Source organism: Clytia hemisphaerica, unplaced genomic scaffold (genome assembly GCF_902728285.1).
Source record: "Clytia hemisphaerica strain Z4C2 unplaced genomic scaffold, Clytia hemisphaerica genome assembly, whole genome shotgun sequence".
Classification (NCBI taxonomy): Eukaryota; Metazoa; Cnidaria; class Hydrozoa; order Leptothecata; family Clytiidae; genus Clytia; species Clytia hemisphaerica.
The window spans coordinates 149,454-393,246 of record NW_027103417.1 but is presented as its reverse complement, the minus strand read 5'-3'; the positions used below and the strand labels follow the sequence as shown (position 1 = coordinate 393,246).

General features: G+C 35.5%; 15 protein-coding genes and 1 long non-coding RNA gene across 20 annotated transcripts; 6 read left to right on the top strand and 10 right to left on the bottom strand.

Moving 5' to 3' along the window:
* Positions 1-459: 459 nt before the first annotated feature.
* On the bottom strand, positions 460-6,633 carry LOC136797673 (N-acetylgalactosaminyltransferase 7-like). Its single transcript, XM_067054261.1, has 6 exons — positions 6,299-6,633; positions 4,414-4,600; positions 3,732-3,916; positions 3,057-3,230; positions 2,180-2,341; positions 460-1,332 (listed from the first exon to the last, which is right to left on the bottom strand). The coding sequence occupies exons 1-6, from the start codon at positions 6,576-6,578 to the stop codon at positions 536-538; spliced, it is 1,785 nt and encodes a 594-aa protein (XP_066910362.1). The 5' UTR covers positions 6,579-6,633; the 3' UTR covers positions 460-535.
* Positions 6,634-7,228: 595 nt separating this feature from the next.
* Positions 7,229-24,533, bottom strand: LOC136797669 (eukaryotic translation initiation factor 3 subunit E-like). Its single transcript, XM_067054256.1, has 9 exons — positions 24,391-24,533; positions 20,986-21,103; positions 19,939-20,056; positions 18,903-19,176; positions 18,348-18,472; positions 17,271-17,490; positions 14,988-15,200; positions 7,647-7,799; positions 7,229-7,339 (listed from the first exon to the last, which is right to left on the bottom strand). Exons 1-9 carry the CDS (start codon positions 24,508-24,510, stop codon positions 7,313-7,315), a joined length of 1,368 nt encoding a protein of 455 aa, XP_066910357.1. The 5' UTR covers positions 24,511-24,533; the 3' UTR covers positions 7,229-7,312.
* LOC136797665 (major facilitator superfamily domain-containing protein 6-like) lies at positions 12,136-14,428 on the top strand. The gene is made up of 2 exons (XM_067054247.1): positions 12,136-12,502; positions 12,850-14,428. The coding sequence occupies exons 1-2, from the start codon at positions 12,216-12,218 to the stop codon at positions 14,306-14,308; spliced, it is 1,746 nt and encodes a 581-aa protein (XP_066910348.1). The 5' UTR covers positions 12,136-12,215; the 3' UTR covers positions 14,309-14,428.
* A 260-nt stretch (positions 24,534-24,793) lies between the features above and the next one.
* LOC136797668 (BSD domain-containing protein 1-like) lies at positions 24,794-44,159 on the top strand. Its single transcript, XM_067054255.1, has 11 exons — positions 24,794-24,934; positions 39,267-39,339; positions 39,593-39,712; positions 39,848-39,929; positions 40,418-40,542; positions 40,663-40,717; positions 40,914-41,020; positions 41,285-41,456; positions 41,946-42,575; positions 43,124-43,296; positions 43,716-44,159. The coding sequence occupies exons 1-11, from the start codon at positions 24,888-24,890 to the stop codon at positions 43,746-43,748; spliced, it is 1,617 nt and encodes a 538-aa protein (XP_066910356.1). The 5' UTR covers positions 24,794-24,887; the 3' UTR covers positions 43,749-44,159.
* A 1,246-nt stretch (positions 44,160-45,405) lies between these two features.
* LOC136797667 (solute carrier family 2, facilitated glucose transporter member 10-like) lies at positions 45,406-59,560 on the top strand. Of its 2 annotated transcripts, none has more exons than XM_067054254.1 (16): positions 45,406-45,542; positions 47,519-47,639; positions 48,500-48,579; positions 49,020-49,136; positions 50,171-50,277; positions 50,644-50,727; positions 51,245-51,348; positions 51,830-51,938; positions 52,270-52,356; positions 53,280-53,366; positions 55,641-55,751; positions 56,162-56,204; positions 56,567-56,998; positions 57,370-57,492; positions 58,763-58,895; positions 59,371-59,559. In XM_067054254.1, the coding sequence occupies exons 2-16, from the start codon at positions 47,521-47,523 to the stop codon at positions 59,480-59,482; spliced, it is 1,848 nt and encodes a 615-aa protein (XP_066910355.1). In that variant the 5' UTR covers positions 45,406-45,542; positions 47,519-47,520; the 3' UTR covers positions 59,483-59,559. The 2 variants fall into 2 exon arrangements, with proteins under 2 accessions (XP_066910355.1, XP_066910354.1); XM_067054253.1 differs by lacking the exon at positions 45,406-45,542 and adding an exon at positions 46,671-46,744 and having other exon boundaries at positions 59,371-59,560.
* Positions 59,561-63,785: 4,225 nt separating this feature from the next.
* Positions 63,786-106,086, bottom strand: LOC136797666 (uncharacterized). 4 transcript variants are annotated; one of them, XM_067054248.1, is made up of 17 exons: positions 105,988-106,086; positions 78,759-82,773; positions 76,305-76,963; positions 74,435-74,512; positions 73,857-74,036; positions 73,184-73,390; positions 72,370-72,784; positions 71,479-71,591; positions 70,970-71,097; positions 70,656-70,747; positions 70,343-70,416; positions 69,611-70,019; positions 68,974-69,190; positions 68,507-68,593; positions 66,819-67,035; positions 65,260-65,434; positions 63,786-64,288 (listed from the first exon to the last, which is right to left on the bottom strand). In XM_067054248.1, exons 2-17 carry the CDS (start codon positions 82,738-82,740, stop codon positions 63,810-63,812), a joined length of 7,512 nt encoding a protein of 2,503 aa, XP_066910349.1. In that variant the 5' UTR covers positions 82,741-82,773; positions 105,988-106,086; the 3' UTR covers positions 63,786-63,809. The 4 variants fall into 4 exon arrangements, with proteins under 4 accessions (XP_066910349.1, XP_066910352.1, XP_066910353.1 ...); XM_067054251.1 differs by lacking the exon at positions 105,988-106,086 and adding an exon at positions 98,848-98,917; XM_067054252.1 differs by lacking the exon at positions 105,988-106,086 and adding an exon at positions 93,668-93,724.
* Positions 106,087-108,750: 2,664 nt separating this feature from the next.
* On the bottom strand, positions 108,751-112,317 carry LOC136797664 (F-box only protein 8-like). The gene is made up of 7 exons (XM_067054246.1): positions 111,887-112,317; positions 111,590-111,665; positions 111,054-111,125; positions 110,665-110,783; positions 110,297-110,365; positions 110,023-110,138; positions 108,751-109,263 (listed from the first exon to the last, which is right to left on the bottom strand). Exons 1-7 carry the CDS (start codon positions 112,126-112,128, stop codon positions 108,947-108,949), a joined length of 1,011 nt encoding a protein of 336 aa, XP_066910347.1. The 5' UTR covers positions 112,129-112,317; the 3' UTR covers positions 108,751-108,946.
* Positions 112,318-118,034: 5,717 nt separating this feature from the next.
* On the top strand, positions 118,035-121,800 carry LOC136797663 (uncharacterized). Its single transcript, XR_010845279.1, has 3 exons — positions 118,035-118,256; positions 120,290-120,386; positions 121,193-121,800. It is a non-coding gene; the product is annotated as an uncharacterized lncRNA (long non-coding RNA).
* Positions 121,801-130,803: 9,003 nt separating this feature from the next.
* On the top strand, positions 130,804-161,170 carry LOC136797670 (pericentriolar material 1 protein-like). The gene is made up of 35 exons (XM_067054257.1): positions 130,804-131,010; positions 140,892-141,101; positions 141,264-141,374; positions 142,821-142,862; positions 143,314-143,376; positions 143,529-143,624; positions 143,751-143,900; positions 144,237-144,317; positions 144,442-144,498; positions 145,302-145,382; positions 146,266-146,422; positions 147,160-147,356; positions 147,692-147,899; positions 148,222-148,360; positions 148,666-148,848; positions 149,110-149,273; positions 149,623-149,744; positions 150,355-150,754; positions 150,980-151,272; positions 151,631-151,799; positions 152,388-152,461; positions 152,801-153,116; positions 153,456-154,067; positions 154,248-154,476; positions 154,597-154,904; positions 155,377-155,627; positions 155,818-156,371; positions 156,683-156,766; positions 157,091-157,491; positions 157,757-157,927; positions 158,408-158,499; positions 158,715-158,759; positions 159,135-159,216; positions 159,547-159,585; positions 160,101-161,170. The coding sequence occupies exons 1-35, from the start codon at positions 130,840-130,842 to the stop codon at positions 160,106-160,108; spliced, it is 6,360 nt and encodes a 2,119-aa protein (XP_066910358.1). The 5' UTR covers positions 130,804-130,839; the 3' UTR covers positions 160,109-161,170.
* A 15,819-nt stretch (positions 161,171-176,989) lies between these two features.
* LOC136797661 (ribose-phosphate pyrophosphokinase 2-like) lies at positions 176,990-182,040 on the bottom strand. The gene is made up of 7 exons (XM_067054245.1): positions 181,741-182,040; positions 181,440-181,623; positions 179,744-179,842; positions 179,359-179,538; positions 178,626-178,744; positions 178,106-178,265; positions 176,990-177,627 (listed from the first exon to the last, which is right to left on the bottom strand). The coding sequence occupies exons 1-7, from the start codon at positions 181,860-181,862 to the stop codon at positions 177,535-177,537; spliced, it is 957 nt and encodes a 318-aa protein (XP_066910346.1). The 5' UTR covers positions 181,863-182,040; the 3' UTR covers positions 176,990-177,534.
* A 4,256-nt stretch (positions 182,041-186,296) lies between these two features.
* On the bottom strand, positions 186,297-200,292 carry LOC136797632 (NEDD4-binding protein 2-like). The gene is made up of 21 exons (XM_067054218.1): positions 200,204-200,292; positions 199,064-199,684; positions 198,241-198,328; positions 197,772-197,834; positions 197,339-197,394; positions 197,034-197,122; positions 196,545-196,621; positions 195,625-196,258; positions 195,412-195,483; positions 195,010-195,122; positions 193,938-194,845; positions 193,192-193,277; positions 192,678-192,711; positions 192,001-192,180; positions 191,757-191,782; positions 191,099-191,211; positions 190,200-190,551; positions 188,959-189,083; positions 187,861-187,964; positions 187,398-187,509; positions 186,297-187,002 (listed from the first exon to the last, which is right to left on the bottom strand). The coding sequence occupies exons 1-21, from the start codon at positions 200,268-200,270 to the stop codon at positions 186,957-186,959; spliced, it is 3,966 nt and encodes a 1,321-aa protein (XP_066910319.1). The 5' UTR covers positions 200,271-200,292; the 3' UTR covers positions 186,297-186,956.
* A 399-nt stretch (positions 200,293-200,691) lies between these two features.
* LOC136797660 (NEDD4-binding protein 2-like 1) lies at positions 200,692-205,905 on the bottom strand. Its single transcript, XM_067054244.1, has 7 exons — positions 205,542-205,905; positions 205,225-205,359; positions 204,692-204,757; positions 203,273-203,331; positions 202,521-202,609; positions 202,047-202,123; positions 200,692-201,518 (listed from the first exon to the last, which is right to left on the bottom strand). Exons 1-7 carry the CDS (start codon positions 205,679-205,681, stop codon positions 201,371-201,373), a joined length of 714 nt encoding a protein of 237 aa, XP_066910345.1. The 5' UTR covers positions 205,682-205,905; the 3' UTR covers positions 200,692-201,370.
* A 135-nt stretch (positions 205,906-206,040) lies between these two features.
* Positions 206,041-212,906, bottom strand: LOC136797659 (uncharacterized). The gene is made up of 11 exons (XM_067054243.1): positions 212,778-212,906; positions 211,452-212,392; positions 210,792-210,908; positions 210,056-210,626; positions 209,789-209,817; positions 209,431-209,590; positions 209,140-209,208; positions 208,798-208,856; positions 207,778-207,866; positions 207,385-207,461; positions 206,041-206,703 (listed from the first exon to the last, which is right to left on the bottom strand). Exons 2-11 carry the CDS (start codon positions 212,389-212,391, stop codon positions 206,583-206,585), a joined length of 2,232 nt encoding a protein of 743 aa, XP_066910344.1. The 5' UTR covers position 212,392; positions 212,778-212,906; the 3' UTR covers positions 206,041-206,582.
* Positions 212,907-215,473: 2,567 nt separating this feature from the next.
* LOC136797657 (SH2 domain-containing protein 4B-like) lies at positions 215,474-219,516 on the bottom strand. The gene is made up of 7 exons (XM_067054241.1): positions 219,049-219,516; positions 218,372-218,610; positions 217,839-217,934; positions 217,273-217,496; positions 216,584-217,164; positions 216,178-216,485; positions 215,474-215,890 (listed from the first exon to the last, which is right to left on the bottom strand). The coding sequence occupies exons 2-7, from the start codon at positions 218,544-218,546 to the stop codon at positions 215,565-215,567; spliced, it is 1,710 nt and encodes a 569-aa protein (XP_066910342.1). The 5' UTR covers positions 218,547-218,610; positions 219,049-219,516; the 3' UTR covers positions 215,474-215,564.
* A 101-nt stretch (positions 219,517-219,617) lies between these two features.
* LOC136797658 (WD repeat-containing protein 55-like) lies at positions 219,618-220,994 on the bottom strand. The gene has a single exon (XM_067054242.1). It carries the CDS (start codon positions 220,992-220,994, stop codon positions 219,849-219,851), a length of 1,146 nt encoding a protein of 381 aa, XP_066910343.1. The 3' UTR covers positions 219,618-219,848.
* Positions 220,995-232,816: 11,822 nt separating this feature from the next.
* LOC136797656 (uncharacterized) lies at positions 232,817-240,165 on the top strand. Its single transcript, XM_067054240.1, has 7 exons — positions 232,817-232,898; positions 237,445-237,487; positions 237,940-238,043; positions 238,345-238,473; positions 238,803-238,865; positions 239,188-239,262; positions 239,786-240,165. Exons 1-7 carry the CDS (start codon positions 232,896-232,898, stop codon positions 239,873-239,875), a joined length of 507 nt encoding a protein of 168 aa, XP_066910341.1. The 5' UTR covers positions 232,817-232,895; the 3' UTR covers positions 239,876-240,165.
* Positions 240,166-243,793: the final 3,628 nt, after the last annotated feature.

Below are 243,793 nucleotides of genomic sequence, written 5' to 3'. Positions count from 1 at the left end.
CTCAAATTTTGCAAAACTGTCTCTGCACTCCCTCCGATTTCAAAAGCCTAATTTTGGGCCGCACGTATGGTCGTATTTGAATCGAGTGCCTCCCCCTCCCGGGAATGGGGGTAAAACTTTGGTTAAATATATATGTGTGGAGAAATAAAAATTTCTGCCCAACTATATTCAATCAGAAGAGGTGGCAGAGCAGGTGAGCGTGTATTTCGTCCTTATAAGGACACATCAGCACTTATAACGTACTCATTCAAAAATTTTCTTTTCTTTTGTTAATTACCTCAAATATGAAACGAAGAGGACTGGAGAGAACCGATTCGATTTAAGAATTTTTAAAATGATACACTCAATTTAAAAGCAACAAAGGTTTATCCAAAAACCCAACACCTTACATATAAAACGTCTAAAACACTACTAAAATATTGAATACTTTTGAAATTCTTTCAAAAAAAATAAATAATATTCAAACATTGGAAAGATATTTATGTCTTTCAACAACAACCATGTGAGCTCATTTTTCTACCTAAAAAACTACATTTTAAAAGTTCTTGTGCCATTTTGGTTTAAGCGGACGATAATCCCAGCGATGTAGTTTGTTGTTTTTATCACACTCAGTTAGAACGAGCTTTAAATTATTACGATCAATAGCGACACATTTGTTTTCGTGTGTATTTTTGAGGAGCCCTGTGTTTTCTTCAAAGTGCCAGGGTCCGTCAACAGAGCCTTGTTCACACCACGCCATTCCGAAGTGGTTTTCGTTTGGATTATTGGTCGGCATGTGCTTGATACACCATTCACCTGAAGCTAACTGACCCTGACTATTCAAACGAATGAGTTGATTTCCACCCCAACCATGACACCCGGAGATACCAATCCGCCCAGGCGGTGATCGACTGTACGTGTCTATGCATTGACCGTTTTCCATGTTCTTGATTTCACCCCAGTGTTTGTTCGGAGGAAGTTCAGGATACTTGAATAAAACATCATAAGCAACTTCTTCCATGAACCAAGTAAAAGATTTACAATTCATTCGTTTCTTCAAAGCTAACTGTTCAGAAATATCTCCGTGATCGATAAATCGTGCCAAGGGTTCACGCGTGTAGAAAAATTCCTTATATTTATCATCAAACCAAACTTCGATCAAACGCTTATAATTACGTAATGCTAGAGGGTAATTTCCCCATTTTTTGCCCAAATCACCTGAATGACACGATGAGCATGAATGACCACGATAAACGTGACCAATGCGTGAACAGGGCACCCACACTGAACGTCCTCCACATTGCCATAGCTTGAAAGCCAACTCGTAGTTCTCTCCTCCCCAAATGAGTAAACCTAGCATCGTAAAAAGTAAAGGAGATTAGACGGGAATGAAAATATTGGGAATCTCCAAAAAAGAGAGATCTTCATATTATGACTTTCTTTGAAAGAATGACAATAGAAAGGGAAAACTTCTAATCAGATCTTAAAAAATGCACGGTAGATTACTCTTATTGGATTGAAGGTTCCCATATGGTCACTGAGCTTTATAAGAACACCCTTGATTCCGGCCACACAAAACCTTTGATAAAAACCTTAAAAAACACCACGTCGAGTACTCCGATCAGAGATCAGGCGGATATATCTTAACATAGGTCATTGCACGTGGTAACCTTAGAAAGAAATCAGTTCAGTTGGCATTAATGGCGTCAGTGCATGTGGCGCCCTTTGAAGGTACTACCAGCCTACTCAGGAATATCGAAGATAATAATATCAAATTACCAAGATCGCTTTCAAGATCTATGGCGTTGAAAAATCACTGCACCGAAAGATACCGTGCAAAACATGATCGAAAAAATTCATAGTGTGAACCCCCTTTTTTTAAAGGGGGATCCAACTTTTCCAAAGATGCTTTATAGGGGGGATAGGAGATTTTTCGAAAAAATTGGGGTTTAAGATTTTAGGGGGGGGGGAGTTGTTAAAAGTTGTCAACCTTTGGTCAAAATATCTATCATATTTGTATTGATTTACATATTTGGTGTCGGACAACTAAAGTGTAGATAGCTAAATATAAATAAAGGTTTTAAATGACTGGTGGAATGCTGCTGTCAATAGCACTGGTTTTTTAAAATAGGGGGATACACATATAGGGGGGATGAAATTATGAAATTATCGTAAAAGATCAAAAAGTGAGTAGAATTACCTGGATCATACCATCCCAACTCTTTGAACCAATCTCTACGAATAGCAAACAAACCACCTGCGTGTGTTGGCGCATTGTAAGGTTCGGAATGACGACTTCGTTTTTTAGCTTCTTTCTCAGGTAAAGGTCCTTCTTTGTACAACATACCCCATTCGAAGATACCTAGGAAAACATTAGAGGTGAAAAATACAAATCGAGAAAACGTCATAAGGAAATATATAGTTATCTCTGGCTTTAACTAACCACAACAAATATTTTACCTAAAATGATACTTTTGTCACTAATCATATAAGGAGAGCTAGACTGGAGTCGTTTATAATGCATGTAATACTAATAATAAACATAAATAATGATACGGGATTTAGTTTGTATAAACAACTGGAAGAATCCGGTGTTCTAGCCTTATAGATACCGGGGCTAGCTACGCAGAAACTTGCGTAGCGAGAAAACAATCTATCAAGTAACAACAAACTCTCAAAATAAAATCAATTTAAATGAAAAACTTTTAACACATAAATCCACACACATTTTATTTTCAAGAATTTTTTTTGAGCGGGAAAACATTTTAATTGCGATATTGACACTTTCTTTTGTTTGGAGTTAGTGCACAAAGGTTTCTAGACGACTTAAATTTACTTTTTTGCTTTATTTCTACTATGTACGAATTAGTCGTCTAGCTTGCTAGACTAAAGGAGAGCACAAGTTGTGTACTTAATACACAGGTTGCAAAGTTAAAGTCTGAAGACAAACCACGCTTTTACTCGAAATTTTCATGTGCTTGTTACATGATGTTCATTCCTGATTGGTTCGAATTTATTGACACACTCAATCTCAAGTCAATAAATTAATACTTTATAAATAATAAGAAAAAATATACCTCTTGAATGAGCTCCTTCGGCGTAAACAGGGTTGATAGAAAAATCACTCCACTGTATACCATCAATAACAGGTACGGAAAGAGTTCGTGGATTCTCATAAATGGGCGCCAATATGGGTGGTAACCAGTTTGGCCCCACTTCGCAGTGAGCGTCCATAAAGACAAGTACTTCACCTGAAACATTCAAGTGAGAAAGTATGAAATAATTTTAATAAAAAAGCGCTGTCTCCAGGGTACCCCAAAGACAGATCTCAATAACACCCCCTTCTCAAAGACCCGGTAAGATTTCTTCAGCCAGTGGGGCTAAAATTAACGGACTGAAACTCGATAGGGATTGATATTCCCCTATTTTTTATGACTGGGGATTTAAATTCTTTTGTTTAAAGTCAGGAAATTCAGTGGGGATCGGAAAAATAGTAAATAATATAGTCTATTTGACCATTTTTAGTAGGGACAAAAATTTGAGGATAATTTTCTACCGGGGACGATATTTTGGGCATTTTTTCCAGTGGGAAGGGGTCCCAGTGGGTCTGTGAGAAGGGTGTGTTCAATTTCTAGCTCAACTGAAGTTTAGAAAAGTGAGCTTCAATAAAAAAGGTTCTATGTGCTGTGAGTGAGGAAACAATGTTTTTAAGTGAACCTAAGGCTGTTAAATTCTTAGAAAACATGTAATACCTGAGGCAGCTATAGCTCCATTATTTCGGGCTCTGATCAACCCTTCACGTTCTTTGTTGCGAACCACTTTCACTTTCGATTGATAAAAAGGTTTTTTTAATTCTTCATCTAACGGTTCGTGTAAATGTTGCATTTCGGATTTGTCATCCACCAAAACAATTTCGTGTAAAAACTGTGCAGGTGTTCTGAAGTTGAAAAAAAGATAAATTGAGAATCTGTGAAAGTAATATAGCGTAGACATAGGCTTCAGGAGCAGTATGTGCGATAAAAATACAAAAACCTAATACAGTATTTAGCTTTTTTCTTCAGATTTGGGACTGGCCAGGGGTAGCAGTTAATATTGATACTTAGAAAGATAGTAAAGATCTTGAAAAACTGTCGTTGAGGTGAAATCAACAGTTTAACTTGAAAAATTGATCTGACCACTACTCTTTTTATAAGAGCAATTTTTTAAGTAGAATGAAAATAAGGACAATGCTGAGCCTGGAATAGCCGAGTTTTAAGATAATGAAAGGTCAAATTAGAAAAAAAGAAGGAAACCTTAACCACCTGCAGTTTTGCCCTAAGAATAAGAACAAGGTTAGAGAGATTTTAGGTTCATTGTGCTAAAAAGATAAGAAAAACTTGGGGCTGTCGAGGCTCTAACAAGTAGTAACCGGTTCTCATAACAAAAAGAGTGTACCTGTTAATAACGGAATGTACAGATCTCAACAAGGTACTCCATCCCTCGTTATGGAAAATGAAAATGACAGAAGCCGTTGGAAGATCTTTGGGATAATTCCAATGTTTACATTCTTTTTCGCGCATGTCAGGTACACTCCGATCCAATGAAATTTCATCAGAAACCAACTGGTTGAAACCGTAAACACCTGAAAAAGAATTTCATGAGAGTTTGAACATCCATAATAATAATAGCGGAATATTCATTATCAGGTTCCGTAAATCTGGATCCAGCTGGAGAGACTTTCAATATTCATGGCCCCCCATGAGGTACTGTGTAAATAGAATACAAATACAATATATAAGCCTAAAGGACATCATTTAACCCATCTCCTACCATTTGTTTACAAAGCATTCCGGAAAAGGCGAGCTCAACTTTTTGGAAATTCTATGGTTTATTCTGCTTTGTCAGCATAAGAGGAATGCCTTCTTTCTATCTTTAGGGAAGAGTTTTGGCGGAGATTTAATTTGGCTGAAAAAGTTTTCTCATAGGATTTAATTTGGCGGATCAGAGAAAAAGCTAATTTTGGTGGGACAGGGTGTCTACGGATTTTTTTTCGGGATTTTCAAGGTTTTCAAGGTTTTTTTGGTAATTTTTAAGTGGTTTTTCAAGGTTTTTTGGCAAAACCTTTGGCACTTTTCAAGGTTTTTTGATACTCAGATATGGCTCTTTACAGGAATTTTTTTTTTTTTCAGAGTGGTAGGTGAAAGAAAAATGGAGGACAGCAAAAAAAATTTATTCGCTTTTGGTGCCCGGAGAATTACTTCCACAGTTAAATTCCTATCTCCCTCTCGAGAACAATACCACAAAAAGAAATACTCAAGCTCCCTAGTCTTCCAACTGTAGAAATAAAGAATTAGAAGCAAAACCAATTGTTTACAGTGACCGAGGAGGCGCAACCATGGTTTGTGCCGACGAGAGAAAATTTTGATTTTGACTCTTTCAAATGGCTAAAAAACGCCTTGTTTTTGATTTTGTTTTTTACCAGTTTTTACAAAAATCAATTGCCAAAAGAGTTGTTTTAAGGAATCCTCGAAATTTTATTGATGAACGGCCATTATTCCAAGACGCCTTGAAGCGATTTGAAAATTGGGGAACAGTCGATTTCTTAGGGCTCATGCAAACGGAAAATTAGTGACAAAAACTCAGCTAATGATAAAAGAATATGTTGCATTCGTTGCGGCAGAATCGCAACAGAAACATGGAAATATGGAATTCTCTAAATGTTATAAAGGTTTTAGCGCCGCAGGCGGTTTTTTACTTATTCTTACTTTTCGAATGGCTGGATAGTGCTTTTCAAGGTTTTTAACGGTTTTTCAAGGTTTTCAAGGCTTTTCCCAGAAAATTGATAGTTTTCAAGGTTTTCAAGGTTGGGTGGTTCATTTTCAAGGTTTTCAAGGTTTTCAAGATCCCGTAGACACCCTGTGGGAATTTAATTGGCGGATGACGGAATTTTAGATCCAAAATCAGGGTGAACATTAAAATCGCCTTCTTTTAAGGATAAATTGTGAAAAATCCTTCATAAATTGAAAAAATTAAAATTAAAATTAAATTTGATTTGCCGGATGGCCGAAAAAATTAAATTTGGCCGGAACTTAATTTGGCAGATTTCAGACAAATCCGCCAGATTTTCTTTCCGCGAAAATTTCTTCCCTTAAGGCATGGGGACACGAAGCTTTTTTCGCATTATGTCCCTTGAGACATTAAATCATTTGTTTATGAATAAAAAGTAGTTTTAATAAAATCCGCTGGGAGTTAATCACTATGGCAATAATTTCAAAACGAGGCAAGTGATGTTCGTGACGTAATTTATGAAAAGATCTATAATATTGAAAATAACACTAACCTTTCAGTCTGTCTTCCTCACTCTTTTGTTCTGGTTTTAAACGATGGGGTTTTCCCATTTCACCGGGCCCACTTCGAGATGCTTCTTTCTTTTCAAAATTTCCCAATGAGCCATCCTCATTAAAAGTTGGTTTTTCACGTTGTTCCAATTTTGATTGTTTCAACTCATATGCCAGTGTGTTTTTAGTGGGTAGAAACGACGGCCCAACAAAGTAGATGACCATCAAAACAAGCAATCCAAGTGGGACCACTTTCTTCCAAGATACACGCACTGTCCTCATTTTTTTACTCCTTTTAATTTATATTCTCATTTTTTTTTCTTATATTTTCATTCCTGGAAAAATAAAAAATAAATATAAGTTCCTGGGCAAGAAAAAACAAGAGAACACTGAGCATTAAGAATTAAAATAACAAACAGACTGTGCGGAGAAGCGGGAAAATATATTTTAAGTTTGGTTCATTTCGCTTATGAAACCATCACGGGTCACCATATAAAATACGTACATAGAAAAGTGAGGAAGGAGAGGTAAAAGCGTACATTTATTGTTTGAATAGCATCATTTCTGTTGCTCTCTGCATACAAAGAGGGGAGGGGTGCCAAATATTTGGAAAATCATTTCGTATGCATTTTATTGATGACCCCTAACATAGCAGAGACTAAAGTCTATTAGCAAGTGATCATACGAAATTATATAGAGAATGGCAGTGATGACCGTTTCTCATGAACAAAAACGCAAAAAAAAATCATTGAAATTCTGGATCAATAAGAAACTCAATGTATCATCGCGACCGTAATATGTTCGGTTTATACTTTTCTCGATTCCAACATTTGTTGTCACGGATACCGAACAATACCCGAAAATGTGGGTCAAAATCCGAAAAAACACTATTCAACAATATAGGGGATTGAAGCAATTAAGACACGAGACAATGGGCAAAACAATCGATCTTGAGTTTTTCATTTTACGAAATAACTTCATATTCTATTATAGTAGTTGTCTCTCGTTGTTTTTGGTTATCCTTCGTATCCACCCCAAGCCATCTGAAACGAGAAAATACAAGCAATTCAAAAACAGTTTAGTTTCATTATGAGATTCTTTTAGTTAAATTGCTTTTTTTTTAACCAAAACAATAGACTAAAGCTGACTAAAGTGCTTATGCTTATCGAACTCTAACTAACTTTTGTTACAATGGATAAAACGATATTTCACGTGAATAATCCAGTAACTAAGACATTTTAAACGAACCGTGAACCCCTGGATTCTGGTGATGTCGACTCGGTCATTACTAGATTGTTTCCTATTTCTTAACTACTAATAGTCGAGTGTTAGAAGATAAGTAAAACTCACAGCAAAAGGTTCAGAGAAAGGTTGTTTTTTAAGTGCAGCCAACTTTTTATCGATGTTTCCAGAGATATTTTGTGTTTTGAACATCAATCCTTTGGTTCGTTCGATGACCTGTTGATGGACCGCTGCAGCTTGTGTCCCCATAACAACATGACCCTTGAAAAAGGAAATAAAAAACACTGAAATTCAATGTAAAATGTGACCTATTTATCCCTGTGATCTTTACCCTGTGATCCTGATCTTTATTTTCACTGTTAAGGTTTCACAAATTTAACAAGCAACATGCTGAATGGATCTACCTGATGATGAGAATCAGATAAAAATAAGACAAATAGCAAGAGAGTAAAAAAGTATAGTGAGCAGCTTGAATAGATTACCGTGATTATCACAGCTCAAATTAATATCGACCTGTGAAGTATAGTTAAAAGTCCTATAAGTTATAGCCGTAGATACTGGGGTGAATAAATATTTTAGCGTGATTTCTCTATTGACGATAAAAGGTGATTCCCCCAAAGTCCAAAAAATCCCATTTTTAGGGAATACACCTTTCCCGTAGTTCGTAAAACTAGTGCGCGCGCATTATTTTGTTGATCTCCACCGTTTTGCCTGCGTTTCCTTAGGAAAAGTTGGTTTTTTGAGCTTTTCTTAAGTTCTGTCGAACTAAACCCCCTCAAATTTCAGTATGTTCAATCTATTCATGATATTATACCATTCTGAATATCTCTTGCCAAAAGAAGATCGCTATCAAAAGTTAGAAGCTGAAAACCAACTTTCCCTAACCCCTCGCAGGCAAAAACGCGTTCGTTTACCTCCCAAACAATTTTATACACAACGGTGGAGCGCACATTTTCCCGGGCGATTTCTGAGAAGTTTGAATTACAGGAAAGGTGTTTTTTGGCCCAAATTTGCCCCAAAAAATTATTTTTTGAAAATCGGGCTTCATCTGATTATAAAAATTACCATTTAACATTACTGTGCAAAAAATCAGAAAAAAATATAAAGCCAATCGCGAGAAATGTTATTTTTCCCTAAAAATGACATAAGGGAATTTCCCCAAATAAGAAAATGCAATTTTTACAACAAAAAAAAAATTTACCGAAAAAAACTATGGCGTACCATCAGTGCCAAAAAGATTATTCCGTATTCATTAGAAATTAACAATTTCTTTATTCTAGAACTTAATTCTGTATTCGAACAACCATTCAAAAAGCGTTTCTAGATTATCCAAAATACACTTCTGGAATAGAGAATTAGATGAATTAGTATGGAATACTTTTTTCTAGCATGAAAAAGCATTCCTAGAATGAAAATCTTTTTTCTAGCATAAAAAAGCATTTCTAGCATGAAAATCTTTTTTCTAGCATAAAAAAGCATTTCTAGCATAAAAAAATATTGTGGAATAAAAAAAAATTTCTAGAATAAAAAAAACGTGTTTCCAGAAAAGAGAATGAGTTACACAGTGCCAAAAAGGGTTTCCTCTGACTTGAAATTTCTAAGGCTATATTTACACAACGAGTACATAGTTTTCTTCAAAAAAGCGGAAAACCCATCTTCGATCCGACGCGCGGATTGGGGGGGGGGGGGGTCACACTGGAAAATTAAAGCATGCTTTATTTCATTGTCATAGAAACAAGTGATTAAAGCAGAAACTTTATATGTGACCGCTTCATGCTTTGTTTATTTCTTTTAAATTTCTTCACTTCTTGCTTTAAAATCATAGCGCAGTTTTGACCCCACTTTAATTTTACTTTAACTGCTTGTAGAGGATTTTTTCCACATATGCAGTATGGAAGAAAATCAACAAATTTGTTTTCTTTCCCGCCATTACGAATAGACGTTCTATTTATTTCTCAACCCTTTTATGTTGCCGCCTTCTGCTTTAATTTTTTCGACTCCGAGGAAACCCCAATATTTAAAGCATGCTTTAATTTTTCAGTGTGACCCCTCCCATTAAGTGTCTTCTCGAACGCTTGTGCGTGCGTACACAGGAGGGGGAGGGTAGGGGTCGAAAGAAAATGTACGTACGCAGAAAAAAAAATTTCACAGCCCTTAAAAAGAGAATTATTATTCGCTTGTTATTCTTTACGAAATAAAATATCAGCTTTTTCTCTCTCTTAGAAAAAAGGGAAAACCGAAGCCTTTTGAAATAGATTTTCAGCCGGGGGAAGGGTGAATGAAAAAGTACGTAATTACCAGGGGGCATAGCCATTTGTGTACGCTCATTCCATGAAATATATATTACGAAAACGTTACGTAGTGACAAAGCAAATGAAAACATTGAATTTTCCTATTCACCCAAAATGTAATTAAAGGCCATTAAATTATTTAGTGTAGAAGGTGCTTTACAGTGGAAACCCCTTTTAGCCCTGCAATGCATCATTTTTGGCACTGTTGAAAAACTTCATTTTTGTCAATAATGCATTGCGATAAATATTGCAAAAAACTTTCCTGGAATAACAAAAATACTCCTCCCGTTATAGCGATTTCTCTTTTCTAGAATAACGAAAAGCAATCTTCCAAAATAGAATTAAGTTTCAGAATATGAAATTTGATTTCTCAGGATAAAAGGTGTGTCTGGAATAAAACTTTCTTTCCACAGTAAGAAACATTTTGCTAGAATACAAAACGTCGTTCTAGAATAAGAAAATTACCATTTAGCAAATAATCTTTTTGGCACTGATGGTACGCCATAAAAAACTGCATCAGCCACTTTTTAAAGAACCTTGCCCTCCATCTTTATGCATAAAATCAGAAAAAACTAATGAAGCAATTTCACAGAAAGTCCAAAAACCCCCATTTATATGCACTTTTTAGCCCAAATTTGCCCTTTTTTATCGAAAATCGGACTCAGTTACTTTTTGAGAATCACCATTTTTCATCACTGTGCAAAAAATCTGAAAAAACTAATGAGCCAATCCCGAGAAAAGCTGGCAACAGACGAACGGACAGAGGAACGAACGAACATCGGTTAATTTAAAGGACCTCCGTGGTAGGTCCAAAAAGTATATCCTATCTCATTTAACTCATCCAATAAGTTAAGGTTTTTTGATCCGTCAGTTAGCAAATTATTACAAACTAGACTCCATAACTCGGACTTTTTGAGTCGAACGAGTTTGTCTCTGCATGTGCAATCTAAAAAGGCATCGCTGTTATTCTATTCATCCACTTGATTAGCTGTGTGATGTAGGAGCTGTTATGATAAGATAAGGCAGCTTGATGATCGTGACGGCCCAAATGGTTAACGGTTGCTAAACTTGTTAAAAAGGAATCATGGACTATAAAATATACTTGCGCTGCTCTCGTTCTAAAAAAGATGTTGGTCGCGTAACATTTAAACCTTGATTGTTTTTGTTAGCGTCTTTGAAAACTAGAACCTAGTCTAGTTCCGTGCTTAAATCTAGGAATCTGCTCATCCGCTGACGGGTAAGTTTATCATAGATAAAGAAAGTATATCTAGAGAGGTTTGCGGATTAGACTAGCTTAAATCTAAAAGACGAGACCTGAATAGCGTTAAAAGCTTACTTTAGTTTTTAAGGGGTGAATATCAATGAACATAAAAAGTCATTTTCGACCATTAAGATTTCTTAGAAGAGAAAAGCACAGCATGATCGAAAAAGCGGGGTTTTCCGTGTAAAATAGATTTTGTCCCGCTGGGAATTGAGAAAGAGAGAACTATCACTTTGAAAGGGTATTTTCTTTTTATCACTGGAAAAAAAGTCTGAAAGCTTGTTTGCTTATTGACAATATTATGAGTGGATTATGAAATTTAAGTCAAGAGCACGTCATTCTAACTAACGTTATATCCCCTTCCAGAAATTTAAAAAGTAGGGAAAAATGTGATATATGCTTTTTTTTATAAGAATGGTGTTTTTTACTTTCATGATGGAGTATTCTTAACTTTTTTGGGGAAAATCATCCTAAAACATTCTTACATATTCTTATGGGTTAGGATTCAACCCAACCTAAATCTAGCCCGTGGTAAATACCTCGAGCAAAGATATTGCATTTTTGTGAAACTTCTTTGCATTACTGGGAAATAATTGGCAATTTACAGGTAAAATGCTCTAAAAATCGGCATTTTGAAGTTCAGTTGCCAAATTCCATGATGGTGTTATTCTTGGCGTATTCTTTATTTTTTTGGCCAATTTCATCATGAATATTCTTATTAAGTATATTCAACAATTATAAGAAGACAGGATAAAGTGCTCCTCAATATATATTTCAATTTGTTTAAAAACACACACTATTGCCAGTTTCACGCTTAATGCGATCATCAGGTATCTTTCAGACAAATTGAAATATATACTAACTTAATCATGTTTACATTTTTTCTCAAAAGTGTACATTATAGGATCAGGTATCATAAAAAAACAACTTATCACACTTGCATCAAATAAATAATAATGACCAAGTTTTTGCATGCATGCACAAAAGCTTCAAAATCAATTAACAGGGAATTTTCTGTGAACGGAGAGAAAGGGGACAGTTCCAAGTAACATAAAAAAACACCTCATTTCTCTATAAATTCATGAACTTTACACTGTTGAATGATCATATTAAAACTGGAAAGAAATGAGTAAGGAGCAATCACAAGACAGCCTTGATATTCAATCGAAAATCATGATGGATGATGAAAAGATGAAACTGGTATCAAGAAACGGAAATGTGGAAACCATCAACAACAACAAAAGAAGTGGTGCACAATATAAATGGTATGATGTAAACCGCAGAGCACTTCCCTCAAAATGCGCATACTTTGTTATGAATGCGCGCAGAGTCGGATTTAAACCAAACGTGGCTTTGTTTTTGATCGGCATTGGACTCGATAAAGCGGAAACTGGTTTCATCTCTGGTCTAGGGTAAGTGTACACATCAAATAATATGCTAGATTTTAACACTTTTATTGTAAAGCCCACCTCCCCTCCCCTCCCAGTAGCTTGCGTGATTGCGGCTTTTTCCCTTGCATGTTGTTTTTCCAATTTTATTTTTGGCGTGATGCGTGATATGGCATAAATTCAAGATGTCATGCTTGATTTGGACCATTTTCGCGTGATGACAAAATACAGCGATTTTCGTAAGATAGCAAAAATTGACATGATGACGAAAGTCGCCTTTTTCTTAATAAAAGTACAACCATGGCTTAACTTGAGCTAACTCATTATCAAATAAACCATACTTAAATAGTTTCTTTATTTAATCCTCATAGAATGATTGGTATGCTCGGTGGCTTATGTTGGGGTTACATTGCAGATAGATGGCAGTGTCATAGAGCTGTCATACTGGCTACTTGTCTCTTATCTCTATTTGCAATCACCAGCCAACCTTTCATAGGACTCTCCTATGGCGATCCAGAAACGAACAAATGTCCAGTCGCTGGTGAAGCTTCGAGAATGAATGGCCAACTGTCAATTAATTTAAGCTTCCCAAACAATGTGACAACGGGCGATACGGAATTATCCCTCAACTTCATAAACGACACATCGATATTACCAGGAAATCCAATTGCCCATAACAAAAAGAAATCAAGATATGGTACTCTCTTTGTCGTTATGCTGATTATCTACACTACGGTGACGTTCGCCGAAGCTGGCGGCTTTCCCTTCGTAGATTCAGGCACATTACGGCGCAGCCAGCTCGCTGCTATCGATCGGCCGATCGATTACGGCCGACAGCGTATGTTCGGGTCACTGGGAGCCGCTTTCGGGATCACCACTACAAATCTAGCGGTGGATTATTTCCCTCCAAACAATTATATCACGTGTTACGCCGGAATCTTTCTTGTTTACGCCTCATACACTTGTTTGTGCTGCTTGTTTTTGTTGTTGTTATACCGTGGACTAACCTTCAACCGTGAAAACAAATCTCCCGAGTGTGTAGAATGTTTAAACAAGGACAGTGACCAGTTGTCCACCAACAGTCAAGACGAACATAACAACAACAACGATAACGAACCAGACCTGCCAGTAAAAGAAAAACCAACTCTCAACAAGCTTCTATTGAACACTCTCCTCCGATACGACATGTTGTTTTTCTACTTGACGACATTGGTGAGTGGCATGGAGTACTCGCAGATAACTGGTTTCACGTATCCATATTTGAAAGAGATGGGCGCCACGTCTATACAACTGACAATGTCAACTTGTGCCTCTTGCTTAGCCTCGTTCATCAGTTATTTCTATTGTAAGAAGGTGATAAAATTCCTGGGCGGCAACTGGAACGCAATTACATTCTCTTTTGCAGGCTATTTCATACGATATATATCTTTCGGATTCGTTGAAAATCCTTGGCTAGCCGTTCTCATAAACCTTACGCATGGTGTATCAGCTACTTTATTCAATGCTGCCGCTATGAATCATTTAAAAGAGTCTAGCCGAAAGACTATACCCATCATGACAACACTCATTTCCATTTTCAATATCGTGCATTTCAGTTTGGGCACTATCATAGGATCAAGTATCTGTGGTGTAGTCTATGAAACATATGGCGGGCCAGCAATGTACAAGGGGACAGGTCTGTTGGCACTGGCCTGGTCTATCATTTCAGCCTTTTATGTGGTGATAAAAAGGAGACGAAATAGAAAGTCAGAAACGATAGCAAGTGACATTGGTGAGAGGCTGAGTGTAAAAAAGGAGCAAAATAAAACAAATCGGTATTCGATCGTATGAGAAAATTCCATTCGTTGCTACATTATAATCCATTAGTATTATTGTATTGTTAGTTTTTAATTTTTTATATTTAAAGAGAGACAATTTGAAATTCAACTTGCATCTGATTTCTTTCGATAATTTTTCGATAATCTGACTCAATTTTCTCATGAGAGGTGGAATTAGGAGCATTTCTCAGTTTTGTGGCAACAAGGTTAATTTCTGCAGTGAAATAAAGCAAGACAAGTGATTTTTCTGGGATATTTCCAGATCTAGCGACCGGAAAATTCTTTCTCGAAAACCGGGCCTCGTCACATTTTGGGTATTACAATTTTGCATGTTTGTACCAAAAAGCTAAAAAATTCTATTAGGCAATCCCGAGGAAAGCTGGCAACGGACGAACAGTCGAACACAGGTTAATTTATAGGACTTGCAGGTATTTCAACGAATTTTAGAAAATCTTTGTGAAAGGTCCAACCCAGACTCGATGAAGATGTTTGGAAATGAGAGCCCAAACTCGCACCCGTATTTTCTTTTTTTTCTTTTTCAAGATAACAGTATTTTTCATTTTCATATAATGTTATATAGAGACCTTAATTCTAAGAATAAAACTAGCTGACTCAATATTTTGAAAATGTAAAAGTGACTTTTTCAAAAGGAAAACAGCCTAATAAATATCAACAATAAAAATATCAAATACCTGTTTAGAATCAATTTTGGCATCAAGCCTGGCGTTCCTGATCAGATTGACAATCCACCGTTCAGCTTCTTCGGGTGTCATGTTCAACTTTTCAGCAAGCATGTTGATGGAGATGCACTGGTGAATGCGACAGAACGTCTCGAAGATGAACAATCGCGCATTCTCAATGAAGTCGTCCAAACAGGCGATCAAAAAGAAATCGTTCGATAAGACCTAGAAAAAATGAGATCCAAGTTACAGTAAAGAGTCTCTTTAACTCGAATGTCTCCTTAACTGGAAAAGTTTTATGGCCCCTTCAGCTAACAATGCCTTATAAAACCTTACTCAATAACACGAAATATTGTCAACTTGCGTTCCCCATGTGCGTATTCGAGTTAAACGTAGACTCCACTGCATAGCGTACTTTTTTCTTTGAAAACGTGATCCAATAAGAATCTACCGTTGAAAAGGGTTACGTAAGAGAAACTCTCGTGCTAAATATTTGAAACACACCATACCAAAAAATTTTAATTCAAAAAACTGTAAAAAGCTTATTTGAAAGGTGTAACAAAACTTTAAAAGAACACCACCGGCTGTGAAACGTCAGACGTTATATAGTTTGATGGCAAAAACAACAAGCATTTTCAAACAAACCACGATGAAAAAGTATAATTATGATGGTCATTAAAGACAATCAAAAGAGCAAGAGATTGCTTCCTTTTGAGGTTAGCTTTGCATGAATAATGATTGAAATAAATGATGTAAGAAGAAAGCAAGATTTTCACTTTAATTACACAGTCAAGCGCAACGTACACATATATCTTTGGTATGGAAACACAGTAACAGAAGGTTTTAAGGCTTTTTTGGAGAAACTTATTAAGACAGGAAACTTATTAAGACAGGAAAACATCCATTAGTGTGGTAAATGTGAGACCAAATGCAAATATCCTATTGGTGCAAACCAGTAATAAGTAAGACGATTGCGAGTGAAGCGAGTACGAAAGATTCTGTGGATAAAACTACTCAGTTCCCAATCCTGTTAAAGCCCAAGTCAAACAAACCAAACACGCGCTATAAAGAGCATACTTTTTTAAATACTTTTTTAAAATCGTTTAAGCCTTTTTATATTCGTAGCGTCACGAGTCAGCATTTCTAGGAAAGCTTCGCTAGCTTCATGATTAGGTTCCCAGCAATATTTAAAAGTGAATGAGCAGCTACCTCATCTCTGTTGGTTTAAGAAAATAACATTTCAAAATTTTAAAGGCGAATTTCATGTCTCAATAAATGTAACAGTTTGGTGATAATAGTTTCAAATATTTAGTGATAATGTAACATATCCTCGTTTACTTGAAATGATGGCAAGATCGATTCGTTTCGAAATTAAGTTCTCTATTTGTTCCAGTAGCAATACACTTTTCAAGTTTTTTCCCCAAGGCTAAATACATTTTAAAATTATCAATGAAAAACTGGTGTCTGTACGGAAGAGGCAAATTGGCGTCAGAATTTTAGTTGATTGGTGAATTTGAAGTAAAGGTCTATAACGCAAGTTTTCTAGACCAGAAAAGTGAGAGGTAGCCTTTATAAAAATAACCTATCAATCTCTTTTTTAAGTTAACCAGGACTGCAAATTCTGGTTGAATAATGTCTGCAACTGCGAAGCTGGGTGTCCATTGAAACTGTCACAAATACCCGTTGAAAAAAATTAAATCCAAACTTATGTCTGGAATTAAAAATCTATTGTTCTTTTTTGAGAGTTTGACAATATTTTTAATTTTTGATTAATTTATCTAAAATTTATTTTCGCGCTATCGGCAATTAAAAAATAGATCTTCAATTCCAGACATGTCTTTAAATCATTTTTCTTTAACAAGCAAATTGGACAGTGGCAACCCAGCTTGAGTGTGTCAATGTAATGACATTTGACGTCATTCCAACTCCCCAGTCCTATTCATGTAGCTTTTGGCAAGAGGGTTAAAACTGTGAATTTAATCCTCCTCAGGTAAGAGAAATTGAAGCCACTTATTTCCAATCTAAAATACGCATAGAACGCGCCGTAATCATGACGACGGATTTTATCTAGCGGTACCTTTGTTTTGGAGGACTACATTTAAAAAAATCTAGCGATAGATTTTAGTTTCAATCCGGTGTTTAAGTAAAAAATACGCACGGGCGTTCTGACGCACGGGCGTTCTGAGGCACGGGCGTTCTGAATGGGAAATAAGTGGTTTCATTTCCCATCCAGGAGTCTTGCCTCTAGCCCTTCAGGCTTGAAACTCAATGGTTAAAACTGTGAAGGTAACTTACAGTTTCACATTCAACCAGCTTCCTCTGAGCTCCATCGAAATCGAAATTGACGTATAAACATTCTAAGAACTCTGTGATTGGGTCACGATATGTGTACGATTCTTGTTGAATCACTCTGACCAAATCTTTCAAAATGCTTTTTCTTCTCTTATTTGTGATGACTGCTGTAGTCAAGTATCTCAAAATGTGTGGACAAGTCGTTTGTATAGCGTTGAGGTATCTGAAATGCAAAAGAATGAATATAAATCTCAATTTATTTGAAATCAGCTATATAGAAAAAGAAAACTATTGGATTATTTTCGACTTTGTGCTTGTCTTTTGGAGAAATAATCAGTTCTTCATGAAAAGCCAAGCAATCTATGAAATTTCTAGGAAATACCTCTTAGATAGACTACTTAGCCTTCTTCAAAAAGACAACAATTTAATAAGAAAATAAGTGATACTTTTATGGACCTACCTGGTTATGCATTTAACACATATAATTGATATCTACGTGAGCGTGACCATTAAACAATCATTCAGAACACAAATAGTGACGATTTATTAAAATTAGCCGTTTGTTTCTTATAAAAAAAACGTTTAGAAAACAAAAGTTCATGCTCTTGAAATATTCTTTCATATTCAAGACTTTGTGAGCAAAAAAAAACATCCAACTCATCAAAAAATTGAGTAATTTGGCTAAGAACATTGATGTATGCTCATTAATAGTGATTCTTATAGATAAACATGCGTTTTTTGAGCCAACAAAATTTTTTTGAAAAAATCTGCTTGAGCCATCTTTTACCTATGATGACATCCTACTTTCATGCAAAAAATCTGAAAAAGTTAATGATCCAATTTTTCACAAAGTCCAAAAAAACCGCTTTTTAGCCGTTTTTGGCCTAAATTTGCCCAAAAATTTTGTTTTCGAAAGTCGGGCTCTGTCACATTCAAGGGTTTATAGTTATGCATCTTTGTGCAAAAAATCATAAAGAATCAAAGAGCCAATCTCGAGGAAAGCTAATAACGAACGAACGAACGGACAAAGGTTAATTTATAGGACCTCCACCCCACCGGGGTAGTCCAAAAAATACTTACGAAGGTTGGTATAAAAACATTTCGATCAATAGATCTCTTCCTTTAGCATGGTTAAAGAAGACAAACAAACTCCAGTGAATGAGCCAAGTTCTCTGTTGTAATAAGTGCAGTGGATGTGAAAAGTGCTGAAAAAAGAAAATTAGAATGATCATAAACATTGAAATGCTCCATAGTGTACATCCAATTGATTTCATTAATTTGAGTTTGGAAATAATTATGCCCTAAAAATTACTTGTAGTCAAGATTTAGGGAAATCTCCAGTTAAAAAGTGCAGTTTTCATCCTTTGTTTACTACTCCATATTCCTTATATTTACTCTATGGCAGAGCATGGCAGTAGATTTTATGTTATGATTTTTTATTTTGGATTTTGTAAAAAATGACTTCATTATTTGTGAAATAAATAAATAAATTTATTTTCCTATCCCCGATTCATGATTGAATTGAAATTTTGCAAATTATCAAGCTTATTTGCTTGAACCATTCCAACTCAAAGATGGCTGGAAACAAAATAGAAAAAAAACTGTAATTAAAAAACACCACGAATACACACTTACGTCATTATCTATACTTTCTTTTAGCCTGTTGATATCCTCCAAAGCTGCATCCCAATTCTGCGTTAGAATTTCACATGCCAATTTACCCCATACAGCAGAGGCAGCATTTTTATCATCGTCATGTACCAGAACACGGTAAAAATATAAATATTGTGATGCACCCTGGTAGTTACCGCATTCATATTGAAATTTAGCATATTGGTAAAGTGTATCGAGGTGTTCTGTTGTCAAGTCGAAATGTTCTGTCAAATATTTGAATAATACAACACCATCCCTAGAGTTTAGAAAAAATAGAAAAAAATAGTGAAAATAAAATCATTCAAGTTCAAACTCCATTGTAATGTGACTCCTTATTACTATGGTAAAAGTGCAGTAGAAAGTTCATTTTCATTTTCTTCAATTCTTGTAAAACAGAAAATGGACACAGCAATCAAGCCCAAACTAAGCCTAGCAACTGCTTATGGGTGTTGCCACACTGTAAAATATTAATATTTTATTGAACTTTGCTGAATTTTAAGACTGAAATGACTTTTTTAAAACTTGTGAGAGAAATATCATAGTGTCACCAATTTTCCAATTTTGAATGGGCGAGGGGGGAAAATGAAAATTTGAATAGTAAAGGGGGGAAAAAAAGAGGGGGTAAAATATCGATAGTTGGCAAATTTGGTGGGGGGGGGGAAGTTGTTTGGATTTTATTTAGGATTTAAATTTTTCATTTTATTGTTGTTTTAAGTCTACTTTTCTAAGCATGTTTTTTTACATTAACCCATTTTCGTTCTATTTTGTCTGGTTTTCCTTTTGCAGCAAAATTTTACTTTGTGCCAGGTTGAAATTGAATATATGGGGGGAACTGATATTTTCAGAATTTTCTGGGGGGAAAGCAAAAAAGAGGGGGGAGATTTAAAAAAATCAAGAATTTGGTGGGGGGAACATACCCTGGAGGACACTATGAATATGTGTGAGAGAAAATAGCATTTTAAGCTCATGAAAAGATGTCAAGCAGACCCTTTGAACTTCTGAAGGTACAATATCATACCTGGCATTTGCTGCTTCTCGTTGAAAATCAGGATCATCAAAAGCAGTTGTGATTGCTTCTGTTGATGCTTCCAAGTCTTTCATCTGTTGAATGACCTCTGAACGTTTATCAAGAAGTTCTGTACACAAAGAAAAGAAAGAAAAATTCATAACAATTTGCTCTTGTTGGCTTAATTTTTACAATTCTACTAAATTATGTATCTGGTAATAATACAATATAAAATAACTGATATAAAAATAAAGGTTTCTAATCAAGACAAAAATCATATAGAAATGTTTATTTCTTTTTGAACTTTCTAACTTATTATAGAAGGGGGTTTCATGGTTGGCGGAGGAGCGGAATCGGCCCTTTTTTCGGACAGAGTGGCGGAATTTGGCGAAAATTTAGACGGAATTACGGAAATTGGGTTCTCTGACGGAGATGGAAAATTAGACAATTTTAGTGCGGAGAAACGGAATTTAGCAAAAAAATTTGCGGAATTTCGGAATTGGTAAAAGATATTCAAAATTTGCGGAATTTTCGACAAAAATATTGAATTTCAAAGGAATATCGGTGACGGAATTTTGGTACAATTTAAGACGGTTTGACGGAAATTGGAGAAAAAATTGGCGGAATTGCGGAATCGGGTATCCCTTGAAACCCCCCATTATAAGATTAGGCGGCCATCGAAAAATTGTCCTGTTCACGTCAACCGTCTGCATCATATTTTTTCGCAAATTTTCTGATGCAGTAAAGTGGGAAATCTGGGGAAAAATACATGGTTTGATATATTATTTGGCATGTGTAATCTTAATATTTTTACCTAAATATTTTTGAGATATTTAAATTACAGGTTTTTGACTTTTAGTAAGAAGACAATAGAATTTCAACGTAAGAATTTCAAATTGTGATATCTTGACTTTGGAAAATAGTTACCCGAACATACTTAGAGGTTTTACTCAAGCCCAAATAAGCTTTCTGCAGGCCAAATATCTCAAACCATCTGATTTTATAATGTCCTTGTCCTTTTCCTTGTGAAAACTAACTGCACATGAGCATATTGGTTACCTTGTGGAACATCGTCTGTTTGGTGAAGTTTCTGATATTCATCTTTCACAAAATCCAACATGTTTGTTCCTTGCAGAAGTTCCAATCTGCCCTTAAGAAGTTCCGTTTCATCATAAATCTGTAATAGAAATTGTAAAACGACTGTAATGTAAGGTTTTGGCTTCCTTATCAGCATTTTACAATGTATTATTAATGCCCCTTTTAAACCAACCCTTTATTCTCCACTTCCAATTTTGAGTTTACATCAATAAGGGTTGTAGATAACATCAAAAACTGCAAAAATAACATATATATATGTTGAAGCCTGCATGGTGAATATTGATTTGAAATTGCATTGAATTTTAGACTTCTATTGCAGCCCTAACTCACCACTGAAAATAATGCTGTACATTATATGTAGGTTTTTAATATCATAATGTCTTGCATTATAAATGATGTCCATTAAAAATTGTTCAAGGACCTTTCAACACTCGAAGAAATAGAAGAAGGCCTCTTCTACACTTTACAGACTTAACCATTTCCCTTTTAAGTTGGTGCTCAACCATTCTAGATCATTTAAATAATGACGCATGTTTTGAGCTCCAACCCTGAGCCTAACTGATAAGATAAAAAAAATCGAAAAGATTAAAAGGAAGAATTGAAAAAGTCAACATTTACGTAGGGACCCCTCCCTACGTAAGAAAAAGAAAAAGAAAATTAGAAAGAATTTAGTGGCATATGTATAAAAGCTGCCAAATTAAATAAAAAGAACAAAAAAATAAAAAATTTTGTCCGGGCCCCATTTCTGCGGGGTACTCAGCGCAACCCCGGACCAAAAATAGCCTAACACCAACTTTCTCAAAACATAGTCATGTGGCATATCAAATTATCAGAAATTTAATGTTGATTCCAAAAAACATTAGTAGTAGGGGTCAGAAATAAAGCTAAAAAAAGTTATGACCATATCTTGGACCAGATTTTTAGTAAATTGCATATATTCGCAATTTTTAACGGCTTCAGGCCGTAAGGTTAGTTAGTCACACTAGTAAATCAAGCTTTCAGAAAAAACAACATCAGTCATCTACAGGATGTATAAATTTGCAACAGCAAGGATGAGAGTTACCTGAATCAAGTTCAAGATCCCAAGACAATCAATTTTAAAAACTTGAAAACTTTTAAAATGAGACAAAATGACAGATTACGAACGTGCAGCAGCCAAATATCCAACCAAATTTTGTTATCAATTCCCGAGACAGCGCTTCGATTTTTAAGGCCTTGTTTATACGCTAAAGTAAAAATAATTCCGCACATGTAAATGGGTCATTGTTTGAAGTTCGGCAAAATTTCTGGGAAATAGCCTATTCGGCGGTGCGCGGATCTAGGTGGGTTCCGCCTCCCCTGTAGATCTTTTTCTTGGGAAGTTGATCTTCAAATTAGTTTTCAAGGTTGGCTTGGCTCAAATTTTAGGCAATTTCTTAAAGTTTTTGAAAATGTTAATTTCATTAAAAAGCGCTGGGTTATTTTTTCATGAATCACTTTAGAAGTTTTGCAGCGCATTTTTTTGCTTGAGAGTCAAGTAAGGCCGATGAAATTTACATATGAGTTTACCGTCGTGAACTTACCCAAAAATAGATGCGGCATGATTTCATTATTCATTATTCATTATTTTCCCAACAGCACCTTATCCACCATTTCTGCTAACCATTCTCTCTCAAAATAAAAAATTTTGCTTCGCTTCAACCCTACGCATGTTTTGCGAACGAAAAATAAAGATCGATTGCTACAGTGGCGCTAGATTTGGCAAAAAACTAAAATGGCCGCCAAATTTTAGGAATTTTGAAGATAATGAAATTTTCATGCGGGTGCTTTTTAGAGATGCGGGCGGCCGACGGTAAACTCATATGTAAATTTCATCGGCCTAAACGATACAGTAGTGCTTTCGCATAATAAATCTTTGATACGCATTTTGGCGGGACACTAGAGTGTGACTAACTGTCAGTGAAGGAAAACTTGCATGTATGCATAGCCATCAAATGACTGACCAACCAAAGCAGCTCTATTCTACCATTTCGTTTAAGGGCTACAACAGTAGGCAAGTTACCCGACTTCACAGTAGTTTTCTGCTGGATTATTTGAACATCTCTTTGGGCCTCAAAAATCGATATCTCTAGTAGATTTTCTAAACGACACTCTATCTAATACACCCACCCACCCTTTAGCGTCAGAATACGCTAAGCGTAGGAAAAATTGATATGCGAGTGGCCCCTCTCCTCTTGCATGTTGGTAGCGACTCCAGAAGTCACGCAACTATCGTTGACGTCAAACCAAATGTTTCATTTTTCCGTGAACTTTGAACCCTTCTAACTTTTCTTCTATGTATGCTAAAGCGTTCCGGTTTTTACTAAAAGAAAGCCCGTGATCTTAGCTTTCCAGCGGTATATAACACTGTGGACACGGGCTAGACGGCAAATTGGTAAAATGCCGAACGTTTTGCAACATTTTGAAAATTGTTTGCAGACGGGAGAAAAGAAATTTGCAACTTTCGAAGAATAAATGTGTCTGGAAACGGAGGAAAAAGTAATTGGAGGCTGAAACTTTGTATGTTTATCAGAAAAAGGGTGAGGAATTCAAAAATCACATTCGCTAATTCTAGTTCTTTCATTTTCATTTAGTTTTTTTAAACTTTTTTGCTTTTTAGCATGGGAATGTCCCAAAAAAAAGTTTACATTTCTGCCGAAATGGATTTTCTTTTCATTTGGGGTTTCTCCTTTCAGAAAAACTTATTCTTTACTTATAACTTTTTGTTCCTCCATTTCCAGAGGCCCCTTGAAAATGGGTCCTACCACCTTTTTTGACTCATTTCAACCTTTTTCCAAGCTATTTTCTTCAAAAACAAAAAATAAAACAATGCAATGTCTTCTTTTTTCAAAAAAAGATATATCTTTGATAAATATACTAAATATTTTACAAATATTTTTATATAATAATATTTTAACACCATCAAAGAATTCTCCCTACAAATTTGAGGTCTCTAGCTACACTAGAAAATGAGATATGCAAAATTTAAGAAGCATGACTGGAAAATTTCTTTTTTTTCTTTTTTGACACATTTTTCGAATTTTTCCAAGCTATTTTCCTAACCTTTTTTTGACATTTTTAGTCAAAATTTTGACACTAAAATTTGAATATCTTTACAACCACTTATCCTCTGGAGGCCTATGACCCCTCATTTTCTTTCTTTTTCAAAGCTCTACAAGATAGGATAGATTTTGAAAAAAAAATTAAAACTTGAAAAATCTTCTGGAGTTGCTAATGTTGGGAAAATTTTGGAAATTATAGACGACTGTTCTAAAAGAACATTATTCATGATTATTAATTAGTAGCATAACATTTTCAAAGCATAAAAAATAAAGTAACATGTTTTACCTCTTTACTTGATAGAAACTCTAGAAGTGGAAAGACAAGATGCCTGTCAAGATAAGTTCCAACTTTGGATGTCAAGTCGTATTGCTCCGCCATTTTGTGTGATCCGTGTTGATCGAACATGTGAAAATTCCTGAATAAAGATCTTATAGACTTAGTAGTACCACGCGTTAAAAATAAAAAGGGAGCTTTTCGATTTCTTTTGGCTGCGCGACGGATCGTTCGAAAAGTAGACTCTTTTGTAGGTGAAAAATCCTCCTTTTCCCCTTTTTTCCGTGGACAGTCTTGCTTAAAACTACTTGACAGTTAAAATTCTATTCCCATTGCTTCCATGTGAACCCAATGAATAACAAAAAAAATTGCAGCCACGACTGGATTGACAATTTTTATGTTTATGCTGACATTTTCTTGACAAAAACCAATTTAAACCAACTCAACTAATTTTTTTGTGAGATGTCTTTGTAATAATCTATAATAAAGGGTTTATGTAGTGCTTCAAGATGGAAGAAGAGGATAAGTCTTCCTCCAAAAAGAAGAATGAAGATAGGTAATCTTCTTTACATTTTTTCAACCCCCATTCTATCTCCATAGTTTAGGTCTAAACTTTGTTTCTTTTTTATGATTTTTGTTGGCAAAAACGTTTAGAACATTCCAGACTTAGTCAAAAATTGTAAGAAAATGAATTGGCAAATAAAAAACTTCTCTATTGTTTATTAACCGTATTAATTAATTCGTAAAACGTCCCTTTAAAAATGAGGATGACCACGGATGACCATCCCGGCGCTCCGGAAATGTCCGGAGCAAAAAGTGCCGTTTTTGTGCCCCGAAACACTAAAAGATTTCCCAGCATAGCTCCCATTGCTTCAAAAATTGTGAGTGTTTGATATAGGCTCTATTAATATCTTTAACAATCTATCTCTAATTTACAATATTTCGTTCACCATCAGGGGCCACTCACATACATATCGATTTTCCCACGCTTAGCGTCATTTTGACGCTAGATACAGCCATGCATGCCGCATAATAGACCTTTTTGCCTTTCCATCCCGCCATATTGAATTGTATGCAAAAATTATGGTGGCCGAATTGCCGTGGTGAAATTCCCTTAGAAAGTATGCAAAACATATGCAAAAAGAAAGTACTTACATGCATAATTAGCATTATATTAAAGTGTAATCTTGTAGAAGAAAGATTAAATTTGCTTCTTTTGAAAACTAGAAATAATCAAATTCGCCCACTTCTTAGAACAAGCACTTCAAAAAACCATAACATTAGACATAAACTCAAGGTGAAAAATCACCCACGAAGGTACAAAAATAATCCTTATTCTGCTGACGGTAAATTATTCTCCTGGGAATAGAACCGCCAAACGATCAAATCAAAACATCGATCTGAACCCGCTGTGTAGTACCCACTTAGTCGAAGTGCTTGGGGGGTCAACAAACAGGGAGTGACACAAATAATTGACAAGGTAGAGTTCAGTTCTTACAACTATTTCTTCTTCTTCATGAAAGACGTCTGCACTCTCTGCCAAGCTTGCAACTAAGAGGCTTTTGCCTCGCTCAACATAAACCTATCAAGGTAGGTCACTACACCTCTCCTTTCCTTCGGGTATTTACATATGTACAGTGCCTTCGCTATTGGCGGTTCTCAGTCCAAGGCATAGATTTTATATACATTAATGACTACTTTATAACTCGTAGTCATCAAGATAACGTGGCGCTTTTCGTCGTCTTTTCAGTCCTGAATTTTTACGGTCAACGTCCTCAACGTCTTCCATCTCACTCTCTCCTTCTCGATACGGAATCGTGTCACTTTCGCTCCCCGAAGATGTGTCGTCCACGGGGCGGTCGTCGGGCAATGGTGGATTAATATCGTTATCATAGCGACGATGACGAAACGGAAAATCATCATCCGAGTCGGCGTCGACGTAATTTCGTGTTGGTGCGCGTCTGAAAAACGGATCGCGCTCATGGACTTTCTTGAACTTGTTTGCTGCACGGGTAACAAATTTGCCTTTCGATGTTTCGGCGGTGAGCATATAACCTTTCTTTTTCACCACAGTCAATGGTGATGGGTCGAAAGGAGTCTTGACGGTAGACTTCTTTTGAGGGCGAAGGACTTTGTCCCCTAGGTCGATGTCAATGGGCTTCGCGTGTCGTCGTTGGTCATGGTATTTGGCCATGGCGGCCTTGTAACTTGTATCTTTCTCGAGAACGGATCGATCTTGTTCCTTCTTTTTCATCATTGGAACAGAGGTTGCAATTTGTCGATTGAACAACATCTCCGCTGGTGACTTTCCAGTGGCTGAATGAGGAGTCGCCCGGTACGAAAGAAGATATCTGTGAACCGCTTCTTTTGGGTCCTTGTGTTCGACATAGGCGGTGTGGGCTACCTTCTGAAGCATCTTCATGAAGTTTTCTGCCAGCCCATTCGACGAAGGTTGTTCTGGTGTAATCGGCTGGTGTTTAAAACCTCGCTTCTTTGCGTAATTTGTAAAGTCGTGCGAGTTAAAAGGCGGACCATTGTCCGTCTTGACCTTCTCTGGAATGCCATGAGTTGCCAAAATTCGGTCGAAATGAGGTACCACCGTGTCGGCGGCGGTAGAATCTAGCACAGCCACTTCTGGAAATCGAGAGTATTCGTCAATGAGAAGCAGGAAATAGTAATCTTTGGCGATTGGGCCCTTGAAGTCCGAGGCAATGTGTCTCCAAGGTCCTTCTGGCAATTTCGTCGTGATGAGCGGCTGATGCTTTTGTTGAGGTGTAGCGGCTAAGCATGCATGACAAGATTTTACAAAGTTCTCCACAAGCTTGTCCATGTTGGGAAACCAAACTTTCGATCGGAGATAACGCTTCATTTTCGATGCGCCTTGATGCCCCTCATGAGCGAGAGCTATCACGTCAGGCTGCAAACTTTCCGGAATAATGAGTCGTTCTCCTCGTAAAACGACTTGTCGTGCAACTGAAAGTTCGTCGAATACGTGTCGGAACGGCTGTAAGTCGTTTGCATTCTTCGGAATGTATCCTTTCTCAAGGATGCAAAATTTCAAGCGGGCGAGCTGGTCATCGGCGTTCGTTGCTTTTCGAACCATGTCGAAGGTCATAGCGTCGGGAATATCGTCGTCGATGATAGCATTGATGTGGAAGGTTTCCTCACTGGCTTGCATCTTCTGTTGTTCAGTGATGGGCAATGGATGTCGACTGTTGTAATCTGTCGGATTGGTGCTTCCCTTTTCATACTTTACGGTCATACGGTACTGTTGTAACTTCAATCGGTGATTCTCGATGCGAGCTGGGGCTTGTCTTCGTTGATTATTGTACAATGAGACCAGCGGCTCATGATCAGTTATTGTGTCGAATTTCATTCCGTGGAGATACATTCGGTTGGTCGTGACGCCGAAAAGGATAGCTAAGCTTTCACCCTCGATCGGAGCATAGCGTTGTTCTGTCTCTGTTAGCGATCTACTCGAGTAGTTGATTGTTTTGTAATGTCCAGTATCGGGTTCCTTTTGAAACAATGTGGCGCCAATACCCTTCGGTCCTCGGTCAACTACAAGCTTCGTCTTTCGATCGGGTGCCCAGGGTGCTATTACTCGGTTGCTACATAAACCCTCTTTCAGTTTGTCGAATGCGTCCTGACAAGCTTGATCCCAGTGGAATGGAACTTTCTTACGCGTTAGATTTCTTAACGGTGCTGTAATGTCACTGTAAGTCTCTGGCTCTCCAAACATAAAGAGGGCGTTATATTGACACATCTGCAAGAAACTTTTTACTTCCGCTGCGTTGGTTGGTGGTGCGAGTCTGACGATAGTCTCTACTTTCGATGGATCTGCAGACATACCTTCGCTGGAAAACTTATACCCAAACCAAATAACTTCTGGAGCACTCCACACACATTTCTCTCGTCTAAGTGTTAAGCCGAGGGATTGTAATCGATCAAGTAGAGCACTCAAATGGAGGTCATGCTCATGCTGGGTCTCTCCGTAAACTAGCAAATCGTCTTCAATCTGTTCCACACCAACGAGGTCTACAATACTTTGCCGCAAACGCTCGTGGAACTCTTGACTGGCAGGTCCAGCACCCATGACAAGACGCTTAAATCGGTAGATGCCTTCGTGCGTGTAAAAGTTTGTAAGTTCTTTCGATTTCTCACCGAGTGGCATTTGATGAAATGAATGTTTCATGTCCAGCTTTGTGAATACTTTGGCGCCGTTAAGCTTGTGACGCAAGGAATGGACAGTCGGTACGGGAATATGGCTTTCTTTGATGGCAATATTTGCGTGACGCATGTCTAAATTCATGCGTATCTGCCCGGATGGTTTCTTTGTAATGACAACGTTCGAGATCCAGTCGAGGTTAACACTTGGGTCTAACGGGCCTTCGATGATGTCATTGTCTCTAAGTTCTTTGAGATGGCTCGTGACTTGTTTTCTGAAAGCGAACGGTATCGGCCGCTCCTTCTGTATCATTGGTTTGATCGATCCGTCTATATCAAAGTTTATTTCTGATTTATTGAACTTGCCGATTCCCTCAAAGATAGGTTGATGCTTGTCGATGATTTCAGTCACTGAAGTTGGGACTTTCTCTGGTTCGTTGATGTGGTATACTGGCGTTTCCGGATCATTGGCGTCTCTGCGGCCTTCTGGGTGAATCTCCAAGACACCGAGCTCTAACGATGCTTCTAAACCTAAGAGCGGTTCCGTGTGGTTTCCTTCTATCACGTAAACGAGTTGCTCGGCTGTTGCTCCACTGCTAGTGGTCAGTTCGATCTTTGCCCTACCCTTCACTCGCAGCAGGTCTTTAGTACCATACGGGCGGAGCTTCACTTTCGATTTATACAGTCTGGTCGTGTTGGCAAACTTGCGAAAGTCTTTTTCTGGGATCAGAGTCTTTCTGCATCCGGAGTCGACTCTCATTTTCAAACACGTACCATTGGCTTCCACATCGATCATTTCAATTTCATTTTGGTCATTCACCAGAGGATGAAGTTCACGGTCAAAATGCGACCCATCAGTTGTTCATCGTCCGAATCACTCGATTCGTCAAGGGCATTAACATCTGTTTCTGGTGCACCAGGACATACTGGCGATTTTGCAAAATGGTGCTTCTTCTTGCAATCATTGCAACGTTTCCCTTTTGCGGGACACTTTCCTTTTGAGTGGGCTTTCCGACGTTCATATCCGCAAAAGTCACAAATTTTTGGGGAACTTTCGGTTTGCTTTCCCCTACCGATCGAATCTCTCGTGATGTTCGGTTTCGGTGGGTCTGGTCTTCTTGGTCCTCTTCTACTGCCGATCCAGTTAACATTCTCCTGTTTCTCAATGTTTTGCGCTTGTGTCGATGATGATTCTAGCGCTATTCCGTATTTAACGAAATCATCGAAATTTGCACCCTCCGCGAGGGCATGTTTCCTGAGCTTATTGTTATTCGTCTGCATCGTCATGGCGTCGCGAGCGGCTTTCTTTGCAGTGTAGGTGGCGAAATTGCATAGCTTTGCTTGATCCAAAACTTTTGTGTACCATTCGGTGAACGGCATCTGCCCTTGTGGCATCTCGTTAAAAAGTTTAAATACCGGGTAAACTTCGTTTATCTGTCCCTTTAAGGAATTTCTGATTTTGTCAATTGCGGCTGCGTATGTATCTTCTGTCGTCACCTTTCCTTCGTGCTCGAAAAACGTAATCATTTCGTCTCCACCCCAGAGTTGCAAAAGAGCTTTCTTTTTCTTATCTTCGTCAATGTCCTCCGTATCAAAAATCATGTTTGCTCTCTTGATATATTTATCGAACGAATCGAGGGCGGCACCCGCGTCTTGTGGGCGTTTGAAGGTTGGGAGGGCGGAATAGAGAGCGCCTCTGGCGGCCATATTGGATTTGACTTATCGAGACAAAATGTGGCTGGTTCGATCGGAAGCAAGCGTAACTTGGAATTTTTCTCTGGAAACTCTGGAAACTACAAGAGTCTATTTTAGGTTGTTGATCATCTGGAACTGGGTAACATAAGTCTATTCGTCGCCAATGTAGTACCCACTTAGTCGAAGTGCTTGGGGGGTCAACAAACAGGGAGTGACACAAATAATTGACAAGGTAGAGTTCAGTTCTTACAACTATTTCTTCTTCTTCATGAAAGACGTCTGCACTCTCTGCCAAGCTTGCAACTAAGAGGCTTTTGCCTCGCTCAACATAAACCTATCAAGGTAGGTCACTACACGCTGAATGCGTGACGTCATAATTACTGCTTTCAGTACCGTAAATTGGTCTAATGTCGACATCCGTCTTGTAATTTCGACACCCTTCTTTAGAGATAGGAACAATAGAAACTGGGGAAGGTCGGAATCGCTGATTGACTTTGATTAGCGCGATTAGAGAAAAAATCTTTAGTCTACCAGTGATTTCGACCTTCTTATTATTCCTATCTATAAAGAAGGATGTCGAAATTACAAGACGGATGTCGACATTAGACCAACTTACGGTAGTAGTTTTGAAAGTTGATGTGTGTACTCTGTCTTTGTGGAATTTTTTAATGGCATGAAAACAGAATATGTAATGTCTTTAAGAACAAATTCCTAAAAGGCTTTTGTTGTTCGGTAAATATTTCTTTTTGGGTTAAGAAATTCCATCTTTTATTGTTCTAATGATTATAACATTTATTTATAAGACGCTTTGTTGTCTTTTTGGACCTACCTCCGGGTGCCCCGGTGGAGGTCCTATAAATTAACCCATGTCCGTTCGTTCGTCCGTCCGTCCGTCCGTCTGTTACCAGCTTTTCTCAGGATTGGCTCATTAGTTTTTTCTGATTTTTTGCACAATGATGCAAAATGGCAATGCCCAGAACGTGACGGAGCCCGATTTTCGAGAAAAAATTTATTTGGGCAAATTTGGGCCAAAAACTACCTAAAAATAGGGTTTTTTGGACTGTGTGCAAAATCCTGTCATTACTTTTTCCTGATTTTTTGTACAAAGATGGAGGGCAAGATTCTCTAAAGAATGGCTGAAATGGTTTTTCCCGGAAAATTCTTATTCGCTTTAAAAAACGGATTTTCGTATTTTGAGGGAAATTCCCTTTAACCAAATAAGAAAATATAGCTTTTAACAATGTTGACTCATTATTTTTTTCTGATTTTTTGCACAATTATGCAAAATGGCAATGCCTAAAATGTTGCGGAGCCTGATTTTCGAAAAAAAATATATTTGGGCAAATTTGGGCCAAAAACTGCCTAAAAATAGGGTTTTTTTTACTTTGTGCAAAATCCTGTCATTACTTTTTTCTGATTTTTTGTTCAAAGATGGAGGGCAAGATTCTCTAAAGAATGGCTGAAGTGGTTTTTCCAGGGAAATTCTTATTCGCCTTAAAAGACGGATTTTCGTATTTTGGGGAAATTCCCTTTAACCAAATAAGAAAATATAGCTTTTCTCAATGTTGACTCATAATTTTTTTCTGATTTTTTGCACAATGATGCAAAATGGCAATGCCCAAAATGTGACGAAGCCAGATTTTTAAGGAAAATTATTTTGGGCAAAAAACAGCTTAAAAGGTTTTTTGGGCCTTAATGGTTCAAGTGATTTTCGTATTTGGGGAAATTCCTTTTTACCATTTTACATTATTCAACACACAAGCTTTATTTTTCCATTCTGAATTTTTGTACAATTATTGTCACTTTTTTCTTATTTTCATCTGATGTTAATCATTTGGTAGGTCCATTCAGCATGTTGCTTGTTAATCTTTGTGTAAACTTGCATATGTTTTGCATATTTTCCAACTAAATCCAACCACGGCTTTTTCGTTCCTATATTTTTGCATACAATTCAAGATGGCAGATGGAAAGGCGAAAAGGTCTATTACTGTATCATGCATTGTGTAACAGGAAGAACCTTATAAATAAAACTACTCAAAGAAATTTTCATAAAATAAAAGTAAAAATATTTCTTATATTCATTAATTATTTTGTGTCACTATTAATATTATGATAATCGTTTATTCATTTTTTCTTTAGTTCTGTAATAATTTTTCAGTTTCTTCTAGGTTCCCCATTGTAATTAGAGAAATCTTTTTTTTTTTGTAAGGGGTTATCCTGCTGTGTTGCAGCGAAAATATATTCAATTCAATTCAATTCATATTTTAAAAATTATGCATGGCTGTATCATTGTTTTTATGCTGGAGTACATAATTAGTCAACATGGCTGCCTCTTTAAAAAAAGGTCCAATAAAGTGGAAGCAATTCAAAAGTTTTTCTTTCGCAAAACTTTTTATGAATTGCTTCCACTTTATGGGATGCATCTTTGTAAGTTTCATTATATTTTGATCATTACTTTTTGAAATATTTGTCATCAACGATTTATAAGACAGCATAATAAACAGTTGGGTTTTTAAGATAAAAACGACAATTTTTTCAACGATGAAATGCTGAATCTGCAAAATGTGTTGTCCTTTTAAGTGCAAAAATGTTAGAGGTGTTTGAAAATAGTAAAATTGCATTGAGAAAAAGGTTTTTCAGATTTTTAAAAGTGATTTTTTCAAATTTTCATTGCTCAATAACATGAAAAGTTCTAAAATAATATGTTAAAAGATCCTGCATTGATGCCGAAATACAGCCAGAAAGAGATACCAAAACCCCGTTGTAAATTTGTTTACATATGACTCGATTTTGCTATCTGCATTTACTTACTTTTGGTTACTTTTGGTTGTCTTCGAGCTTCATGCTCTGGCAAGAAACTTTCTGCTTCACACCACAATGCTGCATCCATCAAACCTGAATAAAGGAAGGATGTCGGCAGCTAAACAGTTTTCATGTCAAGAATGGAGTTAGAGTCGGCTCTCCTGCACCCTGTTTAACCATGAATCTGTGGCTCATCTGGGATCGAACTGAGGTGCCTGTCTAGAGAGTTTTTGAACTTTTCGACTGTAACATTCTTCATATCTCTAATACTCTTGGGCATTGAATTGAATAACTTAGCACCTTGCACAACAAGCGTGCTATCATGTAGTTTTGAACTATGGGTGCGAACACACATCCTTCCCAATCTTGGGAGTTCCTTGAATTGAAATTTATTGTTGATGTTTGGAACCAGATTTTCAGCTATTTTCCATGTATACAGGATCCGATATCTCTCCCTTCTTCTTTGAAGTGAGTAAAGTTTTAGCTTTTTCAGACAATCCCAATAGTTTTTTGGAGTGCCAGTTATTCTTTCGAGAAATGATTTTTGGATTTCTTCTAATCTTTGGGTAGAACTGACAGCACTTGGACTCCATAGGACTGAGCAATATTCAATGACTGGAATAACCAATGATTTGTAAAGAGTAATCATTAGTTGGGGTAAACGCGAAGAGAAAGTCCGCAGAATCCAGGAAATCAAGTTTTTTGCTTTCTCAATGACTGAATTTATTTGATGTGTAAAGACAGCATCATCTGACATTAGTACTCCCAGGTCCTTCAAAAATTTCTTCCTTTCGATATTTTCTCCTGAAGGGGATTTGTAGTGAGTTTGGTTTTTTATTTCTTCATCTGGACCATAGCGTAGAAGTTCAAACTTTGTGTCATTTAGTTTCATGTTGTTTTCTTCAGTCCAGTCATAGACTTTTTCTAGTTCTTTTTGAAGAATTTCAACATCCTTTGTGTTTTTGATTGATTTGGTGGCACGTGTATCATCAGCAAATGATTTCAATATACAGTACAGTACTTTTTCATCAATGTCACCAATCAATATTAGAAATATAAGAGGTCCCAATACACTGCCTTGAGGGACTCCTGAAATTACTTTCTGGGCTTTGGACTTGACACCATTTACTATTACTGTTTGATATCTTTCAGTAAGGAATGATTCAATCCATCTGTGGATTGGTCCGGATATACCCAATTGCTTTAATTTCCCAAGTACAACTGCATGATCGACTTTGTCGAAAGCCTTTGAGAAATCAAGGTAAACAACATCTTCATTCAAACCCTCATCTAATGTAATATGTCAAGAATGAGGTCGTGTTGCTCGAGAAGCTGACTAAGGCAGGATCTCCCACTTCTGAAACCATGTTGGTTTGGATTGAAAAGGTCATTGTTGTTCATGTGATTTACAATATGATTTCTCAATATTTTCTCGAAAATTTTTATCACATGCGAGGTGAGTGCAACAGGTCTGTAGTTGGCAGCCAGAGATCTGCTTCCTCCTTTGTGAATTGGTGTTATGGTGCATTTTTTCAGTTCAGTTGGAACAAGACCTATTTCTAGGCTTTTCTTCCAGAGTAAACACAGTGGAACGGATAACTCATCTTTGCATTTTTTGAGAAACATAGCTGGAAATCCATCAGGTCCTGCAGAAGATGATGGAGACAGCTCATTTATTGCTTTAACGATGGAGTCTTCTGTTATGTTAATCTCATCAATCTTGACGTTTGTTTTGTCTTGGTTAGGTTGTGGTTGTGGTTGCTTTGGTTTACTGAACACTTTAGCATATTGGTCGGCTAAGAGATCAGCCATTTCTTTGCTTCTTTGTGTAAGTTCTTCATTGCAATTTAATAGGGGTCCGATATTAGAGCGAATTTTCGATTTCTTTTTTGCATAGGTAAAGAAATATTTTGAATTCTTTTTAATTGAGTCAATCACTTTGCTTTCCACGTGACGCTTTGACTCATTAAAAGATTTTTGAAGTTTTTTGTCAATTTGTAAAAGTTCATCTTTTATCTTGTCTTTCTTGGATTTGGAGTTGGTGTGTAAAAGTTTTTTTGTAATTTTTCTTCTTCTTTTTGTAAGAGAGTGACGGTATCTCTCAGCTTTTGATTTTGTTTTTGATGTGGTCTTGGCCTTCACAGGAACTCTGCTTTCGCATATTCTGTAGCATATGTTGTTGAAGGTTTCCAAAATAACATCTGGGTCTTCAGTATCGAACTCACTTGGCCAGTTGACATATTTGAGATCATCTTTAATAGTTTCCCAATCAATGTCATCAGCAAAATAATTCAGTGTGTTGAATTTTGTGCGTGGCTCTTGTTGATCGTCGTCCAGAAAGGAGTTTTGAACTTTCAGAGTTGTTGATACTAGTACAATTTCGTGATGTGATGTGCTTTGCAATACAGACAGGTACTGTTGTGTAGCTGTGTATTATTTGTTCGTTGTTAGTGAAAACAAGGTCTAATGTATTTCCGTCCTTGTGTGTTGGCAAATCGATATATTGTGACATGAAGAATTCGTTGCAAAACTGATTCAAAGAGTTTAGAATAAGACGGTCGTTGATAGTACATCCTGATTTTGGAAGGCCCTCAGGCCAAGTTGCTTTTGGAAGGTTGAAATCACCTCCAAAAATGATATTTGGTACGGTTTCTAACTTTGAAAGTGCATTTTTTACACCATTGATAGGAATGATAAAATAATTTGCGGTTGAAGGATTACCATTTGCTTTGTCGTCAGGTTGTCGGTAGACTACCAGGATAGCCAGATTTTCGATGCTTGAGTATAGGCAAAGAAGTTGTACACTGGGCGCGAAGTGAGAATAGATTTTTTCGCATGAAGCTGCAATATCATCCCTGACATAACAACAAACTCCACCAGTAAATCTGCCTCTAGATTTCTTCTTTCTTGTTGAATCACATCGGAAGGGAGTGAAACCTTCTACTTTAAGTTCTGCGTCTTTATGGTTATATAACCAAGTTTCTGACAATCCAACAAAAAGTTGGTTTTCATTACAAACATTATCTTTAATAAAGGGAACTTTGCTGGGTACTGTTTGTGGACAAAGCCCTTGTATGTTAAAAAATGCAAAGCTATTCACTACTGGAATGTTTGCATTGGGTTGAATGGTAGTTGAGGGATTTGAAATGGTGGTCTGAGCGGTAGTCCTTGTGGGGGTATCAGATGAGTCTGTTGTGGAGGTATTTGGTGAGTCTGTTGTGGAGGTATTTGGTGAGTCTGTTGTTGAGGTAATTGATGAGTCTGTTGTAGGTTTTGTACTTGAAATTGAATGTCTTGGATTTTCTGTCCCAGTGTTTCCAGAATTTCTTCCTTCAACAGACGAATCATATCTAAAAAATGACCAGGCTCTTGTTTGTTATTGTTTGATTGTTTGTTATTGTGCGCTACACTACTTTTCACAGTTGGAGGTTGTCTTTTTGTTCCTTTTACATGAGCAAAACGACAGGATTCTGAAAAGCATTCTCCTTTCCGAAGGGAATCTAAACACATTTTTGGATGAAAGTCCTTGCATTTAGTTCCAAGGTTACATCCTCTTGGTTGCCTTGTTCCATGTTGTGTGAACTTGCGACACATTTTAGGGTGAGTGTAGTTGCATTCCTTTCCTTTTAGGCCATGCTTGCATGTTCCACTTTTGTAAAATTTGCAGATTTGGGATTTCTTTTCATTATCTTTGATTTCGCCTCTTCTTGTTTTGTTGGTTTCGTCATCTTCACTTTGTTTACCAGCAGAGAAATTATAATCAGATGACTGGTCAATGTCGACAACATCAACATCAGTTGTTGAATCGGTTGTGACTGTAAGGGTTGTATCCTGAGCTTCAGTATTTATTGGATGATGGTTGTTCTGAGTTTGGGATGTACTTTTTGTACGTTTTTTACGCTTACTATTCCCTTCTTCATCACTTGGAATGGTAGTAACTTTACAGGGATCGCAAATGTAAAACATTCCTGGTAGATTTAGAGGGTTGACCAAGGTTTTGAAGACATCCGCATCTAAAGGTTGGTTGAAATCATTTGTAGCAATTGATGCAAGATTTAACCAACAAGGTTTGTGGACCCCTTGGCCACAAATGGCACATTCGAGAATCGGCTGATACGATACCTTCTTTTGCAAACTGAACAATTGTCTGGAAGAAGGTTTTGGATTTTACAGGTTATCAGGTGTGATAACGCCTTCTTTGTTTTATCCTCGAAATGCTGTATTTTTAAAAATTCTGCAGTCTCTTTCAGCAATTCAACCTTCTCTTTGTATATGTCCTTTTCAATCTGTGCTACACTTTTGCCAAATTGATACTTTCGCAAACAAGATTTCACTGCTTTAGATGAAGTATTCAGACATAATTCAGCAATTAAGTCTTCTATTTCTGACTGATTTTCTTCAACTTGAGATAGCTTTTCTGTTTCACTAACACTTTCAGGGGTTAGGGACCGCGAAAGACGGGGGTAAAATGGTTGGAATCGACCAAAATGTTGTTTTTAGGTTTTAGACCACCTATAACCATGGGATAAGTTTTAGAAGCATTCTTATCATTAAATAAATGTCCTGTAAAAGTTTGGTGGCCATAACTTTATTTTTTATGAAAATATGAGCAATTTTGTAAAATTTTGAATGGCAGACGACCTACCAACAGAAAATTGGATTTAGACAGGTGAGCGCGTCCTCAAACCCCCATGATGTTATACATTTTTGGAACTGGAAGAGATCAGCGCTGTTTGTTTTTTTTGTCTCATTGACCCAATCAAATCCTACAAAAAATTATTCAGTTTTTTCTGGGAAAAAGCCACTTTTGAGGGCTTTAGCTGTCCTCCCCGGCATTAAGACAAAGATAATATGAAATTTCAACCTTTTTTACATATTCTTTGTTAATAAAAATTAACATTTTCAACCGCGCTCTGCTGTCTTTTTTGGCTCAAAGTTTATTGGTATTGGAGAAATTCTACAGAATTGTCGAGCGCGTGTTTGTTTACAATTCGAAAGTTCAAAGTCCACGGAGAGTGACAATCTGCCAGCTCTCCGGCATACAGGATATTTTCGATTCATTCGTACGGCAAACGAGAATTTTGAAAAAGAAAATTGATGAAAAATTAAAACTTTGTCTTGAGAACCTTCGTGCCAAGTTTCAATGTTATAGCATTAATAGAAGTAAAGTTATTGCAAAAAATGTATTTTTCGACATAACCCCCGGATTTTCACTTTTAAACCTATTTAACTATGATTTTTACAAAAATCCTCGAAAATCGTTCCAAAAAAAGGGTCATTTTCAGGAGATAGAAAATTTCATATCTCGAGAACGGCTAGGCCGATTTTGATGAATGACCCCTCATTTTTTTTCTTTTTTGATGCTCTTTCCAATGAGCATGGTTTCAATGCGCTAAAAACAATTTGAAAAAATCATTGCGGTCCCTACAGGGGTGTTCTCAGTCAATCCTATTTCCAACAAAAACTAGTTGAAAACAAAACTAAATGAGGCACAGTGGGCCTACTTATCGCAAGGGTGTCAAATACCACGTGTTCAATAATAAAATCTACTTTTATTTCCAAAAACGGCAATAATTGCCGAAAACGGCAATTTTCATTTATTTACTTTTTTATTTTTGATTCAGCATTTCATTCAGCATTTCACCGTTGAAAAAATTGCCGTTTTCGGCAATAACTGTCGAAAAGAGCAATAATTGCAGTTTATATCTTAAACACCCGACTGATAAAGCAATTTTTTCCTAAATTCTAAAAAGAAACGAAAAATTTATTTTTTAACACGGACTTATGAAATCTTCATCCTATTCACTTGTTTAGATGCTAAATATCACGCATAAGGCCCCCAGTCTCTTTCGCTTTTGCCTTTACTTAATATGGTAGTTTGGATATGCCTTAAGTTACACAGGTATTTACAGGTATTTTTAAACCTTTCCTTCTTCCATTTCCAAAGTCATGGGATAATTTTTTGGGCACTTTTCTGAAAGTTTCTCAAAAAACTATGACTTAAAAAATATTTTTAGTTTTAAAGATTCTTTTGTATGATATAGAAAGGAGGCCAGTCTCTTATGCTGACAAAGAATTTCTCTAAGATTGTGTTTGCTTGCGCCTGAAGTGAGGAAAAGAAAATTCTTTTCTTTTACTGTGCAAGTAAATGGTGGGAGATACGTTAAAACAATGTCTTTAAAAAAATTTACTGTAGAATTGAATCATAAATTTTCTAATTTTAGTTCAAGTGATGACCAATCAAATTCCTGGTGGGGTGGCTGGGGTCAAGGATGGATTGACTCAGTCAAAGAAAAGGTTAGAGCTTCCTATAATATCTTAAGTTGTCATGTCAGTTGGTTTATCAATTTGTTAGCAATAAAAATAGTTTTATGTTAAAAAGGACTAGACAATATAATAAATAAAGATAATTCCAACAAATTCAGAATAAAGAAAAATCGCTATGTATTAATAAATTGAGCTATATCAAATTTTTTACTATAATATGATTTCTTCATCTGTAATTGTTTGATAAGGATATAAAATAGTATCTGTATATGTATCTGTTTAGTCTGCTTCTACTTTGGAAATGGTCAAGAAAGATTTGAATGAATTTGTTGAAGTAATCCAAGGGGATACATCAGTTGCCATCAATGAAACTGCTGACAAACTCGATGAACATGTTCAACAGGTACACTTTTGATACAATTAAAAGAGAAGATTTAACACATTGATATTGATATTTTTTAATGAATTCTGACAGTAATTTTCCTAAAGATTTGAACATAAACAATTTCTTGATTGGAGCTTTCTCTCCTAAATTCAGAAAGAAGAGAACACAACAAAAGAAAAGGATGATTCGGGGGATACAATGAATACAACAGAACTTGTGACACAAGGAGTGAAAGGTCTTTAATTTGTGTTTGTGTCTTTTTATGTCATTATTTTTCTGCTCACAATCAATACAATACATATATACATTCTATTTAAATTTTTCGTAAACAAGGAAGCCTTCTTTCTAAATTGTCATGATCTAATAGGCCATAAATTATATATGCTTAGTATGTTTTTAACCAGACAATCTCAATCGAAGGGGATCGACGATCCTGAAGATTGGGGTAATATTTGATTCAGATTCAATTGCGTTCATAAATCGAGTTTCAATAGTTCAATTGCATTTGATCTGGTTCGATTTTGTTCGATTAGTTTGATCATCAATCCCATTCGATTGAGATTGTCTGGTTTCAAGTCCACCAATAAATATAAATTTGATGTTTATTATTCTCAAGATAACACATCACAATTACATGTGTGGAAATAGTATATTTTTATCTTTTCTAAGAGTGATATGTGACTTTGTATGTATTGTTTATTTAGACGCTTTCTTTTTTATTAGGGTTATCAAAGGTCTTACATTCAATGTCTGAATTGATGTCCATACAAGAACCTGATGATTCTAACGAAGAATTCATCACATTAGCTGAAGGCTCCTTCTCCCTTCAAGGTTACAATAGAAAACAGGTCAATTTAATTTTCAAGTTAGTTTTACAGAAAATATAAATAATAATCGTTTCTGTGCATTGACACAGATTTTTCACGTCAATTCACTTAAAAGTTCAACAAAATTTAAATCTTTTTTAGGAAAAATTGCATATGCTTCAAACAGATCCAGGAACATACTGCAATGAGCCTGAAGGTGAATTTCAATTCGTTCTTTTCACATTATTTGAAAAGTAAAATTACTGTTAGTAACAGAAAAGTGTTGTCTGACAATTTTTTATGCTTTCAAAACCAGTTGAGAATTCTTGTGTTATCATGCTCCTGTAGAATCTCTATAAGCTACAATGGGAAGGGCCTTATTAATTTTTTTTTCTCGTTTTATTGCCTTATAGGAAGTTTCAATGATTGGTTAGAGGTGTTTTCCCTTGATGAACACAAGGAAGACATGTCAAATCTTTTAACACAAAATTCCGCTGTTCGAGCGGTGTATTCAAAATTGGTAATACTAATTTAAGAATAGATTTAAAGACTGAATTGTTTTGACTGAGAAAACTTTGTTTTTCTTGTTCAATCTATTTTTATATCAAGAAATAAAGAACTAACTTACAATTGCTACGTGGTGTTTCTTGCTGGCACAATCTTCAAGCAATATTTTATTTTATATAAATGATGAAAACCTGTGTACTCACACAAGTCATTGATAAGATTTTTATTTTATGAAAGGTAGCTGTTATTGAACCTCTTTGAAACTAAATTTTTATAGGTTCCAGATGTGTTATCACACACTGCATTTTGGCAACGTTATTACTTCAAAGTTTTTGAGTTGGAGACTGAAGAGAGAAAACGTGAAGAATTATTGGAACGTGCAAAGAAATCAACAACTCATGATAATGGTGATGAAAGTGATGATGGGGGCTGGGGTGATGATGACGATGGTATGGATATGTTTTTCTTTCAGGTTTTTTTTTGTCATGACTTCTCACTTTCAGAAGTCTTAAATCATAGTCTTTGATTGAGTTTATATCTTTTTATTTGTCTTAAGACTTTTTTGTTCCTTATTGATATGAGGTAGGAAATAATCCAGGTGATGTGATTGTGGCAAAAGTTGACAAAAGTTGGTATGGGCTACAATCCTTCAAGAAATATTTGAGACAAATGGGAAATTCCCCAGGAAGTTTTGAAACCACAATCGATTTGTAAGTGCTCTAAAGTAGGTTCGAAGGGTAGAGTTTTAACTCTGAGTTTTAACGCTAGACTTAAGACTTAAGAAATATTCGATTAAATTAAAGAGATAGCCCAAAATTGGCTTTTTCGCCCAAACTTTAAATCTCGAAAAACGTCAAAATAACCGGAATTCTCAATATATTTCTTGAAAGATTGTAGATTATCAGAATCTAACTTATTCTATGATAATTTCTTTGTAGATATTGAAGTGGTTTCAACTAGCATTGCTGCAACTTCCACAAAACAAGAAACAAACAAAGAAGAAATACAAAAAACTCCTATAAAAGATGATAAAAATATAACAAAAAATAAAACAACACCAGAAAACATTACCGAGCCATCAGCTTTGCAGATGATGTCTCCACCTGTACAAAACATGCGTGATGAACCGATTAGTTCTGTTGAGATACCTAAATTGGATTTGGATGAACCTAAAGAAACACATTCTTTTGTAGTTAAAGACACCAAACCTGTCGAGATGTCAAAGCCTGTTTCAGAAGCTCCTAAAGAGACTGTTATTCCTGTAGACTTGGATACTAAGAGTGAACCTAAAGCCATGGAAAAATCTTGCGAAACGATAAAAGATGACAAAGAACTTGAAGTTGAAGAAAATTTTGATCAAATTAATTCGGTTATTCCAAAGAAAATTAAAAACAACAGTGATATAACACGTTTAACCCCTGAGCTTGAAAATACAAATAAACCTTCGGAAATTTCTGAAACAGCAAGTGTTAGCTCTTGGATGAGTATTGATGATCAAGATAATATGAAAGTTAAGAAAATCAAAGGTGAACAGACAATTAAAAGTGAGAATTCAAGGCCTGTTTCAGGTATGCAATTTCAACGTTTTTAACCTACATTCTTAAATGTTGAAAACTTGACACTTCTCATATCGGGAATATTTTTACCACCTTCTTTTCATTGAAAGCATTGTACCATCCTTTGTTCAGGCAGACAATACTAATCACAAAATTTTGCTGTTATCAGTCTTATCTTCAAAGATATATTCCTTACAAGCAACAACGTTTTTTTGGATTTTCTTCAAATACTTACAGGCAGAGGATCTGGAAACCCTCCTTAATTTTTTTAATGGTTAAACAAAATTTTATCCCTTCCTTGTTTGGGATGAGAAGATAACATTTATGATGGTCAAAGTTTCTTGATCCTAGCCAAGCAAAATCTCTAATCAGAGTTTTTCGAAACTGGTGCCTTAATGGCGGCACTACCAAATAATAACAGAAAATTTCATTGAATTATAAATTGACCCGGGTAGTTCTACCATTTTAAGGTACCACTTTTCAAGCAAAAAAAGAAGATATAGCTCCGTCAAGGGTAAATAAAGGTCAGTGCTAGATACACATTCTTATTTTTGTAACAGATGGAGGATCAAGCAATTCTAGTGGTGTGTTGATCAATAAAAGTGAAGCTGATGATCTTGACGACGATGATGATTTTGATATTGACCTTGATGAAATTGATGACGTCAATGATGAAGAACTACAAAAAATGGTGCAAAATATCAAAGAGAAATCTGCTAATGGTGGCTTAGAGGTAAAAAGATAGATATTCTTGAGTTGCCATTGAGTATCTTTTTCGTTTTTGGCACATTTAATTGTTGGTTCACTGGAATTTCTATTCTAACAGTGTGTTTTTTCTTTTTGTTTAAAACCAACACTCTTAGTTCCTGCTGGTCACAATGTCGTCACTCCGAAAAATGAGATGTACCGCTATTCAGGGTCTCTTCTTCAGGCTCTGAGAATATCTAACAGGGCCAGACAAGGCTTCAATTTGAGAAGGGTACCTGGGATCTTGTTTTTGCAAGAATTATTTAGCAACTTTGGTGATTTTTTTTCATAATGTTTGTATAAAACACTCATTTTTAGGCAAGAAAATAATCAATTTAACCCTCATTTGCTAAAAGTTAGTTCCTTTAAAGTGTGTTTAACTGATCCAATTTATATTTTGTACAGGATGAAGATGATGACTGGGAGAATTGGGAATGAATGACGTCATTACGATGACAAAAGAAAAATATATCTTTATTCATTATACTTTAATATCAATCTGTCCTATAATTTAAGACTGACCTCTGGTAACTTTTTCGGTTTATCGTTTTTTTCTTAGTTGACATGAATTGAACTCAGAAATACGTCTAAATGTTTTAGATTACGTAGAGCATTTTATTTATCAATTAACATGTTTAGAATGCAGATGTGAATGGTGTGCACCTGAAGCTGACTTAAAGTCGGGCAATAACCTAAAAAAGAACGTTTCAGATTTTAAAACAGCCAGGGACCTACTTTAGATTTTCCAACTCATATATACTTTATTTTTTTATGTTGTTTTTTCGTTGTTTTTAGTGTTATTTTTTTGTAAATAGAAAAAAAAATCTGAATTTAACACTCTTTATAGTATTGCTGCTGATTGTTTCGTTTATCCCTTGTGTTAATGATAAGTGAAATTTTTCAATTTTTGCGGATTTGACCTAATTTGATTGCTCAGAATATTGACGTGAGGCTGTTTTTTTCTAAATGAAATATTTCTTTGCAATCTTTATCAGAAAGCCTTTGTCAGTAAACTACTTCATCGTTTTATTCATCTCAACAAAATAATGATACTAAAGTCTGTCCAGATATAATTGGCAGTGGAAACAAGAATGCCTGTAACTTTTGATAGTCAAATATAATTATGGAAATTTTTTTTGCTTGTTTTAGAGAATCAAAAGCGCTATATTTGAATGTATTTTTGGTTGAAAAATTCGCGATTTTTAGCGGTTTAATTTGCGATTGTAAAAATTGAGCTATTTTTCTACTTATGCTATAACGTTCATTTTTACACCAGTGGTAGTTCAACCTTAGGTTAAGAAGTTTGTTAAATTTCAAGGCAAACAGAAAAGTCCTTCGGAAGATATGGGACCCGAAATACCCCTTGGTAGCACTTTTCTGTGAAATATCAAATCTCCAACTTATTACTAAAAACGGGGGTTATGTTGTCTTTTTTGAACAGTGCATGCAATTAGAAGTTGGAAAATGTTAAGTGTTGGTGCATTATTAGTATTATTGGTATCATTGATATTTCGAAAAGAAGTGAAATCATACAGTATAATTGTTTTTATTGAAAGGATAAGCATGAACTTATATTGCCTTTGTTATTTTTAAGTCATTAAAGAACTTTGCTAATTCCCAAAACACTAAACACAGTTTGGCTATTAGGTCATTAAAGAGATTGTAAAATGTGTTATGATCGAAAAACTGTTTCATCAATCATATCACTACCCCCGTTTTTAGTAATAAGTTGGAGATTTGATATTTCACAGAAAAGTGCTACCAAGGGGTATTTCGGGTCCCATATCTTCCGAAGGACTTTTCTGTTTGCCTTGAAATTTAACAAACTTCTTAACCTAAGGTTGAACTACCACTGGTGTAAAAATGAACGTTATAGCATAAGTAGAAAAATAGCTCAATTTTTACAATCGCAAATTAAACCGCTAAAAATCGCGAATTTTTCAACCAAAAATACATTCAAATATAGCGCTTTTGATTTCTAAAACAAGCAAAAAAAATTTCCATAATTATATTTGACTATCAAAAGTTACAGGCATTCTTGTTTCCACTGCCAATTATATCTGGACAGACTTTAATAAACTATTTTATATCGTTTAGATGAAAAGTTAGTAAAAAAATATATATAATCTTAAAAAAATCAATAAAAAATTTCGACAACAAATTTAGGATCCAATTTAAAAGTGTAGTGAGCTGTATGGCAAGCTTTGATTAATGGTTATTTAACGAAACAAGGTAAGCATTATCTTATCTTATTTTGTTATTTCTGGTGGAGTGATCGCTTTGTACTCAGGGTGTTAGCGCCACAAAAAAAGAGTACCAATTGAATAACTTGGCTAGTTTGCATTGGACCTTTTTGAAAACAATTGAAAGACTGTCAAAAAGTCCGTCATGCTTATTTGCATAAAATATCGAGTTAATTTTTATTCCTTTTATACTTTTATTAGACGAGACCAATTTTGATTAGTTGTTTTACGGGCCCGACCGACCCTGATATTCCAAAAATCGAAATACAAATAATTTTGGTAGTACATATTTATTTTCATTGCTTTACAGACTGCCAAATTCTCAAAATTTTGGTAGCTTTCCCAAAGTTTTGAGGATTTTATGTTTTTTATTTTTCAATTTATCCATGAATTCCAGCTTTTTGTGTCTTTTTATTTCCTATTTTGCATTTTTTTTAAAGCAACAAGTTAAATTGGCCTTGCCTTACTACTTTATAAATTCAGTGTATACAGTATAAGTTTTATTACATCTGAAAGTAACCTATTTAACTAAGCCCGTATTCACACGGCTAATGACAATGTAACGTTTTCGGCGGCTTTAAGGATTTTTTATATCTACGGAATTTAAGTTTTCCTTTGAATACTGAAATACTGAAATTTTGGAATAGTTATTCAGTCACAACTTACCATTTATCCTAGTGACTGAATCAAACTAGCTTAGATCTCTAGGCTAGTTTGAAAGTAACAGATTCTAAAAAATATCAATCAACAAAAAGTGTTGAATTTCTTTTTGATTGACATAATCATCTGTTTGAAACTAGAATGAGTGTCCATCATAAGTTTTTGGATTATCAAGCTTAGTTTATTGTTATTATTTGATAGGATATTTCAATCTCAATGTCAAACACGATGTAAATTTTGATAGGTTCAAAGATATTTTTAGAATTGTTTGTAAACTTTTTGGGATGTGTTATGAATAATTGACAAAATGTTACAGTATTTGATATGTATGTGATTATATTGTATGTGGCTATTCAACATTACAATTTGACTATGTTGGTTTTATTATGAATAATTCAAGTTTGTGTGTTTCTTTATTCATAACTACCTTCCATATCCGTGTGATAAAATGAACACCAGTTCTTTTAGAAAGTTTCTTTTGGTTCTGATCAACCTTTACAAAAATGGTTGTCAATTTTAATGAAGATTGGTGTAAGTTTTTTTAAAGTACTTTTTGATTTTGAGATTGGTGAGTGACCGGATATCTATCTATTTCAAAATTCATCACCGTACTACGAAAATAGAAAAACGTGAGATACACTCTGGTACGGAGTAGTGAGGAACTTGTGCTTGAATGAATCAAAACTTTATTTACAAATATAACAAGCAGGTAAAAATAATCTTCGCATTAATAAATGCGAATGCCAGCAGCCTATAAGAGTATATGAAAATGCTTTACCTTTTTTCTTACGAAATTTTGCAGATACCCAGAGTCAGTGAAAGTTATGAAAATAATCGGAAAGAAACCTATTCATTATATACCCCTTGTACATCAGTGCAATGTATTCGACATTGCGATGACCCAACCGATAATTGGTTGTAAGTGACTTAAGATCAGTCAATACGTCACTTTCAACCAATTAGATGTTGGATCCTTGATGTAATGTTAAAAGACATTGCAGCAGTGCATATCATGAGTTGGAAAATCTTGGGTCATACTCATGCCGGATTTGAGAAGGAGACATCATAATAGAAATAAGGGGACACATAAGAATATTATTTTGAATAGCAGATCTCTGCAAAATAACAAGTAGGGAGCACGAATCCGTTAATAAATACCTATAAGAATATAATTGGAAAGTAAGCAATTGACTTGTCACTTTATTTTTTACCTATGATCCATTTCGACTGTGAAATGGCCTATACATTGGTAGAAAATGTTCTTTTGTACCACAACTCTTTAAAAACTGTTCATTTTGTTTGCAGACATGCAACTGCCAGAAGATGACGAGGACAATGAAGAACAGGCATTATGGATCAAACATTCACAAGGACAATATGATGATGCCAGTAATGGTGCTTCTATAGACGCTGGTAATGAAAACAAGTAAGACATAGTTTCTACAATCCCCACCGTAATATTTGGCACAAAACCGCAAGTGATTTTTTTAAGTGCTTTAAAGTACGATTGGAAAGTAGTTTTAACTCTGAGTTTTAACATGAGACTTAAGACTTATGACCTTACTCTCGGGTACCTAATAACCGGGGGTTTAGAATAAGCAGGGGGGTTGGAAAAAATCTCAAAATTTAATAAGCAAGGGAGTTGGAATAAAAATGTCCTGGGTGTAAAATTTCCGAAAAGAAGGCTAATACAGCAGAACTAGGGCAAAAGAGGGAACTTTCAAAAACAATTTCTCAAAGATCAATAAGCGGGGTCGGAATAAGAATATCCTGGGTTGGAAATTTTCGAAAAATTAATTAGCGCCGCCCCCTCCCGGCTATCGAGTATCCGAGAGTAGGATCTCAGGATCTAAAAGCTCAAAAATGTTCCAATAAGGCTGAGAATATAGCCTGGAAGCTACTTAGCCCTTTCCAAATCGAAAAATTCGATGACACAAAGTGGAAGTACTGAAACTGAAATTCTCGCCCGATCTTTAAATTCTGAAAAACGTTAAAATACCCAATAGTGCCAATATATTTCGGCACCGATTGTAGAGAGGTTGAGGCTCCGCCTTTAATGACCCCCTTCTCTATGATAGAAAAATTGGTAAAAGTCGAAGAAATATTTTGCAATTTACTTAATAATTTTTGTTTTACAGAATACATATTGATGATTGTGAGACACCCTGACTAAGAGAGACTCTGTTCTTAAGTTCAGAGTTTCAATATCTGAAACTTCACTAAATTTGGAAGGTAGAACAAGTACTGACTCTTTTTTTACATTTCTTTGTTATTTGTTTACTTTAGACGTACACAACCATGGTTTCTACTTCCCGCTTCAGTGACTGTTGCTGCATTGGGTGGCGTTCTTTTTGGCTACGATGTCGGTAAGAATGAGCGTCTTTTTGATGTCAAGTTCATATTACTATTTAGAAAATTGAAAGATTTGTACCTTTAATCCATTTCCAATTTAGCTTTGATTAGGGTTTTTTCAAACAGACAAAGTCGTGAAAATCCGACCCCTAGTCGATTCGTTACCTTTGGAAGAAAGGTATTTTAGTAACTATCTGTGAATTCTTTACTATCTATTACTAATATTTTTTTCTCGATATTACTCGGTTGTTTTTCTGAATGAAATCCTTATTATGCTGTTGTTTAAATCATCTGTGTATAACTTCAAAGTGACTTCTCATTAAGGGTTTCTCTCAAGCTCTCTCACTACAGGAAGGGTGGTTTGGCTTTAGAATTTCTGCAATGTATACACGAAATTGTAAAAGATCTGTTAACTGTGATCTTTAGATTGTTTTCCTGTCTTTTCGTTTTCAAGGTATCATATCAGGTGCTATCTTACTGCTACGTGAAGAATTTAATTTGACCTGCATCCAACAAGAATTGGTAGTAACTGTACTCCTTATCGGTGGATTAATCTCCTCTTTCGTTGGAGGTAAGAATTTTAAAATTTTTTTTTAGGTCTTTGAAGGTAGTACCATGGTTTGGCAGCAGGTTTTAGGTGCCCCCTAAGAATTCAGGTGACCCCTAAGGTTTAGGTAACCCCTGGTTGCCAAATATTTTAGGTGACTCCTAAGCCAATGAACATGGGATAGAGATTCGGATGAATTGTTATTTGACTTCAAGAGTTTGATGTTTACATCTATAGTGAAGACGTGCTATTGCACAAACTTTTAGGAATAGCTCAGCGCACACGCAGTTTCCTCAGAAACACACTTTTTTAGACAGAAGACCTTCCATAGTGAAGTTTATGATGAAAGAAAAACAAGTTCAGAAAAAAATCACCAAACATAGAATCTAACCCCAAGGTCCATCTGAAAAAATTTAGGTGACCCCTAACATGGTTAGTCCCCCCCTAGCCACAGGCTAAAATCAGGTACCAATTGCTGCTTGACCTTTTAGCCCCCCCCCTCAGGCCAGGGGGGGGTTCCAACCATGAGTACTGCGATTTTCTTTTCGATTTTCTTTAAGTTATGATTGATAAAGCTCTTCCTCAATTATAAATACCCCGTTTTAGTTTTGTTACCCATGTAAATTCAAAGTCGGCCATCGAAATTCTTTTCTTTACTTTCCAAAGTATTTTTCAGTACACTATGATTTTAGTCATTTTCATCGTCTCACTATTTCAATGACACAGCAACCTTGCAAACCCTCCTCCCAATAATTTTTTCGAAGATGGTTTCTTAAAGACGACTATTCAAAACATATAATTTTTTGCTTGAAATCATTGATTTTTGGTGTATTTTCCAGTAATGAAGAGGTTTTCAGAGATTTCCCTCCTCGGGCCATACCACGGTTGACCCTCGTGGTGTCACTAAATTTCAGCCGCCAAAATACTTCGTACGGCACTGCTATTTGAATTTGCTTTAAATATCCTGAAGTAGACAATGAATCATTTGAAAATTATCTTTTTTGATGCAAAAACGGACTTGCATTTTATTCAACTTACAAATATATTCATTGTTTTAGGATTCTTTTTGGACCAGTTTGGACGAAAGACGACCATCATTTTGAACGCTTTTCTTTTTCTTATTGGTGCTTTGGTTTTATCCTTTGCTAATGGATTTGGGATTTTTGTAAGTTGATTTTACCCTGATAGAACTTATTATTGGATTTCAGATTCTTGATTCGATTCTCAACAAATCTATGGATGATGACATCTGGTAACCATGACCAAATATTTCTATTTTACTTTTGAAGAAATTAAGTTATCAAAAGATTCAGAAAAGTTGGAGCTACTCTAGCGTGTTGATAAAAAGTTTTATATGACTATCAGTTCACTGCTATTGTTTTTTGAGCAATTTTGATTTAAACTGAATTGTTGAAATTGTATAAGTTTAGTAATATTCTCCCAGAAAATTAACTATTATTTCTTATACAGTCATTCATCATTAAATTAACTCCGTCGTTCAAACTTCATTCCTTCTTCGTCTTATGTTTAGATTATTGGAAGACTGATTCTTGGATTTGCAGTGGCTTTGTCAGCTGTTGGTGATTGTGTTTACATCTCCGAAATCGCTCCTCCGGTAAGTTAAGAAAGTTTCTGTATCAATATATCAAGTGGAAACTATTACTCAAGATTTTCATTTGCATTACCGTTAAAGGGATAATCAGATGGTTTGAGATATATGGCATGTGTAATCTTTCTATTGTCCTGAGCAAAACCTCAAAACGTTTTTGCCTAAATATTTTCCAAAGTCGAGATATTTAGATTACAATTTTTTTACTTTTAGGATGAAAAATAGAAAATAGAATTTCAACGTAAGAACTGTGTGAGAACCCATTTTGAGAAATTTAAAATTGAGATATCTCGACTTAGGGAAATAGTTATACCCAAGTATACTTGGAGGTTTTACTCAAGCCCACATAAGCTTTCTGCAGGCCTAATATTTAAAGCCATTTGATCATCCCTTTAATCTTCCAAAGTTCTTTTGACCTGGGACTAGAAGTGGAACACTTCCACATGCAGGCATCTATCTGTCTCTTCACACCATGTCCAACCCTTATTACACACCTTCTATTTGTTATCTTTCGTCATTTTAGAAAAAGCGTGGATTGTTGGTGTCTTTAAATGAACTTGGAATCACACTCGGTTTACTGTTAGCATATTTTGTCAATTATATTTTGATCGATTCCAAAAATGGATGGTAAGTCCATACCCTTCATAAATACAATTTAGTCTCTTTAACTCGAACCTGCAATTACTCGAATGTCTCCTTAGCTCGAACAAGTTTGCGTTCCTCTTGGGTGTTAGAGTTACAGAGACTCTGATGTATAATCTTTGCAGATATAGTTAGTGGGTTCGTTTAGCATAATTTACAGGAAAAAAATAATATAAAGCTGAAACTCCAGACCTTATGGATGCTTATGCCTCAGGAAAAAATCCCCTAAAATCCCACTGGTGCAACATCCCTTTTTTGGACAATTTCTTTTTTCCCCTGTAACACGACCACGCTAAGTGCCGAGTGGCAAAGTTCGCCTTTTTGATTATTTTTTATATTTCTTCAGTTGAAATGGTTGTGGATTGTTGGTCAAATTTTTGCTTTCTAATAAAATCTTTTTATTACCATATCGAGCAAAGAGTTCAATATTCTTCAGTCCTGGTGTAAGTCTTCAGTTTTCTTTCAGGAGGTACATGTTTGGCATTTCAGCCATCCCAGCACTCGGTCAAGCCATTGGTATGGCTTTTCTTCCAAAAAGTCCGAGATGGTTGTTGCTGAAAGGGCAAGAAGAAAAGGTACGATTTGAAAAGTTGATGAAAGTTTGAACCAATCTTCCTTTGAAATTCCATACTTGTAACTTACTTCAACGCTTACAGGCTCAGATTTAGGCAACCGTTTTGGTTCCATTTGATAACTTTTTCTATACAGAGCTAAATACCTACTTTAAGTCAAGTATTCAGAATCTAAAGCTTGAAGTCTTCCTGTCTCAATATAGGCCTATTCGCAATGATAAATATAAAAGGGAGTAGTCCCTTAGAATCTTAACCCCCCCCCCCCGTCTTCACTCTTATACATTTTAGTCTAGTTTGCTAGATATAACCTGAATCACTTTTCTTTCGTATATAGGCAATGCAGATAGCAGCAACGTTATGGCCCAATTTAAATGTTCGTTTGGAAATTGACCGAATGAAAACTTCTCTATCCCGAGAACAGGTAATAAAAAGGGCAATCTATATTAACCCGACCTCGACCTCGACCCTGACCCTTGAAAAAGACCGACCCTCGACCAAAATACAATAAAAAGCCGACCCTGGGCAAAAAAATGCTTTAGCCTGCTTTAGCGACTTTTATGAGAATTTTTTGGATGAATATTCCAAAAACTAATCATTAGAACACTTAAAGAATACTTGAAGAATAGTCGTCGGGGGGAAGGAGGATCATTCTTCACAAGCCCTTTCCCGGGGGCATCATAATATTGACCAATATGTATAATCAGCCTCGTATCCATTTATATCCCAGGCTTAACTTACGTTTTATGTTGACGCACGAGAGATTATATTATCTTCCACTCACAGAAAAACATCAAAAAGCAAATATTTCGACCGGCCGGGGGGACGACGAGGTTGACATATTCATTATTCTTATAAAAAGCGTGTGTATCCCACCCCCTGCTTGTCTGCTCATTTCTTAATATTAGGATATGTCCATCTCATTTTAAAACACTGCCAAAAAACTGTTTTTTTACCCAGGGTCGGCTTTTTATTGTTTGGGTCGAGGGTCGGCTTTTTTCAAGGGTCGAGGGTCGGCCTTTTTCCAGGGTCGAGGGTCGGCCTTTTTCCAGGGTCAGGGTCAGGGTCGAGGTCGGGTTAATAGAGATTGCCAATAAAAAGAACTTGGTCTCACTTGCATTGTAATGTTGTTTGTAAGGATGTTTAAAATGAGGTATTCTGGTACATTTCTAGTCCATTTGAAATTTTACAACGACTAATGATGGATAAAACATTTGTTTTTGACGGCCAATCAAAATCTGTTTTATACGAAGGGTATTTTAAACATGTTCCACTTGAGGGTGGAGGGACAATGTTTTTATATCTCTCTTAATATGAATAAAAACATAATCTTTTCTTGTCTTTTAGAGTTATAGTTTTCTTGATTTGTTTTCGAGCAAAGATAACATGCGTATGAGAATGATGATTGGGTGCGGTGTCATACTTTTCCAACAGGTATTTATCATATAATCCTCCACAATTATTTGTTTCCTTTGTCTGGCATTACTGACCTTTATATACCCTGGACCAAGCTTCTCAATCCCAGCCAAGCAAAATCTTTGATCGGAGTTTTTTGAAAATTGGTACCCTAATGGCGGCACTACTCGATAGCGGTGTAAATGCATCGGGAGCGCTAGGTCTACTTTTCCTCAAATTCTTTTGATGATGTAGCGGCGTTAGACGTTAATTTTTAACATTTTAATGGCTTCTCCTCGGGTACCAATTCCAAAAAAACTCCAATCAAAGATATGAGTTTCTTTTTCAAAATATGATTGGTAAGATTACATCATTATACGTAAGTGTTGGCGAATGTTTTGTGTATTTCAATAGCGTGGGAAATAACTCTTTTTAGAATGTATTACATTTTTTTTTTTTTTTTTTTTTTTAAATATATATATATGTAACACGAACAAATAGTACAAAACTAAAGGTTCCTAGCCTCCCGCAAAAGGACCACCAGATCATACCGCCAGGAGGTAGGAACCCAAACTAAGCTAACAATAAACTATTAAATGAACTAATAAATGGAAGAAAAAAACAAACTACAGAGGATAAATACTAACAGAAATGAAAAACAAAAACTAAAAGAGCTAGGAGAGCAGTTGGAGTAAAACTAAAATAACGGTCCCCCAAAACGGCTTGTATCACAGATAAATTTTATCGTTATACTCAATATATCATGATTTTGGATATTGCTAAAATCGGGGTCGCCATAAAGAAGTATTCTACACAATGTTTTGGGCTTAAATGGAAACAAGGTTATGTCAAGTTGAAGAAGGCTGTCGAACATAACAAGTCTGTTATTGGAGTAATCAGAGCAATGCATCAGGAAATGTTGTGTCGTTTCAACAGAATTACTTCGACAGTTGCAGAATGGGTCGATTGTGTCTGCAAAGTTATGTGGTCCCGAAGATGACTGAAACCAACCCTTAATCGGTTAAGTAGAACCACGCCATCGTTGTCACTAGCCCTGAAAACTGAGTTAGCGAAAGGTCTTAAAAATTTAAGAATCGCTTGTTTGAATAATGAAATAGAAGGAAGATTTCGTATATTTTCGCCCAGGTTATTCCATTCATTGATGCAAAAGGGAAAAAAGGAGGCACGGTAACGTTCAGTCCTACAAAATGGTGCCTCAAATGGTGGTTGTATCCTCCGCCCTGCCCTACGTTCCTCCTCCACTCTTTGGGGAGGAAGAACATTTGAGAGATAAGCAGGTGCAAAGCCATTGATTATTTTATAAAAGTAAATTAGTCTTCGACTTAGTCGCCTGTCCGACAGGCTTTCAAGACCTAACTCAAGATAAATTTTTTCTCTGGATGTTCCTCTGAAACATCCAGTTATTGCAAGACAAGCATCATATTGAACTGATTCTAGTTTTTCAGAAAAAGTGGAATTACCTGGACGATCATACACGACATCTCCATAATCTAGATGTGGTCTAATATGGGTTTTAAATATCGTGACTAGTGAATCCCTGGGTAGAAACTTACGAAGTTTGCGAATAAGACCAATACCTTGATTGGCTTTTTTAATTTTTTCATCAAGATGACGGTCAAAAGCCAGCTCATGATCAAGAATGAGACCAAGATGTTTTTGATGATCTTGTCGAGCAATGACTGCGTTGTTAAAATAAATTTCTGGAAGATCAGGTAGATTTATCCTCCGAGTGAAGTACACTTCAACAGCCTGTTTAGAAGGATCAGGGTTGAAGGTCATTTTCCATTGATGAGCCCACTCACTAACCTTCTGCATGTCACTGTTCAATTCGTTTGAACAGCGAATATGATCAAGGATAAGGGAGAATATTGACGAGTCATCAGCAAAAATTTTGATCATGGAAATAATTCCTTCAGTATTACATTTAATTCAAGCTTAATGTTGAAAACGCTTTGTCCAACAGTACTCGTTTCGAGGAGAGTGTAAAGGTTGGAAAATTCCTTTTTTAGTCTTCTTCTTTGTACATAGGCCATTTCACGTTTGAAATACCAGGATTAACAGAAAGTCGTAGTTAGAGAGTCGTAGTCCTGATCACCCATCTGCTCTGACTGAATAAAAAGTATCGGCGTCATTAGCCTCTGTGTTCAATTGAGACGAGTACAATAATAATGGTTGCAAAATGAATATATAATGATGAATAAACTTAGGGGGTGGTCAAGCTCTTGTTGTTCTTGAGTTTTCAGTAGATTGAAGAAATCTTTTGTTTCAATGCTATTATTTTCTAATTCACAGCTTACAGGCCAACCAACTGTGCTCTACTATGCACCAGTATTATTCAAACGATTAGGATTTAACATGAACACGTCTGCTACGCTAGCTACAATCGGTCTTGGCATTGTTAAGGTAAAAAAATATGTAATTTCATCATTTTTCCTTTAACCTGCGTTACTGCACTGAAGCAAATGTGTTAGTGGCCACTGGAAATTTTCTACATATTTTTTATAAGAATCAGTAACATTTGGCTGAGCCCTGACCTGTTATTTTTTTTGTGTTTTTTCCTATTAACTTAACCCATTTTATGAACGGGAAAAAGGTTTTCATATCAATAATATTCAGTCATTACTGGAATCTGATGCTCCGGCTTTGGTCGAATTATGTCCTGTGTTCTTACGAAACTATTCTTATAAAAGATCAAGCACTTAGGAATCGTTAGAAACGAGCAAAATTATTTGGATAAGAATTTCTCAAAACACATCCAGGATGTAGTACTGTAAACTGTTTAAACATTTTAAGATTTTAATTCAATTTTTTAGGTTGTATTCACGATGGGGACATTACTCTCTGTTGATAAATTAGGTGAAAACTTTAATCTTAACATGATTATTAATTGCCAAATCCTCTCTTGTATTTTAGATTTATTGGACTTTACTAATAGAAAGCCTACCTGGATGGCGGAAACTTTTAGTATTGAATAGCTTATTATTTTTTTAAATGCTTTCTCCTCTCCTTTTCATACGAAGGTGCAGTCTTATTAATGCTCAGTCGGGATGCGAGTGAGTAGATTGGGTAATCTGATCTCAGTGATAAATAGCTGTTACACTCCATCTAAGAATTCCACCACCCTGGTCAAGCAAAAACAAAAAAAGGGATTTGGATAAACTCTCTCACTTCAAGTTTCGCCGGTAGTCACTAAAAGACCAAATTTGTTTACATTTTAGGTCGACGAAAGTTTCTACTCGTTGGTGCTACGATAATGACAATCAGTTTGATCACCTTAAGTGCTGTCACTGAACCTTTCCAAAATGGTAACGAACAGCCTGCGTGTCATGATTATATTGGAACGCAAAAAGTTCATTCCCATCTCTTAAACGTTGATAATAAAAACAATCGAAATTGTACAATAGAACATTTTAATAACACTATATTAGATGGTATAAAAAATAAAACACTTACACACAAACAGCTTGGGAATAGCAGTGATATTATAAAAAAGACGTTATGTAGGAATTCAAAAAACAAAACTAATTTACGGACTGACCATGACAATGATGACAACGATGCAATGGGGTCGATTCCTGGGTCTGTAAAATACACATGTTTATTTGCCTTGATGTTATTCGTGATTGGATATGCAGTTGGTTATGGCCCAAGTGAGTGATTTTAACTTTGGAGATATTCATTCCTTTAGTATTAAGCTTTTAAGACTTCTAAGAGTTTTTGATCTTCTGAAAAGCTAACGAAAAAGACCTCCCATACACACATTTTGAACATTTGAACGATGTTTAAAATTTTGAAAACTAGCCAATAATTTAAACATCGACCAACACGTTTTCTGGTCCTTTGAATCAACAGACTCTTCTTTCTTAGACTTCTTATAGACAATTCTATTAAAAAAAAGCTCGAGAAAATTAGCAATACTCGTACATGTTTAACTCCACTATAAATTTTTTACTGCGTCTCACATATTTATTCCATTTTAAAGATAATGAAGCTCTAAATGGTTTTACTTTCTTATTCTCAGTGTCATGGTTGATATTGACGGAGATTTTTCCAACAGCCATCAAAGGTCGTGCAGCGTCGGTAGCAACAAGCGTCAATTGGGGAACGAATATCGTTATCTCGCTTACCTTTCTCGATGTTTTGGGTAAGTTGAAGAAGCATAATTACTTGTTAGAACCAGTACACGCTTTTTGGACCTACCCCGGTGGGGTGGAGGTCCTATAAATTAACCTGTGTTAGTCCGTCCGTCGGTTCGTTCGTCTGTTACCAACTTTTCTCAGGATTGAATCATAGGAATCTTTTGATTTTTGGTACAAAGGTGCAAAATGGTAGTGGCCAAAATGTGACGGAGCCCGATTTTCGAAAAAAAAAATTTTCGGCAATTTTGGGCCAAAAAACGGCTAAAAAACGTTTTTTTTGGACTTTGTGAAAATTGGATCATTACTTTTTTCTGATTTTTTGCATGGAAGTAGGGTACCTTCATTGGTAAAAGATGGCTCAAGTAGATTTTTGCACAAAAAATTTTGTTGGCTCAAAAAACGCATGTTTCTCTATAACAATCACTATTAATAAGCATACATCAATGTTCTTAGTCAAATTACTCAATTCTTTGATGAGATAGATGTTTTTTTGCTCACGAAGTCTTGAATATGAAAGAATATTTCACGATCATGAAATTTTGGTTTCTAAACGTTTTTTTTATAAGAAACAAACGACTAATTTTAATAGATCGTCACTATTTGTGTTCTGAATGATTTTTTAACGGTCATGCTCACGTATATATCAATTATATGTGTTAAATTCATAACCATGTACCATAAAAGTATCACTTGTTTTAAATAAGAATATCTTCTATAAGAATATCAAGGTGAAAATTGGCCAAATTGTAAGAATACCCTAAGAATACCCTCTAGGGTGAATTTCACAGAATTTGATAAGAAAACTACTTCCTTTGTAAGAGATAAATTGAAGCTTTGAGGAAGAAATGTAATTTTAACCCAAAATGTTCACTCAAAAGTCCAAAACTCTCAAATTGATCATTTCTCATGTTTGTAAAAAAGTCAAGTCTAAAAGAGTACGAATAAGTACGAAAATATTTCACCCTCAATTTTGGCAATTTCTTAAGAATACTTGACCCTCATATAATACACTATTCTTATAAAAAAGCGTGTTACTCAGGGGTCAGGAACACTGAAATATTTTATTTTTATATCCCCACTTTTTAAGAAATCGAAGAATTTGAGAAGGCGAAACCTAGGGTTTCATTGGAGACATAATCATCCTGGATCATCAACTAAAGTATCAATCAGTGTTGAAAATCAAATGCGTTAGATGATTTTGATGATCGGAAAATTCACTTTGCTATTTGCTTAATAAAATCTTGTACATACCATAATTTTTCATTCCTTTTTCAGGTTCATTGGGTCCATTTTTAACATTTTTATGTTACTCCGTTATCGGAGTGGTTTCTATTATCTTCTTGTATCATATCGTCCCCGAAACGAAAGGAAAATCGTTAGAAGAAATTTCAGAACATCTCAATGAGAGGTCAGTGTACCACTGTTACTAAATTCTTAATTATCGAGAAAACTTTCATTTCCGAGCAGATTCTGATTACTCCGCCCTGGAACGTATACATTCTAAAGGCCATGGTTCCGCAAGAGTCACATCATATGTACTATGGTCACATATACCAAATCCATGTAGCGCAGATCGTTTTATGTGCAGAATCGATGTTCAAAAAAGGCTTAGTTAGGGTAAATCAAGATTCAGGAACAATATCTTTATGTACGGTATAAAAAAACCCAAGGTTTTCCATATTCGAAGTGGTTGGGGTTTTGATATCCAACACTTGTTAGAGGAACAGTAGACATAACAGCAACATTTTACATCATTTGAAACTTGCTCACCTGCCTGCCACATTTAGCCAAAAACCAATAATTTTGACTAAAATTTGATTTGATAGGATAAGGAAGATAACTCTAGTTTTGTTCTTTAAAGTTTCTGGTTTCTTTGTTTTTAGGCGTGTCAAATGTACTACAGTTCGATGTTGCACTGAAGGACAAATGATTTACGTTCAAGATGATGAAGGTGATATTCTCTTGAATGGCAACGAGGCTGAGGATATCATGTGATTGTGGACACGAGGCTGAGGATATCATGTGAGTTTGGACACGAGGCTGATGATATCATGTGATTTTGGACACGAGGCTGAGGATATCATGTGATTTTGGACACGAGGCTGAGGATATCATGTGATATCGGACACGAGGATGTTAAAAGCATTTATTTTATATGGTACACGCTTTTTTTTAGAAGAATAGTGTACTTTGGCTGAGGGTACGAGCATTATTCTTATTTTTCTATTGTTCTAAACAATAGGCTTAGTCTAACTCTGAAATCTCACCTTAATATATTTATAGAAGTTTTTCATATAAAAAAAATGCGTGTATTTCATTTTAAGGAATTTTTTTTTAGATATTTGAATTTTATTCATAGCTTTTCTCGATTCGTCAAAGATCACAAACTGTACTGTACTTATTGAATTCAACTCAACATGTAAATAAATGTTTTGAGCCCCCCCCCTCCTACAGATATCAATTTCCTAAAATTCTCTTAATTCAAGATTCAATGTTTTCAAAAAAATATCTTGGAATTTTTTTTTTTTTGTTTTCTTTGTCGAGTTGAGTGAGCTGGATGGTATGACGTTAGTAACAAAATTGACTTATTTCTATGCATGAGCACCTATTTAAAATATTATCTTTCCCTTTAATATTTGTGGTATTAAGATTTTTAGGATTTTAATTTTATATTATTCTACAGGATTCCTGTTAATGTGTTTAGTTTTTAGATAATTTTCTAACCTTTTTTTATATTTTTTTATATTTTTCGTACATAGTGCCGTATTAAATTTGTTTAATCGACGAAATATTAATCTAATTCATTCCAATTCCATTTTTAAGTGATTTGTGAATTCGAAAATTACTATAAATTCTAATCTCGTACCCAGAGCCACCTGCACTCCCACTGGTAGGGACAAGATGGAGTTTATGCAAGCCCTTATTTGATTTGGTTGGTCATTAACCAGTAATAAAACAATTTTTCTACTTTTTCTAAAGAACGCGTCATCTCTATTTCAAATGATCAATTATTAAAGTATCTTATAAAAATTCTATCTCATCTGTACTGGTGGATGTGATATATTCACTCTGGAAAATACTGCCGCAACTTTTCTTTGATTTTTCAGAAAGAAGCGGACTAAGGGACTGGGTTCGAGTTTGTATAAATTAGGATCGACTTTATTGGAACGAAAAGGCTCACGAAGGGCGTGGTGGCTGTAGTGTAGTGTAGTCGTGGCAGGATAAGAATGGCCAAAATGGAATCACTGGAGGGCTGTAATTTCGTTTTGATCCAAGAAAGATAGAAAATCTGAACAAATATTCGAAATCAGCCAAGCTCAAAATTTCAGAAGAATTAAGTAAATCTTCATTTTTTCATCTTAATTTTCGAAATTTTTGAAAGATTTCGAAGTCTAAAAATCATCTGCTCAACATTATCTTTTCAACGAAGTAATATATTTGATCATATCTTTTCTCCTTCAAGAGCAATTTATTAAAATTAAAGTGTGAGGACTATAAATCTTTTTACAACATACTTTAGTATGGGATGGTGGTCACAACAGAACAGCAACTTTTTTTCATATTTTTTGTTGCTCTAAAGGCAACATTTTTGGGTGTAGGGCCAATATTTTTCCGCAATCTGTTGGTATCTTGCATTTTACAGACCCACCCAAACCCTTTTTTCTTTAAATCACCCCTTGTTTTCTGTATATCGCGATTTGAAATAGCCTGGATATCCAGACCGTAAACTATTTCACCGTCTAGTTTTTTATAATCTTGTCTCTGGTTTACGGTCTGGTCCAACTAACTCCTCTGGCAGGGATATCTGTCCCTGCATATGCGAGTGTCTCTAATTGGTAAGTACGCGCCCAGTCACTGAGTAGAATTTTCGCGGGGTTTTCGATATTTTTCGATGCGCACGCATAATTTATGGAAAAAGCTGACATTGCAAAAAAAGATAAACAAATGAAAATGAAAACACAGGTTCATTTCTAAACAAAATGGCTGATGGAAAGGAGCCTTTATGAATGTGGCTGACGTTTGGATGTGGTTTGAATTAGTTTTGAAAGGCTTTTGAGTTTGTAAAATAGGTTTTATGGTAAGTAATTATGTGTGTCTGCCTGGGTTTCCAAAGTTTTGAGATTCTGTCAACAAGGGTTCACTCACAGACTGTGTCATTCAAAACTGTATCAGACTTTTTTAGTTGCACCAGACTCTAAAATTTTAGAATATTTGTATGTTGAGGTAAGAGTTTTTTTCTCTAAAATTTTGAGTCTGGATACCCAGGCTAGATTTGAAATAGCTATTGACTTGAAACTTGGATCAGTTTCAGTTTTGTCAACACAGACTTGTCTGTAAAATCATGAACATATAAACGACTGGACATTTGTCTTTGTCTTTTTGTAGAAAGGGCTGCTAGCTTCGTTGCCGCCTCGTTAAAAGCATAAAATGAAACAATAGATTTTGATGATATACCACTTGGAAGTACCTTGCTAACAACGTCAAAACTTCGACAAAAGTCTCTGTTGTTCTACTCTTCTCAAGTCTTTTATATATATCATAACAAAGATAACAGAGGCAAAATCATCGTCAGCTTGTCAAAACTCCGACTAGTATTTCTAAATTTTGACTTAAAAGTGTCTAATAATTTTAGAGAGTGTCGCATTCTAATTTCGATATTCTTATGACACAAGCTCTAAACTTTGGCAAACTATTTTTTTCAAGTCATATAAAAAATTATTGGAGTGACAAAAGGGATTCAAAAGTATACACGCAGTTGAAATTCTGCATTTTAGAGTTGAAAATGTTGATAAAATATATTACAAACTTGTGAAAAAATTCGAAAATAATTTTTTTGTACATTAGGAGTAATGTTCAAGCTCTATCAATCCTTTTACCTAACTAATTCAAAGAAATAAAATTATGACGGAATATTGTCGGATTTTTCATACCAATTTTGAAATACAGGCGGCAACGAAGCTCGCTTCAAAGAGACAATAAAAGATAGATGTCCAGTCGTTTATATGTTCATGGTAAAATAGAAACCACGAACATGACCGACTTGAAATTTTTGAATGGTTAATACGCCGCAGTATTGCATACTTCAAGTCAAAAGCATCAGTAGCGCATGTATTCGCTCCTATTAATGCCAATCAGACTATACATGATTTACACTAATTAGAATCTGGTCTGTAAAATGCAAACTGACCGAATAATCATTCCTATTCATCAAAATTTTTCAAAATTTCGAAAACAATATGGACTCGTTTTTTATATTTTACTTTAAGGATAGGGTACCAACCAAACGGGTACAATATTTCTTTTTGAATGAAAATAAAATTTACAAAATGAGGTTCATCAACATAAAAAGTTAAAGAAGGAAAAAAAAGTAAGGCAAAAATTCATAAGTACAAAAAAATCAAAAAAATTTTCATTTTCATACAAAAAAACGAAACAAAAAGTGTGTAAAATTAATCAAGAAAATCTTCAAAAAAAATCTTTTAATATCTACATTCTATACAATGGTAACAACAGTGTTTACAATGCTATTTTATAGTATAGTCTACACTGAGATATTAATAAAATTTTAACTGTAAAAATAAAGCTTTATTTTTCCAAAAAAGACGAAAGAAAAGCTATCTTCAATTTTTTTCTATAAATAAGCATAACATTTATAAGCATATATGCTAAACAAAGGCTCTATATTGTTTTTAAGAAAAATATAATGCATGCTTAAGTATAACACGAGCCTGATCAGACACTTGCTTATAACATGTATTCTAGATGACGTAACCTTTAACAAGAAAAAGGCCTGAAAAAACTGGGCGTACGCCACTACCTCAGTTTTGGTTAAAAAGAGAAAGAATATTTCAAAACAGATAATAAAGCAATAAAATCTCTAATATTAATTTGTATATAAAAGTAATTTATAATATATACATAGAAACAAAAAAAAACGTCTTCAGTTTTTCTCTTTTAAATTCATCAACAACAACCGTACCAAATTTATCGGTGCCATGAAAATAAAATCCAAATGATAACCGAAAAAAAGTATGGAAGGCAAAAGTATATGTATACTAATGTATAGACATTAAACCTTTTTCATTGTTTTCAGTGGCGGATACGAAGGGCGGTTCAGTAAAGGCATTTATCCGACCAAACTCTTCTTCGTGGAAAGATAACATCCGCGCCGTATAAATTCGCCCGTGGCGCTTCGGGCGGTACGAGCTACATTACATTCGTTATGCGGGTGAAACTCTTTTTGTCGAGCATCTTACGTATCCACCACCGATTTTAGCATTTTTTTTACCATTTATGATAATAAAATTGTTAAAATTTTTTCCTATACTCGCCAAAGAAGTAAATGGTTCGTACTATCATCTCGACCGACCGTTTCATTCTGTTGGCTATATTTAAAGTCCTCGTATCCATCACCACCGCTCACCACAAGAGTCATTGTACCATTTGTATCATTAGAGTCCAGCTCTTTATATTTATTACTATCCACTCGTTTGAGACGATCTCTACTCGGTGACGGGGAAACGCGAGATAAGTCTCTTTGATCATGATCCGTAGTTTTAAAAGAACCTTTCGGAACTTCAACCGACGTCAAAAACCGAACGTGACCTGTATGTCCGTGTGGCGATCCGGTCGGTCCGTTATTCCGTAGTACGGGCACGGACATGTTCGCGGTAATAGAAGGAAGCGGATTAGTTAATACAACTCCAGCACTCGTTCCAATCCATAATAAGTCTTTACAAATTAATAATGACGTCACACGTAAACAAGCTAATTTATGTTGCTTGATGATTGCATCCGCACCTAGTATAAAAGAAAAAGGTAACTGGATGAAAACTTCACTCATCGCAGAGCTTTACGTTTGTAGTTTTTGAGGACAATTTACAGAAGCAGCCGGCGGAGAGACCGGAGTGTTCTTATCTTCTAGGAGACCAAATGTTACGACCTTTCAATTTTTTATACAATTGATGTGTTCTGATTTCTTGGAAACCTAAATCGCACTACTTGTCTCCCTAAACTTATTACTACTTTATGGTTGGACGTTTTCTAAATTCTAGGAAAAACAATTTGCCAAGATATACTTTGTTTTTTTTTCACGAAAGATGTGTTCTGAAGCTTTCTAGGGTTACTAGGCAACAAGATCACGTTTGATGACCTTGATTATACCCCTGTCTCGTCAGAACACATCATTATTTCTAGCTGATTAATTCTCTAAGATCTGATCAGAAAATATCAAAATTTATAGCTGAAATATACTCTAAGGACAGATCGAAAAAAAAGGTCGCCTCGTCGGCTGCTATTTGCCTTACTCATTTTATTCATTTTCTAACAATAAAGTTTTTAGGATGTTGAATTGTGAATTGTGAAAGCTATGTAAACAAGTTGGGGAGCATAGACCAGGTTGGCCAACTGTATAAAGGGTTAACCCAACTTATCAAAGAGATAACTACCTGGTCTGCGAGTCAGACTCATTCACCCTTAATAGATTTATTCAGATAATTTAATAAACTCTTACTTTTCATAGAAGAAAAATCCAAAAACTACAGTGTCTTGGTTTTATCCATTGGGCATTTCCAGAAAAAAAAATCAAATATGGGGGGGGGATATAACATTTTTTGGAAATTCAACCCCGGAAATTCAAAATCACCAATAATCAGGACAAGTTTCCCCCCAAACAGAAAAATATTCAATATATCCTCCACACCCGTTTACAAAAATTCGCTGGAAGAGCCCATACACCAATAAAGTTTAATTCTGATCAATTTTATACAAACCATTTAGCATTTTTTCGACAGCTTTTGACACGTCAAGATCCAGTAGGTTTTCGTACGTGGTTGCATGGTATAAGCGAACAACAGCACTGCTTTGAATGGACACCCAAACACCCAGTCCTGAACTGACAATCTTGTGAACGGTCCTCGTGTGTTCAGGGTGTACTTTAATAGGAGACTAAAACATAGATTTATAGAGGATGTTATTGAAAGTTACTGAAAAACTGATTCTTCCGTGACCTTGCCTAAATAACCAGGCTAATTTATTTTATTTTCAATGATTCTGGTTTACCACCCGGTCTTTCTAAAGCAATCTGCATTCAAATATCAGAAGGCAACAAATGCGTAATTTATCGATTCAATTATTGCGCGAAGCTTAAGATTTGCTAACCCCGGGTTTACAAGCATCCAAGTAGATCAAGCTGCAGATTACAGAAACATCAAATCAAAAAAGAATTTACAGCCTGGACATCCAGGCTAGCGTGAGCTATATTCTACTGATCTACCCACTAACATCAAGGAAAAGATAAACGGATAACGTTATTTTTCTTAACTATAATTATATTGAGTTGCTAAATTGAATCTCACAGTGGAAAATCATCGGACAAGAAAAATATATCTCTAGTAGAAAGAAAGGCTAAACTAAACATTTTCTATAAAGAGTGGGTGGCAGGTTTTTTTACAGATTTCGCAATAAAGTATAAGTGGAACGTCGAAATAACACAATAACGCATTGGTATGCGACTTTACATGGATTAGTATTCTTAAATTATCCACAGCCTCTCACTAACCAACGACTACTAATACGTCAAAAACAAACACAACACACAATGGGACATGATAACATTAATTCAACCACATAAAAATCGCTTGACATATTTTTGATGTCATCTCACTTAAAAAATGTGTCTTATGAATAGGAAAAGCCATGTGTTGCTCTTGGAAAATTTCCAAAAATTCATTCGCAAATAAAAAATTCACGAATCAAAATATTTCTGTGTTTGCGTCAATAACGTGAGCACCTTAGTATCTGATAAAAACGAGTTAGAAACTAGACCAGACGCAAAGAGAGCGTTTCTCCCATGGTGATAGAAGATTGTGTTAGCGTTAACGTTGCAAATAAAGAAACGAAGGTCTAGACTGCCCGCTGTTAGCGAATTCGAGTAACACCCTTTTTAGCTAATCGCATGACGTTTAGATTGATACAGTCGTTTGGCATAAGATTCCCATTCCCGCACGCAAATTTTTTTCCGTAAGCGGCCCAAGACCTGAATTAGCGGCCCAAGACCTGAATTAGCAGCCCAAGACCTGAATTAGCGGCCCAAGACCTGAATTACCAACCCAAGACCTGGGAAACTTTGCGACTTTTGAGACTTGCTTTTTTGCCATGATTTTAGAATCTTGTGTTTACTTACGAAACTGCCAAACTTTCCGAAGCTCATTTTCAACTATACAAAGTACTGGTCTTTTTCCACTAGAAAAGTGCCAAAGGAATCTTAGTGCGGAAATAAGAATCTTATGCAAAACGACAGTAAAAATTGAGACAACCATATAGTCCTTACCTCTAAACTGAATGAGGTGACGTTCACGAGAAGAATCGTATTCTGACTTCCACACCAAATACGTCCGGCTACCGCCGTCATACATGTGATATTTGATCCGGTCATGCTGACTTGGACGGTTTCCGGTGCGGTCAGGTCCCATACACCGTTCAAGTCACGTTTGTAGATGCATAGTTCCCCACCGCTTAGCGCGACGAACACTTTGTTTTCGTGGTAGCTGGAAAGAAAAAAAAAGGAAAATAAATTGTCAGCTTAGAAATTAGAATAGCATCAATCAGACAAAAAATTGAACGGATTGTTTAGTTTGAAATGCTGATCTAATGTATGTTTTATTACTATTTTATGGTATACCTTATCGGCCGTTTTTACACCGGCCCTTATTGGAGTTAAAAGGGCCGATAAGGTAATTGGACAATTTTTTTTGCTAGAAACGCCTGAAGAAGAAAGTATCTTAAGACCTATGCTAGGATGGATTATTGAGTTTTTTACAAATGCTTATATGGTTATATATCAGTGCATCGTTGTTTAAACTTATGAAACAGACTGGTGAGATGGAAAAATGGACAGAATGTTATACTTTCTATTCTGTCTGAATTTGATATCTCGTTTCGCTTTCGAACAAGATATTGTTATTGATTAGGAGTTAAATAGAAAGAGAGTCACAGTATAAAAGACAACACTGTTTTTAATTTTAAAACCAAGTATTGATTTTCAAAACATAATGTTAAAGAGGCTGGTTCCAGAGTATTCATAAAGTCTAGATTATTTTTTTTGCTTGCTTAGGTCGAACAGCTTAAATTTTTATAAGCGATCAATCATATAAAAAGCAGTATAATAAATAAATGAATATTTTACTGTTGATTTTAATACGTAGTTAGTTTATACCCCTTGGATCCTCTCCTTTGTAATAAATCGACCCTTATAGTGACGCTAAAAACGGGAAAGTTGTGAAATAACTGTTAGGATAAAACTCAGTTAGGGCAAAATTTTTCATCAGAGAAAAGTTTCGTCACTATGAAAATCTTTGTCACCACCCCCATGAAATTGACCAGGAAATTTTTTTGTCATGGTTCTTCCGTCACCTGCCTAAAAATTTCGTCACTCCCCCCCCCCCCCCGACAACGTTTCCCCTTTAAGATATACTTGACGCCACTCAGTCATACCGCAAAATATATAACTACGAATTTCCCTTGGTTACCAATGTGATCGTGTATTACGTAGGATTATGCAAAAAGACGAGAGAGATTTGGAGAGGCCCGTTAGAAATACTGATAGATTAGTCTTTTTGTTTGATGAAGGGTTCTTAGCAAAAGATAAACAGACAAGCACTTTATCTCTACGTAAACCGAACAAGTAACGACGAAAAATCAGATTGATACTTTTAGTTAAAGTGAGATTAAGGGAGCCACAGAGTGAAATCTATTCCTGGTTCTTTCCAAAACCAGAAACAAGAGAACCTTTTATTTGAGGCATTGATAATGTCAGGAAACGTGGTTTTTATGGCCACTAGTTTCAGATTTATGCAATGAAACAAGTGTCGTTCTTTGGATGTTTCAAAATATGGAATTGAATTGTGTACTAAAATATCATGAATTCAAATGAACGATTTCGCTAGTTGACCCATTTCCCCATTTCAGAAATAATAGTTGTACAAGCGAGTAGAAGATGTAATAAGAAAGTAGACTTACAGAATAGAGGTGACGGGTGATTTCATGGTCAGCCGTACGCGACTTTTGCGTTGAGGTATCGTGTCTTGAGCGTTGTAAATGTAAATGCTGAAAAAGTAATAAATTTTGTTTAAAAATCGACCAAAACAAGTACAGGGACTAAGGCGTAAATATAAATTATTCTTGATAAAAAAGTACCCTTTCTTAAAAAATACCGTTCATCCATTTCTTTAAAAAGAACCAACGAATGCTTACTACTGGCTACCTTCTATGGAATCTAATCTATAGATCAGAGACATAAAAACCTCCAAACATGATTAAAACACACTGAAAACCAAGGAAAGCTTACTGTCAGTCTTCAGTACCAACTCACATACAAGCTAATAGAGTCGCATAGAACCCTGAATTTGCCGTTACCGAGCCATATATAAATTTCAGAATACTGTAACCTTAGAGACCAAAGACGAAAGAAAGGAAGGGTAACTCACTGTCGATCTTCAGTGCCGAGCCACATGCATGCTTTGGCATCTAGCCCTTCGTCATCCTCGTCCTGCTCGTTTTGCATGTTGGTCTGTTCGTCTTCATCGCTGGTATAATCATCATCAGAAGATCCTCGGTCACCATCCATACTCTCAGTCGCTCCCAAACTGCTGTCACCAGGGCTGATACGACCTCCGCCGAAATTCATACCGACACCTGTAACACCTGTGTTGAGAAATAAGACATCATTTTCCTCTTCATTTCTTTATACAGTAGAGTCTCTTTAACTCGAACCTTTATAACTCGCATGTCTCCTTAACCAGTACAAGTTTCCCAGTCCCTTTAACTTAACAATGCCTTATTCTTGATAAGATGACGTCATATTTTTTAACGGAAGCACACAAAATAAGCCGGTTTTTGACCTCCGTGTTTCTATTTTTAGTAACAGAGAGGGGTCAAATGCCGGCTTTTTTAGGGTCTTTCCGCTAGAAAAATGACTTACGCATATCAAGAATAAACCTTATTCCACAACCCGGAATTTCCTTAGCTCGTTTCCTTAACGTAAGTCATTGAAATTAACCAAACCCCCATTTTCAAAGGCACTTATCCAAAAGAAAATGACAAAAACTGAAAGGCTCAACATACCCATATAATGATTGGACATGGGCGGGTCATCTTCATCGCCACTGCTATCAAAAGCCATGATGGCGGACGCCCCTGAATTATCATCATCATCGGAGACGTCCGTGGAAAAAGCTTGTTTCCTGCGTTTCGATTTCTTTCTGGGCGTGTCTGAGATTTTCGGTAAATTAGAAACGTTGTTACTGTTCTTGTCGCTTTTAAGGCGGCCGCCCGGTATGACGGCGATACAGACGATACGTGCTGAACAAACTGATAACGATGCTTTGGATTGTACGCCAGGGATCATAGATAGGAGACAGACTTGGCCAACATAACCGTCGCTATTACACACCCAAACGTCGCCAGGCATACGATTTTCTTCGGTTGATGCACCAGTGAAAGAGCTTATGTAGCTCGGTGCCGCGCATGTGAACTACAAAAAGAAAAGATGAGCAATATCGTATCCAAATTCTTAAGATTCCTTGAAAGTTGAAATTCAGAAAGCTTAAAAGGGATAACATAAGGAAAGGAATTTAAGTAGGTTGAGAATGGTCGAACGTGTGCAACGCACTGGGCTCAGCTTTAGTAGCTTTATAAAGATAAGTGCCCATGCCCTGAAAATTTTTTGGAAAAATGAAAAAAACATTTACGGATATTCATCCCAAGAACAAGTGTACCAAATTTCAGTCAAATTGAAGTCTCCAGCCTGTCCCAAAGTACTAGCATTATCTATTTAAAAAGAAAGTTTATGCTTACCTGCATTCCACTCCTAGTTTTTGTGATTGGCGTCGGATATTGAAATTCTGGTGGAAAAGCATCTCTTGAATAAGCTGCAAAAATAAAAAATTACAAATAACGTTCCAGTACTTTTCTAAGATTAAGAAAAAAGAAAAAGATTAAAAAGATTAGAGCATCAACCGCGAAAAAATAATGCTTAAATTTCGCCAATAGTTCCACACGTGTATTATTTCGCTCGGGTATTTCAGGGTTTTCTACAAGAAATGTTAAAGATTCTTCCACAAGAACTAAGAGATTGAATAACCTTCGTATGATCATCTAAAGTACTTACCCAGTTTTTGTTTGGCATCATTGAAGTAAGCTTCCCAAGATGATTTGCATTCAGCCGATAAGAATTGAAAGGTGTAGTTCTCCACGTCGTCCCTACGATAGAGAAAATGCAAAGATTAGAAGTTCGGTCGACGATATAGCAGAGTTTTCGTTTTTTGATTCCAAGGAGTCATTGTCGAATCAATAAATAGTAACCAGCTATTGCTACATAATTTTGCTATAAATTTGTCGTTCTTTTTTTATGTTGCGAAGTAGGCACTCTCTCCCCTCCTTATAAAGATAAGTCGAATTGTAAAAAAAAAGTAAAATACATACTCAGTTTGAGCTTGCAGTTCGATTCTTGAGAGACTTGGTGATAGAGTTGTTTGAGGTGATTGTGTTTGTTTCTCTTGAATCAAAGCTCTGACTTCGTTCAACTGCTCACGTATTGAATTCTCCATATTCTGTAATAAAAAAAGTCTTGTTTCGAGATGGTAGGGGACAATCTTTAGGACCTGTAGCATCTTTCGTAGGGCGCATCTGTGATTGGTTTGAAAGTAGATAGGGTTTTGAAACTTTGGGAGGGGGCCCGCGAATCAGACCTGGCAAAAGTTATATGGTAAAAAAAACTAACGTTGTAGGCAAAACTCCTATACTGCAGCAAGTTTTCTACTAAAACATATAAAGAATTACAGGCTTTCGAAGTTAAAAAATTCTGTCAGTTAGAGTACGATTGACGTCATAACGTAACAAATTCCACAGGATTTCATAACTTTAAATGGTGATAACGGAAAAGTATCTTATCATACATCGCAAAGATGAAGACAACGGAGTAGAAAATCTACCTGATGAGGAACGCTGATATTATCCGACATATTTAAGATATCGTTCAGAATCCGGATGTCATCTTCCAGCTTTTCCAACTCACGACTTCCTCCATTTTGTTGAGGATTCGAAACTGAAAAAAAGAGATACAGTGCTGCAAATAACGGCCGGTGACCGGTAAATACCGGTCATTTTGTCTAATTAAAAGAGGAGCAGTTTTTAAATCAAAATAGGTGTTTAGCCAATCTTAAGGTCATTACAGACTAATATGGTTCCGCCAGACCCCCTGCTCGTTACACTCGAAAATTTACCGGCCAACTGAAATTTCCCTATTTGCAGCACTGAGATAGAACAATCATTCTTTCATTTGACTTCTATTTTAATGCGGTCTGATCTGAGATTCAGCCAAAAAAAAAAAATCAAAAACGCGTTATCGTTTGCTTGTTTTGCATTTTTATGAATGCGATCGACCTTTATTTTGGCGCGACTGTTTTAATTTAGTCACGCTAAAAAGCTCATTTAAGACATTTAAGACAGTTAAAAAAGCGTAAATAAGTCACTTGAGAATATGCAAGACATGAAGGGGTTTATCTAAAGAATCCTGCATTACTAAAAATAGACAAAAAGAACGACAAATTTCATAAAAAACGACATATTTCGCCGTCCACAACCTCGACCGAAAGTAACTTTACCACCCTAGCGATTCATTCCCTTTCGTTTATCACGGGAATTAACTACATGTGGTCTAAAAGAACGACAAATTACGCATGCGTGTTACAATGCAGGATCCTTTAGAGGAACAGACTGCAAGAGGATTAACAGGAAAATAAATTGATATCCTAGAATCCTCTTTCCGGTTTCTTTCTAATCTAGGGATCAACAAATGTCATAAGAAAGATTGCAAGTTTTACCTTTGCAGATTTCGATATTCTCCAAAGCAAGTTTCCATACGAATTTGTATCGATTGAATTCAGGGGTGGATTGTCCGTTAAATAGTGAGTTACGTCTCAACACGTTATTCTTTCTTCGGACAGTAGTGCATACTAACAAGTTCGAGAATAGAAACAAACATCGATCTTTCTTCGTAATCGAACCTTTGTTTTCTGCAACTAAATCTTGCCGGATAAATTTACGAGTGTTTGTTACGAGGTCAGAAATACCTTCAATCGTATGTTCAATATCACGTAATTTTTCAATGTCTTTTTCAGCCTGGTCAGCTTCGACTTCTCCTTTATTCATTCGGTCTGCCAACGTTTTAATTTCTTGCATAGCGCGCTCTAGACTATCGTAATCTGGATGTTCAGGTGTCGTGTATTTTAACAAGTCCTGAATAAGAAAAATATGAAAATATAAATTGAATGTTCTCTATGTAGGCCTTGACAGGTCTGGATGAAATGTGGACATAAGCGAGAAAATTGGCCGAACAGAAAAGCTTTCAAAGTAGGATCATAGAATTTACTATAGGTTGAAAAGCTTTCGAGCAGAAACTTTCGTGAGGTCACAAAATCACGAGATCAATTTTCGGGAAATGTTATTTCTGGAGCACAAACTTTCGAGAAAGGTTGCATAAAATCTCGAAAATGGCGAAAGTTTCAGTTCACAAAATAAAAAAAGTAGTAAAGTAGTAGAGATTAAACCTTGGAGAGTATTTTTCAAGTACTTTTACAAAGTCTTAGAGATGAAAGAGCTCAAGGACATTGAGATTTTGTCATTGCCAGCACATACCTTTAGAATCAACATATAACGAGGTATCCTCTGTACAGGCATAATCAACAGGTCGTTCAGCGTTAGTTTTTCGTGATGTTTCTGAGAACACGTTTCAATGTATTTGGTGAATTGTGGACGGGAACTGGCTTGACGTATAGCATCTTTGGCTTGTACAAAGTTATTGATGAAATTGCTGTAAGCGTCCATTAAATTGTGCTTCGTAAACTGAAATAAAATTAGACAAACTTTAAAGCAACAACTAGTATAGTATAGCATGGGAGATGTAAGAAATTGAATGTCTTCACATTATTTCACAAAGAAAGCTTCTGCGATAATCACCGCTCTGACTCCAACCTAAAATAGCAGTGGGTTGATGACTTGAATTTATTAAAATAATTAAACTCATAACTAAGACAACACATCGTGCCTCCCAATGCGATTTTAAGTACCTGAATACTAGACCGGTCTTTAGACGGTCAGGACTGTTCGAAACAATTTTTAGAACGTCCGAAGGCCAATATAAAACAAAGATTTGACCGCTACTAGAACGCACGTTAACCGTGACAAGACCGGTCCTCTTTTTCAGGTATTTTAAATTGCTTGAGAAGTCATACATATTCTTGGCCTGAAAATCCATGAAAATATGACTGACTGAAAGTGAAGATCTTAAAAAAACCCAATAACATTATACCTGGTTAATGAAGATATCACCGATGATTTGGCTATCACTCCAATCGTCAATACGAGCTGTGATGTCCTCATAAAAGTGTTTGTGGTTGTCCAGGAGTTCAGGAATCTGGTAGAAGATCTCATCCACCAGTGTTGGTTCAATGATGTTGTTGTCTGGTCGTTTCAAAGGATGATAGAACATCTGGAAATGGAAAGAATGAGGTACTGGTTTAAACATTTTGATTACCCAAAGGTTAATGGATCTTGTCCTCTGGCAACAAGATCATCACGGTTTCAAAACACGTGGTAGACCAGCAAAGACATTTCCTGGCAAACTTTGTGAAGATCTGGGCTGCTTGAAAGAAGACCTCCCGGTGCTCACGAGAGATCGAACACGATGGAAAGATCAAGTTAATAGATGCCGAGCTCGCTCGACCCAGTAACGTATAAATCACTATCCAACATTACATTGTAAATTTACGAAGTTGTGGTTCAAGAGATCTATAGAATCCTTTAAAAACATAACAAATAATCCTGTTTCAGAATGACTTTAAAGATCTTACTACATGAGATGAAGGAGTTAGTTAGAAGGCTACTTACCGTTAACATGGATTCCATATTATTGACATAAGATTTTTCGGTATCTAGTAAGTTTTGCAGAACATGCCTTCTCATTTCCTATTGAAAAACAAAATTATCAAGAAACTAAATTTTACTTATATTATGATTAATGAATTCTCTGTGCCACTTGCAGTCAGGCACACATTTTCACTTTTTTTTTAACTGAAATGTATCATAATGCTTCATGGCTGTGCTGGTTAATTTAGGTATTTTAAATACCAATGTCCGTAAAAGTGTATGTCGTGGATAGGTTTCCTACAAGTCCATGGGTAATTTTAAAAACCTTTCTATTACTCTGAGGAATTCTGATAAATTATGAAATTATTGAGGTATTTGATAATAGAATATGTATTCAAACCATTTTTAAGAATAAAAATATAATGCATTTCCCAGCATTTTTTTTGCCTTTTGTGATAAACTCTAATCAGAAACTCTAAAATCATGGAGAAAAACTTTAGAAGCTCTTTTTGGCAGTGATTGGAGGTCATTTCCATTAGCTTTTACACTTAAATTTGATAAGGTTATCTAAACCAATTAAGTAGCCAAAGAAACAAAACCAAAAAATAGGGGAGAACATAAATTGAGAACGCCTTTTTTTGGCAATAAAATTCTTTTTGAAAAGCTCTTCTTGTACTTGGCAACATTTTTTAAACGAAATGGAATTTTGATCATTGTACAACATTTGATTTAGTATCTTGATGATGTAATAACAGTAGAAAAAATACAAAGGATAATTAATTTGATGTCTTATACTATTGACGTATTAAAACATCAATTGATATGGAGTTTTTTATCTATAGCAAAAAAAAATGCCCTTGACATAAATAGGTTAATGAGTGGAATATGTGTCTTTTGCTATATGAGCACATATTATTCAAAATGTTTGGAAATTTCTCTTTTTCTCTCTCTTACTTAGTAGCAGAGGCAAATGATCATCATCTTATTATAATGAGATTATACAACAGAGGTCTCTTAAAAGGAAAACAAACATTGCGTCGAAAAGTCAAGAATGATAAGAAAGACCAAAACCTTGAAACACTTAAGGGTTTTGGATTGACATAACACGCATATTTTGATCAGACAACTATGTAGGGACTATGACAACCTGACACATCAAGTTTTTTTTACAAAGTAAACACAAAAATATGAGTCAGTTAACTTTCTCTCTCTCCACACTACTTATTTTCACATAATTTTATCCCCTTTTGCTGCCTAGTCATCCACTGATTGTGGTACCACTATAATACCTATAAGAAGTATCTTTTGGAATATCTTTTGGAAATTAAACACTCTCTAAAAGTTTCTTAATTTTTTAATTTTTATACCATGAAATCAAATGACGATAAGTTTGTGAAATGAAAAAGACTATTTTGATAAAATCTCCTCTCCACAGGAAAATATTTGCAGACACAATTTTTTAATGCAACTAATTTTCATGCAAAACAGAAAAAGAAAGTTTTTAATTTCAAATTTAAATGATTTTAAAAACCATAAGGCAATATTTGTAAAGTCTATTTGCACAAACAGTAAAATGGCATTCATCTTTACATTCATAATCAGATCTTTCAAAAATCAATCAAGTTAAAAATGATATGTCAATTCACTAATACTGATTCAAGATCCGTTATGATTTTTACAATTAGATCTTTAAACAAAACACGAAACCCCTTTCATTTTGAGTTGGTCAATCCCATTACATATTCCCTGGAAATATCTCAAAATTGTTACTCTAGTTGTCAAATTCTCTATGAGAGATCTTGATAATATGAAATTGCCCTAGCTTGTTAGCCAATAATAATTCATACTATCACATATCAAAAAGATATGATGATATAATAAATAAACATACCTGTTTTGGAGTTTTAGTCTTTGGCGCTGGTGAAACTGGCTTGACATCAACCTCTGGTGTATTGATAACTGGTATTGAAATATTATCATTCTGCACTACTGTGACAGTTTGAGTTTCATCATATAATGTTGCTGAACTAGGTGTATTTGCTGAACTAGGTGTAGTTGGTGATCTAATAGATGCATCTAAGTCATTGGTAGTGTCCTCATTGAATGAGAAAGATGTCGGGGTTGTCGGTTTTGAAGTTTGAGTCCACTCCTTTGGAGTTTCCTCATCTTTATTCTCAGTTTCTAGTTCAGAAGATAAATCTTCCATGCTCAAGTCTCTTGGCGTTGAACGACTTCCCTGACTCTGGCTATCAACATCCTGTTCCTGAGGTTTTGGGCTATCACATTTTGCCGGTTCCTCTTCAATAGTTGGCTCTTGAAAACCATACTTCTGTTGCTTTTTCTTACGTGAATCTTCTCGACTTTTCAGACTGAATGGTATTTCTGGTATATTGTCTAAAAAAGGTGGCACCACGATCGGCTGTCGTGGGCGTGAACGTTTATTTTCGGTTTTATTTTCTACAACTTGTTTCAATATATTCAAGTCTTCATCCTCACTTTCAACTTCATGTCCAAGCTTTTCTTCATTTGTATTTGGTGGTGTTATAACTCCTATAAAAACAATTCATGGAGATTCTTAAAACAAAAAAAGTTTCCTTATGTTTTCGTCTAAAAAACTAGACCAGATCCTATACAACATCATTTTTTGTCAGATAAAATGAAAATATTGAGACATTTCATATTTATTTTCAATTATCTTTTATTTTTAAAGAATAGTTTTTGTCTATTCTGAAAAAAACGGAGACCAGGCTGATCACAGATTCTATTCAATATTTACCATAAATAATAGAGTTTTAGGAGAAAACTTTATTTGTAAAAAGCCAAAATAAAGAGAAAAAGCAGCTGTGCTTTAAAGAAAAATAAAGGTTTTTAGGAGTCTGAATTTTCTTGGAGTTTAGTTTGAGTAGTTTATGCAATGTAGTGTGGGGGGGGAGATTTTCCTCATTTAGTGTTTCCCATCTTTAGATGTGCATTAAACTCTACATGATTTGCTTTAATCTTTTGAGAGGTTCTTTAATTCACTTTTTAATCTCCTTTAAATGTTGACTAAGTTTGATCTTATGTTGCCAAACAATCAACATAGAATTTGCTTTGATGTCACAATGTCAGACCAAATAGGAGATCGAATAAAAAACACTTTTTATGATATCAAAATTATGATACGATTGATAAAAAAAAGGAAATTGTTAAATGATAAAGAGAAAAAATTGTCAAAAAAAATCTATTTTTAATTTTTTGTTTCGTTTTTAAAATTGTCAAAAAAACTGCTTCTAAAACAGACTCAAGGTTTTTAAGGAAAATATGTTTGATAAAACAATCGTATGATCAACATACCTAACGAAAAAAGATTAGTTATTAAAACAGCCTCACAGTTTATAAGTTTTACTCAACAAATTTCATTTGCTTGTAATTGAAACATGAACCCATGGATACAAACACATCTAGTTAGAGCACTTTACAGGTCATTTACGACGAAACAAGAGAGAAAAAAGTGTCTTATCATAGCAAATGGAAGCTCTCATATGCATGAAAATTAGAAATAAATGAATCAAACTCATGAGTTTTGAAAACAAAACATTTTTGTCATAAGAGCAAAGAGGTCACAACTTCAAAACTTGTTGTTTCCTTTCGATAAGATTTTCAAATTCTATGAGATTAATGCCCCAATTATTATCAGTTCCATTAAAAAACACTGCTTCCCTTCAAATACTGTCCCTCTTTGTTTCACAAAAATATTTAAATGTCTGTATGAAATTAACAGACAATTAATCCTATCAATTCTCTTTTGAATGATGAACAGAGAAAGGATTGTCAATAAAAGCTTGTTTGCAGAACCAGAAATTTTCTATAGTATATCAAAGATAGAGGTTTTGGTTTTTAGCAAATGAAATCCATTTTTTTTATTTTAGGAGTTTTCCTGTGAGCAACATGTAGAGAGAAAACCCATAATTACATTTCATTTATTGACAAAAAAAGCTTTTTCTGATTATTTGTCATGATTAAAAAGATGCATGTTTCTTTATAAGATCTGATTAAAATTGCATGAAAACGTAGGACTGTTTTATGTTCAGCAGTGTAAATTTATGAATCGACCCCAGCATAAAAAAGCAAACCCTTTTCTCCAATCACTCATTCAATAAATTTTACCATGTTCCAGCCATTCATGCCACAAGCTTTACATAAATTAGTTGGATGGTAAAGTTCTCATATTGATTTGACAAAAATTGATTTCATCACCAACTCAAATATTTTCACTTTTTCTGACCCTGGACCATATATTTTGGTTCAACCATTGAAAAATGTATAGAAGATCCTGAGAAAAATGCGATGAAAAAATGTAACTTACGGTTTTCTTCTTGTGTTGGTGAAACTATCTTGTTGGTATCTTTGACCATTTGTGTTGTAGAAATATTAGGAAGACCAGGTCTCTTACGCACTTTAACTTCTTGTGAATCTCCATCTTGTGGGGGAGGTGGAACTTTTGGTATTTTTATTTCATTAATCTCAGTGTCTTTTAAACATGGACTCTCCGGTACAAAAGCATCATCCTCATCCAATGATACTTTATTCTCTTCATCAATATTGGTAAAAGTTTTCGAAGAAAATGCATTCAATGAAGGACGATTACGTATTTTTCGTGGACTTCGAGCAGGACTTGCTGTTAATTCATCTTGAAAGTTCTCAGGTGGAGCAATATAATCAGTATTATGGCTTTGTTGGATATCTAAAGAGTCACTAAAGGATTGTGATTTTGGAAATGTATTACTACTAAAATCTCCATCCACATCAATTTCTTTCTCAATACTTATAGTATTCATCATCGTGGATAAGTTTCCCGCTGATTTACTTTTCATATTATTTTCACAATCTTGAACATATCGTTCTGACATATAATTGCGTGCATTTGGTAAACTATTTAAAACTTCTGCGTTCTTCTTTGACTCCTCATCTGGTATTTGAGGTTTATTATTAAACGTAAATGGTTTATCACGATTAAACAATGGTCCTTGTTTTAATAGTTCCAAACGCTCTTTTTTCTCTACTTCCTCGTCTGACCGTCTATCAGACATGTGACCATCAAGCGATGGCTTGTTAAACGATGACGATAAACTGAAAGGGCTTGATTTGATACTGTTGTTATTTGAATGTGAAATGTCCGAATAAGATGTTGAATGCATGTGATTAGTATCAGCGCTGACACTTCTTGTCGATTTGAAAGATGGAGCATTAAAATTTAAGACCCTCACCTTAGAAATACTTGTAACACTACCAATTCTTTCGTCTTTATTTTTATGGAGGTTAAATAGCTTCGATCCTTCATCCTCGCTTCTTGATCCTCCCATATTGGAAGAGGAGAGGGACATTAAGTTTTGTTGTTGCAGTGGTTTTGTTATTGTTGTCATTGATGAACTTTTCATGGAACCATCATAAATCAAAACTTTCCTGTTGGCTTCCTTTAGTTCAGCTATCTTGCTATTTCTAATGGTTGGTTCACTCACACGAATTCTGTTATGATTGTTTTCACTGTACTGAGTTTCAATGTTATTCTTAACAGTGGGCAGATTTATGCTTTTATTTGTTAATGATAAATCCAAACTTTCATAGTTATCATTTAAATCAGACTCACAGATTGTACTCTCAGCTGCTGAGGATAGTTCCCTGCTTCTGGACGTAGAAAAATCATCAGATGTATAATTGCTCTCTAATACGTCAGCATCACTGGTATCCAAAGAGCGATTTTGTATATTTCTCATATAAATCTTGGGCCGTGTTTTGCTACGTTTTGATCTCTTTTTAGTCAGTCTTCTTCTACGACCAAAAGCGTCTTTTTCCTCGTATTTTACACTCGATGATGAGCTAGAAGCACTCTGATCCTTTTCTTCAGGACTGAAAACTTCAGAGCTCAAAAAGTTGTCCTCAGAGTCAGACGTGGTTGTCCAAGTATTACTTCGATCTCTTGTTGGTAGTCTGATGTCTGTGTTGATAGTTTTTTGTTTTGCATAATTATTCTCCAGCAATCTTTTCTCTACCACGATAGCATCACTGTTTATTCCATTAGTGTATTTATTATCAGAGTTCAATCCTGTATCGAAGACAAAATTACTCTTTTCGTTTACATAAGTGACTCTACCACGAAGGAGAGAGTTGTTGTTCTCCTTTAAAAATATATCACCTTGTCTCTTCTTTTGTTCTGACACTTGGTTTTGATCGACCAGCTCTTTAACTGCATGACGAAAACTATTAGCTATACTCTCAGCCTCTCCCGTGTCATTAGTTTTTTTACCGTCACGGCAATTTTCTTGTTCGACGACGTTGACGGGATCGGAATTATTATCCAATCGATCAATCAAATCATTCACTTCAGCTTTGAGTTTAGTATCATTTGAAGGATCGTCCATAACGTTTTGAAAGTCTGATGTTTTATCCTCGTTTCGCTCACCGTTAATCGTTCCTTTCAAGGAATTTGAATGAACTTTTATCTGAGTTGATGACGAGACGGGTGAAATTTTACTTTGAGTTTTTTTATCATGATTGCTACTATTGTGATGTTTCGTATTACTGTCTGTTTCTATTAAATTGGAAATAGTAGGAGACTTTGTATTATTGTAACCATTGATCGCTGTTGTAACATTTTCCTTTTCTTTCTCGGCACTGGTTTTATCATCCGTATTTTGAAAAAAGTTTTTGCGGTCGTTTTTCGTAGTTATTCCGTTGTTTGAAGTAACGACGTCGCGTGTCGAAAAATGATCAAATGATTTGTTGACATTCGTGTTACGCCAAGAATTGCCGTATTTCTTTTGCAGGTTCTCGGTACTCCCAGGTGTTTTGAGAGGGATGTTTGATTTTTTTCGGACAGGCGCTGGGGTAGTCGAGCCAGTTTTTGACGGTGTTGATGAGTCAGTTTTATCGGTACCCGATTTGTCGTCGCTGGACTCACTGCCGTTTGAATGACGTTTTGGAGAATCCGTGCCGTTGTTTGTCGTGGTTGTTGAATCATTATTGTTGACGTCACGAAATCGATGTTTGATTTTGTTGACATTTGAAATATTTTCTTTGGAGGTCGTCGGTGAGGTTAAATTTGACGTCGACTGAGGTGGCGAATCTTTTTTGATTTGTTGTGACGAACGTGGCGAACCGAGTCCGTATCTTTTCTTTTCCACCGGTTTTTCTTCGACGACAGACGTCGAAATTTTCGACGAGATTGGTTTATCGACAAAGTCTTTTTCAAGTTGTGATTGAAGTTGCGCAATGCTACTCGAAGTATTTTTAAACGAAGCCGATCGTTTTGGAGCAACAGGAGGAGGGACTTTCTTTTCCTTAGGTAATGTCGTACTACTATTTGTTTGGTCAGAAGATTGCAATCGACTTGTGACAGAATTAGTCCTTGTCAACCTATCAGTTTTCGATGTGATCTCATTCGATTTTGTAGCATTCTTAATCGCTAGTTCTACTTTAGATTCAGCAGAGCTTGAGACTTCAATTCCTTTGGTTTGCGTTCGGATACGCATGCTACCTCGTGTACCGAGGTTACGTGTCAGAGCAGGCTTCTCAGGCTCTTCTTTCTTTTCATCAGAGGTGTAAGGCAAGTTGACCTTGACTTCTTCATTCGTGCTGAATTTACGTCGGTACAAAGACGGTGTCCGTGCCTTCTCTTCTTTTTTCTCATTGGCCAGATTCTCCCATTTCATTTGCTTGCTACGCAGTAGGCTTCCTTGGTTTAACGAGCTTTCTGAATCGGTGCGTTTCCTTAAGGTTGGATTTTGCGAATGTTCTTTGCCTGTAGACGTGGCAACGCTAACGCGACGCGATCTTCCCGGAGTGTTAATAGCACCATAACGCACTGTTGTGCTAGACGTCATAGTATCGGTTTCAGACGCGTTAGGGACAGTTTCGACGGACGAGTTGCTGGTAGATTTGACGTTGGAATTTGTGTTGGTTGTTGATGGTTTAGCTGTTACTGTTATTGAGGAGGTTGATTCTGTTGAGCTAGATGCCGAAGAATTCGACCGTGATAAATTCGTTTGCCTTCGCGATGCACGGATTTCCGAGATCGATCCCGAGTTTGTTCCTGTCGATGAATTTGAGCTACTTCTTCTGAGGCGAGGCGAGTTAACACCAATGGTGAATTTGGACGATTCGTTCTCCTCTTTTGGATTTTCAGTAATAGCGTTTTCACCACCGGCAAATTGTTGTATGCGTCCTTGAATGGCGTTCGCTCCAGACACTTTTCTCCGGCCGATGCCACCGATAACGCGTTGTCGTGTGTCGGCACCTTCTGTGCGACTTGTTTTACGACGGCGATAAACTGCAACATTTTCCTCCGACATGATGTCTTGTCGTCGGCTTTTTGTTAGTTACAGCTGAAAAAAAAAACAAAGAAAACGATCTTTAAGTTTTCGAACAAGCTTTAAGTATCAAAACCGCCTAAAATAAAAACTTTCCGACCAAAATTATTGATACGCTTAAGGAGTAAATTCCAATTTTGTGACTGCTTAAGGGGTAGGGAGTTTAACCAACATACTAAATGAATTGGCTTACAAATGTAAACTACTGCATATGTAAATATTAGTAGTTAAATTTGGTGGGCAGCATACCAAAACAGAAATATAGTACACTTCAATTTTATAAACCACTTTCTTTTGAAACCAAAATTGCACTGTTTCCGGCTATAAGACAAACGGGTCTTCCAAGGAACGTAACAAAAAACTACTTAGGGAAAAAATTTATATAACGGTTAGTACCAAAAAATAGGAGATTATAGAACTCGTATGAGTATGCTTCAAGAAGTATACGATAACCCTATCGAGAAGTTACTTTCGGTGGACCAAAATTTGAATCCAGCCACACACCTTTCCCCTGTCTCTGTCGACCACAGTGCAAGTGATTTGGACCTTTGAGAAAAATTATCAAGTAACTCCCCCAACGAAATTTTAGTCCGACTAATTTTAAAAGCAGCTCTATTTTTCCCGATCAGGTATTTCGGCAGAAATCTCCACCGAAGTAAACACAATATTAGGATAGAAATAAGAGGATCTATAAGTACGAAGAAAGAAATTTCATATATGAGCTTGGCGGGAAGAATTTGATCATTTTTAGTAATACCATTTGATTCTAATGTAGTGGAAGAAGAGATGAAAAGGAAATCTGAAAGTGATTTTGGCTGTTCCTTTTACGAAATCCCATTAAAGGACTTTTTAATGATGAAGGGATTTGACGATCGGATGTACTTTTTTCGCATGGGCGGAGTTCCTTCAACGCAAATTAACAAAAAGATGTTCGTTTTGTTTTAACCTACAGACTACATAAAGTACGTTCCACATCCTTTGTTCTAGACTCGCCAGAGTATAAATAGATTGTCGTAAGGTGGCCTTTATAGCCTGAAAATCTACTGTCATCAAGAATGATGATAAAATACTTTGGCCCAAAAACTTTCCTTCATTAAATAGACATTACTTCGAACAACTGGTATTTCGAACTGAAGCGTTTTTCTCATTAAAGCTCCCCTGGGAAACTTTATATAAAGCATCACTTGAACAAGGTTATAGCCTATAAATCCTGACTTACACTCAAACAATTACCGACTCTTCTTGATGCTCAAATCATGGAGACAGGAAGCGTACTTAGTGACATTTTAAAACGGTCAGCTAAGCGAACCCTGAGAAACATCAAACAAAATATGCCAGTTTTACGGTTTTGTTTCAACCTTAAGGTGCAACAGTACCACAAAAAGACCCAAGTTCCGTTCAATCCAAGGATAGAGGTCCCAGCTCACCTTAGACCCAATAAAATTTTGTCTCAAAGTCCTGAAGAATTGTAGAGTTATCGTAAGATATCTACTCTACATCTATAGTCAAGTCTCACAATTCTGTTTCCCTACTAGAAACAAAGCCCTACTAACTCCACATACGAAACAATCAGAGTTTTCCTGCATATCCGTTTTGCTGAAATAAAAAATGGGAAAGACACTAGGGTTAAAAAAGTCCTGAAATCTGAATTAGTGGTCGTGGCTTCGAAGAATAAGACTGATAATTTAAACCTCTTAATGTACGGAAAATTCTATAACCGAAGAAAAAAATTCTCAAAATCAAAATGTCATTAGAATGATTTATGGAGGGATAAATTCTGAAAAGTTCTAGTTTCAAACAAGAAAGCTGTAAAATCAAATGGAGCAATGAAAAATGAGGTACCTAACTTTATAATAGAATCACGATAAAGATAAAGTAGTTCCGATTTAGTCCTTGTAATACAAACACGGATCCTAACTTTCTCGATCTCTTATGGAAATAACCTTACAAAAAAGAATTTATTGATATACCTTTTACACCAAAGTTCCATTATAGAGAATTGAGCATAAAATCTACGTTTGCAATAGAAGACATTTGCCAGTAGAGAAAGTGTTCTTGAAGATCTCAACGAGCAATTTAAATGAAATTTATTGAGCATACATGGATCTTATCAAAGATTGACTGGGTTTTTATACTATAAATATAAAAATTGTATACGATTTGCATGAAAGAAGGGGAAGAAAAAGTTTTGAAGAATGAAACCCTTCTTTAAATTCAAAGGGACAGCTTAGATGCTGTGCACACTAGGAGATATTTGGAAACAAAGTATGCTGTCTGAATACAAACTGAAACACATCTCAGAATGTGTTCTATGCTACTATACTACAGTTTAATCATCTGACCTACGTAAAGGAGAGATATTTTGTTTTGATTTTTTCCAGATAATGTCATGTGTCAAACCAAAATGAACATTAAAAACAAAGAAGACTTCAGAATTGACTGAATATTTTTAAACTTTAATGAATGTTTAATTGGATTCGTGTAGAGGTGTATAGATTAATTCTAACGAAGAAATTTTATTTTCAACTTCAGTTTACACACGGAAGGAAAATCAAAGCGGGTGAATATTACCCTTTCTTGTAACCTACACCCCTTTAAAAGACATTGGAATTTTATAAAAGGAGGGTTAAGGATAAAATAAAGTTGGCAGAAAACACTCTTGGTGACTAACTAAAATTTTCCTTCACCAATTCAACAACACACGAACATTTCTTAACGTACCATTACCAACGAAAAATTTTATTCAAATCATTTTTGAGCAAAATAGAGGATCTTATGAAGACTGAGGAAAGATGTTTATCAGGAAATATCTCTAGACAGAATTATAACTTGAAAGGTCTATTAATATTATTCTATATATTAGACTAAAATCCATAAAAACGGATTAAAATCTAACTCTGATTGGTTTTCAAAACAGTCCTCAGAGAGGTAGTACAAAAAATAGATAATTTTTACTTGAAAGGCTAAATTGGGCAAGTCGAGAGAGAATATTTTTCAAAATTTTCCAACTTCGGTTTGAATTGTTAGAATTCACGAACTTTATTATCCCTAGAGAGGGCATTCAAAATGATTTGAGAGGATCTTCCAAGGACCCTCCGGTTTTACCTCGATTCCTGCACCCGTCCCCCTAAAAAGGGTCAAAGCTAGCCAAATCAACACAACACCATCGAAACATACACTTTGGTAGAAACACACACAACTTAAACCATAATTAATCTGACTAACCATATTAGAACAACAAGTTGTTAATGAATATTTTGAATAAAGATTTAATGAACGCATAATCAACAAAATATCTAGAAAAAAAGACTAATTAAAAAACAACTTTTCAGATGAATAATTAGTCTGTGTTTAGTATGCCAGTTGGTATAAAAGAAGACTTATGAATTAAAATCTTAATGCAGGCTTTCTTATATAAGAAATCAATTTCGACTGAAGCTGTTTTTCGTGTTTTTGATGTCAGGTCTCAATGTTCTTACGCTCCTTAACTTAAGCACGTAAAATTAGCAATCTCTTAGCCGTTTCTACAATCTCGGATTGGGTCGTTCTTAATTTTGTTCTTCAGAGCTTTTGATCTAAACTGAGCCTTGTGTTCTTATAACATCAGCGTAAATAAGTGCAATTTTGAAGCATTTTATCGGATATACACATTTGACATAATAGAGTCCCAGCATACTCATTGGAATTGTATAAAAGGCATTGCTAACAAATATAAAAGACAATTATAAATCGTAAGAAGCAGGTAATGGAAAGAATAACGATGACGAGGTTTTGTAAAGACTATGCGTATGGTCATTACAAGGAGATATAACAACATTCTTAAATGGTGCGTTTTCGAACATCCAAAAATGTGGTATGGTTTCAAAAATACTTCTTACCCAAGCACTTTCAATATGATATTAGATTATTGTTAGGGATTGGTCAAAGCATTCAAGAAAATACCCAAAATATGTTCATCTTAAAACAATACCAATTGGAACATCAACAACGAGTCTAAAATAGCGATTTTTGGGTAATCCTGCCTTTTTACAAATAACTCAAACAAAAACTATTACACCGTTTTTGTTCAAATTTTCATCCTTTGTTCATAACATGATTCACGACAAAAAAATGAAAATAAATTACAAAAATATTTCTGTTGGTCACGTGATTCAAAATTGCGGATTTTTTACAAAAAAAAACAAAAGATTTTACTTTGAAATTAGTCAAAGATTGTTTTCAATAAACAACACCAAATTTTTTTTTCATTTTATTGAACAAAGCTTTTCGAGCCTTACTAACTCATCATCAGGTTAAAATGAATTTTCCAGGTTGAAAGATGTATCTACATATCAGACAAAAATTGATTTTAGAATAAAAAGGCTAATTAAAAGTATCTATTAAAAAAATAAAAGAATTCTCAAAGGAGGCAACAAATCGTAACAAAAATTGAATTGCTTAAAATTCTCATGCTTCAAAATTCACAGTGCTCCAATCAAAGGTTACAACCTTTTTCGTCCGAACCGTTATTTTGCATGAAACCACTCCGCTTTGATATATCAGTGCTAAAGAACAATATATAAACAATGATTCAAAGCGGCTAAAGCGCTAGAAATGCCACAAATCGCGACTTTCCAAACCACCAGCCTTACTGGTGGCTCGCGTTTTAGACCGACTTAACACCCACAGTACAGCTTACAACGAGACAGGAACTCAACCACGCAACTCAACTATATTTAACCTTATTTTTACGATGTATTGCAGATTTTGCCCCAAACCAAAACCCCGCCAAAAACAATGTAAAATTCACATATTATAGAACAGTTAACATTTTCTTCATGGCTAAAAATCCACAAAATGTCAAATCACACCACAAAACTTACTTCCCTAAAAGTAGCAATAAAAGGCTATCAAGACCCTTTCTAGGTTGGACAGGCTCGTGGAGAGATGGGATACACCAGAAAAAAGCATACCATACTATTAACACGCTATCTGAAAGTTTGCATGATAAAATCAATTAGGTATTTCTTAAGAATCATGTATACGGGATATCAAGGAATGTAAACCATGCAGATGTCTTTATCAAAAAAGCCACTGTTTTCTGTCAGCAAGATAGCTAGCTATTGCTGCGTGATTTCAACAAAAAAACGATCCGTGCTTTATTTCAATATCCATTGCAACTATATTGATATGTATGTAGTTGGATAAGAAAAAAAAGGTTGTCCCATATGAGGTAAGAGAAAGAAAAGTGCAGAAAAAAAAAGGACGAAAGGTAACAGTATAGACCGATTCTGTGTGACGTCATTTTCACCAACGATCAGCCATTTCTCTAAGAAATGGCAGAAAGAATATGTGTACAGTATGATTTAGTAACACATTGCTTAGCTTTTACACTTTTAATGTTCCCGTTTTGACCTGCGCATAGTTTTTTGTTTGTTTTTATTTTGTGGGTGAAAATATTTCAGTTTGGAACGTGGGCAGTTTGCTCGAGATTTGGTTGAAGATAGTGCCTAACTGGATTTTGCCAGTCGTAGACTGGGTTAAAGACTACCCAGTCTACGACTTAAAGTATCTTAAAATCAGACCGGTCTTGGTACGGTATTAAGAGCGGTCTAATAGCGATTAAATTTTGAATTACGAACATCCCAGTTTTGTCTCATTACGCCCTACAAACCATAAAAACTGATTTCGACCGGTCTTGACTGTTTGCATACGTCATGGCGTTAGTTATAGTTTTACTGGTCCTGGCCATTCGTTTTACTATGTATTTGTCAGTAATCACGACATTGAAACAAAGTTTAGGTTGGACGGTCGATCAAGGCCGGTCTAGGACAGCTCCAATTGTTCATATACTTTGATGGGATGAATTTTCGCGGTGATTAAATTTCGCGGTTGAGCACAATTTTAAGATTTCGCGGGGACTTAATTTCGCGGATGCCATTATCGGGAGATAATATATTTTAACGATTTTATGTCTTTTTACTGCTAAATTATACATACTTCTTTGATGCAAGTAATATTTCAAAAGCAGTTATTTGACATTATTGAGTTTTGCTCAAAAAAATTTCGCGGATAACACCTTTCCGAATCCGCGAAAATCCCAGCGAAAATTTATCCCATTTAAGTAGACGTTAAGAAATGTGTGTTACCGGTCCACAAATCAAAAGATTTTTTTTGCTTGGAGAGTCACATATAAAACTTTGCGACAAAAATAAACAATTGCATTAGACATCTAGTTTTCAGAAAATAGTTTATCGTTGACACAATCAAACATAGAAAAAAATCGAGTTTATTATTAATTTGGAAAAATGGAAAAAAAGTAAGATTGAAAGAAAGCCAGTAGCCCTTACCATGATATATTAGCATCATCTGATATTCGCTGTTACGTCAATACGCGAATCTTTTTTTTCATCAGTATTTTTTCCTAGATATACAAAAACCAACCATAAACCCATGTCGAAAAAAAATACAGCCTACATCGAATAATTCCACCAGTTGAAAACTTAAATAACATGACACAAATGATCGATGATGTATCAGTGAAAATTTTTATGTAAAAACATTGATTTTTTTCGCAAAGTAAGATATATCACGAACCGTATCTCTGAATAAAGGAAAAAGTATTAAAATTCTGGCCGCAAAATATGGAGATAACTCAATAACCATTGCTACTTAGCCAAGTCACGCACGTTTATGTTGAAGTTATGGTGACCAAAATTTGTGTGCGACTTCAATTAGATTTCGAAAAAGTGGATTTGAGATAAAATATATCATCAAAATATCAATATATAATATCAAAAATATAATACATTTTATACAGTGATATAGTTGTCTTAATTTGAACACAATGTTTCACAGGGTTTAAAGTTAATAGTTTTTTTTAAGATTCGATTTGGGGACAAACAAAAGGCTATGCCCATGTACAAAGAAAGCTCAAATTTTCATCAGTAGTGTGATAAAAACTCCTCAGCTTTTTCATTTGGAACCGTTCGAATCATCAACTATGAAAGAGCCCCCCCCAGTTGATCCTAAATTCACGCCATCACGCCACGAAAAACCCTCCATCACGCCAACCGCTGGGGGCCTCATGAAACACTTATTGCAAACAATGTACTGGTAAGGTTCCTGGTAAATCTCCCTGCTGTTTAGCCGTCTGACCGTCGACTCCATGAACTCTCCACGTAAAATATTTATTTCATCATGTTTCTATAAAGACCACTAAATACAGTGAAGTCTCTTCTAATGTCTCCTTAACTCGAACAAGTTTTCTAGTCCGTTCAGCTAACAATGCTCTATAAGCCTTATTCCATACTTCGAATTCTCTATAACTTGAACAAATCTGTGTTCCCCGTGCGTGTTCGAGTCATAGACTCAACTGTATTTCAAAATTCTCAAAAAGCAGTATCCCTGAGAGAAATGACACTTAGCAATTCATTTATACCAGTGGTAGCTCTACAAGTCTAAAAGAAAATATTCTAAGACGCTGAAAAAACTCATGAAAATATCTTTACAAATTATCAAATACCTCGTTAGAACTCGATTTCAGACAATGATACTCAAAAGAAATGATTTATCAATGAAAATAATCGTACGGTCGACTCTCACTAATTTGATATTCAAAAATTGTCTTCGAATTATAGACAGATTCGAATTACAGAGTGTAATATAAACCACTTTTCAGCTGAGGGGACCATTATTTTAGTTCGAATTTAAGAGATAAGAGTTGACCGTAGTTTTTAAAAGTAGGATATACCTTATCAGGTAAAACTTCGTCGGGGAAAAATATTCGTCACTTCCTGGTAGTTGGTAAACGCATTAAGGCTGGGGAAAATTTCCGTCGGGGAAAAATATTCGTCACTTGGCCAAAATTTCGTCACTTTTCCCCGACGAAGTTTTCCCCGATAAGGTATATTTTCAAATCATCAAATATTTCAATTGTACTAGTAGACGTGCATTTGAATATTTGGAAAGGCTAAGTGCATTATGATAATAACACTCCAGTATTGTGCACAAAACATAGACCTAAAATTACAAATCAAACGTAAGTCTGTCTGAGCAAACCTGTATCATATTCGAAGATCTAAAACTTCTCCGCCCCTCTGTCATTATCTTCTTTTTAATAGAACACTTCTTCTCAAAGCCCGTTTTTATAGCATTTTGGCGATAAGAAAACATGCGGTCTAAAATTAGGCCTTGGAAATCGGACCCTTATACAGTGCATAGAAAATTTAGCATAAATTTGAGTAAATTTGTAGTAGAGGGAAATTTGTAAAATCGTGCGACTTTTCAAAATTTAAGGGTCAATATCTTGAGGTACAGAAATCACCTACAGTCGAAATATATCTCTAATTTTAATTTTTTGAGAGCTTTCCAAAAATATACAGCAGGTCTCTCTTTTCTCAAGCTAAAATTTTGACCCTTTGATTTTTGCCTGGAACCGTAATATTTGACCGAAAAACACACCAAAATGTCCGAGAAAAATTTGGCACCCATGAGCAGAGCAGTTTGGGAAGCTTGCAAAAGGTACCCTTAAGGGCCGCACGTCATTTACCTTGAGTGCCCCCCCCCGGTATTATCTTAGATTCCTTTTTGTACTAAACAGACAATTCCAGTTTTTCAATTCCCAGTTCAATTGAAGTTCAGAAAAGTGTGGAGCTCAAAACGATAACTGTTTTAAAGGATAAAATTCTGGCCTTTTGAAGAACAAAAATGTAACAGCAAAAACTTAACGAACTTCAAGGCAACCCACAATAGGTTATACTAATTACCTTATATGTACGTTTATGTTACAAAACTCAATCACAGTGATACCAAAACACAATCATCAATCAAAGAACCTAATCGCATGCCATTTCGAATACCAAAATTTGAAATCAGCCGTTATCAAAGAACCGTCACTGTTGATGATATATCAGCCAATTTTTCGATAATCACTTAACCTATTATTATGAATGATATGATCAATAAAATTATCGACAAAACGCTTCCAACCACGCTCTATCTCGTTTGCTGTAAAGACGCTTAGACAATCTGGAAGAAATGCTACTTAATGGGAAATCATTCACAACCAACTCAAGTCTAAAATATAATCTTAACACTTTTGATTGTGATGGAGAGTTCCTTATAAGAAACTTACGATATGTATAATACAGTTAGATCAGTTACAATAATGCAAATTGTTAAGGTCCGTCTTGTCTGTTCAAATAAAAGAGTGAAATTTTAATAGATTACTTTGAGTCTGGAGCTGTCTATTGTGTAACCTATGTTTGACTGGAGAACTGCAGTCAAAGATTAAAAAGCTTAAAGGTTTTGTTTTTATATAAGTGTTCCCGTTTCATATTAGACACATATTTCATATCAGGACAGTGTCTGCCAATTGTTATATTATGCTGATATAAGCAAAAAAAGTTTTTCTTTTCCTCTTTCTGACCAATTTTGCTCCCCATCTGTATCAATCCAATGCGAAAAAGCTTGTAAATGAAAATTGATGAGTAAGCAAACGATATCACTCTTATTTAAAAACAAAACCTTTAACAAAAAATTGACAAGTAACCCCAGGACAATAAAGCCAGCACAAGATTATTGGATAATAGAGAGAACGGACTAAAAAAAGCCTGTGTAAAGTTGACTGTACATCTTATCCAAGAAAATCAGCAATCCAAATAATTTCATAATGGAACAAGTTAAAGAAAATCAAGGAAGTTTGTACAGTACAATTTCCCATTGCAAACTCAATCAAAATAGCAACCCTTAAATATTATTCATGAGCTAGATAATGTTCAGTATAAAATGTACGATATACAAAAATGGCGAAATTTCTTTCATTAATAAAATAAGACATAATAATGCAAATCTATGTTCCAAGTGTTTCCCAATAGACAACCCGCGCACTAGGCTATGCGGGAGATCGATGAAAACAAGATTATTCACATCACAATACATTTCTGATACTTTGAAAAAAGTTTTGTCAAAAATAATAACCGTCATTTCCATGTGTATGTTCCTGTTTATAAAATACACTATTTTTACAATATCAAGCCAAAAGTTTTTAACTCGACATATAAATTCGGGTTGGTTTCGATTTTCCCCTTTGAAAGTTTTGAAGATATTTTAAGCTTAAAAATGCAGAAATTTTCCCTGACAAGTATAACCGGTGGATACCCTCAAGCCCCTGTACATTCAAAATTTTGAGTTGATTCCAAGCAGATTTTGAATCAATTCTTGCCGAAACAAGTTAGAGATTTTCAGAAGCAGCCGGCGGAGAAATTTTTTAGAAAGAAATATTTGTTCTCATCTTCTAGGAGACCAAATGTTACGACCTTTCAATTTTTTATACAAATGATGTGTTCTGATTTCTAGGAAACCTTTATCGCACTATTTGTCTCCCTAAACTTATCACTACTTTATGGTTTGATGTGTTCTGAAATCTAGGAAAAACAGTTTGTCAAGATAAATTCGTAAGATTTTTGTTTTTCTCCGCGAAAGATGTGTTCTGGAAATTTCTAGGTTTACTAAGCAACAAGATTACATCAATTTTCTCTTGATTATACCCCTGTCTCCCTAGAAGATGTGTTCTGAAGCTTTCTAGGGTTACCTAGACAACAAGAACAAGTTAGATAACCTTGATTATACCCCTGTCTCGTCAAAAGAAATTATTCCTAGCTGATTAATTTTCGAAGATCTGATAAGAACAGATCAAAATTTCTAACTGAAATATGCTCTCAGAACACATCGGAAAAAAAGGTCACCTCGCCGCTGCTTTCGGTTTTTTTATACTGATTGACTTTTGAAAAATAAACAACTTTATGATATAGAAATTAACATTATTAGAATAATAGCCAACTCCTAAACTTAGTCTATCGTAAACGTTTGACAACTAAATTATAGCACATTAAAAGATTCTGATATACTGAAATCAGACTGCACTAACCTGCTAAAAACCATATCAATTCATCGCCCCAGAACATTCAAGCAAAATGGCTCGTAAGACGGATCAGCAAAAGAACATTACAAAAAAAACTAAGAGCGAAAAGAGATGAGATATCTTGTAAAAAATAGTGAATTACATAAAAATGCATTTATAAAAATGTTGAGTAAATCTAAAGCGAGGATTGACAATGTCTTAAAAACCACAATTAGTAACATCGATATTTTAAATACTATTACCGCATTTCATATTCTTTTTGATATCATTCAACTGCAAATTCATATCATGCAATTTTGAAACTGAATAGTCTTAATATCATGAATTCTAGCATCAGTAGTTTTACTTTAAACTCTCAGCTATTTTTGAGTTTATTCCAAGATCTTTTAATAATAACGATTAATAGATCTTGTTTTTATGACTGTGGTCAGTGGTATTTCCTTTAAAAGAAACACTAAAAATTAAACGTTTCCAAATATATAAAAATGTTATCTTTGATATTAAATCTATTTCCAATGTTAGCTTTCCAAAAACAGACATCGTCAGACGTAATTTATGGCAATGATAGAGTCCTTCAAGAATTTAAAAGATTGAAGTCAACAATAAACAACTTTAAGAAATGTACAAAGTAAAAGAAAACAAGAAGTACACCAAAATAACCTATGGAAGTTGACCCTCAACTTCCATTTGCTACTTCTTGACTTCTTTTGTTTCCTTCCATGAAGCCAACATCTTTAGAAATTCATAAATTAACACATGCCTCTAACCGACTAAAACTACCATGAATATGTAAACATCCAGAGAATATATGAAAATAGCCAACGAGTACAAGAGTTGCACAACCTCCCTCTTTTAAGGATAGCAGGAGGCTGGATTAGTGAACACAAGAATTTTATTTTGCATAAGAAGAGCTTGATGCTAGTTCTTTAATTGATTCTTGTTTGAATACCTCTTAATTAAAAATCTACAATACATTTTGATGACGATTGATTGTTTTAAGTAATTAAAAACACAATAAAATAACTTATGATCCTTCATCTTGGTATTTCTAAATGATAGATATGTAGTAAATGGTATACGATACAAAGTAAGGCACAATTGCCTCTACCTTATTCGATCTTCAACGGACTAGATGCTAAGAATTTTCTTCAAATTGTAGAGATCATCTTTATCCAGCAGGGGATCAATGTTTCGGTTCAAATCACAGTAATATTCGAATTATAGAGGTTCGAATTAGAGAGAGTAGACTGTACTAAAATGCAAAGCTGTAATTCATTCTTTATTAGTCAGTTTATATGTATTTGCACTTTTATTTTGAGGACGGCGGATACACAGATGAATAAACTAGGTACTTTAGATAGACGTTTTCAATTTTTCACGATAGAATTTCAACGTAAGAACCGTGTGAGAACCCATTTTAAAGAAATTTTGAATTGTGATATCTCGACTTAATAGTTAGACAAACATTCTTGGCGATTTTACTCAAAACCACAGAGGGTTTCTTCAGGCAAAAAATCTCAAACCACGTGATTATCCCTTTAAAAAGTAGCTTTAGAAAACCCCTAAAATAGTTAAGTACCTAAACCTTATAAAGTAGATGAATAAATCACCACCACCAATGCAGCTATTGAAAAAGCAAACAAATTAAAAAACCTCTCTGCTTAAAAACAAGGAATTGTTAAAAAGGACCGAAATCGAACATTCGATCATGAAGTTAAAAGTCAGTAGGCATTTCTAATTTTAGTATTTCCTTCTAGTCCGTTGGAAACATGACAAGAAAGTAAAAATGAAGAAAAAAATGTCCATCGAAGATTAATTTAATCTCATACAAAAAACAACAACCGATTCTCAGCATACCAAGCATCTTGTTGAGGAAAATACATGAATGATAACTAACGTAAATTCAGTGACAGTAACGAGATTTGCCAAAGACGTAAACCATGCTATCCTTCAAATTGGTTTAGATTAAAAAGCATCTATAAATATTTTGTGAAAAATGCTTTACGTTAATCTAATGTTGTTAACAAATACTTTAATCATCAACTTCAAATGAGGAAATCTAACCCGGGATTATGGTGGAATATCAATTTTCTTTTCTTTCATTGACAAATGGTTAAGGATACAAATGATCAGTTATCGGTTTCCCGAAGAAAGAATATCGATTAATATAATTATCGTACAACCACCAATAGAAAGATATTGAATCATCTCGAATGATTAAAGAGACAGACATAGTTTGCAGAGGGGTATGAACCCCCCTAGGTTTATTTCATCCCCCCCTATATACCCATCCCCCCCTTTTGTAATGAAATCTTATCCCCCCACTTTTTTTTACAGAGAATCCGTTTCGAAGGAAACTCGCTTTCCCACCTACCAGCAAAATTATCAAAAAGAAAGAGTATGAAGTATTATAGTCACAAGCCAACAATGACCAAAATTTCCAAACCCCCCCTTTTTTATTTGATCCCCCCCTACATTCCCATCCCCCCTAGTTTTTTCGGCAGATCTCGGTACCCCCCCTACAAAGGCCCTCCAGAAAGTTGGCATCCCCCCCTATTAAAAAGGGGGGTGCAAACTATGACAGAGCCCATTCGATCATCTTCATATTGAGACTGCAGTCAAGAAGGTAGACTACTGACACCCCCTAAAAGAATCCTTACCCTAGTCAAAGAATTGTAGTGATTATACTTGTGCCCTGGAAACTTGTCTCTCCTACCTTAACTGTTTATGTTAAAGAAACTTTCAAATCAGGAATGATTTGGTGTTCAATGGACCCTCATACTCTGTGGGTGGCTTGTTATGCTCTCCAAAGCACATGTTTTTAATAGATTGATTACAATTTCCTTCTCCAGTTCATTTGGAAGAAAGGTGCATCTTTACTTTAGTTGCTTAGTTGCAAACGCATCGTGGAAAACTGGCATTTAATTTAACGATTTTCTGGAAGCGATCGCCTTCGCGGGTATAACTGTAATATTAAGGTATGCAATCCGGTATTTTTAAGACATAGAATGGTTTAATATCACGTTGGCGCCTCAAATTGTTTTTGGTTTGACCTTTCAGATCAAAACATTTTGCATTATAGTTCGTTTAAATATTAAAACATTTTGGCAATAATATATTCAACCGTATGAAACGCTCCAGCTTTGGAACGAAACATCTAGAAATACCAAAAATATAGTTCACTCAAATTTGGATAAAGGACTTATCGCTCTCTTATTGATTTCTGGCTATTAGGCTTTTAGGATAGAGTATGAAATCTGAAATTTCGAATTTCTTGTGATCGAATGAGACTTTTGTTGAGCTGATTTTCGTTTAAAAAAATCTGGACTCACTCATACTTTTCTTCACCAGCTCTATAATTCGATATTCACATCGTGATTATCGAGTTGAGAAGACTTTCTACCATTCAATGCACTCCCGTATTCGATGAAAATCTAATCCCCCTTTAAAAGTCGAAATGGAAAACGTTAACTATCATTTATTTGTTTAAACTCCGTCAAGGTACAGATGTATTAGCATCAATCAATTCAGACGATTCATATAAAAACCATAATAGGTCAACGTCCATAAATAAAACCCTGTCGTCACGAAATTGCAGCAAAAATAATATTCCCAGCTACTGTAACTATACTGTATTATAGATCCTTGCACAAGATCCAAAAATTTTAACGGTAACAAAAGACCATAAAAATCGCCCATGGATTCAAAAAAAAAATCTTTCACACAAGACCATAATAAAGGCACACTGATTTGAAGTAACAAAGCCAACCAAAATGAAAATCGAACATGAAAGCCAGGAGAGAAATGAAAATCACATGTAAATCCATATGCCGACATTAAATGACGACATTTTATAAACATTAAACGAACTGACTACCATACCAACCTTTAAGAGGGCTATAATGAGGCTGTTTGCACTTTCATAAAGGTGCTAAGATACCTCCTTTTCAGACAAAAAACGTCTTTTTCATCAAAGAGTATTGAAAGGTTTGAAACGAGGAATTGTAGATATTAAAATATGACATGAACATCAAGAGAGGGATTTAGACAGCTATCTAATCCAAATAAACAATTAAAAGTACTCAAAGTGTAACATGATAAAAAAAGTGGTCCCAAATTCCTCTGTTGGGTGACCTTACAATAATGCCTCATCCAAAAGTTTTTGGTCGCTTTTAACTGTCCAAAAATGATTTGAACAATTTATCAAGAAAATATTTTCGCTCATAAAAAGGTCTTTTAGCAACCATATTGATGTTTTTTTTGTCACAACAGAAAAAGAATAGCAGAAACACTACCAGAACGATCATCAGCCATCAAAGGAGACCCCGATAGGAAAGACCATCGAACTAATTTTCGACTTTGTGGATTAAAAAACATTTTATATCCAGAAAATTGTCAAAATACTTAACGTTATGTTTGTAAACATCCACCCAAGAAATACACAAGGAATTATTATGAACGACACAATGCACCATCAAAAAACCCCAAAAATAATCTCCCTTTCTTCTTTAATGACTTTTTCTGTTGAATCGGATGCTAAAAAATGACGAGTGTAATGAGAACTTAATTACTTGTGGCGAGCTTATAATAAAAGGTAATAACCCCCTAAAACATTATATTTATTCCGAAAAAGAAGTTCTCACAGTTCTCGAGATATCGAGATTGGACGCTTTACCAGGCTATTTTTCCAATCATGCATATCCTATTGGTTTTTTAAGATAACTCATAGTCTCATATCCACGAAGAGATTTTCTTCAGTTTTTCAAATGTATTGAACTTGAGCGCGAATTTCAATAGAAACGTCTCTTTGAATGAATTGAAAGTGAGAATGGATATTTGGTATGGATATGGCGCAAAACTAATAAGTAACTGATCCAATACCGTCGCAAAAAGTATTGCCCATCTATTACACCTGTACCCATCAGTATTCCAAATAGCTATTTTTTAACCTCTCTAGTAAAGCCTTTACTTGAAGCATAAGACAAACACAATCAACCATTATAATCAAAGTTCCTTTTGGACTATGCTACTACAAAACAGTTATCTATGTCAATTTCAAAAGCATTGTTTAGAATATCGCACTGCAATATGCACAGAATATCCGGACAGAATCTATTGCAACACTCAAGAATACACAATACATTAATCAGGATATACTCAGTTTCCACATGAACATACAAACTTACCATCAATTTCAAGGAAGTCTACAATGACAACACCATTAAAAAATCATTTCAATTTTTAATGATTCATTACATCGGAGGTAAAAAAAAGCTACCGGAGAAATATACCCTTTGAAGTCAAATAAATTAAAAAAAAGAATGGGATAAAATACATAAATGTATGTCCATTTTTTTTCCTTTTTATCTTTATCACAAATAGGATTGGAGTTGACAATAGGTAGATTTTCTTTTCAAATAAATAGAAAACAGAGCAGATTTGCATTTTTAAGAGAGTTCAATATGGCTCAAAAACGTATTAACAAAACCTATTCCACACTGTCGTCTCGTTTTTATTTCCCATTATAATATCTTACTTTAGCAATAGGTTGCCATGGCTTATCATGCTGTGGCATTAGAAGCTTAACTCGAAGTAAGAAAATAGAAAAAAATGTTAGGATAAGGAAAAAACGTATCATTAAAATGTAATTATCTTAAACAAAGTAGACAAGTTCTTGTAAAAGTTTTTTCTGTGTAGTAGAGCCAAGTCTCTTGGTGGAACGAACCAAGAACAAGAAAGCCATACGTGACAGTTATCAAGCTAATTTGTTTTCAAACAAAGATTAAATAAAGTGTTAAAAAGGATTGCAGATTACAATATCATGAAAGTACGATTTTCTGATTAAATGTTAATTCAGTAGCTGTCTAGCACTACTAAAATCTGCAGGAGCTATCTATCAAAGCTAAGCCATTGTTTCACAAGGACATATCTTACATTAGTCGTTTAGTTATAGCAATATCCTTCTAACAGCTTGAACGCCACAAAGAAACCAACAAAATATCATAATAGAACCATCTTACAACACGAACTAACAGTTTTTTTACTTGAATAAAAGATGTGGTACAATTAACTACCATACAAAAGGAAATACTGTTAGAAATTTAAAGCGGAAATAATTTCAGTAATTAATAGGAAAATAATTTCTATTCCATTCAATGTCTTTTTTTAACTGCTCCTGGTAGTTGCTGAGCATATGATCATAGTACAGTAGACTGTCAATCAAATAAGGAAAAAAGAAGTGACACAATACAAAATAACTCAACTTCTTCTGTATAATTAACCCCTAACGGCTAATGTAGTTAAAAAATCCGCCTAGAATTCTTACTTTCTACTTACAGGCTTAGTAACTAATAGTTTCCATGTGTAACAACTGCTCGATTGAATTTCGCAATCATACATGATAAATTGACTCTTTAATAAATTGGGTTAAGTGTGCTTTGCACGTAATTTTTATCACCAGGTATTTTGGAAGTCTTTCTTATTAACAGTAAATTGTCAATGCTAAGCTTCGTTGTCAGGGTTATGAAAATAAAATAACACCTGGAAATTTCGAACACTGCCGAGGTTAGTCATGGCATGTCTATAACAGTGAAGTAAATGGCAGTTTAACAATTCTATAAACTAAATGGCATCTTAAAAAATCCAGACATAATATAATGCAAGGAATTTATTTAGTGATAGATTTATAACCACAAAATAAGAGGGAAATGTTTCAATAATTTAAAATCAAGTCATAACTCAATAAATGACATGTCATGAGTGAGTGAGCCCCGGAAGCATACGCCCATCTCTAGAATTATAATGCTTCAAAGAGCGAAAACGAAAACAAGATGGAAATGCTAAGAACATGGAAACCATATATGAATGAGGGTTCTGACAGGACCCCATGGAGTAATTATTTGTGCTACTTTATTTAAATTTCGCATGAACAAACTTTGACTTATCTCAGTGCACTCGTTACAAAAAAAGATTATACCGAGAGAAGAAGACTAGAAGAACGAATTTGTGGTAAAGCAAATGAAGATCTAAAAAATTCTAGGGAGCATTATCCGCAAATAAATTAAAATTAAATTGGGATCCTTTCCTCTTCTATACATCCAGCCCTTATACTTTCCCTTATACAGCCCACATTCTACATGACCAGTTAATTGTAGTGTTTTTACAAGCCTTCTGGCTCACTACCTGATTATCCATCAAAAGCAACATAGCTTCAGCCCCCCTGCTGGTTGGGGGGGGGGGTTACACCCTAAAATTTTCCCAAATTGAAGCTCATGAATCTGAAGAATTTTCCCATGCGGCGCAAATTATTTTTAGAAAGTGTGCAAAATATTTTATCTTAAACTTGGAACTGAACGCAATTTACATTGGAAAACCCTTTTTTACTGGATCAATTTTTTGAAAGTGTATAGGGTCAAAAGTCCTGGGGGCTAACAAAAAATTCATAAATCTTTGGGGGGACTTAAAACTCAAGGGGGGGACCTAATTTTTGCCTGGGACCTAAACCCAGGCTGACGCTATGAACAAAAAAAACTGACATATATTTCGATCAAACGATTGACATGGTCAGAAAGAAACTGGAGAGTAAGTTTAAAATCCTATAATATAAAATCACTTAACTAAAAAAAAATGTCCTTTTAGCCTCTCCTCTACACCCTATCATGTCTAAATCCATTGTAAAAGGCATACTGCTGGATGATGAAAGACTGCAAATATGTTTCCAATGTATGAGAAAGGAAAAACCTTGCAGAAATTTACAGATTGAAAATAACATGTCCTGAAGCTGCAGGTGAAACTAGGTGAAATCTTTAATTATTGTCTCCAAACTCCGCCAAATCCTCAATTGGCATTTCCACTTTATGTTGCACCACAACACAAATAAAGTTTGAATTAACCTATATCAACCCTTTGAGTATCTTGGGGGTGTAAAGAGAAATTTTGGCATCTTTGGTGAAAATTTTGGCATCATTGGTGAGCTTGTATTGTGTATTTTACAGACCAAATGTAAAATTGCCATTTACATTATTTTGGTCAAGTTTACATTCTGATCTGTAAAATACCAACCAGGCAGGTTGCGACCAAAGTTATGTAAATCATCTTCAATTACTGGTCGAAATCTTAAACTCATTAAGTCAGTTAAGGGGGGTTTGGAGCCCCCCCCCTGCCTAAGATGCTTCCCATAGTAAAAAAGGTTTAATTAGCTAAAAAAAATGATGAGATGCTTTTGTATGAAAGTATGTATGAAATTTTTCAGAGCTCCACCAATTCTATCCAAAAAACATGTTTTCAGAGAATTATTCAAATCAGTTTTCCTGGTATTTTTAAGGAATTTTCTTGTTTAAAATGAATTCAAATTTTCTTTTTCCACTAAATGGTAGTTTTGTCATTTTAGATTTAAAAACATGCCTTTTTATAAGAATAGTGCTTATAAGAATATCTTATTAAGAATACCTTGAGGGTCAGAATTTGCAAATAAACAAGAATGTAGGGTGGGAAAATCAAAAAGAAGCATAATTCGCACAAAAAAGCATTGACAATAAATCCACCTGATATACATTTTGTTAATTCACTGGCTTTTGAGACAAAGACAAATGCTGCTAATGGGTTAAAATATAATAAGTTAAGAATATCTAACCCTCAAATTCCTAAGAATACTTCACCCTCAGCCAGCATGTAATTTTAGAACCAAAATGATTGCATTATGCCTTTGTATTTGACGTTTTGGAGCACTTTGTGAAAGTAATTTTTTTAATATTCTTTTGATCACATCTTTTGAGTTGGCCAAATTTGATCAATAACCTATCAAAATTTAAAAGTTAATACCTAAAAATAATTTGTCTGATACTTGTAGAAGTTGGAAAAAAAATTGAAAGTGTTGAACTATTTCATGGTGCACCTGTTATAAATTCAAATATCTTAAAGTCTTAATGGTCTTCTGATCATTTTGATTGATCACTGTTTTCCCTTTAAAACTTCATCACTTTATTCAAAATTTCGTTTTTAATACAAAAGTGTTGAAGAGACAAAACAGATGGAAAATGCATAGTTTGGACATTGCACCCGATCCTGCATTATGATCCTCAGAAATGAGTCAAAATAACAAAGAATACCTTTCAAATTCAATTTTTGAACCAAGAAACCAGAGCACAATTTTCTACTTTTCCAATTATTTGCAAAGGATCCAGAGATGAGAAAAATTGATAGTTGAATACTAACCACAGATGATACGTAACAATGTGTGGAAGCCTGATCATCAATTTTATATGCAATTTTTAATTTTAAGTTTATTTTTAAGACAGACACATATATTTTATCACTATTTATTTACCTTATTTATATTCTTTTCTAGATAATATTTGTGAGAATAGGTTTTGTAAAACCTCCTGTAAATTATCGCATAGAAATAGAAATGCTTGACAAATTGAAATTTATCCATCTTTTTTTAATTTTCACTCATTCTCACACAAACTGCTGGGGCCGCCTTTAAGCCGGCCATCGTATAATTGTTCTGTTCCCATCCCCCACCTGCATAATATTTTCCACTAATTTACCGATGCGGAGAAGTAGGAAAAAATCCAGAAAAAGAAAATTTTGCTTTTAAACGTAATAGCTTTTTTTTCTAGCTCTTCTCTGCAGAACAAACAAACACATACTTTAATCGTAGAAATTTTAGCGTATATTAGAGAGCCAGAAAAATCTTGATTTTTTTTGGATTTATTTTAGCGAATCACGATTTCAAAAAATTTCACCTGGATAAATTTTAGCGAATACTTGTATTACATTATTGACTGAATTTGTTTTCTAGCATTTCTTTGCACTGAAACCCTTCCTATTGATAAAAATGTATCAAGGCAATATAAGCAGAAATTTCACGTGGATAAATTTTAGCGTTCTGTCGATTCGGCGTGTTTTAGCAAGATTTATTTTAGCGAAAATAGGGAAAACTTGCTAAAACGCTAAAATTAGTCTCACTAAAATTTCTGAGATTAAAGTAAACTAGCCGGTGCCCGGCGTCGCACGCCGGTTTAGCTGTTTGCTGAACGCATTTAAAATCCTTTGAGATGTTGGGAAGGTGGCTTCAACACGATGAAATCAAAGTTTGACTCTATCCCTCCCGGGTGACGTATCTTTTAACCATATTTTGAAAAAGATTTTTGTGGCAAAAATGATCAGAAAACAGAAAGGGCGTCATTCCCAAATTACACCATACCGGCGACCAGCGACGTCCGAGACGGCTCTGCAATTAGATCTTTTTTCTCGCTTCGCTCGTGTTATATTTGCCGTAGTTCTTGATGTTTAGGAAAAACTTTGATGTTAAGATAAGCGGAGTGAAATAATAGACATGACACGCGATTCGTCGAAAAAAGGCAGCCCGGGGGAGAAGGGTATGGGTATGGGTATGTGCCGGCCTTAAGGGTGCTTTTTTTGAAACATGGCAATTTGAAAAATCGGAAGATCAAACTTCAGTCCCACTAAGAATTGGAAAAATAGGAACATTTCAACTTTTTACCCCCAGAAAGATAGAAATTTGGTCAAATTAGTTCCAAAAAGTGAATTAAAATTCACACAATTTCCCTTCTTTCTTCTCTTTATTCTGCTAAGGGTCCGAGGGGCAGGGCCGAAAGTCAGCTCGCAACCATAGTCTCCCCGAAAGGCAGCTAGGACAGGCAGAGAAAAAAGCGTGATAGCGCAATTTTATGTTGCTTTTTATAAAATAACTTTGTCATAACTTCAATAATTTTTTAAATTCAACAATGACTTGGATTTACAGCAAAATAATAAGCGACATACATGTTTAAAGGTCCCTTTTTACGAAGTAAGAATTCTAGTTTTTACCGCCTTTCGAATGTATTTTTAATGTTGCTGTTGTTCTAACAAACTTGTCTTGTGATTCTTGTGTTTTATTTTACATTTGTTCTTTTCTTTAACAGATTCTGTTTAAAAGATTTCTTTTGTTTTGAAAAGAATTCGAATGTCTCAAATCAAATAAGGTCGTTAATTACATTCAAAAACATAAAACAAAAGAAAAGAAAGAAAAAAAAAGAAAAAAGTCTAATCTATCAATCAAAACAAAGTTTTCATAAAACGGCGCGAATCTGATTTAACACATTTGTGGAGCAAGAAGCAAAAGTCATCTTTTAAAAGAACAAAACATTGCTTGCGAAAACGAAAGTGACACACAAACAAAATGACATACCGGGTGCAGCAGAAAAAACTTTGGACGTTTGGCGAGCCACTGAGGCCGAACAAAGTCTTGTTTAGACTCAAAACCACTTTTATTAGAAAGAGGACATGCTAACTTAAATTTTGCGGTATAACTTTTTAAGTTTGGTCAAGTAGTTGTCAAGTTATAAGCTTTTGAAGTTAAAATTCACTTTTCGAAAAGTGTGAAAAACACGTAATAAAAGGGCATTAAATTAAGCATTTTTAAGCGTTTTCGATAAGAATTTCTTTCAAATATTTCTAAAAACTGACTATTTACTAAAAACTGACTATGTTGTAAACGAAAACTGCTTTTAAAAGTATTTTAACAATTAAAATTATGTCGTAAAAGTCGTTAAATAAGTCAAATACTGAGCTATTTTTTCATTATTTGCATAAATTTAATACACCTTTTTTACGTGTTTTTCACACTTTTCGAAAAGTGAATTTTAACTTCAAAAGCTTATAACTTGACAACTACTTGACCAAACTTAAAAAGTTATACCGCAAAATTTAAGTTAGCATGTCCTCTTTCTAATAAAAGTGGTTTTGAGTCTAAACAAGACTTTGTTCGGCCTCAGTGGCTCGCCAAACGTCCAAAGTTTTTTCTGCTGCACCCGGTACAGACTACGGCTATTAATATATAGACAAAACAAATAACACTGATAAAATTAGATTGAAACTACGTTAACGTTAAACATTATCATTCAGCTATACTTTGCAAGAACACAAAAAAGATAGTCCACCCTGATCAGAAGAAGAAAATTGGCTTTCTAACGCGATTTTTAAAAACCCAGAAATCTTTCCAACCGCCCGCTTGTCCGCATGTATTTTTTACAGTCACTGTGAGGCGAACAGAACAAATTTTTGATGGCCACCTAAGTGTGTTTTCAGGCTCCTCAAAACAAAGACAAGGTGCAAGGGGAGGTCATCAGTAGTCCGACACTTTCTAGTCCAACAGTAAAAACAAAGTGCACCAAGGGTTGAAATGAGAGAAAGTGCACTTAATGGTGTAAAAAGTGAGAAAAACAAAGCTTTTGGGCAAAGCAAAATTTTGGAAAATCAGGTCGACCAGGTTTTTGCTACTGTTACTGATAAATATATCAAGGAAAACAGGAAATTCTCACCAGTAGTCTATGTTTCCTACATCATTTGGTTTTCATGACTTTCTCCTTGCTCCATAGGATGCAAAGGCAATGTTGTATGATGGAATACATCCTTTTTTCTTCTGCACTACTGCACTGAATTTGAAACTGGCACCACATGGCTTCAAAATTTTTGAGTTTTTCCCGCCAGCAAAATTATTTTTGACGCATGCGTAAAAAGCTCAACTTTTAAGTGGGCGGAACGCTTAATTTCTGGTGGTGGATTGGCGGCCGCCCACGCTAATGCTTTTAGATCGAGAACATACCCGAGGGAGTATCCAGGAGTATCATACAGCTCGAATAAATGTTTTGTCTGATGAAAACTTGGCGTCTGGTATCCAGGATAAGGAGAACAGGGGTCCACCAGTCCTCCTCTCTTGCTGCTGGCTAAATCCATTGCGCGGTCAGGAAAAACTGTTTTTTAAACCTTCACGCTTCAGCCAGGAACATCTTCAAATTAGCCATATCCAGCCTATCGCCTCGGAAAATTGTCTATTTAGCCCACATGAGCGTGCACCAGGGGATATGCCAATTATATAGCCCCCCAGGTTACGCGTCAACCAAGGACACTTTTTGTATGTATGAGTGCGAGGCGGTAACTCTGATCGAGTCTGATCTTTTGACCTAAATCACGCAATCATGCAGGGCCCGCGCCACCGGGGGGGCAAAGCAAAATAAAAAAATTCTCCTAACCTAATTATTTTTTTCTTTTCTGTGCGCGTGCCAATAAAAACATTAGAACCTTTCTAAAAGGGGACAGATGGACACTTAAATAAGTCTAATTATACTATTTTGTTTTAAACAAACAAACTTAACAGTTTTCTTTCAGAAAATCAGAACAAAAAGGAAGCTGTTTTAGCCAAATAAGACAGGTCAAAATCGAAAATTTTCCGGTCCGTTGGCGCAAACCATGGTTGCGCCTCCTTAGTCACTATATTTTTGTTGGCCCCCTCACTTTCAAAATCGTGGCGCGGGCCCTGTCATGTGTAAGAGAAATATGTCGAGTGCGGTAATTGGCTAAAGAAAAATAATCGCTTCTCTGGCAACTAGATGCACAAAGGTCGGGAACATTTTCAACCCCGGGGGGGGGGGTACTTAGGCAAAAATGGATGATGGGTATGTGCGGACGGTAAGGGTCGGTTTTTTCACCTTTCAAAGTCTCTCTAAGGGTCGGAAAATTCAAGATTTTTAGGAAATTTTTTGATTTCCAGAGAAAAAATTGTAATAAAGTCTCTCTAAGGGTATGACTTTTTTCAAAAATCGAGAAAAAATAAATCAAAAAGTCTCTCTAAGGGTCACCTTTTCAGCAAAAATCAGTCTCTCTAAGGGTCGGTTTCCGAAGGTCCCGTCCGCACATACCTCTCATTCGCCAACCCTAGTACCCCCCCCGGGTTTTCAACTCAACGTCTTGGAAGGTCTTCGAATTAGCCTATCTTATCAGAAATTCGTCTAATTAGACCAGAATAGGAAAATTAGTGGCTTTAACGGTTTATATCTCAGGAGCTAGAAGGAGTTAGAAGCTCGTTCATAGTTCGTTGGATAGCTTAGAATCTCTTCTTTCTTTTAGGCGCTGCGCAGACCTGCCTGAATGATGGAAAGGTGCCCAGTAGTAAAACTTCTAATTAATTCGCTAGAGGACAGAATCAAGTAAAGCAGGGCCAAATTTGGAGGTTCTTGGATCACTCCAAAAATGGTAAAAAAACGGTCAAAATCTTAAATAAGTGGATTTTTGTCAAATCTTTGCACTTTTTTGACTTTTTGGCTTAAAATCTCACCGGAAAGACTCACTTTAGATTTTTTTTTTTGCTTGACCAATTCCTACGAGTTAGACCAAAAATGACTATTTCTAACTCAAATTGGGCATTACAGGAGGGCTTCGTTCTCCTACATAGCCAATGTCTGGTATACCCGACATTGGCACCTAAAGGGTAAAAGTAAATTTCAAAATTTAGCTTGTTTTCTCAATGTTAATCCATCAAGAATTTAGCAAGAATGAGGGTTTGATAAAAAATTTCGTTCCATTTTCCTGTTAGGGTATTGTTGGAAATATTGTACTAGTAAGATAATTTGGGTGCGCCAGTGGGCTCAGTTTTACATTAAACAAAATAAGACGATGTTTTCTTACTTTGCAAGTGAATTTGCATTTCGGTTTTATAAACAATGGCTGTTGAAAAAGAAAAAAATAATTTATGTATAAGTGACAACAAGAAAAACTATAAATTACAATATTTACTACTATTAAAATATATTTAACAATCATATTTAATTTCATTGAAAGAGAAAAACAAATGAAATATAATTTTCGAACTAAAACAAATTTGTCTCTTGATAAAAATTGAAAGTTGCAATAATAAGCTCAAGATTAAGAATAAAATTTTGAAAGATTAGCTTCAAGTTGAGCAATCGGAACAGGAAAGTTTAACAAATGGCTGTCCCATAAAAAAAAATCCGTACATTGGGGTGGACGAACCTTTTCAATTATAAAAAAGAATTCTTGGAAATGTGTGGGTACCCCTGGAAAATGGCAAAATTTGCAAAAAAAAATTTAGAAAATTTCTTACATACCTTATAATGACGGGACTAACTAAAATCAGTCTCTTACCCCCTGAAAACTTTAGAATAACTTTTTACCCTGTGGAAAAAGGAAAATCACTCCATTAGACCCCCTGATAATTCCTCTCGGATTACCCCCTGAAAATGTTCATCCACCCTCTGTATGGATATAAAATTGAATGGTCTGATATGCTCTCTTTTTTATTTTGTTTTCATTTATTCTAAGGCTTTGACACTAACTAAGCCTCGCGTTCTTATAAAATTTCCCTTATAAAAAGCATGTGAAGGGAGCATTTTAGAGGCATAAAATGTTGTTAGATCAGTAATTCCGACCACATATTTCATCCCTGTATCAAAAAATATCTATACAATCTAAAACCCGAAACTATCAGCAGTTACAACTCAACAGCTTCAGTTCTATCGGTTTTATCTCAAAGATGGCACCATAGGGTCTATAAAATGGAAAGCAATGCTGTCGTTTGCCACCTTTCCGTTTATTGACTTGTTTACAATGAGAAGGCACTATGTGTCCATTTAAATAAACATCGTCATAAAAATCACCAAGTGTCTCTCGACTGACTTCACCATTTAAAACTTGATGATTGTTCTTAATATATTCACGTTTCGACATTTTGTTTCGAACATGTGGGCTGTACAAGTCGACACTTAATAACATCAATGAATAACACAACACAGATATATGCTCTAAAAAGAGATTATGACAAGATGATATTGCATAGTATGATTTACACACAAAATATAATCATGTTATCAAATAAACATTCAGGTCAAAGGTAGTCTGGACCCATACAAATTTTTACTCCATTTCACAAAGCTCACATGAGATAAAAATTAGTATGGTAGAATTGGAGATTTTGAATTTGCCAACAGAAAAAAACCGTTTGAAAACTGGCCAATCAGAACTTTGTTGCATAAATTTTTCGGGAGAACAATAGACATAATCGGCCAATCATAAGCGTTTCTACAAAATATTGTAGAAATTTTTGTTCAAAACTACCCGTCTACTATCGAGTTCAGAAAAAATCGTGAGTAGACGGGGCCCCATCTAGGTCAAAGGTTGAATATGCAATGAATATCTACCGTAAGCTGGTCTGATGTCGACTAAATCATCTAATTTCGACAACCTTTTCAGAGTTTGGAATAATAAGAAAGTTGGAATCGCTGATTGAAACTATATTTCTTTGCTTAGTGTTCAGAGAGGAAAAAATCTTTTGTCAATCAGCGATTCTGACCTTTCTATTATCTATCCTATCTCTAAAGAAAGGTGTCAGAATGTTTTGCACATGCAGAGTTGCAAGATTAGAAGATTAAAGAGTTTAAAAACTAACTGACATTTTCAAGTTTATTGCATTATGTCTTAAGATAGGGATGATAGCAAAAGAATTTTGAATACAATTTCCCCTGTAAGAAATAAATCTTAATCAAAATTTTCTCCTTTTTTACCTTGGTTGAGATCTGACGTCGGATTGCATTCAATGAATCGATGTGAAAATTTCTCTATCAAGACATCTAAGAAATTGCCTCGTTCCTCTGGTGGGTGAATTTTCTTGAAAAATTTCCTGTCAGAAAAAAAAAGATTGAAAATTATTACTCTAGGACTCTACCTTCCATATAAATTTCAAAGGTAGCTCTGGAGTTTATATATTTGAGATGTGGAAAATGTCAAAATATTTTCAAAGTGCTTGATCTTGGAAACAAGACAAAAAACAAACTTTACCTAAGCCCGTCACATATGGTAAAACCAGTAAAATTCATATACATGACTAAAAGATCCAACACTTCTCTCCTGAAAGGGAAGAAGAAGAGCTATGAGAAATCACTTCAAGTCCTTGAATATAGGTACTGGTCTTGATTTTTTCTAAGGACAATCAGTAATTTTTTTGAAATAAGAAGTGGTATGAGAAAACTGAAAGTGAATTCATTTTTCTGTGAAACAAAGCCCACAAAATACAATCTTTTTCAAAAATACCAAGAGGAATGTCCAGAGTAAAGCAAGTAGAAAAGATAATTCAAGCAAAATACAGTGTTCTGAATAATTTTCCTTCGGTGTTCATTATGAATCTCTGAAAGAATAAGGAAACACACTTGTCTTTGAGATACTTGGTGAGAGATTTATTGGATAGTGAAGATGTGTGATGTATGAATTTAGCAACTTCTTCCGTTTCTTCTTCAATAATGTTATGGTCTGTCAGATATTTTATACCCTGGAAAACAGAATAATATGAAGCTTCAATTTAAAGAAGCACTCTGTTATATCCAGTACGGAAATTTGCTTTGGTACGACTGGACGAAATGTCAAAAAAGAGAGTCCAATTTTATGAAACTTCTTCTCTCAAGGCTTGTTATCTGTTACTAGGATGCAAATCTAATAAGGACGGTATTTAGTCTATGGGATAAAGACAGAAAAACTTGCTTCATCATTTGTAAGAAGAAAAACTAAAAATTCATTAAAATTTCAGGATGTAATTTAGTACCTGATAAGGGCGGAATCCAAATATAAGAGTAGCTTCATCTAATGATAAGTATAGGTTCTTGAAAATTGGTTTCTAAAAAAAAAGAAAAAAATATGATTCAAAGAAAATAATAAATTGTCAAATTTTATTTAAAGAGTGTGTGAACCAAAAGGCTTAGTTTTAATGAAGCCAAGATCCGTTAATTGCAGGCAAACTTCCAGGGATTTTCTGCTACCGGGTCACTCAATCTTGAATTGAGTTGTTATATTGAATCAGGTTGAATCTTCAAGAAAAAAAATTGGCTGTGGAAAAAGGTAAAGAGGTAAAGAAACTCTTCAAGTATTCAATAATTTAGCACTTAATTCTACCACTCCCTACACTTCCACTATGACTCTGCCTTGGACCAGATCAGGGTTAACAGTGCTCCCAGACCTCCCTACATTTTTCGAACCTACATATTCTAGAATCTTTTGATAAAAACGGTGGAACCTTAAGACCTTGGAAATTGGCCTGTATTGATTGAAAATTTAAAATATATACAAAAAAATTAATCAAACCTTAAGCTTGATTGAAATATGAGAATACTTCAAATTGCCATAAATGCTTGTATATCCCCATTTGGAAAAGCAAAGCCTGAAAAAAGGGTAATAAATTATATTTTGTGTCTCAATTGGAATTCTCTCAAGATTTTCAAATCCCTTTTTCTCTTTCAAATGATGCACAATGATCAAGACAAAGTTTTTCCATAAATATCAGTTGCGTAAAACATTTTCTAAACAAATTTTCAAAGAAACCATTTTCAATCTTTTCATTTAAAAAATAAAAAATAAAAAGATTCTAATATTAAAACTTACTTTTTCCAAAGCAATTCATTTTCTGCCAAATCCTTCCAAACACAAGAAGCCAAACACAAATCAGTGGCATTCAAATTTGAAAGAATTTGTACAGCAACTTCAGGAGGTAGTTGTGTCAAATCATTAAATCTATCCAGGTTTGGTGGCAAATCTTTACTTTTTCCCGAGGTTGTTGACATAGGTCTGTTTGGATTCAGAGCTTCATTGCTGGTTTGATGAAATGTGCTGTGACTATGCCCCATTGATCAAGTATAACTTTGCCACCTGACAGAAATTCCGCTTCAATTACACTGTAATCTTGTTTAACATGAATACATTCTTGTAGCAAATTATTTTGTAAAATATATATAACTTTATTATTCAATAATATTCCTTTTACTAGAATTTACTAGGATATGGAATCTGAAAAAAAAGACAGAAACATAATCAACAACATGTATCAAAATCAAATTACATAATATTTAATATACAATGATAGTTATATATTCAATGAAATTCCCAAATAAGAAAATCTGATTTTTAGGGCCAAAATAAAATTCAGGAACAAATAGCCTCAGCCACTTTTAAGAGAACCTTGCCTTCTGTCTTAATGCAAAAATTCAGAAAAAAATAATGAAGCAATTTCACACAAACCAGCAAACAAAAAAAATCATTGTCATTTGATTTCAAACTTCAACTAGACTGTAAAATATCTTGTAAGTAAGTAAGTAAGTATTTATTTACCTTTTTAACACATCTGAAAATGATACAAGAGGCGGAATCAACAAAATAAAAAGGAAGGAGACCGCCTTATAGCTAAGCTAATCAAAAAAGATGCGGCCACCTAAGTGCCGAAAAAACTGAAGCAATAAAAATAAAATAAATTTTTTATAGTTTTTTTGCTTTCTTGGTTGGGGAGGGGGTGTGCTCAGTATTCCCCAATACAGTGAGTGAAGGCAAGAGATTTAATGATATCATAATCAGATGAGCTCAAGGTTATATCAGGGTATGATCGCTGTAAACAATTCCATTGTGTTATGCAGGTCTTAGTAAATGATTTGTTACCAAAAGTTATAGTGTTAAAGGAAGGAACAAAAAGAAGTTTCAATTTTGCTCCTCTGGTACCTTGATTATCATCACCATCAGCATCAAGCTGAATGAAGTTAAAAAATTGCAGAAGATCGAAAGGTAATCTGTTGTTCAAGAATTTGTGAACAAAAGAAATATTAAGGCATCTGACAAGGTCGAAGATTTTGAGAATTTTAAGATCTGAGAAAAGTGGAGAAGAAGGGCATTGAGAGTTATTAAAGGTAATGAGACGTAAGGCTTTCTTTTGAAGAATAAAGATAGGTTTAGATGTAGTATTATCAGTGAGTCCCCAAAGTTGGCAACCATATTGTAAATGAGAATGGAAAAGAGCATAGTAGATATTAACAATGGTTTTTGTTGAAACATAGTGCCTGAGTTTTGATATAATACCATTGGCTCGTGCAAGTTTTGATGACAGAAAAGTTGTGTGCGCTTTCCAGTTGAGGTGAGAGTCAATCAATATACCTAGATACTTGATATGAGAGCTTTGAAAGATTTTCTTACCTCCGATTTTAAGGAAAGGATTGAAAGCAAGAGTTTTACGATGGTGTCTAAAAATTAAAAATTCTGTTTTCCCAGCATTAAGGGAAATTTTGTTGGCTTTCAACCAGGTTTGGAGGGATCTGAGGTCACGATTGACTCTGTTGCATAAAGATAAGAGATCAGGATTAAAATGCAAGAGATGGGTATCATCAGCAAAATGAAAAGTTTCACTTGAAAAAAATGGCATTATGGAGATCGTTAATGTAAATTAGAAATAAAAGGGATCCCAAAACAGAGCCTTGCGGAACCCCATGAGGAATTATTTTAATAGAGGACTCAGTAGAGGAGATGGAAACAAACTGAGATCTATTAGATAGATACGATCTAAACCATTCATTAGCCTTGCCTCTGATACCATAGTGATTTAATTTTGAAATTAGAATAGAGTGATCAACCGTATCAAAAGCCTTTTGCAAATCAACAAACACACCACAAGCAAAGTTACCATCATCAAGAGAATTTCGAATACGTTCAACAATGTTAAGCAAAGTGTGAATGGTTTGAGTGCGATCTCCGAAAACCAAATTGGCGTTCAAAAAATACACGATGAGAATCTAGAAAAGTAATAATACGAGAATACATAAGTTTTTCAAGAATTTTTTCAATGTTGGAAAGTAAAGAAATCGGGCGGTAGTTGGAGATTTCAAGAGGGGAGCCTTTGTTTTTGAAAACGGGAATTACTTTGCAAAGTTTAAGCATTGTGGGGAAAGAACCAGATTCAAAAGAAAGAAAGGATAGTGGTCCAGAAAGATCAAATTTTAGAAGGCGGAGGAGTTTTGGGGGGATACTATTAGGACCAGATGATTTATTTAGAGAAAGGGAATTAATAATTAACAAGACTTCAGCTGGGTTGACACGGTCAAGAAATATAGAATTTCTGATGCGGTTCTTAAGATAATGGGAAAAATGACGGTTGGTTGGACCCAATGTTGGAGCGAACAGTATCTGCAATGGATGTAAAGAAGTGATTGAAGCCATTGGCAACAACTTTTGGATCAGATGTTAGAAGACCTTTTGCAAATCAACAAACACACCACAAGCAAAGTTACCATCATCAAGAGAATTTCGAATACGTTCAACAATGTTAAGCAAAGTGTGAATGGTTGAGTGTGATCTCCGAAAACCAAATTGGCGTTCAAAAAATACACGATGAGAATCTAGAAAAGTAATAATACGAGAATACATAAGTTTTTCAAGAATTTTTTCAATGTTGGAAAGTAAAGAAATCGGGCGGTTAGTGGTAGTTGGAGATTTCAAGAGGGGAGCCTTTGTTTTTGAAAACGGGAATTACTTTGCAAAGTTTAAGCATTGTGGGGAAAGAACCAGATTCAAAAGAAAGGTTAAAAAGAAAGGATAGTGGTCCAGAAAGATCAAATTTTAGAAGGCGGAGGAGTTTTGGGGGGGTACTATTAGGACCAGATGATTTATTTAGAGAAAGGGAATTAATAATTAACAAGACTTCAGCTGGGTTGACACGGTCAAGAAATATAGAATTTCTGATGCGGTTCTTAAGATAATGGGAAAAATGACGGTTGGTTGGACCAATGTTGGAGCGAACAGTATCTGCAATGGATGTAAAGAAGTGATTGAAGCCATTGGCAACAACTTTTGGATCAGATGTTAGAAGACCATCAACACGAACAGAGGAGGGAGAAGATTTAGAGTTTGAACCAATGATCTCTCTTATGCCTTCCCAAACTTTAAGAATATTAGTAGCATGGACAGAGAAATAATGAGAGTAATGATTATTTTTACTCTTACGTGTAAGAGTAACTATAAGGTTTTTGTAAGTTTTGTAGCGTTGATAATAAAAAGATTTCATAATTGGGTCTTTTGTTTTGATGTATTTTCTGGAGTAAAATTGGCGTTGCGAGATAGATTTAATTATTCCAGGGGTAATCCATGGTTTTGCTCTGGTCTTTTGTTGGCGCTTTGTCACGGTAACAGTTGGAACATGTTGATCGATAAGTTTTTTAACTAAATCATAAAAATTTTGGAAAGCTTGATCAACATCTGTCATGTGATATAATTTGTTTGCCCAATCAATATCAAGAAAATCTAGAATAAAATTTTGTTGGTCAAAATTCTTCCAGTCTTTCCTGAAAGTTTTACCAGGCTTTTTGATATTAGAAGAACCACAAACAAGGTAGAATTGGGGAAGGTGATCAGAGATAGAGTAAAGCAAATTTCCAGAGAAGCTAGGTTTCTCGGAAATTGAAGAAAAGATGTTGTCAATAAGTGTCATAGAATGGTCAGTAATACGAGTAGGAAGAAAAATATTAGGTATAAGAAAGTGTGAGCCAAGGTTATTCAGGTAAGATAAAATGTTATGGTCAGACGATGCGTTCAAGAGGTTAATATTGAAGTCACCAAGAAGAAGAATTTGTTTGTTTTCTTTGTCGATTTTATTTAAAAGAGGTTCCAGGAGTTTGTTAAAGTCATCGAGAGAAAGAAGTGGGTGTTTGTAAATTGATCCAACAATAGTATTAGTAGAATTTGGAAGAGAGATTTCGGCAAAAGTAGACTCAAGAAGAGTTGGACTATAAAGTATAGAGTCAAGGTCTTTACGAGGTTCGTAAGATAGATTTTTTGATATGTATAACATAGTGCCACCAACTGAAGCCTCAGTGGGAGTATAAATTGGTTCTTGGAAGTTTTCAAGATTAAAATTAAAAGAAGGTGTTTTGTCTTTCAAAAAACGAGTCTCAGTAATAGCCATCACGTCAAAGTTATAGTGGAGTTGAGAGAGAAGAGTAGTTAAGTCGTCCAAGTGCAAAGCAAGAGAGGCAATATTCAGGTGCATAGAAGAAAAAGAAAAGGGACTGTTTTCACGAATAAGTTTTTGAAAGACAGAGGTTTTGTAGTACTTACAGTTGGCCGCTGTCAGATTGTCGATGTCAAGGCAATTATTTTGACAGTGATCAGAAATTAAGCTGAGATTACGAGCAATATTAATGAGTTTAGGGTTCAAGGTACCAGAGGGGGAAGATTGAAGTTCTGGTTTGAAAGGGAGTGCGCCAAGAAGGCATTTAGGACAGTACCAGTTTTTAGTACTGTTTGATAGAGAATGGAATTCAGCAAGAGATAAACCAGAGCATTTGAGGTGAGTCCAGAGATCACAGGAATCACAAAAAATAGAGTTACCTTCATTAACTGATTTAGAGCACACTGAGCAAGGGAATTTTGTAGGCATAATGTAAAAACTTACTGGTCTTCAAAGGAGTCAAAAACGCGAAGAAAAATAAACACAAACACCAGGTCAAAATTGAATTCAGAATGCATGTGCGAACCCGCATTTATTCTGCCATCTTGAAATTCAATGTAGAAAGAGAGAAGAGAAAAAAACTAACGGAACCAAAAAAAATCAAAACAAAACAACCCGAGTTCTGTTCAGACTAAAATGGGTAATCACTAATTACTCAGATTTTTCTTTCTCTGATGTAGAAGGTCACATAACTTACGGTTTACAAATCTCACGATAGTCCTTGGTGTCTTTTCTTTTTTATTCTTTTTCAAACGATGGCAGGCTTCGATGTCGTACTTGTTAATTTCGATTCCAAGAGTGTCTGCAATACCTATTACTTTTGATTCTAAGTCTTCCTCGTCCTCCTTGGGAATACCACAAACTTCGATATTGTTACGTCTGTTATATTGATTTATATTATTCAATTCAGTTTCCAATTTTACAACCCTTTTTTGGGTGTTCTGAAGTTCAGATTTGAGCGTTAGATTTTCATTTTTAAGTTGTTTTATAATATCATCTGTAGCTTCGGATATCTTTGTTGTGAGATGTGCTACAGCTCTTCTTTCAGCTTAGTAATCTCGTTAGATAAAATTTCCAGTGTGATGGACGATTGTGGTTGTTGTTCAAAGACTTCCTCAGATTCTGTTGAGGAGGATTGTTTTTTCCTGCCTCTGCCTCCTCTAGCCATTGTGAAGATGTAAAGATGTAATCAAAATGTAAGATCAAGATAGAATTTGACTCTTCTAGATGTAAAGTTTACATTAGCAAATCAGAGCACGTCCGACCTCGGTGAAATCGAAAGCGCGTTGTTGACAACTGTTGATTGATTGATTGCTGGCTGGGCTGTTTGATTTGACTTCGATAGTTCAACAGGTTTCAACACTGGTTGACAGGGTGCACGTTGAGTATCTTGAAGCACATTATTAAATATAATGGAGAGCATGATATTGAACATGGCCGAAACTTCAATCAAATCCGACACTATGATGGCACTGCAACCTGGCAACTCGTGCAACTGCACTGCACACACTGACTATGCACTGGGTGCGATCTGCGATTCTGCATGATCCTCTCTATCTTTTGTTGTGATAGGCACTTCTATAATTGGCCCAGCAGCGCAGCGTAGTGGGCCTTTCATCTGCACAGTGCCCGTACGTTTGTTAGTTAGTTACGCAAAGCAATTAGGCGGTGTTCCGCGAGAGTACATATATTTTCCAGGCTAAACTCAGCGCTATAATGTAGAGGGATCGACAGGGATCGTCTGTCGGCTAGCATACAGTTATCTATCCTCTAGCAAAGCCGAGCAAAGCCATATGTTGATATATGGTTGAAGACCGTATCTTGTTATTGTCTGTATTTCGTATAGTCTACCACCTACATAGACTATCTTCAACTCAACTGAACGTGGAGTGTTCATCCTCTTTTTCTCTCAAAGACTGAGAATTAAAGAGTTCAAGCAGTAAAGAGGATAAATCAAGATTTAACTGTCACTGACTGCTGCTGCCATTCATAAAGGTAAATCTCTATTGTGTGTGCGCCAGTAGTATCATAAGAATATTACTATGGGCCTTTAGCAACAAGACACTCTGCGAAATAGACCTTTTTTCAAAGAGGCCACCCTGTTGAATAATTATGTAGTCCAGCAGAAAAACAATGATAAACCATGAATAATTATTACAATATGTATGATACAGTAATTATGCATGGCTATATCATTTTTTTTATGGCTGGACTACATAATTATTCAACATGACATCCTCTTTGAAAAAAGGTCTATACAAAAAATCTGCAAGGTTAATTCTCAAATTAAGGGCTATGCTAGGTAGGAGGGGTAAGAATCAGGCAATTCCACTTACAAAAAATGCAGCGCAGATCACTATCAGGTTGTTTGGCATCTGATTTTGAAAACAGCTATTCTATCTATTACTTCCGTCTGCCAATAATAGGGTCGGTCAGTCGATACTCGAAACCAGACGATCTCAATCGAACAGAACCGATGATCGAACCAAGCGAACGATTAAAATTTTATTGTTGAACACAATTGAATCTCAATAGAATATTAGGCCGATGGAATTTAATGTTATATTTACCGTAAGCCGCCCGCATGTCAAAAAAACTGCTGCAACCAAGTTGCCATTATTTTGTTATTTTGGCGCTTCATCAAGATTTTGAAAGATCAAAACAAACGGTCCGGCAAATATCCGGTTAAAAACGAACCCGTACGGCCCTACCATCTCTTTAAAAGTGCGCTTCTTTGATTTTTATAATTATGGAGATGATTTTTTTGCTCACAACTTATTGAGAATTTTCTCCCTAAAATAATGAATAATGAAAACTTGGCCGCATCGAATTCTGAAGATCGTCATTACGATAAACATATCATTAAATTCCATCAGCCTTACCCCAATTTTCGGATTCGTTTGTTGTTCGATTGAGATTCGATTGCGTTCGATTGGGTTCGATTGCATCGATTCAATCACTCGAACGAAAATCTCAATCAAACGAATCAAATATCACCCAGAATTTGGTCGTTGGATTGAGATTCAATTGCGTTTGACAATCGAATTTCAATTCCGTTCGATTAAGATCGTCTGGTCGAAATGGAGAAAAAATTTTTACTTGACAGTTAGTCACACTAGCGTCCCGCCAAAATACGTATCAAAGATTAATGCTGCGAAACGCGATATCGTTTACTTGACTCTCAAGCAAAAAAATGCGCCGCAAAACTTCTAAAGGAATTCATGAAAAAATAACCCGGCGCTTTTTAATGAAAAGAACATTTTCAAAAACTTTGAGAAATTGCCTAAAATTTGAGCCATAGATGAAAAAAATTGAGCCAAGCCAACCTTGAAAACTAATTTGAAGAGCAACTTCCCAAGAAAAAGATCTACGGGGGAGGCGGAACCCACCTAGATCCGCGCACTGCCGGATAGGCTATCTCCCGGAAATTTTGCTGGACCTCAAACAATGACCCATTTACATGTGCGTAATTGTTTTACTTTAGCGTATAAACAAGGCCTTAAAAATCGAAGTGCTGTCTCGGGAATTGAATGACAAATTTTAGTTGGTTGATTTTGGCTGCTGCACGTTTTATTTTGTTTCCAACTTTTAGTTTTAATTATTATTGTCTTGCGAACTTGATTCAGGTAACTCTCATCCTTGTTGTTGAAATGTATCCTGTAGATAACTGATGTTATTTTTTCTGAAAGCTAGATTTCCTAGTGTGACTAACTGCTTGAGGTAGCAAAAACTTAAAATTCACCAATTTCAGTTCTAACCAAAATTGATTCTTGCCGTCAATCATTAAAAAAAGGTAAAGAAAGGGGAGATTTGCCTGGCCATTCGCCAAAATAAGTTCTTGTCAAAATTTAAAATATATTCATTCACCAAAATTCGTTCTCACGAAGATAAAAATTTTTGCTGACTTTAGTTGTTTGCCAAAATAAGTTCTCGCCAAAAAATTTTCCCTTAAAGGTATTACTCCAGGCCATGCCTTATGATTTTACTTTTTGTTAATAAGAATCATATTTGTTTTTCTTTTTGTACAGTTTGGGACCATCTATCATCCATATACATCAAGACTGTTATCGTACATCATATCCAGACTGATTGGTTCCCACTGATTGATTGATACCCAATCTTAAGGTGAGTTTGAATTTGATTTTCTTCAGGATTTATCATTAAAAGGCTTGGTAACCTAATGACTTAAGTGAAAAATCAAGCTGTGTATTACCATTTACTGCAAAATCTTTGTGAGATTGGGGGAAGCGTGGTAAAGAGAAGCTCATTGTTGGTTATAGTCTAGAGAAGGATTTCTTTTTTTGATTCGTAATTTTTTGTCCTTTTTGTTTGAAACTTTTAAAGGGATAACCAGATGAAATATGAAAATTGGCTAAAAGATTCTTTACACAGTCCTTAGTAAGCCCTCCAAATATTTTTGAGAAATAACATTCCAGATTCAAGATATGACAATTAGAAATCTCAGTTTTTCGTACCTCATACGTACCTCATGTTGAAATTCTATTGTCTTCCAGCAGAAATTAAAAATTACCTAAATTTTTCGACTTTGAAAAACAAGTAGCCTGTAAAATTTGGAGGTTTTGCTAAGGACTATGGAAGGAATCTTTGGGCTGAATTTTATTTTTTATCTGCTTATCCCTTTAAAGTTGCCCTAGAAATGAGATTTTCACTTGTATTTGTAAAACATCATGATCAGATTTCATCTCGGGTTCTTTATGTTGTGCGAAAAAATTGTGACCTATAATTGCTTGCACGCCTCAATTTTCAACAAAAAGCAAGTATCTTCCTAACAGGTGGACATAATTATGAAAGTCTTCCAGAACTTGGAACAAGCTTACGCTGCACTTGAGCTTTACGATTTATGAACATGGTAGTATACTCCAGTTGAACGCGACTGTTTGGGTAATTTCGTTTTTGTTTTTATTTTTCAGGGTTCATCAAGTCCACATCATTCAGTGTATAGCTACTCTGGTCAATCTGGATTTACATTAGATAGCTTGGTTATACAAAGCTAACTTGGATTCACACAGTTAACTCAGATTTAAAGGATTCCCCTCGATTCACTTGGCTCACCAGAATACACTTGGAGTACTTTGTTTTACTCAGTTTATTTGGTTTTACACGGCTCAATTGATATTACTCATCGGCTCAATTGATACTACTCGGCTCACTTGATATTACTTAGCTCACTTGATATTACTCGGCTCACTTGATATTACTCGGCTAACTTGATATTACTCGGCTAACTTGATAATGTTCGGCTAACTTGATAATGTTCGGCTCACTTGATACTACTCAGCTAACTTGAAATTACTCAGCTAACTTGATATTACTCGGCTAACTTGATATTACTCAGCTAACTTGACACTACTCAGCTAACTTGATATTACTCGGCTAACTTGATAGTACTCGGCTCACTTGATTCAATTAACTAGTGTTTCATTTGGGTAACTCAGATTTCCGAGGCTAAACCAGAATTTATGATTTTTTTTGACATTTCATTGTTTACCACTTACTTGCTCAGCTTTTTTAACTTGTTATTAAAATAAATATACATTATATTTGAAACTGACGTATTTATCATTTTTTTTACATTCCCCTTTTCAAAACATGATATCGATCGAAGCATCCCGTAGCTCAATCGGCAACTTTAACGGGACAAGGCAATATGATCTCCGCTCAATTTATCGTCATTTATAGTAGGGGGAATTTTGTTCGATTTTTTGGAATCGCTTGACTGTTTTGTTAGAAGCACTTGTTATACATTTTTGGAAAGCTAAGGGGTAGGGGAATCGAAATTACTATGTTTCCAATTTTTTTTCGGACACTTTGGTGTGATTTTCGGACAAATATGACGGTCTCAGGCAAAAATCATAGGGTTAAAAATTAATGAAAATTTTAGCTCGAGAAAACGGAGACCTGTTGTATATTTTTGGAAAGCTCTCAAAAAATTAGAATTAAAGATATATTGCAAGTATAGGTGATTTCAGTACCTAACTCGAGATATTGAGCTTCAAAAAAAGCGCAAAAAACTGGACAAAATAGCTGTTTCTGGCTGAAAAACACGGTTTTCAAGGGTTAATATTCTCGATTTAGGTACAGAAATCACCTATACTTGCAATATATCTCTAATCTTAATTTTTTGAGAGCTTTCCAAAAATATACAACAGGTCTCCGTTTTCTCGAGCTAAAATTTTCATTCATTTTTAACCCTATGATTTTTGCCTGAGACCGTCATATTTGTCCGAAAATCACACCAAAGTGACCGAAAAAAAATTGGAAACATAGTAATTTCGATTCCCCTACCCCTTAGCTTTCCAAAAATGTATAACAAGTGCTTCTAACAAAACAGTCGAGCGATTTTACAAAATGCCCTCTACTATTAGTAGTCAACTCTTCTATTTCAAGCAAAACTTCAAAACTTTCTTTGTCTGTGGTCATGGAAGAACTCTCCATATCAGACGACTTGTGAAATAGTGACGGGAGATTTTTTAACTATCTTTACAAAGTGACAATCAATTTTGCAAACGAAGGGTACAATTTTCCCTTCAAAAAAAAAGGGGGGGGGGTGGGGTGAAATAGTGAAGGGAGAATTTTTTTAGTACCTTTAAAAGTGACAATGTCTAGATATATTACATGTTAAAAACTGCTATTGATATTTACATATTCAGGAACTCTTGCTCCTTACACAACCCCTTAGGAATGCAAATTGGGTCGTCCAGTTGTTTGATCATCGATCCCTACAATGAGAAAAAAAACAGTAGACTCCCGGTTATTCGAAGCTCCAAGGGGGATGAGAATTTACTTTGAATAACTGAAAAATTCGTTTTAAGATTAATCAATCAATTCATTTTAATCAATCTACTGTAAGTCATAAGATAAAACAAAAGCGGAAATTATAGAAAAATCAATTTTGCGGATTATTTTTCAAATTAACCCTGTAGCAAGTATCCTTGTATTTTGTCTTTATTACGGATTTTTTTAGCTGGGCCTTCACGCCCTTGGGCGCCTTGTTGTTAATAAAAGAGTGTGAGACCTATAAATACGTCGTATTTTAGTTCCGTGATTTTCCGTAGATGGCATCGCCATCTTTTTCCTCTGCCTGGAGCATCTTTTCAACCATTCTGTATCTCCTGACAACTTTCTTTAAGCTTTCTTGGTTGCCTGATTTGATTTCATCCACTGTGACTTTTTCAGCATCAATCTCCTCACACCTCACACTCTCCTAGATGCTCTGTACTTTCTTCCTCATTACTGCAAAATCTACAGGTCCCTTGCTTTGTCGCCATAATTTGCTTTTGCCTTGACGACCATATTCAAGCGTACTCTCAGGAGTAGATTGGCATCTGCTTGAGTGTTGACCTTGAGATAGGTCTTCTCCTCAAAGTTTGTCAGGAATCTCAATTTCTTTTTCGTCTTTATCTCTCTTCTCACTTCACTTGTCTTTTCCAATTTGATTTGGGTAATCCTCTCAGCTCAACTGAAATCTTAAGCTTTTCAGCTATCCCCCATGTTGCACTGTACAAGTTTCTTCATCATACTTTCTTGTTGCGCTGGGTTTTATTTCTATTTCCATTTGGTTGAGTTGCAGAAGGCTTTATAGAGGCCTATTCCCGCAACTATAGACGCTTACTAATGAGCGTCCTTGTTGAACTGACTACCCAATTCCCCTCACATGGCATGGGTTGACCCGGGCAAAGGAACGTTCACTTGCCAAGTGAACTGCCGTGAGTGGGAATCGAACCCTGGCCTCCTGCACAGAAGAAGCCAAGAAGGTCGACTACCAAAATATACCACGGCACCTACTCTAGCTAAATTCAAACTTCAATTTCGATTGATGAAATCTTCTGGAGATGTCACACGAATACATAAAAAAATGAAAGTCTTACAAAATGATAATGGTGTGTAGCATGGAACAGTCAAGAGATAAAGAGTATACAAAGTGAAATCGTGTGCACATTTTCATCCGACATATTGCGGCTTTTTCAGTCAGGGACAGTCGCCTTATTAGGAGACGCCTCCTGATTAGGAGACGTCTCCTGATTAGGAGACATGTAGGTCGCTTGGGGTCGCTTGATTAGGAGACCCGTCTCCTAATTAGGAGACATAAAACTTTGATCTCAATTTTAAGGGCTTTAGGCTTTTCCGCGCATTTTGAAACTAGTTTTAATGGAAAGAGCAGCCTCGAATTGGTAAAGTTTTAAAAAAATTATCAAAATTTCTCGGTGCAATCGATCACAATCCTAATATAAAGCACTACAAGGAAGCCCCTCTTGATTTTTTTCATGTCCGCCATTTTTCTTTTTGAGACGCTTTTGTTCAGAAGACAGATTCTTACTTCTGATTGGTTCTTATGGATTATTAGAATTGTGATTGATTCCACCGGTGGATTTTTCTGAAAATCACCATATGGAATCAATTTTTTGTGCTCTTTCCATTGGGAGCAATCAAATCATGCGCAGTTTGCTCGTTCACGAGATAATTACACCCGTCTCCTGATTAGGAGACGTGAACCTCCTGATTAGGAGACGGGTCTCCTAATCAGGAGGCGTCTCCTAATAAGGCGACTGTCCCTGACTGTTTTTGTTGGCTTTTACAACAAACCAAAATTTTGTTGGAAGCTTTTGCCTCGATGTACTTAAGACGCGAAGGAAATGATAGAACATTTAATTTTGAGTAAACGAGCAAACACACATTCCATTTACCGGGAAAATAAAATGATAAAATTTATCCCGTCCTCGTCAGGTAAAACATGTAAAACATATTCTGCATTTGAAATGGTGTGTCCTAAAGAGGGGTTATGCAACAGGATTTTGTTACATTAGCTTACATACTTTTCTAACTGATAAAGCTTCGTTGAAACTTATCATTATTAATGGCAAGAAAACAAACTCCTCTAAAAACTATTTCCGAATCTTTATTTTCGTTTTTTATGGCGGGAAAGTCATTTGCATAATTCCGGGCATTCAATATTGTTTAATTTACAGACCGATTACAAAGCGATTGTCCAAGGGAGTCGGTCGACGGGTAATCAGAATTATTCCGGTCCTGGTTTTATCATAGTCTGATTCCAAGTCTGCCATATTGGTTGGAATTATTGTACTGGGGGCAGTTGGTGAATTCAAGCAGATTCAAGTTGGTGAAATTTTTAATTCTTGGTGCTAAAATGCAGCTTTGAAAAACACTATTCCATTTTCAGATCATACAGCGGTATCCATGAATTTTTCTTTGGGAGAGGGGGTCAGATCTTCGATTTTCAAGGGGTTTTTTTGTTCATCTCTAGTCCAGTCATGCTTCTTAAATTTTGCATATCTCTTTTTCTAGTGTAGCTAGAGACCTCAAATTTGGAGGGAGAATTCTTTGATGGTGTTAAAATATTATTATATAAAAATATTTGTAAAATATTTAGTATATTTATCAAAATAACAAAAGATATATCTTTTTTTTGAAAAAAAGAAGACATTGCATTGTTTTATTTTTGTTTTTGAAGAAAATAGCTTGGAAAAGGTTGAAATGAGTCAAAAAAGGTGGTAGGACCCATTTTCAAGGGGCCTCTGGAAATGGAGGAACAAAACTTATGAGTAGAGAATAAGTTTTTCTGAAAGTAGAAACCCCAAATGAAACGAAAAATCCATTTCGGCAGAAATAAAAACTTTTTTTTGGGACATTCCCATGCTAAAGAAGCAAAAAAAGTTAAAAAAAACTACATGAAAATGAAAGAACTAGAATTAGCGAATGTGATTTTTGAATTCCTCACCCTTTTTCTGATAAACATACAAAGTTTCAGCCTCCAATTACTTTTTCCTCCGTTTCCAGACACATTTATTCTTCGAAAGTTGCAAATTTCTTTTCTCCCGTCGGCAAACAATTTTCAAAATGTTGCAAAACGTTCGGCATTTTACCAATTTGCCGTCTAGCCCGTGTCCACAGTGTTATATACCGCTGGAAAGCTAAGATCACGGGCTTTCTTTTAGTAAAAACCGGAACGCTTTAGCATACATAGAAGAAAAGTTAGAAGGGTTCAAAGTTCACGGAAAAATGAAACATTTGGTTTGACGTCAACGATAGTTGCGTGACTTCTGGAGTCGCTACCACGGCACGGCATGGCCCGAATATGTTTGGGGCCTGTTCAGACCATGCTCAAGCCACAAAAAAGTATTATTGAATCGGCCCGAACATTTTGTTCGGACCATGTTCGGGCCAACAAACAAGTCTAGCTAATCATGTCTTTAAAGGAACATCATAGGAATTAGTCAGGCAGCTGAGGTCACATAAAAAAGTGCAGTAGCTACATAGTTTGCGAACAAACATTAAACAGTTGTTTTCAATAGATACGACCTTTCTGAACACAAAATCATCAACCGGACAGTTTGAAAATAATTACCGGACGCGTTCGAAAATATTTTCGTATTTGATGACGTCACAAGCGAAATGAAAATTTTTATGAAAAAAAGCATAGACATATTATATACCAATCGACGCGTTTTTTGACGTAGATTAAGAAAAATGTCAGTAACTATGTCTGAAAATTTGATAATAAAAAGTTACAAGCTTCCGAAGTTTTGATGACGTCATTTTACACTTTCTTTAGGATCGATTTTCTTGAGTTAGGTTGAGAAATCATATATATCCACTTAAAAGTCTTCTATATCGATTTTTGAGAGCTTTTGAATGGCGGTCTTAGATTTCAATTTTGATTAGTTTGAATTTTTGATTTTTTTTCGTCTCGGACAGGTAAAATTGACGTTACGGACATGAAGGAAAAGCGTTCTAACTTTTTATAGCAAAATTTTCAGATATGGTGTTACTGACCATTTTCTTAATCTACGTTAAAAAACGCTTCGATCGGTATATAATGTGTCTATGTTGGTTCTCAAATTTTTTTCAGTTAGCCTATGGGCACGCATGACGTCATCAGGTACTAAAATATTACCGGACACGTCCGGTAAGTAATTTCAACAACTCCGGTTGATGGTTTCTAGATATTTAGGTTGTATATTTTCAATTAAAAGTGGTTTGGGATTGTTCGCACCCCGTCCAATTTTTTTGTGACCTCAGCTGCCTGTCTAAATAGTAGAATTCAATTTTATTTACCTTTCCTCTGGTTTATCATCCATTGTTAAATATTTTCATTAGACAAATTCAAATTTCTAAATACCAGTTTGATTCACAAAGTTGTATAATAGTACAAAAAACAATCCAGAAAAATTGTAAAGAATAAAAAGAAGACCATATTATGTAAGATTCAAATCAATCTTTTTAATAATTTTCCTAACTTAATTGGAAAATAGATGATTAACTTTTATATCTGAACAATATATATTTGAATGAAGATGAAGATTTTTAAATTTGTTTGCTAAAATAAGGAAACTGCGCGGGCCACGTGCGGGCCATTTTTAAAAAGTATTAATCAAGAGGCCCGAACATGTTCGGGCCATGCCGTGGGTCGTGGGTCAGTTGGGTGTGTTTAAGATGAAAACGACAATTATTGCTCTTTTATTGCAATTATTGGCTGAAAACGGCAATTTTTTCAACGATGAAATGCTGAATCAGCAGAAAAGTAAAAAAAGTAAACAAATGAAAATTGCCGTTTTTGGCAATTATTGCTGTTTTTGGAAATAAAAGTTGATTATATTATTGAACACGTGGAATTTGACACCCATAAGTAGGTCCACTGTGCCTTGTTCAGTTTTGTTTTCAGTTGGTTTTTGCCGGAAGTGCAGATAGCAAAATCGAGTCATATGTAAACAAACTTACGACGGGGGTTTTGTTTTCTCTTTCTGACTGTGTTTCGGCATCAATGCAGGATCTTGTTACATATTATTTTAAATTTTTTCATGTTATTGAGCAATGAAAATGAATTGAAAAAATCACTTTTGAAAATCTGAAAAACCTTTTCCTCGATGCAATTTTACAATTTTCAAACACCTCTACATCTTTGCCCTTATAAGGACGACAAATTTTGCTGACTCGGCATTTCATCGCTGAAGATAATTGCCAGAAAAAGCAATAATTGCTGTTTTTATCTTAAACACCCAACTGAGGGTCATAAAGACAAAAGACATATCTGGACTTATTTCGTACTTTCTAGTCTCTTGTTCGTAGTTTTTCTGACTCTCTGGTTCTTTGTGAGTTATTTTCTATGTTTTCTAACTGACTGAATGTGTAACAACTAAGCCTTTTCAGTTCAGTGTCTTTTTCATCATTTTTGTTGGCATTCCATAGTTTCTACCCCCCCCCCTACATTTAGGTGGGGTCTTGGGTTTTGATGAACCAAAAGCAAGGGGAGGTGTCAAAAGTTTGACTTTCCTAAGGGGGGTTGCCAGTTAAGGGGGGTATTCTTAGATAAGGGGGAATTGAATTATGACTCTTGTACAATCGTTTCATTTATGCTGATTTTCTAAGGGGGGTGTGAAATTTTAAATTAATTTCCTAAGGGGGTTAGCATTTAAGGGGGGGGGGTCCTCTTACCTAAGGGGGATGTCTTGACCCCTCTAGAAACTATGCATTCATTACCTCACGTTTTTGTTCAGGTTTTCTCTGTGTTTCTCAATTTTCAGTTTTTCAGTTTTTCTCATGTTTTCTGCATTTTTCAGTTTTTTTCTGTTTTCAGTGTTCACCATTTTGGATTCTATTTTGTTTATTTATGTTAATTTGTTCAAAATATGCATTTTTCTAATTTTTGGTTTTTGGTCAGTAATTTATACATTTTTTCTCATTCATCAACTTTGACCTATGACCTAGAATTTATTTCATGAGTTTTCCTGTGGTATATATATGAAGACTCCCTGGATTGGAGAACATGAAGAAATAGAAGAAAAACTAAAAATTCATCCCCTGGAAAATATTTACCGGTAAGTTGGTCTAATATCGACATCCCTTGTCTAATTCCGACACCCTTCTTTAGAGAAAGGAATGATATGAAAGCTTAAATCATTGATTGACCACTAATCAAAGAAAAACAGTTTCAACCTTTCTATAAATTTCAGCTGATAAAAAGGGTGTCGGAATTAGAGGAGGGGTGTCGACATTAGACTAAGTTACGGTAGATTGTTTTATTTTCAATTTATGTTCAATCGCAAACGCTTGTGAAAGCGCCAAATATTTTAGTATCCAATCACAGCAATATCAATTGTTTTATTTTGTCCAATCAAAAAATTGGCGTACGATTGTTTAAAAACAAGTATCCAATCAAATGAAGGTAAAGCACTTTCATCCAATCAGAAAAGATTTTTTGAAAAAATAACACATAAAATTCCTGCTTTCGTTTGAGAACTAAAGTTAAGAAAAAATTCATCTCTTAGAATCAACGATTGAAACAGAATGAAGTTAAATGACTACTCGTTATCCAAGGCACTCAAAAGCCATTAGCGCCAAAAAGTAGGGCCAGTCATTAACCTTCATCATTCACGGCAATCTCATTGGTTGAAATTTAAAAAAGACACACCGACGGAAATTCAAACATGATGAATAGCATAGCTTTTACCAAAAATAGCACTTTAGGATCAAAAATCATGTCAAGGCAGAATCGGGTGGAGGTAACATAGTTAAAGTTTATTAATAAATCCCTAATTTCACCAAAAAAGTGTCTTTTTTTTGTCCTTCAGAAAAACCAAAAACATTGGCCTAAATCGTTTGCTTACAGTTCCTGTAGCCAGTAGTATCTTATTTTGTGCAGGTTTTTCATAAGATGTCACATGACTCAAATCCTGTGTCTCATTAAACTAGAAAAAGTGAAAATGAAATTGCAAGGTCTGATTGGATGAAAAAAATACCGTGTGAACTGGAACAGGAAATAATTCACATTCCAAGACAAAATGGCGGCAAAAAAAACATGTCTTTGTGCTTTGGATAAAAGGTGCTAAATTCTGGTTGATTTTTTAAAGGTTTTCTCTCATCTTCTCTCATTTACTTCAATAAGTAGAAAGCTTCTTCAATGTTTATGGAAGTCAGTCTTTCAAAGTTATTTATCTTCAGTTGGAAAAAGTGTTTAAAAAACCTTTTTTTATGCTCAAGACTATCTCAACCAAATGCAAATTTGATGATTGAACCATTCAAACCAAATCAATTGACCAGCTGAAATAATAAAAACCGCTGGAGTAAACATCAATCAAAAGGGTAGTGCCATCCCCTAGCATCATCAAAAAACTTTCGTCAAAAGTTGCCTTGTATGACAAGGACCTTATGTACCAATTTCATTCAAAAAAATCAACTAGATGGAAAGTTAAGGGGTGGTAGATGAAAAGTTCTCCTTGGTAGGACTAGGGTTAAGAAATCTTCTTTTTAAAGCTGGAAATTGTTTTCAAAAATTGATAAATAATGGAAAAATTAACATCAGGGGTGGGGTGTTTATTAGGAACTTAAACAGTATATTCAACATCACCTCCCGTCCTACATAGTCATGGAATTAAGACTTATTGATAATGCTGAAATTTTGTACAAAAAAGCAAAGGAAATTCTTAAATTTCAGAAGAAGTGCACAAGCCAATATCACAATATCCATATTACCAAACATAAACAGTTTAATGTTTTAATATTTTAGATGTTTTCTCATGATTAGTGTTAATTAGAGCAAATAATGGCAGCAAAAGACATCAGTCAACTGGATTTTGAAAGTATTTTGAAAAGAGGTTCTGCAACTGAGCCAAGAAACTTTAGACCAGTTCCTCGAATTTCAAAAGAAGAAGATTTGAGTCTCAATAGTGCTGTGAGAAACAATCAAAAGAACATCAATAATGCTATTCCAAATGTAAGTATCAACTCATTTTTTGTTACCAAGAACTCTCATGAGAATAAATCTTATAGACTTATAGACTTATGACTTATGTTAGACTTGATCTAAGACCGACTTATGAAAGCTATGACATGGTTTCTGCCTACTTTTTCAGTCCCCCCTTAAAATGCAATTTTGCCCTTAAAGAAAACTCCCTCCTTAAATCGAACAAAAATTACCGGTACCCCTTGTTAGAATGTCCCCCCTTAAAATGAAAAAAAAAGAGGAATCCCCCCTCAGATTTTTATTTTTAGACTTTGACAATAACAAAGTACAACGATTGGTTTGATATCAATGCCATCAACATTATATTAGGTACATAATGATATCCAACTAAATAAAATTCAATAAAAAGAAATCATTGAAAATAAACTGGATCCTATAATCAAATGATACAAATAAAACTTTTTATGAATAAAACCAAACAAAAGATGCAGTACCTGGTACAACAGTTGTGTTTTGTTCATATCTTAGGCCTTGTAAATTATCTTTATCATTAGATTTGAACTGGGAATGTTTTCTGATTGTAGTCCTAGTTAAAGTTAGGTCGAGTAAGTGGTCTTCCCAAGTAGAGAATTTAGGCAGTAAAACACAAGTAAGATTTCATGCTTATGACATTGATTTTGGATGTGACAGAGCTGAAAATGTCAAAGATCATTGATGTCGACCAACTATTTCAAGAAAATCTTTGTACCCTTCAGCAAACAATTTTTACAATAGAGAGAGAGAGAAGAGAGTATGCAGATTCATGGGGCCCGGCGAGCCATTTGAGTGGGGGGGGGGCAAGATTTAGGAAAGAAATGTCGGCCACCATGGTTGGGCGACGAAGAAAATTTTTCACTTTTTACACCCTCAAAACAGCTTAAAACGTTATCTAATTGGGGAGAATAATAGTTTTTATGGTTTGATTCTAATGTACATAACTTTTCTCAACTTCAGTTGAGCTACAATCTGACAATGTCTGTCTGTGTGTGTGTGTGTGTGTGTCTGTCTGTCTGTCTGTCACAAAAACTTTAGGGCAGCCTGTAGACTTCAAAAATGCTTGGATTTGGCTGAAATTTTGCACACTTGTTCCTTGGGTGAATATCTGGGGGTGTTTTTTCTCTTTTTTGAAAATTTAGATTTTTGGGGCCTGGGGACGAGTTTTTCGCCAAAACGAGGCTAAAACTTTAGGGCAGCCTGGAGACTTCAAAAATGCTTGGATTTGGCTGAAATTTTGCACACTTGTTCCTTGGGTGAATATCTGGGGGTGTTTTTTTCTTTTTTTGAAAATTTAGATTTTTGGGGCCTGGGGACGAGTTTTTCGCCAAAACGAGGCTAAAACTTTAGGGCAGCCTGTAGACTTCAAAAATGCTTGGATTTGGCTGAAATTTTGCACACTTGTTCCTTGGGTGAATATCTGGGGGTGTTTTTTTCTTTTTTTGAAAATTTAGATTTTTGGGGCCTGGGGACGAGTTTTTCGCCAAAACGAGGCTAAAACTTTAGGGCAGCCTGGAGACTTCAAAAATGCTTGGATTTGGCTGAAATTTTGCACACTTGTTCCTTGGGTGAATATCTGGGGGTATTTTTTTCTTTTTTTGAAAATTTAGATTTTTGGGGCCTGGGGACGAGTTTTTCGCCAAAACGAGGCTAAAACTTCAGGGCAGCCTGGAGACCTAAAAAATGCTTGGATTTGGCTGAAATTTTGCACACTTGTTCCTTGGGTGAATATCTGGGGGTGTTTTTTTCTTTTTTTGAAAATTTAGATTTTTGGGGCCTGGGGACGAGTTTTTCGCCAAAACGAGGCTAAAACTTTAGGGCAGCCTGGAGACTTCAAAAATGCTTGGATTTGACTGAAATTTTGCACACTTGTTCCTTGGGTGAATATCTGGGATCTGAGTAGTCTAGCATGCTAGACGACTTAACTCAGTAAAAAATAGGAAGTAGAAAACTTGTTAGGAGCATCAATATAGTCGTCTAGAATATTTTGTGCACAACAAACTTTTCATAAAAATTCTCTTTTTTCATGTTTTTGGATAACATTTTCAGGGGGTCTTGTTGGTTTGTTTTGGTTTGTTTTTTTTTCTTTCACTTAGAAATTCTCATTGGCTGAAATCTTTATTTGTTTATGTATTTTGTTGTATATGATTGTTTTCTCACCCCGCAGAAATCTGCGGGCCCTGCTGGAACTCCCGTAAGCTACGGAAACCACCTTAGCCCAGTCGTTTATTTTAACCATATCCCGACATAAAAATTTATAAACGACTGGATTCCCAGTCTAGGATCTGAGGTTTTCAGACAACGACAACGACAAGAGAAAGACGCTCAACAAACAACCACGTCACGAAATGAAGAAACGCCAGAACAAAGAACACGACGACAAGAGAAAGATGCTCAACAAACAGCCACGTCAAGACAAAATCTCAAGGATAATCTGTCAGAAGAAAGTGTAAAGTTTCCACCAATCGTGATGGATGAGGTCGTAAAGTCGTCATTAGCTAACTTCATTGAAGCTACATCAACTGAATCCACTACTTTCACTGAATGTGGTATATGTTCGGAGATGGTTAAAGAATTTGAGGAAATGGATGTCGATTGTATTCCTGGAAGAGAGTTATTATCGCAAGACTCTTCAGATGGAGTACTTCCTGAATATAACAACTTTGACTTGATTCTCTCTGCTGGTGGCATTAATGGAAGATCTGTAGTTTGCTGTAAATCGTGTTTGAATTATTTGCGTAAGAACAAGAAACCGCCCCTCAGCATTGCAAACAATTTTCAATTTGGTGAAACGCCATCAGCTTTAACTGGTTTAACTCTTCCAGAAAAGTTACTCATCTCGATCTATCGTCCAAAGATGTATACAACCACTCTGAGATCCTTCGCTGGACCTGGAACGGCGCAAAATGCATTGAGAGGAAATACAATAACGTTCCCCCAAGATGTTGTAAAGATAGCTGAGAATCTACCAGCCGATCCCAATATCTTAGCCGATCATTTGAAAGTTGTTTTTATTGGCAAAGGCTCACCATCGAAAGAAATGCTGAAAAAAATTTTCACCGTAAGAAGAGAAAAGGTTTATGACGCCTTAACATTTCTTATTGCAAACCATCCTCTCTATTCCAATGTGGCGTTCTCGAATGTTGTTTTACCTAGAAACGATATACCGGATGTGATCCTGAACACTCTCGTGGAACATGAAGATTCAAATGGTGACGACGATAAAGAACACGCAAATTATACTCCCCAGACTGATATCAATATCCCAGAAAACGTATTGCCAGATCAGTCGGGTCAAAACAATGTTATCGTAATGGACTCATCTGGAGTTATAGATGTTAGCGGCTCTTCAGTTTCCACGAAAGACCAAATGGTTTCTGCTGTTCAATCACTTGAAGGTGCTTTGATTATACCACACGGACCTTCTCCAGTAACAGACTATAATAACCCAGCTCTTTGGATGGGAGCTTATCCATGGCTTTTTCCATACGGGAAAGGGGGGCCTGAGCTTCAAAGGACACCAGCCGTCAGTCTTAAAACCTACATTCGTCATTTATTATCGATTGCCGATAAAAGGTTTGGCTTAGATATCTCATTCAAGTTTCACATTTTTAACGTTCTCCAAAAGCGTGATGTTTCGCTTCATACTTCCCTATTGGTACGCAGACCTACCTTCCATTCCTCTGCATTGGATATTGATAAAGTTTCTCATCAGGACTTGGTTCAAGTCGTGCAATCAGTGGGGAAAACAAACTCGATAACTGACCCAAACCTCCGGACGCTGATGAGAACTCTGACATCAGCTGGTGCAAATATAAGAGGATCACCGTATTGCAAACAAGGATATAGACGAGAAATCTTCGGTCTCATGGTTAAGTTTGGTACCCCTCCTTTATGGATAACTATTAGTCCAGCAGTGGTACACTCTCCTATCTTTCTACGTTTTGCTGGTCACAATATCAATCTTGAGAGTCTAACCCTTTCTGATTTACCAGCAGCAGTTGATCGAGCAAAGATCGTGGCAAAAGATCCAGTAGCAGCTGCACGATTTTTCAACTCAATGATTGACTCTTTTACAACTCACCTTCTTGGCTATAATCAGTCTGCAGGAGGGGTCTTTGGGCATCCTTCAGCATTTTATGGGTGTATTGAAGAACAAGGCACTGGTACTTTACACATTCATATGCTTGTGTGGTTAAAGGGTTTCAGAGCCATTTCCGATCTTGAAGCAGATCTTAAAAGTGAAACATTCAAAGAAAACCTTATCAAATACTTAGAAGCAACAATCAAACAGGGCTATATTGGCAATGATGTTGAAACAATACCAGATGTTGATGTATCAGAAATATCGACGAAGCGTCCAACAGATCCATCTTCTGACAACTTTGAAAAAGAACTTGCTGACGACGTTAACAAATTGGTTAAAGTGGCTAACACTCACAGACATTCGTTTACCTGTTACAAATATAGGAAAGCTCGTGAGTGTAGATTCGGTTTTCCACGCGAACTGCAACCCGAGACAGTTATAACCGAAGATGAAATACTACTGAAAAGAACAAATACCATCATCAACAACTTTAACCCTATCCTCATGACGTCAATAAGAAGCAACCATGATATAAAATTCATACCCAGCGGAAAAGATGGGAAATCATGTGTGTTCTACATGACAGACTACGCCACAAAATCCCAACTTTCTACCCACCAAATGCTTCCTCTGATTGCCGCCTCGAAAAAGGTTGTACAAGCTTCAAACACCAACTCGAGCGTTGTTGAAAGGTCAAAAGCATTGATCACAAAATGTCTCAACAGAATTACGACCGAAACGGAGATATCAGGATCGCATGTTTCTCATTTTCTCCTTGGTCACACAGATAAGAAAACATCGCACTCGTTCATCCGCCTCAATCTACATTCTTGTTTGGCCTGGATCCATGATGAAATGAAGAAGTATGATGCACTAGATGATGACATTCTGACTGATGTCGTTGATGATGAGGGAAATGAAACTGCAAGCTATTCGATTCTGAGCGGTAATAATGGTTTGGTCTTAGTGAATCAAATGGTTGATTATCTAAATAGAGGGGATGAATTGTCATGTATGCCGCTTTATGAATATTTCTCCAAAGTTTATAACACCACTTTGTCATCTAATGAACGAAGAAAGCTGGAAAATCATGGCCCAAAGAGACGAGGAAGGAAACCCCAACCAAGACATCTTTTTGCACCTTCTCATCCGCAATCTGAGACACATGTACAAGTGACAAGAACTGATTCAATTGTTCCTTCGTTATCACTTTTGCCGCCAAGTGAAGAAAGTAATCCAGAGAAGTTCCACATTTGCATGCTTTTGTTGTTCAAACCGTTCGTTGAATTCACTGACCTGTACAATGGTATATCATGGGAAGACTCTTTTCTGAATACAAATTTTGACAGCTATTCACTTTTCATTAACAATATCAAAGAAATGCATGTTGGTTTAAAAGAAAAAGAAGATAACCTACAAAACGGAAACAAGGATAACGAAGAACATCCAATGGAGGAAGATGTCGACTTCTCAATTGAAGCAAGTGATAAAGACGAGGACCTGGTTGAAGTTAACCAAAAAGATCTCGATTCCGCTACTTCCCAGGCTCTTGATATCATTCAGTCAAGTGGGTGGTTACATGCAAACCCTTCGATAGTTTCTCAAGGAGATTGTCAAAGAGATTTTTCATCAACAACATTGTCACAACAAAGTCAATGGAAATTAGATATTCGAGAGCAGAACACGTCTAAACTTGAACAAATATATTCGTGTGAAACCAACAGCATGCAAGAATGGCAAGAACGTACCGAGTTTAACGGAAATGAAACTAATAACTTGATGGAAGATGTTGGCATTGCTATTTCTCAAGAAACCTTTGATGACGCAAATTTGGAAACCTTAAACCGAAAACAGACTGTTGCATTTAGGCTGATTATCGAAAATGTTCTTAAGCGGAAAAGAGATGAAGACACTGAACAAAAGATTGTTTACATCGGTGGGCCTGGAGGTACAGGAAAAAGTCAAGTGATAAAGGCTGTCGTGGATTTTCACGACAGAATCAATTTACGTGTTCGTCTACGCCTTTGTGCTTTTACTGGGACGGCAGCAAAACATATCGGTGGCAATACCATAACGACCCTTGCTGGACTAAGAAATTCCAACATTTCAACACTTGAGAAGAAATGGAATGGTGTTAACACTGTTTTACTAGACGAAGTATCAATGGTTGGCTGTCGATTACTAGCAAAGTTGAGTCGTAACATTACCTGTGCAAAACATAATGACCCAAGTGTTCCTTTTGGTGGCGTTGATATTTTCTGTTTTGGCGATTTTACCCAATTCCCGCCTGTATTAGATACACCACTATATTACAGCTACAACAAAGATACATTGGAACCATCAACTAAGGAATCTGACGTTCAAAAGCAACTTGGACGCTCCATATGGAAGCAGCTCACCCACATTATACTACTCGATGAACAAATGCGTGTGACAGATCATGTTTACCAAGATGTACTTAATCGTCTTAGAGAAGGTAAGAGTCATTTTAACAAGGTCTTTTTAAATCAAAATATATACAAAACGAGAAAATTTACATTTCGTTGCATTTACGGTTTGAAAAACAAGTATTCATTGTCTAATTAGAAACTGTCCATCTCAATCTTTAAGGTAATTGCTCCGAGGCCGACCACTTGATTTTGTCAACAAGAATTTTGGGAGGTGCTCTAAATCAAACGTCAAGTGATCCAATCATCGTACCTGGGAATAAACTTGTTCAGGAAATAAATCTTTTATTTACAAAACATCATTCGAATTCCCAAAATGTGTTCGTTTCAGTGGCAACGGATAAGATCAAAGGTTCCTTATCTAAAAATGAATTAGAAATAATGAAGGCTCTACCAACTACAAAAACAGACGGCCTTTTGAATGAATTGCCGTTATTCATTGGTATGCCTGTGTTCCTAACAAAAAACATTTCGACAGAACTGGGGTTTGACGAATGGGACGACTGGTATCGTGAGATCGATTCCCATACAAAATCCACCTGAAGAAAATACTGGAATCACCCGTTTGGATCAACAGCTATCGTTCATTATCATCGAGTTTAAAGATGTCTGTATTGAACCACTGGATGGATTACCAAGAAATCATGTTCCCATTTTTCCTTTGAACGGATCTTTTACAGTCCAATTCGGGAAAAAAAAAGTCAACGTGAAGCGGGTTCATTTTCCTCTTGTTCCTGCGTTTGCCTGTACAGCGCATAAGAGTCAAGGGCAAACACTTTCAAAAGTTGTGGTCGACCTTGTTCCTTCAAAAGGGATGAAAAATGTTGACATCAGTTTTTCATACGTTCCCTTGAGCAGAGTTCGGACATTGAACGATCTCACAATATTGAGACCATTTGATATGTCAGTTATGCTAAAACGACTTAGTCCAGATTGTCATGACATGACTTTAGAGAAAGGGACATGTGTAGAAGCTTCAGTGATACCTAAATATTTCCACCTCTAGTCAATTTGATTGATCTTATTTATTTCTGTATGTAATATTTAGAGAATTTTCACGCTAAATGGGATCATTGTTTTTATTCTCGATTCAAATTTATGGTTGAGATTTTTTGTTTAATTCGAAAAGAAATCCGCGTTGGTAGATACAAATTTGAATTAGAGAACATTTTTGGAGCTGAAAGTCCGTTTAGCCTGTTATTTTTAAAGGTCTTGCGAGTTCTTGCACCCTATTATTTGAGCATCTACAATCGGGCCTTCGAATTAGTTGGGGAAATACTGAAGTTGAGCCCAGTGCGTTGCGCACGTTACTATCAATATAGCATGGTCTGCAAAATAGTGGGTATGAGATTGTGAGCACGAAAACGGGATAGAAGATATTATTAGACAAAGAAAATTATTATCAATAAAACCAAATATTTTAGTCCCCCCTTTTTTCTTATTTTGATAGATTCTTCCAGCCCTCGATAAAGAATCCCCCCTTTTTTAAAAGGCAATTTTTTTGACCCCCCCTTATTTTAAGGGGGGGGGGCAGAAACCATGATGAAGAATGTTTATTTTTATTGCCAAGTAGAAAAAGAGCCGCTTGCAAAAATTGATATTGTATACATTACAACGGTATACAAGAAGCTTAAAATGAAAGTGTTCTTCTACAAGAAGAATATGTATATGTAATCACATGATAACGAGTGCAATTCGAATACAATTGCACGAGTGATTTTTTGTTATTAATTTTCCGATTCCGAAAGGACGAGGAAAATTCGAAACAAAAAATCACGAGTGCAATTTTCGAATTGTACGAGTTATTATGTGATTACAAGCTAATTGCACAATGGCTTTCACTACTTTTTCCCAGTTAGGAAAGTAAATTACAGAAATTACACTGAGAGTTTTATATTTTTCTCTTTTCCTTACGTCTTTCTTTTATTGTTGTTTATTGATTTTCTTTCTCACAAAATAGATTTTGAATGCAATTAAAATGTTCGATGCAAGCAAAAAAAATTAAGAAAAAACATTAAAATCAATTTTGTAAACATTGGTGCGGCATTGGAGAGTGTGATTAATGATTAATTGCTCTCTACAGGATGCAATTAACGATTAATTGCTCTCTTTGAGGACGTGCCAAATAAGAAAAAATACCCATTGTGCGATTAAATCTATAATCTATAATTATTAACCTTTACCACGCCTTCTCTCCGCAAGTTTCACCCCCAGCACGCCTTGTGTTTTTAGCCGAAATGACAGTTTCAAGCTTTCCGTCATTAAATCATTAAACTACTAAACTACTAAGCCCATTCTGGAAAGCGCAACTATCCTGCTTTCCAAAAATGTTAAAATAAAGGATTTTCCTATATCAATTGTGACACCAGGTGACACAGTAGTCTTCTGCCGTAGGGTTGAAAAAATTTGAAAACGCAATTTGTCATTTTTTTTCAAAATTTTAAGTTTAACTTAAAAAAAAATGGGGAGAACATTTGCGATACCATAATTTTCTGCCTTATTGTTTCCACCTATGTAACTACAACTGCTAGCCAAAAAATCACAATCATACCTTCACTAGAAAAGGCAGAATTAATTTTTAGAAAACCTTGGTTTTTGAGAAAATTTCCACGTAAATCAGAGGCATGTAAGGCAGAGGCCCTTTGAGGTAATTTTTGTGGAAAATATCACTAAAAATGACTTTCCTATCATCAACTAACATGAAAGCAATAGAAATAACATAGTATATACACTTTAAAACTCTGTGCAAACTTATCATAAGCCTTAACTTGGGTTTCAGGGACGGCCCATGAAGGCCGAGAAGCCTCCAGTCCTAACCATTGATGTATCGTTATACTAAAGAATAAGAAGGCAGAAACTTACCTCAAACACTGACTAAGCTACAAACAAGCTATACATAACTTTCCAACCAATAAAACAAACCATTTTCCACTAAATAAACATGAAAAGTTAGTTACAGCAGTCCATGTGGTCTTTTTTTCCCAAAGAATATTTTGCCTGATTTCCCAGTTGGTTTTGACAGTTAAAATCGAAAGTTGGGGGTTTCAAACTATAGTATATACATTTTTTCTCCATCATATAAGACATTTTCCGGGATTTTAAGGCGTTTAAAGGCGATAGGGCGGCTTTTCTTAAAACCGCACGAAAAACGTATATTTACGACCTTTTACGGCCTCAGCGTGGTAAAGGTTAAACATGGACAATCCGAGATGAAAGCAGGGATTTTAACTTTTTTCAAATATTTCTATTGTTTCTTTTTGTATTCTTTGGTACTGCTACAAGGAATCAATAGTTTTAACTTAATAATACTCTTTTAAAATATTTTTGATTTTTTAACATTCCAGGGAGCAGCTGCCACTGAACCCCAAAACAAAAAGAAAAATAGAAAGAAAATGCATGGTGATGAGTCTGGGTTCAGCTCAGATGGATCCCAAAGTCTATCCAGAAAAAGAACTCCTATGACATTACCCAGGACTAAGGTTACTAGTGCTACACCACTAGAACAAAAAATAGCCTTGAAAAGACTCAAACAGAAACTGAATTTTGGAGAACAAGTAAGAAAATAAAATTATCATATCACTAATAAGCTAATAACAGAGTGATCTTTCTAGATAATTATGCTTGAAATGTCTGTATCATTTCTCAATTTCAAATGTTCCCTTTAGTACCAGGGCTTTGCTGATATTATTTGTATTTATAAACTTTCTACCCATTAGAATGAAGCAAAACCAAGTTCTATGCATATGAATGGTGACATGTCAGATCACCTGGAGAGTGTTGCAAGCAGTGTGATAACAACTGAAAATGAAGAAAGTGAAGTATCGGAGGTATATTTTAATTACTGTTCATAAATCAACCGATTTGGTTTGACTTTAATCATTAACAATTCTTATTAGCAATGTTATATTTTAGGCGACCAATTTGATTAGTTGTTTTACGGAGCCAATGGACCCTGAAATTCTAAAGGGATAATTTTGAAACTTTGCTTGAAAACAATAGAAAAAAGTGTGAAAAGTCCCTGAAAAGTCCCATTTTTCGAGATTTCAAATTGGCATAACTTGAGTTAAGAAAATAAATACACCGAAAAATTTAGAGGTTTTTCCTAAAATCCTAGAAGCTATCTGCACAGGGGGGGGGGTCGGTACTAAAATCTCAGACATCATGACATTTAGTGACGTGGTGGTACTGCAAAAAAGCTCAAAATAATTTTAGTACCATGTGTACTAAAATACCAAAAAGGGTGGTCCCTTAAAAAAATATTTGAAAAATCTTAGTATTTTGTTCTAAAATCAGCCAAAATGGAGCATTTTTTTAACAATTTTGGAAAAAATTAGATTTTTTTTTTTCAGGAATTTTCGAAAAAATCTTTCCAATTTTTTAAATATTTTTTAAAAATATTTTTATGTACAGTTTAGCACAGTTTAGTAATAAAATTATATCATTTTGAAGATTGATGCGCTAAATTCGACTAGGTTTGTAACAATGACCCCATTTTGGTAAATTTAAACCCGTAAAAGGGCAAAAAATGGGTGGTATCTATGTTAAATTGCTCAAAATAATTTTAGTACATGTGTACTAAAATAACATTTTCGAAAAATAGGTGGTGGTATGCAAGAAATTCTTGAAAATCCTTTTAGTACTCATGTATGTCTGACATTTTAGTACTGACCCCCCCCCCCCCCCCCCTGATCTGCAGGCAAAATATCTCAGACCATCTGATTATCCCTTTAATAAAAAAAAATTGATTTTGGTAGTACATTTTTATATTCATTGCTTTACAGACTACCAAATTTATGAGCTTTTTGTGTCTTTTTATTTTTTTTTCACATTTTGGTCAACATGTAGCAGTTTTTGCTTCCTTTTTAGGAAATTTTATAGATGAAATTCTACTTTAATTTTTATTTTTTCACCACTGACTGACCCTTTTTTTGTGGGTAGCTTGGCCCGGAAAACAACAAGTTAAACTGGCCTGACCTTAGGTAAAAACTTTTTAAAATGTTGGTTTACGCTCTCCAAAGGAATACCTGTTGAATTTTTTTGCATTTTCTAAAGAAAAAAAATTTAACCCTCTAATCAGAATCAGCAAAATAGAAATTTATTTCCACTGAACAACGGGCTCCTCAAAAATCTAGCTTCAGCTGTTGGATTGAAGCGCTCTTACCACCTTTTTAATCCGTTTCTCTATGTTCAATAATTTTGTTGAAACCATACAGACTTATTGCCTTTCAATCCGAATCATGTCTTTGTATTAAGTGGTACATTTTTTCTTTTAGATTGATACCAAAAAACTTGATGAAAGATTGGACCAAGTCAGAGTAAGTTCGTTTTTGTATCGTCTGCCTTTATCTGTCTATTTATTATCTTATCAAATCTTATAACAATCTTAAAATAGGCTTTGAAAATTCTAGAAAAACCTTTCTCAAAAATTATAGTGCTCTGAGTTATCTTTTCAATGGTGTATAATTTGTTATATTTGAAGCATTGGTCGAAAAAATGCAAGCCAAACAAGCTTTAGTGCACACTTTTAAAGCAAGTGGACTTAAATTTAGTTGGAAAATTCATGAAAGAGTGATGCTTTTTGTTAAAGCCAAGGGTCAGTGTAGAAAGGGCGAACATAAGGTTGGTATGGTTTGTCATTGAAAAGAATTATCAAGTTTGTGCTAGCATTGAAACAGAAGGTGTGTAAAAAATTCATCCTTTGCTTTATTAAAGACAGTAATTTCTGTGATTTGAAGTGAAAGGTGATTTATATCTTTTATTTTCCAGGACTACATTAAGCAAGCTACTGGGATGTACCTTTCACTTTCAATGTCTATGCAAAATGAAGATGTATGCTCTAATATTAAACTTTTCAATTTATTTGTTTTCATGTTTGAACAAAGAATGATAACATCAGGCTTTAATTAAATTTAGACCTTTTCATTTTAAAAATTCCTATGAGATTGAAGTGGTGGTGATGAATAATATTTTATTGTTTATAGCCTAAAAAGCCAGAACAACTTGGAAAGCTTTCAAAGCTGATTCAACAGCTTAGAATCCAAGAAAAAGGTTATGTTGATCTGCTCGACAAGACACAGGTATCTTTTTTATTGTGAGAATGGTAAAACAAATAGTTCAAACCTGTCTAATTTTAAGAACAAAGCCAATCAATAATCTAACAGTTAAATTAACTAACTAGTAAAATTATTTTCTTCATTCCTCAGGAGAGTGAAATTGCACTCAAAGCCAGCCAGAACAATGATTCACAGACAGGCCCGACAGAAAATATTGAACTTGTTGCCAAGCAACATGAGCTTGAGCATTTACGTGAGCAACAAGCGCTCTTGAAGAAGATAGTGGAACAGCAAAATACGGTATGCCCATTCAGAACTTTTCATGTTTACACTTTCTTTAGTAAATCTATTTTCTCAAAGATCTGACTTCCCTTCCCTCAAAGTGTAAGAGTTTGCAAGTATAATAACAGTCGCTAATCAGTTGAAAATCTATACCTTTCCCTTGTTTGGCTGTGGATCTGTGTGAATATTGAATATTAAAAGATGTAATCAGACATGCAATCAAGCCCCCTTAATTTCAAACCCCCTTAATTTCAAACAACCAACCATAAACAAAAGCAAGTCATTCCTGTCAAAAAAAATTGTTAAACAATTGCTTTCTTATATATGTGTAAAAATTTAATACAACTTGTTTAGCTCAAAGCATTGAAAGACCGTCAATCAACATTATTGGCAATGCAAGAAAATCACGAGGACCTCATCAGAGAACATCGAAAGGTTTGAATTTTCATAAAGAACTTATTTCTATTAGTTTGTACTGCCTGTCCTTTCAAAAGTGAATAAATTAATGGATGTACTTTTGATGCCATTTTGTTATTAATCATAATTTTGTTTTGTTTAGTTGGAATCATTGAAAAATGAAATGGGTGAAGTTCAAGGTGATGCTACTGAAAGCCAGGTTAGATAGCCGTATATCTCAGAAAATTGATAGAAGAAGTTTGTTTAAAAAGTTATTTTTATAGCTCTCCAGTGGTCTATCAAATCTTTTGAAAAATCATAAAGGTAATAAAGATAGACTGAGAGTCAATGCCTTTTGTTCTATTCTGATTTATCATCGGAAGCAAACAGCTGTTTGGTTACTGTGGGAATAAGATGATTAATTTTGCGTGTACTCATGGGAATATTTTTAAGATGAATGAAAAGACATTACATTTTTAACAAGTATATTGAAATATAATGACCTTGTCATGAAAAATTGAAAAAAACTTCACATAATATAAAAAGCACAATACTCCAAACTTCTAGGGGAAACTGCCCATAAAGCCATGGATAGATTTAAGAAAGAATTTCATGTTAGGATTAGGAACCTTGCATCAATTATTTTGTCAGAGTATGAAAATCGCTGCCCACTTAGACATTAACATTTTAAGATAAGAAACTTCCAATGATAATATGATGCAAACCCCAATGTTAACATAATGCAAGCCCAAAAATGTATCCTTATGAAATTAATATACTCTTCAACTGAACAGCCTATTTCTGTTCTTATAATGTTATAGTTTGATGTTTTTGCTTCCAATAATGGTACATCAAAGAAAAACCGCTTCAAATAGATTTATATAAGATTTCAATGACCATGGTCATTACCCAGACGTTTTCTCTCCATCTATATCTTTATTACCTTCATGGTAAAATGTCAGTAATAAGTGTGGATCATTTAGTGGATCATTATTCTGAAATTATAATTGATTATCATTTAAGGAGGATGAGACTCAAAGTGAGGTTTCATCAAATGTGTCATCAAGCAATTTATCCACGAGCAATAACACAACTGATACTGAAGTAAGACTTTATAAAATTTTGATTATTGGTTTTAAATATTTACCAGATATGATCTCTTTCATATTGATAATTTAACATAGTGGGCAACACCCCTCCAACCCCCACCTGAAAAAGGTCACCCCCACCTACATAGGGTTACCCCCACCTGAAATCTCATATCAGCCCAACCCCCACCTTTTTCAGCAACCTCGCCGGTAGAAAGGGGCTACACCATACTTCAACTCATATGCGCAAAACGGCGCAATCGAATCACACCTTCGAATTTGGAGGTCTTGTTCCTTTTAGGAACACTAAAGATCCCAGTTAAAAGTCCTGAGGACTACAAACTGGAAAGGAAAAGACTGGAGAAAAAATGAACTCTTTTTAACCTTCAGAACTTATGACAGTCATTTGTTTATATTTTTATCTAGTATAGTATGTGGAAAGTTGAAAAAGACAAAAAAGTACAAAATCAAACGAAGTTAAATACAGAAAACTTGACAACCCCCACCTGAAAAATGTTACCCCCACCTACATAGGGTTACCCCCACCTGAAATTTCTCATCAACCCAACCCCCACCTATTTTTAAAAATCTGAAAATCCTCAACCCCCCCCCCTGAATCCAGGGGGGGTGCCCACTATGTTTAATCCTCAAGTGTTGGAGTTTGTAACTTGAAAATGATTTATTTAACTATGTTTTTAACAAGAATCAATAAGTCATTATTCTGAAACTTCTACACATTCACACATACAACCATTTATGTCAAGATAGAACTGATGTGAACACTTTTTTAATTGGTGATACTAATTGAACTTTAGAAATATATTTGGGTAAGTCTATTTAACATAGTCATTGTTAATAAAAAAATGTTATTAATCTCACTTGAATTTTTTTAACTGCAGGGAGATGACAATGATGATGACGATGATGAGGCAAATGAAACCAATCAAAAACGTTTGCAACTTGAAGAAAAACTCAAATCATTGAACGAGAAAAAACGCCAAATGGATCAATTGATGAGCACTTTGCAAAAATTGAAGCAATCACATACAGCTGAATGTAACATTCTTTCCATCTATTTTTGTCTTTTTGTGAAAAAAATCCTACACGACAACAGTGGCATTCTGGGAAAATTTTTCTGGAGGGGCCAAAGTCAATTTTTTTGGAGTGGCGCCCCCAATTTTCCAAGTGGCGTCCCGGCCTATCAATTTCTAAACTTTTACTAATTCATTTTTTAGGAAGGAAATATTTAGTGGATAAGAGAAGATATAATTTTTGAAAATTGACTGCCAAGATACCCTAAATCACTAAATAAAAGTAGACAAATTTGACACTTGCTAGAGTGAAAAGAAACAATATGTAATCGGCGGCCCTTCAAAAAAGCTCTGCTGAGGGGGGGCCTTGGCCCCCTGCCAGAACGCCACTGAACAACAATTACTTTGAATTTGTACAATGACTGGGCTCCACTGAAATTATATTATGCAGTGACTCATCATCTCAATCTATGAAATTTTAACCTTTTCCTTCTCAGTCCGAATTCAGTCAGATTTTTTTAAAGTAACATTTTCGCTTCAAAATTCAACACAATTTTAAATAACTGGGTTATTAATTAATTTTCTGAAATCAAAATTGTACTTTAAACCTTCATTCCGGTAAAGTCACCTCCCCAATTCTTGACAGTTACAATTATAGTTTTAAGGTACTTCAATTGAATTTAATGACTGCAGTCTTTATAGAGTGTATCAGGGAAATCTGTATTTGTATCATGTATTTTCACAATTTTGTAATTTTTTCAGCAAACATGACACCTGTTTTGAATGATGATGACTTAAGCGAAGTAGCATCAGAATTCTTTGCAGTTGCCACAGACGAGGATGCTGATGAGAGAGAAAGCAATTCATCCAAAACAAAAGGTTTCGAGCAGAAAATCAACAAATTGAATGATGTACGGGAACGTCTTCAAGAATTGAGAGGCATAGTTTCTAACTACGAGGTAATTATATTTCGAAAAACCTTTGATGATTGATTCATTTACCAGCAGATAGATTCACAAGCAGGAATAATAATAAACTGTCCTGCTAAACTCAATTTTTCGATCTGACTTCACTTTACATGGTTCGAAAACTTATCACTTTAGCATTGGGGGCCAGGTTTTCAATTCATATATTTTCATAATCTCTACAGTAGAGCAAGAAATATGAATTGTGGCCAAATAAACCTTCTTCTTATCACAATGTCATATTACAATTAAAAATTCTCAGTATTGAACAATAACACATTGATGCAAAAGAAATTGTGATGCTTGATCATGGTTTTATTATTCTACAGACTGGTGCTCAGCAAAGTGTTCAAGAAACCATTAACTCCAGTAAAGATAACCGTCTTCAAGCTCAGTCTATGAGAGAACAACAGAAACAAGCTAATACATTGACAGGAGTGGGTGGTGCTCGTCTACGTGTGCAACCCAACGCTAACAACCAAGATGTCATTTTGAATGATCTGATGACCCTCCAAGCTAGCATTGAAGAGTTGATGGGTGAGTACCCTTCAAATCAGGACCAGCTTGTGTCATTCCCTTTACGCTAAGCTTTTCTTTACACTTGTGAGACTATTTCCCAATTCTGCAAAAACAATGCATAATACTTAGTTAAGGCAGTACAAACGCAGACAGTTAATTCTATAATTCTTGTAAAAATTTACTTTGTCATAGCGCTTAAATCTTTAAAGATATATACAATATTTTCGTTGTTAAGTTTCCGAAATATTATATTGAAAATCTTGCACTGTAATCATAGAAAAAGGCTTCTCCTGCCTGCTAGCTGTGTATTATTTCTAACTTTGTCACCGCTTTTCTCCAGATAATCGCAATCGACCAATGCCTCAAGGAATCCAACGTAATAAGATTGACGTGACAAGAAATGCTCCTTTGAAAAACAAAAACACTAACCAAGAACAGAAACAATCCAATCAAGCTGTCGACTATGCTGAACAATTAAGGTAACAAAAAGTAACAAAAATTATTGTGCTGTCCTCTATTTTCCATGACCTAAAAGATCCAATGACGTGAATGAGATTTGCCCCTTGATGACTAAAGTTTTTACTCTTCAGTTTTTTTTCGAGCATATTTTTGCCCTGTTTTACCTTATTTATCCATAACATCGTTTTAGTGGATCAAAAAATTTGCAATCGACGGTCGACTTTGAATCGTTGAAAATTAGTCTAACCATTATTTTGAATATTATTTTAGACGCGTGAGCCTTTTACTTTAAAATATGTTGTAAATTGAACTACTTTTTCTCAAGGGTTCTCAACAATGCTCGGAAACAGTTCAGCAATTTAGAGCGAGCTGCAGCCAACTTGAAAAAGAAGAACAACCAGAGAGCCATGGAGAACAGTGAGGTGGTGTCAGAACAAGAAACTGATGCTGAAAGTACACTGTCTGCCCTGCAATGGCAAGATGATCCAGAGTTCCAGACCAAAGTCAAGTAAGTCCTTGTTAGTGGTATATCATATCAGACCGAATTTTATGTGTTTTTTTTATCATTTGGTCACTTTTTGTTTTTTAATTGCTTTGGTTGAGATTTTTGTCTTTCAAAATTACTGTTACGTGAGAAAGTGCTTAAAAAATGAATTCGAGTCCACCATAGTGAAGTATTTTTCTACTTTTCTACTAGTAGACTAGTACGTTATTTTAATTTCAAACACAAAATAATATGTACTGACGGTTTCATTCTACTTTCATCTAGGAAGCTGAAGATGGCACGTGAGAAATTACACCATTTGCAAGAGTTGGTGAAGGTTGTTCAACAAGGAGGAGGTCCACACCTACCCATTGATGACCTGGAAGATTTGACGTTAGAATTAAGTGAAGACATCGAAGAATCCGAATATGGAGAAAGCGAAGAAGAAGGTTCGTTCGTTCTCCTTGATTTTCTTTCTTTCACTGGCAACATTTTTATGCATAGTAACTGCATACCCTCTGCCTAATATTTCAAATGATGTATCAAGTTGTGTTCATACTCTGTCGCTTAATCACCCACCCAATCACTCATTCAATTATTCATTCATTTATTCATTCATTCATTTATCCATTAATTTATCCATTCATTCTTCATTCGTTCATTCATTCATTCATTCATTCATTCACTTATCCATTCATTCTTCATTCGTTCACAAATTTCTCCATCCATTCGTTCCTTCATCCATCCATTCATTTATTCGTTCATTTGTTTAATCATTTGTTCATTCATTCATTCCAGGTGAAGATACGGAAGGAGATGATGAGAATGAAGAAGAAGAGCTAGAAACGGAAGAGCAAGGTAGTGGAGAAGATGATGACCAAAGCGATATCAGTAAAAGCACCAACGATATCAACTGCAATGTAAGTTGAAATTGACCAGACTTTGTTTTGATGGATCAACCTTCTAAGCCAGATAATGAGTAGGTACTAGAGTCAACTTCTAGCTGAACTTTGCTATTTGATGGTTTTGATGGTGCTTATTCCAGTGAAGTCTACTTCAGAGGATATCGCCATCTTGAATATTTTCATTTTCGTTTTCATAAATTATAAGAAAACAACAACAAAACAATAGAATATATTCTAAAACCCATCAAAGTTTATGAAACAATATAAACATAAAAATGCCTCCCAAATGGACTGGATCTAGTGTCATGGATTTGCTACCACCTCAAGCAAAGCCAAAAAATGAAGTCTGTCAAATTACACCGGGCCACTTATCAGCGCCATCCATTTTATCAAAAAGCTTTAAGTGGGGCCCGGGCTAGATGATGAGAGTTCTGCGTTCCGTGTGCTCCACAAATTTTACTCCACTCATTTAAAATCTCATTCATGCTATATAATTTTCACGATTCTCTTCAAAATAGGCCTAATTCTCACAACACGATGGAATTTTCTGGACTTTTCAAAGCTCCTCAACCATATTGATCAGCTGAAATTTCATGGGGTACTGATTCTGGAATTTCTATTATAGTTTGCGTCGGAAAATGGGCTATCAGATAACGAGCGTCGTTACCAAGGTCTTCTTCGCAAACAACGGTTAGAGTTGAACTACTTATTGAAAGAAAGAGAACGTCTCTTGCAAGCGCAACGGCAGCTTTCCGATCTTGCTGCTAATGAGTCTGAAGAGGATGAGCCAGTTCAACCAAAGAAAAAAAACAGTGCCAAGAAGAAACAGAAGATAGATTACCCTAAGTTGACTAAAGCTCAGTTACGCAAGCAACAAGGGAAATCTTCTTCTAAGGAGAATACTATGAGAAGGCTTTTCCCGAAGCTTTCGTCAACAGATGCTGCTCAAGGTTTTTATGCCGGCTCTGAACATGAAATTTACCCTGCTGAACAGGCACCTAGTGATTCAAAAGCACCCATGTTAGGTAAGGCTCATTTAAAATTTTCATTATAAAACACGGTGACATTTTTATCTCTATCAACATCACTAAGTCCTGGAAATCTTATTCCTCTCTCATGTGTTAGCGAAAAAGACCAAATAATTGATTCCCAAATATTAGAAACACTCAAAGCTACTAGCATAAGAAAACTATGAAGACCTATTTCTTTTATTTGTCAAAATTTTCTTTTTTTATTCTCACACATTCCAGCCTCCACCACCAACCCTATGGCTGTCAGCGAAATCCGTCGGCAACGTGATCTGTTTGAAGAACGTAAGAGGCAAAAATTCGTTGAAAAACAACGCCGTAAGAAACAAAATCGTCAAGTACAGAACGACGAGAACCAATCAGAGGACCGTGCTACGTACGTCATCAATAGCGACATTGATGAGGGTGTCGGCGTCAGTATGTATTCGGCCGATGTAACGACGGCGGCGACGTGGGGAGGTTCCACTGAACAAAGCTCTGATGAAGAAGATTCAGCCGTTGGAGACGAGGAAGCTGTAAGTGAATTTGTCTTCGTTTTTCTCTCTTTATAGACAACTGCCTATTCGGAGGTCAAAAACATATTTTATCTTTCGGTTATCTTTTTCGAGGGCATAAAAAGGCAGCTTGACACTGTATTGTTTTTTTCTTGTAAAAGCTTGAAGACCATTGGCGTTTATCTGGGTGGCTTGATCCCAGCCTATTTCTACTGTTATCTTCCATTAAAGTTATGAGAGGATTGGGATTGAAGTTTACCGAGGAAACCAATTGCTTTAGAATTTGATCAATCTTGCCAAACTCAATAATACAGCTTCTATCGTAAGGCTTTGATAGGTGCATCGCTATCCATTCACTATCATCCTTTCTCATCTTTAGGGAGTTGATGATGATTTTGATCAGTATGACCAAGCCGAAGAAGAAGAAGAGGAAGCGGATAGCCGCCATCCACCAAGAGGTGGCGCCGCCGTTGGAAATATTGTTCAAAGTGTACTTTTTAAAGATGTCGGTGATGAGGACGAGGAGGAACCAAGACAAAAGAAGAAAAGTAAATCTCGTTTACTCTTATACTCTGAGTCTTCTTGACTAGACTAAAAACCTTTGTCAAAATTCATTTATAGTTTAAACACGATAAGACTAGAGTCTACTTCTGACTGAACTTTGCTTTCTGATAATTTTGGATGAGTACAAGAAAGTAGACTAGGTGCACCCGACAAGGTCGCCCGACAAGGTCGCCATTTTGAAAAAGAAAAACACTGAAAGTCCAAATAACAAAACAGCTACTTGAAGAATACGAGGGACTATTCAAAAAGTACGTACGCTCAAAGATGGGCTCATGGTTTCTTATATTTTGATTTTTCAAATAGAAGGTTAAAATTGATTTACCCCCTCCCTCAGAGCGTACGTACTTTTTTAATGGCCCCCAATGAAGAATAAGAAACCAACATGAATAACTAATTTGCAATACCCCTATTTTCAAACAAAAACATTGCTACATCCAATTTCCAAAAACATCTAGATCGAGATCTACCACCACAATACTACCGCGTCATCCAATTTATAAAAGAGCTTAAGTGGACCTCGGGCTAATACCTGTTTAGATTATTTATCTCGCGAATCCTGTTTTTGTTTTTAGACCGAGGAATTGGATCAGTGAGTTGGTCAATGGATGTTTCGCCTCCAAGATCGAGAAAGAGACCAAGACAAGGGGTTAGTGATTTTTGACGTCGATTTTGAAACAGGGCGCGCGTCACGATCTGGAAAGGGGAGGGTCAAAATATATTTAACTAAGGAGGAGTAACCATGGTTTGCGCCGACGGGGGGCGGGGTATGGGTGATGGTGTGGACCCTTGTAGCATTCATTATGTGAATTCACTATTCCATCTATCACAAATTATTCCATACGCAAAAGGCTTTTGGTAAACCTATGCTATAGATCCAATGAAAATGCTAACTGAAGTCAAAGTAACCTTTTTTCAAATAGATTATAATTGAAGTTACAATCGGTTACAATGTAATAAACAAAGCTACAATTCTATTATTTTACAGAATCTTACACCAGCACACAAGTTAATTCAAGATAATAACACGAAGAGAAAACAATTCTTGAAACAACAACAGCAGCAGCAAGAACAACAGCAACGGAAAACACTCCCTAAAGCATCACCTCTTCGACCCCAATCGACTCAGTCCAATACCAGTGCCATAAGACAACAATACAGATCCTTATCTCAGTCATCAGCCCAACCTTCTGAGGACGTTCAATCACAATTGGCTACTATTTGTTCATCTTTATTGAGAAATGAGCAGACTTTATTGCAAATGCTACAAAATCAAATGGGCCAGCAAACAGTCTCTGCGGAAGGTTAGACTACTGTTTTTATCGATTCTCGATTTTTTTTTGTGATCAAAAGTCACTTTTGGGACTTAAAGATCTTATTGTTACATTTAAAGAGCACTCTTTAGCTACGTTGCTATAGCCTCTATAACTCAAACTTCTATACGTAACTCGTACGTGCTATTCTGTCCGTCAGCTCAAAAATCGTTACAAATAGCTCTACTGCTTGAACTCTCCATAACTTGAACACATTTGAGTTCCCCGTGTGTATTGAAGAAGGAGGACTGTAATTCCAGTCTATTTTGGTAGAAGTCTATATACCTGACATGAGCATATTAGAAAATGAAAACCATTCTTCGTTTTTAGCACCATGTCTATCTTCAGTCAATGCACGTGCCAACGCTGGAATGAACCAAAACGTGTTATCTGAGATTCAAGATTTCTTCACCAGTTCAAACTACAATCAATCATACCAAGAGACGTTAGATGCTCTTCGCAGCACGTACGAGAGAATCGAACAACACCAACTTGACATGGAATTTCTACGTCAACAATTTGAAAAACTGAATCAAGCACCGGCTCCGTCCTCGGCAGCTGCTAATGCAAGAGCTTTCCGGTCACCCTGGCCTAACCCACCCTCTCTCCATTTCAGCGCGTTTGGTGGTGACAGGACATCCAGTGCAGCTGATAAACCATTATTCCAAAAAGAAACTCAAACAGAAACATCCTTATTCGGTGAACCATTTAAGCCGTCTGCCCAACAATACTCACTTTTTGGTGAAAGCGGCGCCGAAGGTGCATCTGCAGCGGATAACCAGCCTCAAGATGATTTTCCATTTAATCCAGTGATTGTTGATCCAACAAGCCCTGGAGTTGTTGGAGATCGCGCGCAACAAAAGGAGAGAGCCGACGATGAAACACTGACGATGTTCCCTTACCGGTTGCGAGTATCTGAATATAATCCTTTATCGTATCAAGGTACACTATGGTTTCTCTTCTCAAGCTATTGTTTTTGCTCTTTTTCACGATACGCACTTTCCTTATTTCGTAACTTTTTCCATATTTTGAATCTATGAAATAATTATTTTAGACAAAACTGGGAAATTGATTATTTTTGTTCTTCCTTAAAACCATAAACTCTCTGTTTTTGCTTTCCAGGAAATTTTGCCAACACTCGAACAGGGAATACCATGACAATATCCAAAATGTCAATGACCAAGAAAAATGAGGACGACTCAACTCAAAACAAAGCAGATGAAAAAGACGGCAAAAACATCTGGCCTTCATTCTTCAAAATGACTGATGATGAGACTGGCACACAGGCTAGTAAAGATGCTACGCCGTCCAAGAAAAATGGCGCAGCGGCTAAAACTGCATCAGCGTCAAGGTAAGCTGAAGCTTAAGATTGTATTAAGTTATTTTGTCTAACAACCAAATCGAAAGAAAACTCGACTTAACCTTTAACTTTTACTTTCTAATTCGAACTTGTCCCTTTTTTATATTTTAGCAGCCCAAACAAAAGTGGGAAAGAAGCCGACGAATCCAAAGAGAACGCCACATTGTTTGAAGCTCTACGAGATACCATCTACTCTGAAGTTGCCACACTGATTGCCATGAATGAGTCACGTCCTCATTATCTTATCGAGTTGTTCCGCGAATTGCAACTCTTAAACTCGGATTATTTGAGACAAAGAGCATTGTATTCGTTACAAGAGTTGGTCACTCGGTATTTGACTGAAGAAAACATTCCACCCCAATCATCTTCTAATGTCTCGCCGAGCAAAGGAACTGCTTTTACTAAAGAAACTTTAGCAGGTAACAACAATTTGATAAACTTGTTTGAAGCTTGTCGGCCGTGTCAAAACAGACTCCTTGGTAATGCAGAACATCTCATTTATCAATACTCTCGATTGTTTGACTCGACGTTAAGGTCCATCCACACCTAAGTCTTCACTCAAAGTGTGCACTTTAAAATTTCCTTGTCGAATCCACTCTCAAAGGAATTATTCTAACCACGCTGACATGGTTTCCCGACGGTTTCAAAAACTTTCACTGCAACAGTCTCTATCCCGGGTGGCTGTTACAGTCGAGATCTCGTATAATTATTCTTCAAGTATAGTGAATAGTCAAAGGCGTCTTTTTTTTCAAGATGGTCATTATTGAATGCAGGCCTTCATCAGTGATCATTTAACTGGATAGTTGCGGTAAAATAAATTTTTAAAATGACAAGAAACAAACAACGGACTTTATCAATTAATTATATCACCTTGATTATTTTTTGTGTCAGGTCAAGATTGGATAGCATCGGCATCTGAGCAAACGCCATCCGACCTAGCCAGTGTTGTTACAACCACTGATGACGAAGGAGAATCGCAGGCCCTGCGAACGCTCGCTCAACAGATACAGAACAATGAAATGTACGATTATGCTGAGTTAGCAGATTCTCAAAGTGAAGCCAATCTGTCGACCCCGGGTTCACATCACGATATCCCATTTGCTGCTGAAGACCTTGGGAACACGGTTATCAATCTCGAAGATGTAAATGTGGTTTTGTTTTTTTTACATTGAAAAAATGTTGTAAGATGTAAATTTAGAGCGCAATCAATGGTCTTTCATGAAATGGGTTTGAAACTGAAGATGAGTTGCATTGCTTTCATTGTTTTTTTTTTCTTGAACTCTTGCAATCTTGTTGCTCAATGTGCTTTATATTTTCGTCTATGGTTTTTAGGCTTTACAAAAGATGCGAACTTATGAGCAAAACATGGCTGAAGCTAAACGAGCTTTCCAAGAGATCTCAAGCAACGTGCGTGAATCCACACCCAGCTCGGCTGCCAATCAAAAAGAAGCCTACGAAACCATTAAACGACGTCTGAATGCCATGGAAACTGCTAGCACGAGCTCAGCTGGCGACGTCGCAAGTGAGACGTCGTCCGACGCTCCACAACCATCCGTTGACACACACAAACTGGATCAACAAATAAAAGCCGTTATGGTCGATCTCATCCCGTTTTTGAACGAGAATATCGATAAAACGTGTAATGAAGATTTCCTAGATCTGATACGAAGATTGATCGTCGAATTTGCCAAAGAAAAAGAGCCTGGTTCTGAGAATGAACAGTTTGGGCGGTTCTTTCACAGCCAATTAGATTCCATCCTTCGTGATTCGTTGATGAAATTTAACGGGCGCAAATTGAAAGAGTGTGGTGAAGACATTCTCATTGATGTGTCTGAGATCCTTTTCAATGAACTTGCTTTCTTTAAACTTATGCAAGATTTAGACAGGTAAAATCATTATTTCATCTTCATAAAACAACACTAACCTAATTTTGGGTAATTTTCGAGTTTTCAAAATTTCATTGTGCTTGTGGTTGACTAAATATATATGGTTATAAGCTCTGTTACTTTTTCTAAAATAGCAAAAAGTCAAATCTAATTTGTAATTAGTTGAAGAGTAATACTGGCACTCTGGTAACCACCAGACTATCTACTAATTTTTCCTTCAACAGCGAATTTGTATCCACATTCAAATCATATTCTTTCAAGGATTGTTTTTACAAAAACTTGACACATTAATTTTTCACTTCACTCTTTAGGCCATTATTTGGTGCGATATCAGCAGAATATACATCCCAAAATCAAAACGAACATTCCAAAATGCCATTTGCTGGACCAACCACGTAAGTCAACCCATTAATATGTTTCTTAGCTCAAAAACCAAGATATTGTGGTTATTTCATAAACAGCTTCAAAATTGGAAGCAAAACGAGACCAATAAATGATATTTCATCCTCGAGGTTTTCAAGCAAAAGTACTGACCGGTGAAGCTCTTCAGAAGTTATTGAACTTTTTAGTCCTAGATGACTCCCTTCTGAATTCTTGTAGCAACCTTGTTATGTACCTTTTGAAAAATGTTTTTTTCATTTCTTAACAATTTGTTTTCGTAACTTGTTAGCGTGTTCTATAAATTACCGTAGCTCTACAACTTCATTTCCCTTTGACAGTATGTATGATGACAGTTCAGCAGCCGAATCAACAGACGCTGCCGGTGTTGAACAAACCGAAACGGATTGTGACGATCCCATCGAATCTGATCAAGGTAGCCCGGTTGTCCCGAAACCATCAAACTCATCAGCAACGAGCGGTGGTTCGTTCGTCATGATAGATCAAATTACAGACGAAGATGAAGAAATTGAAGGGGTGGAATCTGGGCGTCACTTTGTCAAAGTAGAACTTTCCGTATCGGAAACACGACCGTTCCGCAGTTCTGGTAGCGGTGAGGAAGACGGAAATGAAGAAGAACCGGTGACTTTTTCAACAGCTGCTGCTCCAGAATCTTCTATTAATACTTATTCACAAGCACTTCAAAATAACATAGTGACTGCAGAACCTGTCAGAGGTGAAGGTAAGTGTTGTTAGTATCCAAGTCTTTCGCTGCTTACACAGTGTCTCAATATATCAAGCACTTTTTTGGTCTCTTTACATAATGCTACTTTATAATAGTAGATCATTTTACATATAAGCAGTCTGTCGCGAATATTATTGTAAAAAAATGTACTTTCTGATAATATGTGTATACAACTTGGTTTTAAATATCCGACTTCCTTATGATGTTATTTTGATCATACCGGTACATAATGTTTCCATTAATTTCCCATTGTATTTTCAAGACCTTGACGCGATGGTTGAAGATGACCGTGACGAGGGCGATCAACAAGAGAACGCGCGACGTGATGTACAAGAAGAAGTTGAAGGATCTGCTTCAGGACAAGACGATGTTGACGCTGACCCAGAAAATGAGCGTGCGGAGGATCAGAGAGATTTAGAATCTAGTGATTTAGGTACATATTAATTTTGTGTCTTTCTTTATTCAAAAAGGACAGGTAGCAGTTACTGGATCGTTGGCGGGTGATTTTCTTTATATTTAGAACTAGCTGTTTTGGTTTGAGTAGGTTTAACCCACACCAATATTTCAAGCAGTTGTAATCATTGAGTTTAAAGCCTGAAGAGCTAGAGAGGAATCAACAACCTTTCTGACATAAAAAAAGTGGAAGTCACAAGATTTCCATCGCTTTCAGAATTACGGATTGAATATAGCGCGTTTCTTTGATTTCACACGGCATTTTTTTCGGAATCTGAGGATGGATTTAATTTTCAACCTGGGCTTTGTGTGAAAGCACGCGGGTGACGCGTTTTAAATGGGAAATAAAGTGGCTTCGTTTCACATCCAAAACTCGGGGTTTTGAACTCGATGGTTGTAATGTACCGCTAGTCTGATTATGTACGATCGTGTGTTTTTCAATGAAATGTTCGTCTTTTAGCTGAACCAGAGAGCAACATGGCATTATCCAGTGGACAGAATGAAAGTCGGCAAGAAGCTGACCGACATGAACAGACTGAATCTAATCGCCAGGTAAGACCTTCTATAGAAAGGTATATGAATTGTCAAATCAACGGAACTGTTTTTTATTAAGTTAGCAAAATATGTGGACGTTTGTTTGCAGTTTTGAACAGAAATTTCAATCGTTCACAAAATTCCTAGGCATCAAGAACAACAACCAACATAGAGGCGTGTTACTCTGACCATGAATTATCCTAGAGATTTTGTCAATTTTATTTATTTTCTAGCAACAAGAACTGGAAGAGGCGAGCGCCGAGGACGATCTGCCAGAGGTATTTAATTATAAGATAGTGTCTTTTCCAGACAGGAAAACCTTTTTTGGATAAATAGGACAACGGGTGTTGCATGCAGAAGGTCTAACTTCAATAGATCATAATCTCAAAAAAGAAGCCATCCCAAGAGTGCTCTTTCAGCTTCCGAGTCATTAGAAGGCGCCTTCTCTCTGAAAAGGTGCCTTTCTCTGAATGTTATGGATAGAGAAACCTTCGGGTCGGCTACGACTGCAGTTTGAAAACGACTTACTTACTTTACTTTAACATAATATTAAATACAGGGAGATATAAGCTCTTTGGAGACATTGACAGGGAATGGTCTTTTTAAACGGACCTTAAAAGTGACATTAATTAAAGAATCACCTTTTTTGACAGGCCGATATGGTGTCCGATGACAACAACATGAATGCAGCTGAAGCAGCGCACGTTGTTTTAGCTCATATGCAAGACCAACCAGGTATAACTTTACTAGGATTTCTTTTGAACTGGTCAACAGTCATTTAGAATAACCTCAGCTGATCGAAAACGTTCGTTCCACTGAAAAGTTCTCCCAAAAATCTTATCATGATGAAGGGCTCCTATTATTTAACCTTTTTGTGGTCATTTATTTGAATTTAATTCGTTTTTCGGCTGCATTCAGAAATTTTATTATAAAATTCAGTACTCAATTGATACGTATTTTATCGATTATGTATATGCCAATATCATTTTTTCAGTAGTATCGAGATGATTTTGGAGGATCTGGAGAATTTTTTTGAACATTTTTCCCTTTGCCATTTTATTTTAGAACTTGCTGGTGATGGGAATACTCTGCCAGTGCCTTCAGGTATTATTTCATTCTTTAATCAAACGTTTAGCCTAGTTAACTAAGCCCGTATTTACGAGTATAAGGTACACGGCTCAGGCAATATAATGTTTTCGGCGCTTTAAAGATTTTTTATATTTTTTTATTTAGATTTAAGTTTGCCTTGAAATACTTCAGTCACAACTTCCCATCAGATTTAGCCCAGTGACTGAATCAAACAAGCTTAGATTTCTAGACTTTCAAACGTTTTGACTGGTTAGTAAGAAATTTTGATTCGAATGTTGATATATCAACATTTAACAGCGTGGTTGGCTTTTGAGGGGTCTGGTAATGAATTTAAAAGGAAACGTCGTCAAAATTTTTTGTTTTTAATAATGTTAATGCAACGACTTTAACATTTTGACGTCATTCATTCCTTATAAACTGGAACCCAGCCTCCTCACGTTTTGAAGGTTGATCGGTGTAATAACAGATGGTGGCCTCAAACGTCTCCTCCTTCTTTCTTCTTTACAATGCAAATCTTTCTTTTCTTCCAGGTCAATAACCTACCGGTCAACACTTTTAGAGAAAAGTTCCAGTAATTTCTGCTCGATATTTGAATCCGCAGTTGGACTCTTCCTACCAATGGTTCCAGTAGTCAACTTAATAGCAATAGCTGGATTGACGGAACGCATAAAACCGCAGATGGAGTAGTGTGAAAGGGTTTGCTGTACTCGAGTGTGTTTTCGATATTTATAATTTTCAAAATTCGAAATGATTTTTAGAATCATTCTAGTAGTGGGAGATGTTCTTCAGAAATATTCATAAATTATTTTTTAATTTTTCACCATTAATTCAATCTTCTCGAAATGCATGACCAGTTTCGCTTTCAAAGTATTGTTGCCCTATATACATCAACGTTATTAGACAAAATTAATGATCATGAGAATTTGTGCTTTTAATACTGGTCTTTAGGAAATATATATTGTGGAAGTGATTATTCTATATGAAAACGAGGTTAGCAATGGTTTTGATACATCTCGAGAATAGTGTATTAATCAAACGCGTGTCTTAAGTTTGACACTTCATCAACAATTGTAGCTAATCAAACAGTTTTCTGCGCCAAACCCAGACAACGTTGGTTCTGGTGTATGCCTCAACTATTGACTTGAAATGAACGGTTTTAAATTTTTTTTTGGCTTGACAACGAGATAACAAAGAGAGCTTTATTTATACATTTTTTTGTGTAGTGGAAAAAGGAAAGATTTTTTAAATACTTCTATTTACACAAGATTGCAGATTTTCTCATATGAATGTCTTTTTGGGGCATACTTTGAAATACCTATGGTCACTTTTCCTAACATTTCTGACCAAGTCGTCGGGTAAAACTTTAGGGAAAATGCTAGTTAACATTATTCCTGACTTTTTTCTAAAATAAGGTGATCTTGAAAAAATGCTTGAAAATAACATTCCTGTGGGAAATCTGCATGAGTTCCTACATCATCAAAAATATTTTGATGTTTGTGTGTTTTCGCTTGTAATATATATTTTCCCGTGTTCGTGTTGTTTTTTTCATCCATATAAATAAATATACTGAGAGGTGTATCTTAAAATGAAATGAAGAAAATTCTCTAGTTCTCTTTTTTTTCGTGTTCGATAATTGGTTTGAACTTTTATAGAGGTTTTCGCGAATTTTGTGATTTCTGATTTCATCTGGGAAATTTAGTTCCAAAGAACATTTGATAAAAAGAATAACCAGAAGCTTCATGTTTTTGTAACAACATCAAAAACATGAAGCTTCTGGTTATTCTTTTTATCATTAAATTAATCGCCCAAGGAAACATTTTTCAAAGAACATTTGATTTGATACGTTTTTATCCGTAAAAGATTTATAAATAAAAGATTTAAATATTTCAGCCTACTTAATGATGTGATTAAAATACTTAAATAAACAGACAATAAAATTGTTCTAAGTCATTGTTTAATTCAGTTTTTCTTTGCCTTTTTTTAGATGGTTAAATATCAAAATAATCAAAGTAAGAAGAACTAGATTTGTGCTTGTACAGTGACGTATGATTGAAGACATCATCATTATCATGGCAAGGAACAAATCCCGACAAAACTTCCTCCCAAGGGAGACAGAAATCTGCCGTGAAATAGAAGAAACTTGGTCTCAAAACGAAAAAAACTGTATTAGAATAAGAAGTTATTCTACAAACGGTTTTGATCGCAGTGGGAAATATTTTACGATTGATTTAGGTGGCTCCGGTGGCTCACCCTATCAAATATTAGTGTACCATTTTGACAATGATATTCAAGCATTGAAATATAATCTGGTTAACCTGGAGATCATGAATAAAAAGCATTACAAGAGAAGTATGCTTGATCCGTTTACGACTCGCTGGTTTTGTATATCTATGGAATTTGACAAAGAGAAACAATTTGTCCATATCGAAAGTGGATGTCTTGAGAAGTATTTAGGGAGATCAGTGACCATACCTATAGACGCAGAACAACAGTCTGGTTGTATTGAACGCTCGTATCCTCGAGGTCACATTATTGAATTCCATATTCGCGTAATCAATACTGAACGTTACTTAGAAACATTAGTACAAGCAAGGGGTAGTAGAGATTATGTTATCGACTTATTCAAATTTGATGAAAAGAACTTGTTACACTTTAAACGTTTAACAATACCTGATAACATTGGTTATCTTTTGTATGGGCGACTCGTGGTCGCTTCGGTGTACCCCCTGTATGATTTACGATCTGAGAGATTATACCTTATCGAGAAAAGCAATAGGAATGATAGAGGTATCTTAAGTGGATTTGATTTATCTGGAAATAAAATATTTGAATACCGAATTCAGAAGCAAGCAAAATGTGGTGGTCTCGATCAAGATTTTTGTTTTATTGAACACATAAATGGATCAATATTTGTAATCGTTTGGACGGACTTGGAAGTTAGTATTTGCAATTTTACCCACACCAGAATGGTCATTTTGAACAGTTTTCAATTACCCCCTGAAATGAAACATTCTGCTAGTTTCGATTTACTCCGATGTTTTGAGAAATGTTATCTTTGCATTGAGACTGAAAAATATTTGAAAATTTCTTCGAATGGTGTTCGATTATTTGATATCAGCTCTGGTCAATTAGTTTACAATTTTGAAACTGGTTTTTTATTACATATGTTTTGCTTCAATCGGAGTTTGGAAGAATTTTCAGTTGTTATTGTTGACGAGACTCGTTGTAGACCAGATTATTTCCTTAAAATCTTAAAAACAGGATTATTCAGAAACAGCGAGACAAATTTGAAACAATGGGCTCGATTAGCGTGTTTGAATCATTTTGATGACGAATATTTGGCTGGAAATCTTCCTCGTTGTCTGAAAGAATATCTTGGAATTCTCTAGATTGGGCTCTTCAGAAAAAAGTTTGAATTTTGGATGGAGGATATAACTTCTTTCAGAAATTCACCCTCTGAACATTTTTTGTGACTTCTAACCCCTCGATCAAGCATCTGTTGACCCCCTAAACAATCTAAATTAACCCAAACAGAGCAAGTACGAATATTTTCTGGAAGATCCCATTAGGCTCTATTGGGATAGTACTGTTTACGAATGAATTTCACTATCAATTTAAACTATTTGCATAATATAATAAATCTTTTGAATGTTATCGTTAATTCCATGTCAATTCTAATTATGAGTTTTTTGGACCTACCCCGGTGGAGGTCCTATAAATTAACCTGTGTTTGTTCGTTCGTCCGTTCGTCTGTTACCAACTTTTCTCAGGATTGAATCATAGGAATCTTTTGATTTTTGGTACAAAGGTGCAAAATGGTGGTGGCCAAAATGTGACGGAGCCCGATTTTCAACAAAAAAAATTGGGGGGCAAATTTGGGCCAAAAAACGGCTAAAAAAAGGGTTTTTTGGACTTTGTGAAATATTGGATCATTGTTTTTTTCTGATTTTTTGCATGAAAGTAGGTAAAAGATGGCTCAAGCTGATTTTTGTAAAAAAAGAATTTTCCAGCTCAAAAAACGCATCTTTATTTATAAGAATCACTATCAATAAGCATACATCAATGTTCTTAGCCAAATTACTCAATTTTTTGATGAGATCGATGTTTTTTTGCTCACGAAGTCTTGAATATGAAAGCTTATTTCAAGAGCATGAAATTTTGGTTTCTAAACGTTTTTTTTATAAGAAACAAACGACTAATTTTAATAGATCGTCACTATTTGTGTTCTGAATGATTGTTTAACGGTAGATATCAATTATAAATGTGTTAGATGCATAACCAGGTAGGTCCATAAAAGTATCACTTGTTTCTCGTGGTTTTTATCAAATTTCATGTGAAATTGATGTCCAATTAATGGACTTGTTTAGCTTGTACGTGTGTGGTCATTTTGTTAAAACTTCCTCGTTGCGTGATTAAGGTCGACTGTGATAGCTGCTTGTTCTTGAGATTTGTTGTTGGATTTTGGCTGAATAATCTTTTCATAACATAAACTAAAAGAACATACGTGGTACAATCAATACTGAGCTCAGCACATATTTGTTGACTATACAATGATTATATAGATTATAGTCTAATATAGATAGTGAATCAGCGATTTTTCCATTTTATTGGCACGGATGTCTTTCATTAGCTTCTCGATAATTGAGCTTTCTGCTGACAAAATCAATTTCGCCTACTTATAAATGAATATCAGGGTTCCCAGCGGTCAGGGAAAACCTGGAAAACCTGGAAAAAGTAGCTTTTTTGGAAAAAGTCAGGGAAAACCTGGAAAAGTCAGGGAAAATTTAGAAAAAGTAGTGAAAGTCAGGGAAAAGTCAGGGAACTTATTTTGGAATAGTCAGGGAAAATCAGGGAATTCCAAAATCAGTCAACAACTGTTCTACCATTAGTGACTTGCGAAAAATTGATTTAAATGAACCTAACTACCTCAAGGGCAAAAATTTCACCATCGGATTTGCTGCTAGAAAGTGTATAAAAAAACTCAAGAAAGATGACCTTGCTTCTAACAAACAACTTGCTGATTTTTACAATGAATGTATTTATTACGTCAAAACAACAATTCTTAAATTGTTTGCAAGAAGTTACCTAAGCTCTGTTGTTGTGAGAAATGCTGACTCACTCACTCCTAAGGTTATTGCCCAGACAGATATGACAGCTTAGGGTAAAGATTTTGAAAGAAAAAATGAAGCTGATTATTTCTCATCTCCAAACTTTAGAACTCTTGACATCGAAAAAAGGGGATGAGGCGCTTAAAGAGTACACCGAATTCTTCGAAGAAATAAGACAAATAAGAAGCTCCCATCTAAATGACCTATTGCTCTTTGACCGAACCAAAATGAGATTGGATCATTTCTATTTCAATGTTTTGGGAGCTGCAATAGAAAAATGCAAATCATTTAGCTTTGTTTTGAAGGTTGTTCTGACACTCAGTCATGGTCAAGCTGCTGTTGAGAGGGGTTTTAGCGTAGGTAAAGCATCAATGAGAATTAACATTTCAGAGGAATCGATTGTTGCAAAGAAGATAGTTAAAGATTATTTGCTTTCTAACAAGATCGACATTTCCAACTATTCTCCACCATCTAAACTAGTGTTGTCTTGCAAATCAGCTCATACACGTTACAAAGCAAGTTTACAGGAAAAGGCTGACAGTGAAGCAAAGGATGCCTTGAAAGAAAAAAGAGAACTTCTTCAAAGAGAGATCGATGAGCTTGTTGCAAAGGAATCTAAAATCAAAAAGACTTGCCAGTCACTCGACAGTGATTTCGTCAATCTAGTCAGCGAGACAGAAAAACGCCCAAACGAAATGGTCTCTTTGATTACTAATATAAGGCTAATGCTCTAAAAAGAAGACAGAATGAACTCAATGAGGACCTTGATGACTTGTATACACAAATAGAAGCAAAACGCCAAAAACTTAAGTAGATCTCAGAATATTTTTTGAGCGAACTTAAACGTTATTATTCACTTTTTAAGTTAGAAATTCAACTGATGGATTATATTTTTAGCTCATATAGCTCAGAGGAATGTAAAGAGATGGAAAAACAGCTTTTCTGATTACTCAAAGTTCAACGGTCACTTCTATTGAAAATTCTATTGTAAAAACGTTGATTAGGTCATTAAATGAAAGTCCAGAAAAGACGGCTCGCCATACAAATCGGACGGTTTCTACATGATTCGACGATAAAAATGAAAATTAGTTTTTCCTTTTTTGCCGATTACTAGTTCAATTTTTAAGAATAAGGAACAATATTTTTACCAATGTATAAGAAAAGAAATTCTTAACGCATTGATATTAAATTGGTTCTTGTAAAACTGTCAGAAGTCGAGTAAAATCAAGATGGAGTTATAATTTTCTCGAGCTCTAGCTTTCCATATTATGGTGCGGTCATGATGCGGTTATATCAGTAGAATCGCTAGGAAATTCTAAGCAAGAAGATATGGGTACCTTTTCGTATAGGAGAGGTGTACCCAAAATATAAGCCCTAAAAGTTTGCGCATAATCAGGCTTGAAACAAAAGAATTTTGTCACAACACGCTAATTATGCAGATTTTTTATAGCGACAACAAAAGAAACCTATTTACTCGACATAAACTCCCTTAAGGGCAAGAGACCTGGTATATGACGAGCCGTTTTTCCATTGTTTTCAAGAAGCTGTTTTTCCATTTCTTTACATTCCTCTGTATAGCTGTATGATATGGTTTTAGTTTTGATATTGCAGGATATAGTTTTTTCGGCCTGTGTATAGGTAGAGCCTATAAGATAAAGTTTTTGAATCCAGCAAACCTAAAATGTTTTCCCATTCATCCTAGTTTTGAAATTTGATACGTGATGATATAAATTGCACGTGTCTAATAATATTTATAATGAGTTGTGAATAAAATGAGTGACTAAATTAGGAGCTATTTTCTTAAAATGAATGTAAATTGACAAAAGTAATGTTTATTATCTTGGAATGAAGAAAGGCTTATCAGCAATGATGCATGATGAAGAAAATCTTTTTAGAAAGAGGAAAGTTTTCATTCAAATGATAGCACGGTCATCTTTACATATGACGGTACCCCTTTTGTATCCTGGTTTTAGCGGGGTTTTAGTAGACTCGCTTTTTAAAAAAAATATGTATTGAAATTGTGTTAAGTTTTATTTTTTTTATCTCAATATGGTGTTTTTCAAAATACTGTTGGGGCGAACGGTCAGGGAAAAAGAGCCAATATTCTGCTCTGGTCAGGGAAAAAGGCACCTTGGTCAATCTAAAAGTCATGGAAAAAGGTCTTTTTTTTGGAAAAAGTCAGGGAAAAATATTTTTCTTAAGTGCTGGGAACCCTGAATATGCTAAGGTGTATGATAAAATGAAAAGAAGCTTGAGCAATGAAACACGTAGCTTAAACAGATTTTCTTCAAGAAAATGTTTTGAAGTCTTAGTTTTTCTTTCTTTTGTCTTTCTTTCTAATGTATTGTTGCTTTCTTGTTTCAGTCATATGAAATATTTTAAGAAGCTGAAAAAAAATTCAAGAAAAATGTACCGACAAAATTTCCTTCCAACGTTAATCGAAAGCTGCCAAGAAACAGATGTATTATGGTCCAAGGACGAGAAAGATTCCATTCATATAGGAAATGATTCGACTAACGGTTTCGATCGCAGTGGAAAATATTACACTATTCATCTACGAGGCTCACCTAATAAGATATTAGTGTACCATTTTGACAGTGATTTTCGTGCCAACATGATAAATCTTGAAATTACGGATTCTGACTCATACGTAAAGATTATATACGACCCTTTCACAGCGCGCACATTTTACCTTTCCACGGATTTTGTTGCAGAGGGGATAACCCTTAATATCGAAAGTGGCTGTCTTAAAGAGTATTTTGGAACATCACTGACTCTACCTTTAAAAGCGAAATATAAATCTGATTGCATTCAAAAGCTGTATGAGGATGCTAGGTGTATGTACTACCAGATTCGAGTCGTTGGTGATGAACGTTTTTTAGAGATTCTCTTAGAGCAGGGCTTAGAGCAAAAAAAAAGGAATGCCTCATTGAGTTATACAAATTTGACGAAGAAAAATTGGTCCATTTCAAAAATTTGAAATTATATTTTGAGAAATACTTTAATTCTTTGGATTGTATTGAACTCTTCTATGATTTTGAATATGAACGAGTATACTTGCTCCAATGGGGATATAGACGAGACTCAGGTGAAATGTGTGGATTTGATTTTTCAGGAAATGCGTTGTTCACTTACCAAATTGAAAAGGGAAATGAGTACGGAGTTCATTCATTCCGTTTTCTTGGCCATATAAGTGGCTCAGTTTTCCTTGGACTGATTTGGAAATGGGTATTTGCAATTTCACCAATTATGGAATGGATACTTTAAATACTTTTGAAATACCTTCTCCTGTTAAGTATGATTTAATCCGATGCTTTGACAAACGATATCTTTGTATTCAGAAAGAAAAATTGTATTTGGATGTGTTAAACAGTGTTCAATTATTTGACATCAGCACTGGCAAATTAGTGTACAAATTTGAGACTGATTATCAAGTAAGATTCTTTAACTTCAATTGGAACTTGCAAGAACTTGCTGTCATGATCGGTGAAGATCTCTATCCTGGCTATCGACCAGATTATTTCCCTAAAATTTTAAAAACAGGATTATTCAGAAACAGCGAGACAAATTTGAAACAATGGGCTCGATTAGCGTGTTTGAAACATTTTGATGACAAATATTTGGCTGGAAATCTTCCTCGTTGTCTGAAAGAATATCTTGGAATTTGATTTGAGAGTATTTTTAAAGATGGATTTATTGAATCCTGTTTTAATTGCACTGTTGACTTGAACTGCTGGATGGATACACTCTTTATTCAAATTTGACTCTTACAAATAACTAGTGTGTAAAATATGTTGTAGTGGAAACTCAATATTATTATTTTTTTGATTTTAGCAAAAATAGGGTCGGTCGGGCCCGTACAACAACAAATTAAATTGGTTTCGCCTGCTTATGAGATGTTTAAGAGTTTCAAAAACTAAAGAGAGGCTAAAGTAAAAAGTTCATCAATTGTCTACTTTGTTCGCCAAAATGTAATTTGAGGAGAATGGCTGAAACAGGATAGCCCGTATTTTTGTTACCTTTTTTTCTCACCCTCAACAATATTTAGTGAGAAAACATTTTGATCTGTGTGCAATAAGTAGCTCTTCATGGTTTTCACTTGCAATTGTGTCGCAATATTCTAGAATTAGAGATTGTATATTGAGCTTGCTGATAGAGGGGTTCAGGGGGTACCCGATCCTGCAATTCTGGCAATTTTTTCTCCAATTTCCGTCAAGCCGTCTAAAAATGAACCGAAATTCCACCACTGAAAATTCCTTTGAAATTCAATTCTTTTTTCAAAAATTCCGCGAATTTTGAATATTTTTTGCGAATTCCGAAATTCCGCAAAACATTTTGCTAAATTTCGTTTTTTCGCACTGAAATTTTCTAATTTTCCGTCTCCGTCGGAGAACCTAATTTCCGTAATTCCGTCTAAATTTCGCCAAATTCCGCCACTCCGTCCGAGAAAAGAGCCGATTCCACTCCTCCGCCAACCATGAAACCCCCTGATAGAGTATCAGTTTTTGCCATCAAATAAAGACTTGTTTTGGGACAATAGGATTGAATTTCACAGTAGGGAAAGGGGGAGCCTGGGAATCCATGCTATGATTTATTCTTTGATAAACTGATGGCGAAATATATAGCATGGTACGGGCTGAGAGTTTGAATTTCTCAGATCCTAATAACGGTTGAAAACATAGCCAATCAAATTTTGTTATTCTTTTACTGGTCACACTTTCTTAGAGAGAGCGCAACTTCCGAAATTTGGTTTTTATTTTAGTAAGTGAGGACAGCGCTAAATTCGAATTTCCCACTGTAAAAATTGTGTGCATCAAATTATAAAAAAACACACGACGGATCTCCTGTCTAGGAAAGGGTGTAATGTGAGTTTTTAGTCTACGGTGTTTGTTGCCAAAAGATCGCAGGACCTTCATTATTATCCCTTTTTAATTTGTCAAAATTTTTAGAGCAAAAATCAATATTTTTTTGGCTAAAGTGTTTCCTTGTGATTGGGTTATACCACCCGGTTGTCAGCGAAAGTTTGGGTTTAGTCTATTTATTAAGTTGATGGTTTGAAGTACAATCGATGTCATAATATTCGAGAAAAAGGGGAATTTTTCCTGTAAGATTTTAACAACAAATGAAATTTAAGTGCTCTAACTCTAATTTTAAGTTACGAGTTTTAAATCTCGAAATCCAAAATCTTAAAAGAGTTGTAAGGCGAGACCTATTTCATTAGTTGTTTTAAGGGCAAAAAAAATCAAAAATCGAAATAAAAATAAAATTGGTTTTGGAAGTTGAAGTACTAAAATTGTCATTCTCGATAGACCTTAAAATTTTGAAAAACGTTGAAATACCCTCTTTAATATGACTTGATTGTAGCCTTTAACCCTTAAACAATATCAGTAACATTTTTATGATTTTTATGCCAATTGTATGATATTTTGTATCTTATAGTATTTTTAGAAATTAATCAAATTTGAAAGCTCTCAATTAATAGATTGATAGATTGATAATAGATTGATCGGCGATTGATTGGCTGACTTCGAAAACCAAAAATTGACCATAATAATAGACTTTTATCATCTCAACCGCAAAGAAAGCCATATTTTTGACCGATTTTTTTCAAAGAATGACAGTGTATACAAAACCGTAAATCATCTTAAAGCTTTATCTTCACATGCATGATGTTTTGTCTTTTTTTGCATCTTATGCATTTTTTTTTTACATTTCCTGTCGCTTTTGCATCAAAAGAATTCAGACACACACGGAGCTGTTGGATTTAGCGCCAATAATTTTAATCCCACGACAAATGAGAGTTTTCTCAAACTACACATCAACTTTGAATACGTGACTAAAATAAAGGGCTAATCAAATCGTAAAGCAAATCGATCATATTATATTTCCGTCGATCAAAAATAATCAAATGTTGTAAATATGGGCATAAAACTCTCAAATAACTAGTTTTTCCTAGACAAAATAACTTAAACTTTGTAAATTTTACATTTAACCAATTTAACAAAATCACTAAATTTGTCTGATAGGCCATAGTCATTAATTTTCAGGGTTTGTTTTTTCAAAATTTATACCTCACATATCTGATAAGATTCTATTTTTGAGCTCCAGGGAAACATCCCAGTCGGCCATGAAGATCATCAGCATACCCCGGTGTTTTACTAGCACATTGCAAATACAGTGGAACCTTCAATTAACGGACACTCTGATTAGTGGACAAAATATTGTGTACCTACGAAATAACCTAAGCCCTTATCTTTTCTATCCAATTAACGGAGATTGAATATCAAACTGGTCACGGACGTTAAGAGACTCAAATTGTTTTTTGAGATTGTTTCTGTCCTAAACACACTTGTTTGTCCAAATTAGTTTTCCAAATTTGCACTTTCCCCCTTGACGACCTATAGTCGACGAACACTAACCCGTTTTCCGATTGTATCCGCTAATTAGAGTTTCCACCGTAAAATAGCTTTATGTCAATTGGAGGCCATTTGTTTGTTGTTTTTCACACCTGCTAATCAAGAAAAATTACTCCCGCGCTGACTCACCGAGCTCGTGCAGTATTTCCTTGTGCACGTTTTTTAAGAACCTTTCAGTTTAGATAGGTATTTAATCCTTTTTGCTCGTCGAAAATGAAGAGGTTCGCTACTGTTATAATCTATGTTAAGCTATGATAACTCGCCGTTAAAGATTTGTTTCTATTCAACGTCAAAAGATCGTCATTTTGTTGACTTTTCCCCTTATTGACGTTCAAAAACTGGTTTCTCGTTCGTTTGACGGGTTTCACAATCATTTTCCTGACCGACTAAAAGTAAAAGTATGCTGCTGGGAAAACTGCGGGAAATTTCCTGTGTTATTTTCAGAATCAATAATTGATGTTAAGGAGTATACAGTTTTTTTTTTTTTTAAGAAACTAGTTTTACCAAGCAGCCTCAATGTTTCTTAAGAAATCAGCCTTTTAAGCCTTAAATGTTTCTTACATGTTTCTAAACTTTTTGACATAATCAGCCTATTTTTCATGTTTTGATCGGAAAGTTCTTAAAAAAACGAATTAAAAATGTCATTTTTTCATTTTCAGCCTCAGCATGTTTCTTAGATGTTTCTTAGTTTTTAGGCATTCTGAGCCTCATGTTTCTTAAAAGTGTGTTTCTTAAAAAAAAAAAACGTGTATGGAAATCATTTCCGATGATAGGATAACATTTAGTTTATTAATACCTCTCATTGAAAAGAACATGAAACCAATTTTGATTGACATGACAATAAATGATGACATTTAAAACAATAATATGATAACAGTATGATGGTTGCGCTTGGTTCGAGCAAAAATCGACAGACGGACAGACCTTTTTCTCAGCTTGTTATTGAACTCACGTGGTCGCTCTGAATTCTGTTTTCAAAAACCAGCATGTAATCTGTACTAGTCATTTCCGTCATAAAAACACAAAGAAATATGACGACACTAATACTAAAACTCTTAGGCCTCAAAATACTTTCGCTACTGCAAACTTAAAACAACTTTCTTGCGTTCACTTTCAAACATTTTTAACAGGAGAAAAACCACAAAATATCATGTAAAACAACTAATAATCTCTGTCCTTTATAAAAGTCACAAATGTAGTAAAGCTGCTTATCGAAAACCCATTTTTAGAATAAGGTCTTTAAAAAGACAGGGCCGGCGAATCAATTTTGAAAGTGGAGGGGCCAAATAGTAAGTGTCTAAGGAGGCGCCACCATGGTTGGTTGGTTTTTTTTTTCTTAGCAAAAAAGTGGGGGGTCGCCGGCCCTGAAAGATGAAAGTTTTACAAGAGCGTGTGTGAAAATACTAGGCAAATCACCCTAATCTTTTTCGGGGCCGTCCACATAGTACGTACGCACTAAGGGGGAGAGGGAGAGTCTTCTCAAAAGCGTATGCTTGCGTACGGGGGGAGGGGTCAAAGGGAAATGTACGTACGCAGAGAAAATTTTTTCATAGCCGTTTTTCGCTTGTTTTTTGTTGTCGATTCTTACGCTTCTTATACGCATCAAGGGAAAAAAAAGTTCCTTAATAAACATTGAGTTTCATGTATGAAATAAAGCTCCAAACCAAACGATTTGAATTCGAAATTTTCTTTAACCGAGGGGGTATGTTGATGAAACGTACGTACTTACCAGGGAGTAAAGCCATTTGCGTACGCTTACGTACAGGGGGGAGGGGTATCTGATTTTCGACATTTTAGTGCGTACGTACTATGTGGACGGCCCCTTCCGAAAGAAATATTTTGTCGAGCTTGTACGATTATGAGATTTATAACAAACCTATAATATCACAAAAATTATCAAAAACAATTTTCACCATCCTTTTATAATCCATCCCCTTATTTTTAAATCCTTCGCGTGGGTTTACCTTCATCGCGTGCGTATGACGAGGAAAATCCGAAAGAAATCCTGACCAAGGAAGACAGTCTAAGAAAATATTATTTCAATATATTTTTCTTCTACTGTATTCCTTTGTTGAAGTAAATCCAAGGTCCAACTCTAATTAGTTCCTCATGACAACCTGATTAAGAAAACGTGATTGACCACCATAACTACAACTGACGGAGGACATGAAAATAATTTCTTTTTGAGGAATAAAGCAGGCACAGCGGAAGCGGGGAGACGACTTCAGCCTCCCCACTTTTGAGAAAATTAGATTTTTTTCTCAAATTCCTAACGAATTTTATCTCATTTTTAGCCTTCAGCCTCCCCACTTTTATGGTTGGTCCGCCGGGCCTGTAAAGTATCTATCATCACCATAAAGTCACTGAACAACAATTAACGTTGTAAGAGATGATCCGAAAGAAACTAAGGGAAGGTTAATTTGTATCGTCCTGTGTGAAACTCTAAAGTATTCTAAGAGTTCAACTTCAGCTAACGTCAGGGGAAAATATTCTTATCTCCAAGGTCATCGTAATGAAAGTTTAGCCAATATATTTAAAATGGTTTTTTAAAGGAACTGACAACTATTAAGGACACTACGCTATACAAGTGTCCTTGCAACTATGTCAAGTTGACAGACGTGTGAGTAAACAAATCTAGCCTTTTCCTTTTGATAGTTTAGCACAAGTTTGGAAAAATAAACATTTTGTGAAACCAAGTCGGCAAAACTTAAAAACGTTACATAAATCGGTTTTTGCTTGTATAATTTTTAAATATTTCCTTTGAGAAGGAAATATTTGTTAAAACGGTAATTTTTCTTCTCCTTCTTCAAGTCTAACGCTCGGTTTTGGTCAATTTCGTGAGTTTGTACATGAGTCTCTTTTTAAATCAAGCTCCGGCGGTAAAAACAGTACGATGTTCTTTTTTTCGAGGCGGAAGACGTCATTTCTTCGAAAAACGTCTATGGTAAATATCCGTACGGCGCTCTATTCTCCTTGTCGATCGGGCAACGTCGGCCGTTTCAGAAGCGTATTGTTGATCGGACCATACTGCTTTGTTTCTAACTGTCAAACCAAAGATGGCAGAAAATAGACAACAACTTTTGCTCTTTCGCTACTTTTCTTTGCTTTGGTTTTTAAGCTTTGATGAGTTGAATTGGATCATGATTTTTGAAAGATTGTCACAAGGAATGGTCGATAGCGAACTTTTCTTAATATTTCTTTCTGGATTTGATGTTTCGTTCAAATTCTGTTGGTTTGGAATGAGCTGGAATGAGAGATGATGTAATCTCTTGGTCTTGGAAAAACAGGACATTTTATCAACTTTCACAACAAACTAACTTCAATTTTGTTTGTATATTTACATAAATAGTACGAAGGCAAGTGACTGTGAATAAATCTGACCATTTTATACCTGAAAAATTACACTATTGCAATATGAAAAAAGTTTGCACCCAACGAATGCAGCAAATGCGCCGGCAATGCAACAATGGGAATGGTTGATGAACTGATTTTAGCTAAAAATTTAAACATGGAGCAAATCTGACTGGTTAATGATTGAATTTTGGTTTTTTTATCTGCAAACAATGAATTAAACTGCTGTAGTGACAGTTAGTGAAAACTCGTTGCAGTTATAAGTTTCAAATTTTAAAGCTGATAACCGGATCCGGAACACCACGGCCCCAATATGAAGAATGTTATGTTATACTTCTTAAAAGGTTTATTGCATTGAATATGGATGTAAATAATTTGAAATCACCTCACATATTATTAAAATTTTTCTTGAACTTGGAGATTTTCTTCCCCGCGTGCAACGTGTGTTTTAAACGTGGAAACATTTGTCGTGAATTTGGAGATTTTCTTACCATCACCTGCTCCAACTTGGACTATCTGACAAAACATGGGACGGCAATTTGGCCACCATTTCACCGGACCTCCAAAGTCATTTGATTTGAGTTAATGAACGGCGTATTAAAAAAATGGCAAAACGATGGAGCGTTTGACATCACTCGCGCGGCAAGTTACACACACGTTATTTGTTAATCCCATCGAGCGATAGGTGGTTAGGCGGCGGATGTTCTCTAATTCTCCGATCTGCACTATCAGTGAAAGTTATCGTTACATGTTACGAAAGGAAGTATGATTGATAGACTTGGTGGAGTTATCAAAACAAATTTGTTGTCAAAGAGATTTAACAAGTTAGTGAAAATACAGACCAGATATCAAACAGTCCCATGTTTCGACCGATCGTCTCAAGTTAAAGCAGTTGATGGTATGTACATTTAAAACGTGGAAACTTTTGTGATAAATTTGGAGATTTTCTTACACGTGCATTCAAAACATGGAAAACCTTTGTCGTGAACTTGACATTTTCTTCCACATGCATTTAAAAAATGAAGAAAACTCAAGTGATTTCCTGGCATGACAATTTATTTTCTTTTCTGACATTTTTTTGGAAATTTTGATTGTTTCCAAGTATGTGACATTTTTTGCTCTTGCAGCATGCTTTTAGAAATCATAAAATGGCTTCTGTTTGGGGAATTTATTCCTTTCGCCATTCTTTCAGATTATGAAATGTTTCCCAGTATATGAGATTTTTTTTTTTTTTTTTTTTTTTGCATTCTGTCGGAAAATATCAAATTGTTTCCCTGTTTTGAAAGATTTTTACTTTTTAGCACGTACATTATTTCAAAAACTCCAAAGTTACTTTAAATTTTTACATTTTTTACAATATTTTATATATGAAAGTATAATGCAAAATATTTCATCTCATTTGGAAAATATATAAAATTTTCTTTGGTTTTCTTACTGTGAAATATTCTCCTTTTTGTTATTCTTTCATTTTAAATATTTGCCCTTTTTGGCTACATAATATTTCTGGAAATCCTGGGAAATCAGCGCTTAAAATACTGTAATAATTATATATAATCAGGTCTTTTGATGTGTTCAACAACACTCTACTTGGCGGTGCGACGCCGGGTGACCGCTAGTATAATACTAAAATCCATTTAAAGTCCACCTAACGAAAATTAAAGTTCTAGCCAATTTGATTACTGTATGTTGTTCTCAGTCGGGTTCAGCTTGGATATATTTCGTGGTCCGTAGCTTTGAACCTACAGTCATCTTATGAATAATCCTGTAAACTGGCAATAACATAAATGGAATTTTGAAATTCTTAGGGACTTGTTGCTTGATGTTGTCTGAGATTTAAAGCACTTTGAAATCTTTTGAGGACATCAATTATTATTTTAACATTTGTAAAGGAAATATTTATCCGCATCTTTGCGGCTCTTGTTTCTTTGTTACGTAGCAGTTTGCTTAGTTTCCAATACCTGGAAAAGTGTCAAGTTAAATTGAAGTGGACTTTGCTAAAATTTGTACTAGTAGTTCTAAAGATAGCCGACAGACCACTTAAATTGTTTTCATCTAGTAGAGCTCAAACTTTAATTTCACATATTCCCAGACTAATTTCAATGCGCTTTCATGTTAATGTGAAAAATTTTATCAATACCAGAGGGTGGTCCAATTACAAAGAGTGCTAAAATTCAATCAAAAAAAAAGTTCACCTGCAATCTTTGTTATTAAGATTTGCAAAAGAAATATAATAGGTCGAGGTAACACGATATACATTCAAAAAGGCTCAAGCACAAGGCATATTTTCATTGCAATCGAATAGGTTGCCATGTGATTATACTGTAGTTGAAAAAAAACTAGTAAATAAAAGTGGCGTGATATACTATTTGCAAATATAAGGGATTAACACAGAATTAATGTAATCTGAAGCCCAGTGGTAGATTTCCCATTCTCAGTAGGGTGAAGTGGTATTGACATGATATTTCACAATCATGATCGCACCCTTGTTCATGATAACCCTAATTCAAATAAAGTCAAATCCAAAGAAAAAGAGATGGTCGATGATTTCTATAGTGTCCAGCAATGTTGATGTATTTTCAATTTTAAAACGTTAATAAAATCTCATTATAAAACGAATTTAAATAATAAATTTGTCTCTCTTTTTCTCTCAACACTCGATTGAACACAAATTCGGGTGAAAATTTTAATCTGAAAAAAACTACAAATTCTCTAAGAACCTAGAACGGCATGAACATACTTCTAGTACGATGCACGTTGCTGAACTATCATTAAGAAAAAAAATCATTAACAACACTATTTTGTACAATGCGAGGGGAACAACTTTTAAAAAACAAAAGCTATTTATAAATTATTATGCGGCGAAGACAGGCTCCACCTTATATTACACAAAGTTGAACTCAGTTAATGTCAGTGTTAGTAATGTGTCAATTTAATGTCAATCAGTCATTTTATGACAGAGCATCTTTGTCAAGCTCTTCTAATATTACGCTCGAGTGAGAGCTTCTAGCTGTACGAAAACTAGAGTGGATGTCCATACTTGAAAGTCAAGGGTGCATGCAATACATAGTTTCATATGACTCTTTTGTTACTCATAGAGGAACATGACTGAACAAATATGAAACTGACTCGCCATTATGCGTCCTTCGGATTGCCTCAGCAAGGATGGGTGAAATATCAATTAGCTAAAAGAACAAAACAAGTTGAAAGTTATTAACTCAATACGTCAGTTGCTCGGTTTCATTCAATTATCCTTTTTGTTAACTTTGACCACAATGATGTCAGTAGATTATCTTTTATCTGGATTACAAATTTGGACAGCTGATGATTCTCATTTGTAGCCAAGGAACAATGTATGAAGCAGATACTTTGATTTTAGTCAGAAACGCTTAGTAAAGGCTAAAATTAGAGTACATAAAAATAGTGTTTTATTTGTTTATCGAAAACAAATCTAATCCCGATTCGATAACATACTAGTGCTTTTATGGAACTCATTCGTCTTGACAAAAAGAGACCATCTGATAGAGATATTAATCAGGCTCTAAGAGCTAGGTATGCTACTTCCCCAGTAAACTTTTAAAAATTTTGTGACGATAACTTGACGAGTAGAAAATCCTACCACTGATCTATCCCTTCGGGTTATTAAATCAGTCAATACTATACCTTGATTTTTGGGCATTGTGCCATCTTGTCTTCTTGGGGTATCGTATTGGTAACGATGACGGATTTGATTTCAGATTCCATCAAACGAGATACAGCAGGACCCGATAAGATACCATGCGTGAATATACAGTATACTTCTTTTGCACCAGCTTCGTTCAACCTGATAGTTGTGAAATAGTGCAAGGTTTTTTTAGAGATGTTATCAACACTAAAATCTGAAATCTTAAACGAACGTTAGACGAAAATTGTGAAATGACATACGACTTTTAACCGGATTTAAAAAATTTTCAGCTGATAAAGCCAATACATCGAAATCTTAACTCTATCAAAAACCAAAAAGTGCATCTTTTTATTCCAGTGTATTTTGATAAGTCCAAAACTGGATTATACTTATGAAATTGTACCTCAATTTTTATTTTATTTCAAACTGTTTCAAAAGGCAATCAGAATAACCACGAAAGATAGGCAATTCGAGCTGAGCAAGGTTACTATATAATCAAACATAGTATAAATGAAATACTTTTTTGCAGCCAACTTCATAGTTCCACAGGTATCTGCCATATCATCAACTAGGACCGCTACTTTATCAGTCACGTTTCCAACGAGAACCATGCTATCCACTTCATTGGCTTTTTTCCTCTTTATAGAGAAAAGAAAATCACATTTTCAATACAACAAAAAATAGAAAGTCAAGTTACATATATGATAGGCTAAGCACTTAAGTATTACACGTATTTTGGAATCTTATAATACTTTAACACATTAGCTTATCATATATCTAACTTTCTGTGTAAGGTTTTACCTACCATAAGAGCCTTTTACAAACGAAACAAATTCCATATTTCCCCCTTTCTTTTCATTCAACTATTTCGAAAAGTTATAGTATTTTAGAATGACAAAGAGAGAATTTTAAGAGCCAAAAACCACCTATAAAGAAAAGAGTGAAGTGAATAAAGTAGAAACATTGTACAGAAATAGAAAAGATAGAGTTCCAAGGCATTGTAATTTGAATTTTTAACCACTCCTCTGATAAGAGTCTAAAGTTTTTAGGTTTACAAAAAAATTAATTGAAGCACGAAGCAGCACGAAGACCATTTTTATGACAATTTTAGTATATGGTCGTTGGACACTGCCCTTTGTTAATTATGAAAATGATGATAAAAACAAAAAATTTCCCTCTAGCAGATGCTGCCCTTTCTTGGCCAAGCACTTTGGATACAGGTGGATGATGACATTCTTTGAATATATTTTACCTCTTTGTGAATAAGTGCAAATTCCACATTCAGTTGATCAGCAATAGACGTGACACGTTTGGCACCCCCAGCATCTGGTGAGACAATAACACACTGTTCCCAATCAGGAAGATTTTCTCTTATGTACTTCAGTACCGCTGGCTCAGCAAACAAATTGTCAACAGGAATGTCAAAGAATCCCTGAAAATGTAAACGTAAAGATTCAAATAAAAGCAATGAGTAGAAGAATACTTTTATTTTGCTCTTTGCAAGTTGCACTGAAGTTTATTAATATCTCAATAAAAATGTTATCGGATTAGGCTTTTCATTATTGGAAAAAGGACTGAGATGCCTTGACAATGATTACATAGATAAACACAACAATAAATTTTATTAAATACCACACCTGAATTTGAGAAGCATGTAGGTCCATAGTGATGATATGGTCAGCTCCAGCAACAGAGAGCATGTTTGCAACAAGTTTGGCCGAAATTGGTGCTCTGCTCTGTAACAGAAAAGAAAAGATTTGCAACTTGAAAATACTTATATCACAGTTTTTGCATTCTCGATTTTTCTGTTTTTCTCTAAACAATGAAATTGTAACTTACTGCATGGGCGACCAAGGTTTGATTCCCACTCACACCAGTTCACTTGGCAAGTGAACAAACCTTTGTCTGGGTTAACCCATGCCATGTGAGGGGAATTGGGTAGTCAGTTCAAGTTGCTGACAGGATGCTTACTCAAAGCATCTATAGTTGCGAGAATGGGCTCCCAGAGCCTCTTGTAACTCAACCATAATAGATAGATAGATAGATAGATAGAAATTCAGATTTGTAGCAAAAATTGACCCAAATAAAATTTGACGTCTACCACAAAAATTCGTGTTGCCAAATGCAATTTTACTGAAAATCCTCCAAAACTTCTAGGAACATGAAAGAATTTCAGCAAAAAGAGTGTGTCAACCACGAAAATTAGTTCTGCAAAATGTGCCAATTTAGTACCCTCGCACAGAGAAAATTAGTTCCCGCAAAAAATAGAACCCCTAGGTAGGAGTCAATGAATTTTTCAAAAGTTAATATCTGAAATCGTTGAAAACCTGATCTTAAAAAAACTTGAAGATTTTGCTCAAAAGTTGAAGAAAATTCATATTTATTCAGAGAAAAAATTTATGTACTTGATGATATCATTGTGTTCACCAAAGTTTTTGCAATATATACCTTAAGGGAACTATTTTGGCGGGAACTAATTTTGACGAGCGGCAAAAATCCTTAAAATTTTTAATTTTGGTGAGAATTTTTTGGCGATTGCTGGCGATTGATGAATTTTTTAAATTTTGGTGGGGGAACTAATTTTGGCGGATGACAGCGTAAATTTGTTCTATTTTGTCTTATTTGAAGCTTTCTTTGTGAACTCAAGAAGTTATTTAGGTAAATTACCAAATATTTAATTTTGACAGGAACTAATTTTGGCGAATTTTGTCTAGGGCGACCATTGAAAAATTGTTCTATTCACGTCACCCGCCCGCATCATAGTTTCCCCTGATTTTCTGGTGCGGAGATGCGGGAAAAAATCTGGAAAAAGCAAATTCTTTTGACGTATAGCTTTTTTCTTGACTTACAGAAGCGATTAAAAAAAAACGGGAATTTTTTCGACTGCCCGTCCGCCCACATTTTTAACACCTGTTGTGACACGAACAGAACTATTTTTGCGATGGCCACCTAAATTCATCGAATTTGCCAAAATTAGTTACAGCCAAAATAAGTTCCCTTAACAAGGTATTCAGTGTTTTAGTACCGTGAGATCGGGTAAATTGCATCAGTGAAGGCTAACATGCATAGCCCTCAAATGAAAGACTTGGCTGGTCATTAAAATACAAATTTAAATCAAAACGAAAATGGTAGAGTAGAGCTGCGAGCAGAGCTGCGTAGTTGTATTTAATGACCAGACAGGTCATTCATTTGAGGGCTATGCATGTTTGCCTCCACTAATGCAAGTTACCTGATCTCACGGTATCACAACAGGACTTCCCCACTGCATTTTATTATTAAATCGGCAGTTCAAATAAGGCAGAAATCACAACTCATAATCTCTAAAAAGTATACCTTGTCTTTCTTATCTTGACGTGCATAAGGGAAGCAAGGAATGACAGCTGTAACTCTAGCAGCAGATGCAATTTTGCATGCATTGATCATGATGAGCAATTCCATCAAGTTATCGTTGATATCTCCACATCCACTTTGAATGATATAAACATCCTCACCTCGAACTGACTCACCAACTTCCACGCTAGATAAAAAAAAAGTAAGCTAGAAAACTAAGTAAAATCTACCCCTTTGCCCTGACAAAATCCAAAGTATCCTAAACAAAAACTACCGAAAGTACCTGCAGAAATCACATTTATACCTAGTTTCCTTGTTGGAGAATTTCCTCAGTTTGACACGACCCATTTCCATGTTCAACCTCTCTGCAACCAGCCTGGCCAAGTCCATGTGAGAGCTACCACTGAAAATCTTAATGTTTGGCATCTTTGCTTGTGCTTTATAACCAAAATAAACAAAGTTAAATCTCCAAGAAATGTAAAAGTTCAATATTTGACTTTCAAAAATCACAGTCAGTGAAGTCCGTCTGGACGGCCTGGAATGATTTCGAGAAGTGTTATTTTGCAAGATTTATACTTTCAAATCGGACCAGGCTCTCTACACCAAGCGAGGCGTTAAAACTAAAATACGGTCTAACGTAGGAAAAGAAGGAACAAAGTAAATTTTTTTTGTTCCACTTTCGTTTCGTCGTTTTCTACTATTGTGAAATATAAATAAAGCTGTAGTTTAAAAAATAAAAGAAATCTTGTGAAAAAATAATCAAGAAAAAGAAATTGAAGTACCATTTTCTTTCGAATCTTTTCTATTTGCTTTTGATCTCCGCCCCCTTTTTTCCCCTAGTTAAACTTTAATCCGAGTGTGGAAAGGGCGTTAGAACATATAACAATAAAGCCCAGTCTCTTCACGACTGCATCCGGAAGTGGGTACTTCTTGCATCGACACGGTGTTTGAAAATGGTGTTAAGAAAAGTCAGCAGATGGCTAAATTTTCTCATCCCCTCGGCAAAATTAATAGCAAGTTTATGCATTTACACTTCTGAGGATGATTAAGTGACTGAAGCGATTTGAAATAACCCACAAAATTGAGGACGGTGGTAATAAGCCCGCCGAAGGGCTAGAAACGAATCTCCAAGTCCAAGGTAGGATTTGAGGCGATCCGGGCGGCGTGGTTTTTATACAAATTCTAGATTAAAAAGTATACCACTCAAAACAAAGAAACCGCTAAATTCAATCCGTCGTCAAAAATACGGCATATATCATAAGGCTGCGTTTTTTCTTGCCTGAGAAAGGTTAAAGATTTGCTCTAGCCCTTCGGAGTTATACTTCATTGGTTAAAGAGCTGATTTACCGTCGTCCTCAGCCAGCCAGGATGTAAATACCGTATCCGTCGCAGAAAAACACACATACATAAACTCGGTAATTACCAATTCACAACGGAAAAAAGAACAAACACTGTGAGTAGGTAAAAAGGTAATTTTGTTAGGCGGTCAGTCTCAACCGTGTGTGTTGTCTACGCGTTTATATGCAGCGAGTGCGCCAGGAAAAACAGCAGAAAGATCTCGGTAATATGCCAGGCATGTTTGTTTCCTAGGAATGAAAAAGTTTAGCCCTTTGAGATTAAAGCCCCGAAGGGACTAAACTAAAGATAAATTCTGAAACAAAAAAAAGTGAAGCCTTAAGATCTGCGCCGCATTTAGAATGACGGATTGAATCTAACCTTTTCTTTGTTTTTAAGCGGTATATTTTTGAGATTTGATGGCGATAGGTTTTACTTTCAGTCTGGCGTTTGTATGAAAACGACGCATGTTACAAATAGTATCTGGTGCTACCAGGAAGCATAAAAAACTGATAATACCGAAGCGAAAGAGGAATGAAATTACTCTACAGACTTTCTTGAGAGGGTATACGTTTTATAAGACAATTCCAGATTTTGAAGCTTTCGGATGTTTTTAACTTAAGCAAGCCTAAAAATGTTCTTAATTTGACCATTTTGTGAGTATTTTAGCAAAAAGTAACGAAGGAAAAAATGTTATACAAATTAAATTCCGTAACAATAATCGTATAATCATATAACGCCTATACTACTGTGTTACACCAGGGTTATAGTTTGCTCTTATAAAAAAAACGTACGTGCGAATTAGACCCGACACAACCTCTTATGGCTGAAAAACTGACATTACAAGCAAAACTGTAAGGGGAGAATGTGACCCGTATATTCCAGACCCATAGAATGCACCCCCTGAGTTTAGGGGGGGGGGCTAAATCATTTTTGATTGATTGGGGGCTGTATTTTTCGAAAAATGCTGGGGGCTAGCTTGCTAGGGGGGGGGCTGAGTGTTGTGTAATAGAACTGTGGGCAGAGTTGATAGGTTGAAGATATTTTGAATTATGTTAAAAATCTATGCTGTGTGGAAGGTTTTATCCCTCTTGAAAAATTTATCGAGAATTTGCATGCAAATTTTCTTTGATATTTTGCTTTGTGAGGGTGGGGGCTATGTTTCTAGAATTTAGCCGGGGGCTATTTTCCTTAGCCCCCCTTGAAAAATGCTGGGGGCTGGACCCCTCTGCACACTATGAGACCCCCTGTTTATTGAGCATCAGTTGGTAGTCTACCCACAAGAATACACGAATAGAAAATGTGATCAAAAAGATAAATAATTTTGAACACATTAATAGACCAATCACAAGAGGAGAATTTGGCAACATGATCAAAAACTGGACATACAGATTTATAAAAAGAAAAACAAGCCCCAGCGCGTGCATTGTATGACGTAATTGTGAAATTTGATGACAATGCATTACTCAGAATTTTGTTTTCGGTAGAGTTGTTTATAACAGTCAAATAAAGTCTATAAAATATAAACAAAAAATACTTTAGTAAGAGAGTCTTGTATGTATGTCTGGATGTTCAGATTTTCATGACTAAAATTTTAGTTATAGAGTTTTCCGAGCAAAATGTCGGTGCGAAGACGCGAAGATTTTGAAATGGTTTACGTTCCATTGGAGAACGAAAACCTCGAAGTCGAATACATACCAACTTTTGACTTCAAAGAGACATGGACATATAAATATATGGTTTATTCCTTTCAATTCGTTGAAAGAGACATTCGACAATATTCTTCCTATAGATCTTTTCGTCTGTTTAAACTGTTTCGTTTGATATCGAATTTGTTAATGGTAGCTGCTTTATGCTTTGATTTCATGCTTTTCGTTCAAATTTTTAAGGAGGAATCTGATGATTTATCATTCCTGAGTAAGATCGTGACAGCGCTCGTGATGACTTTATGGATGACGCGCCATTCTGTTTTATATACATCTGGTACCTATTTATTTGCTAAACATCCGAACACTATACGAGAGATATCCGCCAGGCTACAATATAGCAAAGAAGCCAGTTACGAAGAATCAAAAGAGATGAAAAAGAAGTTGAAAGAGATTGATGAGAAAATGAACAAGTTGATAAGCGTGACTTTGATTCTTCTGGTTCTCATTCCTTTGTTGGTCAAATTCTCACCTTTCATTGTTGAAATGATTATCAACCAGAAATATAAATGGCGAAGTTGGCAATTAGAGTTGGGTGAAATGTTCGTGATTTTATACACACGCATTGCATCTATGCCTTTCTTCTTTTATCTCATTTATTGTGGATTATTACAGCGTTACCAAGTACAAGAGTACTGTAAAGCCATCAAGAATCCTGATTACAAAGGGACTTTAGATGACGCTTTTCAAGGCTATGTTGAAATACATCAATCCATAAGTGACAACAGTGAAAACAATAAACTGTACTTAAAAGTCTTTTTTAGTGTGATTGTTACTTGGGGCACTTTATACGCCTATTTTGCCGTTGGTATGCTTCGAAGTTTGGTAAAAATCGATACCAAAGAAGTATTTTATGTGTTCGCTGCTTACGACTTTTTCACACAATTATTGAAGTACGTGTTGGAGGTCGCCATTTTGTTTTCAACTTTGTATTATCGGTTGCTACGCGTCGAGGAAGAGCTTGAAGAAACACAATCCCGGATTCTTGAAGTCCGCTGTTCGACACTACCGGATGATCACTGTTTAAAGCGGATGGCTGATTCTATGGATCTTGTACGACATATAAGGAAGTATCAGAAACATGACGAACCGGGTTACCAAGTATTCCATGGACGATTGTCAAGGATTAAAATGATTTGGTTGATTTTGTTGAGTCCCTTGATTCTTTACCTTGCAAATTCAGTAATTGAAGGAAAGTTAAGAGAGAGTGCTTGATCGTAGCCGTGATATGATGATTTGACTTGACAACTTGAAATTGATAACTAGAATGGAATAAAGACTTCAAGGGGAACATTATTCAGAAAACATAACGTGGTAAGGCCGAAATGCTTCGCCATTAGATAGAGTAAGGCAGTAACAATCTTGTTTTGACACGTGAGCAAACTGTCTTCGACAAAAACAATCTTCAAATCTGAAATACACCCGCGTGAGCCGGTAGACCTCTAATACCACTGGAGAAAAAAAACTGAGACAGGGGTATGGAAACATTTCCCTCGTTGAAGTAGATACTGATTACTGAAATATCAAAAAGAAAATATTTAAAGTAATGTCCAACACAGATAACGAAGTCAATTTGTTAAACGTATATAAAATCTTCAAGTAAAATTTGTCTCCTTTTTATATCCAAAGTTTAATATTATTTCAGACATGTCAACCATATATAATTGGTCGTAAAATACAAAATAAACCTATCCAGATTTTATGCTTTAGAAATACAAAATATAGAAACATATGTATATAGTTTTGGTTTTTTGTACAATAATATATCAAAATATAATATGTAATCAATAAAAAATAATGCAATACAACTTATAACAGTCATAAGTAAAAGCAATGTTAGTAGTATATTTGAGTCCACCCACACACAAAATATTAACCGAAACGATTTGGCTAGCTACAATAATATGAACGATTATATACAACCCTCACCCAACCAAAAAACTAAATGAACAAATCAATACCCGGGAGGAGGGGGGCACTAACCTTGACAGTCAACGGGGATGTGCCGCTGGAGTTTGAAAAATGGATCCTGTGAGATATGAATATTTGGTAAATTTGGGACCCTGTCTGAAAGAAAAATCAAAAATATTTTCCCATTTTCACCCTGAAAAGTGGTCAAAATGACTAAAAGTAGACGAAAAATTAAAAAAAAATCTAATTTCCAGCCTGAAATTGTCAACAATTACCAAAAGTTGACCCTGTCCGATACACATCTTGAAAATTAGTAAATTTGGAACACTGTCAGATATCTTCAGAGCTTAAAAAAGGGACCCTGACCAGCGGCACGTCCTTGTACCCAATTTTGCCTAAGTTTCAAAATTTAAGACCATGTAAATGCAGCCTTACACGAAAATAAAGTAGAACCACCTACACATTTCAGTGTTCATAAACTAATCAATGAAAAATGAGATGCAGAAAAGTTTCTCTACTTTTTCGTTAAACTTACTGATATAAATATAGCCATAAAAAAGGTGGGGTATTAAATCTCGATGACAACTGAACCACCTGCATTCATCATTCGATATCTAAAGAAAAAAAAGTTTTGCAATTATAAAAGATGAGAGTAAGGAAGGTCATCGTACTTTGTATTACTTTTCCATTGCGAAAAAATTTGGACTCCCGGGGAGAGGAACACTAAGGACCACTAGACCATCGTATCATTGCCACCCTTTGAGAGGAAAGATTGATGGAAAAGACCTTAGTAAAAAGTTATTTTGAAATATGTCTGAGAATTTTTTTTTACTTTTCATGGTTTTCGTACTTTTGGAGAGGAGCACTTTTTCAGTCTGTCGACAGGGTTAGGTTCGATGGCCATTTTAACAAAACATGATGTAAAAATTTCAAATAAATCTCGAATATTTGAACCTTGGCCGTAATCTTGTAAATTATTAGGTATTAAATTGCAATAAAGAGCATGTACCTGAAATTTCCACGCCTTAAATAATTGATCACGGCATTTCGAATTTTAGATACACCTCCTATGCTATGGTTGCCACGCCCTGTGATCACCTCTACCTCTCTGTGACGACTTACTGTAATAGAAAAGAAAGAACAACGTCCGTTGAAATAGAATGGATGGAAAATGTACAACAGGGCAAAGTAGGGATTTCTAGATAGCCGTGTTTTCTGCAATTTAGTTCTGCAGTTTCTTGACTTGTCTAAATCCTTAAAATAACTGAGAATTATGGTCTGGTACGTCAGCACTGTTACCGTCCTCAATTTGGAGTTTTCTTCAAATCATCCCAGTCACTCTTTCATGTTTGAAAGAGTAGATAAATAAACTATATTTTGGACTCCTCTCAGCAATACTTATCAACCAAAAATCTTTAGAGGTCGCAGTTACACATCGTTCACGACGACCATTAGAATACAAATAAACTTACTCATTTGTGCGTTTTCCAAAAAGTTTTTGAGGGCGTTTATTGCTTCTCCGACGTGAAGTCCATGCAAATCAATAACCTTTTGATCTCTCATATACTTCTTATTCCTGAAAAAATCAAAAAATAAAGTTGGTTGCTTCCGGATTCGAGGGTTTCAGTCAAAATAAATGCAAACATCTGAAACATTGCATATATTCCATAAATCAGAAAATCTAATAAATATCGTAAACATCGCGTTTTTGAAGGCTATCATTACTTACGCAATCTGAACTCAAAGAACCTAACCTGTTTTACTTCTAAATGCTATGCTAGACTATGTGTATGGATATGTAATGTATCATCGATATGAAATTAGTCAGAGAGTCCACGTGGGAGCCACGGTAGTATCAGTTAACGTCAAAATCGTGTCTGGGTCTAGGTCAAGTCAATTATAAGTATGAACGGTCATTGAAAAGTCTGCAAAGGTCAAATGTCTGTCAAGAACTTGTCTAGTAAAACCATGTTCAAAAGCTATTACGAATCCAGTGTTTACACCAATTATGCCCGATAATGGCTTTTATGAACATATTTTCCTATATTTGCCCGAAAACAGGCCAGAGTCGTAATGTATGAACATGGTTTAGACGTCAATGTTAGCCAGTTTTATTAGTCAGAAAACTATGATGAATTGGCCATGTGACCAAAAGTTATCCGTAAACAAGACCGTCCTCCGTTCATCGCGCCATTCCACTTATATCCAAACCCCCCTCCGGGTGTGGTATAAAAAGTATTTTTTCGTTTGTTCAGGAAGTAAAAGGTTATTTCAAAATTTCCAGGGGCAAAAGACTGATTTTAGTTCATATACCCTCTATGATATGAAAAGAATTTTTCCAAGGGTTCTTTCGCTAATTTTGACATTTTCCAGGGGGTATACACACATTTCTAAAACTCTTTCTTTGCCTTGAAAAGGTTCGTCCACCCCATGTATGGAAATTGTATGGAACAGCCTATTACGCCCTTGAAATGGTCTATTTTATTTACAATATAGATACAGTCCACTAACTAAGGAAAAAGCTTGAATACTGAATACTGAAAACAAAACTGTCTAAAAGTAAATAATACTTTAACTTCCACTCTTCAATATTGGAGACGTATGGTTTGAACGGAGGAGGATCAAACCTTCTTTGAAGCATCAGTTCAGCAGCTCGGTGGTGCGCTTCCTTCATCTTACGTTCGTGCTCTTTCGCCTGAAAAGTTTCGAACAGAAATCAGTATAATTTTAACCACTGATCTCTAACCGCTTGACTGGATCGGGCTTCCCATTTTAAAAGAAATTGTGTTCAGTTGAAGAGCTGGCTAGTTCCTCATCTTGTTATTCTGGCTGTATCAATCAATGAAATATAAGCCCGAAGGGCTAGAATCGAATCTTTAAACTTTCATAGGCAAGAAAAAGTGAAGCCTTAAAATATACGCCGTATTTTTTATGACGGATGGGAATTAGTAATTTGTTTGTTTTGAAGTGGTATATTTTTTGAAATCTAGCGGAAAATACTTTTTTCAATCCGGAATTTGTATAAAAACCACACGGGCCGCTCAAGGCACAACTTTGGTAGGATTTAAGTGGCTTCAAATCCTACCATAGAGATTCCATTCTAGCCCTCAGGCTTATACTTCATTGGTATCAACAGCCGGATTTGTATAAAACAGAAAACAACATGGTGGACTAGACGACCATAAAACTGGACAAACTTTCTCAGGAAATCTGTGAGCAGTTAATTACCTTGTCATTCTTAACTTAAATAACTGGTCGTGCATCTACACAGGTTAAAACAGCGCAATATTTAATTAATACAGATCGCAAAATTTTCATTTCTCTAAGATTTGAAAAATAGTTTCGATCAGTACGTTTAAAATAATAAGGACATATAAAGAGAATATACAACATGATCGAGTGAAAACAAAACATGGACTTTATAGACTATATCGAAAAAAACTCTCATTGAATTCTTTCCCGAGAAGGTAAAGACAAGTACAGTTGACGCTTTCTAATTCGTCGTTAACCAACTCGATACGTTCAATTATTCGATAATATTGAAAATCGTTAACAAGAAACTCTCTCTTTTATTCGATAAACTCCCTAATTCGATTAAAACCAAACTCCCCTCGAAAATCGAACTAGAGAGCGTCAATTGTATTTGAAAAATGTGTAACGATTACACCATCAAGAAGAAACTCTCATAAACAACGCTCTACTATTCGATAATCTCCCCTAATCAATGGACAATGACCAGTGAAAATCGAATGAGAGAGCATCAACTGTATTAACGAGTCATTTATAGATACCAAAACTCTTGGAAACTAACCTTATCAGCGTAATATTGAGCGGCGCCAGCATTCTTAGCTTGGTAACCTTCAGCCGCTTTCTGTAAAGCTTCGCGTCGCATGCCTGCGTACAGCTCTGCCTCCGCCCTCAAGTCTTGGTAAGATATATTTTCACTATCTGCAATGTTTTGAAAATAACCACCTTGTTGGTTATTATTAACGGGAATGATTTGGGCGGCGGGCGAGTCGGGCGTGTCTTGAGCAGGGCGGATTTTTTTAGGTGGAGAGGTGACTTTCTTCCATGCGGGATCGTTGATGTCAGCTTGAAGGTCTCGGTTACGGACGGCACCTGTTGATGAGGTGACCATATTGGCTGCAGCATCCACATTGTAACTGGAAATGAGCAAAGAAAGAGCTAAATTAAAACACAAGATGAAATAGGACCATTTAAAGCACGCTTATCATGTCACATTAAGTGCATTTTAGCATTTTAGACGAATTTTGACGTCGATTGTACTCGAATTGACAGAATTTTAAGCTGTTGTTCCTTGTATGTTGTTCCTTGTAAGGGATATGTTGTAGCTCAGAATTTCATGCTTCATCTGTTGTTATCAATCATTTTTCGTCGTTGAGTACAATCAAATATTAAGGCCATGAAAGATTTGGCGGGCCTAACTGACATAGTCGCCCTCAAATGAGAGCGGATCATACATTGTTCTTTCGAAGGAGCCAAAAAATTCCACTGCAGAGATTGTTGTCACGGGACATGAGAAATGATCCTAAGCTGTTTCAAACTCTATAGGCTTTTTAGACAGGTAGGATCTACGATAACTTGCTTGAGCAAAAGTTGACACAAAAACAATAGAGTAGACACAAACTAGGTTGTCGCCAAGACTTAAAATTGTTAAAATCTAATCAGCGAAATGAATAACTTTCATACTTGTTAGCTTCGAGCAATTGATCAAGAGCCTCTTCATTCACACCAGGGAACATGCGGTACAATTCCTCACGACCGTTCACTTCTTCTAATGTCAACTGCCCACCTCCGATGCCCTGCACAAAAAGAGGAAAGTTAACAGTCTATTCCTCTAAAGAATCCTAAATTGTAACACGCATGCGTAATTTGTCGTTCTTTTAAACCAAATGCAGTTAATTTCCGTGATAAACGAAGAGGAATGAATCTGTAGTGGTGGTACAGTCACTTTCGGTCGGGGTTGTGGATGGCGAAATATGTCGTTCTTTATGAAATATGTCGTTCTTTTTGTCTATTTTTAGTAACGCAGAATTCTTTAGATAGACCTCCTCTAAGTAAAGTGGATCCAGGATTGTAAGAAGTCTATAACCTTTTCTTTTGTGAACGCCATGGGCGAGAGAAATTTAATTCGAAGAACTTAACTTGGTAATGCCTGAAAGACTGTGAAAGCTCTTCAAAACCAAAAACTGACCGGGGATTCTACACCAACTTCATGTTACCAGTTACTTTAGAGCTTATACCTACCACAGTGTACCTAATTAAAGCTATGGTAAATAGCTGAAAAAAAAAGCTAAGAAATGAATAGAAACTTTCCAGCTATTTTTGAAAGGAGTAGACACCTTACCTCGATTGGCGTGAGCGATGATTGGTCTACAAATTGAAAAGAAAGGTAATTAACAAGATAATTAATAACAGTAAATTTGCAAATTGCAAGGAGAATCCTAAAAAATCCATTGGCAAAGAAGAAAACTTGAAATTTCAATCAATAATTTTCATCACCAATACTTAGAATATCTTTGCCCGGGTAACGCCTTCAAAATCTTACACTAACACAAATCTGAAGTGAAGAAGTCCAATTATTTCTATACCTTGTTTGTTCCATGCAGACTTTGGAGTGAACAATTGTGCTGTTTGACCTTTAGCGTAGCGTGTATCAATGTCCACTCTCCTCATCTTTTTAGGTTGTTGTTTGGCAGGTGAGGCGGTGGCGGTGGCGGGCTTCTGTTGTTTGTCTTCTTCTTCTTGAAGTCGCTTGGCAAACTCTTCATCTTTAACAAAAAATTGACAAAAAATGTTATTAAAATCACATACGAATACTCAGTGTAGTATGCTACTTTAATCGGGTAAACTTTTTTGCTTTTAATTGGCAAAAAATGGTTATTTTTCAGCTGTTTTCAGGCTTATTCGAGAAATTAAATCGACGCGAAATTTTTCAAAGCCCTGACTCGCGAAATTAAATCTAGAAAATCTCGCGATTATTTTGGCTCGCGAAATTTAATCCGATTAAAGTAAAAGATTGCTGATGTTTAGACAAAACAGCAACTGCAGCTGAGTTTCTTTAACTCGAGTCGAAGAAAACTGAAAGAAATTTCGAATTATGGAGTAAGGTTTTTAAGGCATTGTTAACTGAAAGAACGATAGAAAGCATGTTCGTGTCAAGGATAAATTCGGGTAATAGAGGTTTTTTCTTATTTTGCTCATAACTAGACCTAAAAAGATACAAAAATAATAGAGAAAGCATTTAGAAAATAAATCGAAATTATACCTTTGTCAATAGATTCAAGCTTTCGTTTCTTTGCCTGGTACAGAAAAGAAAAGGAAGGTTACATCACAAAAGACTTACAAAAGCTAAGGCATTGCATAATGAGCCCGGGGGAGGGAGAGGGTGGGGTTCGAAACAGAAGGTAGATCTCTTATGGCTGTCCAAAATATTCCATAGAGATATTGAAAAGAGGGGAAAGTGTTGAGTTCGAATATTAAGAGGATTGATGGAATGGGCTTTTCCAAAAATAGTCCCCTGTTGAGGATATTTGATATCCAGGGGGTTAAATATCTACAAGGGAGCGGATATCCAGGGGGTAAAGTGTCTTTTCAAGTAAAAAATACGATATCCAGGGGTAAGCATCTTTATAAAGGAGTATATCCAGGGGGTCTTTACTAATAAAATCCAAGAGGTTCGATACTTCGAAAAATCAATATCTTCAACAGTGGGGGTAAATTTTTTTTCTGAAAAAGCCCAATTCAGGATAGAACAAAGTTGGATATTATGTCCATCTTACTTTCAAGTTCTTGGTCAGTATTTGGTAAATCTGCTGCGCAGCATCTTCATTGAGCTCCAAAATCAAATCATCATATTGTAAGTCACCTAATAAAAAGAATTCATAATGACATCTCAAAACCATTGAGTTTCAAGCCCGAAGGGCTAATGACGAGACTCCTGTATGGAGTATACGCCCGCACATAGTTTTTAATCAAACGTCGGATTGAAACTAAAATCTATCGCTAAATTTCAAAAAATGTAGTCCTCCAAAACAAAGGAACCGCTAGATACAATCCGATGGGAAATAAGTGGCTTCAATTTCTCTTGCCTGAGAAGGGTTAAAGTTTCGCCTCTAGCCCTTCGGGCTTGAAACTCAATGCTCAAAACTAAAAGTTGTTATCTAATGACTTGGGTCTTGGCATGTAAGATGTATTGGGGGAGAGCAGTAGACCACTTGAATTAATCCTAAATACTAAATTTAAAAGTGATTTTGTCTGATATTATTGTCATGGCAAAGACAAACACGATTGCATATTTTCGAACTACAGTTGAGTAATAACTCGAACAAGCCCAGCTGGGAAAACAAATTTGCTCGAATTAAAGAAATTTCGAGTTATTGAAAAAGATTTATAAGGCATTGTTAACTGAAAGGACGAGAAAGCCTGTTCGAGTTAAGGAGACATTCGAGTCATAAATGTTCGAGTTAAAGAGACTCAACTGTAGTTGTTAAAAAGTGGACAGGGGTTATTACGGAATTTTTCATACCATCAGTGAAGTCATCAGCCGTTCCAAACTTATTCTTCATGTCCATGGCAAGTGATTTATCGATGGCAACTTTTAGAGCATCGCTCGAACTTTCCTGGTTGTCCTCAAAACGGAACATCTTGCCAGCCGATCCCAGGACCTGCTTCCCGCGTCTGTTATTTGTAGAAGTTGAAGTCATGGGTGCGGCTCCTGGCTTAACGACGCCGGTCACTATAAGATCGTCGTCATCGGCGTCCTCGTCATCTTCGTCTTGATTAGTCAAATCGATCATTTCAAAGTCTTCAGAAATATCATCATCATCTTCGTTTGCCGGCAGATCAGTCTGTGATAATCGAGACAAGTAATCACACGTTTTCATCAAGTCACCATTGTATCGACGCAACCACTTTCGACAGGTTTTCTTCATGTTGGGGAAAATTTCGTACAAGAATTTCAAGTTGTACTCTTGAAAATCCTTCAGCTCCTCGTTGACCGTTTTCGGTGGAGTAATCGTTTCGCTACCAGCTTTGTTGTCCGTACTACTATGTGTCAAAAGCAGACGGGAGTCTTTATAAGAGTCTATGATTTCAACGAGCTTCCCGCTCGATCGAGGCGTGTCTGGCAACTCTGTATCCATGCTTTCTGCACCTTCAACCAGCCGACTCACTGGTGGTGGATCATTAAAATCGTTGCCAAGGGAACTACTTGAACTTGTCGACGCTTTTGATGTAGAAGAGGATGAACTTGCTGAGCTTTGATCATCTTTTTTAGAGGACGTGTCTTTTGATTTAGCTTTGGACGAGCTTTGAATTTGATGGCTAGACGTGGGTTGTTTGTTGGGCGTGTTTCCACTTCCCGTGATGATTTTGGGCGCTGCTTCTGGTACGCCCGACCAACGAATAAAATTTGAACATGCTTCGAAATTGAAACTAAAAAGATACAAAGAAAGCATTAATAGAGAAGGATGACGTTTCCGCTGTCTGGATGTCCCAAAATAGAAATTCAAAGTTAGCTGCTAAAACTGAATAAGGAAGCTGTCAAAAGTGGTGTCAAACTTCTCAGAAGAAAATAATACGGAAGAAAATGATCATACGCTAAACTTTCAAGTAGATTATCCAGCGTGGCTTTGTCAGCGGTTGGAAAAGCTGTGTAAAGATTGCCACGGATATTCAATTGTTTTGGTGTCAGTGGTTTCCCGTTAGAATCCTGAGAAGAAAGAAAAAGAAGACTTAATGAAGATGAAGGTAAAGTAAAACTCTTTTACTTGAAAAACTTCAGCCTCAGGTAGCAAGGTATATTATACAGCTCTCTTAAACGATGACTTCCAATCCCCTCAATCACCTCGTTAATGAAAAAACGATCGAAGAAAATATGATACAATAGCTCTATTTTCGCTGGCTGAAAGAAAACAACCCGACTTTCCAACCATGATATATGTGTGTTATTATACAGTGGAGTAATGAACATCCTAATGTATTAACGAAATAAAGCTTACCTTAATTATCTTGTCTAAATTGGCATTAGACGGTGTTTTCGGTATAGCACCCCCTGTGCTTGGTAATTTAGCCTGGAAATTCAAGTGTAAAGTTGTATTATGGGCTTCTTAAACCTTAAATAGGTTAGTTTGTTTTCTAATCTCAGAAAGAATATGAGGTTTCTGGTGATTTGCAAGTATTTTTAAAGCAGCAAAGTTCAGATTTGAACTTACTTGCGTTTTCAGAGGTTCTTTACTTTTGCCAGGCGATTTGGACGGCCCTGGTGATTTCGAACGTTTACGTCGCGGCGGAGTTTTAGAGCGAAGACGGCGGGTTGGCGATTTCGAACGATGGTTACGCTGCGGTGATTTTGATTGACGGCGTCTCGGTGGAGTTTTCGAGCGATTTCTACGCGGGGGAGTTTTCGATCTGTTCCGCCTGGGCGGAGATGAAGAACGTTGGTGGCGGTGTTGGTGTCGTGGTGATTTTGAACGATTCCTTCTACTAACAAGCGGCGATTGAGAATATTTCGGATCCGAAGCTCCGGCAATCTCTCGGCAATCAGGATCAGTAGGCATGTAATTCCCATCAAAATACAAATCACCTAAGTTTGTGTTGTCGTCAGTTGCAGACACCTGGAATTGTGGGATATCTCTTGGTTTGGTACTGCTACTACTACCACTATTATTTCGTTTGCGCACCTCCCTTTCCAATTGGCTACAGTTCCTGACATCCTGAGGAGGCGGTTCTTTGGAAGGGCAGCTACCAGTAGATACCCAGAATTTTAGGAAATCACTTGTGATATTTTTCTCGTACTTTTCTAACAAACGTTCAATTGTTTGTTTGTTGACATTGTGCTTATTTTTCCTGGAAAAAGAAAATTAATTCATAATTTGAGCGAGTGGGATATAATAAAACAAAGCTTTGAGATCAGCTCGATTTTTAATAGAAGTGAAGGCAGAAAGGGACACAAAATCGATTAATCTTAATCTTGAATTGTCAAACTCTAAGAAGAAATTCGTTATAGGGGAAGTTACTAAATCCTCTCATTTCTGAATCAACTTGGTATTTGTTTTAAAAGCTTTCCTTTTAGGTGTTGTTCTCAATAACAACTAAAAAGCTTTTGACAGGGTTTGAGCAACGGATTGGTCACCTCGCAAGTTCACTGCAGTTGAAACACCATGCCGTATCCATTTCATGTATGTCAACTTCATATCCAAATTTGATCGCCTAAAAATATCAATAGAAAAGATACAATAAAGGAGTATATAAATGAATTTAATTTGGAGGATGACAAAAAAGCTTTTTCAGGGGGAATTTAATTTTGCGGATGGCTGGAAAAAAAATTTGGTGGGAAATTTTAATTTGGCGGATATACAGTACAATAAAAAAAAATTTTAACGAACTTTATTTGACAGACTTTGGGTAAATCCACCAAAATTTCTTCCCTTAGTATTTTTATCAGATGAATATGCTCAAAAGCATAATGTCTGCTCCATAGGAAGATTGGATGTTAATTGGATGTAGGGGAGGGTTTATTGACGTCAATACAACGTCAGACATTTTGACAACCGTGTTAAAAGTCGAACGATCTCTCTATGTGCACCATTACATCATTACAATGAAAACTAAGCATGCTTACGTCAGCAACATAAGGTTTCATATGCCAAGCTTCCACGTTAGTATTATCGATGACGACGGGCGAAAGGCGTCTTTGCATGGACTTTTGTGCTGAAAATTTAAGATGATAATATATTGAAGAGGTCTAAAAACTTTAAAGGGCTTTACACCTTTTACGTAATCAAAAGAAGTGAAACGTGGAAAAAACCCTTGGATTTGAAGGTAGTAAATAAGAATCATTGCCTGGTAAGTGTCAAAACTAATTTTTCTGGTAGTCATTAATTGTCTCAGAGGGTATATTGGAAGGAATTTAAGTTTATTATTAACCTCGAGAGCGATTCCATGTATGTGCTTCAGGTAGCCGTTCACCAGCGAACTCATACCTATAAAAAGTAGAAAAAAAACGCTTTTAAGGTGATAAGTAAGACGCATTTTCACCCGATTAACGAGCAGATTCTGCTTATTCAACGCTTGGCATGCTTTCACCGTTCGCTACGGCTACACTTTTGTTTTCATGTAAGATAGCAGCTGCGAGGCTACTACACCTCCTTTAAGGCGAGTGGACTTCAGATCAATTCTTACATTTCTTTATCAGAATGGATATCTGTTATGAAATCACACTTTACAAGATTGGAATAGATAGATTATTGAGAGATAGCAAGCTAAGTTCATTCGTAAAGAATGAAAAACACACATCGGAGACTTATTTCCGGCTACTAACTCAGCTAATTATTCAATAAGGTTTACACAAAACGTTTACCTCCCATTATTCATGAAGTAGTCATCCGTAGATAAAACTACACCACGTCCTCCAGCTATCTCCCTAAAAACAGAAAATAATACATGTCTGTAGTTGCTAAGGGCTAAGGGCTAAGGGCTACTTTGGGGATTAAATAGTTTAGAGTCGATCGAGCAGAATAGAAGGAAATTCTTAGACAAGTACGTGGACTATTTCACCGGACACTGCCAGTCTTCTTGCTCTCAAAAATCAATGGGGGGGGGGGACCCCGAACATTTTTCTAAAATTAAATAACTGGGGGGGGGCATTAATTCGGCACGGTAGAGTACGAGGGTTTTAATTTCGTCACCTCCTTAAAATTTTTGTCACTTTCCCCCGACATTTCTTTCCCCGATAAGGTATCTCGTTCTAAAAATATAGGTCTCAATCAGTAAGCTGTACCAGGATAATCTCAACTGAACACAAAATAACTTAGAAATAGTCAACAAACCTTGATCGATGTGATTTACCAGAACCGGGTAATCCTCTCATTAAAACCAACCATAGAGTACCAACCTCGTGATACTTTGCTGTCTTGCCTGGAAAAGGTGAAAAGGAATTCTGGGTATAGCCACTGACCTAACTATAAACACCCAAACTATAAACAATGTCAATCACGACTTAGTTTCTTATTCGGACGGGGTTAAAAATACGTGAAAAGGAATTCTGGATTTAACATATCATATATTTACCTATCATCGTCAATGTTTTACTCATTTTAGGGGGTTAGGTGTCTTGCCTACAGCGTCCGTTTTTTTGCCATAAAAAACTTTTGCCAGGCCTAAATCGCGACCCCACGAAAGATGCCGCAGATCTTAAGGGTTGGATCCCTAGTACCACGTGGAATTTTCAAATGATGTTTTGATTTCAGATGCGCGAAACTAATAAAAATGTAAATCTCGTCTCGACTTTCTTATTCGGACGGGGTAAAAAACATGACATGGGTCGCGCGAGGTATAGACCTACCGGTACAGGACCGAAAAAAATCGAGCGTACTCATACGATACCGGTGGTACTCAACGAATTAAGCTGATAAACCTTACCGGATTTTTACTCTAGAGAAGGTATTAATAAAGAAAATATCACCTAAGCTAGTGCTCAAAAAATCTTCGAACAACTCCAAAATATGGGAAGAGGTCAAAGCTGGATCAATTAAAAAGAATTTGGATCATGTATTAAAACATAAACACTGTCCATCAACTGCAGTTTGTATAACCAAATCTGGGAGCACAAAAACAACACAATGGGTTGATACTGAGAATATCTCGTCTTACTTTGAGGGATGTTCTTCCTTGGTGCAGGTACTGGTCGATTAGCAGGAGTTGGTTTCATCGTTTCGTTTGCTGGATGGCTAATGAGTTGAAAAGGTTGACATGATGGTGAAATCATCATAATTGGATCGCTAGTAGATGGTGGTGGTGTAGGAAGGAGTGCTCGTGGATTGGGAAACAGGCCGGGTGGTGTTGAGTAGGGAGAGGTACTAATCCTAGGCTGTTGCGGGCTCCCACCTCCGAAAGGTAGGGTAGGTATTTGATTTCTGGTCTGTGGAAGTGTCGGAATAGGGTTTCCGATTGGATATTGCACTTGGTTAAGTGTTGGAATCGGGTTATTGAAAAGTGATCCGGTGGCAGCTGGAGATGATCGGAACGGATTACTGGTGTCTGGGAAACTCGGTGACTGAAAGAGGTTTTGGGAACTGGTCGGTGGTGCAGGACCAGATAGTTGTTCGAAAAGATTAGAAGGTGCTTTATTAATGGGACGTGCACCGTCAGTCTCTAGATGACCAGTAAGGTGAATGTTGGGTTGTTGGATGACCGGTTCCGGTGGTTTAGATGGTGGTAGAATGTCCAATGAATCTCCAGCCATCTCGATGAGACTGTGGTAGGTTTTCTCCTCTAAAAAAAATAAACAGAGGGCTGATTAGATGTAATCTACTTAGAGTAGAAATTTCAAGAACAGGAAGAAAAAGATCGTTTTTGCTTGTCTTCAATATTTTGTGCTATTCGAGAGTTTCAAACTTATTGATAGCTCAAACGAACATTAAAACATACAAAGCTAGCGGTGAACTCGTTTCGGGAGAGAAATGAAATCCAGTAACACTATAAAAATAGTAGGTCTAGCAATACGTATAATCAACTAGATTCAGGTATAATGTAACCAAGGTTCCTTTAACCTTCGCTTACCATTATATTCACAGGTTGCAAGTACAACATCAATTATCTCCTTATCAACTTTCCCATGAAATAATTCATAATACTTCTTTTTAAGTTCATTTTTCTTCTTGATACTGTCACTATCCATTGCTATTTTTCTTCCCCGTTTTATTTTTTTTCAAACGTTTTTTGTAGCTATTTATTTTTTTTGTCTTAGTTTCATTTTCCTGGAAAAAAGAATATAGAGAGAATATAACAAACCTTGAACAATTGTACGACGTCGTGAACGTACCACCGTAATACGTTGCACTTTGCGGGGCGGGTCCATTTTTCTCACAAAATTTTAGCAACAGAAAATCAAAAAACAATTTTTTTTACCGTTTCTATTTTGAGGAAACAAAAGAAGCCCTTACACGGCTGAAGAAGGAAAAAAATTGACGTAAGACTTAGAAGAATCCCTACGTCAGTTGCGTCACTACGAAAAGGGGCGTCACCCAGTCGACATTGTTGAGTAAAATTCATACAGTGAAATCTCTATAACTCGAATAAGCTGGGGAAAACAAATTTGTTCGAATTTTGAAAATTTAGAGTTATGGACATTGCTTTATAAGGCATTGGTAACTGAAAGGACCAGAAGACTTGTTCGAGTTAAAGAGACATTCGAGTTGGAGAGGTTCGAGTTATAAAGACTACACTGTAAGAAATGCAGATCTGTTTGGTGTCAACAAAACGAAACAGAACACAAACAGGACACGATCGAAAATGTTTTATTTACATCACTGTACAAAAATGTAAATAGATGATGAATATAATGAATATAAATTGAAATCCTTTAGCCATCAAAAATCTTAAGAACAAAAAGAGGACAGGAAAACATGTTCAGGACAAGAAGAGAAAAAATCTTGATTTCGACCGTGTTATCGTTTTAGATTTTAACTCTAATGGAGAGTCTGGTCCTGGAAATGTCCTACATAATATTCTCAAATTTAAAGATCAGTCATTACAAGTCTTTGTTTTTACAGATCGATCATATAAGGCAAGACTTTGTAATGATTACTAATCGATTTAGTTTTTTTTTAGATTCGATCACCATAATTGAATTCAACTTTGATTTCTGTTAAACTTCCTAGAAAGGGTTCCCTGATGAGAGACTCGAATTAAAATTAAATGGTAAAATGACTATACTAAATTACTAATACCAAATGTATAATATTTTAAAAAAGATTGATGATATAGCATTACATATATAATAAATTAGAATATGTATATAAAAAGTATGGTAAAATTCAATTAATCTACTGCACGTAAATAAGAACATTATGGTGTAAAAAAACAACGAAATATGACTTACAATATCTCGATTACGTTCTGTTCACGTTGCCTTCAAAACTTTTGCTCAAAGGGTTTTGCATCGGGAAGTATCGAGGACTAATCTTCTGAAACCGGAGAACTTTTTTTCTTTTTCTGATAAGGATTCTCACAATTTCTGATATCGTCGAGTTTGACGTTCCTTTGGTATCGTTTCTTCATCCTCTTGAGATCATCCACTTTCAATGTTTGATTCTTTGAAGACTTTCTGTAAAGGAGTAAAGAGGTACCATAAAGAATTAACTAAGAGTTTAAGGTCAATTCACAGAGACAGTTTCAAGGTGTATTCCATTGGGTTTAAAAGCCGAAGGCTGGAGAGAAATCTTCAAAAAAAAGTGAGCCTTAAGATTTACGCCACTTTTAGGATGATGAATTGAATCTAGTGCTTTCTTTGTTTTCAAATGGCATATATTTTTTAACTCTGGTGATGAATTTCACTTTCAATCTGGCGTTCGTGTGAAAACAATACAAGTCGCGCGCATGGTAGATAGGTGGCTTCATTTCGAACCAAAGAGTTTCATCTCAACCCCCCCCCCCCTAAGGGGCCAAATCAAGCTGCACATCATCGATATTAAAACATAGTGAATGAAAACAGCTTCAATAATATTTCAGTGAAACTTTTTCTTATGTGGGACAAATACTCCACACCACACAAGAGCAAGCTCACAGACAAAAAACCTTTTAATCAATTTACTACATCAATTATCAAAAATACAATTTCGACCCCAGCACTTACTGTAGACAGGTTTCAACGGTGAATTTCCAGTCTGTTGTCGGTTCAACTATACTCACTTGATAACCGTATTTGTCAGCCTGAAAAAAAGAAAAGAAAACCAAACATTAAAATCATACAATGATTAGATGAAAGTCTTGAACGGTCACCAAGTTAACAGCAAATGGTTTCACCAAATATTTCTTGCAAATGTTTTTTATTGGATTTCGGGAATAACTTTAAAATAACTCTGCTCTGAAAGTCAAACTTTCGATGATATTTTAAAGGGATTGATTTTTTCGATTTTTGAAAACATATAAGCAGTGAACGTAGCCAGCAGTATAATACATCTTGATCTGTGAATCTCGCTAGGTCTAATTTGAAGCGTTCAAAACCTGTTTTATGCTTCCTGTTGACAACTTCATATCATAGACATACTTCAAAAAGCATTAATCAACCTAAAACTGTTGCGAAAACTTGTTGAACTTTAGCACGTACCATCAAAACGTATGGTTTCATTTCAAACTTTTGAGTATTTGTATTATCGATGCAAATTGGTGTGATGCATGCCTCCATGCTCAATTTTGCTGGAGAAGAAAAGTAAAAAAAATACATCAAAATCAAGAACCACCTTTAATAAGTTCTGCGATACCACCATCGTTATCATAAGAGAGTTTATGTATTTGCACTTTTGAGGACGGCAGAATGACTGAAGCGATCTGGAGTAACCCGCAGTTTTGACCCGCAAAATCTAGGACGGTAAAAGTGCTGATCTACCGTCGTTATCCAGTCAGTTAGGATCTATACAAAGCAGAAGCTAACCTTCTCCGTCGCAGAAAAAACTGATACATAAACTTGCTATTAACAACGTTTGAGGACAATAGGATAATTTGGAGCATCATGCTCACGTCTTTTTTTTTTCTCATTGGCGAAATAACATCTTAAAGGTTTTGCTTTTTAATAAGAGTGAAATCGTTTGCTTACTCATCAATTTTAATTCACAAGCTTTTTCACATTAGATTGACACAGATGTGGAGCAAAATCGGCCAGAAAGAGGAAAAGAAAAACATTTTTTTGCTTATATCAGCATAATATAACAATATGCATACACCGTCCTGATATGAAATATGTGTCTGATATGAAACGGTAACACTTATGTAAAAATAAAACCTTTAACTTGAAAACTGTTAAAAACTCTGGTAAAGAAGTCAATTTTCGACGATATAAAAAATGGAAAATCTGTTTCTTACTTCTTTCTTGGTTCCACTGATGTGCTTTTCCAATCATCTTCTTGTTATATGTGTAAACGCTAAATAAAAGATAAACAAGCAACATGCTGAATGGACCTACCTGATGATGAAATTTAGATAGCAATGCGAAAAGAAAAATGAAAAAAATCAGTCAGAAAATATAGCGTTTAGCGAAAATACACAACGCAATAAATTCATCATTGATTGTTGATGGGGGAGAGAGGAGGGTTGTAGGGAAATGATAAATAGGAAGTTGTGGTTGCAAAAATCTGTTTTATTGACAATTGAATCATGCTTGATGGTGAGCATTGTTATCAATAATGTTTTTGTGTGAAAAACATAGAAATATAAGGAAAAAATCCAATGAAAATCTGCAAAAACGGCGATTTCCGGCATTTTCCGCCGGAAAAAATTTTTTCACAAAAATCTGACTCGGCCATGTTTTGGGCATTGTTAATACGCATCTTTGAGCAAAAAATCAGAAAAAACTAATGATAAAATCTCGAGAAAATGCCAAAAAAACAGTTTTCCCGGCATATTTCCGCCATTTTCGGCCGGAATTGAATTTTTTTCGAAAATCGGGCTCCGTCACAATTTAGGTATTGACATTTTGCATCAGTGTGCAAAATTTCATGAAAAAATATAAAGTACAGCTCAAGAAATTCAAGAAATACCGTTTTTCCGGCGAAAATCGGCTGTTCCGGCGATTTTTAGAAAGTTCCGGCTTCAAAATCAATTTTATTGAAAATTGAAACATCTTGATGGTGGGCATTGCTATTAATAATGTTTTTGAATGAAAAACAACCAAATATGGAAAAGTCAATGAAAATCCAGAAAAACGGCGATTTCCGGCATATTTCCGGCATTTTCGGCGGAAAAAATTTTTTCTCAAGAATCGGACTAGGCCTGTTTGCATTATTAATACGCATCTTTGAGCAAAAAATCAGAAAAAACTAATGATGAAATCTCGAGAAAATGCCGAAAAACCAGTTTTTCCGGCATATTTCCGCCATTTTCGGCCGGAAAAATTTTTTTTTCGAAAATCGGGCTCCGTCACATTTTGGGCATTGCCATTTTGCATCATTGTGCAAAAAATTAGAAAAAACTAATGAGCCGATCCCGAGAAAAGCTGGCAACAGACGAACGAACGAACGAACGGACGAACGAACGGACAAGGGTTAATTTAAAGGACTACCTTAGGTAGGTCCAAAAAGATATACAAAACTATGTGCAGTTGTCAAAAGAAAAAGAACTAGGACTAGAGCCAGTGTTTTGGCAAGTGTAATGTCCTACAATTTCGGTCCAATTCAAACCCAATCGAACGCATTAGAGAGAGAAAGAGTTAGCCTGGATATCCAGACTGTATACTTTTATTTTATTTCTTGGCATTCAAATATTTTTCAGTAAAAATGTTTATACCCATCTTTCGTAAAGAAGTCATCAGTAGCCAGAATCACACCCAAGGTTGCATCATTCGTCAATTCCCTGAAATAAAATACAGAAGAATCGGTTAAAACCGCACTGCACGAGAAAAATGACAACCTCCTTGCATTAAGGAGCGAATATAAATTAATTTTGCAAATTGAAAGGACATTTAAAGAACCATAAGTGGTCAAACCAAGGTTTTTCGTATGAGACGGAAAACGGATTTTACACAGCAGTTTTAGGATAATCTTGAAATTTCGAAGAATTATACAGAATTTTGAAACGGAAATCCCTCTTTAAATTTACTTCACAAAGACGGAAATTCGTCTGAGACGGAAAAAGTTTAAACACTGAACCATAATATAAAAAACTCTATTTCACGAAACATTGGCCATAGAAGCCAGGGTGAACATCAGCTAAAAAACCTTTCCGAATAACCCTGCCTAGCTTGGTGAAAGTAGTAACGAGGATGGACACGTTAAAAAAAGCATGCCATTGTACCAAACCTTATATAGTTCAAACCTTACATCGCTCTCGTAGTTTTCCCACTGCCTGGTAAACCTCTGAGAATGAAAAGTAGTTTGCTACTTGATAGAATGTCTTCAATACTTTCCATTGGTGCAGATCTACTGGATGATGAGGACGTTGACGGTAAAGAGCTCCTTGAAAATGATAAAAGTGAGGTAAAAATATGAATCTTATTTGTGAAAAACATATCTGAATATATCGTTTTGTCAACGCATTATATGCGTTCTTTGTCAATGTAAATACTGCGCGATACTACAAAATTGCCAACCGAGATAATCAACGATTTGTATATCCAGGCTTTGATTCAAATACTCACATGTTTGAAGCTCCTCCTGACGATGATGTTCCTTGACCATGACCAACATTTGAATAACTAGAAGTTGCCATACTCATTGATAGTGGTGGTGGTTGATAGTAGCCGCCCATGAAGTCATCGCTTGCATCTTCGGTTTCCATAGTAACAGCAATAACAACCAATCAAATTCGGTTGTATGTGAGAAATGATAGGGATATATTTTATGATCGGTGTAAAGTCTTTTTATATATAAACCATCATTCCCTAATCATTCTCGTATATACCGTTTACCCATCATGTTAGATTTTTTTTAAAGTTTCTTCATTTTTGTTGTACTATGTGTTTGTTTTTGATTTACTGTTTTGTTTATTGTGAAATCTGTATAAATGAAAAGAAAATGATTAAAGGTGAAATTATGATTGAAAAATAAATCGGTATTGGCCTTATTGAGATTTCAAACCTTATCGTAAACATACAATAATATGACACATGCAGACGACACAGAAAATATAGGTAGTCGTTGTAGTACCCTCATGTCGGGTATGAGATGTAATGTATTTTTGAATATAAAATATAAAATGTTAATTAAAATTCAACTTATAATACAAAATCTTATATAGAAATATCATTTACAAAATTTGCAAAGGAAAAATTACACCCCCTAGAAAAAAGACAATGAAAAAAAAGAACTACGAATATTAACGAATTGCTATATGGCATTTTGAGACCACCCAAGAAAGCTATTTGTTTTTTGGATGTAATACATTCCAGCTCCGGCAGGTGCTACTTAAATGCTATAAAACCGTCAACCGACAACCGATGAATATGTATTTTGAGCCTTCCATAACATGTCAACCGTTGACATTGCATATCAATGACACTATAGAGAATGAGGTCCGAATTCATCTCCTGGTGATCTCAACAAATTGTTGCATCTAAAAATGAAAGCTGCAGTAGGCCAAACTTATGATGAAAATTTCAAAATCAGACATTTTGATCGTGTGCTCAAATCTCAAATTAAATGAAGACCTTCCAATAGATCGGGTTTTTCTAAGCTTTCAATTATCTTCTGTTGAGTGGATTCTCACAATTTTTAATGTCTTCAATTTTAATATTTCTTTGATATCTCTTCTTCATCTTTTTTACGTCTTCCACTCTCAATGAATGATTCTTCGAAGATTTTCTGTAGAAGAATAAATGCCAAAAAAAAGAGAGTTTACAAAAACAAGTTTACAATAAAAGAGAATAAATTCAGAACATTCAGCGGGACTTTTTCATGGTCAAAACTTGCAGCCATTCATACAGACCCACTGGGAACCCTTCCCACTGGAAAATTGGCCTAAATATGGTCCTTAGTGGAAAATTGTACTCTTATTTTGTCCTCACTGAAAATAACCAGATAAGCAAATCCTCACTGCAAAATATTGTGCTATTTTTTCCATCCAACTGAATTTTCTGACTTGTAAACAAAAGAATTGAAATCCCCAATCATGAAAAAGCATAGGATGAGTTAATTTTACTACCACTGGCTCAAAGAATCCTACCGGGTCTGTGAGAAGGGGGTGTATAGTAGGTTACAACAGATGATTTTAGGTTGGTTTTATATGTTTATATGTTTATTTGGCCGTATCATATCAAACTGCTATCTGTGTATAAAATATCATATACAATTGAGTCTCCATAACTCGATCACGCTCGAGGAACAAAAATTTGTTCGAGTTAAGGAAATTTCAAGTTATAGAGTAAGGTTTATGAGGCATTGTTAACTGAAGGGACAAGAAAATTTGTTCGAGTTAGGAGAAATTAGATCTTAAGAGGTTCGAGCTAAAGAGATTCTACTGTGTAATGATTATTGAAAACTTACTGGTGGCAAATCTCTGCATCGAATCTCCATTCTGTCGTTGGCTCCACCAAATTCACTTTATAACCATGTCTTTCAGCCTGAAGTGAAAGAAATGTAACAAAACAAAAGTCGGCTTTGAGAATAAAACTCATCCACTTGGAGATTCGAGACCAGTAAATCCAGTTTTTAGATCACTGTTTACTATTTACTATTTACAACACATGCAGAATGTGGAATGGTTGTTCGATAAGCTAAAACACCTGATTGATGTATAGGAGAACATATTTGACAAATCCTTTTTTATTACTGTCAAAAAATAGAAGATATTCAAAACCGTGTAAAATCAATAAAAGTTAATGGGAAACTGAATATTTGTAAATGTTGATGATAATAAAAAAAGACATAATTTCATACCATGAGAACGTAAGGTTTCATTTCATACTTTTGAGTGTTTGTGTTATCGATGCAAATTGGCGTAACACCTTTCTCCATATTCGACTTGGCTGGAAAAAAAGCAGAAAAGCAATGATCAAAGAATTCGTCAAGAACATTCAAAGCTTCAAAAACGTGTACCACCCTGGTGGATTTAATGGTCAATAATTGATACAAAATCTTCAAGCTACAATTTACAGCCATTCTTCCAAAGATGCTTCACACATTGTGACCAATTTTTTACTTAATTCGAATTCGATACGTTTGCCATATCAATTTGATGAAAAAAGAGAACAACATTTGTTTAAAAAGCAAAAGCTTTTCGGTCTTATGCCATCATCAGTGCCATTGTAGATAGTAAAATCAGAACTCAAAAAAATACAAATTTATCAGTCTAAAAACGATTAAAGTCATTAAAAGTCATTAAAACTATGTTACACTATTACGATATAAAACGAGCCGTTTTAAATCTAGCTGGTAGTTTTTACTGGCTGTCTCCCGAACAATCGTTGAAATGGACAGAATTTATGATCAAACAAAAAACCCAAGTTAGTACTGTTAGGTTTCAAATAAACGCCCCCGCTTATTTTTGAAAACATTTTCAGCCAACGAAAGATTAGTCTCTTATTTTGTTCCAAATAGCCTGCTTTTAAATTTATAATTACCTTATTTTCAAACCCCCCGTCAATTAGGTGCCAACCGTTTATTCCAACTCTCCCTTGTTTGTTAGACACCTGAGAGTAACAACTCGTTTGAAAAAATAACAAAATCTACAAAGAAGTTATCTAATCTAATAGCGAAGAAACGACAACACCGAAAAATACCCCAAATCATCGACAGTGATCCAGAGTATAGGTTTCCTACCTTTAAAATGATAGTGATAGTTTTCTAAATGATGTTGTCGAGCTTGACGAAATGATAAAAGAATACGTGCAATAATGTAATCAGAAAAATGTGACATTCATTCAAAACAAAATCCCAAAAGGTTTTAGAAAACAATACCTCTTTGTTTGCACGATTCATGAGCATGTTTAATTTTACTCTTATCGAAAGTGTAGACACTACAAAGTAAAAATGAAATGATTATCTAACCAAATTATAATACTAAAATACCACTCCCCTTTTTAGAAAGATTTCTTTCCTCCCAAGTTTAGCCTCTTATGCTGTGTGTTTCAAAAGACTTTATTTTCCGTACATTTTTAACAAAAACGACAAAACTATCAAGAGTAAATAGTAGAATCCATTGCTTTAAAAAGGAATTTTTAATAGGACTAAGTCAAACTTGTCAAACCCCGACCTACAATAAGCAGAGAGTTCAAATCGTCGCAAAAATACAATACTTACCCTTGTTCGTTGGTAAAATAGTCATCAGCGGCTAAAATGACACCCATTTCTGCATTGTTTGTCAAATGCCTATCATTAAGAAAACAAAGAAACGTGTCATATCACTCTATGCCAGAATTAGAGTTTCAAAAACTTTCCAGAAGAAAGATGAAGTTTTGAAAATATTTTGGACGACGATGCTTTTTTTAATAGGTTGCTCAAAACTTTTAGACTCTCTTATAATCTCTCCAATTGAAAAATTTTGTTACCAGGCAACAGGTAAGTTATCGTTAAGGAAAAGTGAAACATTACATCGCTTTTGTAGTTTTTCCGCTACCAGGTAACCCTCTGAGAAGAAAAAGTAGTTTTGCACTTGATAAATCCTCGATACTCTCTGGTACGATCGTAGCAGCAGCTTGGTTTTGTTGAGCAACTGCAGGCATCGATGTTGAAATAGATTGAACGGTCCTTTCTGAGAAATGGAAAAACAGGTTTGAAAGTAGGTAAATGAGATTCGTTTTTACCAGGGTCTAAACTTTCGAATAAACTTTTAATTTTGAAGTTTCTATATTTCTGAAAACAATTTAATTTTTCAAACTAACAATAATTGAACATGCGATTGTATGTATATAAATAATGATTTAAAATGGAAAACAAATTAAATTCCTACCCTCATCGTCCTGTGTTTCAGAACAGAATCTAAAAAGAAAAAGAAAATTAGAAGAAAAAGTATTTGCAGTGGTAAATTTGTAAGCGGAAATTATCAGAACTTTTGTATTTATTCCCAAATAGACGTATATAGAGGAGACCTTACAAAAAAAAGTTAAAATCATAGATGGTGAAAAACACTGAGAATTTTAGTCACATTCGAAATGAAAACTTTCAATTTCTTCGTTGATTTTTTGCTTATAATATACGTGATGTGTTTTATACTTACCGCGTGCCCATATCAGGGCGTGAATACACTTGGGCGCTATTAACAATATCTCCTTCTTGTTCAGCATTAGTTGATTCACCTACTAGAGGCCCTGGCATCATCAAATGATCCAAGCCATGTGCAGCCTGCATAGCATCTCCAATGGAGAATTCTATACCTTGGTGATAACCGAAAGATGATGGTTCTTGAGTGTTTTGGTAGCTTTGGATAGCATACTCTGTAGTATCCTCTGTATCAAGAGGTGCGTAAACTGCTTCAGTTGTTGATGTTAGATTCGAAAAATGTTGACGGTTTGGAGCTGTTATCTCTTCAAGAGGTTTTTTATGAGTGTTATTTTGTGCTGGTAAAGAAGTCGCTAGGTTTTGTTGAATCCGAAAAGCTCCGTGGAAGTCAGTTCGTGGTGTGGACTGGTTGGCAATTGAAGAGTTTGCACTGCTAGTTTCCATGAATGATGATGAATAGTCCAGGTTTGAATTGCTGTTGTTAAACTCTGATATAGCTGAACTATACTGGTCACTTAATTCATCTTCTGTTTTCGTAGACTCAGGAGTTGTTTCAACTGTTTGGTTCACTAAAAGAAAACGTCATTTTAATTTTCAAATTGTGAAATAAATTCCCTCTTCTCCCTTCGATATTCTCTGTGATTTAAAATTCCTGGATAGGAAATTGACGCTAGAACAACAAACAAAAAATACAGACTAAACCAATGTAAAAGAATATAAACAGAATTGATTACCTATCCGTGGATCATTTTGCACATAGACGTCCGAAAGAACACGTTCGTCTAATACCGCCGGCATTGATTGAATGTTAAGAAGACGATTATTTTCTCGCCGATTCCTCTCTGCTTTACCTGGAAATAGAAATGAAGATTTAACATTCCAAAAGATTGGTGACTTATAGGTAGACGATACTATCGTCCGTTTAGAGGCCAGTAAACGCGGGAAAGAGTTAGGGCGTCAGGGCGGTTTACGGGAAAAAAGTGGCGGTAGAGCTTTGGAACAAAACGTACACTGTAAACATCTCCGACACTTCTTACTCCACCCGAATTTATTACGCCTTTCCTAAACTATTCCCTTTTATAGTGATCTTGTGTAGACGATAGGATCGTCTGACTTATAGGCAGAACTCACGATATCTAAGCTAAATGTTTTAATTACCTTTATCTCATTCTTTTGTAACATTTTAACAAACATTTTGTAACAAAGTTTTTAACTTTTCACATGCAGTCTTTTAGATCATTTCTCTTGTACATTTGAACAAGTGCAGAAGCACGAAACTTTGAGTTATGTACTTTTATTGAAAGAAAGCTTTTTCCAACATTAAGATGGCACATCAAAGCTTTGCGTTTGACAATCAAAGAAGAGAGAAGATTTTACCAAACTAGAGCTCTTACATTCTTCTGATATATCGACGTTTCCTTGACGAGCTGGTGTTTGCCATTCCTGGTGAGATGAAATATCGAGTGCTACATCGCTATTACTGACGGTGGTTGATCTAGATATAGCACCTCCAGGATGTATTCGATTATTGATTGGTTCTTTCAACATCAACTGTCGCCATTTAGAACCAAACATCAACTGTAGTACTTCCATTCTCTCCTTGAGAACAATCCGAACATACATATCGCGATCTTTCCAATCACAAGTACGAATCTGGTTAGTCGAGACCAGGAAATCATTGAATGTTGCAAAGCCTTTTTGGACACCTTGCCACAGCTGTTCCCAAGACTTGAAATCTGTTAGTTGGTCCTTATCTAGAATTGCTTCGCCACGCCGGAAACACTCGTAAACTTCAGGGTCTTGGATATCGGATACTAATTCAGCTAATCGTCTGATCAATACTAAGTATTTGATGAAAATCTCTTCTTTGGAATCTTGTCCACAAAAAGTACATCTCTTTTTATAACAAGAAACACAATCTATGTGATGTTCCAGTGAACTTCCAATACAGGTTAGACATTGATGCTCTGATCTGTAACAACACCGAATACTCCTCATAAACCTCGGATTCTTTGATAACAACAATGCACAAATTTCTACAGATTCTAGTTTGTCGATTTCAATTTTTTCAGCCAAGGGATCGAACGCAAAAGTCTTTTTTCCTGGAATCACAGTAATTGTTAAGATACCATCGTTAATCTTTTTGGATACTTTCAGAATCTCTTGAAGCTTAAAATCTTCATCACCTGGACGACGCTGGATGTCTTCCCATGGTTGAGAAACGAAATATCGAAGAAGGTCTGCTAACGTCGATTGACAATTCAATAGTAAACATTTTATACGTAATTCCAAGTCGTGATGTGTGGTCAATGGTATTATATTGTTATTATTCATTCTGAAATGTAAGGAAAAACGAATTTATGGCGCTACTAAAATAAGGAAGATGATAAAGGAAAGTAATGTATGGTTTCAGTCAAGTTAAAGGTTTTATTTTTACATAAGTGCTTTCGTTTCATATCAGACACATAGATCATATCTAAAAATTGTTATATTGTGCTGATATTTAGGCAAAAAAATGTTTCTCTTTTCCTCTTTCTAACCAATCTTGCTCCACATCTAGTCAATCCAATGTGAAAAAGCTTGTGAATTAAAATTGATGAGTAAGCAAACGATATCACCCTTATTTAAAAACAAAACCTTTAAGGTATAGTAGGCTAAAACATGTTAAAGATTCAAGAATCGAAGGAAAAAGTTGATAACTATAAAGAAAGAATCTGTACCTTATAGCGTTTGATGTAATTGGCAATTCAAAAACAAAATACTGTACTGGAAATGACTGAGCAGAAAAAGATTGTTTGAAATACAGGGACTTTATTGCACGTTTTTGCTGAAGATAAGCGAAAGTTCTGTCAGCAAAAAAAAAAAAACAAAGCAACGCAAAGTTAAAGCAAAGTAAAGAAGTTTTCTAAGAAATTTTCAAACAAACCTGACAGCAGAGCACAACTTGTCCTTATTTTGCTAAGACGTGTTGTACTATCGCTTGTTATTGTTCAAAGGGGAAAACCCAATAATTCGTGAATAATTAAAACCTTTATGAAAGTTAATACTGTGGTTAATAGGAAATTCCAATATGATGACATGGGGGAATTCCAGAACAAACACATTATGTAATCTTATTCAAGATTTGATGATTCAGATACACGTTTTTTTATATAAGAACAAACTATATAAGAACATTGGCTTCGATGGCCAAAATGTTAAGAACATTTTAAGGCTTTGCAGACTCTAAAATGGCCAATTTTTAAAGAAAATGACGGGTGGTGAAAGACCAGGAACAGGACCCAGGAGGCTTCAGTTTTTAATTCTGTAAAGAAAAATGTTTGTGTAATTGTTACAATAAAATTGGTCTCTTTTTAAAAAGGTCAAATATCAATGCTTGCCACGTGTTTTGCATTTTGTTATGGATGTATCTTGTTAAATATATAACATAAAAAACAGTGGTTAATTCAATTCATTGACATGGACATTAATACACAAAATACATGTGTTAAAAAATTGATCTCATCTTTGAAAATAGCTATTCACTCGCTATACAAAATTAAAGCTGCCTTGGGTATGATAATAAAATAGTCAAAGGTTTGTTTTTATTATTATATCAAAATTTTCATTCCCCTATCTCGTATTTTTGATAAAATGAATTTTTACATTGGACATTTAATGTTTTCAAATATATAAATCTATTTTGACCATCAGCATCCTTTTATGAAAAAACATTTTGTTGTAAACTGATGAACCTTGCAATGTTTTTGTCAATATCCGTATGTATAATATTAATTTTCCATTGCGTATAATGTTTTTAGAAACATGTTTAACATTATATGTTACGGGTGTTTATTTCCGGTCTGTAATGACCTGTGATTTCGAACAAGGAAAATGGACAAAAAAATGCTCACACAATGGGGAAAATAAAAACGTGTTTAAAAAACATGATGTTAAGAACATTTTTAGGCTTAAAACTCAAAAAGTTAAGAGCATCTTAAGGCTTGAAAATTTTTGGGTGTTCTTATAACAAAAACGTGTATTCAAAACTTTGTTCTTCATGGCCTCATAAAACGAATTTTACACAGTGGTCAGTATTTTTAGAAACTTCACTCAAAATATAAATTGTCCGAAGAATATTAAGCAATTTTGAAAAGTGTAACTGTATCTAAACATAAGCATCAAAAGTTTCAAGCAATCTAATTCTGTAAAACTATCAACATTAAAAATACACAAAAAATAACTAATTGTCGTTATGCATGCATTACAAGGATCAAAACGATGCTGTACTATCTGTAAAAAAAGACGGTGAAAATCCAAATACACGTTTTTTTATAAGAACATTAAAATTCTTTGAAACCTTGGGATGTTTTTAGCTTTCTTGGGTTTCAAGCCTTCTTATTATCACCATTTTGTGACCATTTTTACCCATTTTCCTAAGAGAACGGGTTTTTTTGAGTCCACAAAGCCTTAAAATGTTCTTAACTTGTTCTTAACAAACAAGTTTCCATCGAAGGCTTATGTTCTTATATATAGTTTGTTCTTATAAAAAAAGTGTAAATACGAATAATTTGAAAAGAGTTTGAAAGTACATATTTTTTATGAAGTAGATTGCCAATAAAAATCTTTCGAAATTTTCAGGATTTTCTCATGATGTCCTTTCGTCTGAATCTGAGGCTCATTGTGTTCTTAATTTTTTCTTAGGATGTGTTCTCAAAATTGTTCTCATAAAAAATCGGGTAAAACAATATTTTTGGTGAGTATAAACTAGGATAATCGATGGTCGTTCAAGTCATGTTAACTTTTTCTATATTACAATATCAGCAATAAATGGTATCGCATATTTTGTTTTAAAATGAAAAAAAAGGAGCAAAAATAAAATTCTATTAAAATTCTGTATGTATAATGGATGTAAACAGAAAAAAATTATTTTCATAAAGTTTTTTGATCAATAATATTAAAATTTCTCCCTCTGCTACTAAACTGTATTAAATGCTATATAAAAAACAATTTTCATTTTCAAAAAAAAATAAACAAACTAAACATACTATAAATTTTCAAGCCAAAAAAACAGCCATTAACATTAATACCAGATACACTTTGTATTCAATCCAGAGATTTAGATGATGCGAGACAAAGTTGCACAGAGTTTGCATCCATACTGCGCAGTTAACAAGACTTAAAGAAATTTGGTTAATAGAACTTTAAAAAGATAACGTCCCCTGTATACGGCTAAGCGGAATTTCTCTAAAAGGGTGTCTAAATTTTCGAGACTGAGTGTCTGTGGAATATCTTAGAGGCTAAGGTATCGCTCTTAGCAGTAGATGCACTGGTGGTATTGGTAGATGGAAAATAATTCAGGGAAAACATGCAACAAAAACAATGTTTCTCCCAAATCTGTAAGGCAAAAAAACTGCATTGCAAACCAAGTCAAACACATCCAATACATGCAAAAACCAACCGTATTGAAAACGTACCAACATAGAAAACTCGTTAGATACTTTCTATTACCACCAGTGAATTTCCAATCAAATACTTGTATTTTCAACAAATAGGTCGGCATAATCCGGTGGGTCGGTATTTTGACCGACAGGGAATTTTAAAATTTCTTGACCAAGCCCTGATATAGGATGCTGTTTATGGTAATCGATAAGCTCATTCAAGGAACTATGTACTTTCTGTTCTGTACCAAACAACTGATAGCCTGACGTGGTATCAATTAAAAAGTGTTTGAATCTTGCAACGTCTTTATAAGAAATAGTATAACCCCATACTCTTTCACTGACTCTGATTAAAAAGGATCCTTGTTTTTGGTCCTCTAGCAAGTGTTCAGCTTGTAGGCGTGAAATGGTGCCTGCAAAAAAAAGAAGAAAAAATATTGAATAATGTTGTCACACATCCTAAATCTATAGTTTCACAATGTAGAGACAAAAACCTTTTGGAAAAACTTTTCCGAAAGATATGCCCAGGTCCAATCTAGTTGACGAGGGGAAAATTTTCCTCAAAGATTTTGGTCACTTTTCCCCACCGACTTGTTTCCTCCCACATTGTTAAACTATAAATGAATTAAGTTTCAAGAAAAATCCTCAAATTTCTAATAATTTTACGATGAAAAAGATTTTAAAGTTGAAAAAGACTCACCATGAAACCATTGCAGTGGCTTATGGTCATCATCCAGACCCGCTTTTTTATCATATTCATTATCTTTCCACCATGTGACAACCTCATTGTGACTTTTCGGTCGAGGGGGTAAGGGTGGTTTTGAAGTATTCTTTTTATCACCGCCACCACCTGTTGGCGGAGGTGGTGGGCGTTTAGGCTTTACAATGTCTTTTTTGACAGGAATGGCATCCTTTTCAGTTCGTGTGCTTGTTACACCACTTGGTGCTGATATCGTTGGGCGTGCTGGCAAGGGCGGACGCTCCGGGCTTTTAGTTTTAGAGGCACTCCTAAGAAAAAAAAACGACGAAAGTATAAGAATAGATAGAGTACATTTTCGAGTTTAAAAAAATGTTATGAGAAAGTATTAAAATGAAGAATGGCTCACAATAAAGTAGGGGAGTGCTTCTTCTTGTTTTCTTTCTCCTCCAATGAAGGCTTCTTCTTTCTTCCGAAACTGAAACTCTGTTTCTTATCCTTTTTCGACTTTTCTTTTTCATCAGGTGGCGGTGTGGTTTGGGTAAAAACAGTCTTGTTTGCTTCTGGGTCATAGATTTCTGGCTTTTCATCAACCTTTGCTTCAACACGTGACCGTTCAAGCTCTTCGCGCTCTTTGGCAAGCCTGCGTTGACGAGACAGTTCATTTCTTGCTTGAGATATGGAACTACGTCTTTGTCGATCGGCCTCTTTAGCTTTAACTTCCCTCTCTTCCCATTCTTGTTGAAGTTGTTCTGCTTCTTCTTCTTCCTTCTTCCTCTCTTCTTCCTGTTGTATTTTCAACTTTTCGTAGATTTCTTCTTTTCGTTTCTCCTCTTCGATTCTCTGTTCTTCCTCTCTTTGTTTCTTCTCTACCTCTTCTTTTTCGCGTAATTCTTGAAGTGCTTGTTCCCTTTGTTTTTCTTCTTCCAAGCGTTTTCGTTCAAGTTCAATTCTCTCAAGTTCTGCTTTTTCCCTTTGCAAGGCTGCCTCCTAAAGAACATTTTTTCAAAGATATCAATTTCAGTTTAAAATTTTCATAGAAAATCAACTAGACTGAGATAAGACCAGAAGAGTAAAATGAACATTGAAAATACTAACTCTAGCCTCGAGGGCAGCAGCCTTTTCAGCCTGTAATTTCAGCTCTGCTACTTTTTGTTCTCTCTCCTTTTTCAATCTTTCTTCTTCATCTTTCAACCTTTTCTCTTCTTCTTTTCTTTTCTTCTCAATAGTTTCCAGTTCCTTTTTTCGTTTTTCTTCATGCTCTTTTTTAGCCTGTAATTCAGCTAGCTTTAAAGCTTCAGCCTCTATTCGCTTCTTAACAGCTTAAAAAGTAAAAAAAAAGATTCAGAAATTTGATTTGAAGATTTATAGACCATAAAATGGCGAATAAAATATTTATTCAAAGGAAAGCTTGCTTCTTAGATATGGGCCTTTTTAAATCAATTCAAGATCAAAAATTCGTAATGACTATGGGATGCCCCCGTAAAATATTTCAATAATAAGGTTTTGAGAAAAGTCCAATCAAAGAGTGTGTCCCTATGATGGGGGAATTGGAATCACATTGTAATTTTTCTAAGTGTTATTTTGAAGAGTCCCATGGGAACAATAGGCCTGATTAGACTAAAAGAGAAAAAAGTTGGCCACAAAACAAATTATTCTTTTACCAACAGCATCGACAACATGTTCATCATCGGGATCTTTGATGACGTGAACAATCGGTTCATCCTCGTCGTTCGTCAGGAAGCTCACCTTCTTCAAACCTTGAAAAGAAAAAAGAGGGTTTATTGTGGAAAAAGAATTGACTGAATAGTCAATTATGAGAAGAAAATGCGTTTTGATAGATCAACCCTAAATAAGTATCTCTAGAAAATCTAAATTCTTGCAATCATTTGGTTTTTAAGATATAATATAATTAATTGAAAACACGGGTATTTTTCTTAATAGGAACAAATTCTTAGCTAATTTTTCCAGTTTGCAGGGGTGTAACTAGGCCTATATATTCTTTATATCGTTTCAACGTCAAACATTCACTAACGTAAATGTTACTAAAGTAGAACAACCTCCTGGTCATTATTTAACACGAATTGACTTTAATTAATTGTTAATTTAAAATTCAGACAGACAGTCCCATTTCAACAAACATACTTTGAAAACACTGCAAGAAATAAAATGAGAAGAAAAAATACACAGTAAAAACCTTTCTTTGGTTCAGGGTTCAGTTTCCCTTCCATTTCTTCTTCTTCCATTCGAACTTTGTATCTTCGGATCTGTTCTTCACGCATCTTGAAATACAAAATCTGCTTCTGTTCTTCTGATAGCTCTTCAAGGAGCTCAGGCTCTATATACATTGTCTTTATAATTTGTTGCAACATCTTGGCACAGTTTTTTGGTGGTAAGGTTACCAACAAGAACAGTAATTTATGTGGTTGATAATTCCTGTACATGGAAAAAAAGAACATTGAGTAATTTTTCAACAATTGTCGAGTAATTGTTCTGTGAACTGAAAATCTCTTTACACTTAAGCTTGTCTCACAAGTATAGCAGTAGAAGAAGTTCTTTGATTTTGATAAACTTTTCTTTTTTTTTTAGAAAATTTATTAAAGTTTCCATGTTATTAAATCATCTATTCTTCAAAGTGAAACATTTTCATATACCGGGACAGCATACTGGTGAGAAATTGTTTAAAATGTAAAGTGCCCTTATTCTATTCTTATCAAGAAAAACCAAGAGGATAGCCATTCAAAAGAAAAATGTTATGATGATATTGAGTCCTGTTAAGTTTGAGTTTTGCTTAACTGTTTTAAGCAAAACAAAACACTACTACTAAGTTTAAGTCGTAGTAGGTAGTAGTGGTAACAACAAAAATAGCTTCACCTCTATGTATTGATTTCTCATCAGGTAGCTGAGATAATAAAATACCAACGATATGCTGGCCAATATTCCAAGTATGATAAAACCAGTCACAAAACAACAACAACAACTTGCTCCTCCACCTCGGCTCATAACAAAATACTTTTCATATCTTCACCATCATTGACCAAATCATTCAAATGCAGTCATCCTGGCAGCGAATCAAGTGCTGGTCGTGTATGATAATGTTTTGTTTCTTTATATTATAAACATTTTCTCGATAATATCTTTTTAGCCTACAATAATATGAGGAACAAGTTTGTTTACATTGTAATAAATGCTGTTAATAACAAGGTAATGATATTTTAATCAAGAAAATTTATTAGTTTTAAATGTGACACATTTGTCATTTTGCCAGTCGTATTATAACACAGAATTCGCACATCCATCACACAGAGGCATAAAGCAATTTTGAAACGTTGTGTATGATAATAGAAAAGCATTCAAAAGTACAGATTTCCTCAGATTTCCTGTATAAAGAAAATCTCATTGACAAATATAGTAATAAAGAGAGATTTATATCAATGTTGATGTATAATTGCTGCTAATTGCAACTTGTAACTTCTACTTCCTGGTTATATGGTTAAATGGGTTATAATATATATTTGCCAATATAGTAAAAATGATTGTACAAAAACTTTAGACTGAGTCTGTTATAAAAACTTGCAAGGTAAAAGAGACAGTATCCTCTCAGGTCAAAGTGTTAACAAAAGCAAGACTCTTTGGATAAAACAGATACGAAGCCAGTTAGTACCAAGAGATTTTCAAAGGTCAGCAAAGAAATCAGCAGCTTTGGAGTCACCATCTGTTCTCTTTCGTTTGACACCTCTTCTTTCATCTTCGTCTAAGGACTCCTCTTGTAAATCAGCAACTTTCCAGAATCTGACGGTTTCATCACCACCACAACTCACCAACATACTCTTATCAGGAGAGAGCTTCATACTACCTACACCCATAATACCATGCCTCCCAACAGTCTTGATTTCCTTGTAGGGTTGCACATACATGGCTTTGACGTAACCATCCCCTGTTCCATAGCAGATGATGTCATCATTAATAGAGCACACAGATTCAATTTCATCAGAGCGGGTTGGGTATCGGTCACTTATATCTCCCCATTCTCCCCATGAATAAATATTCAGCACTCCAGTTGCGCTGCCACATATCACTTTCTTGCCATTTTTGATGATATCCAAACATAAAAGCTCATCATCTAACTGATCAGATTCTTGAACAATTGCGTTTTTGCGTAAATTGAACACAGACAAAACACCATCTCCACTAGTGGATAGCAAATGTTTCTTCTGTTTGTCACTGGTTAATGCAGAAATGTAATCTTTTCTTCCAGCAAAGTCAGCAGCTTTTGAAAAAGTTCTCAAATCCCAAACTTTCACGACACCAGCTTCACAGCCACTGGTTAGGAAATTATCTGACACTAAATGCATAGCGCTAATTGATTGATCGTGAGCGTTTGGGATGGTGTGTAGAATTGAACCAGTGTTCATATCAGAGCAATAAATAGAACTATCTTGGCACCCAGAATATAATCTCTGTCCATCAGAAGAGAAGCTTAAACAACGACAAGCTTCTTTTTGATGTTTAAAATCAATCAGTTTTTTATTCTCCCCATTGGAAAATGAAAATATACTTACAGTGCCAGTAATCTCTCCAACCGCAAGGATATCCTTTGATGGGTGGAAGGCTGCTTCAAAAATAGTATCTGTTACCTTAATTCTAGCTGGTTTTGTTTTGGCAATTTCATCATCATCGGGCTGTTCAACAACCTGGTCAAGATCATCGTCACTTTCATCATCCAAATCACTGATCTCTTCTTCATCTTCATCAGAAATCTCATCTTCAGAATTTTCTTCAGAATCAACATCATTAGGGACAATTTCCTCTTCACCCATTTCTTTTATTCTTGTTATTTCAAGTTTCTAAATGGGGAAAACAATTTGTACTTCAAGTAGATCAAATTTATTAGAAGTGTGCTTCCTGATAAGGACCAGAGCATATTTTCATAAAAGAAAGATACAAGAAATCTAAATTGGAAAATTGCAAAAAATCAGTACACTTGGCAAAGAGGGTGGAACATAAAAAAACTTTTATCAAAGAATTTTGGGATTTCCTCAGCTATCTATTTTGAAGTTTTATACTTATAATATAAACAAGTGATACTTTTATGGACCTACTGGTTATGCATTTAACACATATATAATTGATATCTACGTGGGCGTGACTATTAAACAATCATTCAGAACACAAATAGTGACGGTCTATTAAAATTAGTCGTTTGTTTCTTATAACAAAGAAACACGCTTAGAAACCAAAATTTTTATGCTCTTGAAATATTCTTTCATATCCAAGACTTCGCGAGCAAAAAAAATCTGATCATAAAATTGAGTAATTTGACTAAGAACATTGATGTTTGCTTATTAATAGTTATTCTTATAGAAAAAGGTTCGTTTTTTTGAGCTGAAAAATTCTTTTTTAACAAAAACTCGAGTTGTCTAAGGACGTGATTTTTTGAAAAATTTTGTTTTTCTCCGCGCGCGAGTATGAATAGAGCCTTGTTTCAATTTTTCTCTTTTTTCGCCGTGTAAACTAGCTTTTTAAGATTCGAATGTTTATCATCGAACACTCGCGCGTGACTATTTTTCGAATGTTTTTATTCGATTTTAATTTGGTATGTGTGAGCAATCTGGACGGTCTTGGAAATATTTTGTATGGAAATTTCTCGAAGTCCACTTTATTTTTTCAAAAAAGCGAAGGGGTGGGAGATTTTTCTTAGCAGGTCACTCAAAGTTTCTTTGTTTGAAAGATGCCTTTGTATGTAATGCTAATGGAAGTTATGGTTTATCATTCAATCTATGGATATGTTCTTCATCTTAATAAACCAAGAGCATTTCTGCTGCAATATTTCATTCAAAATATCTCTCAATAATGAGAAAGAGAAAGGCTTCGTAACCTCAGTTTTCTGTGTTCAAATTTTTGTTATTGGTTCAAATAAGTTTTAGGTGGATCTCTGCTGCTCGATATAGATTTTTTCGATATTTGGTTGGCTACTCAAGCAAGGAAAAAAGAAGTAAAAGAAGAAATTCAAGCCACATCACATCAACAAATAAAGACTGTTGGAAAAGGAAGAAATTATTGTAATGGTGCCCTTTGGTTTAGAAAGCATTTTGTCGATACAAGAAGGTAAGCAATGCTTTATAAAATATATAGTCTCAGTTTCTTTGCATTTTTTGTTCTATTGTTTTTCTCGCTCAGTACTCCTACTTCTTTCGAGGTGGAAAAATGAAAAACCGATTGATTGCTGTCCAGTTCATATCAAAATCCTCCTTTAAAAATTGACAATATTTCAATGGGTAAACTTCCTTCCAGAAATATTGCTAGAAACCAACCAACCACCCCTGTCTCCTCTCTGGTTACCCTCCTCTTTGTAGAATTCTTATCACTTGAGTCTTTTTCAGCGTTCATAACTGTTCACAGGAAGAGATCTGTCCAGCTGAATATTCTTGGATTGATTTTCCTTTGTTTCATTTTTAGGATGCTGCTTATTGAAATATTATTAGTCTTTTACAAACTGAGATGTGACACGATGTGACTTGGTGAGCTTTGAACCCACCTTTATGATTTTCGATAAATATATTTCATAAAATTGTTTGTTTTGTTTTAATTTTGTCTCCATCCCTTACCACAATTATTATTGCATATCTTTGATAATTTTCAGTCTTAGTCTGAGTCCTAAGCTGAATATTTCTTTGCTTGGAAAAAGGATTTTGAGGGGATTTTTTATCAAAAAGTGGAAAGATTCTTTCAAAATTTTCATTCCACCGCCTCCTTTTTTTTACGAGATCGTTTTTTCTAAGCCAATCAGAATCGTCGATTTATCGCGAATAAGCCAATCACGGCAAGTTTTCAGCAATTTCGGTCTGGTCTGTAATTTTAACAAATTATTCGAACAAAGCTTCTATTGGTTGGCCAGGTAGGGGGTTTCACTAAATTCAAAACCTGCACCAGTTATATTCGATAGGGAAATTCCCATTTGGGTTTTCCTGAAAGCCAGATAAATTGCGGACCAAACCATAGGTCGGGGCGAAATCTACGACGTCGCAAACTTGACCTATGCGGCTTCAAAGTTAAAGTTGAGATTTTTGTGACACTTCTTAGGATTTTTCTGCTTTTCTTTTGCATCTGGAATTAGCCCCTACCTCGGAGGACCTCACACGAAGTAATGTTGAGTTATTTCAAGAAAAATAAACTTTCAAAAGTTACTCAAACCCGTGCAGTTTTGGAAAAACTACGATTTTAGTACATAACTTTAAATGCATCCCACAGCCTTTCACTTGCATTTATGATGCTAATTTTTCTTTTATATGAAAAAGAAAAAGTTGAAATTTTATTCATAGTTGAAACTGAATGAATAAGAATCGATAATTGATCGAAATTAAAGAATGAAGACACCAATTTTTCAATTCACGAAAAACTAGCTATTTTACAGACCACGGTTTTACGGCCCCTTAGCTAAGTCGAGAATCTGCTTGAGCCATCTTTTACCTACTTTCATGCAAAAAATCAGAAAAAAAACAATGATCAAATATTTCACAAAGTCCAAAAAACCCTTTTTTAGCCGTTTTTTAGCTGAAATTTACCCAAAAATTCTTTTCCCAAAAATCGAGCTCCGTCACATTCGAGGGTTTATAGTTATGCATTATTGTGCAAAAAATCATAAAGATTGAAAGAGCCAATCTCGAGAAAAGCTAATACCTAAGTAATTGATAATTTGCTTATAAAAAAATATCGAATTTAGCCAGTTTTTCTATAAAAACACGCCAAGCAACCAAAATTTCATGTCTAAACACACATAATCTTTAAAAGTAAGCCCTCATGAGCAAAAAAAACATCTATCTCATAAAAAAATTGAGTAATTTGACTAAGAACATTGATGTATGCTTATTAATAGTGATTCTTATAGATAAACATGCGTTTTTTGAGCAAACAAAATTTTTTTGCAAAATTCTGCTTGAGCCATCTTTTACCTATGATGGTACCCTACTTTCATGCTAAAAATCAGAAAAAATTAATGATCCAATTTTTCACAAAGTCCAAAAAACCTGTTTTTTAGCCGTTTTTTGGCCCAAATTTGCCCAAAAAATTTTTTTTTCGGAAATCGGGCTCCGTCACATTTGAGGGTTTATAGTTATGCATCTTTGTGCAAAAAATCTGAAAAAACTAATGAGCCAATATTGAGAAAAGCTAGTAAGTAACGAACGAACGGACGAACATACAACAGTTAATTGATAGGACCTCCACCGGGGTACTTTAGGCGTACAAACTTTCGCGAGCAAAAACTTTCGCGAGGACGAAAAAGCGCGAAATTCACGACATTTACTTTCGCGAATTTAACGGAAAAATATTTTTCGCGAGCATAAACTTTCGCGAACCAAGACGTAAAATTGAGTATTTCCACATGAAAAAATAGCTTAGAGACACAAATACTTCTTGGGTTGGCTTGAAACATTTGTCCTTTGACTTATTAGTCTTTTAGCAGGCTAAAAAGTGCCATAAAAGTTACATTTTATTCAAAGTTTGAAGTTTTACAGATTTTCTATTTTGTCAAGAATTTTTCTCGAGCATAAACTTTCGCGAATGGCCCTTCCTAGAATTTTTAAGGACATTTACTTTCGCGAAAAGGGCCAAAATTCGCGAAAATCGCGAAAGTTTCTGCTCGCGAAAGTTTCTACGCCTAAAGTAGGTCCAAAAAACCATAGCGTCAGCCTGGGTTCAGGTACCAGGCAAAAAGTATGCCCCCCCCCCTGAGCTTTAAGTACCCCAAAAAAATCATGAAAATTTTGGTAGCCCCAAGGGCTTTCGACCATCAACACTTTTAAAAGTTTGTTCTCCGAAAAAAAAGGTTATTCATTGTAAATTACTGTTGTAGTTCAAAGGTTGAGATGAAATATTTCATCATTTATTTTATATATAAAAATATTCTGCCGCAGACAACATTTTTCAGCTTCACAAGCTTTAATTTGAGTAATTGAAGCTTACCATTAAGATGAAGTATTCAGCCCCACGTTAAATGATAAGATTTCAGCTCCCCCTAAGTACATTAGGTCTCCCAAATATTTGAAACATCAAACATCTTTAGCCCCCACCTTTTTTGGGCTTTTTGGAGGGAGATTAACCCCCCCCCCCAAAAAAAAAATAGCAGGGGGGCTGACGCTATGTAAATAAACAGATACTTTTATAAATCATTAGTTTTGAATTTTTGGATGTATTAAAATTTTCAGTTTTTTAGAAAAACTTTTCATTGGCTTTTTAAAGTTGGCATAATCTAGGCTTTATTACTTTTCTCTAATTCTAAAATAATAAAGTAAAGGAACAAATAAAGAATTGAAATCCTTAAGTGTATATTTTTCTTGCACCCGTCTTCAAAACTGCTGATTCAAAAGCTATAAAAGTTAAAGTAGATAGTATTGAGACAGACTTTCAAAACAGTGATTCAAACATTGGATCTTCTTTTTTCTATGAGTGGAAAAAACACTTATCAGGGCTGATCAGGGGGTTCATGGTCCAGGGTACCAATCCAGGGCCCAAAAACCTGACTTTTGGAGGTTTGTAAGTGGAAGACACCACCCCCTCCCTAATAAGGTATTGATACCAACTCCTAATCCTAATTTTTTTTTTTAAAGGGGTCCCACTCCCCTAAAATAGTATTGATACCCTTGGAACTGCTTGGGAAGGTAATCCAAGTAATTGTAATCCTTGTTTGTCTAAAAAACACTCCTACTATTCATCCTTATATAAACACCACTTTTCTGCATTTGGTTGGCAAAAAGGCAATATTTTGGACAATTTATAAAAAGAAAATATTAGTATACTAGTAGATGTATATGTCATTTCCGAAGCTATGCCAAACACACGAAACACCATTAATCACATATATATAAACCAAAACATGCAAATCTTTTGAGTTTCATTGAAGTTTGATATTTGAAAGAAAATATGCTGCCAAACGATTAATCAAAACTTAATCCTGACCCCCTGTACTTATTGATGATTTTCAAAACTTAAACCAAGGTAGGTAGGCAGAGGGGTACGAAGCCCCCCTTAGAAATGGCACATCCCTTAAAGCTCCTTTTTTTACCTTTTGTGATCACGATTGTATCCTTAGTCAGTCAGTATGTAAGAAATTGAAAACCGCTGCCCTTTTAGACATGAAGATTTTTATAGAAGAAATTTTCAAAGAAATGTGATGGAACTCTCAATATTCACAAACCTTGGCCTGAAAATGCATTTATAAAATTACTTTATTATTTTAACCTTACATCAGTCGAAACTATTTTGAATGATTCACACTTTTTAACAAGAATTTTTTACAACATCTTTAATAAGTCTTTCAACAGCTTTCAAACATTTCATTGAGTTATTTTGCTTCCAATAATGGTACATAAAAAGAAAGGTATAATACTCTTAGTAGATTCATGAACATTTGAATGACCATTTAGGTAAGAGAAACACCTCCATCTATCTTTATTACCTTCATAGTGATATAGTAGTAGTAGACCAAACTGGTAAAATAGTGAAGATTTGGAATGAAGCACCAAATTTGTAGTTTAGGTATTAAACGTATTTATTTTTTTATGATTTTGTTGGCGAAAACGTTTAGAACTATCCCAGACTTAGTCCAAAATTGCAAGAAAATGAATTGGTGAAGCGTTTGGCAGACCTCTCTTCATATCAACTAAACAGAAGTAAAAAATATATATCACTCCCTCAATCAGGAACTGAAAGGTTTGCAAGGATCAAAAAAGAGAGCTTGAAAGGGGACTTTGTTTTCAATGAACATGATTTTGCGAAATATTAATGATAGCATACGCGAGGCAGATGGTGAACGCTTACTTAATTGTTACAAGGTTGCACTTCTTTATTTCAAAGCAACTGGTCATACCAATTACTCTGATGAATTGATCAAGCTTTTCTACCAAATTAAGCTAGATGATAAAAAGGATGCATTTTGACTTATGTGGGGCCGTTTCATCAATACCCATGGACTCATAGGTCGAAACATACCTAAGGATTTACATATGGAGCATTTTAATGGATATTTAAAGGAGTTCAGAGGAGTTGTTAAGATCATTATGAGGAAATTTGAATGAAAATAACACTAGCTTTGAGAAAGGTCTACTTATTGAATCAAGGATTTGATTTGAATGTTTTGATTTTGATACATGGTTATTCTTTCTAAGATAAAAATGTCGCGGCTAAATGAGATAATTGCAAATAATTGTTTAGTGAGTGAGTTTGAGGCTCCGATAATTATTACAAATATTTCACAGATTTTTTCAAACAATCAGGTTCAACTTGCTATATTATAGATAGCAGAACAGTGGGAGCTTCTAAACGTTTTCGCCAACAAAAATCATAGAAGGGCTACCATGAGAAAATAAGGGTAGTCCTTAATCCGGACCATGGTGATTTTCCCCTCACTTTGGTCAAAAACACTTTTGATCAAACCAATTGAACGCAATCGAATAATTGGGATAATATTTTCACACATAATCGAATCTTGTTCGAATGGCTGTACCTGGGTAATATTCAATTTTGTTTGACAGTTAGTGGAAGTACCTCAATTTTAAGCATGTTCAAAGTTCACAATAACGACTTTCTTTTTACTACGGAAACCAAACGAGTGAGAACAAGTCATAAAACAAAAAGTCAGCGCTCCCTGGTTGTGACGTAGTTTACAAAATTGTTAAGATAAAATGACATACTTTTTAACAACTTTTTTCTACGTCATTTTTTTGAAGCCTCTTCGAAGGAGAATGTGTCTTTCTATAAGGAATTTTATAACATTTCATGGCAGATAAAAAAGACGATCAGAAAACGAAAGCTTCTTTGTTTTTCATTTTCGCATTTATGGGGAAGAATTAAATTTTCAGAAGAGGCTTTATTCGATATGTGGATTTTCATTTCCGAAAAATTGCGATTCCCCATGGTTGCAAAATGGTGGCTATGGCAGGCTATGGTTAATTCCTTTGTTCTTTTGCTATTTTCTTTTGTTCTATGTGATGTAAAGACGCTTCACAAATCGAAGTACTTCCACTAACTGTTTGATTGCGTTTGAATCACATTTGATAGACCTTTTTGCATTTCCATCTGCCATATTGAATTGTATGTAAAAATTTTGGTGTTCGAATTGCAGTGGTAAGATTTCATTGAAAAATATGCAAAACCTATGTATAAAGAAAGTATTATTATACAACGTACAGATTGGCATTAGATTAAAGTTTAATCTTAAGAAAGATTAAATTTGTTTCTTTTGAAACCAAAAATGATTATATTTGCTCATCTCTAAGAACAATCACTTCAAAAAATCATAACAACATAAACTCAGGCTAAAAATTCACCAAGATCCAAGAATAAATTTTAAATGTGTGATGTCATAATTACTGCTTTAAATTTGTGCGTGTTTTGAAAGTTTGTAGTGTGTACTTCATCTTCTTGGAATTTTTCAATGACATCAAAACAGAATATTATGCTATGTCTTTAACCCTTTCCGGACGCATGATTTCACGGCTATTATGACGCGAACAAAAATTTGATTTTTGACTGGCTTTACTAAAATTGCAATAGAAAGTGATTGATAAAAGATATCACGATGAGTATACCTCATTTTTTTTACATGTAATAGGGGTTTTGAAATACCAAAAAAAATTTTGAAATATGGCTGACACCTTGTCACGTGACAGAAAAATCGGCAGATTTTTTTTCGGAACAGCAAAATTATTGACTTTGAATAAAGAAATAGAGTAAAAGGCATTTGCTTTACGCCTTGAACTTTGAATATGATTTAGAGAATTGAATTACTGACCGGTTAAAAAAAAATTCATGTCATAAGCGTTCCAAGAATCTGAGTAAAGTGATTTTTTGTCCAAAATTTTGAGCAATTTTTCCCTTACAGATTTAGCCTGAGTAAATTTACAACAAACATTGAAAATTTATAATTCTAGTTGTAAGCAAGATATCGAAAGGCGGTTTTTTGCAGGTTACGGGAAATTTATCTCAAAATCATTATTCAAAACCATGTTATTGTATTTTGGCGAAAAGGGTTAAAATCTTTTACAAAGCTATGGGCCACCTGGTGGCCCGTGCATCATATAGGAACACGATTCATAGGCCACCCAGTGGCCCGTGCGTCCGGAAAGGGTTAAGAACAAGTTTCTAAAAGGCTTTTGTTGCTTTGTAAATATTTCTTTTTGAATTAAGAAATTCCATCTTTTATTGTTCTAATGAGTACCGTAAGTTGGTCTAATGTCGACATCCGTCTTCTAATTTCGACACCCTTCTTTAGAGATAGGAACAATAGAAACTGGGGAAGGTCAGAATCGCTGATTGACTTTGATTAGCGCGATTAGAGGAAAAATCTTCAGTCTATCAGTGATTTCGACGTTCTTATTATTCCTATCTATAAAGGAGGATGTCGAAATTAGAAGACGGATGTCGACATTAGACCAACTTACGGTATAATATTTCTTTATAAGATGCTGTGTAAGTTGTCTTTTTAATCATTGTGTAAACTTGCATTATATTTTGCATATTTTCCAACTAAATCCAATCACGGCTTGTTCGTTTCTGTATTTTTGGATACATTTCAAGATGGCGGATGGAAAGGCAAAAAAGTCTATTGAGATTCGATCATGTTTGATAAGGTTGGTTGCAATAAATTAGCCCACCCCTCTAGAGCTTAAGAGCTTTAGGGGCCGTCGACATTCGACTTTCGAATTTTTTAACGGCATTTGGCCGTTATGGTTCTGACCCCCTCCCCCCTCTACGTTAACGGCCATCAAATTCTTTAAAGTTAAAAAATTGTCAAAAATCGATGAAACTCTAAATTTTCTCCTTCACTTTCATCGTTGTTTCGTCAGCCATCTTTAATATCGCTACGGCTTCGCTCAGTTTACATTTAAAAAATAACGGAGATAATTTCTAAACTTCTTTCCGAAAGTTGGGCGAATTAATTATCTCCGTAATCATACTCAAAAGAATAGCGGCATTTCAAAGAAAAAAGACCGACCGTCTGCGAAATTAAGGGCCAAAACAAAACAAAAGGAACACGAGACATAAACATCGGGTCGTTTGTTTTGGTTAAAATGATTCTAAAAAATAGCGAAGTGAATACTTTAGGTATGCGACTTTAGCAGATCTTAGTTGATAAAAGGAGGAAAATAAATATGGAAAGTAACATTTGTATGGAATAAACGTCTCAAAAATCGATATTTTCTGGTGAAAAGAATTGATATGTGGTGAGATGACCCCTAAAGAGATTTTCGACCTTCCCTTAACGGCACATGGTCGACCCCCTCCCCCCCTTAACGGCCAAATGCCGTTAAAAAATTCGAAAGTCGAATGTCGACGGCCCCTTAGTACTGTAAGATGGCCTAATCTCGACATCTGTCTTCTAATTTCAACACCCTTCTTTAGAGATAGGAATAAAGATAAAAGATTTATCCTCCCTTACCACTAAGTAAATAAAATAATTTCGACCTTTTTTTTATTTTTCAGCTCTAGAAAAGGGTGTCGAGTTTAGAGGAGGGATGTTGACATTAGACCAAGTTACAGTATGAGGGCTGCTGCTAATACTCAACTTTGAAAATGAGATATAAGAGATAAGAGAGAATGTGTAAGTAGGACACGAGACAAGAAAGGTTAATGCGAACAAATGCAATAGACCTTTTTTCAAAGAGGCCATCCTGTTGAATAATTATGTAGTCCAGCAGAAAAACAATGATAAAACCATGCATAATTATTACAATATGCATGATGCAGTAATTATGTATGGCTCAATCATTGTTTTTATGGCTGGACTACATAATTATTCAACAGGACGTCCTCTTTGAAAAAAGGTCTATTGAATCAATCGAACGCCCCCGCCCGGATAGGCTATTTCCCAGAAATTTTGCCAGACCTCAAACACTGACAGTCTGGGAAATCCTCTCAATTGCACGCTTATGTTCCGAGGCCGTAAGCGCGCAATTGCACGGTTATCAAAATGGCAGAATTTTTAAGCGTGTAATTACCGTAAGTTGGTCTAATGTCGACATCCGTCTTCTAATTTCGACATCCTTCTTTATAGATAGGAATAATAAGTAGGTCGAAATCACTGATAGACTAAAGATTTTTCCTCTCGTCGCGTTAATCAAAGTCAATCAGCGATTCCAACCTTCCTCCGTTTCTATTGTTCCTATCTCTTAAGAAGGGTGTCGAAATTAGAAGACGGATGTCGACATTAGACCAACTTACGGTACACGCTTATCGAAATTGTTCTGAAACAGGCGGTAAGCGGTAAGCGTGCAATGGCACCCTTTATTATTCTGACACGCAATTCCTTCCGAAAGCTCTGTTGAATTTCAAAAGCCTAGGGCAGTTTTACTCAAAATTTATCGTAGAAGAAGATTCCGTAAAAATGGATTGCCCGTTAAACCATGCCTTCGCCCGAATTAGAGAATTCTGAGCCCCTTGAAATCCCTAAGCAATTTCAACTGGGGCGGGACCATGCAATTGCGTGCTTACGCCCTCGGAACATAAGCGTGCAATTGAGAGGATTTCCCAGAGACTGACTGACCCATTTACATGTGCGGAACTACTTTAACTTTAGCGTATAAACAAGGCCTTAAAAATAAAAGCACTGTCTCGGGCATTAAATGACAAAATTTGGTGTCAGAGGTAACAGTTTTCAAAGGTCGTAATTTTAAACCACCCATTACACGCGGTTGTTTTGGCTGCTGGCTGGCTGGCAGTTTCCTCCAAGAATGCACTCCAAAAATGGATGGAAAAATGGATACCCGAAAATTTTTACAACCGACGGACCGACCGACTCACTTTTTAGACCTAACGAGGATGCGAAATGAAGTTATTTGTGATTGCTGCCTTACAGTGTGTATAATTGCACATATATATATATTTATATTATTTTGCCGCAGGAGTGAGCCTCAACCTCCCTAAAATGTGCGATCCAAGGGGCGACGTCCATATTCAAAGTGGCCACGCCTAACGGGAAAAGACCATTACTTACAAGACATACCTACCCACCTCCTTAATGGTCTTCATGATTTGACCAAAATTTGACCGCCTGGTAGCTGGAATTAAATTTGCTTCTATTTGTCAAGCATCAGAAAAGGGTGTTGTATATACTGTTAACTAATTACAGAATCAAGCAATGAATTATGAAAGAATGAGACAAAATAGGACAGGAAGAAAATAAGATTAATATACTCCACATCCAAGACCAATGTCGGACAGTCGGGACTAGCTGAAGTATTGCAAGACGCCCTGATGGATAAGCTTTGAGCATAGTTAGACCCGACTGTACATAGCAAGAGTGTGTGCCTTTTCCAGCCTATACCGGTTGGTAAGGTCTTTTTTGCCGGGCTGAAGAAAATACGGACATCAATATGCATTGCTTGCAGAAAATTTACAGACTTGGAAAAGTTCCATAATTGACTATTTCAAATGGAATTACTTCAGAATTTTAGAAAATATTCCATTGTAAATTCTCAAAAATTCAAATCGATAGAAATCTCATATCCTTTTCTGAATTTATACAAAAAAATTTTCACAGTCTGTAGTCTGTAAAGTACTCAAACTAAAGTAGGATCAAAAGGGCGGCCTTAGTAGCGGTAAGCGGGAAACAAAACAAATCGGTGTTTTGATCGGAAATTTCGAAATTTTGTTGGTAATTTTTATCTGATTTTGTGCACATTCAACCTGCAAATTTCCTGACGTTCAAATCGATATTTTTTAGAATGGTAAGCTTATTCATATTTTTACTAGCCGTATTGTATAAGGGTTGCGAAGCGATCTAGACTCCACCTCAATTCGCAAGTTGCTAGCAAAATAAGAGACTCTCTAAAAATCCCTCTTCTAATAAAGCCGCTATAGAGACAGGGTCGTGTAAGAGCCTTAATGCTCCCAAACACATTACATAATCCACGGCGGCACAACACCCGCCGCTGCCCGCGCATCGCTCTTTTGTTTTCCTTCTAGTTATTCTAGTGTAAATGGTGCCTTAATATAATCGAACGATATGCGTCGAACGATCGAACATTTTTATTCGAATCACGAATCGTCCGTCGAAATCATCACAAAACATAAAAAATAAAACAAAAACAAAAAAGTACAAAGATGGCTTGTTGGTTCTTCGGCAGTTTTGATTTATTTCTTGACAAATTCGACAAATTTGATTACCTCCGTACTTCTACTTATCATAGAATATCCACTTGGTTTTGCAAGGTAAGTTTCGTTCACTAAAAGAGCACTCCTCCCGCCCGCGCGACTTGCAAATACCTCTCATTGATTGAACTTATTTTTTGATACTTGATACTTGCTGTTAAAAGTCAAGGGATGATGAAGATCCTTTCTGTCACCGTTCAAACTATTTTTTTTTCATTTAACAGCAAAATAAACATTAAAAACCGAAGAACCACTGCTTAGATTGCTTAGATGTGTGCCGCCCGCGCGGCAATTTGATCAACTTCAGATTCTAAGTCCGTGTTTCGGCTTCCGGTAATTTTGTTGCTGTTCACTGCTAGGGTACACCATTTTAAAACGGCATTTTTCGCAGTCCTAGCTACCAAACCGAGAAAGTTTTCGTGGCTTCAAGCCAAACCATTCAAGGTCATTTTGATAAAATCATCGGTTTGAAGATGTGATTTATATAGCAAATTTTATAGCAAATTTTCGCTTGGGATAGAAGTTAAAGGTACGTGCACAATATAGCAAAACTGCTTCGCTCATAAATTCGCTTCGCAATAATATCTTGTTATGCTCAAAACTAGTCGTACTTTTTTATAAGGGTTGAAATTTTTCAAAATGTTGTGGCCCAAACTTTGCAACACATCCATCCTCACACTTAAGAGTCCCCTGCCCAGTTGGCGACCGGTCTAGTTGGCGACCGAATGTCTTTGAACCCAGAAAAGTCATACAAAAACAAACCTCTGAAGAATTTCTTTTGATAGTTATCTGCCTTGACCTATTACCCGTAGAGTCCCCTGCCCAGTTGGTGACCGGTCTAGTTAGTTGGCGACCGAACGTCTTTGAACCCAGAAAAGTCATACAAAAACAAACCTCTGAAGAATTTCTTTTGGTAGTTACCGTAACTTGGTCTAATGTCGACACCCCTCCTCTAATTCCAACACCCTTTTTATCAGCTGAAATTTATAGAAAGGTTGAAACTATTTTTCTTTGCTTTATAGTGGTCAGAGAGGAATAATCCTTTTTCAATCATTGATTCAAGCTTTCATATTATTCCTTTCTTTAAAGAAGGGTGTCAGAATTAGACGAGGGATGTCGATATTAGACCAACTTACGGTATCTGCCTTGACCTATTTCCAGTACGTACTGTGTAAAAAAAGTTCCAGAAAAGAACAAGTAGAATCCGAAAGATCTTTGTGCACGACACGGAAGCACAAGAAAAAACCAACTACCTGTGGAAAAAAATTAGATTTGATTTTGGGGGTGCTAGAAAAATATGTCCCATCCGAAATCACTTGTCCCGTCCGAAATCATAAATTTTATATCTCTTTTAGCTTAAAGCCGGTTGATTTATTTTCCTTCCATAGAGTGTCCGGGGGCAAGTTTATGGTAAAAAAGAAGCTCTTGATTTATAATAAGTCTAAGTAAATGCATATATCTAGGCCTTAAAAGGTGATGTCAAGGTACATTTCCATGAAATATAGGCTATAGACTTTCATAAAAAAGCAGAGTGATGTTTAAAAAATTAACTTTATTTTTCATGATTTCGGACGGGACACGGTACAGATTCAGCGCAAATCGCCCGACCATAGATTTATAAAGCCTGAAGGGCTAGATGGCGTGCTTTAAGCTTTTCCAAGCAAAAAAAAGTGAATATCGCAAAAAATATTGCTGCCATTGTTTTCGAAAACCTGCAAGGCTTCTGATTTCCTACCTAACCTCGGCACACTTTTCAGCAAAAGCAATCTATCTAGCCCTTCGGGCTTTATAAATATATGGCCACGACCACAATGTGGACCCTCCTTGTCTTTCAGTCGTTTTGATTTCTTCTTTGATTTTTTTATTATGGTCGGATAAATCATGTGAAACAGTCACGAAAGACACCGCCTTAAACGCCCCCGTAATATATTTTTGAATAATTTTTTCAAAAAGATAGTATCACTTTAACAAAGATTTCACATAATTAGCATAGCGAGCGCTATCGTAATTATATCGCGGATATCTTGCTCCAAAACCGGAAGACCGGAAGTACAATGGAATCTTCTGAGGTTCCGGAGCTTGAAAAAAACGACACGGGTGTTTCCGGAGCGTCGGGAGGGTCCTGTAGCTAGTGACTCCAAAGTCACGCAACTTTTGCTGGCACCAAATCAAATGTTTCATTTTTTGGTAAACTTTGACAGTCTAATAAGCTTAATATCGGGATTGGAAACTAGGCTAGTCTTACCTCTTTTATCTTTCCCTTAACAACAATACAATGCTGACAAAAGTTGACAACACATTGACAAGTAATCCCTGAGAGAAGTTTATATCTAAATCTGTAACAAAAACAAAAGTGGTCTCGCCTACTGATCAGCTAGTGGAAGCACCTCAATTTTAAGCATGTTCAAAGTTCACAATAAAACGACTTTCTTTTTATGAGAGAGAGAGTAATGAGAGAGTAATCCGTCCCATGCAGTGGGAATCGGCCTAGAAAAATATATAAAAAAATATATATATATAATCCCTAGGAAATCATTGCGCTATGGTTGACAAATAAAAAAAAATTAAAAAAAAAAGAAAAAAAAAGAACAATATTATATACCAGAAAGACTAGAATCACAAAGCATACAATTCCACCATAATTTATCATTAGCCAGATCAAACCAATTATCATTGGGAACATTAGCCTTTTTCAAAGATTTAAACAGACCCCTTCCATATATGTAAATTTTGGGGCACCTTTTGGACGTTTAGATACAACCCAACAAGAAAGCATTTTGCGTGGCAAACGATCAAAGCTCATTCTTGCAACATGGCCAGCCCATGCCAATTGGCGTCGAGTGATATAACAATCAATAGATTTTAAACCAAGTCTCTCAAGTAAACTTTCTGTAGATATTCTGTGTTTTCGAACATGTAACATGTTTGCGCGAGACATTGCTCGTACGCATCTACGATGAAATAATCTCAATAAATCAAACAATCTTTCGGTAAGACTCCATGTTTCCGAGCCGTATAAAACAATAGAAAGAATAAGAGTCTCATATACGACTGCCTTAACTTTTGGTGAGACACGAGAATTAGCAAAAATACACAATCTAAGGGCGCCAAAAGCATTACTTCCACGATTTAATCTTGATACAACATCAATCTCGTCATCTGTGTCTCTCGATAAGAACGAACCGAGGTAGCAAAAACTATCTGTGACAGGGATAAATTTTCCATCTCCAAACTTTATGGGATCTAGGTTTGGTGGGTCAACATTTGGGTTCGGCCCAGAGACATGTAGAATCTCTGTTTTTGAGGGTTTTTCTGGTTGCGAATCGTCTCCAGCGTGGACCTCCATTACAAAGGATAAGAAGTGATTAAATAGAGGAGGGATGTAAATTTCTACGTCTTGTCTCGACGTAAATAAAGCGGCAGTGTCATCTGCATATTTTGAATCTGGTACGGCAAAATCAGTCCCTTTGGCATTGTAACTCCTACTGGTCATGCGAAAGTCATTTTTTGTACGAAAGATGCACAAGGGTCGATCATAACGCTTACGCCATGTGATCATAATGGCTGCAATATACATAACGAATAGCACGGGACCTAAAATGTCTTCTTTTTATTACGGAAACCAAACGAGTGTTAAGATAAAATGACATATACTTTTTAACAACTTTTTCTACGTCATTTTTTTGAAGCCTCTTCGTAGGAGAATGTGTCATGGCAGATTAAAAAGACAATCAGAAAATGAAAGCTTCTTTGTTTTTCATTTTCGTATTTATGGGGAAGAATGAAACTTTTAGAAGATGCTTTATTCGATATGAGGATTCCCATTTCCGTAAAATCACGATTTCCCATGATGGACACTATTTTTGTTTGTTACAAACAGAGTGGAAAAAATCTTTTGTCTATCAGTGCTCCCGAGGTTACCTATTTAATTTGTCTTTGAAATTAATTAGATTATAATTAGTTTTTAGTGTTTGTACAGCAGTGTTTTTTTGCAGTCCAACATAGGTTGAGTTTTTCAAACCTCAGTGTTATACCCTCTTAATTCTGCTCCACAACAACTGAAAAAACCTTCTATAAAAGCTTAACATTGATTGCTTTTGATTTTGATATTCTTTTCTCTAGGCATCTGCATATCGAAAAGGGGCCTTGATGAATAAAAAGAAAGGTATGACCATTTTATCTAGTGCTGCAACTAGGGTATTGGCCAAATGCAATTAATCAAAGATTTACCGTACTTTCCTATATAACAATCCAATAGTTCCCTTTTTAACAATCCAAAAGCATCAAAATCGTAAAAATTCAGATATTGCTGTGGTAAAGCCACTTTTTTGCGAGTTTGGCGCTTTTGATTATTAAGGGAACTTGGATTGTTATAGATAAGTGCGGTATTATATCTCGATCAGAATTATAAAACTTGCTTGTGTTACATCATTTATTGTTGCACATGTTATGTTAAATATTTTATAGAAAAGCAGGTATATACAGACTCTTGACAGTTTTAGTTTTTGGATAAACCATATGCAAAGAATGGTGTTCCTGGCTTAGAATTCTGCAAAAATCTGTTATTTGCTGACCACCTATGAAATTTGAAAAGTAATATATAAAAATCTTTTACAGGACCTAAACCAGAGCTGACAGAAGAACAAAAACAAGAGATTCGAGAAGCATTTGATTTGTTTGATTCTGATGGTTCAGGAACTATTGATGCCAAAGAGTTGAAGGTTTGTTTGATTAAATTTAAAATGCGTTTGTTCTCATTGGATTTTGCAGATAGAAAAGAAAAAAATTATTAAAGAGGATCTACTCAGGGATTAATATTTTTGTTTGTTAACTGTTGTTAAAAAAGTGTAAGTCTTCATGCATACTTCTAAATGGATAATTGAAAACGACGATGACCCGTTCCTCACATATTTTGCTTAGTATTTTGAATCTAATCTTGAAGTCCAGATCCTGCACGCCTGTAGAATTGCCAGAAAATTGCATTTTAAAATACACTTATATTTTCTGATTTTTGTGTTATAGGTAGCAATGAGAGCATTAGGATTCGATCCCAAGAAAGAGGAGATTAAAAAGATGATATCAGACATTGATAAGGATGGATCAGGCACTATTGACTTCAATGAATTCCTTGTCATGATGACCTCTAAAATGGTATTTTTTTGGTTAGATATTTGTACATTAAAAATCACCATTGTACTACAAATAATTTTGCACCAGTTTGCACTCGCTTTTTATTTTGGTGATTTGCCTGGCCAGTGTAGTGATAAAAAATTTGTTTACTTAAGGGAATTTAATTCCCTATCCTTGCAGATCCTGGATGATTTTCGAAATCTTTTTGTCCCCTAAAAGTCAACTTTCTACTGCAGAAAGGTTTCTCTCATCCCATGAATTGATTTTAAATCGCCCCCATTGATCCACGAGGAAAAAACACAAGCAGACTGCTTAAAATCACATAAAATTATTATTAAATCTTATTTCAGAGTGAAAAAGATTCGAAAGAAGAAATCTTGAAAGCTTTCAGATTGTTTGATGACGATAACACTGTAAGCTTCTTTTACCTTTACTCACCTGTCTTATCCTATCCTTGTACACCTTTTCGACCGTAGTCAGGCGCGTGCTACTTTATTATTTAATTTACCACCCTAAACTCGAGCCAATCCTTTTCTTACACTTTTTTCTATTGTCTTTAGGTGCTATAAAAAGACTGGGACGGTTTTAGGGTGGTAAAACGAACAAAAAAATGCCTGCGCGGTAATTGGCGGCTACGGTCAAAAAGGTGTATTATATTTTCGTAAAGAATATTTGCAAGCTGATTACATCATATAGTCCAATATTATTTTTAAATAAATTATGAATTTGCTTCAGGGACGAATTTCGTTCAAGAATTTGAAAAGGGTAGCAAAAGAATTAGGTGAAAATTTAACGGATGAAGAACTACAGGTAGGCTTGATAAAAAGAATCAAATATACTAATGTACTGTATACGTAATGTATACTAAATGTCGAAGAATCGTATATTAATGAAAAGAAAGTATGAAAATAGTAATTTTTGTTTCCTGTAAAAACTCGCCTTGCTAGTTGTTCATTATTTTACCATCTAGCATTTCGAAGTTTTTTGAATGTCAGGAAGTTAGGATTCTATCTTTGTACCCTCTTTCATTTTATGCTTTTCTTAAAATGTTATACGGCCGGTGCTAAAATAATTTCTTGTGGATCGTATTCTGTTACTGGTGGTTATCTCTGGAAATCACTAGATAGATAGTTTCTCGCCATCAAAACTTTTGAATTTGGACTACAACTGGAGTACTACTACGCGCTAAATTTTTAGACTGCTACTTCAGTAGAACTAGTATTCTTACAATCAACTTTCTTGAATTTCTTACACATTATACATGACGTTTAAAAGGAACAAATTGCTTCCTACAATTGAAAGTTTTTATTTTCAATGTTTTTTTCTCCTACAGGAAATGATCGACGAAGCGGATCGAGACGGAGATGGTGAAATAAACGAAAATGAATTTCTTCGTGTCATGAAGAAAACGTCGTTATATTGATAGTGAACATGTTGTAGTGACGAAGGGGATAAAATAGGCTAGTTTAATAATATATTGTATATCAATAGTGTAGATAGTGTAATATTTATGGCCTAGAGAATTAGCGAGTATAAACAATCTAGATAAAGATATTGTTAATAATGAAATTCCAAGTCATCATTAAAGGTCATCCACACAAAATCAATCTTCGAAGTATGTTGGTTAACAATACTCGACAAAATGGTTTACGGACCGTAATGTACTAAGAAAACAATTTTTTGTCATATTATGAATAAATTTCCTTCTGTAAACGATTTTCCTTTATTGTTCGGAATATTGCAAATGAGACTGGCAATATATTGAGGACACCCTATCAATATAATGTGATCACTTTTCAATTTGCCGTCACTCACAAATATATTAAGGACCTTTAGCATCTAGGACGGCGACTTCAATGAGGACGTAAAGTAAATCTTGAAATCAAATAGCAAATTTTATTCAATTTTACATATATTTAATATCATATGGACAAAGCTTAATTCAGTCAAGATTATGTAAAATAATACCTAGCTGCGATCCTTATATCAATCCCCCTAAGGAATTTCTTTCTGTACAATCTTGCCGTTATTAGATGCTAAAAGTCCCTATTGTGTAGTGTATAGTAGCTCTTATTAAGTGCTTCAGGCTTCAGGCTATGGTTGAGTATATGGTTAGTTTCTCGTCATCGACAGGGTTGAATACATTTTGTTTTGTTTTTTATTTTTTATTTTCACTATAGAATGTTCTTTTTAACGATAAATTTATCAAAAAATATGATGGTATAGATTTGTAAATATTTTTTAAGTTTCCAGTAATCAGAAAAATTTTGGTTTGTTTTCAAATTGAGAAAGACATTTATTTTTAAACATATTTTTTGTTCTGTCCAGATTTGATATTGAGCAGATGTTCTATGTTCTGCTAGTCTGATAACATTTTTCTGTTGAATTTTCAAATCGTTTAATTCAAAAATTCCTTGTTTGTTTTAATGGGACCAAGATAAGGCCTTAAAAATTAGACCCTTTCAGTGCAGAGAATATAGTCAAATTAGAGTAATTTTGGGCGAAAAATCGACCCTCACGGTGAGATTTCTTGATAATCTTTGTCCATTACCATGTTCAAGGTCAGATTTTCCAAAATAGTCCGAAATGCTTCGTTTTTCTTACTTTTCACACCCTTGGAGTCAACGCTTTCTCTCATTTCGACCCTTACAGTGCACTTTGAGAAGCCTAAAAAAACGACCCCTCTTAAGAGCCGCATGCCGAAAATCTCTCCTTTTTTTAAAACAAAATTTCTGACCTCGTCGAGGTGAAGCCTTTAGATATTTACATGATTTTAATGCTCTGTTATTCGAACGACTTAAATTTCCGATTTCAAGATCGAATAAAACAGTAGGGTAACCGTACCAACCGAGTAATTAATTTGTTTATCACAAAAGTATGAGTCACCTTCTGATGACTCATGTCTCAGCTTGGGGGACTTTGTCCCATTTTTACTTGTTTTTACTCTCTAAACAAAAGAACTAATTAATTCAGATTGCCATTCAGACATCCGGCCAATTAGTGAAAGTGGTTAAATCAGAGAAATCAAGATAATTATTTTTTTTTGGTTTCCGTTCCCACAAATTTTGATTAAAATTACGTTCAATTTTCTAATTTATTAACGTGAGAGAATTATGAATTACTGTAGATAATTTTCCTTGGTCGTTCTCCAATGCACTCCATTCTGTGGGGTAAAGAAAGCTCTCCGCACCTCATAAAACTTTCAATCGAAATTCCGATTGGAAATTAAATTGAAAGGTCGGGAACATAAAAGTTTTAAAGAGGAGTTGAGTTGTTTTTTTAACAAGGTTGGATTGCAGAAGAAGTCCTCATTGTGGATAAGATCTTTGGAGTGATCTTCCAATGTGGAAAAGGCTGTGACAATTTGGAGTTTCAAAATAGTCAGCTAACTATCTTGTTGTTATAGCAAATCTGTAAACTTGTGGTCAAACCAGAATCAATTAACTTGTCCTTTCATTAATAAATTTCATTTTAATTAAAAACCTTATGGGAGTCAATTAGAATTTACGTTAATAGCAAATTTTAACTAGCTCCTGGTTTCGCTACAGAATTGTGTCAATTTTGAAAAGATTAAAGTTGAACGTATGGTTAGTCATTTTAGTTAATTGCTGTCGGTCAAAAAGTAGATTAATGACCTTATTTTGAGGATAGTAATTTATCATTTTAATGGCTGACATGTGAGGTCATTTTACCAATTTGTGCGCTGGCTTTTGATCGTACTTATTTTATTGATTTGGCTCCCACACCTTCATGCTTTTTACATTGCTCAGATTCTTGCAAATACAAATGCTCTTTCGCCAGAATATTTCTCTTTTGAAAAATCAATTTCTGGGACTCCTGTGATCCGAAAGTTCATGTTTAAGGAGGTGGCACGGTATTTGGTTTCAAAATCCTTACCAGAAACAGTTCGACCAATAGAACGCCTAATTTTTGCTTTTGTGTTTTTTTTTCGTAGTGTAAAAGATTAGCTCGATTTAGATTCTCTCTGCAAACGGTAGGTAATCAAAGTCTCATATAGCCCTGGGGCCACTTATAGCTTTTTGATAGACTGGTTGGCGCTGAGAAGTGGCTCAGTGTGGCTTTGCTTGAGGTGGTAGGGGGGGGTAGCAAGTCCATGCCACTAGATCCAGTCCCTTTTTAGAGAAAAAAAAACATAAAACCATGAACAATGAACCAATTTTTTTTCAAATTTTGGAGGTATTACATGTTTTTATTGTAGTTTCATAAAATATGATGGGGTTTTAGAATATATTTTATTGTTTTGTTGCTTTCTTCTAATTTTTGAAAAATTCTAAATGGCGAAATCCTCTAGTCTACTTCACTGGACTCATACTTAACAGCGCCATCAAAATCATCAGAAAGGAAAGTTCAGTCAAAAGTTCAGTCTCCTATCGATCAAAATACAATAAAATGAAATAATTTGGGTGAAAAATCTTCTTGATGATCTATCGCAGTAGTAGTCTTGGCTTTTTAGAATCAAAATTCACACAAGAGAATTCCATAGTGTAAATAAAGCAAATTGAGGTGTTCCATTAAAATCCATGCAATGGGGTATTCTTTTCATACATTAAACGTGACGGCAGACGGACTAAAATTAGTCTTTTACCCCAAGAAATTTTAAAATAAATTTGTAAACCCTGAAAAGATGAAAAAAGCACTCCTATGGACCCCTTGGAAATTTTTGTCCATCCCATGTATGGATATAAAATGAAATGGTCCATTGTACGAAGCTGTCCAGAAAGTTCTCCCCGCTGAATTTCAAGATCGAGATACATGATCATATATATGGGATAGACATCCACCATGGGGAATTTACTGGGTGGGGAATTCACAAGTGGGAATTTTCAGGGAATCCTGCACGAATAATATAACGAATTTACATTATATAGCAACCAACATTCGAATTACAATGCATGATAAGACCTCATCTTGAATTAAGCCCAAAAACCTTGAAAGATAGTTCTTAAAACGGAAGATATGTGTCAAAGGTAAGTGGAAAAGTAGCGCCCTTCTCTGTCTTTGGGTAAACAGATAGACAGACAGACTTTTAATGGCATTAAGATATCAGGATCAAGTTACCTTAGTGACACATACTTGGTGAATTTACAATTCCGCTCCCTGAATTAAGCGAAATATTTTTTTGCGCATTGATTTATCAAGGGCTTATTCATCATGCTTAAAGATTGAGTAATCAAGAAATCATTTCAAAGTTTTGGAAAGAAGTTGCCAGGTGGGCAATGTTGAAAACATCGATTGCGGTCTGTTCAATACCTCAATACTCACATTTAGAAAAACGTGACTTTTTAAAATGCTTGTAAATCACATTCAATTAAATTTAGTC

What these genes read in the sequence shown, in the direction of transcription:
- LOC136797668 (XM_067054255.1), top strand. Translation starts at nt 24,888, where the DNA reads ATGGAAGAAGAGGATAAGTCTTCCTCCAAAAAGAAGAATGAAGATAG. An exon ending in AAAAAGAAGAATGAAGATAG is followed by an intron (nt 24,935 to 39,266) that starts GTAATCTTCTTT and finishes TTCTAATTTTAG; the next exon opens with TTCAAGTGATGACCAATCAA. An exon ending in GAATTCAAGGCCTGTTTCAG is followed by an intron (nt 42,576 to 43,123) that starts GTATGCAATTTC and finishes TTTTTGTAACAG; the next exon opens with ATGGAGGATCAAGCAATTCT.
- LOC136797659 (XM_067054243.1), bottom strand. Translation starts at nt 212,391, where the DNA reads ATGAATAATAACAATATAATACCATTGACCACACATCACGACTTGGAA. An exon ending in CGTCGATATATCAGAAGAAT is followed by an intron (nt 210,909 to 211,451) that starts GTAAGAGCTCTA and finishes TTCTATTTCCAG; the next exon opens with GTAAAGCAGAGAGGAATCGG. An exon ending in CGCCCTGATATGGGCACGCG is followed by an intron (nt 209,818 to 210,055) that starts GTAAGTATAAAA and finishes TTTTCTTTTTAG; the next exon opens with ATTCTGTTCTGAAACACAGG.
- LOC136797666 (XM_067054248.1), bottom strand. Translation starts at nt 82,740, where the DNA reads ATGTCGGAGGAAAATGTTGCAGTTTATCGCCGTCGTAAAACAAGTCGC. An exon ending in TGATGCCAAACAAAAACTGG is followed by an intron (nt 70,417 to 70,655) that starts GTAAGTACTTTA and finishes TTATTTTTGCAG; the next exon opens with CTTATTCAAGAGATGCTTTT. An exon ending in TCACCCGTCACCTCTATTCT is followed by an intron (nt 67,036 to 68,506) that starts GTAAGTCTACTT and finishes TTTTCTTTCCAG; the next exon opens with CTACCACGAAAACAAAGTGT.
- LOC136797667 (XM_067054253.1), top strand. Translation starts at nt 46,717, where the DNA reads ATGGTTGTCAATTTTAATGAAGATTGGT. An exon ending in CTAATGGATTTGGGATTTTT is followed by an intron (nt 50,278 to 50,643) that starts GTAAGTTGATTT and finishes TCTTATGTTTAG; the next exon opens with ATTATTGGAAGACTGATTCT. An exon ending in TCAGAACATCTCAATGAGAG is followed by an intron (nt 58,896 to 59,370) that starts GTCAGTGTACCA and finishes CTTTGTTTTTAG; the next exon opens with GCGTGTCAAATGTACTACAG.
- LOC136797657 (XM_067054241.1), bottom strand. Translation starts at nt 218,546, where the DNA reads ATGTTGCAACAAATTATAAAGACAATGTATATAGAGCCTGAGCTCCTT. An exon ending in GAACCCTGAACCAAAGAAAG is followed by an intron (nt 217,935 to 218,371) that starts GTTTTTACTGTG and finishes TTTCTTTTCAAG; the next exon opens with GTTTGAAGAAGGTGAGCTTC. An exon ending in ACATGTTGTCGATGCTGTTG is followed by an intron (nt 217,497 to 217,838) that starts GTAAAAGAATAA and finishes TTACTTTTTAAG; the next exon opens with CTGTTAAGAAGCGAATAGAG.
- LOC136797664 (XM_067054246.1), bottom strand. Translation starts at nt 112,128, where the DNA reads ATGGGGCATAGTCACAGCACATTTCATCAAACCAGCAATGAAGCTCTG. An exon ending in ATATTTCAATCAAGCTTAAG is followed by an intron (nt 111,126 to 111,589) that starts GTTTGATTAATT and finishes CTTTTTTTTTAG; the next exon opens with AAACCAATTTTCAAGAACCT. An exon ending in ACCAAGTATCTCAAAGACAA is followed by an intron (nt 110,366 to 110,664) that starts GTGTGTTTCCTT and finishes CTTCCCTTTCAG; the next exon opens with GAGAGAAGTGTTGGATCTTT.
- LOC136797665 (XM_067054247.1), top strand. Translation starts at nt 12,216, where the DNA reads ATGAGTAAGGAGCAATCACAAGACAGCCTTGATATTCAATCGAAAATC. An exon ending in GGTTTCATCTCTGGTCTAGG is followed by an intron (nt 12,503 to 12,849) that starts GTAAGTGTACAC and finishes TAATCCTCATAG; the next exon opens with AATGATTGGTATGCTCGGTG.
- LOC136797660 (XM_067054244.1), bottom strand. Translation starts at nt 205,681, where the DNA reads ATGGAAACCGAAGATGCAAGCGATGACTTCATGGGCGGCTACTATCAA. An exon ending in TCAGGAGGAGCTTCAAACAT is followed by an intron (nt 205,360 to 205,541) that starts GTGAGTATTTGA and finishes ATCATTTTCAAG; the next exon opens with GAGCTCTTTACCGTCAACGT. An exon ending in TGAAACCATACGTTTTGATG is followed by an intron (nt 202,124 to 202,520) that starts GTACGTGCTAAA and finishes TCTTTTTTTCAG; the next exon opens with GCTGACAAATACGGTTATCA.
- LOC136797669 (XM_067054256.1), bottom strand. Translation starts at nt 24,510, where the DNA reads ATGTTCGATCAACACGGATCACACAAAATGGCGGAGCAATACGACTTG. An exon ending in CGAGAAGCAGCAAATGCCAG is followed by an intron (nt 19,177 to 19,938) that starts GTATGATATTGT and finishes TCTAAACTCTAG; the next exon opens with GGATGGTGTTGTATTATTCA. An exon ending in AAGAAAGTATAGATAATGAC is followed by an intron (nt 18,473 to 18,902) that starts GTAAGTGTGTAT and finishes TTCTTTTTTCAG; the next exon opens with CACTTTTCACATCCACTGCA.
- LOC136797632 (XM_067054218.1), bottom strand. Translation starts at nt 200,270, where the DNA reads ATGGACCCGCCCCGCAAAGTGCAACGTATTACGGTGGTACGTTCACGA. An exon ending in TACATGGAATCGCTCTCGAG is followed by an intron (nt 197,123 to 197,338) that starts GTTAATAATAAA and finishes TTAAATTTTCAG; the next exon opens with CACAAAAGTCCATGCAAAGA. An exon ending in CATCGCTCACGCCAATCGAG is followed by an intron (nt 191,212 to 191,756) that starts GTAAGGTGTCTA and finishes CTTTTTGTGCAG; the next exon opens with GGCATCGGAGGTGGGCAGTT.
- LOC136797656 (XM_067054240.1), top strand. An exon ending in TCATGATGACCTCTAAAATG is followed by an intron (nt 238,474 to 238,802) that starts GTATTTTTTTGG and finishes ATCTTATTTCAG; the next exon opens with AGTGAAAAAGATTCGAAAGA. An exon ending in TGTTTGATGACGATAACACT is followed by an intron (nt 238,866 to 239,187) that starts GTAAGCTTCTTT and finishes AATTTGCTTCAG; the next exon opens with GGACGAATTTCGTTCAAGAA.
- LOC136797658 (XM_067054242.1), bottom strand. Translation starts at nt 220,994, where the DNA reads ATGGGTGAAGAGGAAATTGTCCCTAATGATGTTGATTCTGAAGAAAAT.
- LOC136797673 (XM_067054261.1), bottom strand. Translation starts at nt 6,578, where the DNA reads ATGAGGACAGTGCGTGTATCTTGGAAGAAAGTGGTCCCACTTGGATTG. An exon ending in TGAGGAAGACAGACTGAAAG is followed by an intron (nt 4,601 to 6,298) that starts GTTAGTGTTATT and finishes ATTCTTTTTCAG; the next exon opens with GTGTTTACGGTTTCAACCAG. An exon ending in CGAAGGAGCTCATTCAAGAG is followed by an intron (nt 2,342 to 3,056) that starts GTATATTTTTTC and finishes ATGTTTTCCTAG; the next exon opens with GTATCTTCGAATGGGGTATG.
- LOC136797661 (XM_067054245.1), bottom strand. Translation starts at nt 181,862, where the DNA reads ATGCCAAACATTAAGATTTTCAGTGGTAGCTCTCACATGGACTTGGCC. An exon ending in TTCTCCAACAAGGAAACTAG is followed by an intron (nt 181,624 to 181,740) that starts GTATAAATGTGA and finishes TTTTTTATCTAG; the next exon opens with CGTGGAAGTTGGTGAGTCAG. An exon ending in TACATGCTTCTCAAATTCAG is followed by an intron (nt 179,539 to 179,743) that starts GTGTGGTATTTA and finishes TTACATTTTCAG; the next exon opens with GGATTCTTTGACATTCCTGT.
- LOC136797670 (XM_067054257.1), top strand. Translation starts at nt 130,840, where the DNA reads ATGGCAGCAAAAGACATCAGTCAACTGGATTTTGAAAGTATTTTGAAA. An exon ending in GCATAGTTTCTAACTACGAG is followed by an intron (nt 147,357 to 147,691) that starts GTAATTATATTT and finishes ATTATTCTACAG; the next exon opens with ACTGGTGCTCAGCAAAGTGT. An exon ending in TAATCCTTTATCGTATCAAG is followed by an intron (nt 154,068 to 154,247) that starts GTACACTATGGT and finishes TTTGCTTTCCAG; the next exon opens with GAAATTTTGCCAACACTCGA.